A 213590-nucleotide genomic window follows, 5' to 3' on the forward strand; every position below is an offset into this window, starting at 1 on the left:
AACATCTTTTCATCATCATTTCCATCAGGTTGACTAAATCCTCCAACACGTGGATCACTTGGGATATTTGCAAAAGCTCTTTCTGCCGAGCTTGCAGGAGCAATTCCCAAACGTTCCATCATTCGTAAAATATGGGTTTCATTTTGGTACCCATTTTCTTTCAAAAATTCATCAATAAAGTTCAATGGAGAACCTCCATCCTTCAAGGTAGAGTAGAGTTTGAAGGTAAAAGCAAGCTTTAGAGTTCTTATAGGTTCAGCATCCTCAATAATTTCTTCCTACGCTTGTTGTTGCTGAACACTTTGTGGTCTAGCCTGAGGAGAATGGTGCGGTTGAGAATGTTGTGGACTCTGTTGTTGCCTTGGAGATTCTTCTTTCTCGGTCAAGTCAAAATGCATAGGACCCTCATGCATATGATGTGGTCCCCTGCTTGTGATTCTTGAGGACTTTCTTTGAGAAGACATTATCACAGTCTTTGAGAGAGTTCCCGAACTCGATTCGCGAGAAAGATGAAAACTTTAAGGATTAAACTAGAGAGAAAAAGTAAGATAGTGAAGTTCTTTGCCTCTAGGGTTCATGAAGAAGACAATTAGTATATAAGGCAATCGAAACAGGGTATACGGATCGTTGTAAAAGGAAAAATAGAAAATGCCTTTTCAAAAAAATAACTGCCTTTTTGAAAATAGATAACTGTCATTTCAAAAAGATAACTTCTTTTCGAAAAGGAAATATTGCTATAATTACAAAAACTTGGGAAGATAACATCAATCAATTGCAGATTAATAGACAATCGTACCTTTTCGAATTTTTATCCGAAAAATAAGTTTCTAAACTGAAATAACTTACTAATCGTGATTCTTGATCTTCGAGTCTCGAGCATCTTTAGACTTTTATCCCCGAGTCCGAACTTCTTCGGACTTTAAGATATTAAGTCTGGATTGAATAGACTCAAATTGACTTTTCTCCAGAGGTTTTGTAAATATATCCACCAGCTGATTCTTTGAGTCAATGAATTGAATCAATACTTTTCCATTTTAAACATGATCTCTAATAAAATGATGTTGAATCTCTATATGCTTTGCTCTTGAATGAAGAATTAGATTCTTAGTGAGATTAATCGCGCTGGTGTTGTCACATTTGATCTCAGTGCATGAATCTTCGATTCCAAAATCTCTTAGCTGTTGTTTTATCCATAAGATTTGAGAACAATAATTCCAAGAGCCACATACTCTGCTTCTGCTGTTGAAATAACTACAGTACTTTGCTTCCTTAAAAACCAAGATACTGTCCTATTACCAAGCAATTGACAAGTGCCCGAGGTGCTCTTTCTATCAACTCTGCATCCTGCTAGATCTGCGTCTGAGTATACAGGGAGAGTAAGTCTCCTTCTTTAGGATACCATAGACCCAAATTAGAGGTCGTTGCAATGTATTTGATGATGCGTTTCACAGCACTTAGATGAGATTCTTTGGGATTTGATTGAAATCTGCTGCAAATGCAAACACTAAACAAAATGTCAGGTCTAGAAGTAGTAAGATAAAGAAGTGAACCAATGATACTCTGTACAGCTTCGGTCAACTTTTTTCCTCCTTCATCTTTGTCCAGCTTCGAAGAACTTGAAATTGGTATATCAGTCTTTTTGTAATTCTCCAAACTAAACTTTTTAACAAGTTCTTTAGCATATTTTTCTTGGTAAATGAAAGTCCATTCCTTCAATTGTTTTACTTGTAGTTCGCGAAAGAAGGATAGTTCACCCATCATGCTCATCTCGAATTCATCCCGCATAGACTTAGAGAATTTCTTGCACAGATTTTCGATAGGTGATCCAAAAATAATATCATCAACATAGATTTGAACAAGCAAAAAAAAATTTACTCTCTTTTAATAAACAAAGTAGTGTCCACTTTACCTTTAACAAAGTCATTTTGGATTAAAACTTACTTAACCCTGTCGTACCAAGCTCAAGGTGCTTACTTTAGACCATATAGCGCCTTTTTCAGTCTGAATACAGAGTCTGGTTTTCTTGGGTCTTCAAAATCAGGAGGTTGTTCCATATAGACTTTCTCTTGAATAAATCCATTCAGGAATGCACTTTTGACGTCCATTTGGAATAACTTGAAATTCTTATAACAAGTAAAAGCAAGTAATAATCTAATTGTTTTTAACCTTGCTACTGGTGCGTAAATCTCATCATAGTCTATCCCTTCTTCTTGCGTATATCCTTTGGCCACGAGTCTTGCTTTATTCCTTATAACTTTTCCTTTTTCGTCCATCTTGTTTCTGAAAACCCATTTAGCTCTAATAACAGATTTACCTTTTGGTTTATGAGTCAATTCCCAGATATCGTTAATACTGAATTGCATGAGTTCTTCTTACATAACTTCAATATAGCTTTCATCAGTTAAAGCTTCGTCTATGCTTTTGGGTTCTATTTCAGAAATAAGAGCCACAACGCTAGACTCTTCATGCCTTTTGGATCTTGTACGAATCATTTCATCAATATCACCAATAATAAGTTCTTTGGGATGTCTGGACTTGTGCTTTAAGTTGCTGATTGGTCTGACAGACCGCTGATCTTTTTCTTCATTTGATTCCTCAACGTTCATTCACTGTTGACCTTCTGAAGTCTGAGCTGCTTCAAGGGATTTAGACTTTGCAGAGTCTGGAGCAAATTCAGATTCTTCAAGTTGAGTCTGGATCAATTGATTTTGTATAAGGTCTTGAAATTTGACATTCATCGATTCTTCCATAGATTGAGTCTTCTTGTTGTATACTTTGTAAGCTTTGCTAGTGGTTGAATATCCAAGGAAAATGCCTTCGTCTGATTTTTCTTCAAACTTACCAATTCAATCATTTGCATTTTTCAATAGAAAACATTTGCAACCAAACACATGAAAATAGGAAACAATTGGCTTCTTTCCTTTGAACAATTCATAGGGAGTTTTCTCCAGAATAGGCATTAAGAAGACTCTATTAATAATATAACATGCTGTAGAAACTACTTCAGCCCAAAAACGAGAAGAAATGTTACTTTCAATTAAAAATGTTCTAGCCATTTCTTGCAATGATCTATTCTTCCTTTCCACAACTCCATTTTGTTCAGGAGTGTATGGAGAGGAGAACTTATGCTGAAAACTAGATTCATTATAGAATTTAGTAAAGTCTTGATTTTCAAACTCACCTCCATAGTCTGTCCGTATGCTTGAAATAACATATCATTTTTCATTTTGTACTTTCTTAGCAAACTTTACAAAATAAGAAAATGTTTCAGACTTACTTGCTAGAAAGTATACCCAAGTAAATCGTGAATAATCATCCACTATTACTAGGCAGTACTTCTTTCCACTAATGCTCTGAGTCCTAATTGGTCCAAAGAAATCCATATGTAGGAGCTGCAGCACATGATTAGTGAAAACTTGATTTATTGGTTTGAAAGAACTTCTAACCTGTTTTCCCAACACGCATGGTATGCATAATTCAGATTTCTAGTATGTTAGGTTGGGTAAGGCACGAACAAGCTTCTTTGCAGAGATCTTGGCTATTTGCTTCATGTTGATATGGCCAAGTTTTCTATGCCAGAGATTTTCTTCATCTTGAATTGAAATTAAACAATGATATCTTTCTGGATTGATATCCAAAAGATAGATGTTTCCATGTCTTCGCCCAATGAAGGATTATGAAAGATCTTTACTAGTGCCTGGATATATTCCTTATTGAAAATTGATCTTGAACCCAGTGTCACACAATTGGCTTATGTTGAGCAACTTATAGTTGAGTCCTTCCATTAAGGAAACGTTGTTGATTGTGAGACTTCCTATATTTACAGTTCCACATCCAACAATTCTTCTTTTACTATTTCAGCTAAAAGAAACTTTTTCACCATTAACTTGCATAAGCTTTATGAAACAACTTGAGTCTCCTGTCATATGTCTTGAGCATCCACTATCCAAGTAACATTTGACCTTTTTCTTGATAATGACCTATATTTAAAAAAGAAACTCAAGTTTTCTTTGGTACCCATACTTTCTTGGGTCCAATGGTGTTAGTGCAATATACAGTCTTTGCCCAATCCTTCTTAATAGGTCTCCAAACCAAAGAACATTCTTTCTCAAAGTGTTTTGAGCTGTTGCATTTAGAATATTTAAGAGCACTACGGCCAACAGGTTTTACAAATACTTTTTGAAAATGATTTCTATAAAAGTCTTTTGTAGGTCTTTATTTGATTATTTTCTTTACTTTTGGAAAATCAATTAGAGGAATGGTTTCAGAAGTCATTCCCAAGCCTGATTTGTTAAAGTAAGGTCTTTGTGCTAAAAGAATCTTTTTCAATTTCTCAGATCATATAGAAAACCTTTTTGAAATACTTGAGATATCATTTTTCAAAAGTGCGTTTTCTTTTGAAAGAGAGTCTGCATTTTCTTTCAAAGTAATAAAGCTTTTATCTAAATTTTTGACCTTTTCTTTCCAAACAATCTCTTGTTGCTTTAATGCAGAATTTTCCCTTTCTAGCTCGAAAATCCTCTTGAGAGAGGTTTTGAGACTAAGACACAGTTCATCAATATATTTAGAGACTTTAGTAGGAATTTTTAAATTACTTACCTCAATTTCACTGTCCAAGTCTCGAGTCTCAGTATCTGTTTCGTAGTCTGAATCTGATTCTGATTGCACCATTTTACAAATATTAGCATAATCATCATCATTCTCTTCGCATTCGGTATCACTCCAAGTTTCTGCTTTGAGTGCCTTTCTATATTTCTCAGCTTTTCCTTTCTTTTTTTTCAACAGGGGACAGTTGGGTCTGATGTGTCCCTTTTTTTTCTTGCATTCAAAACAAATCACATCTTTATTGGATTCATCGTCCTTAGCTGATTTATTTTGAAACTTTTGAGAACTTTGTTTCTTCCAATTGAATCTTCTTCCATTTTTGTTCAGTTTTCTGAACCTTCTTATCATGAGAGCAAGCTCTTCATCGTCCATATCGTCTTCAGAATCTGTAACATCAAAATCATCATTAGATTTTTAAGCAATGGATTTTTTACCTTTGGGATCTTCATCTTCATTTATTTGCTCCACTTCATAAGACTAAAGAGTGCCAACCAATTCGTCAACAGAGAGTGGCATGATCCTTTGTGTTTCTCTTATTGAGGTCTTTACGTGATTCCAATCTTTGGAAAGTCCACGCAGCAGTTTGTTAACCTTCATGGGTCCTGAGATTGGTTGACCTTGATATTCAAGACCATTCACGATTTCTGTAAAACGACTAAACATGTCGGTAATAGATTCTCCTGGCTTCATCTTGAAGGCTTCATATTGATCGAGCAGAATATTGATTCTGGTTTTTTTCACTTGATCGGTTCCTTCATAGGTGATATGTAGCCTATCCCAGACTTCTTTAGCTGTTTCACAAGAAAATATTATGTTATATTCAACAAGAGATAATACATAATATAAGGAATAAATTGCTTTTACATCAAGAGCTTGTCTCTTGGTTATCTCTTCTTGAGTCATTTTACTAGCTTCAATAACTTATTTTCCCCTTTCTGAGACTGTTGTAGCTTTAGGAATGATTCCTTTGTCTACCACATCCCATTCTAGAGGATCTTTTGATCTTAGGAATGCCTTCATCTTGTTTTTCCATATACTGTATTCATTTACATCAAAATAAGGCGGTCTGGTGTTGCTTTAACCTTCAACCAAACTTGGAGCCAACATACTAACCATGGATCTTTAACTCAAGTAAAAACACTTCAATTAAATGAGTACACAGGCTCTGATACTAATTGAAAGAGTTAGTACGAGCACCTAGAGGGGGTGAATAGGTGCGAAAGCAAATTTTGCAAAATATAGTATAAAACTTTTCCTTTTAACCTAAGTCTGGTTGACAATAGACTTTGCAGAAAAAATCAGACTCTAACAATTAAATAGAGTTACAAACAAAGTAAAAGAGTTCAGGGAAGAGAATAAGAACATAAGGTTTATAGTGGTTCAGCTTAATCCAAGCCTACGTCTACTCTCCCGCACTAACAGCCCATCGGCTGGATTTCACTATAAATCAAAAGAGTCGTTACAGTCTCACGTCCTTGATTCCACAGTGTAGAGACTCTGCTACACTTTCTCAAGGCCTCACAAATATCTAAACTCTCTTTCGAGTACAAATTTATGCTCAACAATTGAATCAGCAAAGAACAAGGAACTTCAGACTTTGGAATTTATCTATCACACACACACTCAAATAACTAGAGCGTCTTCTTTATATACTCTTCCATGCCTTCAAAACCGTTGGCACCTTCCAAAGGAGTTCTTCCAATCTACCCGTTGGACAAAATCAATTAGGGAAATCTCGAGTTACTTAAGGAATGTGAAGATAGCCCATCAATCATGCTCGCCTATACAATCAGGATCTAAGTTTCCATAAGTAGAACATTCCAAGTTTACTTCGTCAATCAACAGATCTGAATTACTCGAATTATTTGCAATACGAATAATAGATCTTTAGATGTTATCTCCAGCCGTGAGATAATCTTTAACCAAATGGATCAAATCCTTAAAGATAACCTTGCATCAAAATAAGATTTCTTCATTGGTCTAGAACTGTCAATGATGGCAGACTCTAAATCTTGAGTCCGGCGGTCTAGCGGTCTTCAGACCTTGACGAAAGAGTCTGCAAGTCTTCAGACTAGACTGATGGAAACGTTTTCTCAGCTTCAAAACAAATATGAAAGTTTTCTCCAATAAATACCACCTCGAAATCGAAAGTAAATTACACCCGTGAATTTGTCTTAACAAAATCTTCAAGAAGACACCTTACTCACTCAAATCCGACGCATGAACATAATACTTCAAGATTGTTGGAGGTTATAGGTTTAAGAGAGAAGAAGCGGTTACTTGAAGTATTACATCAAGAGACGTCAAGTTTGGAATGCTAGATAGTGTTACCTCCTACGTAAGGGAATCCTAAAGTTTTTATATTTAAGTTATTAGGCATCGGTCCATATGGACCCAAATAACCGTACTTTCACCTATTGGACTTGTATGTGAATATATTATTTTGGACTATATTAACAATATATCCAACAAGGTCATGTCTCACAATCTGTATTGAAACTATCAAGTAACAACTTGTGTGGTCGAATGCTACCAAGAACTATTAACTTGACAAGGTTGAAATATTTGTATTTGGCTGACATCAATTTAGTGGGGGATATATCAACTAGCATATTATATAGCTTATAAATGATTTTCTTGTCCAAACCAAGGCTCTGACATCAATTTAGTGGAGGATATATCAACTGGCATATTAGATAGCTTATAAATGATTTTCTTGTCCAGACCAAGGCTCAACTCGGTTTATCATCTCTCTACGATGATAGTCTTGCAAGTGCTTTTTTGGATGAGCTAGAAGAAGTAACCTTCATGTCATTGAGTAGATTGTAATCTTATAAGGGAAACTTTTTGGAATATATGTTTGGAAAGGATCTCTCGCACTATAATTTGATGGGCTCTATCCTCAGTTATTTGAATGATATATATGTTTTAAATCTATCGCATAACCATCTGACGAGACCGATTCTAGAAACACTTTACAATTTAAGGAATATAGAGGTTGGACCTTTCTTACAACGAGTTAACCGGTCCGATTCCTTTGCAACCAACACAGCTATACACTTCCACTCTTTAGCTTTGCTCACAACAACTTGTTAGACAAGACATTTGACACAAAGAACCAATTCGACTTTCGATGAAGCAATTTACAAAGGTAAACTGCAAACAAAGGCAGAGATGATGAGTCCTGGAAAGATGCCTTCCTGTGGAGTTTTGTAGGATTGTACGTGGTGGCATTTGTTGGGGTTGTCGTTTTTCTCTACTTATGTTCCTATCCCATTAATCAATACTGATTGATGGAATGGAAATTCTTCTATTTCTTTGATGAGAAATGTGAAACAAAAAAAAAAAGAAAAAAGAAATCCAATACCTGTTGGGAATGAAATTCGACTATTTTATTTGTATCTCTTTTCACATCCAAATGGAGAGATGAATTAATGTATTTTTTGTTGGATTTGATTCCGTCGAGACTAACGGGGCTCGAACCCGCAGCTTCCGCCTTGATAGGGCGGTGCTCTAACCAATTGAACTACAATCCCCAAGAAATAAAGTGTAGAGTATACATACTCTTATGATTGCATTTAAACCATTTCTTTTTTTATTCGAATTGCCACAGTGCAAGGGTAACAGAGGCTTAAGTGCTATATTGATATCTCCATGGATGGGCACTTTAGTGAGATAAACTCCTACTATCTCAACTTAGCATTTGGTTTTCTTTGCAAAAATATCCCATTGTTTCCATACCAGACGGTGCTTGTAAGCATTCAAACATCTCAAGTCTCTGCTACGCATGTTGAACTATTAGATCGTGAGATTTTCTATATTTTCCTATAAATTTGGATAGATCCCAATGGTCATAGATACAACAACCATGGTTGTGACTTGTTATCACAGATTGGCAAGTGCTTCTCTGATTTTCCTTGAATATTTCCAAGGATTCTTTACACTCAATTACAACTGATCGTCGTAAAACAATTTTACAACATGTTACGACATTTTTGCTCTCAATTTCAATGACACATCGCAAAGTGACACCCGGGTACCATTGAAGTAGCTAATTTTCTGAAGCCAGATCGGCCCATCGACTGACTTTGGCCAATACGAATCTGATTCTTCTTTGAGAGTGAGCAGCATACCTGTCAGGATGAAGCGACCTTATTTCTTCTTCTGTCATCTAATTCAAGTTCACAAAAGAATTTTCACCCTTAAGACTATATTGCGTTAGATGTGTCTGTAGGCTGCAAAAGAGAGTGTCTTATTTTCGTAAGTCCGATGAAACATTGTTGCCACGAGACTCGATCAAGTTCCTGCACTAGTGCAGAATTTATCTGCTGAGGGGAGAGAGTAGGCCAAAAATGGTATTAATGAATGGGAGAGCATTGATTCATGGCTATATAGCTCGCTTGAGCTAATACATGCAGATTCAATTTTGACAACTAGTGAGATACTCTACACTACAAAAGCCATTTACACACTGGAATGAAATGTTCCATAGTTCTCTAACTGGACATTAGAGACATCTTCCCTAAAAAGATCACACTAGTTTCCAGATTTTTGCCGGCAAAAGATCGTTTCAAGTGCCATAACTTGGCACAAAATGACACTTAAGTGCCATAACTTACGAAAGTGACACTTAAGTGCCAAAATCAGAGAGAAATTGATCACTTAAGTGTCACTACGGCCAAAATCCGGCCAAAACGCTAACATGTTAATTTTCTTGTGAAGCGAGTGCAAAACTGCGTTGTTTTACACGCTGACGTAGCTAGACAATACAAAAACGACATTGTTTTGGTGCTGACGTGGTAAAAATATATAAAAATTAATCTAATTAAATTTAAAATTAAATTTATTTAAAACATTTAAAAATAAAAATTTTAATATCAAAAAATTTTGAAAAAATAAAAAAATTATAAATTTTAAAAATTTTAAAAATAAAAATAAATAAAGAAATTTAAAAAAAAAGGGGGAGGCAACTGAGGGCTCAGCCCTCAAAATTTTAAATTTTTTTAAATTTTTTTTTATTTATCAAAAAAAAAATTTATATTAAAAATTTATATTTTTAAATGTTTTAAATAAATTTATTTTTAAATTTAATTTAATTAATTTTTTAAAATAAAATTTTAAATATTTTAAATATTTTTATTTTGATTTTTAAATGTTTAAATAAATTTAGTTTTAAATTGAATTTAACTAATTTTTTATCACGTCAACATTAAAACGACGTCATTTCGCACCGCTTCGCCGGAAAATGACACGTCGCGTTTTGGTGATTTATTTAAGCGATTCATTTCTCTTCGATTTTGGCACTTAAGTGTCACTTTCATAAATTATGACACTTAAGTGTCCTTTTGTACTAAGTTGTGACACTCCATGGGTCCATGTGTCGATTTTTGCCTACTGGGCATGGACTGATGCAAGAGTGCACGCATGATTTCGAGTCACCTCCTCGACTTGTTTCAAATTTTATCGATCTAAGCCCTGACGCAACCCGGTTCCTTCCATGTTCCATCGCAAGTTACCGCGTAATTTTCGAAACCCGCTCTTTCCCATGGTCAGTGCTCTTTCTCTCTCTCTCTGAAGTCGCTTCAAGCGATCGTCAGCTCGATCAGGTTCAGTTTGGTACCATGCAGAGAACGAACAACCGATACCTACCGAACCCCGCACATCTCAAACGCGGGTTTTCGCATCTTTCAAAAGATCATTTTCCCAGAGGACGACGATGCACCCGATCACACGATCTCTCGTGCAGGCAGATGCACGTAAGCGCCATTTGATTTCGAGCCCAAGCGTCGCGATTCCGATGCAACGACAACGGCGCATGCCTAATCCACCACCCCCCTCCAAAGTTTCACCACACGCAGCTATCTTTACTACTTGCATGTTATCGAAGAGGAGAGAGGAGAGTGGCGTGCCTAATTCCCCAAGACGCGCCACGTGGGATCACGCGATTTGTCGCCCCGCGAACTTTCCAGGTTCCGACAGCGACTCCTCGTTCGCTCTCCCCATTTTTATTTATATCTATCTCCAATTGGCCCTTTTTCCGATGTCGTGCGGCCATTTCTTTCTTTTCTTCTTTCTTTAATTTATATTGACAAGGACCCAAACCTATAATGATAATGACATGGTTTTTGAATTTTGTCTTAATATATAATGCAGTCTATAAATTTTAATTTTAATTTTTATGATCTTTAAAGTTTTAATTCATTCAACATAAACCCTAAATTTTTATTATGTGCTCAATTTAGTTATTGAATTATATGAAAGTATGTAATATTGGCATTCAATTAATTCAAGTTTGGAACAATATCGAATGCTCGCATATAGTATATGGATTAAATTAAACATGTACCAAAATGGCTACTAGACAACAATGTAAATCTGAAATGGTTGGAACTCACAGGCAATGAATTGTCAGATGCTTTTCATTTGCCTTCTAATTTGAGTCTTGCGAACACGTGGTTGTTTGATGTGTCTGCTAATATTATTGAAGGAGCGCTTCCATCTTCGATTGGTTCTATCCTCCCAAATTTGCAATATTTGAATTTTTCAAACAACTTACTAAGAGGTGAAATCCCTCCCTCAATGGGCAACATGCAACTTCTAGAATCATTGGACTTGTCAAATAATGGCTTCAATGGAGAGATACCAAAGACGCTGGCTAAAGATTGTACATCACTTAATACTTTGAAATTGTCACACAACAATTTGGAAGGCCAAATACTACCGAGGTATTCTAACTTGAGAAACTTGATATCTTTGTATCTGGATAACAATTGTTTTAGAGGGGACATATAGCCTAGTATATTAAATAGTTCCATCTTGATGGTTTTGGATGTAAGTCATAATTTCCTATCTAGAACACTTCCTAATTGGATTGGAGATATTCAATATTTGCAAGGGCTTATGTTGGTGAGTAACTTACTAGGAGGTCCTTTACCAAATAGCTTCTGCAACTTGAAATATCTCATTTTAAAATCTTCATCTTTTTCTTCTTGAGATGTTCTGAGTTAGGTCAACGGCGAATTGCTAGTGTTGATGGGGAGCGGAAGCATGGGGTGCTTGGAAGAAGAGAGGAGTGCATTGCTCGACGTTAAGGCCGTGGTCAACTGCCCGAGCAGGTCTTCTCTACCATCGTGGCGTGGCGTGGCGTGGAGGCGGCGGTGGCGGTAGCGACTATCGTGGTCTTTTTTCGATGTATTAGAACAAAAATAGAATTACCTTAGTAAGCAATGACGTATGAAAGCGTCGGCGCATTTGCAATTTGCAGCCCAGCAAAGTTGACTGGAGGGCCACTTGTTTGAAAGTGGACCGAAATGTCTGTTTCTTTTATTTTTGTACTCTATCCTAAAATTAGAAAATAAGAAAAAGAACTGTATAATTTCATGCCAGTAAATTGAATTATCCAACTCAATAATGCGAATGATGATTATGTATCAAATTGGCCATCAATAGGTTTGTTTCTTTAATTGTTAGAGGATTAAATTGCACCATGTTTTATTTTATTAGGAGAGTAATGATATAACTTTTGGGTTCTACCCCTATATTTATCCCCCCCAAAAAAAAGAGAGAAAAAAATATCACGTTTCGTCAAAGGATTATATATAATTTTCCATATTGATTCTCTCATTTTCATTGTTTTCTCTAGGTTCCAAATAATATTATAATTTATTTTCTCCGTTTTCTGTTTTCTTCTTCTCCTATAATTATTTGAATTTCTTACGTTGGTTTCAATTTACCTCTACCAAACATCTTTATTTATTTAGACACATGGACTCATGGCCAATAGGAGAAAACAAATGAATCCAAAATGCTAGTCCACCATTATGCATCCAGACATGCAAGAAAACCGAATTACCCCTTAGTGATTGAAGGTCAAGAAAGTACACTGAGACAGGGAAATTCACATTTAGTGCAAAATAATTTTTTTAATAAAAAAAAAAAAGGCAAAAATGGAGGCCGGAGGCTGTCCCGCCTGTGGCCGCCAACCCATCATCGATGGGGCGATGGTGATGGCCAGCAGGGTCGTCGATGCTTGGGTGAGGGCCTATGACCTTCGCCGACCATAGTTGAGGGCTAGTAAAATGCTGCGATTGAGCCCTTGCTCAGTATTGGAACCTCTGTGGATGCTTACTTCTCTTTGGATCACTACGACTATCAACAAAATCCTGGCATCCAGCTAGTGGCAAAGAAGTTGTTCATTTACTCGAACTGATCTATACTGATAGATGAATGTTTAACTTAAAAGCAGGGGTTTGTTTGCTTCACATATTGTATAGATCAGACTTAACTGCTGAATTTGTTTCTATTATCTGACTAATTCTTTTATGATTGTCAGATTTTAGGAAAATGTTGCAATATCCGATTGAATTCACATGAAATGTTTGTATAGTTCTTTGACTGGACATTAGAGACATTTTCCCTTAAGATCAGTGGATTGAAATTAGAGGCAGCATCTTGGTGTAGAATGTAGATGCGCTTAACATCTTTCTATTTCATTTCTTTTAAGCTCTCTGACATGGTCCAGCTTTACGCAAGAGTGGTTAAAAGTTCGAAACGATCATCCACTTATCGGGTTGATTAATTTGGTGCTGCGCAAAGATCGAAGGGGGATCAAAGTGCAATATGCCTCCGAATTTATCGCCGGTCATGTGCATATATGAATATGATACACTCAAAACTCGCACTTTTCAATCCGGTTTGCATTTTCAAGAGCATTTTCGAGGTTGTACCAGCAGCTCACTTGATTTTAGACACATTAGAGTACATCCAATTTTGAGCCAAAGTGTTGTACTTCTAATGAATTAATAGAAGGGGTTGAACCCCGAGCATGGTTGAAGTCCGGTTTTGGGGAGAAAAGATTTAGTTCCCAGTAATGTGAACTCTAATTAGTTTAGTACTAGTTCAGTTTCCAATTCCAAGAGTAGAATTCCTTGATTGAATCAGTTTTGAAGATTGTTTTAGATTTTAAAAAAACAAAACAAAACAAAACAATAACATAATCACTTAATCAGTATATGCTTTTGTGGTGCTTTTTTTTTTTTTTTTTTTGCTTTTTAATATTAGATTTTGATTTTTTACTCAACAAAAATAGGTTGGTTCCCGAATTCAAATTTTTAAAACCATCCAAACTGATGCATCGGTAAACCGATGATTCTGATTAATAAAACGTGCAATCACTAGTTTAGCAAATACATCTATCTTGACGCTTAACTAAGTACGTTGAGCTAGTAGTACTCAATAGATACATCTATATCTATCTCTATATAACATATCTACATCTATCCTGTCGTAATATCTATATGTAATGATAGGATTCTCAAACTTTCTATTTTCCAACGCTGACTCGTTTGTTCAACTCCTCATTATATCATTTCCCATTTGCCCACTCGCCACGTTATTTTGCTAATTTCTTTATGATTGACAATGACCCAAACCAATAACGTTTCCCTTTTTAATATAATTAGTTCATTAAATAATAAAAGAAAAGGGGAAAAAAGAGAAAGAGAATCAGAAAGGGTGGTGGTAATTGGTTCCCTCAGCGAGAGATCTCAGCAGCGGGTGATGTGCCCGCTTCCTCATCTCTACTCGCTTTTTCCCTCTCTCGCTGTCCAACCCCGTCCTCCATGTCACCCCCTCCTCCTATCTTGCTCTCCATTCGGTTTCTAAAGTTCATTGAAAAAATGTTGGATTATTTGGCAACCATTTTGAAGTAGATTTCAAATAAAAATTAATAATGAAAAAGCCAACATGAAAAGATTGAAAGCCTAATGTTAGTTGAGCTTTTAGCATTTGGGAAAATATTGAACTCATTTTTTTCCAAAACTATCATCACCTATTTTTCAAATTTCCGATTTTTCCCTTGTTATTATTTTTTTAAATGCAAAAAAAAAAAGAGAGAAAATATTTATAAATGCTAAAAATCAAATATATATAACTTTAAAAAAAAAAAAAAAAGACCAACCCTACGCCGGTTCAACGAAGGGCTCTTTGTGGCATCCCAAAAATAACTCATGGCCATCTGTTTTATAAGTAGGAGTTTATTGATTTATGATTTCAAGATTTATAGCCAAGTGAATAAGAATGATCTAGTATTTATATAAATGGATAATTATTTTGTTGGAAACACGTCCTATGTCCATGTGAGACCAAGGAATTTATTTGATGAGGAAATTATGTTTTTGGCCATGAATTTTATAAGTTGGATTTTATTAAACTATATTACAAAGTATTACGCCCATTTAAATTTGTAATTTGGTACATTGTATAAGTGGGATTAAGATGGATTATCAAATATAAAATGGGCCATTTAAGCTTGGACTTAAGGCCCAAGTGTGTTGGGCCTAAAGTGGGCCAAGAGGCCCGGCCCATAGAGCCATGGGGTTGTCGACGCATGGGGGGGGGAGGAGCCGAATGGCCTCCTCCAAGTGTCTTCGGCAAGGGAGACACTTGTCTCCTTCTTGGGAACAAGTGTCTCCCATGCAAAATATGGATGCATGCAAGCTTTCTTTTTCAACCAAAAGGAAAAAGGGGGAAGGGGGTGGTCGGTCTAGGTGCCGAGAGAGAAAGAGAGAAAGAGAGGAAGAGAGAAAGGAAGGAGGTTCGTCACCGCCGTGCCCCGCCGTTGAGCTACCGGTTGTCTGCTGGAATTAGAGGCAAGTGGGATCCTTGATCTACTCTTGCATGTTGTGCCTAGTGTGTGTGATTGAATGGTGACAAATTTCGGATGTCTAGGATATGAAAAAAAAATGAAGTTTTAAGAGTGGTGTTCTAGGCTAGTATACTGTTCTTGAGAAAACAGCTCGACTTTGGATGTTCTAGTGACTTGCATGTGATGTTCGAGTTGGATTTTGGCTTTGACTTCTAAATGAAAGTTGTTAAGGACTTCTTTAAGTATAACATACTCAAATTTGGGACAAAAAAAAACAAGTATAAGTGGGTGAAATCATTATTCTTTGGAAAGACTGGATCTGGAAATTTCAGTACTAGGAACAGGGGTTTCAACCGCCTATATTTCATTACCTAGGATGAATCTGACTTCAATGTCTTCATGAAGTATTTACCTTATGGTCTTGGCTATCACATAGTAAAATTTCATAAGTTTTAAATGTCAGGTATTTCGATTCTAAAACTGTGTAATCTGATGTGTTCGGACTTGGTAATGTTGCATTGCGTGGTCTATACCGTTTTGTATGAGATTATTTTGGAAAAGTGTTCTGAATTAAATATATTTTTTTATTTCTTTCCTACAACATATTAAAATTTCGTGATTTTTGAAGTTCATTTGCCTATTTAACCAAAAAAATTTCAAAACCTGTGCAAGTGGAACGGACAGAATTAGTAGTGCTGTGATGCGTGGTCTGTATTGAACTATATGGGGATCTTTTCGTGTAGTGTTCTTCATTAAATATCTGCCTTTATGTATTGACTATCACATGTTCGAATTGCATAATTTTTTAAGGTCATTTGGGTATTTAATTAAAATGTTTTCTAAAACTGTGCAAGCTGGATTGTGCGAATTTCAAAAGCTGTAATGCATGGACCATTCTGTTTGTATGAAATTCTGGTGGTGTTGTGCTCTTCATGAGATAAATGCCTCTAGAGCTTGTCTATGATTTATTAAATTCTTAGAATTTTTTAGGGCCATTCACTTAAACTTTAAGAAGTGTAAATTAAAAGAACGCATTCCGTTTCTAAAATAATAACAATAATCCATGAGTTTGCCCCATGAATTATATTGTTTTTAAGTGATTGAATGTTGCTGCACATGTGATGATATTTGGCATTTCATATAAAATCAAAAGCTGAAATTGACCTTGTTGCCATCACATCATGTGCCATGTTGATACTGAGACATAAATGTGAATATGAATTATGACAAATGAGGATACCGTCGGAGGTGTGAGCCGACAATGTCCTGGGAGTGTCAGGATGCTAGGAATGTGGGGGTGCCGGATGTCCTCGAGAGTTTCGAGATGCCCGGTGGAATATGGTACGTAATTCCAAGGGGAATTCCTGGTGGTATGTCAATACGTAATCCCGGAAGCCCCGGAGGTGTGTGTGCCGGGGGGATTCCTCGTGATGCTAGTTGGGATACGAGATGCCCGGAGGTGTGTACCGGATGCCCGGAGGTGTGTGCCGGAGGCTCCTTGCGATGCTAGGTTGGATGCAAGCGATAAATTGTGGGATGCAAACATTGATCCCTGGAAGAAAAATGATGAGATCTTTGTGAAAGATAAATATTGAAATTGAATCATGTGCATGGGTGTGTGCATATGGCATGATGCATGATCTGCTTATGAAAGTAAATTGATGCTACTTTATATTGAGAATGCGATCATGAAGGCTTGAATGGATCTCATGGGAATGTATACATGATAGCATGAATGATATGAATCATGCGTATGTATGTGCATATGGCGTGAGATGAACCTCATGGAAATGTAAGCATAAAGTACATACCACGTTGTATGGTGACATGTATGCATGGCTGTATGATGTAACATGTACAAATGCATTGGTGGTATATGCACATGACATGGTGAGATATGTTTGATATGTATGAACTATATGTACTCTATGATGCTATGATTGTTCTGTTTGATGCATTGAGTAATTTAATGGATCTTTTACCTACTGAGTGGTTGTACTCACCCCTTTTGGGGAATAACATTTTAGACTATATAAGATACCTCTGCTGCCACTGCCACCAGTAGATGGATCAAGTGGTTGGATATGACCGCAAGGAGGAGAATAGCAAAGGAATGAACTTTTAGACACCGACACTGATCGATGGACTTTAAGTATCCGACTGTTGGAGGAGATGTCGGTCATCTTTTGAAATATAGCCGAGTATAGAAGACTATAGCATTTTGATGTACTGATGAATGATGTCAATCTGGTTTAAGTAAATAAAAGTGTTCGGCTTTTACCTCTAAATGCTTAGTGGGTGTGCATCGTTTTCTGAATATAGAGAAGGGAGTTGATAGATGTGCTTCCGCCATATAAATTGCATAGGGACCGATCTAAAAAATGTAAACCCCCAGGATTGATAGACCTTCAGGTCAAGCAAGAGAATTGAAATCGAACTGTAGCGACCCTAATGGATCGGGGGCCGTCAAGGGGTGCCACAACTTTAATTAGTATCAGAGCTATGGTCTATTTGGAGTGATAAGGAGCCTCATTTGGAAATTGAGGAACATGATGACAATGCACACTATAGGATATTAACTGGAGTAGTTGGGTAACTTTGAACAACGGGTGATGAGTATTCACTCATAGATCCCTGGTAACTAGTGTAATATTGCTTTTGTGTGTCAATAACATTTTATGTTACTTATGTGACTTTAGTAATAACCTTAATTAATGATCTGACTAGTGACACCGAGTTGCAAATTATTCTTGAGGCAAATGGTTGGTAAATTGCAGGGAAATCATGGTACGAGCTAGAAGTGCTCATCCATCGAGGGCTGAAGCCTCTGCTGCAAGGGCTGAACCCCGAATGGAAGACGTCCTGCAGGCATTGGCCAGTATTGAAAATCTGATGGATAGGCAAGCGCAGCAACAACCTGGAGTGGAACATCGCCCTCAAGGACTGGTGCAACAATTTTTGAAGTTGAAGCCACCTAAGTTTAGTGGAATAGGAAGTCATGAGGAGGCAGAACGTTGGATTGATGGAATGGAGCGAATTTTCTGGTTGTTGGATTGCAGTGATGCTGAGAAAATAGTTTTGGCAGAGTACCATCTTGAGGGAAATGCAAAGTTTTAGTGGAGAGCTTCGAGGGATACAATCTTTCCACCAAGTACTGAGATAAATTGGGATGAGTTTGTTAGGGCTTTCAATAGGAAGCATTTCTCTAATTGTGCCAAGGATAGGAAGATCACTGAATTTGTTTAGTTAGAACAAAGGGAGCTGACAGTGGATCAATATGAGGCGAAATTTTCTGAACTGTCTAGGTATGCTCCTAGGTTGGTTGAGGATCAAGAGGAAAAGGCTAAGAGATTCCTGAAAGGATTAAGGACTGATATTAGGAAACAACTAGTGCCTCTGAAGGGATTATAATGAGATTTATGAGAGGGCACAGTTGGAGGAGCAAGAGTTAGTGAGAGAGCAATCAAAATCTAAGAGGCAGAGGACCTTTAATGATGTTCGAAGGGGTAAGAGACCTTATCCTGGACAAGGTCAGCCCTGGGAATCTAAGAAAAATAGTAACTTTGGAAATTTTAGAAGAGCTTGGAGTGGCCCGACTTTTGGGAAAGCACCCTATCAGCCTGATGTTTGTCGAAGGTGTGATGGGCGACATGGCCTAGGACCTTGTAATAGCCAACTAAGGTGTAATGGATGTGGGCAAATAGGACACTTTAAGAGAAATTGTCCACGCGATGGGTTGCAGCTGAGTGTTGGCTCGATGCGACAGGTACAACAAAGTATTGGTAGACCAAACCTACCAAGGAATCCACAGAGGCCACAAGCACAAGGAAGGGTGTATGCGGTCACCCAAGAGGAAGCAAAAGCTTCCGAAAATGTTATTTCAGGTACGATTTCGATAGAGGGATAATAAGGTATATGCTTTATTTGATATAAGTGGCACGCATTCATTTGTGTTTGAGAAAATATAGATGACTGTGAGAAGTAGGAACAAATCTCTAGATATGCCTCTTCGTATTTCCACATCACTAAAAGATATGTTGTTATCTACGTTAGCATGTGAGATGTGTGAGATAACCCTAGGGGAACGAGATCTGGAGATGGACTTGATAGTGATAGTTATGTATGACTTTGACGACATCGTAGGAATGGACTAGCTCTGTAAGCAATGGACTAGGATGAATGATCTCCTGAGATATTACTTACCCATGCGCTAAGGATAAAACCATGAGGTTAAGAATGGGATAGGCCAAAGCGGATAATATCTCTGTAAGTTAGTCCCTATCGAAACGAGACCCTCTAATGGATGTGTAGTTTGGGTTCGAATTGGGTGAAAGCTGGTGTACCTGTAACGACCCGGTCCGATGAGAGCGGGGAGTGGACGCCAAGGTCGAGGACTGAACAAGGAACGACTCTGGCGAGCTTCTAGGATGGCAAAATGGGGCAGGAATGAACCGAACTATGAACTGAACTGGGAAGGCAGTGTTTCTGGGATAATTTTATTAGAGTGGCATAGCGGAAGCATAATTAAGCTTGTAGAACTTTTGTTTGTGAAAAAGAAGGACGGGTTGATGCGTTTTTGCATTGATAATAGGCAATTGAATCATGTAATTGTTAAGAGTAAGTACTCATTACCTAGAATTGATGACATATTTGACCAACTACAATGGAAGTTTGGTCTTTTCTAAAATTGATTTAAGGTCAGGATACCATCAATTAAGAATCAAGAAGGAAGACATTCTTAAGACCGCACTTAGGACTCACTATGGACACTACGAGTTCCTAGTTATGCTATTTGGATTGACGAATGCCTTAACTACAGTCATAGATTTAATGAATAGGATATTTAAGCCTTATTTGGATCAAATTGTGATTGTCTTCATTTGATGATATCCTGATATAGTCTAAAGGACCCGAAGAACATACGTAGCATCTAAGTGTAGTGCTACAATCAAGGCTTAAGAAGTGAATTATGGAGAGTAAGTTACGAATTTGAGGATTAAGTTATGATCATTTGAGCTAGGTAGTGACTTCCTATTAGAGGATCTCATTGGAAGTCTTGATGTATTACATGGAAGCATTTAGTATGTATAGAATGATCTTGGAAGTCATGAGTTTGAGTGGTCATATGAGACATGAAGTTACTTGTGGTTTATACATCAGAATAATAGGCTTAATTGATGATGGTCAACTTTTAATTTTGGTGATGATCTCAGTTTGAAAAGGTTTGGTGGAATTAGTGGATATGATCAATTGTGGTTATAGTCTTTCCAAAGTGAAAAAGTGAAAGTTCAAGTTGTGGATTTGATTAATGATTAGTCCAAGTGATGATCCTTTAGGGTGAGACATGAGATATACTCGATGGAAACTAGACAAGTTTCATTTTGGTGGATTGTTGATCTTTGAATTGAATAAGTCTTGGTGGACTATCGATATTTGAACTGAATGAATAGTATTATATTTTAGGCTTGAATCTATGTTATTGTGAAAGCGTAGTGAATGTCTTTGTTGGACTGAACCAAATGAGTTATTGGTGGTGTCGATTTTGATGGTTCTAGGCTTGAATTGATGGTAAAGGTATAGGAATAATTTGGCTAAATGGTGTGTTAGATTGAAACCGTTAGATATACTAGAATGGAAATGGGATCATGTGATGATGGTTTTCGTGCAAGGATTACCAAGGACATCAAGTGGCCACGACTCTATCTTAGTGATAGTAAATCGCTTGACTAAGTCTGTCCGTTTCCTAGTAGTTCGCATAGATTATCCGATGGATAAAATTGCCGATATACGTGTAAGCCAAGTGGTACGCTTACATGGTGTCCCTGTAACTATCACGTCTGATCGAGATTCGAGGTTTACTTCAAAACCTTTGGCGAAGTCTTCAAACCACCTTAGGGACGAAGCTCCCATTTAGTACTGCTTTTCATCTACAGATGGATGGACAAACGAAAAGAGTGATTCGAGCATTAAAGGACATGTTAAGAGCTTACATCCTTGACTTAAAAGGAAGTTGAGATGAAAAGTTATACCTGGTAGAATTTGTGTATAACAATAGCTTTCAGAAAAGTATAGGCATGGCTGAGGAAGTATCAACCAGACCCTGGTCACATACTCGATCATGAAGCCATCAAAGTGGATGAGAAAGTGAGGTACATTGAAGAGCCTGTGCAAGTGCTGGATCGAAAGGAACAAGTCCTACGGACGAAGAAAATACCATTGGTTAAGATATTATGGCGACAGCATGATGTGGAGGAAGCCACATGGGAAAGTGAAGATAAGATGAAGGAAAAGTACCCCCATTTATTCCAAGAGACATAGGAAATGTCTAATTTCGAGGATGAAATTCTCTAAGAAGGGGAGAACTATGGCATTCCAAAAATAACTCATGGCCATGTGTTTTATAAGTAGGAGTTTATTGATTTATGATTTCAAGATTTATGGCCAAGTGAATAAGAACGATCTGGTATTTATATAAATGGATAATTATTTTGTTAGAAACGCGTCCTATGTCCATGTGAGACCAAGGATTTTATTTGATGAGGAAATTATGTTTTTGGCCATGAATTTTATAAGTTGGATTTTAGTAAACTATGTTACAAAGTATTATGGCCATTTAAATTTGTAATTTGGTACCTTGTATAAAGTGGGATTAAGATGGATTATCAAAAATAAATATGTGCCATTTAAGCTTGGGCTTTAGGCCCAAGTGTGTTGGGCCTAAAGTGGGCCAAGAGGCCCGGCCCATAGAGCCATGGGGTTATCGACTCATGGAGAGGGGGGGGAGGAGCCGAATGGCCTCCTCCAAGTGTCTTCGGCAAGGGAGACACTTGTCTCCTTCTTGGGAACAAGTGTCCCCCATGCAAATGTGGATGCATACAAGCTTTCTTTTCAACCAAAAGGAAAAAGGGGAAGGGGTGGTCTGTGTAGGTGCCGAGAGAGAAAGAGAGGAAGAGAGAAAGGAAGGAGGAGGTTCGTCGCCACCGTGCCCCGTCGTCGAGCCGCCGTGTCCCACCGTTGAGCTGCCGATTGTCTGCTAGAATTAGAGGCAAGTGGGATCCTTGATCTACTCTTGCATGTTGTGCCTAGTGTGTGTGATTGAATGGTGACAAATTTCGGATATCTAGGATATGAAAAAAATGAAGTTTTAAGAGTGGTGTTCTAGGCTAGTATACTGTTCTTGAGAAAACTGCTCGACTTTGGATATTCTAGTGACTTGCATGTGATGTTCGAGTTGAATTTTGGCTTTGACTTCTGAATGAAAGTTGTTAAGGACTTCTTTAAGTATAACATACTCAAATTTGGGACAAAACAAACAATTATAAGTGGGTGAAATCGTTATTCTTTGGAAAGACTGGATCTGGAAATTTTGGTACTAGGAACAGGGGTTTCAACCGCCTATATTTCATTACCTAGGACGAATCTGACTTTGATGCCTTCATGAAGTATTTACCTTATGGTCTTGGCTATCACATAGTCGAATTTCAGAAGTTTTGAATGTCATTTTGGTATTTAATCGAAAATGTTTCTAAAACTGTGTAATCTGATGTGTTCGGACTTGGTAATGTTGCATTGCGTGGTCTATACCGTTTTTGTATGAGATTATTTTGGAAAAGTGTTCTGAATTAAATATATTTTTTTATTTCTTTCCTACAACATATTAAAATTTCGTGATTTTTGAAGTTCATTTGCCTATTTAACCAAAAAAATTTCAAAAACTGTGCAAGTGGAACGGACAGAATTAGTAGTGCTGTGATGCGTGGTCTGTATTGAACTATATGGGGATCTTTTCGTGTAGTGTTCTTCATTAAATATCTGCCTTTATGTCTTGACTATCACATGTTCGAATTGCATAATTTTTTAAGGTCATTTGGGTATTTAATTAAAATGTTTTCTAAAACTGTGCAAGCTGGATTGTGCGAATTTCAAAAGCAGTAATGCATGGACCATTCTGTTTGTATGAAATTCTGGTGGTGTTGTGCTCTTCATGAGATAAATGCCTCTAGAGCTTGTCTATGATTTATTAAATTCTTAGAATTTTTTAGGGCCATTCACTAAACTTTAAGAAGTGTAAATTAAAAGAACGCATTCCGTTTCTAAAATAATAACAATAATCCATGAGTTTGCCCCATGAATTATATTGTTTTTAAGTGATTGAATGTTGCTGCACATGTGATGATATTTGGCATTTCATATAAAATCAAAAGCTGAAATTGACCGTGTTGCCATCACATCATGTGCCATGTTGATACTGAGACATAAATGTGAATATGAATTATGACAAATGAGGATACCGTCGGAGGTGTGAGCCGACAATGTCCTGGGAGTGTCAGGATGCTAGGAATGTGGGGGTGCCGGATGTCCTCGGGAGTTTCGAGATGCCCGGTGCTATACGGTACGTAATTCCAGGGGGAATTCCTGGTGGTATGTCGGTACGTAATTCCAGGGGGAATTCCTGGTGGTATGTCAGTACGTAATCCCGGAAGCCCCGGAGGTGTGTGTGCCGGGGGGATTCCTCGTGATGCTAGTTGGGATATGAGATGCCCGGAGGTGTGTGCCGGATGCCCAGAAGTGTGTGCCGGAGGCTCCTCGCGATGCCAAGTTGGATGCGAGCGATAAATTGTGGGATGCAAACATTGGTCCCTAGAAGAAAAATGATGAGATCCTTGTGAAAGATAAATATTGAAATTGAATCATGTGCATGGGTGTGTGCATATGGCATGATGCATGATCTACTTATGAAAGTAAATTGATGCTACTTTATATTGAGAATGCGATCATGAAGGCTTGAATGGATCTCATGGGGATGTATACATGATAGCATGGATGATATGAATCATGCGTATGTATGTGCATATGGCATGGGATGAACCTCATGGAAATGCAAGCATGAAGTACATACCACGTTGTATGGTGACATGTATGCATGGCTGTATGATGTAACATGTACAAATGCATTGGTGGTATATGCACATGACATGGTGAGATATGTTTGATATGTATGAACTATATGTACTCTATGATCCCATGATTGTTCTGTTTGATGCATTGAGTAATTTAATGGATCTTTTCCCTGCTGAGTGGTTTTACTCACCCCTTTTGGGGAATAACATTTCAAACTAGATAAGATACCTCTGCTGCCACTGCCACCGGTAGATGGATCAAGTGGTTGGATATGACCGCGAGGAGGAGGATAGCAAAGGAAGGAACTTTTGGACGCCAACACTAATCTATGGACTTTAAGTATACGACTGTTGGAGAAGATGTCGGTCATCTTTTGAAGTATAGCCGAGTATAGAAGACTATGGCATTTTGATGTACTTATGAATGATGTTCATCTGGTTTAAGTAAATATAAGTGTTCGGCTTTTACCTCTAAATGTTTAATGGGTGTGCATCATTTTTGAATATAGGGAAGGGAGTTGATGGATGTGCTTCCGCCATATAAATTGCGTAGGGACCGATCTAAAAGATGTAAACCCCCAGGATTGATAGACCTTCAAGTCAAGCAAGAGAATAGAAATCGAACTGTGGCGACCCTAATGGATCGGGGGCCATCGAGGGGTGGCATAGCTACGGCCGCCGTGAGCCAGATCTTGCACCAGTGGCCGTTGGTCGGGTCGCCTGAGGTCATGCCGCCTTTGGGAGCCCTCGTGCGTTGGACCCAAGTAACACGCGAGCCAGATGACTGTTGCCTAAGTCTCACAGCCTCAAACGTCCCTTGCTTGGTTCCCACGAGGGTTGCGCAACGGCAGTTGTCAATCACCATCACTTGCTTGATAAAATTGGACTATATAAGGACACAAATAATGTTGAAACTTTTAAAGCGAGCATTTAAATATCATTTTTTTTAAATTAAATCACTTAAGTTACATAATTTTTTTTTTTTTTTTTACCTAGAATTCCAATGTGACATTGATTCAAGCAAATCACATTGGTGATTTAATATTAAATTAATGCCACAATTCGTAAGGAATATCGTCAATGTAATTTTAGGCGTTACGCGACCAATTTTGGAGCAAACATGGTAATCTCTAAATTTCGCAGTTTTATTGGAATTTAAACAAGCACACCAGCCGAAAGAAAAGGATTTAAACTATGTAAGGATTGATCTTGCGCACATCCATCAAGAGGCCAAGATTATTTGGGGTTTCATGTGTGTTGACTTTTGGATCAATACGTGATCAATGGTTCATTGGAAGTCATGGTCTTTATGACACTTTTACTTGGTGATGTTTGGCTCCAAAAATTTCTAACCCATTGCAAGGGAAAGGTCATGGACCAATTTTTCAGCCTTTTCTTCTTTTGACTAACAAGCCTTCAACTTTTTTTCTTGGAAATGACAAGCCTTCAACTTATAAAGAGAAAGATTCTTATAATTTCAATCACATGACGTGTAAAGCGGCTGTGCATCCCAAACGATAGTGACTCTAGTGGCATCAATTCTCAAAACATAAATTGCACTCTCCCTTCCATCATGTACTCATAAGCCAAGAACACCCAATGCTTGTGCAAGCAAAAATCATGAAGCTTAATTATTATTATTTTTTATATTGAACACATTGACTTGGTCTTTTTAAAAAATTATATATATTTGATTTTTTAGCATTTATATATATTTGATTTTTTTAACATTTTTGTAAAAATTTATATTTACAAAGTTGCATATATTTCTTTTTTCAATTTTAAACAAATAAAAATTAAAAAAACTAATATTACTCACTAAAGGGCTTTTCAAATGTATTTTCTATCAATCAGCATTTCTCTCAAAGTTATTTCTCAAAACATAATTTACCAAATAGCCTTTGCATTTACCCAAAGTTCTTTAGGCTAAACGCAGATTTTTACATTTTCCTAATGGACTTTTCAAATGCCGAACCAAACGTACCCTAAACATCACGACGTCATATGAAGAGAGAAAATATTGGGTAGGCTCAGTGCTCCAAGTTAGCAAACTCACCAGCCACTTGTTGATCGCCACATGTTTTGCACAGGCCCACTTGTCAAGAGAGGCCTCTCTCCTCAGCGTCTCTCTCTCTCTCTCTCTCTCTCTCTCTCTCTCTCTCTCTCTAAACATCACAAGGCTGTATGAAGCGAGAAAATATTGGGTAGGCCCAACGCTCTAAGTCAACAAACGCCCCAGCCACTCGCTGATTGCCCTGTATTTTGCGCGGGCCCACTTGTCAGGAGAGGCAAAGTCCTCTTGCCTCTCCTCTCTCCTTGGCCTCTCTCTCTCTCTCTCTCTCCCTCTCCCTCTCAAACACATATCATTGGGATATTTTTGCATTATTAATTTGTTCGTTATGTTCTCATTAGATTTGGTTGATAGGATTATCTTTTGGTGATAATTTTAAATAAGTATAATGATCACACCAACAGATAACAAATTGCACTCTACTAACAACATTGCCCAATGCCCAAGTCACGTCGACAGGCTCCCGAAACTACATGTAAAGCAGTAATCATTGGGAAGGTTGGTTTTTGCCAATGAATCACTGTGAAAGGGAGGAAATCACCGGAGAGAACACGATTGTGTTTTGCGGGCTTTGCCATTTGTCTATCTCCTTAAGCCAAAGAGATAACACTAGTTGAATCCAGAGAAATGCCCATACAAAATGTTGATATCTTTTCTAGCAAAAAAACCATATAAACCACAGGCCACGAGCAAATATTTCATGAACTTAGTATATATACTAAATCAAGTCTCCTTCAGATCCACGGGGTCCATTATCTTTAATGGTCCAGATTTAATTTATTGTATGGGTGTGCATGTATATGCTCATATCATAATTTCTCATTACCCACGTAAGACCGTAAGTTTATTTAATAGTGCCCATGAGCAAATATTTCATGAACTTAATATATATACTAAATCGAATTTGAACCTTCAGATCCATGGGGTCCATTATCTTTAAAGGTCCAGATTCAATTTAGCGTGTATATATCTTATGACCCACGGAAGACTGTAAGTTCATTTAATAGCCAATAGGGTTGTTAGAAGGATAGACTAGAGAAGAATGCCCAGTTCAATATCAAGTCTGCCTTAAAAAACCGGAATAAGTACTAGTAAGACATCCGCTTTGCGCGAGCTTAGAATTATATTTTTTACATCATTTTAAATACCGATAGTTAATTGATTTTGCATTCATTGATACTTCAAATTAATTATAATATTGATATTGTCTCAATTGCTCCATCAAATCGATTGAAATGGTCATATTCGTCCTTCAATGAACCCAAACAATTACTCATTTATTCAACATTTCTTGATAAAACAACCCACGTCCTAAAAATTAGTAGCATCAAATCTTGGTAATTTATCTCATCTATTATTATTTATTTTTTTGTGAAGGAGATTTTTCTTTCATAACTTGGGGTGAAATCATGTAACTTATTTTCTGCTGAATTGGTCAAAATCGTTCTTTTATCATTTTATAGTCTTCATCTTCCTCTTCTCTAGAAGTTCTGGGTCAAGTCAACGGCCGTCATCCACAAGTTAGGTGGGATTGGCCCCAGCAGACTTGACTTTGCCGATAGTCCGGCCGTGATAATCGCTCAAAATGGGGAGACTCTGCGTATATAAATCAAGTATATGGTGAAGCAGAAGAAGCAGATGGCACAAAACACACCATAGGATATACAAACATGAAGTGTCTCATATGGTGTACGTGGTGGACTTGGGCGTTGCTGGTGTTGATGGGGAGTGGAGGCATGGGGTGCCTGGAAGAAGAGAGGAATGCGCTGCTCGGCATCAAGGCCGCCTTCAACAGCCTAAGTGGATCTTCTCTTTCATCTTTGCATGACGACAACGGTAGCAACTGTTGTGACTGGGAAGGCGTGGTGTGCGACAACACCACTTCGCGAGTGGCTTGGCTATATCTGAATAATACACGGGATCCGGACCTGGGAGCTTGGGTTATTAACGCCTCTTTATTCCTTCCTCTGGAGGAACTTCAAGTGTTGGATTTAAGTGAAAATTATCTCTCAGGTGAATCTCTCTCTCTCTGTTTTTTTTTTTCAAATATATTTCTAAGTAATAGTGTATTTACTGTTTTTGAATAATAGGAGATGTCGTGCTAGAATGTTATAGACTATAAAGTGGATCAAGTGAATTAATGACATAATATGATTGCACAAATGATGCAATTCTTAGGTTCCATTTGTCTCGCATGAAATGAATGATGAAGAAAATATTTTTACTAAAAATGATCACTTATATTATCGAAAATAATTATCCTATGAATAATGTTTTCATTATTAGTGACGATTTGTGTCTTTGTTTATTCATTTCTTAATATACAAACGATTATTTTTTGAAAAATATTTTCCAAATTATTCATTATTTGTGCAAATATGGATGAGGGCTTCATAGCAGCGAGTGAGGCGAGGGCTTTGCGGCCCTCGCTGAGTGATTGGCGAGCCTCAACAACCCTCACTAGTCACTGCTCATCAACCACAATGGGTAAAGGAAGGAAAAGCCAAAAAAAGGAAAAGGAAAAAGAAAAGGAAAAGAAAAAAATAACAAAAAATAGTAAAAAATTATAAATTTTTGTCCAGGTCAACGCCAACTATGCCACATAGGGTAATCGGTGTCCATCATAGTGATTTTCAGCCAAAATTGATACAAATACAAAATGTTTATGACTCAATTGATAAAAAAAAAAGATTTAAAACTAAATATGCATAATTGTAATAGATTTAGGATTTTTTTTTTTTGTAATTTTCTTGAAAATTGTATCAAAGTAATGGGGCTCAAAGCTTGTAATAAAAGCTCCCATCTGTGGCCTTTATGTTTGTTAGTTAAATTAATGTATGAGCTAAATAGCATAACTCATTATCAATTATTTAAAATTTTACTTGAATTGAGAGATAAATTGAGAAAAAAAAAAGAAAAGAAACGAAGAAGTAGCACAACAACTAATGCTCATGATCTTTGTCTTTAAGTTTTAAACTTTAGTACATATTATTTTATATATATATATAGACGCACACACACTACAACTATTAATTGTCTTGTAACTTTGAAGTGATAGGATTACTGTATTTTGTTTAATGTCCTCATAGTCAACAAAAAACACTGTATTTAGAATAATTTATAATTTACTAGAATTTTGTTTGCTTTTTTGATTCAATAAACTGAACTACTTGAATAAAATAATTCGCTCTGGTTTATTTAGTAAACAAATGTGCAAAAGTATGTTCCATTTTTTTATTTAGAAATTAAGTCAAATCACAGTATTCTCTCTTCATCACTCAACTATTTGAAATCTACCTGAATTGTGAAATTGGAGGAAAAAGCTGTGGCAGAACAAATTAGAATTTATGAACTTTATTCTAATTAGTGTCTTTGCAAAAATTTTGGAGTCAAGCTAAGTAAATTTATAGATTAAATCGTTCAAACTATCATTACAAATTCTAAATAAAATGTAAGTATGTTATGTACTAAATGAAGTTGCGATTTTTAACTATTTACAATTTTAACAACATAATGCAAGTTCAGAAGTTTTATTGTAATATTGAAGTAAAAGGATTTTATATTCTACTTAATTTCCTTAGGATTGAAAATAAGAAATTGATTAACTAAATTGCAATACTTATATAAAATGGGGTTGATATCTTGAAAAATCCCAAATTAATACACATATAACAAATTTACCCTTGACTTTTTTTAATCACAAAAAGCTTTAAATCGGTACACCTATAATAAATTTTGTCCCAAACTAATTTTTTTACCATTAAAAATCTCAAAGTAGTACACATGTGATAAATTTATCCAAAATTAATTTTTTGCTATCAAAAACTCTAAACTGGTATATTTATGACAAATATACTACCCATTAAATTAAATTAATACCACGAGAAACCATAAAATTGATATACCTGTGACATGGGATAGAGTAATACACTCATTAACTGTTACGTATCATCAAATTTAATAATTTGATGGTAAAATTTAACAAAAACTAACAGATGGTAAATTTATCACATATGTACAAGTTTAGGATTTTTAGTAGTAAAAAAATTAGCCCAAAGTAAATTTATCACAAGTGTATCAATTTGATGATTTTTTATGATAAAAAATTAGTTTGTGATAAATTTATTATAAGTGCACTGGATTTTCTCGTTGTATTAATCCTTCAAATTAACAATAATCATTACGTATGAAACATATCACTAGTTTGTTGCATTTTGCTGAGTTCTAAATGTAGACAATTTCTTTGTTGGAAGAATATTCCCATATTTGAGGAACATGATAATTCCTCTTTATGCATTGTTAGAAACTAAAAGTAATAAGATTTTGAAGTTTGGGATTGGCAAACTTAACTATATCTTCAAGAGTACAGGTGAAAGCTTTTCTCTTTATTTATCTTTTAAAATTTAAACTCAAAAAGGTAGAAGTTTGGAGATGATAAATCATTAAACTAATGCTTATTGGTTGAATGGGGGTGACGTCAAAAGTCACATGGCAAGCACGTAACGGAACATTCTCCAAGCAAAAATAAACTATATCTTCAAGAATATATGAAAATTCTTTTCTCCTTATTCATGTTTTGAAATTTAAGCTCAATAGACAATAGAAGTTTAGAAATGGAAAATTAATATACAAATGCTTATTGGTGGAACGTGGGTCACATGACAAAATTATGTCATGTATCATGTCACGTGGTAATTATAGAGGTAAAGTCAACTCTTACATGGGAGCACATGGGAGAATATTCTCTCACCTTTGCTAGATAATGTCTAATAGATAGTGTTAGAGGTATAAGTTACTTGTTTATGAAATTGGTTTAAGAATATTCTCTCACCTTTGCTAGATAATGTCTAATAGATAGTGTTAGAGGTATAAGTTACTTGTTTATGAAATTGGTTTAAGAATATTCTCTCACCTTTGCTAGATAATGTCTAATAGATAGTGTTAGAGGTATAAGTTACTTGTTTATGAAATTGGTTTACAAAGTCATATAACACATGAATTTTTATTTTTATTTATTATGCTTGGATATGTTGGACCAACTAGTTTCTGCTTATAAAACAATTCTCCTCATAACAAGCATATGGTTATTCTCAATACTAGTTAGAGATATGAATATTTGCTAGATAATGTCTAATAGATAGTGTTAGAGGTATAAGTTACTTGTTTATGAAATTGGTTTACAAAGTCATATAACACATGAATTTTTATTTTTATTTATTATGCTTGGATATGTTGGACCAACTAGTTTCTGCTTATAAAACAATTCTCCTCATAACAAGCATATGGTTATTCTCAATACTAGTTAGAGATATGAATATTTGTAGACAATTAGTTAACTAAAATGCATTTATGGATCTTTCCATAATCAGATTTAAATGGAATGCTGCACCTAAAGAAATTGAAGAGGCTATATCTTTCTTACAATTATCTACAACAAATCCCAACGCTGTACAAGCAAACTTCAATGGAGGCCCAAAATTTATCTTCCAATCAGCTTGAAGGTATATGTAAAATAGACGACTATGCCTTGTTGATATGTAACCTTCAATTTTGAGAACCTTTTATTTGTCAATCACAGGTCCAAATTTGGAGGTGCTGGATCTTTTCGGTAACAATTTGGCCAATGATGCCCTCGCGGACATTGCAAGGATAACATCTCTTAAGGCCTTAGACATCGGATTTGGTGGATTCAGTGCTTCGAAGTTATTGGAAGGTACTCCTATGAAAATGCATTCATTTCTCACTATTGGTAACGAATGCCACAGTTTACAGGTAAATGAATATCATAAAAATAGAAAATCAACTATTACCATATTAATAGAAAACATTATCTATTATTTTAAAAAGTCTAGGGATAGGTGCATTATAAGCTTTAAAATTTTTCATGAAAATACCATTGAGTTCTAAAACTTTCAAAAAGTTGAATTAACTCTTAAAACTTATCACAAAAGTACAACCTAATCCGAGAACTAAATTCACTCATTATGAAAATGCAATCAAATCATAAAATTTTGAAATAGTACAATCAATGAAAGGATTTGATTGGACCAATTTGAGCATTTTCAAAACTTAATTATACTTTTGAAAGTTTTAAAATTTGATTGTACTTTCGTAACAAGATTTAAGATTTACTTGCACTTTTAAAAGTTTTATGGCTCAATTGTATATTCATAACAAAATTTAAGACTTCCAATACACTTATTTCAAAAGTCTATAGAACAAAATATATATATATATCTTTAAAATATATCATAAATTAGTAATGAAAAGTGCATAATTATGATGAGTCTTATAGTTAGAACATTCATCATTACATTTGAAAAAAAAAAAAGAAACTCTTATATTTGATATCATTCCTATCACTTCAAGTGGATAAGAACAAACTAAGTTGAATTAAGTATGGATAACAATTTGATAAAGCATTTTAGCTCTCATTAAGAGATAAATGGTATTAAAAGATGGGATAGCCCGCATATAAGAAACAAGTTATGTAAAAATGGTCTAAACAAGATGGTAACACATATTTCACATACAAATGAAATTAGCAAAGTAATAATAAACTATAAATCAATACAAACGGTGTATTGAAGAAGAAAAAAAATGATTTAAAATCACTCTTTTTAGCATGATAGTGCATGCAAATTTCATAAATGTGTATAATAGAGGATAATTAAAGAATTTATATAACATGATACTAGTGTCCACTTCAGCAGGCTTGTGCGAATTAAGGAACCTTGAGGAGTTGCACATTATTGGTAATGGAGTTTCGGGTCCTCTTCCTTCGTGCTCATGCAATATGACCTCACTCCGTGCACTTGATGTTCAATATAACAATTTTAGCGGGGCCATTCCTTCGTGTCTCCTCAATAATCTCAAGTCACTTGAATATATTGTCTTATCTGGAAATGCTTTTGAAGGCTCACTTTCACTTGCTTCCCTGGCTAATAATTCTAACCTTGAGGTATTCCACCTCATCGACAATTGTTACCGTCTGGAAGTAAATACAGAAGACCCCACTTGGTTTCCTTCATTTCAACTGAAGGTATTTAGTTTATCAAACTGTGTGCTCAACAAAGACGCAAATGGCATAATTCCCAGCTTTCTGAAGGGACAATATGACTTGAGAGGTGTTCAACTCAACCACAATGGAATGAGAGGAAATTTCCCGAACTGGCTACTAGACAACAATGTAAATCTGGAACGGTTGGAACTCACAGGCAATGAGTTGTCAGGTGCTTTTTATTTGCCTTCTAATTTGAGTCTTGCCAACATGTGGTCGTTTGATGTGTCTACTAATATTATTGAAGGAGAGCTTCCATCTTCGATTGGTTTTATCCTTCCGAATTTGAAATATTTTAATTTTTCAAACAACTTACTAAGAGGTGGAATCCCTCCCTCAATGGGCAATATGCAACTTCTACAATCGTTGGAATTGTCGAATAATGGCTTCACTAGAGAGATACTAGAGACATTGGCTAAAAATTGTACATTACTTGATACTTTGAAATTGTCACACAACAATTTGCAAGGCGAAATGTTACCGAGGTATTCTAACTTAATAAACTTGAGATCTTTGTATCTGGATAACAATTGTTTTAGAGGGGACATATCGCCTAGTATCTTAAATAGCTCCATCTTGATGGTTTTGGATGTAAGTCATAATTTCCTGTCTGGAACACTTCCTAATTGGATTGGAGATATTCAATCCTTGCAAGGACTTAGGTTGAGAAGTAACTTACTGGGAGGTCATTTACCATATAGCTTATGCAACTTGAGACATCTCGATCTTCTAGACCTCTCAAGTAACAACCTTGGGCCGAATATACCTCCTTGTGCCAACTTTACAAATATGGAGTTCTTGCATTTATCAAATGACACTCTTGTTGGGCATTTTCCAAAGTTTCTTTATGATTCATCAATTGTCATATTGGATCTTCGACAAAACGCATTATCAGGTAAGATCCCCAGGTGGATTGGTTCACTTAAGCAATTGAGGGTTCTTCTACTACAAGGAAATAATTTTGAAGGTTCAATTCCTCTAGGTCTATGCCTATTGAAAACTATGAGCATATTGGATCTCTCCAGTAATAATCTTTATGGGAAAATTCCTTCTTGTTTATACGGTTTGCCATTTGGATACTCTGAGTTATCTCCATTCTCAAGTGATATGCATTGGACCAGTATTGGGGAACCACGCGACAATGGGATCAGATTCGAATTGGATTATTATTATTTGTATACAGGAATGTTACTAATTTCTTACATAAATAGATTTGAAGAAGTAAACTTCATCACAAAGAAAAGGTTGGAATCTTATAAGGGCAACATCCTAAACCTCATGTCAGGAATAGATCTCTCGCAAAACAATTTGACAGGCTTTATTCCTCCAGAGTTGGGCTACTTGAGGGAACTTCGAGCATTGAACCTATCACACAATCATTTGATAGGATTGATCCCGGGAACGTTTTCCAATTTACAGAATGTAGAGAGTTTGGACCTGTCTTATAACAGCTTAACTGGTCTCATCCCTCCACAACTAACAAATCTCTATGCCTTGTCGATTTTTAGTGTGGCTTACAACAACTTGTCAGGCAAGTTACCAGATCGAAAAAATCAATTTGGAACTTTTGAGGAAGCAAGTTATAGAGGTAACCCTCTTCTTTGTGGACCACCATTAAAAGGCTGTGATGGCTCAAATCAAGGACCAAGGACACCGCCATCTTTTAATCATACTAGGGAGGATGACTCCTGGAGGGAAGCCTTTTTTTGGAGTTTTGCGGGATCATACGTGGTGGCATTCCTTGGTGTGGTTTTGTTTCTCTACCTAAACTTGTACTATCAGTACATGTTGTTCAACCTTGTTCGTAAGTTTATCCCATCATTTCCCCAGTAGAGATTGTCCTTTTGAGCATTTTATGATGGATAATACGATGAAATGGTGGAGAACCTTGGTTTAATAGGATTGTAAGCATTTGAATCTTGATTATGCATTTTGAACGCTCAATTCCTAGAGTGTTAGTATCGTATCCATTGTTTTGCTAATTTGAATATCAGGAGATTTGATTTGGTTGAGAATTGAGAGAAAATAGTTTATTCACGACCAAAAAGGAATCCAACATTTTGTAAATGTTACACAAGACAGTGAATTATCCGATGGTTGCGACTAGCAACATCAAACCAATTGGGTTATAGTGTCTCAGAAATCTCAATAACATAAAGCATTGGATGCTGGGAATTGCTACAATTTAATGAAAAAGGCATGGATCGCAAGACCATTGCTCTGCTATTTGAGGCTTGAGCTCCACTTTTGTGCTCACTGCTTGATGAAGAATTAACTCAGTGGGGATAATTATCAAATCATTTTTAAACCTATTGTACATATGATAATCAAATCATAAATTTTTCAATTTTGCCAATACAATGCTAAATCTTCACACAAAATTTCAAAGTAATCATTCTGCTCAATTGTCGTCAAAATTGCTTGCGTGGCGGCGTCTAGTCATTACTGGCCATCTTATGTAATATACCGATATAGACAAATTTACTTTAAATGACGTCTTATGTGGATCGTCGTGTCAGTAATTTCCAGCGATAACCAACCAAAAGGAGTACCTTGAAATTTCAACCTATCTAATAAATATGTTACTCATGTGTCATGTTTAATGAGGATATGTAAGACATGGTATACCAACACAATATCATGCAAAATCAAATTCCTCGATATATACAGAGGCATATGAATATCTTATATTGATGGAACTCCATAGAACAAAATTTATTCGACATTGACTGAGAGATGCTAGATGGTGGAACTCCAAAAAAATCGATAGTATGACATGAGAGACAATTTCTTTTGTTTGCCAAGAGATGTTGCCTTGGAGGTACAATGTTAATCAGATAAAAGATATTCACCATATACTTATTCTAGAAAAATAATAATTAGGAATGATATTGCCAAAAACTCCAAATTGGTATACTCGTGCCACATGTACCCACAACTAATTTTTGTTTCATAAAAAATACCAAACTAGTACTCCTGCCAGGATGAAGCGACCTTATTTCTTCTTCTGTCATCTGATTCAAGTTCACAAAAGAATTTGCACCCTGAAGACTATATTGCGCTAGATCCGTATGTAGGCTTCAAAAGAGAGTGTCTTATTTTCGTAAGTCCGATGAAACATCGTCGCCACAGGACTCGATCAAGTTCCTGCACTAGTAGTCAGAATTTATCTTCAGATCATAATTCATAGAAATTGGTTTAATCCTGTCTGCTGAGGGGAGAGAGTAGGCCAAAAATGGTATTAATGAATGGGGAGAGCACTGACTCATGGCTATATAGCTTGCTTGAGTTGATACATGCAGATTCAATTTTGACAACCAGTGAGCTACTCTTCACTACAAAAGCCATTTACACACTGGAATTTCATTCGGAAAATCTTAGCAAAAAATAACTTTCAGAGTATTGTGCAATAGTCTATTATAAGGTCCGCCATTTGCGAACTTTTTTCTTAACATCAACATTGCTGCTTGTGTGGAGAAACGATTATCCATCGATGGCGGACTGAACTTGTGATGTATTATTACCAGGAACAGAGAGAGGTTATCTTAATCACACAGATGTCCCTGGCTATCCGTCTTAGTTTTGTCCTTGCTGATTGAGCAAGACTGTCTACCAGCAATGAAAATGGCGAACACAACCCTCGCATATTTCTAAGAAACCAATCTTCTGAATTTAATTCGATATGCCTGCACTTAGTGTTACGAACTCTACTTATTCATCTGCTGCACCTGCTGCTCTGATACGGCACCAGAAGAAGACGAAGGTTTTAAATGGCAGTTTTGATTGCCAGTTGCAAGAAAGGTCAACTAATGAAAATGGCCCGTAGCTCGGCAGGGTAACCAGCCATAAACATCACGATACTACATTGACTTGTTCGTACTAAAAGCGCCATTCGGCAATCCCAGACACACTAGGAACGCAATCAAATGCCTGCTCGTGATCACACACAGAACTGAAAAAAATAAAAATAAAACAACTCAAAAATCATGAAAAAAAGATATTATGCTGAATGTTTAAATGCCCTGCTTCATCATGGAAGGGTTCATGTAGAATTTGAGCTAGTCGTTTCAGTCACTCGTGATAAAAGCTAGGAAAGACTTGTTTTTAGTCAGTGTGATGCCGCCGAGATCGAGCCCTTGTTCAATCCTGGAACCTTTGTAGATGCTTTGCTTCTCTTCGGATCCCTAAGGACTATTGACGGAGTGCTGGCATCCAGCTAGCGGCGAAGTAAGTTGTTCGTCTATTCGAACTAATCTATTCTGATGGACAAATGCTTTAACTTATGAGCAGGGGCTTGCCTGCTTCCCAAATTGTACAGATCAGTCAGACTAATCCTCTGCTGAATGTCAAGATGGTAGGATGATGTCGAAATACCCTAACGAATTCGAATGAAAAGTTTGCACTGTTCTTTAACTGAGACATTAGAGACATCATCCCTTAAGATCACACTGGTTTTCCAGATTCTGTCTAATGGGTACAGACAGATGCGAGAGTGAACGCATGATCTCGACCCGGCTTCTCGACTTATTTTGAACTTTATCGATCTGAGCCCCGACGCAACCCACTTCCTTCCATGTTCCATCGCAAGTTACTGTATACTTTTCGAAACCCGCTCTTTCCCATGGTCAGTGCTCTCTCTCTCTCTCTCTCTCTGTGAAGTCGCTCCAAACGATCATCAGCTCGATCAAGTTCAGTCTGGTACCACGCAGAGAACAAACTGCCGATACCTGCCGAACTCCGCACTTCTCAAACCCGGGTTTTCGCATCTTTCGAAAGATCATTTTCCCAGAGGACGACGATGCACCCGATCACACGATCTCTCGTGCAAGCAGATGCACGTAAGTGCCATCTGATTTCGGGCCGAAGCGTCGCGATTCCGATGCAACGACAACGGCGCATGCCTAATCCACCATTTCACCACACGCAGCTGTCTTTGCTACCTGCATGTCATCGAAGAGGAGAGAGGAGAGCGGCATGCCTAATTCCCCAGGAGGCTCCACGTGGGATCACGCGATTCGTCGCCTCCCGAACTTTCCAGGTTCCGACAGCGACTCCTCGTTCGCTCTCCCCATTTTTATTTATAGCTATCTCCAATTGGCCCTTTTTCCGACGTGTGTGGCCATTTCTTTCCTTTCTTCTTTCTTTAATTTATATTGACAAGGACCCAAACCAATAACGATAATGACATGATTATCTAATGCGGTTTGTAAGTTTTTATTTTATTCATTATGTTCTCTAAACTTTTAATTTATTTAACGTGATCCCTGAATTTTTATTATGTGTTCAGTTTAGTCCTTTAACTATTGAAAGTATGTAATATTGCCATTCAATTAATTCAAATTTGGGAACAATATCGAATGTTCACATATAATATATGGATTAAATTACATATGTACCAAAAGTCTAGCTATCATATTAAATAATATAAAATTTCAGATATCGTATCAAATAAAAAAAAATTGAGGTATCGCATTATATATTGTGCCAAAGTTCATAAACAATATGTATTAGTTTCTCCATCAATAAATATCTTCTCTCAAACTTCATATTTCGACAGTGACTCATTATTCGCTTTCCCCATTTCGATGTCTATCTCCAATTTGCCCCTTTTTTGAGCTATTTAAAAAAAAAAAAATCATATTGACAGAGACCCAAACCCAATAGAAATAATGACATAATAGTCCTTGAAGTTCGAGTTAACATATAACACATTTTCTAAAATTTTAATTTATTTAATATAATCCCTAAACTAATTAATTTAACCCCTAAATAATATGAAGATATTTAATATCGTCTTTTCATTAATTTAAGCTTACGTACAACATCTAACATTCTCATGAAAAAGTTCAATAACTAAATGAAAATGTATCAAAATTCTAAAAATCATATTGAACAATATGAAAAGTTTAGCAGGTCCTTAAAAGGTTAAAGGGAAACATTACATACCTTCGGATGGACTATATTTAGCAAATTAAATTTTCAAAAATACATTGCATATCAAGTCTAGGGTAGAAATCGTTTGTGTCATGTTCCAATCTAATGATATCTAAAATATCTCCCTCCCCTCTTTCTCTCTGCACTTTTTTTTTTAAATTTAAAAGTGGGAAAAAGGGAAGGTGGCAATTGGCTTCCTCAATCAATGAAAGATCTCAGCAGTGGGTGACGTGGCGGCTTCCTCATCGCTACCGAACTATCCAACCCTCGCTTTTGCTGGCCTCGCTTTTTTTTTCTCTGCACACCCCCTCGACCTCCCTCCACGTCACCCGCCCTCCTATCTGCTCCCCCGTGCGCACTGCGCACCCCCAGCTCGATCCCCGCTCGTCTCCGCGATCCGACGGCCCTCGTCGCCTCCCGATGTCGGCGCACGTTAGCCTCCGCCACCGGCCTGTTCTTTTTTTTTTTTGGTTAATTCAAGAAATGCACGCTTTTTCAGAGAGAGAAAGAGATATCAGCGGAGATAATTTCTCTCTCTCTCTCTCTCTTGTCTGCTCGTCGCCTGCCTCCTCTGCGAAAAGACCCAAAAGTCTCTCTCTCCCGGCTGCGCTAACTTGCGCCGCGGCCCCTCCGGCGATCGTCGATCAGCCTCCGATCTCCGATCTCCGGGCGGCTCCGGGATTGAGCCGCAGCCGCCGTCGGAGTTCCGCTTCGGAGTTTTTTCTCTCTCTGTAGATTCGAGCTCGTTTCCGGCGACGCCGCGCTCCCGAACAGCTGTCGAGCTGGTCGGAGCTTAGCTGCTCGTCGGCGTTGCTGTGGATTTTGCTTTTTGTCGCTACTTTTGGTTACTGATGTGTGTATGAACTGACAGTAGGTGTTGGATTTCGGCATGTTCGATGAGGGATTTTCCGTGAGTAGATTCGTGGGAGATGTTGTGCGAACCAGAGTGTCGAGGACTATAACCCTAAGTTTAGTTTCGGTCGGGGCTGTGCGGAGGAGAGTTTCCATGGAAGTCCTTTAGCATCGCCCGAGGTTTTTTCGGCCTTGTCCTCTGTTGTCCCCCTGAGTGAAACGAGGAAGCGTTTTTCGGGTTAGCCAGCGAGAGAGCCTCTTAGCTGGAGCTATGGATTGTTTGGAACTGAATCTGAACAAAGAGATTGGTGATGGCGCCTCCGGCAGTGGCGGCGGTGGCGTTGGGGGAAGTGTTGGGAAGAATGCTAATAAGAGTGGTGGTGGGGAAGGATTCATTGACAGGAGCAAAGTGAGGATCTTGTTGTGCGATAACGACACGAAGAGTTCGGAAGAGGTCCTTACGCTTCTTTTGAAATGCTCTTATCAGGGTATAACTGTTATTTTGTTATTTGTCATTTTTAACAGCACTTTTTCTTTTTCTTTTCGCATTAGCTTTGGTGCTTTCTTTAGGGCCATAATTGTCGGTCATTTGGTTGATTTGAAATGCTTAACATTTGCGATTGCTTGCTTTATGTTAAAGTTTTCCATTTCTTCACGGAGAAGTGGTTTGAGAGGCTGTGGTAACAAAGTATGTTGGAAATTCAGAGCTTATTCATTCTCATATTATGTGCTGCTCAGGTGTGAGCTAATTTGAGGAGAATATTTGTCAAATATGAGGTGGAAATATGTCTAAATTGTGCTAGAAAGCATAGAGTAAAGCATCAAGTGTACCAAATTTGCCAAGTATGGATGAACAAAGATAGAGACCACTCAGAAAGCTTAAATTTAGAGTGTGCTGCTTACGGAGAATGGAATGTTAGCGATGTCCATTCTTGTTGTCAGGGATATGAGAGGAACTTCCAACTTGAGAATCTACAAGTGCAATGTCATAAAATTGATTTGTGAGAGAATGAAAAGCAATAGCATATGGTCTTTAAAATGGCAAGAGTATTTTTCTCCTCTATTCGATGGACAAATGCTTGGTAACTGTTTAATTAGCTTGACTATTGTCCAGCTGATAAAGCTAGAGAACATTAATAGGAAGTGATCTTCTGTTTAATACTGTATTGCTTAACTTCAACTGATTTCTTCTTTGATTAAACTCCTTCTCATTTCCACTCCGTTGGACTTGGGATGGGGTGCTGATTGTACTTTTGAAGGGGAAGAGATAATTGTCACCTCTCCCTCCCTCCCTCCCTCCCTCCCTCTCTCTCTGTGTTTTAGTAACATACTAGTATTTCCATTGTCAAATTAAGTGAGTCTCTAAATATGTGCTATACTAGGCTTTTGGTAGATCCTTTATTTCAAATTGAGGCCCATATTTGTTTGCATTTGTTTTGCAGTGACTGCTGTAAGATCCGCTAGACAGGTCATTGATGCTTTAAATGCTGAAGGGCCTGATATAGACATTATTCTAGCTGAAGTTGACATGCCCATGAACAAAGGCATGAAGATGTTAAAATATATTACAAGAGATAAAGAATTGAGGCGGATTCCCATCATCAGTAAGTTCATCATCGCCCGTTAGCTGCCAACGTTACCTGGTTGCAACACTTCCCTCCTCATCTTTCTAAGTTTAAGCAAATAGAGACATCTAGTTTTAGTTAACCTTCATCAAATGCATTTTAATATCGGAATCATTTGGAAACTAGTTGCCTCCACCAGCACTGGTGGATGGTTTTTCATTCATTCAATGTTATCGATATGTAGTTTCTTTCTGAATAAACAGGCATGGCTAATACTCTTGATTGTCAGTCCTCCTGGATGATGTTATGAGTTTTTTTAGAGGGGATTAGGGTTTTTTGAGGAAGAGTCCCTGGACAAAATATATGCGTTAGTTGCTTCCAAACTTATGATAGATGTAGATCCAATACTATCAATACTAATTATTCTATTATTTCTTTTTGGCTTTAATAAGTGATGTCAGCACAGGATGAGGTCTCAATTGTTGTCAAATGCTTGAGATTGGGAGCAGCGGACTATCTTGTGAAGCCATTGCGCACCAATGAGTTGTTGAACTTGTGGACTCACATGTGGAGAAGGCGACGCATGGTCAGTTTTGTGTGACCATGCTAATTTCCTTTCCATACTTACGACGAAGAATTATTTGATATTTGCTGAGTGGAAGTGCCATAGTGAATTAATCAAACCAACTACAGTGTTCAGATATGAGTTTGAAGTTTGTATGAGCTAGTTTAGACCATGATCTAAGCTGCTGGAGGCAGCTTTTTGAATGAAGTTTTCTTGCTTCAGGACCTGATAATTTGAGTGACATATTACACTTTACATGGTCTTTACATATTTAAATGGTAGTGCCCCTGTCCTTCAGGACACTTTTTCATGTCTATCCAACTACCTAGTCTTTGCTAATTTAATGAGTGCATTTGTATTGGAATTTTCCAATTACAATAGTCTTGAGCTTGGAATCTGCAAAGCAGCAGTTTTTAATGTTTTACTTCACTCTGTTTTTTTTTTTTTTTGGCAGCTTGGACTGGTAGAGAAGAACATTTTGAGCTATGACTTTGATCTGATTGGTTCCGACCCTAGTGATAATAATACAAATAGTACTACTTTGCTTTCTGATGATACTGATGATAAGTCCCGGAAGAATGCCAATCCTGAGATTGGGCTGTCTGCAACTCATGAAGACGAGGTGAGTATTACATAGAGTGTTGAGGTTCTTTGTTCCACTTACTGGAATGGATCAATTGTGGTGAAATTTTCTACCACTCTTTTCTGTGGAGCTGTGGGCATTCTGTTTTCCTGATAATATCAGGTCGTGAGAAATTTGAAATAAGGTTGTTTCATCTAATTAATTCATAGAGGCAGTTAGCTAAGTGGTGCGACAGCTAGCTGAAATGAAGAAACTGTTTGTACATACATGGACTGGATTAAGGTTGCTCCCAGGGAAAAACTAATGAAGAAGTGGGATCTATGAAGGATCTATTCTATCCTCTAAAATTTGGTTAATCTTGATGAGATTGTTGGGATGGCAAAATCTATGAAGAAATTGATTTCTCTTTTCATTCTGCCAAATTATGGTAAACTCATAAATTCACTACTCATATCCCAAAACTTGTGATGTACTAGTTCAGAATTATGATATTTCTGATTTCATCTTGTCAGTCTGGTGCTGTTGCTGAGCCCCCACTTAAAGGTGCAGTAAATTGTCGCCCTGATGTGCCAGGAATCAGTGATCGTCGAACCGGTGAGCATGCTTTAATTTGTATTATATTGTCTCTTGTAGCATGCATAGAGTCAGCCTGAGTGCTGTCATGTGCATCACATCTTTTGCAGCATTTTTTATGCTTTCCTGATGATATATCCTCATCAGTAGAATGAAGAATCAATTGTCTCTTTGTTTATTACTATTCCTATCACTATCACTATGTCTGTAATCCTGGAATTTGTTGTTGTGCAGGACCATGTTCCTCTGGTCCTAAGAAGAGTGAACTAAAAGTTGGAGAGTCGTCTGCCTTCTTTACATACGTCAAATCGACAATTGTCAAGAATACTCCTTCAACAGCTGAACAAGTTGATGGTTGTGCTTCTGTAAATTATCGGATGGAAGAGAAGAATCAGGCGGAGGATGAGCAGGCAGTTTATGATCCTCAAGCACATGAAAATGGAGAGGTCTGGGAGAAATCTTCCCTAGGAGATGAATTTCCAAGTGGGAGTAGTGTTCCAGATTCTGTGTCTTTGGAACGGTCCTGTACGCCGCCAGGGTCAGCTGACTTTCCTCAACAAAGGAATTTCATGGAAGAACGGGCACCTCAGATGCCTATACATGCGACAAATGAGCCTTCGTGTTGACCTCCCTGGATTGCCTGCGCAAAGCACATATCCATACTATGTGCCCGGAGTTGTTAATCCAGTTATGGTGCATTCATCAGCACAAGCGTACCAGAATAATCTGCATGACTTGCAAAACCATCCTACTTCAGCCATGTTGCCCCAGTACAGTCATCTTCCTCATTTTCCCACCCATGTAAATGGGATGGCGTCATTTCCCTATTACCCAGTTGGCTTATGCTTACAACAAGGTCTCATGTCTTCACCTCATTCATGGCCATCCTTTGGAGGTTCATCTATATCTGAAGCAAAAACGAATAAAGTAGATAGGCGAGAGGCAGCCCTACTCAAGTTTAGGCAGAAAAGGAAAGAGCGGTGCTTTGACAAGAAGATTAGGTATGTTAACAGGAAACGACTTGCCGAAAGGAGGCCCCGAGTGCGCGGCCAATTTGTGAGGAAAGTAAATGGTGTAAATGTGGATTTAAATGGCCAGCCTGAGTCTGCTGATTATGACGAGGATGAAGCAGAGTATGAGGATGAGGATCTGGCTTCGAGGGGTTCCACTCCCGATGCTGAAATTTCTGGAACATGAAGGTCATTTTTATCTGCTGAACCCATGAGGATACGAAAGCTGAGTTGCTTGCATCTCAATTCGGCAAAGATCATATGCAGCATCAGCTCTGATTATGGATGCCAATATCAGATTTCGGCACGGGAAAGGTGACGCAGATTGCACGAAAGCAGCTCACCGCTGTGTTCGTCTTCCAATCCAGGCCTGAACTGTGCACCGTGGGAGCTTCGTCCTTGGCCTTAATTATTCATCAAACAAAATGATGCCACGTGATATCGGTTCCCCATTTGATCTTTTCGTAGTTTGTTGGAACAGATACGTTAAAGTTTTGGTTTCCGCTTGCACAATTCGGAAGCTGGAAGCAAATATTTTTCAGATGAAAAGAAACTCCTATCCAGTTGTGCCGATTTGGGAACCAAGTCCAGCCGGTTTCTTTCCTGTGGGATTTGTAATTTGCTGCAAATTGACATGATTTCGATGGTGTTTTTAACTTTGATCTATCAAATTGAATTAACATTGGATTTTCCGTGTTATCAGGGGAGTGAATTTTTCCTTGTTCGACACCACTAAACATCATGAACTCGAGCTGCAATTCTTATGCTATACAGTGTGGATCAACAGATTCAAAAGTAGGGTACGGAACAAAAGACATACTAAAGTAGAGTGCGATAGATAATGAGAAAAGACCTTAGGCCAGGAAAAATGGAGTCTGCAGTGTGCATAAACTGACAGAAGCTTGTGACTATTTGCACTTTTAAGTAAGGAAAAGGTCGGCAAAATGGTGATGATTACACAAATAAAGACTCAGCTCAGCAAAAACATACACCATCATGCTCTAAGAAGACAAAAAATTTGCAAGTATTAGCAACATTCACACCATGGAAAAGCCATCAACAATTGAGCAGATAGGGACGTGTCTCCACCACGCGATGACATCAACGCAGCTTAAAATAAAGGATCAGAATAATGGCAGCGACGAGGGCCGCAATGATGGAGCCAATGATCCACTTGTTCCTGCTCATCCTTCTTGACATGGCAGTCAAAATCTTTTTACTCTTGCCGATATTTTCATCCACCCCATGAAGCTGTAAACCAAAGAACTAACATCAATAAATGTCTTCCTACAACGAATTTTAACAAACTGACACGCCCTGAACAGAAACCTATTTGTCCGACAAAGTACACAAAGGGTTCACATGCAGCAACAATCCCAAAAGTCCACATCAATATTCCTTGGGATAAAAAAGGATGATACATGAACTAAGCAAATTGGGACAGACCATATGGAGAGAGGGTCTGATCAGACCATGCTAGGATACTACCAGTAGGGGAGAACCAAACTTTCACAAGTAATACTGGAATTTACGTGGGAAAAGAGAGTAATTACTTTCTATCTCAGAAATCCTTAGATCGAGACAAAGCTGGAAAACTGGATTGAGCCAAATAAGGAATGCGATCATGGAGAATGACGTACATTGTTATGAGCATGCAGAAGGGATTGGCGTTGTTGATGTAGATCTTGAAGAATTGAGACGCAAAGTTCCTCTGTTTCAAGCATTGTCCTTCTACTTTCTTTAATTCTGTCAGTTGAATGATTTAATCTTTCTGTTGACATCAACAGTCTCCCCCTTTGATCAGCAGAAACCTAGCAATATCAATAAATCATCCACAGCAAACCAAACAAGGTAAGCAGTGAATACAAAGAAATATGTCACAGAGAGAGAGAGAGAGAGAGAGAGAGAGAGAGAGAGAGAGACCATCATTGCATCTGCCATGCCCGACTCCAGCAAATCGTCTCTGGCAGCCAGATTAGCATTTGGAGATGTAAGTCGTTTTACTTCGGTCTTCAAATTGTTCAGATCAGTTTTATATTCCCTTAACTTGGCAAGAAGCGTTGCTTTGACACTTGGCTGCAGACTGCGCGCCTCAAGGTCCATTTTCCGAATCTACAAGAATCATAAAAGCTCAACATAGGTAACTATTCATGGGAAAAAGAAAGGACTATACTAATTGATAGTGTTATTCTTGTATACCAGGGCTTCGGCATCATCCAAGCCAGCTTTAATTTCAGAAAGCTTCTGCTTCTTCTGCTCTGCATATTTATAAGGAACAAACAGCTCACCACAATCAGGTAACAAACAAAAATAAGTTAATTTCATACTTTATCACCCAGTTCCTAGTTACATCTCCAGACCCCTCTACATAATCAACTTCCTTAACCATCAAAGAAATTCTTTAATCTTCTCAAGCTTTTAAATGCCGATCGCAGAGAATAAATCAACAGATAACATGAGGAATAACCATGATCTGGAGTTCAGCATTAACCATAACAAAATGGTAAAAAGACACTCTTCCTCCCAATGTTTTTACACTTGCATTTCCATATGCCCAACCCACAAACGAAAACCAAGACTTTCTTACAATGCATTCCTCAGAATCATTAAAAACCCACAAAGGGCTCCATAGATTCTAAACATTCCATCAAATACATTCACCAATCTATCGAATCAAGAAAACCTTCCCCAATGCATTTCCATATGCCCAACCTACGAACTATAACCAAGACTTTCTTACAATGCATTCCTCGGAACCATTAGAAACCCATAAAGGGCACCCAGAGATTCTAAACATCCCATCAAATACAATCACCAACCTATCGAATCAAGAACACCTCCCCCAACAGCATTGGCAACAACGAAAAAGAAAAAAATAACATTTCGAACATCAAATCACACATTACCTCCGTTAAGGGCGGCGGCCGCCGTGCATTTCCGCGACAGATTCGCGGACACCTCGCAGTACTGGCGCTCGTACCCCTCGAACACCTGGCTCATCGCGCCCTAAAAAATCCGACCTTCACCACAACAGACGAAACCAAAACGACCCCCAATAATCAGCGCAACGACGACCAAATGCTCAACTCTCTCAGAAATCTCCGATCAAACACGGCCTCGATGCGGACTCCCCGACCGGTCAGATCACACCCCCCCCGATCCTCAAGAATCGAAATTGAAAAAGAAAAAAAAGACAGAATTCGAGCACCGGATATCCCGACCGGATGATCGAATTCAAAAGTCGGGAGAGGAGATCGAAACGCACCGTCGGGTGAATCGGAGGGTCGCCGGAAGGTCGCCGGAGAATTTCGACGGGAGAGCCGATCGGAGAGGGAGGAGGAGGAGGAGGAGGAGGAGGGGAGTTTTCTCAGGGAGCGGAAAATGGGAATTTTGGGGTGGTTTTCCTCGTTATTTACGGTTGGTGCCACCGCGACTGGGAAAGTCCGGAACCGTCCTTAGCTGGGCCCCGGAATGTCGTTCTCCATAAATAAATGGTTTCGGTTTTTCTTTTTCTTCTTTATCTAAAAATATTGGTAAAAATAATGTAGGGAAGTTTCAACAAATGGCATGAAATGTCTTAACTTTCTCAAATAAAATTGAAACTGAACATTATTTCAAATAAAAATCTAAAAGTAACCAAATTATTTTAAATAAGAATTTAAAGTGGTTAAATTGTCTCAAATAAGGGCTTTTAGCCAATGGTGACTTTTCCAGCGATCGGAGAAAGAGGTATTTATATTTTTTTAAATTATTTTGATTTTTTCATCCTTTGATTTTTTTTCCTTTTTCTTTTCTTTTTTCCTCTTCTCTCCCTTGGACATCCCCCCCAACCCCCAAGCCTCAATGATCTCGCCAACCCTCGCCATCACCCCACCTGCGATGAGGTAGTGGCCACACCCTCCTACCTATATTTTTTTGTAGTTTTTTGAAATAATGTTCATTTCATGTACTTATTTGAAAAAATAATGACACTTCATATATTTATTTGAAATTTTCCTAATAACGTATTATTTTGATAGATAGTAGAGCATGGTCAGGGTTGGCCCGGCCACCCCTTAACCCTGACCAACTCCATACAGTGTTGTTGGCCCTCAATTTTTGGTGACCGGCGACCAACCCTATTGAGCTTTGGACCGAGGACCGGGACCGACTCAATGGGTTCGGGTCGGTTGGCCTGTGGTCAACCAGGACCGATCGATAATTATTTTTCGTCTTATTTTTTATACTTCCTAAAAAAGCAAACATACATATCCAAATTACATATCCATCGACAATGCGGCATTGTGCAACTAAACTATAAATAAAAATACATATTTAGCAAATTTAAGATGACACAATAATAGAAATTTCGTACCTGCTAACCACTTATCGAGATATGGGACAAGATAGAAAATTCTTGTAATCATCTATCTTTAATATTCATAACACCATATGCAATATTGTTTTTTTTTTTTTTTGGTGACCGGGGGAACCCCGCACGCGCTTCGCGTCGAGGTAAACCCCGGGAGGCACGTGAGGCACGTGAGGACCCACCACCCACGTGCCCCGGGTAAGACACGGCTTGCACTGAAGCACGACAACTCCGTGGATCGAACTCAGGACCTTTGCGTTAGAGGTCCCTTGCTCAACCACCTACGCCACCACCACAGGTGGTCATATGCAATATTGTTTTCCTGCATTTGATCATATAAAGTCCACTCAACCAAAAAATGAGCTTCACACCACTGGTAGAAATCACCGTACCTCAAGCAGTACTACTCTATTATTCAAAAACTTCTACCATTCGACACAAATTGAAAAGCAAAGTGCAGCTGAAATTCATTAGTAAAATACAATTAAACCATAAAAAGTTCAAAATACTTAATATAAACCATGAATATATAACTTCACATCTTGTTAATTCACTTGAACTTCTAAAAACCTAAAAACAAAACAAACGACACATAATTAATACTCAACAAAATTTTTAAATTGAAATTACTATTAGTACTATTGATAGAACATTTCAATATAATATAATATAACAAACATTTTACTTAGGTTTGAATATATAAAAGAATTATAAATAATAATATAATATACAGGGTTGATCTAGGGTTGGACCGACCCAAAAGTCTTAGGACCAGACGACCAATCCGCACAGGTGTTGGTTTTTGGAATTTCGGGTATCAGGATCGACCTAATCCCCGAACGGGGAACCGGATCATGGCCCAGGCGAGTTGGCCGATCCAGGGGTCGACCCTAAACCACTGCTCACCCCTAATAGATAGAGAAGAGGTGATTAATTTTGAAGTGAAAAGGCATCAAATTATAAATTTGGAAAAGTCGATTCTTGACTTTTGAAACCGATCAACTTTCAAATGGGCCAACAATTGAAGGTCGACTCAAGAAACAACTTACTTACTTTTTTTGTTTCAATTTTTTTGAACTCAATTGCTCTCTCATGATACATTATTTTTGCAAAAAGTCCTTGAACACCATAATTGGCACGTGTTTTGTTGGAATACTCAATCTCATTATTTTCCATAGAAGTATGAGGATTTTTAGTTATGAACCCATTCAAAATCGGTTCTACCTAAAAATCGATTTTAAAATTTCTACAAAACCATTTTCACTCGGAAACCAAATCGGTCAAAGTCGGTTCTTAAAGTTTGAGCCAAAAAAAAGTCTCAAATTTCAAGTTTAGTCTCGATTTTATTCTAAATTATATTTTTCAACTCTAATTCCAAATCTACCCACCCACAATCAAAAGAAATGGCAATTAGGTCTTTCAGCAAAACAACAATCGTGGAGGGAGTTGAAGAACAGCCCGACTCTACAATCTCTCTCTCTCTCTCTCTACCTTTTTCAGCATCTAGCTTTTTTGATCCGCATCGCTCGCGTCTGTTCGAGGAAAAGGTGTTCAGATTGTGTTGTCAGTAGGAGGGAGGCTCTGTCCGTGTACGTTTGAACTCGCAATGGAGATAATTATTGAAGATTGGACCTATTCGTGGGTGAAATTTTAGCACCTGCTGAACGCACACCACCTGTTCGATGATATTCTCCAGAGGAACCGCGTCGAGATGTAGAGGCATTCTCGGCCAATGCCGCGTTGCCCGACATTGCGAACCGCGCCACGGACGTTTATGCTCCACGCGGTCGGCCCCGCGGGCGCTGCTCGAGCGGCGGGATCTCTGCGACGCAGTTTCGACCCCGGTCGGTAGCTTGGATGACCTGGAATCGAGTCTTGATCGGTTCGGAGGCCGTTTGACGTCGTCCCTTGTCACCCAAGTGATCGACCGTTGCAAGGACGGAGCGCCCACCAGGAGGTTGCTGAGATTCTTCTCTTGGGCTAGGAAGAATTTGGGCTCCGGTATTGAGGATAAGGATTTTAACTATGCAATTGAGGTGTTTGCGGAGAAGAAGGATCACACGGCGATGGAGATACTGATCTCGGATCTTGGGAAAGAAGGCCGGGTGATGGATAAACAGACTTATAGTGTAGTAGCGGAGAAATTGGTGAGCTTGGGGAGAGAAGGTGAGGCATTGGGTCTCTTCAAGAACTTGGAGAAATTCAAATGTCCCCAGGACAGTGCAACGGTGATGGCTGTTGTCAATGCGCTCTGTTCCAAAGGACATGCCAAGATGGCCGAGGGGGTAGTTCAGCATCACAAGAGTAATTTAGAAGGCATCGAGCCGTGTATCTACAGGTGTCTTCTATACGGGTGGTCTGAGAAGGAGGATGTGAAGCAAGCGAGGAGAATTATCAAGGAGATGAAATCTGCTGGGTTTATGCCAGATTTGTTTTGCTTTAACACCTTTCTCAGATGCTTGTGTGAGCAAAACCTTAAGCGTAATCCTTCAGGTCTCGTTCCAGAATCTTTGAATGTGATGATGGAAATGAGAACCTTTATGATCGCTCCTAATTCAATTAGTTACAATATTGTGCTTTCATGTTTGGGTAGGGCTAGGAGAGTCAAGGAATCATGCCAAATTCTTGACCAAATGAAGAAGTCAGGGTGTTCTCCAGATTGGGTGAGTTATTATCTAGTTGCGAGAGTATTATATCTGAGCGGAAGATTCGGCAAGGGCAACAAGATAGTAGATGAAATGATTGAGCAGGGGTTGGTGCCAGAGCATAAGTTTTATTATGATCTCATTGGCATTCTTTGCGGGGTCGAGAGAGTGAATCATGCTCTCGAATTGTTCAAGCGAATGAAAAGCAGTTCGTTGGGCGGATATGGGCCGGTATATGATGTTCTCATACCAAAGTTTTGTCGAGGAGGCGATTTTTGTAAGGCCAGAGAGCTTTGGGATGAAGCAGCAAGTAAGGGCATCAATTTAAGATGGCCCGAGGACATGTTGAACCCTCAGATCACTGAAGTTTTTAAACCAGTGAGGAAGTTGGAGGATGTTGAGCCTTTGGTATGCATGATTGAAGAGCCCCCATTGCAAAATAGTAGGGTCAGAGGAAAGAAAAGGAAGAAGAAGCAGAAGAAGAAAGGCTACAAGAAAGGCATGAAATAGAGCTAGTTCAGCACAGTGTCAGTTCATCGCCTCTCAGTATTGTAGCTTGCATAGACCCATGGAAAAATGTTCACTTTAGTCCTACAGAGTATTGAGGTGCGATTCCAGTTTATGAATGTTGATTTTGTGCTTGAACTCCATTTAGCCAGACTTCCACTTCATTGTATGGCTGACTTTTTCATTTTTTCTTTCTCACATGAGTTCATCTGATGTTTGAACATCCACTTGCAGGTCTCTGGGCCTTGCTGAATCGATTTGCAAAGCACTTGTGGGAACAGCAAATATTCCTTATCCTCATGAATGACAATCGAGCGAGACTCGATTTTTGGGTTTCCCCTGGAAACCCTGAATAACCACTCAACTTGAGTCAGATTCACCTGATGATCTCATCAAGAAAGAGTTGAGTTTTCGGAATAGGAGTACATGCTAATGTGCCTAATTGATCATGCCCCGCCTGAACTGTAGGATCACCCTTGCATGTGCTGCCCCTTTTGGACGAAGCAAGCAAACATACAGCTGGGGCCTTTCATTGCTCGGTTCAGCCCTTTGATTGCAGATGCTATGACTATTCTCTACTGCAGGCCCGCAAAACGCCGTTGTCCAAGGACAAAAATATGGTGGCTCAGCTCAGATAAGATCTGAAGGGCCGGAAGGGCCCATGAAATGAGGCAAGTGCACCAGCAGTGCACATGTCAACAAGTCCCACTTGCCATTTATTATCATTTTCTGTCCCATGAACAGTGTTTTGGAGCGGCACCTGGCATATTCCCCTTATGTAGCGGCAAATTGAGGATGGAAAAATGAGAACTTTCAAAGAAATTCAAGAATGAGATGCGTTCCCATTTGACCGTGGATGAATTGTGTTTTCTTCCACCGGCAGGGAAAACGAGTAGGAGGGTCAAATCAGCCTTTTTATTCATTTGATTATTCGGTTTGATTAAGGTTTAAAAATACTACACAAGACAGCCATGCGCTCACTGTCAAGAGACTCAAGGGGCCCCATTTAGAGTTGGCAATACCCGCCATTCCATGGATTTCCCCGATTAGTTTGTTTCTTGAATGATGTGAGATTCTTGAAAACGACCGACTCTTTCCATATTTTGCAGATCACTCTAAAACCCAAAATCCATAAATCCAAAATCCATAAATCGATGGATCACACATTTCAGTATCGATCCGCCTGTGTCCTAATCGGAATGGTTAAAAATAAATTGACATGTCTAGGTACATATTTCGCGGGGGGAAAGTTCGTTCACAAATCTCATAAATTCGACAATTTGTTAACATGGTTCTCCGTGGAATCGAAGCTTACGCATCAGATCATTTTCTTGATACTATACATCCAAGATTATTTGAAAAATCAAATAATATCATGGGGGAGATCCGAGACGGGACAAAGAGAATCGTGCTTTGTATTAAAAAATTGCAATGTCAAGAAAATGAAAAGAAAATTTAAGACAGTCGGTGTCGGACCCATGTTGCTGTCCAGCTTCCACTCACCTGCCTCTCTCTCTCTCTCTCTCTCTCTCTCACATGGTGCTTCTTCTTCTTCTTCCTTCGGTCTACGTGAGCTCCACTACTCCTCCCCACGTCTAGGGTTTATACACCCACCTTCCCTCCCAAAACGTCGACTTTCGAGCAGGGCAGGTCGAGATCTCCCCGGAATCCTCCAAATGCCCGGCCGGCGAGCGCTTCCATGACCTTGCGCCGCCGGATTCTTTGATTTTCTTGCCAAATCAAGAAATGGGTCAGGACGGGTTCACCCCCCAGAAGCGGACCTCCTCCTCCCTGCCGACCACCGCCGCCAACGGCCGGCACGCGTCCCGCATCATCCCCCGGGGGCGGCAGATCCAGAAGACGTTCAACAACATCAAGATCACGCTCCTCTGCGGCTTCGTCACGATCCTCGTCCTCCGCGGCACGATCGGCGTGGGCAACCTCGGGAGCTCCGACGCCGACGCCGTCAACCAGAACCTGATCGAGGAGACCAACCGGATCCTCGCCGAGATCCGGTCCGACTCCGACCCCATCGACCCGGACGACCCGCCCGAGGCCGAGATCAATCTCAACGTCACCTACGCGCTGGGCCCAAAGATCTCGACTTGGGATACCGACCGCAAGAATTGGCTCGAGAGCAATCCCGAGTTCCCCAGCCACGTCAATGGTAAGCCTAGGATCTTGCTCCTAACTGGGTCGCAGCCGAACCCTTGCGATAACGCGATTGGGGACCACTATTTGTTGAAGGCTGTTAAGAACAAGATTGACTATTGTAGGATTCATGGGATTGAGATTGTGTATAATATGGCTCATTTGGATAAGGAGCTTGCTGGGTATTGGGCCAAATTGCCCATGATTAGGAGGTTGATGTTGTCACACCCTGAGGTGGAGTGGATTTGGTGGATGGACAGTGATGCTTTGTTCACTGATATGGTGTTTGAGATCCCGCTTTCGAAGTATGATAAGCACAATTTGGTTATTCACGGGTACCCTGATCTGTTGTTTGATCAGAAGTCGTGGATTGCTTTGAACACTGGAAGCTTTCTCTTTAGGAATTGCCAGTGGTCATTGGATTTGCTTGATGCTTGGGCACCGATGGGCCCGAAGGGGCCAATCCGTGATGAGGCTGGGAAGATTTTGACTGCTAATCTGAAAGGAAGGCCGGCTTTCGAGGCGGATGATCAGTCTGCTTTGATATACTTGCTGATCTCTCAGAAGGATAAGTGGATGGATAAGGTGTTTGTTGAGAATTCTTATTATTTGCACGGTTATTGGTTGGGATTGGTGGAACGGTATGAAGAGATGATTGAAAAGTATCATCCTGGTTTGGGAGACGAGAGGTGGCCATTTGTGACTCATTTCGTGGGTTGTAAGCCTTGTGGGAGTTATGGGGATTACCCAGTTGAGAAGTGCCTAGGAAGCATGGAGAGGGCATTCAATTTTGCAGACAATCAAGTGCTCAAACTGTATGGGTTCAGACATCGGGGCCTGTTGAGTCCCAAGATCAGGAGAATACGAAATGAAACTGTTACTCCTTTGGAGTTTGTAGACCAGTTTGATATTCGCCGACCGGTACATGGAAATAGCAGATCATAGAAGCCAGTGAGAAAAGGTTTGAATGTGTTTAGTTATGCAGAGTAATGCCAATCATCTGTGAAGTTCACTTGATTTGTTCTGTTGTTTCAGTAATGTTACCGACATTGCAAGGGTAGACATTTTTTTATTAAAAGAGTAACTCTTCTGTTGAACTTGTTTGGGCATCTCTGAAGAATAGTGATTATACCATATAATTTCCTGTTAATTTTATATGTTCTTTCAAAGACATCAAATTTGTCCATTTCTCCAGTCCAGGTGATAAAGATCCATTACTAATTACAGTCATATGGTTCTAGTGTTTTTTTTTTTTTAATTATAACTCGAACCTCCTGACTTTGCCTTCGATCCACGAAGTAGATTGTTGATTAAACCTCCATGCACTGAAATGTGAGCTGTGGTCATTGTTGGTATTGATGTTACTGGCTATTTTGTTCCTTGAGGTTTTATATCAGATTTTAGATGTAGATATCTTGTAACCGTTGGTTTGCTTTGTACTTGTCATCCCATGAGAGTCGTGATTTTTTTGTTTTCCCATGTGCTTAATTCAAATGAAGTTGACAACATAATGTCTGTGCATTTGGCTCTCTTTATGCAGCCAGATGATGATGATGCAAAAATCAATTTCTTCTCTTGGTATTCTGCTCAACATTTTTCTTTGTAAAATGAGCTGTGTGTCATTAAAAAATGCTTAATGGGTATTGACAATTTATCTCAATCAGTTCTTGTAAGCATACTGTCAATTGAGTGATTTGATTGTAGTTATCTGGTCATGCCCTTATCTGATCAATGAACTTGTAAATGTCAACCACCACCATATGCAATCCGCCATGATACACAGTAAATGACTTTGGACTCCCAGGGAAGCCTCTATCTTAACGTGAATTAGTTTAGAAGTGTGCATCTTTGAGCAACTTCGCTGCACCTTTTTTATGTTACTCTTTGTGAAAATCGTTAGTGGGGTTGGGGTATTAGTCTGGACGGTAGCACGTGAGAATCCCGTGATCTGGTTTTAGATGTGGCTCCACATGATATTACGGCAGTAATAAACTGCCAAAATGGGGAACCGGAAAATTGGAGTCTCGAGTTCAAGAGTTGTTCCTGCCCAACTTACAAGCATGCTCCTAAATGCTGACCTTTGGTTTGTGTAGCAGTGGCCCTTGTTATTGAGAGAATGGTAGAAACCCCACTCTGGCAGGAGATATATCTGTAGTGAAAGACATAGTGTGATAGTAACGAGAAACCACACATGAGGGCTAGAGATGTCCTGTCTTTGCAATGCAAACGGTGTTTGGGAGAATACCCTTGGAGCTCTATTTATTGATTTCTTCCCTGGGTATATATGGATGTCTACAAGATTGGTAATGGCAAGTATATATCGCTTGAGTGGTGCTAGGTACAGTGAGACTGATGGGCATGGGATGTGCAAATTGTGTACCCTGCAGGATGCCTGCCCGGATTGGGTAAATTTTTCCTGCAAAAATGCCTAGCCACCCCGCCCTGCCCTGTGAATCTGCCCATTTGCACCTTTAAGAAAAAGATATATATATCATTGATTTATGTATTTGATTTATGTGTTTGTTAGGAAAATATGATATAATATTTCCTAGAACTACTACCACTAAAAACCCTTTTAAAAATAGCTAGGTTGGAAAGTCCTTTAGGTAATCAAAATGATGCATTTCATCTTCAATTGAACATCGGTAGTCTTGGTTTTCACAAAAATCAAAGCTAGGATTCGATCCAAAATCTACCAATCCATTCTTTCTTATGGCCATGCCCTGCCGGTCCCCATTGCCCCTCAAAGGTAAAACTGCTGTGGGGGCGAAAGATTTAATCTCCTCTGGCCAGGACAAGAACGTGATCCCTGCACGCCCGTGTTGTCCCGTCCCGTGCCAATCCAGAGCAGTATGTGAGCTCACTAATTAGGCGAGCGGGCTGTGTTCACTACTTGATAAGAATCCATCACGCTGATGGATTCTTATCAATTGGTAGATTTTGATCGGTCTAGCCTAGAAGACTATGCCAGTTGAATTAGTGCATCTTTGCTTTTGATACTGCTTTGGGTGGTAGTAGTTTAGGAATATGATCTTGATTGGTGGACTGGAGCAGGGTCGATCCGAACGCCGAAAGGAATCTCGTTGCATCCGGCAAGCTCGTCAAATAAGTTTGAAAAGGCTAAGGATGGCCCCCCATTACATCTTTTAGTATAATCTCCAGTATCTGTCATTTTCCTTCTCCCTTACAAAATTAACGAAAAGCTTATTGTTCATGAGACGAATTAGCACCAATGAACAAGAAAAGATGGCGTGCTTGGAGGATTTTATGAACTATGTTCCAAATGAACCTGCACTTTAATGACGGCACCGTGAAATTCTCCGCACTAAAATGGGGTATGGAAATATCACGAGAATTTCCCAAATTCTACGAGGAATGCAGCGTCTCGGGCGACATTTACCGTCTCGAGGAGTGCGGCTTTGGATGGCCAGCTCATCGACTGTAGTGCTGCCAAGGGCCTGTTTTTTGTTTGGCTTTTGTTTCTGTTCCCTAATACGATTTTCGTTTTTGTTAAACAAAAAAAAGAATAAAAACGCGTTTTATTTACGCTTTTTGTTCGAAAACAAAAGTGGAGTATAAATAAGAAACAGAAAAAACTTGTTTCTTATTCCCGAAAACACTTTTTTAAGAAACAATTTTCTCTCTTATTTTTTCTTTTCTTTATTTTCTTCTTCTTTTCCTCTTCTTTTTCTTTTTGACTAATTTTTTCTTCTCTTTATTTTCTTCTTCTTATCCTCTTCTTTTTCTTTGGCCGGTCGGCCTCGCCATGGCGCAACCACGGAGTGTCGCAGGGACAAGACTTGTCCTGGCCAGAGGAGATGAGATCTTTCGCCCCCACAGCAGTTTTACCTTTGAGGGGCAATGGGGACGTGGCCATGGCAGGGCCAGCAACCGGCCAAAAGGGAGAAAATTAAAAATTAAAAATAAATTAAAAAATATTAAAAATTAAAAGAAAAAAAATTATACAAGTTTACCAAACGTGTTTCTATTCTTTTTCTATTCCGTAAAACAACAATTTTGTACAATTTACCAAACACGTTTTCTATTTCATTTTTAACAATTTTTAAACGGGAACGTTACTAAAACGCCCAAGATGCCCTTTAAATAAGACCTCTGGGCTTCGTGGAGGTCTCGACATTCATGTACAGGCTCGATCTAGGCTTCAAATTCATAACTTCATGTCAAACATCCGAACATTCTATTCATCATTGTCGTGGTTGTTATTGTTATAAGAAATGCGTGAGATGGGTCTGTGTTTGCACGGATCCGTCTCGCCTTAAGGAGTTTATTACAAGAGTTTTGCTGTGTTTTTTACCCTTAATTGCATGGAGGTTCTGTTGTTTCATGGACTGCAAATACTGAACAGGACTAGATTCTAACTAATGGTTCTTAATTAGTAGACTATAGTTTGGATACTAAAAATCGAAAGAGTCGACGCTTTCCATATTATAGTTAACAATTTATTATTATTTAGAAAAATTAATTTTATCTATGAATTAGCCGTATTCAAAAGGTATTGAACGACGAAGCTCCATTTGCATGCATCTGAACCCTAGGACAAAGGGACAATCATCCCTCTTGGGTTGATTAGGATTCGAAAAGGCCAAACGAAATTGGTCAAAACCCAACTTTTTTTCTTCTACCAGTTTTGAGTAGATTCTCTTTTCGGCAATTGTTCTAGAAAAAAAAAAAAAGAGAATCTTGCCATAGTCGGCACAAGTTGGATTAATTTAGGGTGCATAATAACCACCTATTTCCGTTAGAAATAATTTTTTTTTTTTATTTCAGATTTGTTTCTAGAATAAAAATTCATTTAATAAACCTATTGCATTTTCAGTGAAATAAATTGTTTCTAGAAATAGATTAATATTATATCATATTTTCCTAACAAATACATAAATCAATATATATCTTATCTTAAAGGTGCAAATGGGCAGATTCACAGGGCGGGCCGGGGTGGCTAGGCATTTTTGCAGGAAAATTTTACCCAATCCGGGCAGGCATCCTGCCGGAAAATATGTTCAGTCGCTGGCCGCCACCGCCGGTTGCCAATCCACCACCATCCACCGGTCCACCACCGTCGAAAGGAAAAAAAATTGTGTTGTTATCAAACGAATTTCTATTTTTAAAGTAAAATTTTTTTGTCATTATCAAACTGTTATTTTGCTTAGAAACTCTTCTAGAAATAGAAATAGAAAAATCTATTTCTCTTTTCTTACCCTTTACCCAAAAAAAAAAAAAAATCTATTTCTCTGTCAGAAATCAATTTCTGGCCTGAATGATTATCATTTACCCCCTTAATTTTTTCCACTTACAGGTCGGACTGCATTTGTATCGTATTGACTTGGCCAGAAGTTTCGGGCCTTTTGTAAAATTATGGTCAGTGGTTGAACTACTTGGCCTAAATTAGCGGCATTATGAAATTGAGCGAAAGTTGAAGGAATATACTCCAGACCGCCATATTTGCTTGCATTGAAAATGGTCGGTTGGACGATACCGACCTAGTAATGTCTCATTAATGGCATTGACAACCACAGGCCTAATCACATCAGAAACGTGCATATCGTTGGCCATGTCATTTTGTTGTTACTCCAACAATCCCTTCATGGTGGTTACCATAACTGCATTGGGCTCCATTTCTCTTCTCTGCTGGTCTTTGAGTTGCTGTTGAATATTGACATTCCTCTCCTTGTTTTTGCTTTGCCACTGCCTGAGTAGCTTCGGAAGGCACACGCCTATCGTTGTCATGTTACTGCAGCTGATTGTTGCCAGCGGCATTGTCAAGCACCGGTCGATTCCTAGTCCTAACCATTTATCTTTCCTCAAATCAAATTACAATGATCTATTAGGCGTACCAAAAAGATATTTCCTAGAAATCGGGATTTGTCCTAATTAGTAAAATTCCTTTCATCAAAGGTTGATATTTGGCTTTTTGTTAAATTTGGTGGCAATTAGATAGGAATCAAATTTGTATAAGGATGAAGAAGGATAAATTTTAAAAAAGATGTGTGGAATCTATTGATAAATTGAAAATAAATAAGGATTTTGTGTTGATGATTAGGGATCCTTTTACAACAGTAACACATCACCTTTTATAAATTACAAAACATAATCGCTCATAATTAGTTAATATTCTAATGATAGTTACAACTTCATGCCCATAACTTTAGACCATTGGTCACACATCGACCTTATATACATGCGGTTACAACCCCATAAGTGCCATTGAGATCAATTGTCAATCAATATCATTGTCTTCAATGAGCATTCTCACTTCATCTCCTATCTTCATTTCCCTGCATCCAATACTTGGCCAAATTCATTTTAACATCAACCATATATTGGTTTCACCATCCCATCGATATAGATGTCGATGATTCACCAGCATGTGTCAATAATTGTAGTTTGCAATCATCGATATCTTTGCTCATAGTTGTCGATGAATTCTACCATTGTCAATAACTGCATTACATAACTATTGGCAATTATCAAATCACTTGTCAATAATCATGTCAATCACCCGCCTCTAAATTCAACCAAAATGACTTCGCGTCAATTATAAAGAGTTGGATTTGTTGAAATTAATTGTATTTATGGCTCAACATAAGTTCACACATTTCTTCTTCAACCTTCGGCGTTAATGGATGATTTAATGGATGCATTTTTTCAGCTCTAGTGCATTAGTCTTGGAACAGTTTTATGGATGAATCAATTGATGCGTTAATTCAGCCTTGATCCAGCAGTTTTGCAGCAATTATGTGACACATTTATGGACGAATTAGTGGATGGATGTGTTAAGGAACGAATTCCTTCATCTCACTCGCATTAAAGGACGTGTTAATGAGGATCTTTGAAAGTCTCTCCACAACAATTCTCAAATAATCTTTAACTTACAAAAATGATTATCTTCTAAGTTTTCTTTAATTCATGGTAGATAAAGTCATTTCAAAAATCAAAATTCCTCTTTAGAAAAACACTCCTCCTAGTATGTCGGTTTCTCATTAGCAAGAAGTGCCCAAACAAAGGCAAGGGTTATGATGCAACCAAGCAATTGAATCTAACATAGCATGAAGATAATGAGAAATTAACTAATGTGGTGGTGTTTGAGGTATTATTAGTGTTGAACAATACCGATTGGTACCACCGCCGCGATGGCTCCATTGGCTAAGACTCTACCGATTCTCAACGAAGAGGTGAAGGGTTCAAACCCAAGGGAGGCGCTAGGTGTATTAAGTGTGACTCGAGGTGGTGGGTCCCCCCGCTTAAGTGTCACCTCGGAGGTTTACGGGGCGCGGGCTGTCGGCTGCAAGCCGGTTCCCTCCAGCACCAAAAAAAAAAAAAAAAAAAACAATACCGATTGGTGGTTGAACACAGTGCCATAAATCACATTTGTGTGAATAAACACATGTTCTCTTTTTTACGAGAATGTTGAAGAAGAAAAAAAAAACTCTATATGGCTAACTCTACCTTAGCAAAGATTGTCGGGAAAGGAAAAGTGATTATAAAGTTCACCTCTAGCAAATAAATTACTATGCTAAATGTGTTGCATGTACTAGAAATCTGGAATACTCTCATTTCTGACCACCATATTTGTCAAGAAGGGTCTCAAAATTATTTTTGAATTTGACAAGTTTGTATTTTCTAAATGGGAATGTATGTGGGGAAATGATACTTGTATAATGATCTATTCAAAGCCAATATAGCTATCATTGATGTAAACTCGAAATTCTTGTACCTAAAGACTACTAATAAAAAGAGGTCTTCAATTTATATTATTGTGTCTCATTTTCTATGGTATGGTAGATTATGGCACATAAACTATGGTTTAATGAAAATGATAGCAAACTTAGGGCTAATTCCAAGGTTTGACTTGGAATCCATTACAAGTGTGAGACTTGTATTGAGGCTAAGTTTGCTAAGAAAGCTTTCAAATCAATGAACCTCTACAACTAATTCATAGTTATTTATGGGAAGAAGTACAGCTCAAGTGTCAAAACTTAGCACGAATAGACACTTAAATGCCAAAAGTTAGAAAAGTGCCACTTAAGTGTAACTTTTTTTGAAAAGTGGAATACTTAAGTGTCACATTCAACAAATCCCATTGAAGTCCTACGTGACAATTTTTTATTATTTTTGCTCATTTACGTGACTCTTCGGAGAGCTAACTTAGCAAAAATGCAAAAACGATGTCATTTTGGCGTAGATTTGAGTTTTAATATAAAATTTAATTAAACTATAAAAAATAATTTAAAAAAAAAAAAAAAAGGGGGCAAGGAGGAAGCACACGCTGAGAGCGAGTCCTCATTGTCGCCGAGAAGGGCCAACACAGTTGAGGGAGGATCGGCCTTGGTCGTGGGCCCGACTGGGGGCTACCAACCCCGACTTACCAACAGCGAGGGCCCGCAAGCCCTCGCCCGACCAAGGGCCATCAGCGGTTGGGGCGACCCTCCAATGGATGGCGGCCCTTGTCTCGGCAGGCGAGGGCCGCCAACCTCGCTGAATCTAGGGAGGGCTGACCCTCCAAGCAGGTGGTAACCCTTGTCCCGGTTAGGGCCCCCAACCTCGCGGATTTGAGGGAAGGCTGCAACCCTCACCCTAGATCTAGGCGAGGGCTCATGGGCCCTTGTTGTTGGTCAGCTAGGCCAGGGGCCGGTAACCTCGACTAACCCTCCCGCATCGTCGTCAACCCTTCCTGGCGACGGCAAAGAGGCAATGGTGGCGAGGGCTCATTCTTAGCCGTGTGCTTTCTCATTCTTTCTTTTAAAAAAAAAAAATGTTTTAAAAATGTTAGTTTTAAATTTAATTTAATTAATTTGTATATTAATTATTTATAACATCAGCAGCAAAACGATGTCGTTTTGCACTTATCTTGCCGGAAAATCGCTACGTTAGTATTTTGGCCGGATTTTCTCGCTGTTGACACTTGATCCACTTTGCTCCTATTTTGGCACTTAAGTGTTTATTCATGCCAAATTTTGGTACTCTAGGTATTCGGTACTCATTATTTATGTGATTTAAAGTTTATAGAAAGTAGAGGATGAAAGAAATACTTATTTTCCCATTATGGATAATTGTACTCGATTTTGCTATGTTTATCTATTAAAATAGGGCAGAAGTACACCACAAGTGCCATAACTTGGCACGCCGGGACACTTAGGTGCCATAACTTCAAACGGTACACTTAAGTGCCACTTTTTTTTTTCGAGTGGGACACTTAAGTGCCACCTCCGCGACCCTTGCCGGAAATCCTACGTGGCAATATTTTATTACTATTTTTTGCCAACGTGGCTCGGAGAGCTGAGTCGGCCCTCACTCACCAGAAACGACATCGTCTCGCATAATAAAAGCCCCAAATCTTCCAAAACGACGTCGTCTCCCCAAATGCCCCAAATCTAAAACCCTAAATCGGCCAAAATCCCTATTGAAGTGCTCGAATTGAAGTCTCGAACCCTAATTTTCATTTGCCCAAAATTCCTTCGTTGAATCTTGGAAATGGAGAGCGGGACTCGTAGGCGCCTCAATTTCCTCTCACCGAAGCGAAGGAGAAGGTCAGCGTTTCTTTTTGTGGGTTACCGAGTCCAAGAAGAACATCGTGGACTCAAATCAATCCTGGGAGAAGATATTATGGATGCGCCCGATATAAAGAAGCGTCGAAGTGCAAATACTTCAAATGGATCGATGAGAAGTTCTCGACCGCGACGTGAGGTGATATTGGATCTACTTCATAAAAGACAGCAATCTCCATCCGTGTTCGTGGACGACTTGGACGATGTTGACTCAATGCAAGCTCAAGTGTCTTCAGTTAAACTTTTGAAGAATGAAGTCTCAATGCACGCTCAAGCATCTTCAACTAAACCTTTCAAGAATGAAGTTCCAATGATGAAAATTGAACGAAAGTGTTACCAAGCGTGTATTATGGTGTTGTTTTGCTGTTTATTGTACTTTTATGATGAAATGTAAAGTACTTGAAAATGAGAAAAAGTTTCTCCGACTGCCATAGTTAAAAATGGTGTTGTTGTGGAACAAGATCATTGTTGCTTTGTTGTTGTTTGTTCGTCGTATGGACTTGCCATAAGTTTACCATCGTCTTCTCACGTTTTGATGCGTAATCATCTTCTCTCGTTTTTGATGCGCAAACCAACATATACACAAGACAAACATGAATGATTACCCGAGTGCCATAGGTTGTATTTAGTAATCACGTAAGTGCTAGTCGCGATGAAAAAAGGATCACTTAAGTGTCAAGTTATTGTTAAAGTGATCGGTTAAGTGTCACTTGTAGTTAAAAGTGAATGTTAAGTGCCAAGTTTTTTTAGAATGGAATCAGTTAAGTGCCAATTTTTTGTGGGTTTTCTGTAAAATTGCGCCAGCCACCAGCACCGGCGACACCACCAACCATCACCACTAGCCACACTACGCACTAGGCGCTCCAGCCACCCACAATGCTGGTGGTGTTGCTGCACAAGATACTAGTGCAAGCTTAGCCTTGCACTAGTTTGCACCAGTACACATGGTGTAAGATGTGCAAACTGCACACTTGTACCTCTTGTAGGTGCAGCCGCTGCTTAAGCCTATAACCCCACCACAAACCAATAATCACAGGCATCACCACCAGCCACACCAAAGACCCCCCACCACATTAGCACCCCAAGAACAAACCGACTACCACCAAACATCACCATCCACCATCACTGATACACCAGCACTCCGGTATCACCACGTAACACCAACAAAGAAGCAACAAGTAAAAGCAGAATCCATGATAAACAACAACATAAATTGACAAGCAGCACAAGATCATTTCATTGATATTTCATCAAGTCCGAGTCCGACAACATCAATGAATGACAAACTAAAGAAAAGTTTCAAAACAAAAGATAACCATCCGTAGACTTTCTATATGCACGACAACATCATCATTTACATGACTGTTTTACTCCTAAGATCCACAAATATCACATCTCATCTCATCAATCAATATGCACGACACCCCCGTTCGTCCTCCTTTCGATGGGCCTTTCACTTGATTCATAATTCGGCACTCTTTCTAATTGGACGTGCAACTTCTTCTTCAACCTTCTCGCATCCACCGACTCAAATGGAGCTGCAAATGTCCTAGGCCGAATTGAATCAAAAGGAGCCGGAGTTGAGCCGGGTTCTTTCTCTTATTTTTTGTTGGCACAGCTTGATGTTGATGTTTTCTTTTTTTGTTGGTGCAGCCGTCGATTCTGAGTTGGGCCCGAGATAAGAACTTCGAACTTCTCCTGCTACAAAAAAACAATAAATTGTTAGCAAAAATCTACAGCATAAATTAAATTAAATGCAGCCAATAAAACTTACATTGAGAATGACTGCATTCCGGTATGCTCATCTCGTATAAAGGCCATAGCCATATTGTCTTAACCTCTTCCCAAGTGCCCCTCTTGTTTGAATAGGGCGTCATTTTCAGAACTTGTGATTTGTTGCCCTTTTTCCTCTTTCTTGGGCCCTTTAATTACGTTAGGGCTTCTTCGACCAATTGTGATGGGCGTCTTCTAGATGGCCTTTGTGTACCCGCCCTTCACCCGGCCTTGTTCTAGTTGTCCTTCCGTGTAGCCCTTCAACTTCAGTGACACCTCCTTATGTTGGGCCTTCGGTGGTACCGGTGGTGGTACTTGTGGTGCCCTTGCGGTGATTCTTCCGGTGGCTCGTGATGATCCTGAGGTGGCTCCTGTGATGGCCCTTCAGTTGGCAGTTGAGTTCCAACTTGCTTTCTTCGAACCTGAGAAAGAGGCCAAAATATACCATAAATATAATATCGAGACATATAATAATAAAAACTGAATACAAATTGGTTGAATTTAGCACTGGGTATTTCTTTCGCTGCTGAAGAACAGTCGACTGCATTGGCCGTGATGCTGCTTGGGCTAATCCTTCAGCTGGCCGTGATGCTGCTTGGGCCAATCCTTCACCTGGCTGTGTTCTACCTTGCCTTCTTCGAACAGGCTGTTCAGTTTCATGACTTACTGAGGTTCTTCTTGTGACCTAACAAACACATTACATACAAGGCCAAATAGGATATTATGTACATTTTTTATGATAAACGACAAGAAAGCAACATAAACATAAAATAAATTTCATGACTTACCGGGTTCTACTTGTTGATCAAGAACGGCCGACTCACTTGGCCCTACCGTATGCATTTCTCCAATCGTCTCTTCACTAGGCCCTTCACCTTGCCTCAACCGTTGTTGCTTCCTCAATTGACAACCTTTAATATTGTGGCCTGTTAGGCGACAATAAGAGCACGTGATCTTTGCACCCCGCTCGCTCATTCTTTGCCGACCCGAGACCTCTCCCGGCCATTCTTCGTCTTCGTTTTGGCCTTCCAATTGTCTTCTTCAAGGGCAAAGGTTGAGGTGCTTCATGATCCGTGGGCTCCCAAAACTTGCTACTTCTAATTGGTTGCATCATGAACTGATAGGAAGCAAGATACTTTGATTTATGGTACCAATCATCAATGTAATCATATGTATTGTCGCCCTTCAACTGGATGGCACATATGGCATGTGCACATGGAATTCCACTTACTTGCCATGCTCTACATGAACACTTCCTACTTCCTAGATTGACAACATACTTATCTCGCACCCTTCATTATCTCATATCCGTCATCTCCATTCCAAATGGGATGACAATGCGTACTTGCAGCCAAGTTCTCATCCAATTTCTTCACAATCCTAGAACCATATTGTCTTGTCCACTTTGCAGCCTCATCTCTTTGTTTCGCAGCCGAGTCATAACCGCAACTCGTATATCTTCAAGCATTGAGATGACCGGTTTGCATCCTGGGCATCTATTATCTTCGAATTAAATACTTCACAAATGTTGTTGTCGACGTTATCGCACTTGAACTCCTCACTCGAAGAATGCCCCGCACCAATGCTTCGGTTCTAGTTGAAATAGAGTAGCACAACCTTTTTTGTCAATCAAATCCTTCTTTGGCTATTCTAAAGTCAGCCATGTTTGCACTTTTGCTAATTGCCAAAATTGCAATTGCAGCTTATCCCCTTTATACTTCTTTTTGCCCATTTCCGTATATGTGCCGCGCACACATTCGATGTTCAGCATGGGGCACCAACTCGGCTACTGCTGGAACCAATCCCTGCAATAATTCAAAGTAAGAAATACTAGAGCAAATTACATGTTCATATTACAAAGCAAAGCAAACTATTGACTAAATTTTTCAAAAACAAGCATTACCTTCGTTGGTCGCTCGTGAATGCCCACCCTTCCCCGTTTGTTATCTCCAAGTCAGCCATCAGATTTTTCAAGAACCAGGACCAATTGTCCTTGTTCTCAATCTTTACAATAGCCCAAGCTAGTGGGAACATTTGGTTATTGGCATCTCTTCCAATCGCTGCAAATAATTCTCCCTTGCACAAGCCCTTCAAGAAACAGCCGTCCAATCCTATAATCCGTCTACAACCAGCTAAAAATCTCGTCTCGCATGCATCAAAGCACACATAGAACTTATCGAACTTGGTCCCATGATCAGGAAGCGGTCTCTCAATCACCTCTACATACACTCTACTTGTAGGGTTTTGCAGCCTACACTCCCAAGCATACTCCCACACCTGCCCATATTCCTTAGCATACTGACCAATAAGTACCTTTATTACATTTTGCTTTGCTCTTTTGCACTGATTCCTAGATACATTGATGCCTACAAGCTCCTTCACCAGCATCCTAAAGTTAGCAAGTTTCAAGTTGGGCATCACCTTGATCACATCGAAGAAGTGCTTGGACAACCATGCACTTGTTACCCTTTTGTTTTGAAAATTAATGGAACAAGTGTGTTCCTCTTGGTAAGCTCTAATCAAAAGACCCACTCTTCTTAATAAACGCACCGTAAATCTTCCATGGACAGTTTTGCTGCGAACACCTAGCTCTTACAAATTTCTTGGTATTTCTAATGAAATCAATATTTCTTTTGTGCAACAATGGAAGAACTCGTATAGCTTCCTAAATTGTATCGCATCATGGAATTTCATACCTACCGACAAAGTAGGAGATGCAACAGATGGATCATAGGAAGGAAACTTACTTTTCCTTCTATGCACAGCTCGTTGATCTTCTTCAACTTCGTTCCTGGTTACTGCGGTGTCGATGCTTTCTTCATAATCTGTCTCCAAGTGACCCGGCCAGCAACACCAACATCCGCAAGGCCTTCGTCTCTTTGGATGAACAGTTACATGCAAAGTTACAAATCTATCCGACAAAAAGTCCCTTTGTTTTTTCCTTGACTGTGTAAGCTCCTCATCGTCGGCGTCACTTAAGATTAACAAATTTTCAGCTTCAGCCGCCAACCCTTCATCGTCATCGTCATCATCACCGTCACCGGATTCAGCTACTTCCCAATCTATTCAGTGATGGTGACATCACCCATGTCACATCGCTCCGTGAACAGATCTCGCGCCCCTCTCCTCCCCATCCCGTCCATCATGACCTACTTCATCTCCTCCTTCTCCTACTTGGGTGGTATCTCTGGCTCATCATCTTCGTCCTCACTATTGTTTTCAACAAACACTTTCGCCTCTTCGCCATGAAGATAATGATATAAGACATCCCTAAAACCATTATCATCTTCCAAAACTCTCAAACCATCTCTCAAGCCTTTCCCAGAACACAAGACAAGAACTTTGTACTCTACAAGGCAAAAATGTCACTATATCCCTAACAAATCCAATATAAGATGCATTCTTTATATCTACAAAGATGGTACCCTCATTCCCCCTCATACTCCCACTCATCCTCCCCAATCACAAAATCTCCACCGTAGTAAACGATGACAGCAACATAGTCTTTATGCGCCATTTCGCAACAAAAGAGGACAAATATACAATTAACTATTTTGGGACCGCATTGACAAAGAATAGACAATTGCAAGTGGAGGTCCCTACACTCTTTATTAAAGAAAAGAAAAGAAAAGAAGAAGAGAGAGGGAAGATGCGGTCGACGACAGCTACGGCTTGAAAACAAGAGGCCTCGGGACAAGGACAAATAAAAATAAAGATGGGACCCGACAACAGCTTTGATTATGCCATCGCATTTCTTTAAAATATGGAGAGATTCCTCATCATGGGTCCTCAACAATGCAATTTATAAAAAAATATCCAGAACTCCCCATCCCCACAACCTTCGATTCGAACATGTGCAAAGTCCAATACTCGAACCCTAACAATCACCAATCATCACACATTTCACATCCGACCACTACAAATTACTTTCGCACATCACAATTCAACACCCCGAATGAATCACACATCACAGTGGATGAGGCGACGTCGAGCCCTACACCGAACCCTAATTTTCCCCGCCGAGCCCTACACCGAGCCTATATTTCAATGCCACTCCTAAACTGTCAATTCGAACCCCCAATAGGATTGTAGCACTACATCTCGTCATAAATCTCACATCAAGCCCGACCTTTCCTAGCCGACCCCAAATTTGAAGTCCGAGCCCTAATAAACGAGTCGGAGCCCTAATTTCACCAGGGGGAGAGGAAGAAGAGAAAAACCTGAGCAAATCAACGACGGCGTGGCGATGACGGCGCTCGACGACGACGAGCGACGACGGCGAGCGATCACCTGCGAACGGCGAGCTGTGAACGGCGATGGATGGAGAGGACGTCAGACCTAGTGTGAACTGACGAAATGTTAAAATCCAAATAAACCAAACGAGGTCGTTTAACACTAACGAAAAACGACGTCGTTTAGTTTGGCCAAATGCACAGGTGAATGGGGCGACGTCATTTTCCTCCACGTGTGCTTTTTTAAAAAAAAAATTGCCACATCAGTTAAGCAAGTCGCCGGAAAATGCCACGTCTGCATTTTGACCGGTTTTTTGGCCGGATTGGCACTTAAGTGTCCCATTTTACTCCGATGATGGCACTTAAGTGTACCATTTTAAAGTTATGGCACTTAAGTGTCCCGGCGTGCCAAGTTATGGCACTCCAGGTGTCCCTCCCTCATTAAAATAGCAAAGATGAGGCTATGAGCATATTTATCAAATATAAAAATGAGGTCGAGAATCAACTTGATAAATGAATTAAAATGTTTAGATTTGACAAAGGAGAGAAATACAATTTTACTAATTTTAAGGAGTTATATGCTAGTTTGGGAATAATTATTCAAACAACTGCACTTTATCTTCACAGCAAAATGGAATTGTTGAACGCAAAAATAGAACTTTAATGGAAATGGCTAATGTCATGTTCTTAAGTTCGAGTTTATCTCAAAACCTACGGGGGAAGGCAATTCTAATTATGAAATATATTCTTAATTAAATGCCCCATAAAATAACGGGTAAAACTCATATAATTTATGGAATTGAAGGTTGTCATTCTACAATTTTTTGAAAGTGTGAGGATGCCTAGCCAAAGTAGCAATTCCTCCTCCTAAACAAACTCGGTTAGGATTTAAAATGGTGGATTGCATATTTATTGGTTATGCTCAAAATGGTAGCGCATACATATTTTGGGTTCACAAATTTGATAATGCAGAAATCCTTGTCAATACTATCCTAGAATCAATGGACGCTGAATTCTTTAAGGATATATATCACGTGACAATAAATTAGGGTGAACCATCTCATAAAAGATTAAAAAAATCAGAATTTGAAAAATAATGAAATTGAGGCCAAAGAAGCCGAACTTCGTAGGAGGAAAATGTCACAGATTGAAAAATCTTTTGAACATGACCATCTGAAATACATGTTAAAACATAAACCTCAAACTTTTTTAGAGGTAATGTCAACTCTAGATGCTCATTACCGGAAAGAAGTTGTTGACAATGAAATTCATTCTATCCTATGTAACCACATTTGTGAATTGGTTGATCTTCTATCAGGAAACAAACCAATTGGATGTAAATGGATATTCAAAAAGAAGTGTGAAGCTAATGGTTTCATAAATAAGTATAAAGCACAACTGGTTGCCAAAAGATTTAGACAAAGAGAGGTTTTAGACTACTCTAATACTTATTCACCAGTAACAAGCATAACATCAGTTGGGATGTTGATTGCTATAACTTCACTATACAAATTGGATGTGAAAACTACATTCTTGAATGGTGATATCGACAATGAGATTTATATGTAACAACTTGAAGGATTCAAAGTCAAAGGACAAGAACACAAAGTGTGTAGACTTGTTAAATCATTATATAGACTTAAAGAAGCTCTCAAACGATGGCATGAGAAGTTTGACCATATGATGATCTAACATTGTTATAAAATCAATGAGTGTGACAAATGTGTGTACACTAAATCCATGTCAATTGGTTGTGCACTCATTTGTCTATATGTTGGTAATTTGCTAATTCTTTGAAATAACATTGAGGTTATCAAAAACAACAAAAATGTTCTTTAGAAGAACTTTGAGATGAAAGACTTAGGTATTGCGGATGTTATACTTGGAATCAAAATTATATGAAATTCTGATGGTCTAGATTTAACACAATCTCATTATATTGAAAAAGTACATGAGGGGTTTAAAAAATTTAGCATTAAAGATGCAAATAATCCCTATCTTCCACAACTAACTTTACGAAAGAATGCTAGAGATAATATTAGACAACTAGAGTACTCTCAAGTAATTGGTAGTATCATGTACATCATGAATTGCATTAAACTGGATATTACATACTCAGTAGGAAAACTAAATAGATATACCAGTACTCCTAGTCACGAACATTGGAATGTTCTATTGAAAATGTTAGGTTATCTGAAAAGAACCAAAGACCATGTTTTGCAATATGACAAATATCTTGCTATTTTGGAAGGTTATTATGATGCTAATTGGATTTCGAATTCTTATGAATCAAAATCGGCTAATAGATATGTGTTCAAGTTAGGAGGTGCCATGATATATTGGAAATCTTCAAAGCAAACTCTAACAGCACGCTTCACGATGGAATCGAAGTTTGTTATTTTAGATAAAGCTACTAAAGAAGTAGAGTGGTTTTGACAATTTTTTGAGGATGTTTCCATCGTGGCCAAAACTTGTGCTTGCGGTATGCATTTACTATGACAATCAAGTAGCGATTGCAAGGACACATAATGTAATATATAACGATAAGTCTAGACACATTTGTCGTTGACATAATACCGTAAGACAGTTGCTCTCAAATGGAATAAATTCTTTAGACTTTGTAAAGTCAAAAGAAAATATTGTGGATCCGCTAACAAGATGTTTATCAAGAGAGCAAGTAAATTGCATATCGAGGGGAATGGGATCAAAAGCCTTAATTAAATAAAAAGATTCCAATGTGGAAACATAGCCTAGCGATTGGAGATCCCATGGACTAGGTTCAATAAGACAACGCAAATTTTGGATACTCTAGTGTGAACATTGTCATCCACTCCTATGATGCAACAGTGGTTCCTATAGTGTTTTAAGGGTGTACTATGCATTTAATGATTCTTATAACTTGGATTTCAAAACCTTAGTAAGATAAGGTATGATACTTTTGATAGGAATGTACCTATATATTTGAAGCTGACAAACTCTATGAAAATCTTTCAAGGCTAGATTTTCTAAAGCATATATGAATCCCAAGAGGTTCGAGGCTAAAAGTATGAACACAACCAAGAATCAATCTTGATTGGGTGATACAATGTGTGAGGTCTTGTTTGGGCTTACATCAAATTGGTGATTCAAGGCTTAGTTCATCAACTAGTTAAGTAAATCTGATAAGCTTTCACTAAGGAAGGTTCAAAGTGAAAGCTACCTATCTTAATGCAATTTATCGCCACGGGCACACTTGGAATTCTTCAAGTAAAAAAAAAAAGTTTTAGTGAACCATTAATGTGGAGGATTGTTCAAATTAATGGTATTGATGGCTCAATATAAGTTCACGTGTACCTTTAGTGTTAATGGACAATTAAGGATGCATTTGGTTTAGTTTTACAAATGGGTTTTGGGTGTAATGCAAATGCTTAAAGTAAAAGCTATTTGGAGAAATATAAATTGTGTTTTGTTAAAACCTCTTTGCAAATGGACTTTGAGTTAAATGTGTGTTCGGCAAAAACTTTTGCAATGGATTTTGGAGGAATAAGAACACCACAAGTGCCATAACTTGGCACGCCGGGACACTTAAGTGCCATAACTTCCAAACGGTACACTTAAGTGCCACTTTTTTTTTTCAAGTGGGACACTTAAGTGCCACCTCCGGCGACCCTTGCCGGAAATCATACGTGGCACTATTTTATTACTATTTTTGCCAACGTGGCTCGGCCGAGAGCCGAGTCGGCGTCGTCACTGTAAACGACGTCGTCTCCATAATAAAAGCCCCAAATCTTCCAAAACGACGTCGTCTCCCCAAATGCCCCAAATCTAAAACCCTAAATCGCCAAAATCCCTATTGAAGTGCTCGAATTGAAGTCTCGAACCCTAATTTTCATTTGCCCAAAAATTCCTTCGTCGAATCTTGGAAATGGAGAGAGGTGACTCACGAAAGCGCCTCAATTTTCCTCTCATCGAAGCGAAGGAGAAGGCCAGCGTTTCTGTTTTTGTGGGTTACCGAGTCCAAGAAGAACATCGTGAACTCAAATCAATCCTGGGAGAAGATATTATGGATGCGCCCGATATAAAGAAGCGTCGAAGTGCAAATACTTCAAATGAATTGATGAGAAGTTCTCTGACCGAGCCACGAGGTGATATTGGATCTACTTCATAAAAAAGACAGCAATCTTCATCCGTGTTCGTGGACGACTTGGACGATGTTGACTCAATGCAAGCTCAAGTGTCTTGGGGAAACTTTCGAAGAATGAAGTGTCAATGCACGCTCAAGCATCTTCAACTAAACCTTTCAAGAATGAAGTCCCAATGATGAAGATTGAACGAAAGTGTTACCAAGCGTGTATTATGGTGTTGTTTTGTTGTCTATTGTACTTATGATGAAATGTAAAGTACTTGAGAATGAGAAAAGTTTCTGCGACTCGCCATAGTTAAAAATGGTGTTGTTCTAGATTAAACGTTGGGTTTTTTCTTTTGAAAGATGCGAAGAAGTTTGTGTTGTGGAACAAGATCATTGTTGCTTTGTTGTCGCTTAGGCCGTGGTATGGACTTGCCATAAGTTTACCATCATCTTCTCTCGTTTTTGATGCAGAATCATCTTCTTTCGCTTTGCAATGCAGAATCATGTTCTCTCGTTTTGATGCAGCACCGACATATACACAAGACAAACATGAGTCATTACCCGAGTGCCATAAGTTGTATTCGGTAATCACGTAAGTGCTAGTCGCGATGAAAAAGGATCACTTTAGTGTCAAGTTATTGTTAAAGTGATCGGTTAGTGTCACTTGTAGTTAAAAGTGAACAGCTATGCCAAGTTTTTAGAATAGGATCGTTAAGTGCCAATTTTTTTGTCGGGCTCGAAAAATTGCGCCAGCCACCAAGACCGGCGACACCACCAACCATCACCACTATCCACACTACACACTAGGCGCTCCACCCACCACCATGCCTGGTGGTGTTGCTGCACAAGATACTAGTGCAAGGCTCAGCTTTTGCACTAGTTTGCACCAGACACATGGTGTAAGATGTGCAACCGCACACTTGTACCAGGTGTAGGTGCAGCGCTTAAGCCTATAACCCCACCACAAACCAATAATCACCTGTGCATCACCATCAGCCACACCAGCACCTCAAACCACGACATTAGCACCCCACCAACAAACCGACTACCACCTACCACCAAACATCACCATCCACCATCACTAGATACACCAAAGACTCCAGCTATCACCACGTAACACCAACAAAAGCAGCAACAAGTAAAAGCCGAATCCATGATAAACAACAACATAAATTGACAAGCCGCAAGATCATTTCATTGATATTAATATCATCAAGTCTCGAGTCCGACAACATTCATTTCATTGATATTTCATCAAGTGTGAGTCTCGAGTCCGACAACATCAATGAATGACAAACTAAAGAAAAAAAACAAAAGATAACCATCGATGCATAGACTTTCTATATGCACGACAACATCATCGTTTACATAATCGTTTTTACTCCTAAGCTCCACAAATCCTATCACATCTCATCTCATCAATCAATATGCACGACACCCCGTTCGTCCTCCTTTCGATGGGCCTTTCACTTGATTCATAATTCTGGCACTCTTTCTAATCGGGACGTGCAACTTCTTCTTCAACCTTCGCATCCACCGACTCATGGAGCCGCAAATGTCATAGGCCGAATTGAATCAAAAGGAGCCGGAGCCGGAGCCGAGATGGAGCTGAGCCGGAGCTCGAGCTCGAGCCGGGTTCTTTCTCTTATTTTTTTGGCACAGCTTGATGTTGATGTTTTTTCTTTTTTGTTGGTGCAGCCTGCCGATTCTGAGTTGGGCCCGAGATAAGAACTTCGAACTTCTCCTGTGCTACAAAAAAACAATAAATTGTTAGCAAAAATCTACAAAGCATAAATTAAATTAAATGCAGCCAATAAAACTTACATTGAGAATGACTGCTCCAAGAGGCTCATCTCGTATAAGGTGCCATAGCCATATTGTCCGAACCTCTTCCCAAGTGCCCTCTTGTTTGAATAGGGGCGTCACTTTCTGTGAACTTGTGATTTGTTGCCCTTTTTGTCGCTTTCTGGGCCCTTTAACTACAGCCGAGGCTTGTTCGACCCATTGTGTTGGGCGTCTTCTAGATGGCCTTTGTGTACCGCCCTTCACCGGCCTTGTTCTAGTTGTCCTTCCGTAGCCCTTCAACTTCGTGACACCTCCTTCGTTTGGCCTTCCGGTGGTACCGGTGGTGGTACTTGTGGTGCCCCTTGCAGTGATTCTTCCGGTGGCCCGTGATGATCCTGAGGTGGCTCCCGTGATGGCCCTTCGCTTAGCGCTGAGTTCGAACTTGCTTTCTTCGAACCCGAGAAAGAGGCGAAAAGATACCATAAATATAATATCGAGACATATAATAATAAAAACCGAATACAAATTGATTGAATTTAGCACGGGTATTTCTTTCACGCTGAAGAACAACTGACGCACCGGCCGTGATGTCCGCTTGGGTCAATCCTTCAAACCTGGCCGTGATGCTGCTTGGGTCAATCCTTCAGCTGGCCGTGATGCCGCCACTTGGGCCAATCCTTTTACGGGTGTGTTCTACCTTGCCTTCTTCAAACAAGCCGTTTCGGTTCATGACTTACCGAGGTTCTTCTTGTGACCTAACAAACACATTACATACAAGGCCAAATAGGATATCATTATGTACATTTTTATGATAAACGACAAGAAAGCAACATAAACATAAAATAAATTTCATGACTTACCTGGGTTCTACTTGTTGACCGAAGAACGCCGACTCACTTGGCCCCGCTCGTGTGCATTTCTCCAACCTGTCTCTTCACTAGGCCATTCACCTTGCCTCAACCGTTGTTGCTTCCTCAATTGACAACCTTTAATATTGTGGCCCGTTAGGCGACAATAAGAGCACGTGATCTTTGCACCCTCCCCGCTCATTCTTTGCTGACCCGAGACCTCTCCCTCCGCCATTCTTCGTCTTCGTTTTGTCCTTCCAATTGTCTTCTTCGGGGCAAAGGTAGAGGTGCTTCATGATCCGTGGGCTCCCAAAACTTGCTACTTCTAATTGGCTGCATCATGAACTGATAGGAAGCAAGATACTTTGATTTATGGTACCAATCATCGATGTAATCATCTATATTGTCGCCCTTCAACCGGATGGCACATATGGCATGTGCACATGGAATTCCACTTACTTGCCATGATCTACATGAACACTTCCTACTTCCTAGATTGACAACATACTTATATGCACCCTTCATTATCTCATATCCGTCATCTCCATTCCAAATGGGATGACAATGCGTACTTGCAGCCAAGTTGTCATCCAATTTCTTCACAATCCTAGGACCATATTGTCTTGTCCACTTTGCAGCCTCATCTCTTTGTTTCGCAGCCGAGTCATAACCGCAACTCGTATATCTTCAAGCATTGAGATGACCGGGTTTGCATCTCGGCATCTATTATCTTCGAATTAAATACTTCACAAATGTTGTTGTCGACGTTATCGCACTTGAACTCCTCACCGAAGAATGCCCTGCACCAATGCTTCGGTTCTAGTTGAAATAGGGTAGCACAACCTTCCTTTGTCAATCAAGCGAAGGCCCTTCTTGGCTATTCTAAAGTCAGCCATGTTTGCACTCTTTTTGCTAATTGCCAAAATTGCAATTGCAGCTTATCCCCTTTATACTTCTTTGCCCAATTTCCGTATATGTGCCGCGCACACATTCGATGTTCAGCATGGGGCAACAACTCGTGGGCCATCACGGGAACCAATCCCCGCAATAATTCAAAGTAAGAAATATTATAGCAAATTACATGTTCATATTACAAAGCAAAGCAAAGCAAACTATTGATTAAACTTTTCAAAAGCAAGCATTACCTTCGTTGGTCACTCGTGAATGCCCACCCTTCCCGTTTGTTATCTCCAAGTCGCCCATCGATTTTTCAAGAACCAAGACCAATTGTCCTTGTTCTCAATCTTTACATAGCCTAAGCTAGTGGGAACATTTGGTTATTCGCATCTCTTCCAATCGCGCCAACAATTCTCCCTTGCACAAGCCCTTCAAGAAACAGCCGTCCAATCCTATAATCCGTCTACAACCAGCTAAAAACCTCGTCTCGCATGCATCAAAGCACACATAGAACTTATCGAACTTGGTCCCATGATCGTGAAGTGGTCTCTCAATCACCTCTACATACACTCTACTTGTAGGGTTATGCAGCCTCTACACTCCCAAGCATACTCCCACACCCGCCCATATTCCTTTAGCATACCGACCAATAAGTACCTTTATCACCTTTTGCTTTGCTCTTTTGCACCGATTCCTAGATACATTGATGCCTACACGCTCCTTCACCAAAGATCCTAAAGTTAGCAAGTTTCAAGTTGGGCATCACCTTGATCAGATCAAGAAGTGCTTCGACAACCATGAACTTGTTATCCTTTTGTTTTGAAAATTAATGGAACAAGTGTGTTCCTCTTGGTAGGCTCTAATCTGAAAAAGACCCACTCTTCTTAACAAACGCACCGTAAATCTTCCATGGACAGTTTTGCCTGCGAACACCTAGCTCTTACAAATTTCTTGGTATTTCTAATGAAATCAATATTTCTTTGTGCAGCAATGGAAGAACTCAAGATAGCTTCCCTAAATTGTATCGCATCATGGAATTTCATACCTACCGACAAAGTAGGAGATGCAACAGATGGATCATAGGAAGGAAACTTACTTTTCCTTCTACGCACAGCTCGTTGATCTTCTTCAACTTCGTCCCGGGAAGTTGCGTGTCGATGCTTTCTTCATAACTGTCTCCAGACCCGGCCAGCAACACCAACATCTCGGCAGGCCTTCGTCTCTGCTTTGGATGAACGACTACATGCAAAGTTGCAAATCTATTCGACAAAAGTCCCTTTGTTTTTTCCTTGATCGTGTAAGCTCCTCATCGTCGGGCGCTCACTTAAGATTAACAAATTTTCAGCTTCAACCGCCAACCCTTCATCGTCATCGTCATCATCACCGTCACCGGATTCAGCTACTTCCCAATCTAATTCAGTGATGGTGACATCACCCATGTCACAATCGCCCGGTGAACAAGATCTGCGCCCTCTCCTCCCCCATCCCGTCCATCATGACCTACTTCATCTCCTCCTTCTCCTACTTGGGTGGTATCTCTGTCATCATCTTCGTCCTCACTATTGTTTTCAACAAACACTTTCGCCTCTTCGCCATGAAGATAATGATATAAGACATCCCTAAAACCATTATCATCTTCCAAAACTCTCAAACCATCTCTCAAGCCTTTCCCAGAACACAAGACAAGAACTTTTGTACTCTACAAGGCAAAAATGTCACTATATCCCTAACAAATCCAATATAAGATGCCTTCTTTATATCTACAAAGATAGTACCCTCATTCCCCCTCATACTCCCACTCATCCTCCCCAATCACAAAATCTCCACCGTAGTAAACGATGACAGCAACATAGTCTTTATGCGCCATTTCGCAACAAAAGAGGACAAATATACAATTAACTATTTTGGGACCACATTCACAAAGAACAAACAATTGCAAGTGGAGGTCCCCACACTCTTTATTAAAGAAAAGAAAAGAAAAGAAGAAGAGAGAGGGAAGATGCGGTTGTCGATACCTGCAGCTTGAAAACAACAGCCTCGGGACAAGGACAAATAAAAATTAAGATGGGACCCGACAATCGCTTTGATTATGCTGTCGCATTTTTTTAAAATATGGAGAGATTCCTCAGCATGGGTCCTCAACAATGCAATTTATTAAACAAATATCCGTAAGTCCCCATCCCCACAACCTTCGATTCTCACATGTGCAAAGTCCAATACTCCGAACCCTAACAATCACCAATCATCGCACATTTCACATCCGACCACTACAAATTACTTTCGCACATCACAATTCAACACCCCGAATGAATCACACATCACGTGGATGAGGCGACGTCGAGCCCTACACGAGCCCTAATTTCCCCCTCGAGCCCTACACCGAGCCTATATTTCAATGCCGCTCCTAAACTGTCAATTTGAACCCCCAATAGGATTGTAGCACTACATCTCAGCCATTAAATCTCACATCAAGCCCGACCTTTCCCAAGCCGACCCCCAAATTTGAAGTCCGAGCCCTAATAAACGAGTCGGAGCCCTAATTTCACCACAGGGGAGAGGAAGAAGAGAAAAACCCGAGCAAATCGACGACGGCGAAGCGATGACGGCGCCGACGACGGCGACCGACGACGCCGACCGACGACGGCGACCGACAAAGGCGAGCGACGACGGCGAGCGATCACCGCGAACGGCGAGCTGTGAACGGCGATGGATGGATGGAGAGGACGTCGACCTACCGTGAACCGACAAAATGTTAAATTCCAAATAAACGAACGACGTCGTTTTGTTTGGCCAAGTGCACAAAGTGGATGGGGCGACGTCGTTTTCCTCCTCCACGCTCCGCTTTTTTTTAAAAAAAAAAATTGCCACATCGTTTGTTGTCGCCGGAAAATGCCACGTCCGCATTTTGGCCGGTTTTCACGGATTGGCACTTAAGTGTCCCATTTTACTCCGATGATGGCACTTAAGTGTACCATTTTAAAGTTATGGCACTTATGTCCCTGGGCGTGCCAAGTTATGGCACCTGTGTCCCGACCTCGATTTTGGATATATATATTATTTTTTATTTTTTGAAAATGACCAAACTCTTCGCTAGACCAACGAAGGGCTACAACTATTAGTGAGCTAGATCTCGGCGTCGATGGCGTTGGTCGAGGTTGCCCGATGTTGGGCGACCTCCGTGAGGGTCACGGCCGAAGGTTGTCCGACCGACGGCCGCTGTCGCACGACTCTTGCAACGCCCAGGCGAGGGCCACCTGAGGCCGCGAGACCCAGGCGGTGGTCGCCTAGGTCGCATGTAACTTGGGTCACGCAACCCTCGCCTAGGGTCACCCAAGGTCGTACGACCTCCGTTGGCCCTCGGCTAGGTCGCACAACCCTCGCCAGAGGTCGCCCGACGACCATCAGGGCCAAATCTAGCTTACCGGTGGCTGTAGGCCTTTGCCGATCCAGTGAAGGGTTTGGTCCTTTTTAAATTAAAAAAAAAAAAAAAAAACTAATGAAGGACAAAATTGGAATTTTAAGAAATTGATGAGGGTAGTTTTGGAAGAAAAAATGAGTTTCACAATTTAACTAAATGCTGAAAGCCCAAAGCTAGTCCCTACTAGCATTGGGCTTTTAGCCTTTTCAATGCTAACTTTGGAGTGAAAACTCCTTCAAAATAGGTGCCAGATGATCCAGCATTTCCCCAAGGGTGTTTAGAGGCTGAAAGCCCATTGGGAATGCTGAACCAAACGCACTTAATAGATGCATGCTTTATGCCCTCGTGCATCAGTCTTGGAACAGTTTTATGGACGAATTAATTGATGCGTTGATGGACGCATTTCTTCGGCCCCCATTTTTGCAGTAGTTTTATGATGCATTTATGGACGAATTAACGGATGGACACGTCAAGCGACGAATTCTTTCATCTTTGTGCAGTAGATTTTACTCGCATTAAGGGACGTGTTAATGACGGATCTTCTAGGGTCTCTTCGCAACAATTCTCAAATAATCTTCAATTTACGAAAATAATTATCTTATGAGTCTTTTTCAATTTGTAGCAGATAGAGTCATTCAAAAATTAGAATTCTCTTTGCAAAAACACTCTTCCAAGTGTGTTAGTTTCTAGAAGTGTTCAACAAAGTCTTGTTTGTATGGTATTCATACAAACGGTTTTCGAGGTGTTGTGTCTTAAGAGGCATGGTTCGTGAAGCTACTTAACAATATTGGTAGGAACTAATAGCCTATAGAAAATTCGGTTAGTCATACGTCATCTCCTGTTTAATTTCCTATAAATTTTATTACAATCAAAGAGTTTTATATTTGGGTTGTGATTCAGTATCTTTATATATAAGTATTATACAAATATTGGCTTGATCATTAATGTATTATTGTTATCATTTTCTCATATTTATTTTTTTTGTTCCAACAAACAAAGTTACGTATATATATATTCGATATGTGAATATTATTTTTTCTTCCAATACGTGAAAATTATTTTTCAATAGGGTTATATTTTGGCATAAACACATCCAATCTCAATCTAATCCACATCATCAAATAAGTCAAAGAAAAGCCTAGAATAGCCCCTAGTATAATCACTTGAATCTGTCATTTTCTTATCACTATATAAATTCATTAAAACTTTTATGACTTGGACAGATTATAATTACTAATTTGTTCTTAAATTATAAGAGGGGTATAGAATACCACTTGTACGAAAAGCTAAAAAAGATGAACCTATGAAGCACAAATACTTTGCTGTAGCCTTTGTGTCGTGTCCGACACGCTTAGACATGCTTAGACACTCTTGGACACGGGGTCAACTTGTGTTGGATTTTCTGAGATGTGATCAACTTTTCTTGACACGTTCCGACACGCATGTCCGTGAAAGAGGATTGTTGAAGAAGACGATGGAGGGTGGAGGCAAGGATGAGGGAGCAGAGGCGAGGCCACAAGCAATGGCAAGGCTACAATGGTAAGGGAGGTTCAAAGGAAGAGTAGAGACCGAGGCGATCCAGAGGACTGTGACTACGATTCTGTGGTGGAGGGCCAGCAACGAGGTTGCGGCTGCAAAGGAGGAAGGGTCATAGGTGAGGCAGCGAGTGATTGCGATGAGGCGATTGAGAGAGAGTAGAGAGGATCATGCGAGGAGGAGGGGAGCGTGGTTAGGTTTTAGCAACAAGAGAGGGAGGGGGTGGGGGATGACTTTAATTTTGAGAAAGGAAACGACCATTAATGGGGAAAAGAAACGAGGGAAAAACCGGGGGCGTAGAGGTGGGGGCCCCAGGGGTTGGGGTGGCGTGGGGTGGGGGAGAGAGAAATGAGGGAAATGACAGGTGATGGGAGGAGAAATAAGGAAAGAAACTGAAGGGAGGTTAGGGTGGGGTAGGGGAGAGAGAAACAGGGGGATAATTTTTTAGGGATGAGGGTTTGGGGGAAAATGAGGGAGGGAAATAATTTTTGAGCGACAGGGCTATTTTTGTCGGAAAAATAAATAAATTGGCTAAATAGTGGTTTCGAAAAATAAAAATAAAAATTGAATGTTAAATAATGATAAATTTTGATCATTATAGAATATCATAGATTTATTTAAATAAGTTGATTCTAATCTTCTGTTAGTTATTAGTTTCGTCGATAATTTTTTGTTAAAGTTAAAAACATGTTCCCAAATATGGGTACATATTAACTATGAATATGTCTTTTAAAATTTCTATACATGGATTTATTAATATTATTAGGGTAAATTCATTGTAAGTTATTTTATTATTATTTATTTATTTGCAAATTTGAATCAAATTAATTAAACATAAAAATATTCATTTAATATGTAATATGTCCCAACGTGTCGAAATTTTCTAATTTCGAGAAATGATGAATCATGTCGCGTGTCGATACTACTTAAGTTATGACTATAATCCAAACCAATTTAGTTTTAAATCTTTTGATGATTTGCCAATGTATTCCTTCTAGCTGGAAATCGCTAACGTGGATGTCGGTCGTTATGATCATGTTTGGTAAAAGTTGTTCTCGCTCCCGTAACAACAATTTATGTTCTTTTTTGTTCCGGGAAACGAAAAGAATAGAAACCTCGTTTGGTAAAATTTTTGTTTCAGGGAACAATTTCCAGAATCTATTTTTCTCTCTCCTCTCTTCTTCTCTTTTCTTCATATTTTTCTTTTATTCTTCTTCTTCATTTTGGCCCTTCGCTGGCCTTGGCCATGGCCGGTGCTGACGACTGGTTAGATAAAAGCCGACAATCTCGCCGGAGCATCGCAAGCCCCCGGAGATGCCAAGCCTCGGCCTCGCCTAGGCGGCGCAAGGTCGGGCTTCGCTGTGCCAAGGCAAGCCCGACCTTGCGCTCTTGGGCGAGGCCAAGACTCACCGTGGCCAAGTTGGCCTTTGGCGAGCTTGCTAGCCAAAGAGAAAAGATATAAGAAAAAGAAAAAGGAAAAAAATAAGAAAATATAATTAAAAAATTAAAAGAAATAAAAAAATCGAAGAATCCTACCAAACATATTTCTATCCTAAGAATAGAAATTTTGGGAAGTTACCAAACACGTTCTTTTGCTCGAAATTATTCCCGAAAACAGAATTAGAAAAAAATTATTCTATAGAGTAGAATCATTATCAAGCGGGCCCTATATATAACATGGATGGAGTTAATATGGACAATTTTTTCAACTTTAAAAAAAAAAAAAAAAAAAAAAAAAAAAATTGATTATTTTATATGATTTTATTTTATTCATTGTCGCTAGCGAGAGTTGTGACATTCTTGTTGCCTAGCAAGGGCTCGCTTGTCTCACCTAGGTCCTCACCGACCACAATGAAAAAAATAAAGTAAAATAATATACATAAATAATTATAATTAAAAAAACTGCAATAATTATCATCATTAATACTAGTAGTGTCATGTAGAATGACTAGCATCCATATTAGTAATTTTCAGCCAAGAACTAACTTGGAAAATTATCGACTAAATTGACTAAATTGGAAGGTATAAAACTGAACTGGCATCTATGAAATATGTTTAAGATATTTTTAGTAATTTTCTTGGGTGAAATGGGGGTGCTTAGCTTTTGCAACCCTTCAAGCATCATCACTAAATTCCATGAGTTTATGAGGATTTTTGTCTTAGTAATAGCTTGCATCTTGATGAGATGACCACTATTTGAATAAGACCTTCGGGCTTCATGGAGGTCTCGACATCACAAGCTCAGTTTAAGCTTCAAACTTATAACCTCTTGTCAAAACATCATGGTGATGGTAATCCATTCATCATTATCGTGCTTGTTATTGTTATAACAAATGCAAGAGACGGGACTATGTTTGGCACAAATTCTTTTAGGCCTCATTGAAGTTATTAGAGTTTTTAGATCGTGTCCGACATGCTCCAACACATGTCAACAAGTGTCGGAAAATTTGACACATGGTCAACTCTCTTAACAAGCTCTAGCACACTATTCTAGGGTTTTACGAGATCAATTAAAAAAAATCAATAAATAATGAGTCAAAATGTAAATAAGTATATAAAAATAATAATAATAAAGGAGGAAAAGAGAAAACCTAGTCTTTTATTCTCTTCTGATTTTCACTTCCCATGACTCACAATTTTTAGTATAAATTCATTATAAGCTCTTATTTTATTATTCATTTATTTGTGAAATTCAATCAAGTTAATTTGATTGAAATAATGTATGTATAAAATTACACATTCAATGTACATGTCTTATTTTGGGAAATGACATGTCGGCGTGTCATGTCGTGTTGCATGTTGGTGTTGGTTCTACTTAGGTTATTACAAGAGTCTGCTATCTCCCCTTTTTCTAACCTACATAGAGATTCCATCGTTTCACGAACTGTGGACACCAAATGGGACAGAGCGCAAACGGCCACTTCCAACATCGAAACGACAATGTGTATTTTCCATCCAATGCCGTCTCTTCCATTCCAAGTCCATGGAGATAAACCTCCACGACCGGACTCCAATCCCCCCATCAAATTCCCATTTGGCCAGTGTCTCCTCATTTAAACATGGAGCCAAGTCAACCCTTTCCCGTTGACTTTCCATCGACATCATGAAACCCTAAATCCCCAAAGGAGAACGTTAGCATAAATTCCATCGTGTGTGGATGAAAGAGTAAAGACACGCATGAGACGGTCTCGCAATCTCTTCTGAGATTCCTTTTGCGACTGTCTTAGTGCATGCTTGGCTCGAGCGTTCGGCACATAACGGACAGATTCTACTCAAGGGTTTTTAATCTTATGGCCGATGGAGATTAGTAGATTATAGTTCCGATAATTAAGTAAACGAATTACTTATGACTCTTTGTGGGAAAATGATATAAATGCTGTCCCGAACTTTTGAATATTTTCATATAATTTAGATATTCTGTTTGATAATTACCAATAGTTCATGGATCATATTGATTAAATTAAAGATTTGAAGATCATATTATACATTGGACTAAAGTTCATGGATCATTTATACTATTGTCTCATTTCTTTTCAAGTGAAAGAATGGCTCATGATTAACATGTTTCATATGGCATGGCAAGACATGATGTCAATTTCTCTGCCCCTATTCCATCGCATCACTTCTCAAAATAACCAAGACGTTCGAGACATTTTTGAGTTTCGATTATATAAACCTTCCTTAGAGGGAAATATAGTAATTTATCCATTGAAATGAAATCTTAGAAAAAGAAAAAAAGCTCAAAGTTTCAAATATTAAAACAGACAAACTTCCGAGCAAAGCCGAACATTATTGACATTTTCGTTGACAAGTGTTTTTGAGCATTTTTCGAACATAATGAAAGGGTAAATCCTAATAAGAGAAAATGAGTGCATCGAAAATTGGAAATCCTTTGTAAATAAATTTAGTCAACAAAGTTTTTTTTTTCTAAATTCAGTATACGAGGAATTAATTAGCCGTATTCAAAAGTGTACTTCCAACAAGCTCCATTTGGTTCTGAACTCTAGGACAAAGGGACAGACAAAAATCAAATGAAGTTTTGTGTCGCAGAGGATTCGAAAAGGCCACACGATGTGGGTTAAAACCCAAATTATGCGGTGGCTATATCTCTTCTAATTTATTTATTTCCTGAGCAAATTTACTTGAATTTTATTTTTGTGTTAAATTTTTTTACTTGAATTGAGGAGATTCTCTTTTCGGCAATTTTGACCTTACATTGTTATATGCTTGTGGCCAATGCCGTTAACAATGGAAATAGGAGGACCATTAGCAAAGGGCCATTAATTAAGGTCAATCCAAAAGTTTAGCTGTTCCAACGTCCTCAATTGCGATTTAAGATAGGAAAATGATATAAATGGTTTTTCACCTTTGACCTAATGTGCAATATTATTTCCAAAATTTTAATTTGTTCAATGTAATCCTTGAACTTTTGGTACATGTTCAAATTTTTATTTTTTTTGGTATCTAGGGAACCTCCGTGCGTTGCTTCGTGGCAGAGTAAACCTTAGAGGAAGCAGTAGAGTCACCACCACCCTTACTGCCCTGGATAAAAATAAAAGAGAACATAGGATATTTTTATATAATTTGGGGATAGTTTGAACAAGTTACCAAAGTTTAATGATTGTTCAAGGACAATATTGCATATCAAACTAAAGTTTATGGATCATATCGAACAAATTAAAAGTTTAGAGATCATGTTGCACATTAGGTTAAAGTTCAAAGATCATTTATATCATTATCCTTTTAAGTAAAGATTTAAGCTATGGATGACATCCAAAAGTCAAACTTACTAAATTTCCCATATGTCCCTAGTTAAGGGACTTCAGCCTCCTTTCAGTGTATGTGGGTTAAGTAACACAGGAATTTACTCTTAGAAAGGCCAGAGTCGTCTTCTGATTACCAACAAAGCTCGTGCCGATCTTGATTCCACCAAGATGGGTGGTTTTTGGATAATAATTTGATTAATCGCTCACTTTAGTTTGGCAAAGAATAATCTTCAGGTTGTCCATTTTCTTTTGTCATATAGCTACTGGGGCATCAAGCAATGGAATAGTCTCCACCACTTCTCACAGAGCCAGATACACCTCCCGGTCAAACTAAATTTCTATTAACTTAATAAAAGTCAACGCAACAAGGTAAACCCCTCAAAACACCAGTCTCTTGGCCCCAACCCATATACCCATTTTTCTTTTGTAAAAAAATTATTTCCTAACGCCCTTTTTTTTTCTAGTAAAGTCCAATCAATTTAGCTCATTCCCCTTGTCATCGTGCATATAAACCGACAAGAGAAGGGCACGAGAGCTGCGTGGTTCTCTCGGATTGGGCGAGAACCTGATGAGATCATGCCATGTAGGTTGTCCAAATGGCAGATGACGACATCATGGAAAATTACAATGGAACACTCCCTTATTTTTATTTTTTGGAAACAAAATTATGATGGTTGACTTTTCCAGCTGTGGTCAAACTTTTGATGATGGAAAAAGATTAGTGTCAGGCAGTGGATGCAACCCAATGAACGTGTACCTCTTGCTGGACACACACTGCTTCTTCCTACAATTGACACCCTATATGCCTTCTATCGCGGGGCCCACGAGCGTCGCTGCGGTGACTATCGATCCGCCTCGCCGCTAAGCTCGACTTTAGGGCCGGTGGTGGGCTTTAGGGAAAAATTGGGGTTGATGGTTGATTTTGCATTATCTCTTCCTTTGTAACCCTATTGGTTTAAAATATAGTTGAAAGTTCACATCATATGAAGTGCTCTATTCTAGACTGTACCATCGAGAAATCCAATGGAACGTCCACTTTGACATGCCCTTATCATGTGTCGGGATCTTTTACGTGAGTTCTCGCCAACTCTGATTCGTGCCTAGAAAGTATGCCTTTGACTTCTTAGGACATGTTTGTTTGTGTTCTTTTTTTTATTCCCCGAACACAATTTATGTTCTTTTCGTTCCAACCAAGGTATTAAAAAATTAAAAGAAACAAAAAGAATAAAACGTAAAACATTCTTTTTTATTTTACATTTTTGTTTTAAAACAAAATATATATTTCTATTCCGGGGAACAATTTTAACAAAAACATTACCAAACGCATCTTTACATAATATGCATGAATCTTGATGAAAAAAACATTTGATCATTTGAACTCGGAATTGCCCAATGGTTGAAACACTTCGGGCTTGAAAAAACAATTTTAAGGTCATCGTAATAATAATAATCCTATTTTTTTTCCCTTGGTGTTTGTCTTTCTCTCGGCCTCAACGGCTTCTTCTTTTCTTTGGCCAAATGTTGTTTCACTTCCCACACCCCATCTCATACTCCCCCCCAAGCTACTGCCTTAGCTTTTTATTTAATGGCTGAACAGTGTAATTGGATTTGCATGTCCAAATTTAGCATCAAATTGCCCCCAAAAAATTAGGGGTAGAGTTATTGTATTTCTCGGCTTTTTCAAAAATTAAAAAAAGTGCTAGCGAGAAAAAAGGTTTGATTGACGCATCGAGAATACAGGTTGTCTTCGTGATATCTCTCTTTTATGGAAGTGGCGATTGAGATGGAGATAAAAAATCATCAAGATAGCCACAGAATCTTTAACTTACCCATTAAAATACAAAGACATTAAAGTGAGGAGGATTACTCAATGGTGAATATGCAATGATTTTATTCATTAAAAATCGTTTTGGTAACGAGGAAATCAATGTGTTGGGGGAATATTGACTACTATGATCTCAATTTGCTTTCCCTAATTACCCAAGAAATTCATAAGTGCTTGAGTCGTTTAATCATGGGTTCTTTTATACAGTGCTTGATAGGTAGTTTTCTAGAAGGGTTTCACAAATACAGATTATCTATATTTTGAGAGCAGCTTTATTTAACTTGTCATGCTAATTCTCTTTATATCGAATAAATCAACGCATACTCAAATTGGTAAGCGACATTATCTATTTACCTGGACAACTGTGAAGTAAAAAAGATCATCAACTAGATCAAATCAAAACATACCATAGATAAAAAAAAAAACATTTGAATCAAATGAATGTTAGCGTTTGAGTTTGACCTAAAACTCTTAAGACAAGCCTGCACGTGCGGCATAGTCACATCCCAAAATCACACCAAAACAACCAATAAATAAATAGATAAACAAACAAATTGAAAGGAAAAACAGAGAAGGAAAGAAAAAGGTAGGCCCCCCCTTCAACTTTTCATATTAGAGGAGCTGCCATAATGACATGTCCGTATACATTTCACCCAACCCCACCAGAGAAAATCCACTGCAAAGCAGGGGGTGCAGGGGGTGAAAGCACAGCAAAATCTCTGCGCAAACGGCCAAGAAAGCCTCTTCAAGATTTCCTTCCCCATCCCCCATCCGAAGGGAGGAGACCACGCAGCCTGCGTCTCCTGTCTTTCCCTTGTCAGAGTCCCCACCAAACCCCACCTCCTCCTGCTTTTACATGGATTAAAATGAAAAGTTAGAGAGAGAGAGAGAGAGAGAGGGGATGGTGGTGGAATAATATCGAGCGGAAGCGTGTGCATATTGGGTATTGAGCGACGTCCAGCGAAACACGTATCCGATACTGGTCCGCGAACGCATGAAGGACCCGCGAGCGAACACGACGATGCGCCAGTGACGCCGCTGTTGCCCGCATTTATTTTCCCCCGCTTCAAGATAAGGCGCGCGCCCTCCCTCGCTTCGTCGTGTTATCGAGGCCCGGGGGGAGCCGACGATTCTTGGGTCCGAGCGAATTTTCTCTCCTTTTGTGGTTGGTGTTGGGAAGGAGGAGGAGGAGGCGGGTCGTTTCGAATGTCGGGCGAGGAATCGTCTTCTGGGTTCTCGGCTCTCGAAGGGGTCGAAGACGTGGAAGACTACATCTGGGTAAGATCGTGTCGCTTGCTTTCTTCCGTCCTTCCCTTTTCTTGAAAGCGGGTTTGGTTTGCGGGGGAGAATGTGGGTTTTCGACGACGAGGAATTTGATGTTCGTTTTCGGTCGAGTCAGAATTGATCTGTTGTACTTGGTTTTTTTTTTTTTCAAGAGGTGATCGAACGCCATTCCTAGTCTGTTTTGAGAATCCCTTTGGAGCGAAAGATGGTGCGCAGGTGTGATGTGACTCGGAGTTCGGTCGCGAGTTTTCCTTGTTTTTTTCTCTCTGGAGATGGAAAGGGCTGGTCCCCATTCCGTTCCTTTTTTTGTTAGATTGCCGTGGAAATGCAGGAAGAGGAGAGACAATTTGGTGTTTTGCATGTCTAGAATGCTCCATTTTTTAAGACTTCCTGCATTTTGTTTGCATTGAAGATTCGATGGAGAAATAGCTACAGAGAATTTGAAAATTGGGAATTCCTCTACTTTTGAACTCTCGTTGATCTGAGAAAACAAGAAGTCTCTCTCTGAGAGCCTCGTGCAATTGACAAAGACCAAGCTGATCTTTCTTCCACTTTTTTTTTTTTTTTGGGTAGAAAATAAAAGGTTTTTTCTCTTCATCATTTCCAAACTTGGCTCTTTTTGTTTGTATTCAGTTATGTGTTTGGTGTCGGACAATATTGTTGTCAAAAGACAAGAGAATCGGTTGGTTTTTCTTGCTTTGTTCTTCTGTTTGTTATATCTCTTTATCATTTCCCGGGTGTTGAGGATTTCAAGGAAGCACGACGAGATGAAACTGAGACAAAGGTGTTCTTTTTCCTTCTTTTGCTACACGTCAACTTGAGTTGTTGGTACTCCATTTGAAGAGGAACACTAAGCTGACCGATTTATTCTAATGACAAATGTCTATCAATATTGCACTGGCTTTTCAGGACTATGGCTGGCTTAGTTGGTGTGTAAAATAGTGGGAAAGGACTTGATAAATTATATGACAATTGTCTCTTCTTTAGTTCTTCACTGAAACCTGCATAGCAAAATATCATTTTGGTTGCTGAAGCAGTCCTCATTTCTTCAGGTCTTATCAACCATCACAGAAAGATAATTTACCTTTCATTTGTTGGCACTCTTAAGTATATGGCACCGAGCATTTGAAATTTTGTTTCAATCTACGAAGAAGTTTATTTTAATTAGATTTGCAGGCGAATGAGGGTGAAGGGTCGCTGCCCTGGGACAGTTTTAGTCATGTCTTTGATCTTGTGCAAAATGGAAACCAAGCATTTCGACAGAATCGTCTTGAATCATTTGAAAAGGTGCGATAGTTGCTTGCCTGCTTCTTTGTTTCTGTCTTTGTTTTGCATATTCCCTCCTGGTAACAGCAGTGCTCGGGTTTGATAGGTATCTGTTTTAGGGTCTTATATTTTCATGTGAAACTCGAGTTATTATTAGATTGTGCAGACTCTACGGTGTATAAAATTATCCCGATAATTGCTAACTGATCTTAGCGATTCATATCCAAGTAGGTTGTCTTAGTTATCTAGGATAACCTCATTATTGCTAGTTTCTTCCAAGGACAAATACATCCCTCGTTGCACGTCAATCATAACCTTTTCTCAGCTTGGATTGTAATGCACTTTTTGATGTGAGGTTTGCATTGCTCTGTACAATATTTCTTGTTTGTTTCAGTTGGAGTGCATGATCTTAAAGGCTTTTTTGACATTGTTTTCAACCAAAAAAAAAAAAAAAAAAACTGTCTTCACCTGAGCCTCAACTATAATACACTGCTTCGGTATATGCCTTCTGCACTATATTGGTTGGTAATGATAATTAATATCATGCTCCTGCTTCTTTCTCATAACTCAAATTGAGAATATAAGCTGGATCTTTATCAGACTAGTTTTGGGAGGTAGCAGCTGAAATGATGTTTCTGATGGTACCTAATCTAATTATATTTTTGGCCAGAGTACCTGAATCTAATTGGCTATACCCCTTAAAACATTGATTTGATCCTGTATTCAGATTGCACTGAAAAATTAGGCTGCTTGATGCCACAGATCATTATGGTGTGCATTTCTGTCCTTTTCTTTATTTTCACCAACTAATTTTTTCAATCTCTTTGGCAGTCGATCGATTACTACTCAAGGGCAAACAATATCAAGCCCAATGATCCTGTCATTCTTGGGAACCGATGTGCTGCTTATATAAGGTTTTTTATCCTACCTTTTCTGTAGTTTCTATTTGTTTTGGTATGTTACTTCTCGAACATGGTTGCTCAATGTCTTATATTTATTCTCATGGCTTTTTTTAATCTAATTTATTGATGACTTTTGACAACTTTTCAAATTTGTGAATCTAAAAAGGGTTTCTTTCTACTCAGGATAAGCCAATTCTTAAAACTCAGAAATCCGTCAGACTCTGAACATAGTGCATTGAATGGCCTGGATCCTACAATACATGCAGAAGTATATCCTGCCCTCTTGTTTCTTTCTTAACAATAGGATTGTTGTAGAGTTCTAAGCCAGTACTCTCTGTTATTGGTTCAGCTCGCTTTAAAGGATGCTGAGAAGCTACTGAGTCTTCAAAGTACTTCAGTCAGACCATATACTTTGAAGGCCAAAACTCTTTTATTGGTAACACTGTCCCTTTCCCTCAGTTTTAAAGCAGCCAAGGGATGGATTTATCCCCTATTTTCATTATCTTTGGGATGACGCATAGATTTTATGTTGCTTATGCGCATGCAATATTTACTTTGAGATGCATTTTGGAGGCGTTCTTTATTCTTGTTATGATTTTGTGTATTACTTGGTTAGAATACGCTTTGACAAGAACTTGCATGAGACATGTTCATCCTTCCTTCTTGATTTAGCTTATGAATTCATATCTATATTTGTGAATGTATGTACGTTCATGACAAACATAAGATATTTTGGATAATTTTATCATTAAACCCTGCCTTTCTTTAATACTCTAAACCTTTAGTTAATCAGTAGTGGTGTCAACTTCTATGTGGAGTACACAGACTTCAGAGTCCTCATGTAAGTGGAGTTGACTGACCTGACTAAGTTGTGAAATTACGTAGTGCTGACAAGATGCTGGCCCTTGGCTTGTCTTTGGTAAATTTACATGAGGACTCTGAAGTCTGATTTTCGTGGTGCTGACACTAAATGTTTCATTTTTTGGCAGTTGGAGAAGTATGAAATGGCTAGGGACATAGTAATATCTGGTCTTCAGGTGGATCCTTTTAGGTAACATGATAATTTTCTACTCACCCACATTGGTTCTTGGAAGCACATGATTGATATTATCGAGTTCTGTTTATTTTGCAGCAATCCTCTTCGAGCTATTCTCCAATATTTGGAGAGAAATTTGACTGGACTAGTGGAGAGGCGAGGCCATGGAAGACCCGAGCGTACGGATGACTTTGATTGCACACTATGCTTGAAACTACTATATGAGCCAATCACAACGCCGTGTGGTCATTCTTTTTGTCGTTCATGCTTGTTTCAATCTATGGATCGTGGTGCGTGATACATCATTTTTCCTGTACTCTCACTGATGGTTTATACTACATATCTTTCATATGTGTAAATTTTTAGCCTTTTTAAGTCTTACTTTTCAATGGCTAGGTAACAAATGTCCATTGTGCCGGACAGTTTTATTTATGAGTCCTAGAACATCTGCTGTCAGGTGAGCTACCTCGCCAATTTTTTCTTTTGGCACATGAAATACCATAGGAGCTGTCTTCCATAGTTTCTACTTCCCTTGGTTTCATGGTTATGAGGAAAAGTGTTCATGAATTAATTTATAATTTGACTCTAAATGTGCATTTTCTTTTTATCAGTGTGACACTTAACAACATCATTCAAAAGAACTTTCCAGAGGAATATGCCGAAAGGAAGGCAGAGCGTGAAAGTCTTACGTATTTAGGAGTTGATTTGGTGCCCCTTTTTGTGATGGATGTGGTTATCCCTTGCCAGAAGTATCATCTTCACATTTTTGAGCCCCGATACAGGCTCATGGTAAGTTAGTTATAGTAAACAGTGCTCAGCCAATCAAATGAATGTTTTATTTCTAGCCCATTCGATGTAATGTACAAAATGAAGCTTTAGTATAAGTAGGATAATTCTACGAGAACAACAGTAGCATGTGTCATTATAAAGTGGTGAAGGGATGTCAAAATTCACATTGAAAAGAACGATATGATTTTTTTGTCAAATAGCTTGAGCTTGTGGTGCATGAGATTTGCAAGGACTGACCTAAGTTAGTAGTAAGAGATAACCCCTTTGGAACTTAGACTGCCTAACATTAATGAGGACAAGCATCACATTATTTGTTAAGTGAGCTCATCCGACCTAGTTTTATACGTCATACTGTTGTTGCTATAATGGAGAAGCTCTGGCAAGCAGTTGCCTCTGCTCATCTTAACTTTACTTTTAATCATCTGCCTTGCAAAGGCCCATGTGTATATCGTTGACCAGTTGAGTCGAGATGTCTGGTGGGCATTGCCCGTAATTTGTGACTTACCTCTCTACAGTCTGGGAGCTTCTTTGCACGATTCAAAATCCTACCTACAAGTTGGAGAGAGAATCCACAGCACAAAAACTAGCTTCTGGGAGGATTGCTTTCTGTCTTAAAAGTTCTTGCATTTTTGTAAAGCATGATGAAAATGCAGCAATAAATTCGCATGCAATTAAAGCAGAATAAAACTCAAGTCATAGATTTCTAATCTGGACATGACTTTGGTGCTGTCTAGTATTTCTCTAGCCTATGTGGTGACCTGACCTGTTACTTTCTATACAACTTATTCTTGGAGATATTAGCTTTATCATATCTGCAAATTTAAGTAGATAATGTTTTTCTCTACTGTTTTTTAACAGGTGAGGAGGATAATGGAAGGGAACCATCGGATGGGAATGGTATTTTCCATAACTTATGTTGGTTGTATCTGACTACTCCATCTGATTAATTGGGAAATTAATTATTGTTCCATAATGTAGGTTGCAATTGATTCCAGTACCGGATCTATTGCTGATCTTGCTTGTGAAGTGGAAATTACTGAGTTAGTTTTTTAACATATTTATCATTTTAAATTGTTCTTCTCTCAATTTCTGAAGTTCTTTTAGTTTGTTTTAACAAAATACTTCACTAGCTACATCTCGTCTTCAAGATTGAAGCTTCACTTCGGGTTGTCATCTCTTGTTGCAGTCTTTATATTTCTATTCTTTATTCTATGTAGGTGTGAGCCACTTCCAGATGGGCGTTTCTTTATAGAGGTGAAAAATTGTCCATTACTTAAGTGACGTACTTTATTGGATCCATGCTGAGTTTTAATGATGAGACCGAGTGAAATGCTCAAAAGTTTGATGGTTGATGTAGGTCATTGGAGTATTTTTTATGTCACCTTTCTGTGCTACAAATTTTAAAGATGAGACTGACGGTTAAATTGAGACAATTACTTCAGAAAGTCTTTTTTGAGAAGTCTGTGTTGATATACATGTCTATTGCATGGTTCCAACACTGAACTTTTTTTAAACACCTTTGCAAATTGATCCTTTATTTCTTTTGTAAACTCAAAATGTGAGATGGAGAAAGAGAAATATGGGGCTTGCTGGCAGAGCAAGTTAATACTGTGAAGATGTTAACCGATTTCTATACAAAATGAGAAGGTGTGAAAAATAAGTATCATCTTTGAGCTGTCTTGGCTCCATTAGACCAATGGCTCATCATAACTCATCATGGGTCGGTGCCTGTTTGATGAAAAATACTATGCTAACTTTTATTGCTATCTGATTTGATCTTAAGTGCTAAGACAATTGTGCAGGTAGAGGGCAGGCGCAGATTTCATATAATACGATCCTGGGATCAGGATGGGTGAGTTTTCTGGAAATGTGGTCTTGTGAATAAATTTTAATCTGGTGGATGATCCATTAAGATACTTTCCTCTTTGATAATAAATGTAGATATCGTGTTGCGGAAGTTGAATGGGTACAAGATGTGCATCCTCCACAAGGGAGCAGAGAAGGAGTCGATGTAAGTTTGTCTTTACACTAGGTATCCAGTCTAGATTCCCATAGTTCTCCTTGCTCATTTGCCGATCCCATAGGAGTTATGTGAAATTCTAACAGATGATGCCTCTTTGGTGGCATCAATTGTAGAACATCTTCCATCTAACTCTTTAGGAAGTTCCTGAAGTTATAACTGGTGATAATCTGGACAAGGTGCTTCAGATTGGCAAGACCTTAAAAATTCTTTGGTTTTAGTAGCAAAATGAAATTTTGGATTGGGAAAATTCATCAATTTGGAATGTAATATGTAATATCATTGGACAACAACTAATATAGTTTGCCACTGTCATTTTCTTCATAGAAAGGTGTTAGAACTACGATTGTACTTTCAGTTGCATGAAACCTGTATTGTTTAAAAGCCACTTCATACTTTTGTTTATAGATTTCCTAAAGCTAAGTCCTTTTCTGGATGAGTTCTGGTATTGGCCAGGGCAGTGAATTCTGTCTAGTATAATAAATTTTAGTGATAGATAATAGATGCACCTAAAGTTCTAAAACTTGTCATGATGGCCCAATTAAGTTATAAAATTCTTAGTAGTGGAATCAAGTTTTAATTGGTAAAATTGGTGCAATGAAGTTCATCTCTTAACTACGTCTGATCTGTCTAATGAAAAAACTGATGTGGCCTCTTCTATCATTCACTCCCCTACATGTTTGTTGACGTTAATTCGAGTGTGAATAAATGACATCGTTTTCTGCCAAATCTTAATATTTCGCCTACATCAATTAAGTGTGAGTTCTGACCCAAAAAAAATAAAATAAATAAGTGTGATTGAAAGTAGAAAATTCTGAAATGTAAAATAATATGAAAGAGACAGAACCAGTGACGGCCGGCAACTGGCAAGGGCTTGCTGGCCCTCCCCATGTCGTGTGGTCATGACAATGGTGGCACCACCACCGTGTGATGCAACTAATTCTTCTTGATTTTCTTTTTGAACGATGAAATGAGGTTGCAGCCATACATGCAGCATCAGATGTTCAAGAAAATTTTGTGGGCTGTAATTGGCTTAACATTGAGGCTCCTCTTTTTTCTTCTATTTATTTCCTTGAGACTGCTCCATGTCAAGCATCCTGATTTGCTTCTTCTGTTTTGGCATGATGCTGAAAATAAACCTACGCTATTCATTCAGTTTGCTGCAAAAGGCTGTTCGCATCATTATTTTAATAAGTCTAGAGCAGAAATGCAAATAGTTTTTATGAAGAATCATTGCACCACAAGAATATGATTTAAAAATGCCCACATTCAAGGCCTACCAAGTTCTATGTTTCAGATGAATGAATTAATTGGCATCCTTCACTGGGTTTGCTTGGGAGAAAAGGAGGATTAATCTGAAAGAAAAAATTAACTTGGATTGTTACTGCTACCTTTGGGGGAATTGTTTCTGCTTGTAGCCATTGAACTGACATGTCGTCCTCCAAGGGGAAAGAAGAAAAAAAAAGGCGCCTTTCTGTGCTTAAGTTCACTGTTGAACGATGACATGGGGAACCTCGTGCATTGCTTCACAAATGGTCAACAATGGTTCCTTTTTTGACTTTTATCCTTTTTTAGTTATTTTTATCCTTCTTTTCCTTTTTCATTGCAAGTTTTCTAGATTTTGTGATGGTTGGCTCTCTGTGAGTGCCACATTGCACCACGTGTCTTGAGCAAGTAATAAAGAAAGTCATAACATTTTTTGCTAGCCATAATAGATGAAGTTAATAGATAGATTTGATTGCATCAATTTAATAAGTTTTAGGACTTGATTGCACTTCCTCTACAAGTTTTAGGACTTTCAATGCACTTATCCCCAAATTTTATGGAAATAATAATTTCCATTTTGCGGGGGTTCTTTATGGCTGAAAGATTCTTTGTTGGACTCATCTCTAGAGTGATGAATTTCAGACATAGAATGCATATTTTGCAGAAATGGCAACAATAAGAACAACACTTTTAGTTTATTTGCTGCAATCTTTGGCTCTGCTACAGTGCTAACAAGATAACCTTTGCGGCTTTGCAGTTACTAGAATTGACCACTAATGTAGCTGAAGATGCTTTGTCCTGGTTGACAAGAGCCAAACAAGCAGCACGACAAGGTATATGTCATGAAAATGGCCTTTGCAGCTCCACTTATTGTTGCTTCTGTGGCGTTGCTAATAGCAAATGCTGCTATTACATCTGAGTGTTGGATTGAAAAATCTCAGGACTACTTTTAGCTTTCTGTCTCATATCATTTTGGGATCTTTTACTTCATCTCCTTACATAGTTTCATATTGAGTGAAGCAGCTTGGAGAAGCACTATTATTTAAGTCACTTGGGCGGTGTTTGTAGCTAAGAAAGTTAAACCAACTCCTTTGCCACATAAATATTTTAGAGATGATATCTGAACCCACGAAGTCAAGGTAATGAGCCTTGCAAGAGACCTAGCTTCTCTACCTTATGATGAAGATTGGGAGCAGGGTTTACCAAACCAACCAGAACAAGCATGAGTACATGCACCCCCTCCATGTTTTTATAAATAGCTTACATGTAGTGATGAAAAGTTGCCACTGATTGTACAAATGCCTTACCGTCCCCATTGACAAACATGCATGCATTATTTCATGAAGTATTTGTGGAAAGTAGGGGATTTCTTGGTTCACTTTGGACTATATTTTAACCCAAACTAAAGTTGTAAATGGAGAACCTCGATCCTTACCCTAACCAATTGTTATCTTTTTGGTTCGGTTTCGGAACATATTAATTCGTAACGTAAGGTCAAGCATTTATACTGAAGCATAAAAGACAATATCCATAATTTGGATATCATCACATCAAACTTATCATACAAAATACAATACAACATAGGAATATATGATCTCTTAAGCAAAAACATTGAAACCTCAGTCCTTGAGTTCTCGTCACGTGTGGTTCAGTTTGCCTATGTGAGCCACGATAATTGTGACTACAGTTGTTTTCTCATCCTCTAACATGTAGCAAATGCACAGACATGGCAAGGTGGTTAAAATTGTGGGGCTCTTACAATTATTCCGTAGTTGTGATTTTCCATTGAGTGAAATTAAAGATGCTTTTATCCATCAGGGATTGTTCATGTTGCTGATACTTGATTTTATTTGCAGATAGATCCAAGTATGAAAAACTACTAAGCCTGGAGCGCATGATGCCCTCACCCCAAGATCCTGAGCGCTTTAGTTTCTGGGTACCTTTGTTTATCAGATTAATGAGAAGTGCAACAAATCCCCTGCGTTATATAGCTAATCTAGCTTTTTTGTTCAGCTTGCTACTCTAACAAATCGGAGGCCCCAGGAAAAGTTGGATCTCTTGCGAATAAAAGATACTAGAGAGGTATTTAATCTATCATTGGTATTTAGTGATACATCTGCCTAGTATTTATTATCTGGTGCAATGTTTTGCTTGTACAGTGAATGAATCTGCATTTGCACTTTTGCTAGTGTAGTAAATTAATCATATTGTTAAGTGGAATCTCCCCCTTTGAAGTGTAATATATCACCAGTTCATTTGTATTTTTCTGAGTTTAAGCTCTGAAATCTTCTGTGCCAGAGAGTGTGTGCCATTGGCATTTGGCAGTAATATAAGACCATCTAAGGCAGTATTCAGCTTGGAGAAATAGGATTAAAGATCATGTTTGTTTGTCCTAGAATAAGTTACCACCATCATGTCTGTGTTGAGATTTTTTTATTGCACGTGGCCTTTTGTGTTATTTATGTTATCAAGCCTGTCCAGATGCTAAATTGCTGAAAACTTGATGACATTGAATGTGCATAGGCATACCACTCCCCAGGGAGAAGGAATCTTTACTTTTATCTGTCGACCTATTGTGAATGTCACCCTCTCGTGGTCGATCTATAATCGAAGGCCATAGTTTTTCTTCCTTAGGATTTTGAACATTTGTGGTGTTTGATGTGGATGGCCTCTGCCGCCACTGTATCAAACCTGCTGGACAGTGATACAGTGTTCTTGGAATTGCTTGAACGCCAGCCTCATGTGATGATTTTGTTGTGCTGTTTCTCTGGCCTGCCATGTGATTTCGTTGTGTTATTTTGCTTAGGCAATCATGTAATTGCCATGAACAGTGCCGATGAGATGGTCGGTGATTCGATTTGGTCGTGTTGGATGTGTAGCTAGCATGATTTTGGGAACTCTCGTTTCTCTTGGTCGTGTCATTAACTTTTGCCCTCCTCCAAATTGTTTTGCAGAGAATCAACCGAGGGTTGATCTATCTCAGAACCGAAGAACAGGGCTGCCGGATGCAGTAATACCAATAGTAATCAGGGGTTTGTGCCCCCACAAGTTTTCCGCAAATAGATTTTTTTCTTCTTCTTCAAAAAGTATATTTATTTTTTGATCCGCAAATCGAAATTTGTGGATCCCTATTGATTTCTTGTAAAATGAATGCTGTAACGGCTATATGTGAAGGTACAATTTTGGTCCGACATAGCTGATAGAGTAAGAACGCGAATCTTGTCGGAACATAGGCAATACAGTCAGCGGCCTGCAGGTCCTCTGACCTTCGAAATCTGATCTTGAAATCGATTTTCTGAAGCTGGCGGTTCATCATACGTTGTACTTAATGCTGCTATGTTCCCTGCCAAAATAATAAAAAAGATAGAATCATGGTACCTGATTTTGATGTTGGACAGTCATTGTTATTGCAATCTGTCAATGTGTTGGTTCTCACTGTTTAGATCATAGAGCTCAAATGGACATTAATTTTCTTAAAGGTATTAGAAGAAGGCTATGCTCTCACTTTTATTTTTATTTTTTTAGGTAGTCTCACTTTGAATTAAAAGTGCAACATAACTTTTGAAAAAAAAAAAAAATTTGCTCCACTAATTGGCTTGCTATTGTTAGGATTGATAAGTACTTGGATAATAAATTCTTTTATTTACTTATTCTAGTCACTTTTTATTTTATTAGGTGATAAAATAAGAAATGTAGTTTTACGTCATTAAATTTTTGTATTCTGTTTTAGCTTATTTCATACCAAAAAAAAAGTGGACATAGAGTAATGATCATTTAAGATAAGCCTACATTTTGGGCCTCTGTGAGGGCCTGGCCCGTTTGTAACAGTGCTTTCTTTTAGGCCCCACGACTTGTCACCTAAGATAAATAAGAAGCCCATTGGACTTGACAAAGCATTCTGTCCCTCTGGAAAGCTGGCCTAGTTCGAACAAAATTTTAAGCACATTAAGCCTTAAAGCTGGGCCCAGAATTGGTCCATGGGCCCGAAAATGGATCTTCCTTCTACCATTGGGCCCCGAAATTGACCTGGTCTGCCTAATTTTGGCCCAATCTTGAGATGGGTCCCAATTGTGGCCCATTAGGCCTAAAAGGGGGCGTTTGTTAGGCCTGACGTCATTGCATTGGGCCCTACAATGACCGACTAGACCCTGAAATGAGTCTCATCAGCCCTACAATGTGGCACAACCCCATTGGGCCCCAAATGGGCTCATATTTGCCCTATGGAATGGGCCTGAGTTTGGCCCGTCAAGGCATAAAATGCACCCAAAACGTGGGCCTTTCTTCAACCATGTGTACTAAAGTGGGTGTAGTCTAGGAAACAAGGCTTCTGTAACTTGAAATTGGGCCTGATTGACCATCGGTCTACATAATTTACAGCCCATTGGACTGCCGGATATTTTATAAAAGACTAGCTACTTGTCTTTTTTTATTTAAGGGATATGTTTACTAAAAGTCTTAAAACTTGTTACGAAAGTACAATTAAGTTCTAAAATTTACAAAAAGTAGAATTAAGTCTTAAAACTTATTAAATTGATTTAATCGAGTCATTCTATTAACTCCGTCTAATTTGACTAACGGAAAATGCTAATATGGCTTTTTTTAATATTATCTCACTCATACATGGCGAGAAGGTGGCTAAGTCATAAATTATAAGACTAAAACAACTTCGTTTTGGTCTAAATCCAATTTTTAATGCTAATTTATTTAAATTAAATTTTAAAAAATAAGCTAAATTGAAAAAAAAATGATATGTTCATTAGAAGTCCTAAAACTTATCACGAAAGTGTAATTGAGTTATAAAATTTGTAAAAGATACAATGAAATCCTAAAAGTTGTCTAATTGGTTGAATTGAGTCATTCCATTTACTTCGTCTAATTTGGTTAACATAAAATATTGACATGATTATTTTTTAATATTATCTTACTCCTACATGGTGATGATGTGGATAAATCATAAAATATAAGACTAAAACAACATTGTTTTGATTTAACAAGAAAAAGACAAAAACAAAAAAACAAAAAGGTTAGGCGGGTAAGGTTGCAAGCCCCTACTACTCCAAATGTGCCATTAGCAAGAGGGGTTGGTGAGTGTGACATCCGATTTTCCAATTTTATTTTCAATAAATTAAGACGGGCATTTTGTTGGCACGCATATAGTTCTTTTCCTTGAGTCGGCCACTCATGTGAAAAATAGTCTATTAGGTGAAGCCATTAAGAGATTCTAATGCGTCAGACTCGAGAATTTGACCAGGAGGCGACCTTTCGATCGAGCTAATCTGCAAAGGTCATTACGGCACAATTAAAAATCGATTAGAGACCAGAGATAGGTCGACTCGATGAAGAAATGTGATCAAGTGTGGGTGATTCCACCAAATCGCACAATTATGGTCAATCAGCACTAGATCGACGTTTCTGTCGATTGGATATCCTGTGTCTGTATTTGAAACCTTGAGAGTATCCCGACAACCGAGAGTCGTCAATGTGTCAAAGATGTACATTGTGGTTTGATCAACCACAGGTCAAATGCATGAAAATTTCTAAAAAGCTACCCAGTAGATTAAAACACGCTAATATCGTGCTAGAGTGAAATCAACCATGAAATTGAGATCAAATTCAGAAATTGGAAGTCATGGTGTGTCACAAATCATTTTAGGATCATTGATTCATCTTCGGAAGATTTTTCATGCAAGCCGAGTTTTTCAACAAAATAATCAGAGAATGGCTAATTTGGCTCGAGAAATTAGTAAGCCCACTTTTGGTTATACTTTTGGGACTTAAGTTGATTCTATGGACAAGTGAAGATGCGAATTAAAGTGTGGTGATATTAGATTAATTTTATGGACTTCAATTAGACTCAATTGGAAGAGAATTGAATGAAATTAAAGAAATTAATGTACAAAATTTCATGCCCCGGCGGAAAAATAAAATGGACCCATTGAAGATAGTTGTGGAGGATTTGAGTTAGTGGAGTGTGATGTCACCCTATGTCATGGTGGTTGGGGCAAATTGAAGGAAATATTGACAAGTGGAAGGTGTGGATTAATCATCAAAAGTGAATGGGCCCCACCACTCTCCATCTTCATCTTCTTCCTCCATGTTTGAACCGTGCAAGGGGGGGAGGAGGGTGTTGAAACCGTGCGACGCAGGGAGGAGCTTGGCCAGCAGCTCGCACACCGTTTGTCGCCGTCCGCTCATCGCCGAAGCTCGCCGCCGCCGCCGTCGTCCGCGCGCCCGCGTGTCACTCCGCCGACCAGCCATCGCGCGCTGCTCTGCCTTGCTCGCCCGACCCCCGAGCTCCATCCCCTCCGTCCAGCTGATGCCGCCGTCGCTAGGGTCGCCGGGAGTCTTCGTTGGAGCCGCCGCCTGTTGCTATCGGTTCCATGCTCGTCCGATCGCATTGCAGCCCTCCGTCGGCCCCAAACAGCAGCTAGAAAAAGTGGGTTTCTTAGCCCGATTTTGTCCCGATTTGGCTGGCTTCCCGACCTTGGATGCTTGGCCCGCTTTGAGAAAAGTTCCCCCCGGCGTCCCCGTTGTTTTGGTCCGCTCGGTTCATTAATCGGGTGAGTTTAGTTCACTAAACCTTGATTAGAGTGTTAATGATGCCTTAAATGTGCTTTGTCTAAGTTAAGCAAGTTTAGGTGAATAGTTTAGTTTATTTAATTGTGATTTGGATTAAGAAGTTTGTTTAATTTAAAGTGTGTTTAATTAAGGCTAATAGAGTTATTTAATAATAAGTATTGATGGGACATAATAGGGTTTTATTTTTGAATTATTTAATTATTTAGAAATTCTGGAATCTATAATATTATATTATATTCCGAAATTATTAAAATATTATTATTTATAAAAAAAAAACTGAAAAATTATTTTGACCCTTGTTGCTCGGAATTTCGTGCCGATCATTCTTTGTGCATTTAGAATTTGAAATTGATGATTGGTTGTGGCAAATTAAGTGTGATTGCGATAAATAGGGATTCTTTTCATAAAATCTCAAGTGTCAAAATTTGATGAAAGAATGACCGTGATTGACCACCTATTAAAGGTTGTGCCTAGTGGGGCCGTGATTGACCACCTATTAAAGGTCGTGTCCAGTGGGGCTGTGATTGACCACCTATTAAAGGCCGTGCCCAATGAGGCCGTGATTGACCACCTATTAGAGGTCGTGCCCATCAGGCCGAGATCTACTACCTAATTAAAGGTCGTGCCGAGTGAGGCTGTGATTGCCACTGGTTGTTAAATCTTCCTATAAGGTCGTGATTGGAGGCAGTGATTGATTTGCTAAAATGACATGTAATCGGCCGAGTCGATTGATCGCTAAGACAATCCAAGTGGTTGAATTGTTCTGATAATGTGATTGTGCCATAGTTGTTTGGTTATCATAATTGCACGTGGTTGAAAACCTGCAGATGAAGACTAATGCGAGGTAAGTCTTTTTGATGTTGTGGTTAGGCCACTCTAGGTGTATTTTCTTTCTAATAGGGGTTTAGAGTGTTGAACTTGTTGAGACATTGTCTCATCCCAGTTGGGGGATTACAATTTCGAGTCCCTAGTGGACGGAGCAGCTAGATAGTTTTGGTTGACCTTGAGGAGTTGCAAAGGTGAAGTCATGAGGATTGAAGAACGCGTCCAACTTGTAGGTCGTAGAACAGTTCATTTTTAAAAGCCGGTCTTTTGTAGACTTTTGGCTGTAGGCCTTCGTTTGTAACTCCATTGGTTTATATAAGTGATTGGTTGTGAATTTGCTTCCTCCTTTCCTATCCCGTATTTCATTGTCATGGGTTTTATAACACGTTTCGCTTGCGCAATATTAAATGAATGGGGTCGGCGACACTACCTAGGAATGTTGCATTTGCATGACCATGGTGGGATGTTGGCGCGCTCGAGTTCGGGGCGTGACAGTGAGTGTGGGGGTGAGCTAAGGGCTGTCGACCCTCACTGATGGCAAGCGAGGGCCTTTTGGCCCTCACCCATCTCCCTTGTCCAAATTAGGCAAGGGCCAATAGGCCTTCACCTACTGTCGGCGAGGGTCATTGGCTCATCCATAACCCCCTCCCGGTGATGGTGGGGGTGGTAGTGGCAAATGAGGGCGTGCAACCCTACTCGCCTAACTTCTCCCCTTCTTTTAAATAATTTAGCTTTTTTTGAAAAAAAATAATTTAAATAAATTAGTATTAAAAATTGGATTTAAACCAAAACAACATCATTTTAGCTTTATATTTTATGATTTAGCCATCTTATCATCACCTAGACCACGTCAACATTTTCCAATAGCCAAATTAAATGAAGTTGAACTAATTTGACAATTAGGACTTAATTACACTTTTTGCAAATTTTAGGATTTAATTACACATTCGTGATAAATTTTAGGACTTTTAGAAAAAGGGAAAAGACAGGCAAGTAAGGCAACAAGCCCTCCTTGCCACCGCCCCACCATCACGAAGAGGAGGGTGGTGGTGAGCTGACGGGGGTTGTCAAGGCCTGACTAGGGGCTAGCAACCTTCACCGACATAGGCAAGGCTCGTGGCCCTCCCCTGACCCTCGCCTAATCTAGACAAGGGTCAAGGGAGGGCTGCCACTAGGGGTGAGCAGCGGTCTAGGGTCAACCTGGACCGGCCCAACCCCGCCGGTCTGGTCCGGTTCCCAAGGGACCGGGTTGGTCCTTGGTCCTGAAATTCCGGGACCAACACCGTGCGGGTTGGTCCTCGGTCCTAAGAGTTTTTGGTCGGTCCAACCCTGGACCAACCATGTATATTATATTATATTATTTATAATTCTTTTATATATTCAAACCTAAGTAAAATAATACTAAAGCCGTTGACTCCTCAGGCTCAAAGTCATGGATAGATGGCATATAATTCCAAAAGGCGTGAAGTTTACACCATAAAGGTCTTCACGGCCTCCTCCTCCACAGTCTAGAGTACGTTCTTCACCGTGAGGACCAAGGACTCCTCATAGTCACGGACTCGCGACGTCCAAAACGGCGCGAAGTTTACGCCATAAATCTCCTCACGGCTTCCTTACTCAAAGTACGTTCTCTTTCATTCTGTCTTCTTTGTTCTTCAATTTGCCAAAATCAAAAGTAGCAACATCCCGCTTGCCACATTGTGGACCCTATCTTGTCCCATATCTCGATGAGCGGTTAGTAAGTACAAAATTTCTATTATTGTGTCATCTTAAATTTGCTGAATATATATTGGTATTTATAGTTTAGTTGCACAATACCGCATTGTGAATGAATGTGTAATTTGAATTTGTAGGTTTGTTTTTTAGGGAGTATAAAAAATAAGACGAAAAAAATTATCGATCAGTCCCGGGTTGACCTCGGAGGACCGGACCATTGGGTCGGTCCGAGTGAGGGCTCAATAGGATCGGTCATCGGTCCTAAAAATTGAGGACCAACACCTCGCTAGGGTTAGGGGTGGCCGGACCAACCCGGACCATGCTCACCCCTAGCTGCCACCCTCTTCCAACTCTGAGTGAGGGCCAACAGGCCCTCGCCTATTATTGGCGAGGTTCTTGACCCTTAGCGACCTCCATTGCCAAGTCATCCCCCACATTCGTTGGCCTCCCTGGCGATGGTGGGGTTGCAGTAGCAAGGGCTTGCAGCCGTACTCGCCTAACTCTCTCTCTCTCTCTCAATTTAATTTAATTTAAATTATTACTAAAATTGGATTTAAACCTAAGCAACATCATTTTAGTCTTATAATTTATGATTTAGCTACCTCATTGCCAAATATGGGTGAGATAATATTTAAAAAAGCCACGCTAGCATTTTCATTAGCCAAATTGAATGGAGTTAACAAAAGAACTCGATTGAATCAATTTGACAAGTTTTAAGACTTTATTATATTTTTTATAAGTTTTAGGACTTACTTATACTTTCATAATAAATTTTAAGATTTTTAGTGAAAGTATCCCAAAAAAAGAAAAGGGAAAAGTCAGGTGGATAAGGTTGCAAGCCCTTGCTGCCGTCACCCCACTCATCAAGAGGGAGGTTGGGGTGAGCCGACGAGAGTCACCGAGGCCCAACCAGGGGTCGACGACCTTTGCTGAAGGCAAGTGAGGGTGGTAGCTCTCCCCCGACCCTTGCCTGATCTAAGCAAGGGTCACTGGCCCTCACACAGACCTAGGCAAGGGTCAGGGGAGGCCCAACCCTCACCTAATCTAGACAAGGGTGGGGGAGGGCCACAACCCTCACCCATCATTGATGAGGATCACTAGCCCCAACGGCCCCTCCCCCTAACTCACCCCCATTCTCACCGATGCCTCTCGTTGCGCACAACGGCGAGCGTTTGCAACCCTTCCCATTGACTTTTTTTTTAATTTAAATTATTATTAAAAATTGAAGCTAAACCAAAACGACATCATTTTAATATTATATTTTATGATTTAATCATCTCGTTGTTGTGTAGGACTGAGATAATATTAAAAAAAAAAAAGTCACGTTAGCATTTTTTATTAGTCAAATTGGACGAAGTTAACGGAAGTACTCGATTGAACTAATTTGACAAGTTTTATCACTTGATTTGTACTTTTTACAAGTTTTATGACTCAATTGTATTTTTGTGATAAGTTTTAGGATTTTAATAAATATATCATTTTTTAATACTTGCCTTCAGGTCCAGAAATTCCTTTCTTTTTTCCACGCCTGTTCTGTTCAATAATTATATCCATAGAAACGCGTAATCTAAAGATTAAGAACTATTATTTGAATCTTATCATCAACCACGCCAATAGTTTTGTGAGAGCTTGACCGAAAGAGAAACTTTCCCAATGCCAATTCTCTCTCTCTCTCTCTCTCTCTCTCTCTCTCTCTCTCTCTCTCTAATGGCAGTTGGTAGTTAAAGACTGACCAGAAAAAGCCAGCCGTCCCTAAAAGTTCTTTTGACACTCCATGCACAACTTCTTGTCTCCCTAGAGAAACGTCACCCACATTACTTCTCTGCACGTCCTTACATGCCCTCAACCATCCTACAGCCCGAAAACAGAACAAACTCTCTGTCCTCACACAAAGTCAATCCTATGACCATGATCCAGTCAGCAGCCCCCCTACAAAGAATGAATTCTGTCCTCCTCAATCCTCATGTCTGGAAGAAACAGTCAAAACCACCCTTCTTTCAGGTTTCTTTCAGCTGTATTCTGTGAGCATCAACCAGTGTTGCATCAAATGAGCAGAAAGCATCGATGAAGGCTCAGCATTCCCTTCCCCTTTCCATGTCTACCCTTTTCTTCCTCTGCCTGCTCCGGTTCACGTATCTTGTTTCCGCCCAAGGCAGCGACTTTCCGTCATCTGCTTCTCCAATTGGGCCTTATGTACCTCCCGACATCTATCTCATAGATTGCGGTTCTCCTCAACAGACCAAGCTCGATGATGGGAGAATCTTCCTATCTGAACGCGATACATCTCCTCTCTTGAGAACCAAGCAAGACGTACTAGCTCAGGTAGATTCCCTACCCAGCAGCGTCTCTTCTTCTAGCCATCCAGCTTCTTTGCTTCCATTGTACCGCACGGTGAGGGTATTTCCCGATGAAGCCATTTACACGTTCAAGGTTTCTCATGCGGGCCTCCATTGGGTCCGTCTCTACTTCCATCCGATTCCTTGTCCAACTTATAACCTTGTAAACGCTGTTTTCACGGTCACAGCCAATGAACTAGTTCTGTTGCATGACTTCAGCATGACGGATATTTCTAAATTGGTGTTCAAAGAGTACCTCATCAGTGTTAATTCAACAGATACAGTGCTCCTCAAATTTTCATCTGAAAAGTCATTTTCCTTCGTCAATGCTATTGAGTTTGTGTCGGCACCAGACTCGCTCATTTCTGATACTGCGACTGCAGTTCTTCCACTTGGTGAGTTCACTGGTTTGACTACCTACGATTATGAAGTAACATACCGGCTGAACGTTGGAGGGCCCACTGTAAGTCCTTCTAACGACACACTATTTAGGACATGGCAGCCAGACAATGCATATATGACTTTCGCAGAAGGAGCTCAAAACGTCTCTGTACCTTTTGACGTAATCAAGTATCCAAACCCAGGAGCCACAGCATATATTGCTCCATACTACGTCTACGCTACAGCAGACCAAATGGCAGATTCCGGGGTAAATCAGCAGAATTTCAACCTAACATGGAAGATGAGTGTTGATCCAAGTTTCTCATACATGATAAGGATGCATTTCTGTGATATTGTGAGCAAAAGCCTCAATCAACTGTACTTTGACGTGTACATCAATGGTTTGATGGGTGCATCCGGTCTTGACCTGTCATCCCTCACGGGAGGCCTAGCAATACCTTACTATAAAGACTTCGTGCTTGATGCCTCAGCAATAAGAAATGGCTCCATTATGATTCAACTCGGTCCAGCAGTCGACCCAAGCTCGCCAAATGCGATCCTTAATGGGATCGAAATCTTTAAGATAAGCAACCCTGCCAAAAGCCTGGACAGTGATCTGGCAGCTGGTTCCTCCTTGGGACCAGGACCTCGAACAAACAAGATGAAGATTTTCGCGGCCATTGCCCTTGCAACTGGAATAACAGCCATGTTCTTGTTTGCCAAGAGTTTTCTTTGGAAGAAGAAGAAGAAGCCTCAAACTTGGAAACATGGGAAGAGCTTCTCATCATGGTTCTCCCCTCTCAATAACAGCAAGGCTCATCTCTTGTCCAGTAGAACCAGCTACAGATCAAGCTTCCTCAGCTCCAGCAAGAGCAAGAGTGGTTTCTCGAGCTTTTTTGCAAGTGCCGGTTTTGGCCGAACATTCACCTTCAAAGAATTACAGGAAGCAACGCAAAATTTTGATGAGAAGGCAGTCATTGGAGTTGGCGGGTTTGGCAAAGTCTACCTTGGAGCTTTGGAAGATGGAAAAAAAGTTGCAATCAAGCGTGGAAACCCTTCATCACAGCAAGGCATCAACGAGTTCCAAACAGAGATACAGATGCTCTCCAGGGTCCGGCACCGTCACCTCGTTTCACTCATTGGATATTGTGATGAGAACTCGGAAATGATTCTTGTGTATGAATACATGGCAAACGGACCCCTCCGGGACCACCTTTATGGTTCGAGCCTTCCCCCACTTTCATGGAAACAGAGGCTCGAGATCTGCATTGGTGCAGCCCGGGGTTTGCACTATCTCCACACTGGTGCAGCCCAAGGCATCATACACCGTGATGTGAAGACAACAAATATTCTCCTGGACGAGAATTTTCTAGCCAAAGTTTCAGATTTCGGGTTGTCTAAAGCAGCACCTAATTTGGATCAAACCCATGTGAGCACGGCTGTGAAGGGTAGTTTTGGTTACCTTGATCCCGAGTACTTTAGGCGACAGCAACTCTCTGACAAATCTGATGTCTACTCTTTTGGAGTAGTGCTTTTCGAGGTGCTATGTGCAAGACCAGCCATAAATCCTGGATTACCAAGAGAGCAGGTCAGCTTGGCTGAGTGGGCAATGCAGTGGCACAGAAAGGGGATGCTTGAGAAAATAATCGATCCTCACATTGCAGGAAAAATATGCCCCCAAGCACTTAAGAAGTATGCAGAAGCTGCAGAGAAATGTCTCGCAGAATATGGTGTTGATAGGCCTGCAATGAGTGATGTTTTGTGGAACCTCGAGTCAGCATTGCAGCTTGAAGAGGCCTCCGGCTCCTCTGGTCATGATCCCCCAGGGGGAGGATTGCAAGTCTGAGAAGCCCAGAATACGAGAGATGCTGCTTCTATTCATCAGCTTTGAATTGTTTTAAGGTTCATTCTATCTGTATGTTTTGCCATGGAGAACTCGATCCACTCAGAAACTTTCTATTGGTAATCAGATTCTCGCTCCTCACTTTCCATGATTCTAAAATTCATAGATGCTATATTACTTCATTCTCCCTGTATTCCTTCGAGAAAATAGCCAGAAACTTGGAGATAATGTTCCCTATGATCATTGCCTCAATGTCTTTTTACCACTGATTCAATGATTACTGATCAAGCCATGGCACCTGTTATGTATCCTTCATTCTTAAGTAAGTGCTAAAGATTCCGTGACCTTGTCCTCACTGGATTTGTTTTTCAGAGATCGTTTGAGCAAAGCTTGACCTGTTTCTGTTTGTCGAAATTTTTGGATAGTTCTAAAGCAATTATTTTATGTCTAATGTTCTCCCTTTCATCAGCAATAAGTTCATCTTACGATAGACATAGTATCAGAATATTTTACACGGTACACAAAAGCTGGAAAAGGCAGAATCGTAAAGTTTGGCGTGGTCCGTCTCCCGCTCGGTACTCTCCAATTGTCAGCACATCTCTAGATTTCTGGCGCAACTCTCTTATTATGAGTAGACAAGATTCTGTTGCAAAAGAAATCATCAACGGAAGAAACAGTTTTAGGCTATTAACAGCAATTGTGATAAAGCAGAAAATGTAAAATCCAATTGATAATTCCTCATAACTCCTTTCTCTGTCAATCAATTAAATTATCAATGTGAATTTCCTCCCCAACAAGCTGATCAATCTTTCACAAAAGGGAAAAAAAATAGAACAGAAATGAGCAGATCAATTAATTAGGAAGGAAAGCCACAATGGGGTCCTCAATTATCAGAAGGAGAATGATGTATTGCCGCTAGCAAGAGTACTGTTTGTTCAGATTACCTCTCTTCTAGTAATTATTGCCACTCTAGAATAACGGCAGTCGGGCAAGGAAACTGGCACAGAGATCAAAAAAGAGTATTTGGGGACCTGTGAGTCTCAGGAGGTCCAGCAGATAATTCTCTTCACAAGTTTTATACAGCTGCGTGATAACAAGCAAGGAAATATTAATGTCAACCAGATAACAGAGTCAACACAGATAGCCAATTCATTGTCCAAAGATGGAAGTACGTTCATGGATAAAGAACAACATACGTAATTCTCTTCAATCCTGTTTGATTTATACCCCTAAACAAAATTATCTGTAGTTGAGATAAGCTATGACTGCATTATGCTCAACACCACATCCAGCCCACTGCAGGTGAAAATCATATTTGCTATCCACAGACGTTTAGATGAGAAGGTGGCACGCTTACAGAATTTAATGAGCTATGGGAGCAGAGATCCTATATTTGAATTCTATAGACCCTATTTCTCCTTCCTACTTAAGAACTATATTCACATTTTGAACTTAGAGAAAGCTACCCATCCAAACGCAAGAGGAAGAGTTAAGTGTGCCTAGATATGATGCCATGTTATTATCCCCGATCTTAAACTTTAGAAATATAACTGCAATTTAAAAGTCTACTTAATAAACTTTGGAAAATACCATGATGGCTTTAGAATGGCGATCCATGTGCAAAGTTGGGAAGGGAAAGGAGAAGATATAGAGAAACCATTGGGAGGGCTGAAGTACCTGCAGTTCAAACTTGACAGTGTTCTGAGACACTTGATTTGTCTGGATTGTTGCAGGTTCATTTCCTAAATGGAGGCCATTATGCTGACAATTTTTAGTAAGGTCTTGAACTTGACCTCCTCGAGACCACATGCACTTGATGTTGTAGTGTCCGGTCTTTTTCCAGCAGACATTTAGCTGACATAGTGCATTCAGAACTTCTACCATAATATGATGAGGCTGCAGTCCAAACTGAAAAATCAGACCAATAACCATGGTTAAGACTGAGAAATAATTGCATAAATATAATGACCACAAAAATTGAAAAGACTGCTGTTGATGTCATAGGATCTATTCCGTGAGTATAAAGCCTGTAACTTAATTGTATATGAGTTCTCTTGTTGATATCACACCTTGCTCATTGCATTGTACAAATTTCAAACCGATAACTCTAGTTAGCTAGTTTAATATATTTCCGTAAAACAAAAAATTAAACGGAAGCCTGGGGTTATCTGGGTTCAACTATGGGGCTCTGTATGCAACTGTATTATTGCTTGTGACCAGTAACCCCTACTTCTCATCAGATAAAACTTAATGTTGCAATTCAAAGGGTTAGGCTCAGTAAAAAGAATGAGCCTGTTGCCACTCATTCACGGTATATCTTGCATATATTGCAAACATTGCAAAATAATCAAGCGACATTCCAAGAAACAGCATGCTGAGGCTTAAACATCCAAAAGATTTCATGATTTAGCAGCTCGATTTATGCTATGAGGGTCTCAAACTATTTTCACATTAGTGAATAATCAGATTTCTTGTCAAATATGTATCCATTAGATAATTGGAAATTTTGTTGCTGCTTCCGTTAGCTTTTGCATTACATGTGGAGGAACCAAGAAAGTACACATACAAGTCAGACATCACAACAAGTTCACTACATTGTTTTACTTGCAGAATAAATATACAGTTCAACAATTCACACAAGGCAATCATATAAACCTGAAATCCAAGACCCCATCTTCCCACACTCCGTGACTGAGTAGTCTGATGTTCTATAAGCTGCTTGGCAACAGATACTGAAAACCCACCACTGGGAACAGCAGATGAACTAGGTCCCTGGAAAATAGCAGAGAAAATTCAAGGTGAAAACCCACCCCACATCGTTGGGATAATTATAAATTATTTCAAGACTTGATAAACTGAAATGCATACTCATTTTTAGAACTTATAATCCTTGAACAAACTGAAATGTTTTCAAGACTCGATATATCCCTGATCCTAATGCCTAAACAATTTACCTAACTAAAAAAGATTTTGTTGGCGAGCTCCCTTAGATACTTGTGTAGCCAAATGAGAAAAATCTTGCAGTTTTTAAGATATTTAATTCTCTAGCAATGCATGTGATCAGTGCTATGAAACTTAGGATTTCCTCATTAAGTATGCTTAAAGCACTTGTAACACAAGCTATATGTGTATCATCTGCTAAGTTCCGCTATTAACCAATGAAGTGTGGTCAAGAATTTGGTTTACATGGAAATGGTGATCTAATTCTTTAAACAGAATCGAAGAGTTGCAAGCTCTGTGCTCAACCAGATGCTTATTAAATAATCTGTTAGGGTTCAACCCATGTTTTTCCCTAGACAGAAATAATGCACCAATCTATTGGTAATTTAACCATGTTCCCGCCCATAAGGATTATTGCCTTACAAATTAAGAGGCTTTAGGAACTTCTGCTACCATTGATCTAAAATTATGAGAGATACACCAGATACCTCTTGTGAAGCAAAAACATATCAAGAAACAGGAGAACAAAGCTGAAGAGCTTCAGAGCTGTGAAAGCCATTGCTCTCTGAATGCACATATGATGTGTGAAGTACAACTAAACTAATAAAATGCACGAAGTTGGGGGGAAAATGCCATACTAACCGCACTATTATTGAGCTCTGCCCTGTAAATGCTAGTACCAGATACATTGTTGTCTAACAGCAAGTAATACGACACTGTAGCCTGAAATAATTCAAAGAAGAAAGTTATTATGGGAATCTGACGAACAGAGACCAAAATTTGATCAGATGGGAGAGCACATCATCATGTATCCTTTTTTGAAGAGACTGAACCAAATGTTCCCTGTTAAATCCCAATGCAACCATATGCTCAAGTATTTCTTCATCAACCTGCATTTTTATGGAAGAAATAATCAGCAGTACCAACCACAAACTGGATCAGGAACATCCATACATTCGAATGCAATTAACTCTGAATTTTTTCGTATTTATAAGCTCTCTGGAGACAATGATTGAGACTATCACTATTGAGATTCGCAATTACACTACAACTGGAAGATCAATTGAAATTGATGATCTGTCAATAAGATTTACTAGCATTTGGCAATAACCAGAAAAGTAAGTACTTTTTTCCTCAACAACCAACCTCCGCTCCCCGCCCTCTGCCCACCCCACCCCACCCCTTTCCTCTTACTAAGTTATGTAGAAGTCCAGATCCTTTAGGCTTTAGCCACATACTTCAAAAGTTTTCGTAAAAGAATTACAAAGTCCAATCCAAAAGCTTAAGCTATTAGATGAAGAAAGATGTTAGAAAAGTCCAATCAAAAGTTTAAGCTATTAGGCGGGAAAATATACTTGTCTTTAAGGGCTATTGAAATCCCTTATATGAGCAAAATATGTGATAACTTTAACATAGATCATATACAGTATAGGGATATCTAACTATTTTGAAGGGCCATTACCCCAAAAGTACATACAGGAGTCCGAGACACAAGCATGACAGCTCCTCTCTAGTCATCTCCAAGGAACTCATGTTTTTTATCTGGCTATCTTTTGACTACAGGCTAGAAGCAGATTGAAAAGGAGCATGCTTCTTCTGTTGTCAGTAGGATACAAAAACTATATACGATCCAATTATTCTTTTTCTACTACTCATCACTACCTTACTCCCATAGTATCTTTCATCTAAGTTTCCTAAAGGGGATTTTTTAGGGCATCATCTATCAGACCCGCTGATGTCTGTTGTTTATTCATCTGCATATCTCAGCTTCGAAAAAACATAAAGCTTGCTGAAGTTTCAGATTATATTTGAAAACACCCTCTGGGGAAATGACCCAAAAGGCGCAACCAGAGTTTACAGATGAAAGTGGTATAAATATTAATTTTCAGGAGGCTAATTACTGCCAAACAACCTTGCCATGAGTGGGCTTACAAGGTATAAACTATTTGGATCTGATAAATGACATGACAAGAAAAACAAAAATTAAAAAATTACCGATTGGACACTTCTTATAATACTCAAGGATTTAACATTTCAATAAATTTCAAGCACAAAAACAAGGTACAACTGTTTCATCCCAATATTTTGCACCGAAATATAGGATGTGAACCCAGTTAAAGATTCAAAATGGAGGAAAGACCACTTTGGAATGCCACCATTCAACTGAGACATACCTTCTCCGTTTGATGTTTAATATTTGGCAAAGCAGCAGCCAGATAATTAGGAAGATTTTCCAAGAACCAAGGATGTTGACGAATTTCAGGAATGGTTATCCGCTTTAAAGGGTCAACAACAATCATCCTTGCAATCAAATCCCTTGCTTCAGTTGTTAAATGACTTGGAAGAGTATAAACTCCACTCTGAAAGAATTGCCGTCAGCTAAATTATCATGAGTGTGATAACTTCAGTAAAAGATCATGTCAACTTATTGAACTAAGGCACTACGTAACCTGCTGAACATGAATCCACACGAAGCCCCTCTAAGTGGAATCGAATTAAAATACATGAAGTCCCAGTGTATGAGCTGATTAAAATATAATCACTGATACCTTTATTTTATCATGGAGGTTAGGTATGCTTTCATCATCAAAAGGCAGAGCGCCACAAAGAACTACATATAAGACGACACCGCAACTCCAGATGTCAACCTCTGGCCCTGCATAAAGTTTACCAGAAATAACCTGCACATGAGAATCCGTTCAGCTGAAATGTGGCCCTTTTAGCATGCTAAAACCCTTGGATGATAACAGAATCCACTCAGAATGGTTAGAACGCACCTCTGGGGCAGCATAATTTGTACTTCCACAACTTGTTTTTAGAAAATAGCCATCGTGCATAATATTACTCAAGCCAAAATCAATAATTTTCACATTGCCATTAGAATCCAACAACAGATTCTCAGGCTTAAGGTCTCGATGAACCACCCTATATTTGTGGCAGTGCTCTAAACCTGAAATGATCTGTTTCCAGAAAGATCCCAACAGATATATTAACAACTTATTGAGAGGCAAAAGCACATTCCTATATAAAAGATAGAAAGGCTGATGCATGCATAGATAGATGCAACTGACTGGTATTGCTACCTGCTGAAAAAATTTCCTTGCTTCATCCTCTCTGATCCTTCTATTCTGGACAATATAATCAAACAAGTCCCCATGTTCTGCGTACTCCATGACAACATACACATTAGTCATGCTCTCTATGGTCTCATATAGCCTGATAATATGCGGATGCTTCAGTAGTTTGCCAATCTTAATCTCCCGACTCACTGTAATAAATCCCTTTACATTAGTATCACTTCAACCCTCGAAAACAATTAAGCATCTCCACAAGTGAAGAAGAGAGCATGGCTGCCATTAAAACATACCTTTCTCCTCCATGCACTTTTCCCTCATTTTTTTACGGTTAAGAATCTTAATGGCCACTTTGATACCAGTTAGTCTATGCTTTGCAACTTTCACTTTGCCAAATGCACCGTGGCCAATATTTCTTATTAGCCTATAATTCTTCAGGGATGAGTCCTCACTAGACCTTGTTTGCCGAGAGGGTTCTTCCATTGTCTTGTCCTGAGAAGTGGGGAAAGAAAGAGATAATTCTTTATAGAAAATATTGGTAAAACTATAATTTAGTTAATAATATTTCTTAAACCAAAAGACAAGATACTCAACACAAAATTGCATCATTCAGCTGTAACTAAGCAGTTGCTAGATCATCTTCTTCCGCTTCATTTATTTGGCTAAGAGAAAAATAAAATAAAGAATTAGACAATCAAAAGTACAACAGGAATGGATACCTACATGTAATTCAGACATATTTGACAATCAATCAACAAATCTTCAACCAAAGGGAGTTTGGATGCAGAAACTTTTCCTGTTTAATAAAATGGAAAGGAGATGTATCAGAGTAAAAATTCCATATACGTGTACAAAGAGAGCAACGGTATTCAAAAGGCATGCCAACTATGCGTGCTACCTAAGAAATAGGACATGCATACACAAAAACAAGGGAGTTGGTATTTAAAAATGAAAGCTGATGTGAAACTGAAACTCTTCCAAGCACAGTTGGAATAATCACCTTATAATGATACAGAAAGACTTCATTACTTTAGATTACCCTTCTAGTTCATTATTCATCAGTGAATCAAACTATAATTGAAGATCTGCCCTGAAATCCTCAAAGGAAAGCCTTTGACCATCATTTGAATTTGTGACCATATCCAAGAACATCTTAGCCTAAAGATCATGACCAAACAGAAGATATACTGAGCACAAGATATCATTGAGCCAATAACTTCGACATAAATCAAGTAGAACTACATGGAACAAAGGCAATAAAAAGAACAGCATACTTTATTTCAATATATGAATTCACCAATCACCACCAATAAAGAAGTATGGAATTCTGTTGCTCTCTAAGAGTAAAGATTTCATGTCTTTATGGAAAATATGATTTGACCAAACAACAGAGCCTGCCTGGCTCACTGTTGGAAGAAGCCACAAGGAATCTAACAGTATGACAATTAAAATAACACAGTTCATTTCACTTATATCTTCAACTCTTCAATTAGTACACACCAAATAAATCTCTACATGTCTTAACACATAAACCGCTGCTTCTTCCACCTACTTCTCAAGCCATTTTGAATAGATTGTGCCCGTGCAAGTAGCAGCAAATTCTCGATTTCGCAAGGTATTGATTAGACTACATCACTTTCAAAATCTGGGCATCATCTGTTTCTAAAGCAGACAAGCGATTACGTATCACTAACTAAGCAACAAACCCTCCATTTCTCAAGCTTATTGGTCTCCATAAAAGAATTCAGAGACGCCCATCAACCACCTACCCAAGCCACACGGGAATTAAAAGAAATGGCAATCTAGGGAGAAAAATCATTACCCTACAACCTGAACAAACAAACAAACCCCAAACCATTAAGCAAGAAACACATATTAAGACCACATCATGAACCGCGACCGCATGCCGACGTGCAAAAATGAAATTTTGACGCATCATGCACACGTATATATGCAAGTCCGCATGCAAGAAGGCAACTTTGCATACTCACATCAACAGTATCCGATATTTCTCACTTCCCACACTAATCCCTTCTCTTTCTAGCAGAATTCCGAACGAAAAAGAAAAATAAAAACAAAAACAAGAAAGGCTGGTCATACAACGAGACCGAAGCTTTCAGCAAGTCCGCAGACGCGGTAGGAGAAGAGAATCGCGAACCCGCAGAGCCAGTAAGCGCAGCAAACCAAGGAGAACTAGACACGACGATGAACCTTCGAAAAGAGAGGAGGAAAAGGAGAACACGGAACCATGCATCGACGACGGTTCCGGACACGCCCCGGAACACTGACACGGGGGCGGGGGCGACAAGAAGCACGCACCGGAACGGAGACGCGGACCCGCCGCGACACGGAGGACCCCCGCCGCGGACGGTGGAGCGGGCGGCCGTCGCCGGCGGCTCGGGGCGGCGGTCGAGGATCCCGATGATAGAAGGTGGCGTTGATTGACTTCGACACGCGTGACGAACGAGGACGAGGGAGTCGGCCATTGGAGGAATTTAAAAGGAGGTTTTTTTTCCGGGCGGATATAATGAATAGTTTTATGTCAACATCGTATTTAGGGGTGAGCACGCACCGGAGGAGGGTCCAGTTCGGACCAAGGGTCCAAGGAACCGGGAACCAGAACCGGTCATAATTCAAAAAAAAAAACCCTAGCTTCTTCCCCGCCCCCTAGCTTTTTTTTTTTTCCGGGCGGATATAATGAATAGTTTTATGTCAACATCGTATTTAGGGGTGAACACGCACCGGAGGAGGGTCCGGTTCGGACCAAGGGTCCAAGGAACCGGGAACCGGAACCGGTCATAATTCAAAAAAAAAACCCTAGTTTCTTCCATCCCCCGGCCACATGATTTCCCCCTTTGCGGATACTTCCCTTCCCCTTTTCTTTTCTCTCTCTTTCTTTTCTCCCCTTTTCTCTCTTTTTCTCTTTTCTCCCCTTTTCCCTCGTCACATCACTTCTTGCCCCCCAACTTTTTCTTTTCTTCTCTCTCCCTCTCTTCTCTTTCCGGTTCCGGTTCCGAATCGCCTAGGGTTTCTTGGATTGCTCTCTCTCTCTAGAATAATCCGTTTCTTTCTCAACGAGCGCCTCCTCCCGGCGCCGTCTCCGATCTCCTGCTTTCGGGACCGATCCGCGCGACGCCCTCCGTTCCATGGCCACTCCGATTCGAAGCTTCGATCGAGCGCTCGTCGCCGTCAATCGATTCCCGCTCTTCTTCTTCCGATCTCTTTCTTGTTTTTTGTGGCTTGAGAGAGCGAGACAGAGAGAGGGAGGGGGGAAATGGTGAGGGGGAAGACGCAGATGAAGAGGATAGAGAACAACACGAGCAGGCAGGTGACGTTCTTGAAGCGCAGGAACGGGCTGCTGAAGAAGGCCTTCAAGCTCTCCGTCCTCTACAACGCCGAGGTTGCACTCATCATCGTCTTCCCGAGGGGCAAGCTCTACGAGTTCTCGAGCTCGACAAGACGGTAGGTTTTCCTCCGCATTTTTGCTCAAGTGACATATTGCTATGAGCAACACTGACAGTTGCTCAACCTTCATTTCAAAATTTGGAAAAAATGAAGATTGCAGAAAGATGCATTGTTACTCGATTCTGTTGGGGTTTACTGGTTCCATTGGGTTGAATAGTTGATTGGCACGCTGTTTCTTTTACAAGGCCTCCTGAATGTAGCGTGAGAATCTCACGAACTGCAGGTACTTGGCCTTGGCGAACCTGGCCAACGGCGAGCCCGGTTTCCGCGCGATGAAGCTCAGGGGCTGACGGACTTGAGCTTCTTGAACTAGTCGAAGAAGGCTTGGGGAGTGCGCTCCTCGATGGACGACGACTTGTTCGCGAGCGTGAAGTTGGGGAAGTTGAAGCCCTCGAAGATCGATCTGGCCACGAACGATTCGATGGCAAAGTGCTTGTGGCCGGGCTTCGCGAACCTCACTCGCGACTCGATGAGTCGGATGGCCTCGTCGAGGTTCCAGTTCGCCACCTCCATCTCGTGAGCCATGGCTTTCCCGAAGTGCCTCACGGATCGTAAGGTGTAGTGGAGGACTTGGATGAAGTGGGTCGGGCTCAACGACGCGAGCTTGAAGCCGTCAAACAGGGGCAAGACGCGCTCGGAGACGAACTGAAACTGAAAATTATGAATTTAGTTGTCTATTTGGATGTAAAAGATTCACATTGCTGTGTATTGGCAGGAACTGAAAATGAAGGGCCGACTATTGAATTATTTCGGCTTCCGAATAGTCGCCCATTACGAAAATGAAAAAAAAAACCTGTTGGAACCTGGAACCGACCCGGAACCTGTGACAGGGTAGGTTCCAGGTTCCAAAAATTGAGGAACCTGCCCAGGTTCCAGGTTCCGGACGGAACCGAATCGGAACCGGGAACCGTTCACCCTAATCGTATTGATGTGGCCAAGGACAAAAAAATAAAAAATAAAAAGGAAAATTGACATAAATAACCTTCGAAGTTTAGTTCATTGTGCAATTTGGTCACTGCATTTTTTATTTATTCCATGTGATCCTTAAATTTTAACCCAATATATAATGTGATATATAAATTTTTAATTTATTCAATGTTGTCTCTAAACTTTTGATACATATTCAATAAAGTATCTGAATATTATGTCGACATTGGACAAAAAAAAAAGGAAAATTGACACAAATAATCTTTGAAGTTTAGTTCATTGTGCAATTTGGTCTATAAATTTTTTATTTGTTCAACGTGGTCTTTAAACTTTAACCCAATATACAGTGTAGTTCTTAAACTTTTAATTTGTTTAGTGTAATCCCTGAACTTTTGGTACATGTTCAATACAGTCCCTGAACTGTATGAAAATGTCCAATATAGTACCATCACCAAGGGAAAATAATTATTAATCAAATGACAAGAAAGAAAAGCAAGAAATGGAACACAAATACACAATAGAGAGAGACGCTTGACCTAAAAACAAGAGGCATCCACAAGGGCGACAAGAGACATGGAGAGCCAAGCATTGAGGCCGGAAGGCGGCTTGTGGCCATAGGAGGCTGCGAAGGAAACAAGGAGCCTATATGGATGAGGTGGAGGGGGACACAAAGAAAGGGGTAGCCTTGGGAAGGGTTGCATAAGATGTCAAAAGGTCTCGGAAGTGTATGGACAAAGGTGATATTGCTAGTATGAGTACCTAGAGGGGGGTGAATAGGTATATAAAAGATTTTTCTTCAACAATTGCACAATACTAGACAGTTGATGGATATGAGACAAACGATAATCAAAGTAAGACTGAGAGAAGAGAAAATTGAACACGCGGTTTATAGTGGTTCGACTTATATCAAGCCTACGTCCACTCTTCTTCACCGATGCCTATTGGCTGGATTCCACTATAAACAAAGAGAAGTTACAGCACAGCTTTGTCTTGATTCCACAGTGTAGATGTTCTACCACACCTCCTCAGGATTTCTCACAAATATAGACTCTCTTTTGTATACAAATATTCGCTCAAAGGAATTGTCTAAATAAAAAGGAGCTTCAGACTTTGGAATTCATCTATCGCGCACACCTTGAACAACTAAGACCGTCTTCCTTATATACTCCTTTATGACATCATACCCGTTGGCACTTACCAAAGGAATTCCTCCAATCTACCCGTCGGACGGAATCAATTAGGAAGATTGTTCAAGCTATTAAAGGAACGTGTTGATAGCCCATCAATCATGTTCGCCCATACAATCGGGATCTCGATTTCCATAAGCGAGAACCTTCCAATAATATTTAGGCAATCACCGGATCTTCAATTTACGAGTCAATCTTCGATCAATCAAAGGACTCGTTATGTCTTCTCCAGCCACGAGATCTTCTCCAGTTGATAAGGTCAAATCCTTAACGAAACATCCGATTCGGATAACCTTTCTTCAACGGATTAGAGACTGTCAATGAGGATAGACTTTGAGTCTTGAGTCCGGGCTGTCCGGAGGTCTTCGACTTTAAATAACGAGTCCGCAAGCCTTCAGACTAGACTGATAGAAACGTTTTGTCAACTTCAAAACACTTCAAGAAGATTTCTCCAACAATCTCCCCCTTTTTTATGGTGACAAAACTTTCCTGCAGATTTGGATATTTTTTACCTGCAAAACATTTCTCAAACACATATGCATATCTTATAGAGATAAATGGCTAAAAGAATAACACTAGAATCTGCAACCACGGAAAATAGGTTAGTCTAGTATATGATAAAACCATCCATAAGATATCAATATTAGTTAATAGAAGCGAGTCAAGTCCAAGTCTAGTTCGGTTCTCATCCGGACACAAAACAAAGTCAAACGAGTTCAAACAACAAAACAATCCAACAAACAGTTAAAAGTTTAATGATTGAAAGTTTTTGTTCAAATCTTGCATCTCTCCCCCTTTTGTCATCATTAAAAAGGATGAGATGAAGTCAAGATTGCTTGGGAACGCGGACAAGCTGGAAATCTTCCATAGGCTGAACGATGCCTTCTAGCCTTTTAAAGTCTTCCTTTAGTTGTGCAATCTCCTCACTCTTGGCATTGGCCTGATTCCCGAGAGAGGGCTTGCATCTTATCATTCAATGAACAGGAAGAAGCTTGACCTTCATTCTTCAAGCTTTGAACTTCACATCCCAAGGCATAAATTTGACCTCGCATCTCCAAGAGAATATCCATGATTCGCGAAAATCTGCTCCATTATTAGTCTCGAGTACTTGCTTCGGCTCGATCTCGATGGAGTAAATGACGATGGTAGATCAGCATAATCTCGCAGGTTTGGCGATGAAACTTCATGACCTTCCTCTGGAAATTGAGAGGCATAAACATCCTCCGGGTCTCAGGTGAGCGGCGCTCCTTCACTTGCATCGGGATATGAAGACTTCACTCCTTTCTCCCGATCTCCCCCGTTTCCATGCCTTCATGTGGAGAAGAGTGTTCCTCGGGTTCTCCTTCTTCTCTTCTTTCTTCTTGAGTCTTTCCTCCTCTCGCTTCTTTTTCAGCTTCTCTTTCTTCTTCTTCCTTCTCCTCTCGCTTCTTTTGTCATTTGTTCCGATTCTTTCGTGGAACAGGACGACTTAAATTCTTCAAAGCCAATGCAGAGATGGTGATGTCTTCCTCATCATCTTCATCCTCAACAATGAGAGCTCTTCTTCTCTTGGATGGAGCAACCATGGGCTCCTTCCCTTTTCTTTTAGCTGCAGAAGAGATTTGATAAGATTTGGCGGGAGTCTTCTCCTTGAATTTCTCTAACTCCTTGCTCAATTCCTTCAGACGCATTTTGGTCACCATTTTCAATCCTACCACCATATGATCGCATGGTCGAACACAAAAGATTTGTGGAGGCTGAATATTCAGATGTCTGAATAACTTCGTAACAAGGCTTGGGTAAGGGAGTTGACCTCTGTCCTTCATCATTGCTCTATACATGTGAAACATAACGGTGTGAGGAGAGAAAACCTTTTTCCAAAGAGAATGGCATACATCGGCTTGGCCTCGAACTTGAAACATCAGTCTTGGAAGTTGATTTCGGTCGGAGGCAATTAATCACAATCTTGTGAAGCAAGATGTTGAATGCACCCATCCTTAAGTAGGTGATCTTTTCATCTGTTCTCCTGTCCTTCACCAGTTCAAGTGTGGCCCGAGCAATGGAAACTTTGATTGGTTGATATCTTCCTCTTTCAACTTCTAACACATCTGCTAGCATATTCATATCCACAACATAGTCTTGGTCTTTAACGCTAAAAGAGAATCTATTCGCATCCAAAAAGCTAAGATTTGAATAGAAATATGCAGTTAATTCAGCATAAGCTTCTGTAGTGTCAGAGCAGAACTTTTCAAGTTGAAGATAACTGAACTTTTCCCTCAAGTTCATATTCACAGCATCCAGAAAATCAAAATCCACACTCCTAGGGTTTATTACCCCACGTTTCAGCAATTTCAAGTACAGATCCTTTTGCTCCTTTGATCTGAACAAATCTCTCCTTTTTCCTTGATTTTCAACCGCAATACCCATTTTCGGTTGAAATTGACTGTATAATTTGTCATCGTCATTCCCATCTACAGGATTCGACCCCCAGTCACGAGGATCACTTGGGATATTTGCAAGGGTTTCCTCAGCCACCCTTTTTCGAGCAATTCCCAAACTTTCCATTTTTCGCAGAAAGATATATTCGTTCCCATGTATTTTGTCTTTAAGAAAATCATCAATGTAGTTCAAAGGAGTACGAATTCCTTTTAAGGCACGATATAAGCTGGTAAATATAAGCGGGCTTTTGAACTCTTACAGGTTTGCATCCTCGATGATTTCTTCGTTGTTGATGATCAACGCCTTGAGGACTAGATGGAGGAGAATGACGCTGCTGAGAATGTTGTGGGCTTGCTTGCTGTTCTGGAGTCACTTCTTCTTCAGTAAGATCGAAGTGCGTAGGCCCCTCATTCATTCGCCGTGGTCCCCTGCTTGCGATTCTCGAAGACTTTCTTGAAGATGACATCTTTCTCAGTTTTTGGAAAATTCCTTGCTTGACTTTCCCAGGAAAGATGACAACTTTTTGAAGATTAAACAAAGAAGACAAACGGGAATGGAGGATCGATGCTTTCTAGGGTTTTTGAGAGAAAAGTGAAGAGGAATCAACAGTGCACGATCGGTTAAAAAGAGGGATACACGAACCGTCACAAAGGAAATAAAAAAAAAAATGCCTTTCCAAAATAACTGTCTTTTTTCCGTAAAAATAGCTATTTCAAAAATAACTTTCTTTTTGAAAATGAAACAATGCAATAATTTTGCCAATTAAATATAGCAACAATTTAAACACAGTCTGACGATCGTACCTTTTCAAGATGAGATTCAAGAGAGAAAGACTTACAGTCTGACGATTGTACCAAGACTATCTTAAAGATAAAGTCTTGTAAGTCTCGAGTCCGAAAGTCTTTAGACTTTGATATCCTCATACCTCAAAATGTTGAGTCTGGAACGGATAGATTCAAATTGATTTTTCTCCAAAGGCTTTGTGAATATATCCGCTAATTGGTTCTTTGAGTCAACAAATTGAATTGAAACATCTCCATTTTGAACATGGTCTCTAATAAAGTGATGTCAAATCTCTATATGATTTGCTCTTGAGTGGAGAATTGGATTTTTGGTGAGGTTGATAGCGCTGGTGTTATCGCAATTAATCTCCGTGCATGAGTCTTCAATTTCAAAGTCTCTAGCTGTTGTTTTATCCATAGAATTTGCGAATGCAGCTTCCCAGGGCTACATACTCTACTTCGTTATTGAAAGGGACACGGTGCTTTGTTTCCTTGAAAACCAAGACAACGTCCCGCTTCCAAGCAGCGGCAAGTTCCCGAAGTGCTTTTTCTATCAACTCGCAACCGGCTAGATCGCGTCTAAATATCCCGGAAGATTAAAGTCTCCCTTCTTAGGATACCAAAGACCGATGCTTGATGATGAAGCAACGTATTTAATGATGCGTTTCGCGTAGCCGAGATGGGATTCTCTAGGATCCGATTGAAACCTAGCACGAGATGCAAACACTCAACAAGATGTCAGGTCTAGAAGCAGTAAGATAAAGGAGTGAACCAATGATGCTCCCTGTACAGCTTTTGATCAACTTTATTCCCTTCTTCATCTTTGTCTATCTTCAAAGAACTTGACATCGGTATGTCGGTCTTTTTGCACTTTTCCAGTCAAACATTTTGACAAGATCATTAACATATTTTTCTTGATAAATAAAAGTTACTTCCTTCAATTGTTTTACTTGAAGACCAAGAAAGAATGTTAACTCTCCCATCATACTCATTTCAAACTCATCCCGCATAGACTTAGAAAATTTCTTGCCTGATTTTCATTAGAGGATCCGAAAATAATGTCATCCACATATATTTGAACAAGTAAGAAACTTTTGTTTTCCTTTTGATAAATAAAGTCGTATCTACTTTACCTTTGACAAAACCATTTTTTATTAAGAACTTACTCAATCTGTCGTACCAAGCTCGAGGTGCTTGCTTTAAACCATACAAAGCATTTTTCACCAAGATTGAGTCCGGCTTCTTTGGGTCTTCAAACCCCGGTGGTTGTTCCACATAAACTTCCTCATGGTTAAATCCATTTAGGAAGGCGCTTTTGACGTCCATTTGGAATAACCTGAAATTCTTATAACAAGCAAACGCAAGTAATAATCGAATAGCTTCTAACCTTGCTTTGGAGCGTAAGTTTCATCATAGTCTATTCCTTCTTCTTGCGTATATCCCTTGGCTACGAGTCTTGCTTTGTTTCATACGACTTTTCCTTTCTCATTCATCTTGTTTCTGAACACCCATTTAGCTCAATAACAGTTTTACCTTTTGGTTTGGATGTCAATTCACGGACATCATTAATGTTGAACTATCGAGCTCTTCTTGCATAGCTTCAATCCAGCTTTCATCGATAAAGCTTCTTCTATGCTCTTTGGTTCAATTTCAGAAACGAGAGCTACAACACTAGACTCTTCTCCCCTTTTTGATCTGGGTGCGAATTCCTTCATTAATTTCGCCGATAATAAGATCTTTGGGATGACCGGACTTATGCTTCCGAGTTACTTGTTGATTTTGTCCGGTTGATGATCTCTTTCTTTGTTTGGATCTTCACGAACAACCTGATGCTGGTTTTCCAGAGTCTGAGATGCTTCTTGAGTTGTAAGCTTTAGAAGGTCTGGAGCAAGTTCAGACTCTTCTTGATGAGTCTGACTTGATTCATCTTGCGTTGAGTCTTGAAATTTGACAATCATTGACTCCTCTGAGATACCGGCTCTTCTTGTTATAGACTCGAAGGCTTTGCTTGATGTAGAATATCCAAGGAAGATACTTTCATCGATCTTTCTTCAAACTTACCAACTCGATCTTTTGCATTTTTCAATATAAAACATTTGCAATCGAATACATGAAAGTATGAAACAATAGGCTTCTTATCTTTGAATAACTCATAAGGGGTTTTCTCTATAATAGGTCTTAAGAAGACTCTATTGATTATAAAGCATGCTGTTGAAACAGCTTCAGCCCAAAATCGTGAAGAAATCTTACTTTCAATTAAAAGAGTTCTAGCCATTTCTTGAAGAGATCTGTTCTTTCTTTCCACAACTCCATTTTGCTGAGGAGTATATGGAGAAGAGAACACATGATTAAAGTGATTCATCACAAAATTTTGTAAAATCTTGATTTTCAAATTCACCTTCATGATCTGTTCTTATACTAGAGATAACACATCATTTTTCATTTTGAACCTTTTTAGCAAACTTTTCAAAATACGAGAAGGTTTCAGACTTACTTGCAAGAAAATATACCCAAGTAAAACGGGAGTAATCGTCCACAATTACTAGGCAATATTTCTTACCTCCAATACTCAGTGTTCTGGTTGGTCCGAAGAGATTCATATGCAGCAACCGTAGTACATGATTAGTAGAGACATGATTTATTGGTTTAAATGAATTTCTTACCGCTTTCCCAGAATACATAGAGTGCATGGATCAGTCTTTTGATAAGGTAATTTGGGTAGTCCTCGAACAAGCTGCTTTGATGAGATTTTGGCTAATTGCTTCATGTTGACATGACCAAGCTTTCTGTGCCATAAGCTTGCTTCGTCTTGAATTGAGATAAAACATTGCGATTCATTTGGTTTAACATCCAGAAGATAGATGTTTCCATGTCTTCGACCCACGAAAGACTGAGTAGAGTCTTTACTGATTCCGTAACATATTCCTTCTTGAAAGAAGATCTTGAAACCAAGTATCACACAATTGACTAATCTTTTGAGAAGATTGTAATTGAGTCCTTCCACTAAGGAAACATTACTTATCGTGAGATTTCCAATTTTCACAGTTCCAAATCCCACAATACTTCCTTTGTTGTTTCCTCCAAATGAAACTTTTCCACCATTTACTTGAGCAAGCTTTATAAACAATTTGAGTCTCCTGTCATGTGTTTTGAGCATCCACTGTCAAGATACCACTTTACCTTTTTCTTGACGGTGACCTGCATTTAAAATAAAGTCTCAAGCTTTCTTTGGTACCCAAACTTTCTTGGGTCCTTTGGTGTTAGTAACATAAACGTATTAGCCCATATTTTCTTAATGGGTTTCCAAACCATAGGACACTCTTTTTCAAAGTGATCCGACTGTTGCACTTGAACATCCGAGAGCATTTCTACCTACAGATTTTACAAAAACTTTCTTGAAATGATTTTTGTAAGCCTCTCTCGAGAGTCTTTTCTTAATTCTTTCTTTTACTTTAGGAAAATCAATCAAGGGAATTGTTTCTGCTGTCATACCTAGACCGGACTTATTGAAATAAGGTCTTTGAGCTGAAAGAATTTTTTCAAGTTTTTCAGACCCTATTGAAAATTTCTTTGAAATATTTGATAAGTCTATTTTTAAAAGAGCATTTTCTTTTAAAAGATTATCTTCATTTTCTTTAAGAGTGAAAACAGTCAAGTCTAGACTTTTAACTCTTTCTACTAAAACATTTTCCTTTTTTTTAGAGCTGAGTTTTCCTTTTCAGTTCGGAAATTCTTTTGAGAGAAGTCTTAAGACTAAAACACAGTTCATCAATGTATTTAGAAACTTTGACAGGAATTTTAAAATTACTTGTCTCAAATTCTTGTCGAAGAGTCTGATTGTGCCATCGAGACATAGATTGGCATATTCATTATCACTTTCTTCACACTCGTATCACTGGTTTCGGCTTTGAGAGCTTTTGAAATTTTTCAGCTTTTCCTCTCTTCTTCTTCGAAGAGGACAGTTGGTCTACGATGTGTCCATTTTCTTACATTCAAAGAGACTACGTCTTTGTTTGGTTCCTCATCATCAACGAGACTTGGTCTGCTGTCTTTGAAAGCTTTGTTTCTTTGAGTTAAACCTTCTTTCTTTTCTATTCAGTTTTCTAAATCTTCTTATCATGAGAGCAAGCTCCACATCGTCCATATCATCTTCAGAATCTGTATCATCAGAATCATCAATTGATTTTAATGCAATGGATTTCTTACCTTTTGGATCTTCATCTTCATTGATTCGTTCCACTTCATAAGACTGAAGAGTTCCAATCAGCTCGTCGACAGATAGTGGCATAATTCTTTACGTCTCTCTTATCGAAGTCTTTATGTGATTCCAATCCTTGGAGAGTCCACCTTGGTAGCTTGTTTACCTTCATGGGATCAGAAGTTGGTTGACCTTGATTTTCAAGACCATTCACAATATCTCGAAACGACTAAACATGTCGAGTTATAGATTCTCCTGGTTTCATTATGAAGGCTTCGTATTGACCGAGAAGAATGTTGATTCTTGTTTCCTTCACTCGTCTGTTCCTTCATAGGTGATATGCAATCTATCCCAAACTTCTTTTGATGTAACACAAGAAGATATTCTATTATATTCAGTTGGTGACAAAGCACAATATAAGGAGTAAATTGCTTTTGCATCGAGTGCTTGTCTCTTGATTATCTCTTCCCCGAGTCATTCCGCTGGTCTCATCGGTTTCTTTTCCTCTTTCGAGGCGATGCGGTGGTAGGAGTAATTCCTTTTTCTACAACATCCCATTCCGGAGGATCCTTTGATCGTAGGAAAGCTTTCATCTTGTTCTTCCGGATGTTGTAATCATTTCCATCAAAGTAGGGTGGTCTAGTATTGCTTTGCCCTTCCATCAGCCACGGTGCTAGCATACTAGCCATGGATCTTTTACTACGAAGTAAAACACTTCAAATAAAGTAAGTACACATGTGCTCGATACCAATTGATATTGCTAGTATGAGTACCTAGAGGGGGGTGAATAGGTATATAAAAGATTTTTCTTCAACAATTGCACAATACTAGACAATTGATGGATTTGAGACAAACGATAATCAAAGTAAGACTGAGAGAAGAGAAAATTGAACATGCGGTTTATAGTGGTTCGGCTTATATCAAGCCTACGTCCACTCTTCTTCACTGACAGCCTATTGGCTGGATTCCACTATGAACAAAAGAGAAGTTACTGGCACAGCTTTGCCTTGATTCCACAAAGTGTAGATGTTCTACCACACCTCCTCGGGATTTCTCACAAATATAGACTCTCTTTTGTATACAAATATTCGCTCAAAGGAATTGTCTAAATAAAACGGAGCTTCAGACTTTGGAATTCATCTATCGCGCACACCTTGAACAACTAAGACCGTCTTCCTTATATACTCCTTTATGCCATCATACCCGTTGGCACTTACCAAAGGAATTCCTCCAATCTACCCGTCGGACGGAATCAATTAGGAAGATTGTTCAAGCTATTAAAAGAACGTGTTGATAGCCCATCAATCATGTTCGCCCATACAATCAGGATCTCGGTTTCCATAAGTAGAACATTCCAATAATATTTAGGCAATCACCGGATCTTCAATTTACAAGTCAATTTTCGATCAATCAAAGGACTCCGTTATGTCTTCTCCAGCCACGAGATCTTCTCCAGTTGATAAGGTCAAATCCTTAACGAAACATCCAGTTCTGGATAACCTTTCTTCAACGGATTAGAGACTGTCAATGAGGATAGACTTTGAGTCTTGAGTCTAGCTGTCCGGAGGTCTTGACTTTAAATAGCAGAGCCCCGCAAGCCTTCGACTAGGCGATAGAAACGTTTTGTCAACTTCAAAACACTTCAAGAAGATTTCTCCAACAAAAGGGAAGGTAAAGATCGATCGATTCGATGGTAAGGACTTTGGTTTCTGAAAGATGTAAATCAAGAACCTCTATGTTTAGAGAGAAACCAAATTCTATGAAACAAGAAGAGTGAGAATTGTTAGATCAGCAAGCTTTGGGTTTGATTTGTCTCATATTAGTACGGAACATTGCTTTCAACATTGCCAATGAGGCGCAACGATGGTTTGATGGCAACGTTGTCCAACATGTATGAGAAGCCTTCTGCGTCAAACAAGGTATATTTGATGGATCATCTTTTCAATCTGAAGATGGACAAGGGTGCTTCCGCAACAAATGACATCAACGAATTCAACGTGATCACAACTCAATTGAGTTTAGCGGATATTAAATCCGATGACGCGGTAAAGGTTTTGATTTGATTATCTTCGCTACCTAAAAGTTAGAGTGCAACTGTGACTGCAATGAGCAGTTCATCTAGGAAAAAAAAAGTTGAAGCTCCAAGCAATGCAAGATTTAATTTTTAGCGAGGATATTCATAGAAGAGAATGTGGTGAATTTTCGGGTGCTACCTTAAATATTGAAGGCAGAGGGAAGCAATCAACAAAGGTGGAACCAATACTACGGTAGATCAAAATTCAGATGGAGAAGCAAATTAAGACCTTGTGGAGAAATAATTTGCTGGAATTGTGAAAAGAAAGGTCATCTACAACGATATTATAGAGCCTCAAAGAAGAAATTTTAGTATCAAGATTAAAATCGAGAGGCAGAAAAATCTATGAATGCAACTCTTGAAGAGACAAATGATAGTGATGCTTTAATTTTGGGCATTGACAGTTCAATTGAGTTTTAGATTCTTGATTTAGATGTGTTGTTTCGCTCTACTTCATGCAAAGAATTAATGCACAATTTTATTGCTGAAAAAATTAGAAAGGTTTATCTTGTCGATAATGGACCTTTAGATATTATAGGAAAGGGTAATGTTTACATAAAATCTACTAATGGATATCAATGGAAGTTGCATCCATAACTTAAGAAAAATATAATCTACAAGTCAATTAGACAACACGGGATACAAAACTATTTTTGAGGATGGCTTTTGGAAAATAGTTAAAGGTTCTTTAGTTGTAACCCAGAGAACATAGTCAAGATCACTCTACATAACTGAAAGCAATAGAGAAATCGCAATAGTTGTGGAGTTTGAAGCTAATTGCAAATTATGGCACTACAAGCTTAGGCAAATGAGCAAAAAGTGGATGAAGTTATTAGCATCTAAGGGAAAATTACCTAATTTGAAGTCCATAGATATTGGTCTATGTGAATATTAGTTCTAGGCAAGCACAAACGTGTCAATTTTTCGAAGATTGGAAAGAACCAAAGAAAGGAAAATTAGAGTTGATGCATACAGATGTGCAAGGATCAATTCTTGTGAATTCCCTTGGAGGCTCACGCTATTACGTCACATTTATTGATGACTCCACAAGAAATGTATGGATTTATTTTTTGAAAAATAAATATGACATGTTTGTTACTTTTAAGAGATGGAAAGCTGAAGTGGAAAATGAAACTAATCTGAAGATTAAATGTTTAAGGTCCAATAATGGTAGTGAGTATGATTACAAGGAGTTTGAGCAATTTTGTGCAAAGAACGGAATTAGAATGACAATAACTATTCTCAACGGATCACGGCAAAATGGAGTTTCTAAAAGGATGAATAGAAGTCTGAATGAGCATGCAAGAGGTATGAGGTTGTATACAGGATTACCCAAGACATTTAGGGCGAATGCAATTAACACTACAACATATATTATTAACAGAGAACCTTCAATTTCACTTAATTTTAAGCTACCAAAAGAATAATAGAGTTGAAAGAAGGTAAATCTCTCGCATCTGAAAGTTTTTTTTTATATGTCCACATAGATTCTGAAAATAAAGACAAGCTTGATGCAAAAGCTAAAAAAATGTATTTTCATTGGATATGGTTCTTATTATTTTGGTTATTGATTTTGAGATGAACAAAATAGGAAAATACTAAGAACCATTGATATTTCATTCAATGAAAACATATTGTATAAGGAAAAATTTGCGAGAAAATCTAGTGCAAAGAAGCAATCGGTGGAGAATAGATAGATTGAATTAGAGGAAGTTTCTAAAAGTGTTCTAGTTGGAATTCCCAAAACTGTTGCTTTCGACTCTGATCAAAAATCAGAACAAGAATTATGTACCCCTAAACCCACTTGAAGAAGATCTAATAGAACACCTATACTTATACAAAGCATCATCGCATTATTTGTTTTTGATTGACGCTGGCAAACCTGAAACTTTTTTGAAAGTAGCGCAGGTTGAAGATTTTGTCAAGTGGGAGTTAGCTGCAGGATGAGTTGGCTTCACTCGAGAAAAACAGAACTTGGGTGTTAACTCAATTATCATATGGGAAGAAAGCATTGCAAAATAAGTGGGTGTATCAAGTCAAAGGAGAACTTAATGGCAGCAAAAGGTACAAAGCAAGATTAATAGTAAAAGCGTTTTGGCAAAAGAAATGAATTGATTACACAGAGATCTTTCTCTCCAATTGTGAAATTGACTACTATCATATTAGTATTGAGTATTGTTGCCACTAAAAATTTACATACGAAGCAATTAGATGTTAAGACTACATTCCTCCATGGTAATTTAGAGAAGGATATTTATATGATACAACCAAAATTTTTTCACAAATTGAAGAAAAATATGTATGACTTGAAACAGGCTCCTAAATAGTGATATAAGAAATTTGACACATTTATGGAGACGCGAACCCTGGAGTGCCATAACTTGGCAGAAAGGGACATTAAATACCATAACTTACGAAAAATACACTTAAGTGCCAAAATCGAAATAAAATGAATCACTTGAGTGCCAATCCGGCCAAATTACATACGTGGCATTTTTTCAGCGAAGCGAGTTCAAAACAATGCCGTTTTGCACGCTGACGTGGCCAAATAATGCAAAAACAGCGTCATTTTGGGGTAACGTGGTAAAAAAAAAAAAAAGGAGAGGAGGTGGCTGAGGGTTGCGAGGGTCGGCCTTGGCCCGGCTAAGCGAGGGCCGCTGACCCTCGCTAGATCTGGGCAAGGGCCGCGAGCCCTCACCACTCGCCACCCCTAACGGGCGGCAGCCCTTGGCCCGGTCGGGCGAGGGCCACCGACCCTTGCCGAATCTAGGCAAAAGCTACAACCCTCACCCCGATCTGGGGCAAGGGCTCGCGAGCCCTCGTCGTCGGTTGGCCAAGGTCGCTGGCCCATAGCTAGGGCCCAACAACCTTGGCCGACCCTCCCCCCTTCGTCGCTAGCCATTCCCAGCTATAGGAGGGAAGCGGCGATAGCGGCGAGGCTCAGCCCTCGGCCACCTCCCCCTCCCCCTTTTAATTTTTTTTAATTTTTAATTTTAAAATTATTATTTTAAAATATTTTAACTAAATTTAATTTAATTAATTTTTATATTATTTTTTTACCACATCAACCCAAAACAGCGTTGTTTTGCACTTGCTTCATCGAAAATTGACACGTCGGCATTTTGGCTGAACTTTGGCCGGAGTGGCACTTAAATGATCCGTTTTTTCTTCAAATGTGGCACTTAAGTGTACATTTCATAAATTATGGCACTTAAGTGTCCCTTTATGCCAAGTTATGGCACTTGAAGTGTACTTCTGCCCACATTTATGTATGGTAACGAATTCACTAGAAGTGAAATTGATCACTACTGTTACATCAAGAAATTTGATAACTGCTATATTATTTTGTTGTTGTATTTGGTTGTTGTATGTAGATGATATGCTCATTGTAGGATCTAGCATGAGTCAGATGAAGGAGTTAGGAGCAGCAAATCAAATTCTTGAGATGAAGATCACACAGATGGATCCAAATGAACTCTAAAATTATCTCAAGAAAAGTACATTGAAAATGTGCTAAACAGATTTGAAGTTCAAAATGCAAAGCCTAGAAGTGCTCCCTTAGGAATGCACTTCAAGCTCTTGAAGAAACAATTACCAAAGACAAATAAAGAGCGGGAGTATATGGCTAAGGTGTCTTATGCATCAATTGTTGGCCGTTTAATGTACACTATGGTATGTACTTGACCAAATATAGTTCATGTAATGGGAGTTGTGAGTAGATACATGGCAAATCTAGGAGTAAAGTTTTGGAAAACCGTAAAGTGGTTATTAAGATACCTAAGATTATTAAGATACCTAAGAGGCATTTTAATATCTCATTATGTTTTATGAAAAATAGTGTAACTTTACAAGGCTTTATTGATATAGATCTCGATGGTGACTTGGATAATAGGAAGAGCACCTCGAGTTATGCTTTTATCTTAGGTGACTACAATCAGTTGGATATTTAGACTTCAAACACGTCTTGCTCATCCACTAATATAGAGTATGTTGTTATATCTGAAGCTGGTAAGGAGATGATTTGATTGAAAAAAATTATGAAGAGGATAAACAAGGAGTAAGATAATAGTGTTATTTTCAAGGACATCCAAAGTGCTATTTATCTTGCAAAAAATCTAATATGTCATTCAAGGACAAAACACGCTGAGTTAAAATATCATCAAATTTGTCAGTTGATAGATGATAGAACTTTGTCATTAAAGAAGATTCTTTGTGCAGAAAAATCCAACATATATGTTAATAAAGTTTGTCACCCCTGAGAAACTAAGGTTGTGCATTGGCTCAATTGGCCTCCATGGTAAGTGATGAAGGAGGCCACCGCACTAGGACAATTTGGGCTACAAAGATAAAGACTATCAAAGATTATTACTTTTTCTTCTTCTTCTTCTTCTTCTTTTTTAAGATCGGCCTCCAAAAAGGAGATTGATGGAGTTGTGGAGTCAGATAGAGAAAAATGATGTTCAAGCGCAGAAACAATTTATTTTAAGTAATCACATATCCTATAATGTTAAAGCGGACAATAAGGCTTTTATTGTGGCTAACATACATGTAATTTCCATATTAATTCTGTATACTCTAAGCTCCTACTATATATAAGGCAATACCTTTTATAATTGTAGTACTAAAACTTGTAACCCTAGAGCTTGTAACATTGATATTGATAGTGGGAGAATTGTCTAGTGTGGCACCGTGATTTTTCACTTTTCGTGATTTTGGGAAGAATTTTCCACGTAAAAAATTCTCTCTTGTTTTCTTCTCTTTTTTTTCTGTCTCTATATTTGTGTTCCTGACATGTTGAACTCACTGTATTCTCTATCTCAATTTAAATGCCTCCATGAGAAGAAAAGGGCAAGAAAGTTTCAACTTTATAGGTGAATTATTAAGTTGTTTGATGTTAATTGTGGCTATTGAGTGAACGGAAATTCTTGCATATTGCTTTGGAAATGTGCTCTTAAGGAAACGGCTCGTGTCAGAAGACTTCAGCGTGACGGACATTTCTAAATTGGTGTTCAAAGAGTGCCTCATCAGTGTTGATTCATCAGATACAGTGCTCCTCAAATTTACATCTGAAAAGTCATTTTCCTTCGTCAATGCCATTGAGTTTGTGTCGGCACCAGACTCGCTTATTTCTGATACTGCGGCTGCAGTTCTTCCACTCGATGAGTTCACCGGTTTTATTACTACGATGACAAAGTAATATACCGACTGAACGTTGGATTGCCTACTGTAAGTCCTTCTAACGATACACTATTCAGGACATGGCAGCCAGACAATGCATATATGACTTTCACAGAAGGAACTCAAAATGTCTCTGTACCTTTTGGCGTAATCAAGTATCCAAACCAAGGAGCCACAGCACATATTGCTCCATACTATGTCTATGCCACAGCAGACCAAATGGCAGATTCCAGGGTAAATCAGCAGAACTTCAATCTAACATGGAAGATGAGCGTTGATCCAAGTTTCTCATACATGATAAGGATGCATTTCTGTGATATTGCGAGCAAAAGCCTCGATCAACTGTACTTTGACGAGTACATCAATGGTTTGATGGTGCATCCGGTCTTGACCTGTCATCCCTTACGAGAGGCCTAGCGATACCTTACTACAAAGACTTTGCGCTTGATGCCTCGGCAATAAGAAATGGCTCCATCATGATTCAACTCGGTCCAGCAGCAACGGTCGACCCAAGCTCACCAAATGCGATCCTCAATGGGATTGAAATTCTTAAGATAAGCGACTCTGCCAGAAGCCTGGACAGTGATCTAGCAGCTGGTTCCTCCAAGGGGCCAGGACCTCAAACAAACAAGATGAAGATTTTCGCAGCCATTGCCCTTGCAACTGGAATAACAGCCATGTTCTTGCTTGCCAAGAGTTTTCTTCTTCTGAAGAAGAAGCATCAAACTTGGAATCATGGGAAGAGCTTCTCATTATGGTTCTCCCCTCTCAATAATAGCAAGGCTCATCTCTTGTCCAGTAGAACCAGCTACAGATCAAGCTTCCTCAGCTCCAGCAAGAGCAAGAGCAGTTTCCCAAGCTTTTTACCAAGTGCCGGTTTTGGCCAGTCATTCACCTTCAAAGAATTACAGGAAGCAATGCAAAATTTTGATGAGAAGGCAGTCAGTGAAGCTGGTGGGTTTGGCAAAGTCTACCTTGGAGGTTTGGAAGATGGAAAAAAAAAAGTTGCAATCAAGCGTGGAAACACTTCATCACAGCAAGGCATCAACAAGTTCCAAACCGAGATACAGAAGCCCCCCAGGGTCTGGCACCGTCACCTCGTTTGACTCATTGGATATTGTGACGAGAACTCGGAAATGATTCTTGTGTATGAATACATGGCAAACGGACCCTTCCGGAACCACCTTTATGGTTCGAGCCTTCCCCCACTTTCATGGAAACAGAGGCTCGAGATCTGAATTGGGGCAGGCCAGGGCATCGTACAACGTGTTGTGAAGACAACAAATATTCTTCTGGACGAGAATTTTGTAGCCAAAGTTTCAGATTTCGGGTTATCTAAAGCAGCACCTAATTTGGATCAAACCCATGTGAGCACAGCAGTGAAGGGTTGTTTTGGTTACCTTGATCCCGAGTACTTTATGCGACAGCAACTCTCTGACAATATGATGTCTGCTCTTTTGGAGTAGTGCTTTGCTATGTGCAAGACCAGCCATAAATCCTGCATTAACAAGAGAGCAGGTCAGCTTGGCTGCATGGGCAATGCAGTGGCACAGAAAGGGGATGCTTGAGAAAATAATCGATCCTCACATCGCGGGAAAATATTTCCCTCAAGCACTTAAGAAGTACACGGAAGTTGCAGAGAAAAGTCTCACAGAATATGGTGTTGATAGGCCTGCAATGAGTGATGTTTTGTGGAACCTCGAGTCAGCATTGCAGCTTGAAGAGGCCTCCGCCTCCTCTGGTTGTGATCCCCCAGAAGGACTGCAAGTCTGAGAAGCCCAGAATACAAGAGATGCTGCTTCTTCTACTAATCAGCTTTGAATAGTTTTAAGGTTCATTCTAAGTGTACGTTTTGCCATGGAGAACTTGATCCGCTCAGAAACTTTCTATTGGTAATCTGATTCTCGCTCCTCCCTTTCCATGATTCTAGAATTCATAGATGCTATAGTGCTTCATTTTCCCTGTATTCCTTCTAGTAAATAGCCAGAAACTTGGAGATAATGTTCTCTATGATCATTGCTTCAATGTCTTTTCACCACTGATTCAACGATTAATGATCAAGCCATGGCCCCTGTTGTGTATCCTTCGTTATTAAGTAAGGGCTAAAGATTCCGTGACCTTGTCCTGACTGAATTTGTTTTTCAAAGATCGTTTGAGCAAGCTCAACCTGTTTCTGTTTGTCGGAATTTTTGGATAGTTCTAGAGCAATTATTTTATGTCTAATGTTCTCCCTTTCATCAGCAATAAGTTCATCTTACAGTAGACATAGTATCGGAATATTTTATATGGTACACAAGCAGAAAAGGAAGAATCATAAAATTTGGCATGGTCCGTCTCCCTTTCAGTAATCACCAATTGCCAGCACATCTCTAGATTTCTGGCACAACTCTCTTACCATGAGTAGACAAGATTCTGTTGCAAAAGAAATCATCAATGAAAGAAACAGTTTTGGGCTATTAAAAGCAATTGGGATAAAGCAGAAAATGTAAAATGAAAGTGATAATTCATCACAATTCCTTTCTCTGTCAATCAATTAAATTATCAATAAGAATTTCCCCCAACAAGCTGATCAATCTTTTGCAAAAGGGAAAAAAAAAAAGAGAACAGAAACAAGCAGATCAATTAATTAGAAAGGAAAGTCACAATGGAATCCTTGATCATCAGAAGGAGAATATGTATTGCTGATAGCAAGAGTTCTGGTTGATAGTTTTACAGTGTTCAGATTACCTCTCTTCTAGTAATTATTGCCACTCTAGAATAACTGCAGCCGAGCAAGAAACTGGCACAAAGATCAATAATAAGTATTTGGAGACCTGTAAGTCTCAGGAGGTCCAGCAGGTAATTCTCTTCACAAGTTTTATACAGCTGCATGATACCAAGCAAGTAAATTTTAATGTCAACCAGATAACAGAGTCAACACAGATAGCCAATTCATCGTCCAAAGATAGAAGCATGATAGCAGATAAAGAATGACATACATAATTCTCTTCAATCCCGTTTGATTTATACCCCTAAACAAAATTATCTGTAGTTAAGATAAGCTATGACTGCATATGCTCAACACCAACATCCAGCCCACTGCAACTGAAAATCATATTTGCTAACCGCAGACGTTTAGATGAGAAGGTGGCACACTCACAGAATTTAATGAGCCATGGGAGCAGAGATCCTATATTTGAATTCTATAGATCCTGATTTTCCTTCTTACTTAAGACCTAGATTCACATTTTGAGCTTAGAGAAAACTGCCCATCCAAATGCTAGAGGAAGAGTTAAGTGCGCCTAGAAATAATGCCACATTATTATCCCCTATCTTGAACTTTTAGAAACATAACTGCAATTCAAAAGTCTACTTAATAAACTTTGGACAATACCAGGATGGCTTTAGAACGGCAATCCATGTGCAAAGTTGGGAAGGAAAAGGAGAAGATATAAAGAAACCATTGAGAGGGCTGAAGTACCTCCAATTCAAACTTGACAGTGTTCTGAGACACTTGATTGGTCTGGATTGTTGCAGGTTCATTGCCTAAACGGAGGCCATCATGCTGACAACTTTTAGTAAGGTCTTGAACTTGACCACCGCGAGACCACATGGACTTGACGTTGTAATGTCTGATCTTTTTCCAGCAGACATTTAGCTGACATAGTGCATTCAGAATTCCTACCATAATCTGATGAGGCTGCAGTCCAAACTGAAAATCAGACCAATAACCATGGTTAGACTGAGGAATAATTGCATAAATATAACGACCACAAGGTTGAAAAGACTCCTGTCGATATCATGGGATCTATTTTATGAGTATAAAGCCTGTAACTTAATTGCATATGAGCTCCCCTGTTGATATCACACCTTGCTCATTGCATTGCACAAATTTCAACCTGATAACTCTAGTTAGCTAGTTTAATATATATCCGTAAAACACAAAACTAAATGCAGGCCTGGGGTTATCTGGGTTCAACTAGTATGCAACTGAATTATCAAGATGGTCTACAACTTGTGACCAGTAATTCCTTCTACTTCTCATCAGATAAAACTTAATGTTGCAATTCAAAGGGTTAGGTTCAGTAAAAAGAATGAGCTTGTTGCCACTCGTTCACGGCATATCTTGCGTATATTGCAAACACTGCAAAATAATCAATCAAAATTCCAGGCAAACAGCATGCTGAGGCTCAGACATCCAAAAGGTTTCTTGATTTAGCAGCTCGATTTATGCTATGAAGGTCTCAAACTATTTTCACATTAGCAAATAATCAGATTTCTCATTGAATATTAATCCATTAGATAATTGGAAACTTTGTTGCTGCTTGCGTTAGCTTTTACATTACATGTGGAGGAACCAAGAATGTACACATACAAGTCAGACATCACAACAAATTCACTACATTGTTTTACTAGCAGAATAAAGATACTGTTCAACAATTCACAAAAGGCAATCATACAAACCTAAAATCCGAGACCCTATCTTCCCACACTTGGTGACTGAGTAGTCTGATGTTCTATAAGCTGCTTGTCAACAGATACTGAAAACCCACCACTGGGAACAGCAGATGAACTAGGTCCCTGGAAAATAGCAGACAAAATTCCAGATGAAAACCCAACCCGCATCGTTGGGATAATTATAAATTATTTCAAGAATTGATAGACTGGAACGTATACTCATTTTTAGAACTTATAATCCTTGAACAAACTGAAACATTTTAAAGACTTGATGTATCCATGATCCCAATGCCTATACAATTTACCTATTTAAAAAAGATTTTGTTGGTGAGCTCCCTTAGGTACTTGTTGTGTAGCCAAATGAGAAAAATCTTGCAGTTTTCAAGATATTTAATTCTCTAGCAATGCATGTAATCAGTTCTTTGAAACTTAAAATTTCCTCATTAAGTATGCCTAAAGCACTTGTAACACAAGCTATATGCGTATCATCAGCTAAGTTCCTGCTATCACCCGATAAATTGTGGTCAAGAATTTGGTTTACATAGAAATGGTGATCTAATTCTTTAAACAGAATGGAAGAGTTGCAAGCTCTGTGCTCAACAAGATGCTTATTAAATCATCTGTTAGGGTTCAACCCATGGTTTCCCCTAGACAGAAATAATGCGCCAATCTATTAGTATCTTAACCATGTTCCCACCCGTCAGGATTATTACCTTACAAATTAAGAGGCTTTAGAAACTTTCGCAACCATTAATCTAAAATTATGAGGGATATACCAGATACCTCTTTTAAAGCAAAAACATATCAAGAAACAGGAGAACAATGCTGAAGGGCTTCAGAGCTGTGAAAGCCATTGCTCTTCAGATGCATGTATGACATGTGACTTACAACAAAACTAATAAAATGTACATAGTTGGGGGGAAAAATGCTATACAAACCGCATTATTATCAAGCTCTGCACCGTAAACGCTAGTACCGGATACATTGTTGTCCAGCAGCAAGTAATATGACACTGTAGCCTGAAATAATTCAAAGAAGAAAGTTATTATGGGAATCTGATGAACAGAGACCAAAATTCGATCAGATGGGAGAGCACATCATCTTGTATCCCGTTTTGAAGAGACTGAACCAAGTGGTCCCTGTTAAATCCCAATGCAACCGTACGCTCAAGTATTTCTTCATCAACCTGCATTAGTATGGAAGAAGGGATCAGGAATACCAAGCCACGAACTGGATCAGGAACATCCATCCATTCTGAATGCAATTTTTTACACTTAAGTCTGAAACTGTCGTATTTATAAGCCTATCTGGAGACAGTGATTGAGGCTATCACTATTGAGATTTGCAATTACACTACAACTGGAAGATCAATTGAAACTGATGATCTGTCAATGAGATTTACTAGCATTTGGTGATAACCAGAAAACTGAGTACTTTTCTCCCTCAACACCCAATCTCTGCTCCCTGCCCTCTGCCCATCCCATTCCTTTCCTCTTACTAAGTTATGTAGAAGTCCAGATCCTCTAGGCTTTGGCCACATAATTCAAAAGTCTTTGTAAAAGAATTATTAGGAAGTCCAATCCAAAAGCTTAGGCTATTAGATGGAGAGAGATGTTAGAAAAGTCCAATCAAAAGTTTAAGCTATTAGGCAGGAAAATTTACTTGTATTTAAAGGCTATTGAAATCCCATAGATGAGCAATATGTGATAACTTTAACATAGATCATATATGGTAAAGGGATATCTAACTATTTTGAAGGGCCATTACCCCAAAGGTACAAACAGGAGTCCAAGACGCCAAGCATGACAGCTCCTCTCTAGTCATCTCTAATTAACTCATTTTTCTTATCTGGCTATCTTTTGACAACAGGCCAGTGCCTCATCTCCTACTGGAAGCAGATTGAAAAGTAGCATGCTTCTTCTGTTGTCAGTAGGAGACGAAAACTATATACAATCCAATTATTCTTTTTCTACTACTCGTCATTACCTTACATCCATATTATCAATCATCTAAGTTTCCTACAGCCTACTCGCATTACCTTACACCCATTATCATTCATCTAAGTTTCCTAAAGGGGATATTTTTAGGGCATCATCTATCAGACCCGCTGATCTCTTTTCGTTTTTCATCTGCATATCTCAGCTTCGAAAAAACATAAAGCTTGCTGAAGTTTCAGATTATATTTGAAAACACCCTCTGGGGAAATGACCCAAAGGGCACGACTAGAGTATACAGATGAAAATGATATAAATATTAATTTTCGGGAGGCTAATTACCACCAAACAACCTTGCCATGAGTGGGACTTACAAGGCATATACTATTTGGATCTGATAAATGACATGACAAGAAAAAATTTATTACCAGTTGGACACTTCTTATAAAACTCAGGGATTTAACATTTCAATAAATTTCAAGCACAAAAACAAGGTACAACTGTTTCATTCCAATATTTTGCACCGAAATATAGGAAGTGAACCAAGTTAAAGATTCAAAATGGAGGAAAGACCACTTTGGAAAGCCACTATTCAACTGAGACATACCTTCTCCGTTTGATGTTCAATAATTGGCAAAGCAGCAGCCAGATAATTAGGAAGATTTTCCAAGAACCAAGGATGTTGACGAATTTCAGGAATGGTCAGCCGCCTTAAAGGGTCAACAACAATCATCCTCGCAATCAAATCCCTTGATCCAGTTGTTAAATGACTTGGAAGAGTATAAACTCCACTCTGAAAGAATCACTGTCAGCTAAAATATCATGAGTGTGAAAACTTCAGTAAAAGATCATGTCAACTTATTGAACTAAAGCACTACGTAACCTGGTGAACATGAGTCCACAACAATCCCCTTTATGTGGAATCGAATTAAAATAAGTATAGTCCCAGTGTACGAGCGGATTAAAATATAATCACCGATACCTTTATTTTATTATAGAGGTTAGGTATGCTTTCATCATCAAAAGGCAGAGTGCCACAAAGAACTACATATAAGACGACACCGCAACTCCAGATGTCAACCTCTGGCCCTGAATAAAGTTTACCAGAAAGAACCTGCACATGAGAATCTGTTCAGCTGAAACGTGGCCCTTTTGGCATGCTAAAACCCTTGGAATGATAACAGAATCCACTCAGAAGAGTTAGAACGCACCTCTGGAGCAGCATAATTTGTACTACCACAACTTGTTTTTAGAAGACAGCCATCGCGCATAATATTACTCAAGCCAAAATCAATAATTTTCACATTGCCATTAGAATCCAACAACAGATTCTCAGGCTTAAGGTCTCGATGAACCACCCTACAATTGTGACAGTACTCTAAACCTGAAATGATCTGTTTCCAGAAAGATCAGAACAGATATATTAACGACTTATTGGGAGGCAAAAGCACATTCCTATATAAAAAGATTGAAAGGCTGATGCATGCATAGATAGATGCAACTGACTGGTATTGCTACCTGCTGAAAAAATTTCCGTGCTTCATCCTCTCTGATCCTTCTATTCTCGACAATATAATCAAACAACTCCCCACGTTCTGCGTACTCCATGACAACATACACATTAGCCATGCTCTCTATAGTCTCATATAGCCTGATAATATGAGGATGCTTCAGTAGTTTGCCAATCTTAATCTCCCGACTCACTGTAATAAATCCCTTTACATTAGTATCACTTCAACCCTCCAAAACAATTAAGCATCTCCACAAGTGAAGAAGAGAGCATGGCTGCCGATAGAAACATACCTTTCTCCTCCATGCACTTTTCCCTCATTTTTTTACGGTTAAGAATCTTAATGGCCACTTTGGTACCAGTTAGTCTATGCGTTGCAACTTTCACTTTGCCAAATGCACCGTGGCCAATATTTCTTATTAGCCTATAATTCATCAGGGATGGGTCCTCACTAGACCTTGTTCGCCGAGAGGGTTCTTCCATTGTCTTGTCCTGAGAAGTGGGGAAAGAAAGAGATAATTCTTCATAGGAAATATTGGTAAAACCATAATTTAGTTAATAATATTTCTTAAACCAAAAGACAAGATACTCAACACAAAATTGCATCATTCAGCTGTAACTAAGCAGTTGCTAGATCATCTTCTTCTGCTACATTTATTTGGCGAAGAGAAAAATAAAATAAAGAATTAGACAATCAAAAGTACAGCAGGACTGGATACCTACTTGTAATTCAGACGTATTTGACAATCAATCAACAAATCTTCAACCAAAGGGAGTTTGGATGCTGAAACTTTTCCTGTTTAATAAAGTGGAAAGGAGATGTATCAGAGTAAAAATTCCATATGTGTACAAAGAGAGATACGTTATTATAAAGGCATGCCAACTATGCGTGCTACCTACAAAATAGCACATGCATACACAAAAACAAGGGAGTTGGTATTTAGAAAATGAAAACTGATGTGAAACTGAAACTCTTCCAAGCACAGTTGGAATAATCACCTTATAATGATACAGAAAGACTTCATTACTTTAGATTACCCTTCTAGTTCATTATTCACCAGTGAATCAAACTATAATTGAAGATCTGCCCTGAAATACTCGAAGGAAAGCCTTTGACCATCTTGAATTTGTGACCGTATCCAAGAACATCTTAGCCTAAAGATCATGACCAAACAGAAGATACACTGAGCACAAGATATCATTGAGCCAACAACTTGACATAAATCAAGTAGAACTACATAGAACAGAGGCAATAAAAAGAACGGCATACTTTATTTCGAAATATGAATTCACCAGTCACCACCAACAAAGGAGTATGGAATTCTGTTGCTCTCTAAGAGTAAAGATTTCATGTCTTTATGGAAAATATGACGCAAGCAATTCGACCAAACAACAGAGCCTGCCTGGCTCACTGTTAGAAGAAGCCACAAGAAAGCTAACAGTATGACAATTAAAATAGCACGGTACATTTCTCTTATATCTTCAACTCTTCAATTAGTATACACCAAATAAATCTCTACATGTCTTAACATATAAACCGCTGCTTCTTCCACCTAATTCTCGAGCCATTTTGAATAGACTGTGCCCGTCCAAGCAGCAGCAGATTCTCAATTTTGCAAGGTATTCATTACGCTCCCTCATTTTCAACATCTGGGCATCATCTGTTTCTAAAGCTGACAAGCGATTATATATCACTAACTAAGCAAAATTCCAACTTCTTTCTTCGAAAGACAATAAGCAACAAACCGTCCATTTCTCAAGCTCATTGGTCTCCATAAAAGAACTCGGAGACGCCCATCAACCACTTACCAAGCGACACAAGAAAAAAAAATGGTAATCTTGGGTGAAAAAAAGAATCATCACCCTACAACCTGAACAAACAAACAAACTGCAAACCGCAAACCCCAAACCATTAAGCAAGAAAGACATATCAATACCACATCATGAGCCGCGACCGCATGCCGACGTGCAAAAATGAAATTTTGACGTATCATGCACATGTATATGCGCAAGGCCGCATGCAAGAAGGCAACTTCGCATTCTCACGTCAACAGTATCCGATATTTCTCACTTCCCACACTACCCCTTCTCTTTCTAGTAGAATTCCGAAAGCCAAAAAAGAAAAGAAGAAGAAGAAGAAGAAGACTGGTCATACAACGATACCGAAGCTTCCAGCAAGTCCGCAGACGCGGTAGGAAAAGAGAATCGCGAACTTGCAGAGCCAGTAAGCGCAGCAAACCAGGGAGAACTAGACGCGACGATGAACCTTTATAGAGAGGAGGAGAAGGAAAACACGGAACCATGCATCCACGACGGCTCCGGACACGCTCGGTACGCGGACACGGGGAGCCGGCGGGTGGCGACGAGAAGCATGCACCGGAACGGAGACGCGGACCCGCCGCGACACGGAGGTCCTCCGCCGCGGACGGTGGAGCGGGCGGCGGTGGCCGGCGGTCGAGAATCACGATGGGAGGCGGCGTCGATTGACTTCGACGTCGCGTGGCAAACAAGGAGGAGGGAATCCGGCATTGAAGGTATTTAAAAGAAAGGTTTTTTTCCGGGCGGATATAATGAATGGTTTTATGTCAACATCGTATCGATGTGGCCCGGGACCCCAAAAAAAAAAAAAAAGGAGGTTGACATTAATAATCTCGAAATTTTGCCCTAATTTGATCTATAAATTTTTAATTAATTTTTTACTTAACGTGCAATGTTGTATCTAAATTTTCAATTTGGTTAATGTAATCCGTGAAATTTTATTACATATTCTCAATCCATGAACTATATGAAATTATTCAACGTAATCCTTCTATAATTATTTAAGATCATATATTATATTGAACGTTTTTATATAATTTAAAGGCTGTATTGGATATTTACAAAAAGTTCATAAACTATATTAAATAAAATAAAAATTTATGAATCATATAATTTAGAGATTATATTGAATAAATTAAAAAATTTAGCGGTTAAATTGTAAATCGGGATTCCACTTTTTTTTTTAGGGTGCAATAATGGATCCTCATTATTGGTAACACGACATGGAAAAGTTCGCCGGCTTCGTTCATTTTCGTTGGGACAATTTAGAAAAGGTTTTCCGGGCGGAGATAATGAATGGTTTTATGTCTACATCGTATCGATGTGGCCCTGACCAGAAAAATTAAAATTAAAATTAAAATTGAAATTGAAATTAAAATTAAAAAAAATGGAAGCGGCCGGCTTGTGTCTGACGCACTGGTGGGGCCCGTAATCTCGTCTGCTTCGAATTGCTTCTGCTGTCGGAACGACAGGTCGTCTTTCCGGGCCCCCCGAAAATCGGGTCGGGCTGTCCGAACGTGTTTTCGGGCGATGGTTTTGGGCTCGGGCAATTAGGCCCATTAACGGTTTTTGTGAAATTTGATGACGATGGTAATTGCGGCCCGATCGCAGATGGGTTGGTTCGCTCTTTGAGTCCAGGCCCAACCAAAGCCCAATGCATTGCGGCAAGTGACAACCCTAAGAGATAATTTTCTTTCTTTCCTCCTCTCTTCACAATGTCAACTAAGGTAAACGACACAAATAATCTCTGAATTTTGACTTAATGAGTAATGCGGTCTCTGAATTTTAAATTTTCTTAGTGTGCTCCTTGAACTATAAGCTCAATGTATAATACTATCTTTAAATTTTTTATTTGTTTAACATGGTCACTAAACTTTGGTACATGTTTAGTCCTTAAACTATATGAAGATGTTCAATTTTATCCCTAAACTTAAATTTATGGAATTATTATATTGAACATTTGCATACAATTCAAGAACTAAATTGAATTTGTACAGAAAGTCTATGGGCAACAATGAGCAAATTAAAAGTTTAGTGACGATATTGTACATTATGCTAAAGTTCAAGAACCACATTGTACATTAAACCAAATTTTAGGGACCATTCATATCGTTGTCCCTAAAGGTTTATTACCAATAAGAATCTCGAACTGATATGTCATGACACATTTATCTCAAATTAATTTTTGTCATGTGACGAATTTCAAATTGGTATCCCATAATACATAACTTAAAATTAATTTTTCGTCTCGTGAAAAATCTCAAACCGACATGCCTAACCCAAATTTACCCTCGGTCAACATCCATCCAATAGCCCATTAAAGTGCATGAGCAATAATTTCTAGAGAAATCTAGCCAAAAGAAGGCCGAGCAAATATATACTGCTAGCACAAAATTATGCTATTTAGGCGTGACTTAGTTTTGGCTATCTAATTATCATTTCTCCCTCGAGTAATTTATTGGTTCTATACGGATACCCAACAAATCCCCTTGTTGACCCGTTACCTAAGCAAATAAAATACATTTCCCCATATTTTCCTTATATACTAAACCACCATATAATAAGAGGAATAAATCTCAAATGAGAGTTCTCATGCTCCTACCAAATCCTACTAGGTCAAAGGGGCATTTCATCATCTTTGAAAGCTTCCAATTAGTTAGCTGATAGTCCACTCAAACGACCCGAGCGATTAAGGCTTTTCTCTTATCATACGATACTTTATTTTATATAACGTCGGTTGGGTAGATTCCTGATGTATGTAATCGACGTACCTTGTCCTCTAATATGTCCCTGTTTATTTAGTTTTCTTTTTCACTTCATCTGAACTCAATCAATTCCGGGCTTTCAGATTAGTTGACGTGCTCTATTAGGGTCATCATTTATGGACATCACTTTACCAACACCCATCCAAAAAGCCAAAAAAGTGCTAGGAATCCGATCAAGTTCGATTGCAAACGGATTTCAGGGTCAATCAGTTCGATGCCCAGTTTGAGGAATCGGGAACTCACTCTGATCATCTCTTGTAATTATCGATCTCTTCGAAAATGTTTGAACAGACCTGACCAAGGACTATAGCTCTTTTTGCTGCAATTTATTTAATCCCCACGTGCTTTCTTGGCTCCTCGATCGATTAACTCTCTAAGTCCTCCTAGTTTTAGATGGTCAAAATGTGTTGACTGGGTTCCTAAGAAACTTGCGTGAGTTTCCCGCTTTACTCATAGCCCCACCCAGAACTAAAGAGAAGGTCCAATCTTTATATTCCTTCTAATATAATCTATTCTTTGGGTGAAATTGAAGTTGCTCAAGAAAGCAGGTAGTGAAAATCACACTTCATCAACTTCAGCAATCTTCCATCCATGCCTAATGCTTGGTCAACCCCACCAATGATTTTCTTTTGTGGGTGATATTCATTTCTTTCCTATATCAATCCCAAATTTAGGAGAAAGGATAAAGTTCAAGCCAATCAGTGCAGTCATCAAAAGAAGGCTAGCCAGTCACAGATGCTTTGCACAGATACTATTTAATCTCATGCAAGCACTGTAGGACCGATGGTTGGGGAACCCCACATGTTGCAATTATTTCATCTTCTCTCTTTTCTTTGTTCTTGAAAGCTAAGATTCAATGATATGCTCATTGCTTGTAAGTCATACCCCATCAGTAATTACTCATCAGTTGCACCATAAATGTAGCCTCCTGCACTGATCATCACCACCACCACTCGATTCAGTTTTGTCCTCTTTTTGGGGATGAAACGATCGAGTAGTTTTATGTTTTTTTTGTCATGCTACAATATGCTGAACTTTCACATTGTGGATTTGATCTATTTCCCATTCTATCCGTGACTAATATAATAATAGCTCCATGCCAATTGCACTCGTCTTCTACCAGGTTGCAATGATCATATACATTCTGCAAGCTATCTTTTCCTTTTTCTTTTCTTTTCCCTAACTCTACTAATAATGGCCCAGCTCTGATGACCTATTTAATTACAGTTTGAAGTTTTGAGGACTTGAGGTGGACAAGAAAAGGTGCTTTTTTTCTCCTTAAAAATTGTCTATGAATCGTGCTCAACTTGTCTGGGGCCTTGAGACAGTTAGAAGTGTGTCTGAAGCAAAATCAACGCCGAGCGCTCTTATCTGCAAGTAATTAAAGTCAAGTCCCTTAAAAGAGGGGTTTATTTTTTCTTCTAACTTTCCATCAACCCCATGGAAAAAGCTGCTCGTTTCATGCCTTTTTGTTTAATATTTTCAGACAGCTAAGACAAATTGCTCAGACCCCACGAGGAACGAACCTTAAAGGGTCCAAGATTACAATACACACAAAAACTGCTCTCAAAAACATTGCTCAAACAACTCCAATTCCATCAGTGGTTGTTAGTTAGGATTACTCAGTCCTTTGCCCGTATAATTAACCTAAGACCACCAACTCTCCTACCCTCCCTCTTTATCAACCCCCACACAGAGAGATAGATTCAAAAGAAACACCACCCATTTCATGCCCATCTCCCTTGATCTTCACTGATGCTCTTTTGATTTTCAGTGATCAGATCATGGAGGGAACAGGCAAGATTCTGAGAAGATCAGTCCACACATTCCTCCAAAACTATCAATACTTCACCACAATTTCTGCATCTCTTGCATTGCCATTCTCAGCCTTATTCCTCATCTCACAAGCCTTCTTCCTTCCTTCATCTTCCTCATCGAGTCCTCTTCTTCCGCAACTCATCCATAATCACTTCCAAGCTCTCTTCAGAGCTGCTGGGTTCCCAACATCATCAGGATTCTTCACCATTCTCAGCCTGAAGCTCTCAGAGACAGTCACGTCGTTCATCTTCACACTCCCTCTCACCACCACCTTCCTCCTCATCGCCAAATCATCCGTGATTCGGCGCCTCGCCCAAGTCAAAGCTGACCCGTCTCTTCCCTATTCACTCCCTCCTGATATTTTGTCAGCATACACGCCCCTCCTCCGTACCTATGTCTGTGGGTTCTTGGTCATTCTCTCCGCCAACGCAACCGCATTCTTCCTCCTGTTCTTCGGTTTCAACTGTCTGGAAGGATTTCAACTGTCCGCTACGGAGCATTCTCTTTCGTCATCGGTGGTAGCAGCCGTCGTTTACTCCATGATCATCGCAAACACTTTCATAATCTGCAACTTGGCGCTGGTGTTATCCGGGACTGAGAAGCACGGAGGGAGTCTCACCATCATAAAGGCCTATTTGATGATGAGGGGAAGAAGAGCGACTGCATTATCATTTGCAGTGATCGGAAACTTCGCCCTGGCTGCAACGGAAGCATTGTTTCGTTACCGGGTCGTAGCGCCGTATCATGCGTCGGGAAGCTTCAGCCTAGGAATTTTGCTGGAGGGATGCTACATTGCTTATCTGTATTCGGTCCTCATTGTTCTTGACACTGTTGTCACCTACACATTCTTAAGAAGCTGTCAGGTCGAGGACTTGATAAATTGCGAAGACAAATTCTATTGCCAGATCCAAATTTGGGATGCCACCGATGAACCATATGACAATTCCCTGAAGAATTCAGACCCACTTCTGAATGCAGAGTCGTGACAAGATCGGAAGTACGTTGACTATTCTCTGTAAAGCTTTACCAAGAAATGCTGTACATGTTAATGGAATATAATCAGATCAGTTTGAGGATGCGTTGCTGTAGATTGTCTGTACGACGAAGCTACAGAAAAATCATTTTGTTCCACTTTCTTCTTTGGTTGTTGAAATGATACAATTTGGTTCAGTCTGCATATGCTGTTTTCTTTTTTTTTTTCTTTTTTTGGCTGAAATGATACATTGTTTGACGAAAAGCAAGTAGGATGATGCTAGGTATATATATTAAAACTAACTTATAAAAGTTAAATGATGTGATAGATTTGTATATGGGTGTTGAATATAGCTCAATAGTTTAGATTCTCACTTGCAGATTTTATATGATACAATTTCTTTAATTGTTTTGTTTCTCTGTCTTCTTTTTCTTGCTTACCTCCGGTTTGGGGAACATTTCTCTCCCGATCTGTCTAGATCTGGAAGCCTCTCTCTCGTTTCGAGGAGGTTTCTATCACGATCTTGTCTAAATTTCAGGTTTTTTATGTGCATGATTTCGAAGCTTTGCTTTGGTTTCGTTAGTGTAAAAGTCTTCAAATGAGATCAGAGTAGTTTCATGAAAGTTTTGTGCTCATGGACATTATATCTGTAGTTGTTCAACTTTTTAACTCTGAACACCTTTTACTTAAGCGTGGACTACTTAAAAGCAAAGTCACTATAACATATAGAGATCTTGGCGTGTGCTCATAGCTGAAGACAAATTCAGTTATTAGCCACTGATTTTGATTTGAAGACGTCACAAATTTGCTTTTTGAGTGTATAACCCTAACCTTGTTCTATGATTCATCTTGTTATTTGGAGCTTGTTTTGTTATGAACATATCTGAAATTTGTCTTGAATTGCAGTTGGATTGCATTGTGTCTCTCTAGTATTTTTATGGAAATTAATGAAATGTTTGTTTGACCACAATAAAAGAACAAAAAAACTATTTGGTATCCTGATTTTGTTACACCACTGGCAGTATACGTAGCATGACTTGTTAATTCACATCATGCCACGACGGCCAGAACCATGGACAGGCCAGAGGAGCAATCGAAAGACCAATACTTCATCTTACAGCCGTACAAAAATAAGCATTCACTTTCAATTCCTAAAGCATATGGGGAAACGGAAAGGACTCTCTTCACGTGCTTTCCTTAAAAAATCCGACAACTTGAAAAGCAAACCCAGTTTGACATGCTTACCCAAAACCTACTGGGGTATGCTATCATCATGCAGTTTGAAAAAAGAAGTCAGATAAATTATATCGAAATTCCGGGAACAAAGTTCAGCTCTTATCTTTCCCTCTTGCTGCATCAAAGACACTGGAATAATAAGACAATGCATGCTCGCTAGGGGGGGAAAGAGAGAGAGCTGCCAAGGCGATATGTCTTAAGGTTATCCACGATACACCAACCATGAAAAAGAATGTAAGCCTTTCATTTTCATTAATGGCGATAGAATGAATTGAGTAACAGACAAAAGCAATTGCTAACCGATATAGCCTATCCTGTTATCTCACAATTACACAAGGAATCCCGCCTTCTACTTTCTCTAAATTAACCTGGCAAAGCTATACATCTAAAATCAACGGGATCCGTCCTAACAAATCTGAAAGGGGAAAAAAGATACTGGACTAGCTATGTTACTCGAGGAAAGAATCGTATCCTAATACAAGTAGGTCAGTAGCTTTGTACAGTGTCATGGTACAGACAGACTTTGTGCTCTACCATCCTGCCGGCATCCACCTTGGTGCCAAAAAAAACCAATGGCCCAGCCAATGTCGAAAGCAGAAGCCAAACTGGGCCTTTGCGACGGTGAACTGGCTCCAACTTATCCTTCCAGTGTTCGTTCCCAAGAAGACTGCACTTCAACCATCTAAGCCGCGAATTCACAGGAGAACGACTCTCCTGGCCAATCTGAAAATCTTCTGATGTTCATGTAAGCTTATCGCTGTTTATCAGATATCTAATTGCCAGTTCACACAGCAGCACTTGCTCGTCTGACTCAACAGCATCACGTCAGTCGTGTAAAAGCTAAGTCTTGATGTTCTTTGACCTGGCAAGTGTCAAGGGAACTCATCGCTTGATCTGACAGGAGATTGACCCTGTCAGGAACTCATCTTTGATGGCAAGGGTCAAATGAACTCATCATTTGCTCCAACACGAGACCAATCTGCTTCCAAATCAATTAGGAGCAGCATCAGTCATTGCAATTGAGTGCCAAACGGTCATCAGGGCCGCTGCATAGAGGGAACTCCTTTTCCAGTATAGACATGGGAACAGTCACCAATCAGCTATTTACACCCTTCTTTGTAAGGCTAATTCCCTTTGCCTTTTCCATTTCGGCCTCCTTATCAGCCTTTTTCTTCTCCAGTTCAGCCTGTTTACAATTTTCTTCATGTGCTCGCCGGAACATTTTCACAAAGTTAAGCAGAGTTGCTGTAACTGTTTGGTCAAGTAGCAATTTAACAGAGTTAATTAAACTACTACAGCAAATATCTCAAATTGGCAGAATTCAAAACAGCTCAATTTAAACACCAACTATAGATCAACTTGCAACAAAAAATTATGCAGTCCAATTGGTCATGTCTGACTAAAGACTAGTTAGACTTTCTCGTTTCTTGCCGAAAACACTAACACTAACGTCTGCAAAAGAGATCTTTGTCATTAAACAAAAGTTTCCTATCTAGGGTCTGCTCTACAGTGAATACTGTTTATCTGGAAAAACAGAAAGCAGCATGTGCTGAAGTTTGGTTCTCGTCATTGTTATTTTTTCGAATGACTGTTGGAGATTGCAGATCCGTCAACTGACTCAACTACACCGACCAACGCCTAATGAAAGCAACAGCTGCCACTTAATAGCTCAGCAGTGGCCATCCAATTGACAATCGTGGCTGTTGTGGTTGGATGATCAATAAAAGTGGTGATGCCCAATAGTCAGCTGTGAAATTGGTACTTATGCACCTTGGGCAAAGCTTGGATGTCAAAATGAACTGTTTTATAGGGGTATCTGGCCTATTTGTGTTACTAACCATTTAGGATCAGTCCAAAGTCATGATTACTTGACAATCAATACGAATATAAATGAAGTGATACGCTTTAAAGATAACTTGGTCATTTTGCAGAAACGCGTATCATTACCCAAGTGGCATTGTTCATTAGCCATTTTCCTCAGCCATAAGAACTATGCAGTAATTGGAAAAGAACAAAGTATGGGATTATATCTAGCTACATTGGATAAATATGGCCAAGAAATTTATTTGGTAAATCGAGTAGGCAAGCGGCATGTTTTCTTTTCAGACTTCTTCTCTACACTGCAACTAGATAAAGCAACAGATTTCACAAAATTTCAAGTAAGCCCAGATAATTCTTCATAGAGATCTTCTAAACTTTAATCTTTCTTACCTCCTGCAAATTTTCTAGCACTTGATGCAGACACCTAAAGAAAACCAATCATTAATCTAGTAATCCTCAACCCTTCCACATAACCTACTCAACTCTCAACAAAGTTCCACTATATGATCTTACAGTGAAGTATCATCAAAAGAATTTTCAACATTCTGTTTATTGACATAAACAAGTGACAGAAAGACTCTCCTGGCCTTTGTCATTTTCAATCTTAACAATGACAGATCAGAATCTAATGCTGATTGCCTTTAACAACAAAAACTCCTCATGAACTTCCCCCACCAAAAAACTGCATCGACAATATTCAGTCGACAGCCTGAACCATGACCTTCACAAAGGAACTAAAACAGCGGACACTAATGAGTTCCGAGCAGGGCCGTCAAACTGATGGATCGGGTCGAAAATGACTTAACCCAAATTGACCCATTTAAACCTTTCTAACCCATTTACATACAATACAAATTTAGTAACCGATACCCAACCTGACCCACATTACTAAAACATTGATATTTAAAAACAAGAACTTTTATGCTATGCATCTAGTGTGTAAAAGAAAAAAAGTTCAGTAATTTTAAAAAATTTCCAACTATGTTCGCAAATTTTTCAAGCTTCACAATGAAGTATCCAAAATCTCTTAAAATGAATAAGTCAAAATCATATATTAATTTTCACAATTTTCTAAAGCATGAAAGATAATATATTTATTACTATTTTTCAATTTTTGGGGGAAAAAGGGGAAAAAGAAGAAGAAGAAGAAGAAGAAGAAGAAGATCATAAGGAGAAGATAAAACTAGAAAATAAGTTGCCCTACCCGAAATCCCCCAACCTGAACCTAAAGACAAGTGAAGGGGGACTGCAGGTGGGTTGGGCTTTAGACCCATTAAAAACCCCCATTTCATTAGACTTTATTACTCAAACCCCTATCAACCCATTTAGCAAAATTTAGCTAACCCATATATGACCCAACTCATCTTACATGGGTTAACAAATAGGCTTTCAATCCATTTTGACACCTCTAGTTTCCAGTAAATACTGACACTACGACCAACTGGCAACTTGTCAAGCACCGTCCTGGGATGTAATTAGCCGTGATAACATATAATTTGCAGTAATAAATTCACAAGGAATTGCATAACTAGCTTACCTTGCTCAAACGGGCAACGAGCTGGATCTTCATTGAAGTACAATGCAAGTGCATCTGCATTTCTTCCCTGCCAATTAGTAAAGGATATCATGACCATGTATTATCAGAGCCATAATTTCATATATCAATAAATTAAAATTAACGGGCACGTTACCACAATTGAGTATAAATTCGTCAATGATGTGACCTCTGCCTCAGCAACACCAATAAATTCTTTCAAGGTCTAGACAAAGCTTAAAAGAAGAAAAAGTTTAGAAGAATGTGGGCATTACAAGCTAAAAAAGTTAACCATTCCTAAGAAGCTAACAAATCTAGAAGAAACATACAGACTAAAGCAAAATAGATGAACAAAAATGGAAATTAAACCAACAGCACGCTGGCATTGATGTAAAACTATGCAGCAAAAGTACATGGAAATAAAAAGGAATAAGTACTAACACAGGCTCCTGCTAACACAAAAATATTAAGGATGAAGTAATTAATGCATACAGAAAGGAAAGGAAAAAGAAGTGCCCCCCTTTGCTAAGAAGGATGAAAGAAGTGCATCTTTACTAAATATTGTAACTAGTAAATAAAGTGTGCCTGATCATAGTTTACATGAAGGGAGGATACCTTTCTAAAAATATCCGAGACAGGGCCATCATTTTCAGAAGCACCCAGTTCCTGCTTTACCTTCTCTAATCCTTTAATAATAGCTTGCATCTCTTCAGCTAAAGATTTCAGTTGTATCTGCAACAAATGAAGACCAAATTTGGCATGTGTCCAAACCAATACAACTTATAACAAAGGGAGACTAATACTACCTTTGACGCAATTTCCAAGCTAACAAGATTCTGATGAAAATCAAGAAGTTCTGGCGAGCGGTCAGCAAGTTTCTGAGGCACGTGAAAACCAATATCAAATTTTGGATACAAGCTTAAAGTTTTAATAACTATGCTAAGTTAACATGCATAACAGGAGAAACTAATAATTCATGAGGCAATGTTATGAAAAAATGATCTGGAACAACTCCAGGGTACAATTTCTCACAACTTGCAGATAGCTAAATACCTGATGCATACACTCTATACTTTCTACCTAAATTCGTTTTTCATTTTAATGTCTACTGCATTTATTGTGCAAGTGTGTATATATATATATATATATCTAGAATGTATGAACTAGCAAAGGGGCCTAAGAATAATGAAAATAGCCAAAGGGACTCTACAAAGACCTGTAATAATGAGAACTAAAAAGAAGTATATATCATCAAAGGAAAAGATATTTCATTTGGCTTAGTCTATGCTGAGTTCCGTGACAAATTGTACAGTTATGCTGAGCGAGTTGAGGCATTTTAATATGGGCTGACAAATTGAGCACATCTGTGGAACCATATTTGACCAATGGCGAATCCCCATAATTCAATGCTCAACTGATCATGCATAACATGGAGCAATTTCATTTCAAAATATTTCACCTTAGTACTCAACAATTATGGCAATACTTAATTTAGTACATATTTCAAGTGTTTTCCATGTGTTTCCATGCAGGTGTGCATGTGTAATTTAGAGAATTGACAGATATTCTAAAGTGTAGTAAATCTTTAAAAGGGGAAGGATCAACTGCACAATTAGCCACTCCAGGGGTACCACCGATCCTCCCCCTCCCCCGGCTAGAGCACATTGCATACTAGTTATGTTTATGAAAGCAAGCAAGATCACGGAACATTGTCTTTCTACGAGACTATTAAAGGTGAAAGCTTCTGTTTTAATTCGTTAGATCATTAAATTTGTTAATCACATCTTTAACTTTGAGTCGAAGTTTTTAGATTAATTTTTACAAACATCAAAGCAAGAGATTATGTGTTTGAATCTCTTCAACCACCTCATATATCTACCTAATAACAATCAATTTTCAGTGTTTCAAGTTTTAGACCAAAAAAGCTTGTGCGTGAGGGGGAGCATTAGAGCTTTTAATTGATAACCACAATTTCCACCTTCCTATTGAAGGGAGTACTAGACTTAAGATGAGAGCTTTTTTAAGATAATTTACTAAAGCTAAGCATATCAAATGCACATTATCATCCACTGTGGAGAGATGGCATAAAAGCTTAGTGAAAACTTAATGTTTCCAATCCAAACAATCAACCATAGAGCTGTGTAAATGGTCATCAAAACTTTAACCTGGAATTTTTTTAGACTGAATAGCAACAGGTTAGAAGCCTTTGGTCCTAAAGATAACTACACGATAGAGGTTTGCACCATTTACCCCCATGTTAACATTTACAAAGAACACCTGCAGATCATAGGATGATGACTATTCATAGGTTTGTGCGTCATTTTCAAGGAGAGATTCAATCACCTAATAACCCTTAAAAAACCATCATGTTGAGTTTTTCCCTGGATCAGAGGAAACAAAAGCAAATAAACTATCAAAAAAGAAAAAGCTTGCAAAACACATACCAGAATAACATACCTTACAGAGAAAATGCATGAGAGTCATCTTGTTATTAGTAGCACGTGTATCAGAAAGTTTTAACAAACTATCCAACTTAAATCCGATTGCAGATCCTGTGCATTTCAACAATTTATAGTTAGTATTGGTGGAGATGATGCCCATGCTTGGCATGAAAGCATAAAGCAGTAAGTTGCACAAATCCAAAGACACTGAAGATTATAAAGCACAGAACACAGACTAACATCATCATACTTCCACTTATATGACTATTGTCCAGCACTTGTGCAAGCTGTTTAAGTAGACACATGCATCAGTCAGATTGTAATCATCTTCTGTCATGCATCATGTTCGCCCATTAAAAAATGTGAATCAAACAGGCATTCACTCAGCGTGGCAAATATATGACCTTCAATTATCATCCTTTAGTAAATTTTAAATTTGCATCATCCTTTTGCATCCAGCATCATCTTTCACAAGTCATGGACAGATATGCTGAATGCCGCTGAGGAGCTTTGGTCTTGGAGGCCCTCAGCTTTAACTTTCGAGAATAACAGAAAGCTTTGGGAGGCTATCCCTGACAGAGTTATTTGGAAAACATAGCTAGAAAGAGATGGGAAAGGTTAGAGAGTGAGACCCAGTCTAATCAAAAGTGAAGGAATGATTAACGACAAGCCCTTTAACTGCTTTCCAGCTGTAGTCTATTCATTTTCCCTCTCAGACCTTATGTTTGCTTGGCTCCACTTATCCTTGTATACTTCCTCTACAATGGATTTAACTAAAAATCTAAAAGTGCACTCTATTCCCAAAGAAAAGGGCTAAGTTTTGCCCAAATATGAATGGCATAAATTAGAAAGGGAGACAACAAAAATAGATATGGATCCTTTTGGTGAGATGCCAATAAGAATTTATAGATAGACAGAACCAGATGAAATTTATTACTGATTATGCATCTCTATCCTTCTGGAACAAATTGCATGATAAATAATAAAATCTCAATCTATTTGGGCTATCACATGTTACAGTGAATTTCCATTCTACGAGTACATGTTAAAACCTCTTACGTTCTCCAAAAACTGTCTTAATTGAGCGCATACTGGTAACTAGAGGGCAAAAGGTCTCATGTCTCAACCAGTTAGACTAACTTTTGTATGTCACAAATGTCAGAAACTACGGAACTGCTTCAGAATTTTGTGAGTTTCGAAAAGAATTTGAATAGATCAAAGGTAGTGCATAGTAAAACTCAACCAAATGAAGATCAATGAAGAGCTTGACTCAAATAAAGGGTTCTTACCTCTTGCAGTCCCTTGGTTCAGCATGTTCCCCAAGAAGAGAATTCTCTTCATAATCTCCTTCAGCTTGGAGGAACTACGGACCTGATGTGACAGAAAAAAACCCCAAGTCATGACCAAGCAAAAAATAAAACCTCCATTAATTTGTAGTAAGTTACATACCTCGTCACATGCAGAGTTCACAGTGTTTAGGTTCTTTCTAAATTCGGAAATCTGCAGAAGATGTCACTAATTAGAAGATAGGATTACATAGATTACATAAAGCATTCCACTAAAATTAATAAACAAATCCCTAAAACTTGGCTACTAAATGCAGATACCACCAAACCTGAGAGCCGAACTGTATTTTGAAAGAAAATACTCGTAATTTTGACTCCACCCTAGGCACTTTCATTAGCTCCAAAAAATACTGCAAAGACAACCAGGCAAAAAGGACATTGAAACAAGATGAACGTGTAGAGAAAAAGGAGCAGCTAAAACTCATGAAAAATTAGCATACACAAAATAGCTTGGTCAACCCAGCCAGATAATATTTCCTCACGACACTCCGTTTCTTTTTTTTCCTGGGTGGGTTGAGGAGGAATAGATCTCATAAATGACAAGAAAACAATAAAATTGTAAAGAAAAAAAAGGAAGAGCTCATATTTGTCTACAAAGTAAAAAAAAAAAAAAAAAAAAAAATGAAGTGATCAAGAGAATTTCCAACCTGTTCACACTTTCCAAGGTTATCCTTATCACCGGTATAGCCCTGCGCAACATAAGGAGAAGAGTAATTAAAATTAGAGAAGCCAAAGGAAGAAAGGTTCATGGAAAAATTGCACCAATCTTTATATATAACTCTCTCAGATGCCCCCATTTCAGTCCTGAAATTGAGGGAAAGGCTAAAAACTCACCTTCAGAAGTTCCATCTCCTCTTTTGTAGGGCAGAATTTTATGAGGTTTTCCACCTGATCAACATCTAATACCGACTCATCCATTGCCAGCACAGCAGCCTGAGGGAAAAAGAAATTATTCATACTGTTAGGCACTTTTAGTCTGGGACTCATCAATTTCACAGGATGCTTGACAACAGATAAGGGGAAAAGTCTTGAACAACTCTAGACTCGCCTTAGAATGCATCATACGGACAAGAAGAGAAAATATGAAAAGCACATGTTCTCTGCCCCAATTAGCTTACCATCATGTCAGGAAGGGGCATCTTAACTTTTGTGAGCATAATCTCTGTATTATTCGCCCTTCTCAGGTCAATCTGCAAGTCGATCATAAGTGAAATTCTAGCATGATGAAAAAGAATCTCAGATAATAATTACAGAAAGCAGAAACATCAATCAAACACCAAATCATCGCTATTGTCATGAGGCAAATGAAGAAAACAATCACACATACACAAATGCAATTTCCATTTGTTGTTAAATAATTCTCAAACAACATTTCTAGATTGCGTTATTGCCAAAACAGAACCAAAGCGAAGCTAATTCTGCAAGACACATACATAGAGTATATTCACAGTAAATATTGCATATCCAACTAGAAGTTCCATTATACATCCTGCCATCCAAACTTTTGAGCTTTTCCCATCAGGAAAATAAAAAAGCATATGAGAATGTTCTACCAAGTCAAACATGAATATCATTATCATTGGTCATGTTACTAGATAACTAAAGTTGAAAGCCATAAGACCACCAGACAGGCCACCAGTTCAGACATCAAGTATTTATCATCATAACATTGCAAGCTAAATGACATAGAGAAGTATGTGACCACTGTGAAATTACATAATTTTTAACAACCCCAGGGTCATGTTTAACCTTTTCCGAGGAAATGTAACTCTTACTGACTGTAGTTCACTGCTGTAATAGTATCACTGTAGCGTCTTTTCTGAGCATCATTTGCAAGGAACTCAAGGAAAATAGAGAAAGAACGCTCCTTCTCTTGAATTCAGATAGATTTTGCAATACTAATGCGGTACAAAAATCTAAGCTAATTTCTTCCAGTCATGTCAAGAATAATATGCAATTATACCGTACCTTGATAATTAAACTCTAGCGACAAATTATCAAAACAACAGCCTGAAATGAACAACTATATCAGTGGGGAATTGGTACCCCATGTTAATGTCAGAATACTGCAGCAAAATGACAAATCACCTCTCGCAACTAAGAAATATATCTCACACAACGTAGTTTAGCACAAACGTATCCAATTACCAGGTGGACTTTGTCAGTTTTAGATCCCATCGATTTTCGCCGCCCTCCCGATTTACCTCCTGAGTCAGCTGGTTTTGGTACGGCTGTAGAAAAAAGGCTCTCCAGCTCTGAGACATCAAACTCGGACACCCTGTGTTAAGTAAAAGCTATGGATTAAAGATGAACAAGTCATTATTAACAGCAGAGTCCCTGGTCCTTTGAAGGTAGAGAGCACAAATATTGCTCGTGATAAAATATAACGCAAAAATATCACTGAAACAATGCATACATCTGAGATTCCCCGAATCTTTGCAGCTCGTCCCATAAGCTTCCTTGGAGTGCCCGTGTCACTTTGCTCCAATGCAATGGCTTCAAAGAAGATCGGCGAGGTGCTGTGGCAGCTGAACCAGGAGGGCGTGGTAGGCCACGCCCTCTTCCAGCAGGCAAATTTCTGCCATCAGTTGCAGCATTTTTTGCCCCAAAAGGTGGAGGTGGAGGGGGTGCACCGCCTGGAGGCCTTGGCGCAGCAGGAGGGCCTGGAGCACGAGCTCCTGGAACTGGTGGTGGTAGTGGGGCTCCACGCATTGGAGGAGGTGGAGGGACAGCTCCACCAGAAAGTGGTGGAGGTGGTGGTGGTGGTGCTCTGCCCAAAGGCGGTGGAGGTGGTGGTGGAGCTCCTCGCAGTGGTGGAGGAGGGGGCGGTGGAGCACCTCGAGAAGGTGGGGGAGGTGGAGGTGGGTTTCTAATTCCTGGAGGTGGTGGAGGAGGAGGAGGTGCTCCACGTGAAGGGGGAGGCGGTGGCAGAGGTGGTGCTCCACGTGAAGGGGAGGCGGTGGTGGAGGCGGTGCTCCACGTAAAGGGGAGGCGGTGGCGGAGGTGGTGCTCCATATGATGGGGGAGGCGGTGGCGGAGGCGGAGGTGGGGCTCACGTGGTGGAGGAGGTGGAGGGGCAGGTGGGGCTCCACGTGATGGGGAAGCGGAGGGGGAGGTGGAGCTCACGTGATGGAAGAGGGGGCGGAGGGGGTGGGGCTCCACGTGCCGGAGGTGGCGGTGGAGGAGGTGGAGGTGGGGGCATATGCATTACAGGAGTAGAAAGAAAAGGAGCACCACGTGTGGAGGGTGGTGGTGGTGGAGGGGGAGGAGGAGGAGGAGGAGGAGGAGGTGTAAGTGTCGCTTGCATAGGACGCGGAGGTGGTGGTGGTGGTGGTGGTGGTGGAGACAAGGAAGTAACTCCATAACTGGCAACTTCTTGTGTGGCTACTGTAGATTTTGCCGATGAAAAAGGTGGTGGAGGAGGTGGCGGAGGAGGTGAACTTGCTGATGTTTTGGAGTTTATTAGAGAAGACCCAGATGTCCAGGGGAGTGGAGAGGGTAACAGCACTTCACTACTTCGCCTAGGTGAGAAAAAGGGAGGAGGTGGCGGTGGAGGTGGAGGTGGAGGTGGAGGATGCATAGACGGTGCAGCGCCAGATGGAAGAGATCCAAAAGGCTGAGAATGGTCACTGGCTTGAAAATCACGAGGAGGTGGTTGGGGGAGGAGGTGGGGGAGGTGGTGTAGGGGGAGGAGGAGGAGGTGGAGACGGAGGTGGCGGAGGTGGAGCAGTCACCTTTTCCTGTGGGCTGGGCTGTGGAGTCGTATCTGGAGAATCCTCTTGCGTTGATTGTTCTGTACATGGAGGGGAAGATTTGTGAGTCTCTATCGCAGGGGCAGCTGGAGATAGATGGGACTTTTTGGCACCTGTACTAGACTCTTTTGAAGAAACTGCAAGAACAGGTGGTGCACTATTATATCTAGAAGGTGGATACGATACGTGCATTGAATTGGCGTGAGAACCTTTATTGGGAGGGATCCACCTAGTTATTGTGTTGGGCTTTGCTTGTCTCCCATTAGTGCCCTGGGATTCTTGCTGTTTTATCTTCTGTTTTGAAGCAATTGAATCTGAAGATGTCTTAGCATGATTCGACGGCAGCTTCTTTGAAGTAGGTAGCATGGACTTCTCAGCCTTTTGTGTACCCACATCAGTCGACTTTTGCTGTAAGGATCTGGACTCTGCCTTCTTACGTGTAGGGGGGTCTTCTATCCCAAATCCATTTTCGAACTCTTCATTTTTGTCATGCAAACCACCTATATTTCTTGGTCCTTCATCTTCCAATGCTGTGGAATCCAACTTAATATTCCCATTATCTATGCCTATGTCCTTCACCATGTGGAGACCAGGATCCATACCCTGATCATCCTTGTACTTCACATCATCTACGACTATGTCTTTTACAGCATCATATCCGGAATGAGCCTTCACATTATTTCTGAGGTTTCCATCATCCGATGCACAATCTTGAAATGAATGAGCATCCACGTCCTCCTTTCCTACTTCTTTTACATCACCATCATCAGGTTTGCCTTGCAAAGTACTTACATTGCTCTCCCCCTTCCCTTCTTGTGCATCTACCGCATTACTGAATATCTCTTCGACCTCAAAGAACTCCTCAGGTGAAGTACTTTCAGCCTCATTTCCATCTTCTGAGGTGGGATTAGGGACATCCGCATCAGCATCCACAAAGAGTACCTGGTACAGAGATGAGTAAATGCACTCAACTCCCGCAACACCATGAACCAAACATTCTTAGACAAAAAACAAGGAATTACCTCCGCCTTAAATTCTTTTGGGAACTGATCCTTGGCATCCCACATAGCATCAACTTCATCGCGATTCAGCACCAATATATTTGACCGTACAAAGGCTGTGTGAAAGACAACTCTAAGCATCATCTCTTCTCGAACTAGATCCTCGTCCAGGTGGATACACTCGAGAACAACGTCACCTTGGACACGGCATTGAATATCAATTTTGACCAGTACACTTTCTGCCTGCAAGAACAAATATAAGCGCTTTGAATTTGCAATTTTACTCTTTTTTTTCATTTGCTCTCCAATTTATTTCTATTACCTGTAAATAAAGTCGGGCATGCTTTTTCATATCAGAACTTGAAAAGAGAAGCTTAGAGCTTCTATTGGCTGGTGTTGAAGGGTCCTGACCATACAGACGAACAACTGGCCTACAACCTTTGCCTCCATCAAAAAGAGGAAGGTGTCTAAGAATTAGGCAATCCAAAAGTAAAGGCGTATCAGAAGGAGGCCAATCTGAACCCATGTTTCTCCTGGAGATGTACTGCAGATATCTCAACTGCGAAGGCTGTGGATTTAAAGGAGACAAAAGATGAAGAAGCTCCTTAGGAGCTTGCTTGTAGACCATTTCAAGAGTCTTCTGCTCCCCATTATACTGTTTACGGTATAAAAGGAGACCAGCAAGCATGAACGCGAGCACAGGCCAACCTCCCCTTTCACAGTGCATCAAAAGCACATTTTGTTGCCCTTCCAATGACAACCAGCTTTCACTAGATTTAAGGAAGTGGTGTATCATTTCAAGTGGCAGCAGGGGACAACCCTCGTACTGCCGAGGATAGTCCATCACTGTCATGTCATAATTAGACAAGAAGTCTGAGATTTGACTCCGCTTCTCCCCTTCTCTAAAGTTGAAGACCATGAAAGAAGCATCAGGAAAGTAATCCTGAAGCTGTGCTACAATGCCACCCATGTAGACCTTGTACTCATCTTCTTCCAAGACATCCGTTGAGAAGCAACAATCGAAAACTGCAAAACAACAACATTAAAAAAAATTAAAAAAAAGGAAAAAGATGAACCCACATTTTTGTGTTCAGATACATCGAACAATAATAAAGCCAAGTAACAACAAGAAAGGGATAAATCAGCTCGACGCTGCCCATCTCAGAACACCGGAGCTTGCTTGTAGACCATTTCAAGAGCTCTTCCTTGAAGTAGAACCGTTAGCAACGTTTGACTTGAGAAGTATTACACAAGATCAATCCAAACATTCCCAATAAAACAAAATGCCCTCACATACGTGTTTAGAGTTTTTAGAACGAACAATATAAACAACGGCAGAGGTATGACGACCAAATTTAGCGTACGACCTCGGAAATATCAAGAAAGGACTTCACCCTGCAAATTGCACCGTCCCTCTTGTGATACCAACTACCAAGAGCAAAAAGAACAGTGCCAACCAGCTTGGGTAAGCAAAGGATGAATGGATAATAAAATAAAATAAAATAAAAAGACAATACCCAATTAGCGGATAGGATATAACACGAAGCAGCATGTTAACAGTGGAAATGGCCACGCCATCGAAAAAAATCGTCACTTTCCCATGATCTTCAGAGCTACCCTTTGGCTGATCAGGTAGATTATCACTGTCCTAAAACAAACCCAGCTCGAGAAACACCTCAAGCTAAAAAATTTCGACGAAGCGGAACGAGCAAACCAAACCAGGATCACATAAACCCCAATGCGACGAATTCTAGTTGCACCCCCCCAAAAGCACAATTTTTTAAAAATGCACATCCAAAAAGGACCCAAATTGAGCAAGAAAGCGCGCCTAATCCGAGGAGGAAACGTCAATCATGCAGCTCCAAGAATCGAAAGAAACGGACGGATTGGGATTGGGCCGGCAAAAGGGGGTCTCGAAAACGTACCGTAGACCCTCTCGGAGATCTCCAGAAGCCTATCCGGCGGCTTCCGGTAGAAGAACCGTCTGAACAGCGCCATCTACGTGGCGCTGTTTCCCCGCCGATCGGATCCAAAGCTCTCGATTCCGCCGGCCGCCCTTCTTCCCGACCCGGATCGACGTCACGGAAAGCCCACCACCATGACGGATCTCGGGCGGCGCCACCAATCTCGAAAACCCGCCTCCCTTCACGACCCACCAACCGCCATACAGATCTAACCCAACAAAATCCCTCCGCGCGATCAATCGAAACCAACCCCGGACGCCGGGGACAGAAGGAACCCAGCTGGGCACGCGCAATGCCGATTGCAGAGGAGGGCGGAGCCGAGGGCCGATCGTCCGGGAAAATTCAAGAACGCGCGGAGGGGAATCGCGGGTTCTTGAGAGGAATTCCGCAGTGGGATAAAGTTAAGGAATTGGGGAAATGCGGGAGATGGGTAGGGGCGAATTAGGGCTCCGAGCAGGTGGTGGTGGGGAGGAGAGAGAAAGAAGAGAGAGAAGTGGACTGAGATGAAGAAGACGAAGAAGAGAGAGAAGAAGAGATAGAGAGAGAGAGAGAGAGAGAGGAAGAGGGAAAGAAGAAGAACACTAAGGTGAGACCAGGACCTGCCTCTGCAACACGAGAACCTGGAGGGAGATGGCCCCAAAGAAGCTGAGAAAAAAATAATAATAATAATTGGGAAAAAAAAATTTAAAAATGGAAGAAAATTGGGAAAAGGAATTGGAAATTATGGTTGGATCGAGTGGGATTAATTAATAAATGGATCTTGCAATTGGATCGGTGCGTGTGTCCACGTGGCAATTACGACCCTTCTTTCTCTCTCCTCGTTTTAGGACACGACATGATCCTAGAGAGAGAGAGAGAGGGGGAGGAGGAGTGAGTTGGGCGGAAGCTCGTTGCGTCATAAAGGCCTGCGGATCTTCGGTTCGGTCTATCCTTTCATCATTGGTTTTTTTTTTTTTATGGAGGAGGAGGGAGTGCCGTTGAGTAATTCAAGTTTGGAAAGTTTTCATCTTTTTTCTCTTTTTCTTATGGACTTAATATTTTGGAAAACTCCGAATTAATACCTTCATCATAAATTTACTTTTGACTAATTTATGGATCGTTAAGAATTCCAAACTAATATGCATGTACGAATTTACTCCGAATTAATTTTTGAATCATCCAAAATCCCAAACTTATGGATCTATGATAAATGTACTCGTTTTCCACACTTGTCATATCAATTATGTTATTACCGTGTGTGCCATGTAGCTAAAGCAATTTCAAGACAAAATTTGATGAAAGCTAATGAAGAGTAAATACGTCATATAAATATATCGGTTTAAGGTTTTTTATAACCAAAAAAATTAGTTTATAGTAAATTTATCATAAGTATACAAATTTGGATTTTTTGTAACCTAAAAATTAGTTTTGGGATAGATTTATTGTGAGTGTATCGATTATGATTTTTTTGTGGTATTGACCCTTCTTTATATAATCCCATTCCCATATCATGCATAATTGCAGCTTCGAAAAATGAATAATTTTGAATGAAGATTTCATTTATTTCGCTAGAAAATGAATGATTGCAAAAAAAAAAAAATCTTGTAAAAGTGATCTTTTGTATTACTTACAAATAAGACGTGTTTCTTTATAATCTAAGGGTATAGGCAAAAATTGGGATATTAGACATGTCTCTATGATGAGTGGGAGACATTGAAGTGGACAGCTGAGAAAGGTGAATTTCTAATTTTCCTTTTTTTGATAATATAGGGATATGAGCGCAAAGGCTAGATTCTTCAAAAGCCTATAGAACATCACAAAACATTTAATGTTTTACACACAATTGATGCAATTTGAAAAAGTGACCTTAGATTCTTAAACTACTTATTCCCTAATGCCTCAACCATTTGTACCAGTTCATGTTAAAAATTTCAATTTTATCGGTAGCGAATATCTTTTCTCTTTTTATTCTGAATAAGTTGAAAAAGTCGCAACAAGTTGACATGATAAAATTATTTGTATTATTGATAAATTTCTAACTACAAATGAGGCTAATAAGTTAGTAGCTGTGAAATATTATTAACAATATTAATAAATTGACAACAACTTCACCATATTACCATCTAAGAAAATCTATCAATTTTTTTGTGTAGATCGTTGTAATTTTCTCTCACTAAGATTCAACTTTGTTTCTTTAAAATGAGATGGATTGTTGTATTCACTCAATTTAATTGCCTCAAGGAAAACTTTTATGAAGTTCACTCAAATCGATAATACTTAGTAAGTTCTAGAACATTCAAATTAATCCATCATTAAAGTATATTATTTACTTATACAATTTATAGAGATTTCCTCTTAAATAAGTGCGACATTACAATCACAAAATTTTAAAATACAAGATAGACAAAACCCAATAATTCTATGAATTACAAAGTTCCATATATCACTGTCTGAGGTAATTTTTAATTAAAAAAACTCGTTACTAAATATTAGATAAATTTTCTCCATCCGGCCCAAGAAATACAAATTAAGTAATATCTGAAAACGGAGGATACTTCAAGTAATTATAGAAAAATCTGAGGAAAAAAGTATAATTTTGGTTTTGATGCTTTTTTGCAAATCCCCAAAATTCCAGGTCTTTTACAGCAAGATGGGAAGAATCATCGCGTCGCGTGCATTCACCTCCCCGCTTTTAGCGCGTCACGGATATCGAAAAGGCTCTTTTTTTCCGGGTAACTCGGAATTTCTTCCCGGCAGCCTGCCACGTCATCATTGATATTTGCTTGTTCTATTTTTTTTTTTTTTTTTTTTTGTCGTGAGCAGCTTCTTCTTAGTTATATATATTTTTTTCCTGGTGGCACACACCATCCCCAAATCATAAATTTTTATTTTTATTTTTTTTTGCAGTAATTTGACTTTCTGAAAGGAAGCTTTTTTTAAGGACAGACCAAAAAAAGAATTTTTTAGGACTTTTATTTCGAGTGTTATCTCAATTTTCTAAGCAATCTGATTTATTTTAAGTATGTCCGAATCGACTTTTATTTATTGTTTAATCAAAATTTTGCATGTTAATTTTCATCTTAAATTCAAAACGTTTGAGAATTTCATGAAAAGTAAATTTTTGCACACGAACTTTTATAATTTTTTGAAAAATTCGAGTAACATATGACAAAATTGTATGCTTTTTTTTTTTCTTTCTTTTACTCCATCTAAGAAAAGGGCCTTCTTCATCAACATTTAAAATATTACGAGTACAAAAAAAAGAAGTTATTGTAGATCTTTTTTTTATTTCCTACATATGTTTAATAGCGAGTTTAACAAGGACACTTGCTGAGCATTATCACATAAACTTTCATTTAGAGGGAGGAAAGCCCATTTTCCACGAGCAAATCAAAGGCTCGATAATAATCCTCAAGTAAGATTCAAGCAACTCAAATTTTCCTAATCCATAATGGCCCTAACATGACGTCACACGCGTTTCCCAATGCCGTGAACGAACTCATATCATGCGCCTAATCCATTCATACCGACCCGTAAACGGAAAAAAAAAAAAAACTCGCCATCTGCCGGTGGCGGTCCGTTCAGGCCACCGGTACCGTATGTTTGCATCAAGCTGGCCACCCCCACACGGGGGAAAAGCTTCTTTTTGGTGATGAGGGGGGGTGGGCCAGTTCTTGCTCTCTCCTTTTATGCACCAATCAATGCACGATCGCCTCATCCCCTTTTTAAAGCCAAAACCTATCACCCCAATTCCATCTACACCTCAAAAAAAAAAAAGCAAAAAAAAAAAAAAAAAAATCCATCTCCATCTCTTGCATCTAAAAGCTCCCACATATCAATGAGATCTTGCTCCCTCAAAATCACAGAAAAGAAGCAGTGACCATAACTCATCAAACAGCTGTATTTTTTCTTTTTTCCCCTTTTTTTTTTTGGAGGAGGGAGGGGCGAAAGGGCAAGGTATCGGGAAGAGTGTCAACGATTCAGTTTAGTTCACGTTTTCAGAATATGCGAACCACGCCAAATTGAACTGTTACGGTGGGCATTAGCTTCAAATGCAGTTCGGTTTTTTGGTTTCCTTTTTTGAAATATTAAATAGAGGTTTAGTAGAAAAGAAAATGGATAAGTTCACTTAATCGAATGGAACTAAAATTATTTGAACCTAAATAAAAGGACGTTATTTTTTCATTATCCAAACGAAACCCAAACTAAACTTAAATGCATGAAATTCAGATCGGACAGGATCGATTTCCAATTCGGTTCGGTTTTGCCATCCCTAATTATAGCTGCAATGAACCTTTCAAAGGGTTACTGTATAAGTTTCGTACCCGATGTGATTTAAGCAGCTACCGGTTCACAAAAGATCCAGAAGTCAAAGATTGATGAGCTTGGAACCGTAGTCCCATCGAGTATGGCGGAAGTAATGAATGCCCAGCTGTTTTCACACTCATCCTTGAAAAGAGTTCATTAATTTCACCACAGCGAATGAGGACAATTCGCTCCAATGAGGAAGGATTTCAAGGATTTCCGAACTCGCTACCTATACAAACATAACATAAGCATCGGCAAAGTAATTTGCGACATGGATGATATGTGTAAATTTGAATTGAGTCATGTGGTAAATCGAGTTTAACTAAGGCTCTGTTTGTTTTGTGGGAAATGACTTATTTGTAAAATATTTAAAAATAATAATTACTTAAATCGCTTATAGAAATGAATGGACAAAAGTTTAGATTAAATTGTTATCGACAATGAAAATATCTTCCATTGACTTATGTTAAACCATCACTTTTACGAACATATTTTCTAAATTATTCACTTACCGCAAAAAAAAAAAAAAAAAAAAAAAAAAAAATATGAAGCCTAACACTGCCTTTAGTACAATGACGTGGAATTTACATACCTCACATGGACTTCTTCGTCATTGCTTTTTTGTAATTCAATTTTGTAGTTACACTTTAAGACTGTTTATTTCATGAAAAATGAATGATTCAAAAAATATTTTCCTAAAAATAATCATTTATATTGCTTGAAATAATTTGTCAATGAAAAACATATTTATATCTAAACATTTTTTGAAAGATAATAATATTTTTCGTTAATTAATTTATGTAAGTGATATAACCGTTCATATTTAAGAAAATATCTGTCAAATCATTTATTTTTCGCAAGATAAACGTATAAGAAAATTTCACTTTTTTTTATCTTGAAGTACGCGTGTGGAAAGCTAGAAACGTTTCGTTTAGCTGAGCCTCATACGTCAAACAATTGAAGATGCCAACCATCCGTAATTGTCAAGTTCTTACAGCTTCCACCTTTGAGTAGAGTACAAAAGCGGTATACCAGATAGTATTGCTAGCTAAGCAACGTATCCAATTCTTACACTTGTAATTTCTTTCTTTTTTACTTCGTATTATTTATTTTAATCTTTTTTCTTCCTTATCGAGACAGAATATCATAAACAAAATCCAAGTTATAGTAAACAGTAATATCCTTTTAATATATTATATTATATTATATTATATTATATTTGTTTGTTTGGTCGTCTCTATCATTGGATTATATAAGCATGGAGATCAAGAGATGGATATAATTAAGTTAGATGTGTTTTAATTATTGCAAGTGATCTTACTCGCATGTTCTCGATACCACTAGTATCTGAACCACGTGCATTGTTATACTTACCCATTCGAGTGTGTGCATTTCCAAATGCTTCCATGCCCTAATCATTGACATCATTCCAATTCTTGAGTTGTGAGCGTGGCTGTATAGAAAAATAGTTTAAGTATTATTAATATCATTAACAAAAAAAGTCTTAAATCGGTATTCCTTGACAGAAGTTTAGAAACAAAAATTCCAAATTAGCACCCCACGCCACATTCAATTCAAATTAATTTTCATCTCATAAAAAATCTCAAATCGACACCCCTAATGTAAATATACATTTCCTTAAAATGTGTACCTAGCGGCATACATGAATTTTCCACCTTAGATGTTTCATTCTCCGCCCCGAATCTGTCCTATAGTCATTAAAAACGGGTGGAGTTTTCCCATAATGGATGTGTCATTCTCTGTATCAAATTCATCGTACAGCCGCCTGTTGCACGTGTCGACACATGTACATTTTAACAGGACATTGAGCAGAGCACTAAGGAGAGTAGATTCGGTTCAAGGGTACCGGTTTGAGCTTTTATGAGACGGAAACCAATTCGAGATAAAATGTGTCATGAGGTATTGATTCAAAACTTTTTACAAGACAAAAATTAATTTTTTCTGAATAGGATTTTGAACAGAATTCTAACAACTTTTGCATGATCGAATTTAATAAGCTTATTTGGATAGAGAAAAGCATTTGAATATTGACATATTTAGAGAATTGATCTCTATACTTAAGGCCTTATGGAGGAATTGGTCTTGGAATTTTTAATGAGACGATAATTAATTTAAAATAAATATATTTCGAGACATCAGTTTAAAATTTCTAAAGACATGAACCCAAATGCTAAGTATGCAGCAAAAGCTTGTGGACTTTTTAACATTAAAATAATTTATTCTTGTTATACATATATGATGTGTGCATTTATTATAATGATGATATGTCATTTGCATAAAAGTTACTTTACGAAATGAAAAGGGACTCTCAAGACATAATTAATTAGCTGGCGTGGAGACATTTACGGTTAAGAAATCAGTACGCCACTCTACCAAGACATTTTTCTAAACCCTAATTCCACGTGGCAAAATATCATGCACGTGGTTTTTTTTTTCCTCATTACGATAATTTCTCGGTAGGCGTGGGGTCCGCCCCCCACGAGGTTAAAGGGCTACTGCAGCCTGCAGGCACGACATGTGCGGCACCACTTTGGCCACCTTCCTCTCGGTCGGATTTACACGCTCATGTCAATGTCGGGTTCGAGCGATGCTGACCGGGCGAAGCATAGTGCCACAACTTATGTACTGCGTAGTCTCGAGAAACCGAGCTCTAATAAGTGTGAGAAACCAAGCTCGATAAGTATGAGAAAGCTTGATGTGAGAAATTGTGGGGCCATTGTCAAAAGCTCAGTGCGAGGAATTATAGAATCAATGTCAATTGTTCTAAAAGTTTAAATTGTTAGATGAATGCGTGATTTTATATTTAATTACTCTAACACTCATCTTCATGCTTAATCCGGAAAAATGGGTCTAGAAAGATTTGAACGTAGAACCTCAAGCTTTGATGCTATGCGAGAAGTTGTGAAATTACTGTCAATTGTTCTAAAAGCTTAATTGTTAGATGAAGGTGAACCACTGGGATTCGTCCCAGTGGCCACCCTTCTAACATAGAAGGAGGAGGTGAGGGGTTTAAATCTCCACCTTCTCAGGGGGATGGGGTGGGGACGCGTAAGTTTCAAGAGTGGTTTCAACTCCCACGCCCTGCAATAGGCAGGGCAAAAGTCTGAGAGTGAGTGTAAAGTAGGATTGACCAAAAAAAAAAAAAAAAATGTTAGATGAAGGTGTAGTTTTATATTTAATTACTCTAACAATAGGCTTGATCATGACCATGACCACGACCACTCTCTCTTTGCCTCATCTAGACTCGAATTTGAGCGCAGGAGCCATCACCAACCCAAGATTCCTTCCTCGCCCTAGTCTTCGAAAGGAAGAGATCTTGCTTTTGATGCCATATGACTGCTTGTTAGGAAATTTTGATTGCCGATTCCGATGAATACAAATAAATAGTTTATAGTTATTTAATGTTTTGATACGTGATAATTGTTATTTTCTTTAATGTATTATTTGCCCCCATAATTGTTGTCGTTGGGATTAAAACCAAAGACACAAAAGAAATGAATTCAATAATTACTCAATTTCCTTTTTGGATTATCATCTTGAATATGTTGTCAAACTTGGGTGGAAAAAAGAGAAGTAGAATGAATGTTGCAAAGAAGAGAACATTTTGAAGAAAAAAAATTGTTGTTTTGAATAATTGTGCTGAACAATGTATCATCCGGTCCTATTTATAGACAATCGATTAATACATTTATTCAGAATAGGTACATTATCCCACACCTTCACCTTTCTTCATGATCAACTATCAATTTTCTTTAGAACCGTGAGATTTTGTGAGACCACCACAACAATTCTAAGAACTTAGGCTCTTAGATGAAAGCATGATTAATTATTTAAATATGTCAACACTTCCTAAGATGAAGACTTAGTTAATTATTTAAATATTTTAATACTCTCTCTCATGCTTAATATGATCTTTTTACCTTATACTAAGTGTTGAAATATTCAATTGGGAAGGCAGATGAAGTCTGAAAAGATTTGAACTCAATATCTCTAGCACCATGTGAGATTTCACATGCCGATTGCTAGCATGACAAGAAACCAATGGCTTCATTGACTACTTTAGTGTATCGGGTTTCTCGCCACTAACTGAACCATGAACTTGTCAAATGCCAACCCAACATCGTCAATTTGATTTCTTTTTTGGCCAAAACTATTATTTTGTTCTTAACAAAAGGTTTGGAACATAAATACGTTTAATAATGCAATTTCATGTTTTATTTTTGATATAAATTTTTAATCTAAAAATAGGTTTGGCACATCAAAGAGAAGTAAACTTCTCTATTTCTATAATATAAATAATAAATAAAAAAATTTCCATCACTTACTCTTACTATCAATCGGCCACCACCTACTGCCACTCACTATCTCCGCTATCGGTCAAAGGTTGCCGTTCGCCATCTGCTGTCATCGCTTGGGAGTGAGAAATTTTGTATCGTTATCAAACAAATTTTTATTCGAGAACAAAAATTTTACGTCGTTATCAAACAGATATTTTTACCAGAAATTTGTTTGGAAAATTAAAAAAAGATTATTTATGAAATAGAAATTAATTTTTATAATAGAATGGTTATTATTTGGGCGCCTTTAATCTTATGGTTTTTATCTCCTGAGGGTCAAAGATTGGAATTTGCATGGGGAATGATATGGATGGGACACGCCCCGATGCTTACCGGTTTCAACGTGCTAAAGTCCAAAATTTCCCCAATGAACGACGGGCGGGAGCACGAGAGAGGAAGGGAAAAGAGGGAGAAAGAGATGGTCATGATGCGGTGGTTGGACCGTGATAATGATCCGACCGCTGCTTTTTGGACACGCCCCCTTGTTAATCCCGTGGGGTGGCCCCCACTTTCTATTCTCAATCAAACACTAGCCCCCCCTAGCTAGGGCTCCTTCTACATTCATTCATCATGCTTTCCAACTTAGGTTGTCGTTTTTTCTTATGTTGTTTTTTCCCTCAGCACCACCCAATTCGCACCACACTAAATTGAATTTCATAAGCTTACCACATGCCCACAAAGGAAAAGAAAAAAGTGGTATCATGAAGCAGTTTAGTAAAATTGATGTAGAGATGGCAAATGGACACAAGTTGAAAATCAGGTAATCTGTAGGTCTTTAGAAAAAAATGGTCTTTATATTCCTGTTAGAACTATCCATCCAAACTTAGAAATTAAAGTGAGCCTTGTAAAATGGTCTTAATATTTACAGGGCTCGTTCTAGATTCATTCATTATGCTTTCCAACTTCGGTTGTCGTTTTTTCTTATGTTTTTTTTTCCCTCAGCACCACCCAATTCGCACCACACTAAATTGAATTTCATAAGCTTACCGCACGCCCACAAAGGAAAAAAAAAGTGGCATCATGAAGTAGTTTAGTAAAATTGATGTAGAGATGGAAAAATAGATACGAGCTGAAAATCAATCAATCTATAGGTCTTTAGAAAAAAACGGTCTTTGTATTTACAGGACACGTACTCTCATGTTAAAATCATCCATTCAGACTTTGAAAGTGAAGTGAGGTAATATATAAGATTTTAAGAAAAAGATCATCATCGTAGTCACTTGATGCGTTTGCCATCAAGTCAAAATTATATCATGCAAAATGTATATCTTGTAAATCTTTTCATTTGCATATCATAAGATGAGGTACAAACATAGTAATTTAGATGCTTGGAAGTCACAATTCACCCTGGATAAGATTGGTGAAAAGTTCGACACCAAACAGATAATCCAAATCAATATGGTAATCGGTACTGTCACGATCTTTTTGGGGTAGGAACGAGTGAGTTTGGCGGATTGCGAGACTGGCGCAGAGGATTAGAGATTTTGATTAAAGAGCTCTGCAATCCGATCCCGGGACTTGTTCAGGCCTTGTCGTATGCAGAAACAAATGGTCCATCCTCGAGGACACGATCCAGAAGACAGGACACATGCACTTTTTCCAGGCACTCACACGAATCTTGTCCCATCCACATCGCTTTATCACCTTGTCCTTCCAATTTCTATCACAAAATGCAAATGCCCGAATGACAAGTTCGGTCACATTTTGTGATTTCCTGCCCAACGTTCAGTGGATCATCGCTAAAGGATGGCTATGTCAACTGCTTAATTCCTAAACCACCCGTTTGATGTCTTCTGGGCAACTGCTAGCTCTGATGTCGATTGGTCTGAAAAACTGGGTGTTATCAGATCACTATCCAATGTTGGCATGAACTCCTTGTTCACCATGCAGAATCCTTTTCAATTTTCCATGCCCTCTTTGCTTTCTGTCACTTTCCTGGGGAACAAGCAAGTGTTATCGTGATAGGATTGGAGGGCCAGGACATGAATTGCCATGGCAAGTCTCATGTGAAGGTCAGTGGCAGATTTAGTGTCAATAGCAGAAGACAAGACATGCAAATTGACTGCAAATATCTAGACATTATTAATGAGAGAGGGAGGGGTTTAGGGCTCTTTGATTAGTCATCGTACGATACGTCCAAAGATGAACGGGGCTTAGTAATCTGCCAAAGCTGTGGGACATAAAAATGCATTAACGATTTCGATTGACGTACCATAGACAATCTGGTGTGGACACTCTTCATGGTCCCCCAATTCTAGGCTTTAGCAGACACAGTACATGACAGGAGCTACCAATAAGTCGATGACAGTTTTTGTACCTCTAGTTTTTATATTTGAAGATTAACCTGTCGCCATATAATAGTTAGGAATTCTTGATGGCATCAAACTCGAACAAACCGGCCAAGTTACTTGGAAAGTTTAACGTTGGTTTGAACATTGAATTCACAGTGGGCCTTCCATGTAGAGAAGGCCTCAAAGTTACTGAAGGCCTCAGGTGATATGGCGTTGGACCAACTCAGTGATATGGGTCTGGAGCTGCAGCTAATTTGAGCTTTTTGAGCGAGCAAATTCTTTCATGGAAGAAGAAAGGTAGATGAGAAAGCCACATGAGAAGGGACCCTCCTGATGCAGAGCCTAAATTTAGAACCAGAAAGATGAGAAATCATGTCATGCTTCACGAGTCACAGCCACTGGCATAGAAGTTGATGTACTGATTTTTCTCGACTTAATAGGGACATTACAAGTTTGGTAAACTCCGACCGCCGCATTTCCACGGCGAAGTATGATATACATAAAGAGACCTAACATAGATTTTGCCTGTGAACAACTACCGGCTTGATTCCATACATATGACTCAGCTTTTCAGCTCAATTTCATTGAATCAGTTTGAAAAGTATAGGAGCAGATAGAAAGGCAACCTTGGTAGAATAAGCACAAGCCCTGTGAAACATTTGGAACACCAAAGGCTTATCGAAATCCATCTCCATTCATCTGTACATTGCCGCCGTGGATATGATAAAGCATCCAAAAGCAAATGTAATTGAGATGATCGAAAGATGGACAAGGACAAAAAGGTTACAAAGATGAGCCATTATCGCAAAAATGAAACATCTTGGATCCTTGCTTCCTCCTGATCACTTCCCGCCTAATCACTCGATAACTGTAAGTCCCTCGACATGGCAATTTTTCTTTTTTCTATGATCAATCCATGGCCAGCGTCTCATGGGGAAGCATAGCCAGTTAACGACTCATAAAGATCAGCATTTCAGCCGCATCCATCCAGATTCGTGTTTGAGAAGCTGAACGTCGTAGTACCGATTTTGTCCACCAAAATTTTCTAGCTCCATAAGTTACAGGAGTGGAATCTTGTCATTTACCCTGCTTCTTACCTGCAGTTAAGAAATCACACGATCAGTTCAATTACGGGACTAAAATGTTTCATTATATCCATGATATGCATTTAGCACCTAAATTTGAGGGAAAACAGACACTAACATTTTAGATTTTCATACCACAAATCATCATTGACCCATGATGGGGTTTGCCCCGCAACATGGTGAACGTAGTTTCTCCCCATAGCGTTTAATGTATTTTCCTATGAGTTAAAATGCAGATAGGGTTGACCAGCGCTAGTGACGCTCTCTAGGCATTACCATAAGATCTCTAAACTATTAATAAGCATACTTGTCCTTATGCTCTTTCTGTGGCCATAAAATCGCTCTGCCAAATGCGGGATCTGATGGAGCGCACTGACAGGCTAAAGGTGAGATAATAATGAAGCCCATCATTTGCGATTTTAGACAAAAAGGGACAAGTATGACCTGAACTGGATAAGCACAATTTATAAGAGCTAGTACTAGAGAGATTTGTTCTGGAATACCTCTTTGGAACCATGATCTACGGACTGCTTGACGGATGTGCCTCTCATGTTTTTCCAAGAGTTCATCAACTCTGTGAGCCTGAGTCAATAATGGCCCCGAAAATTCAACTTTGTCTGCATGATCATGGTAACCCTGTCCGCAAGCAAATATAAGTATGATAAAACCAGTAAAAAGAAGTGGGGTTGAACAATTCCGTAAGAAAAAAATCAATGCACATAAATCACAGAAAGTAACAGCAGGATTCCACAAATACTGTTCAAAGGCTCACCTAAAAGAGAAACAAACTACACTTGACCAAAATTGACACAACTTTGCCTGATGTGAGTTTTTCAATAGGTCAATCATGATAGAGATACTCCATTAGTTATGAATTGACACAATTACCACAAACATGAAAAAAATCACCGACTCAACAGTTCACCGAGCTTAAGCCTTCACTATATTCCTGATACTGTCAAAACTTCCGTATCTTGACAAATTCAGTTGAAGTACCATCATCCAGACACTACCAAGCCCAACTAGCTTCCACATCTTTCAATGATTCAAATGCTCAAAAGACTACAACAATCACATGCCTTGCTACATGAAAACAGCAAGAATACCAATTGTAGTTCGCAGTCAGTGTAGGTTAATGCACCAATTGTTGATGATTCATATTTGACAACAATGCATGTGTGTGAATCTGAGTAGTCCTCACCAAATTGCCTCTCTTAGCTGCCATTTCCTCTTTTTGATAGAGTGCCAAAGATAGTTCTTGTGAGTGGTATTCATCTGAAGCATCAAAGGAATCTGGACGCTCAAAGTGGCCCCATTGGTGCGGAATCATATTCTTCACAACGTCATTTGAATAATGCCCTCTAGAGTTTGTACGTGCCCCATATGGTAAGCTACCGTTTTCATGACGCTTTGACTCGATGTTATTCCTCGCTTGCAAGGTAATAGAAGGTTCTAACCCATTGAAAATGTGGCCTCTGGAAATGGATCTAGTGTGGGATCTAACAGGAGCCTCATCTTTTCGCCTTTTCGCCCAGGCAAAGCCACTTGATGAAGATACCTGTAATGGGCCAGAGAAAGGAATGTCTCCTTGAGATGCATTCTTTGCATGAGAAGCGTCTTCATGTAAATCTAGTGATGGCTTCGGTGCGTCCCAGCCTGACATGACTTTGCCCTCCTTAAGGATGTGCAGCTTACTGCCATTGACTTCGATTCTATTGGCAACTTTAGCTGGGGCTGCCAAATCCTGCAAGACTAGCATAGGTTAAATAATACCAGCAGCATTTGGCAACAGCATGTTTGTCCGCATGAGTGAGAGAGAGAGAGAGAGAGAGAGAGAGAGAGAGGGGACCTCTGCTGGTGCCAATTTACTGGTTCCATGGGGTTTCCTAGCTTGTTTTCTAGCAGTATCAGGTCCGCGGCCTCTCCCACCACCCTTTTTCCTGCAATTTAGATGGAGTTTTCAATTTGCCATAAGTACAAGGAGGACAAGCACAGAACATTAAAGCCCATTTTCTAGATTGTACATGACCCATAAAGTTTCCAGCATGGATGGAGCATTTAGAGATCACTTTGAAAGCAGTTATAGTCCATTTCTCTCATTTTAGAATTTGAAATATATTCTCCTACACCGGGTGAGTCAGCCACTCCTCACCTATTGGCACTCTCCTTTAGTTTCTCAAATCCAACACACGCTGACATGAACGCTAAAAAATGTCAGTAGAGGGCCTTCTATTCCTTAATTTCAGAGTTTTTGCAATAATCATCTCGCAGCCCTATGTGCATTCTTCACTAATAATATTGTAGATGTCAGTGGAAATCCAACCGCAACAAAAATTCCTTTTGCTGCTAGCTGGGTTGCCACAAAAGCTAATTTGCCCCATTTTAATATTGTATCCTCCTTAAGATCATTAATACACATCCACATGCAATAATGGCTAGACCAGAAATTTCAAAATTCGAAAAGACTAATAAAGATTATTTGATCAAATAAGCTACACAAGAATCCTTACCTCTTTGCTTCCTCACGGACTTTTGCGTCAATCTCTTTGCTAGGAGGGTATATCGGCAAGCTTGATGGCTCACATGCGTAAGGCTTCATTCTGAAATACTGGAGATTGCATAAAAAATTGGATCAGAAGAGCTGTTGCCACCTAGAAAAATCAATTGAGTTTTGGAGGTATCTGGTGTTTTTCTTCTTTTGCTGGTAGATATCTAGTAGCATTGTTCAGAATAGAAGTGAAAGAAACTCAATCTAGTTCATCCAATAACATCATGTCGATGCACGTTTTATAAAACAGATTCCCTCACCGCCTGCAACATGCAATTGTGTCTAGATGAAACTGAAAATGACATTCCTATAAACATAACTTCAAACCTGAAAAATGAAGAGTCTCACTAGCCAAAAAACATATGAAGCTAGTCTGATCCGAGAGGCGTAGAAAACCAAGGAAAAAAAAACACCACGAAACATCATTCAGCACTGATACCTCAGCTGCAAGAGCTGATGAAGCATTCCCACGCTTGTGAGGTTCAACTGAAAGAAGTGTTTCTATCAAATCCACGGCAGCAGCAGGCATATTTGCAAAGGTCTCCCTAAGACAGCTATCATATGGATTCTGAGGCTTGAAGAGTGTTGCATGAGGAAGTCTAGATTTCTTCCAGTAATCATCAGGTGGCGAGCCGCACAGCTTGAAAATTTTGTGCAATTGTTCAACCTGTAGATCAAAAATAAACTCCTTAGAAATTATAGGAAAACTAGTGGAGAAGTCACGAGTGTCAATATAACAAAGGATTATATAGATTTCTCTGTAGTCTTGCTAACAAGAATCACAATCAATAGTAACTTTATTGATGAGATGAGCTACATGAATCCATTTGTGTGCTTGTGCTCTATCTTGGGCCACATGCTTTTTAGTACTGAGCATGCTTTAAGATTTCTATTAACATCTTTTCAGACCCTCATATCACTGATCAATGTAAAGTTCGAGATAAAATTAATACCCAATAGTCTCTGGCCACCAACAAATGAAATTACTAGCTAACCTTCCCCATAACGTTTCATCCATTACCAGCCAACAGCACCTCTATAGAGGCAACGGAAGCTATTGTACTTTCTTCCTGAAGAAATTTCAAAAGGAAAGGACAAAGCTTGTGCCACATCTAGCTGCAAAGATAACTATAATCATTTAATGAAGCTAAAGATACTTTAGAAAAAACGTTGAATGCCTTCCTTACTCTTCCTTGAATTTTTTGACTTTTCTGTCATGTCCATATCAGTAAGACATCTAAGCATGTCCATGCTTTGAGTGATCAATGATCAAGTACATATGGTTTTTATAAAAGAGAGTTTCGCCAAAGTTATAAGTTTGTCGGTTCAGAACAATCACAACCTTTAAGTCATTACTACGTCTTTGACCAACAAAAAAGAAATGATTCTTACCTCAGTCCTTCCCTGAAGAACAGGTTTTCCAAGGAGAATTTCTGCAAACACACAGCCAACACTCCATAGATCGACTGACGCTCCATAGTCTGTTGACCCTAGCAGAAGTTCAGGAGGCCGGTACCATAGGGTCACAACACGGCTAGTCAAGGGCTGCCTGTTTCCAGAACTACAGAAGTTGGCCAATCCAAAGTCGGCCACCTTCAGAATTCCTTCATTGTTCACCAAAAGATTTGATCCCTTGATGTCCCGATGCATTATACCCCTCGAGTGACAATGATCAAGTCCAGACAGTAATTGCTTCATGTAGCACTTGATCTACACAGTAAAGCCATTTTTAAAAATAAGTATGCCTCAAGGAGAAAATTATGCTCTAAACGGCAGCTGGAAGATACCAGTGCCGCTAATACATGAAAGTAATTCTGCCTAATTAATGACTCGCCAGTTCTAAGCCTGCTCGACGTTTATCAGGGCATACTCTTTTTAGTTCCTTTGCTTTAAAAAAACTGCTTATGGTATTGTAGCGAGTCATCAAGTTTCATTCGATGAGTATCTTAATCTTCTTGAAAATGGAAAAATCGTGTAGCCCCCTAGATGCTAGGATGATTATATCAAAAGTGAAGCAAACAAACCTGCGCCTCGCTGAACTTGATGTCTGGGCAAGACAAAAGTCCAGTTATATCATGCTCCATGTACTCAAATACGAGATATATGCTGCAAGATAATCTAGAAGTAATTAACCCCTCCAGTTTCATAATATTTGGATGGTCAAGCCTGCGGAGAATCAAAATTTCTCGTGCCATAAATCTGACGCTTTCTGGCTCAAAGTTGTCGAACCGAACTTTCTTTAGAGCAACAATCCTTCCAGTTTCGAGATCTCGTGCTCGGAAGACACTGCTATACGTACCCTGTCCAATCTATTCTCACAATAGAAGTCAAGAACAACCAATATTAGTGATATATCCAGAGAGATGTAAGTTCGCAGCAAAACAGAAAATTCAATCCAGGACATCATATAGAAGCAGGTTGCATCAGTAATAGTTGCAGCATACCAACAGATAAAATTGCATCTCATTGGCTCTCTTGTAGTAACAAAGGCGTGATAGTGTTAACTTCAACCTTAATGAGAAGGGTCGGCAAGGGAATTGGATTAGCTTCCTATGTCAAAGCTACTTTTTACAATTGGCCACAATGCTCTGCTCAAACTTGGAAGAGAATCTCCACAAAATAGGTAAGACTTAAGATGCGCATTTCTAATAGACTCGACACTGAAGCTAGATAACTGAAAATGTATATACTCTCAGCATTCGATGTCTCCTAAATGGGTAGCTCAGCAAACTAACTTAAAGTTTGACTTAAATAGAGTCCTGCTTACTTTTCAGGCATGCCCTAGCGAGACTTCAGAGTCTGGTTCTCGGCAAGCATGGTCGAAATGTAATTTCTTCAACAGGAGATATCCACCAAAGAACATAAGTTACCTAATGGACAGGATAGAAGACATAATTTCTATGGCTTGAAAAGTTTCTTCTATATTATAACAAGCATCAGAAAAATCATGAAAAGCACCGCAAAATTCCACAGAGAAAATTGAAACTTTCGAATTCTGATCAACATGAAAAAAACCATCGCAACACCATCGGATAAAAAGAACTAAAACTCACCAATGCCAAATTCACAAGTGGCTCGTACTTATCATGAACAACGAAATCACAAGAATCAAGAATAAAGCACAACTCTGCAAGCTAACTGACTTATAATCACGACTATCAAACAAAAATGGAAAAGCACAAACCTCTTCCCTCCCCACTTTTTCAAAACAGACTATTCCAGGATACCGCAAAACTGAATTATGCTCAAACGACAATCGAATTAGGAACCACTGACCTTCTCCAACTTCTCGAACGCGTCGGCCCGCAGCGGCACCCACCCTTGAATCGCCTCGCCGGCCACGGCGCTTAGCCACGCCGGCCACCCGGCCGCCACCTGCTCGCCCTCCACGTACTTCTGCAAATTCCCCAGCCTAAAGCTCATGGAATCACCGTTCGAGCTCCCCCTCCCGGACTCCCCAGTTCGCTCCCGCTCAGCCCCATCCCCCAACCCCACCCCCACCCCCACCCCGGCCTCGCTGCCGCCCTTCTTCTTCTTCTTCTCCAGCTCGACCCACCCGACCCGGCTCCGACCCGAATTGCCGCAGCTCTTCCCCGCATTGTCCTTGAACTGCCCGGAGTGGTCGATCGCCGGCGTCACGGACACCGTCTGCTTCGAGCTAACGCACCCCATCAAGGCTCCGGCCGCCTCAACCCAGAAACGGCGGGCATTGCCCAACTCCCTCCTCCGGCGGGTTCGGGTCGGCCCGGATCGAGCAGGAGGGTGGACGTTACCGGCGAACCCGGAACTGGGTCAGCTCCAAACGAAGATAAACCGATGAAAACGACCGCGGGGAGGAGCAACAACGGAAAACAGGGTGGCGGGGGTCGAGAAACGATGGTGGGGAGCAAATGGGTTCTTATACGAGCGGTCCAAAGATAGCAAGAACAACTCCCAGATATCTGTCACACGCTGTGTCGCCCTCCCTCCCTCTCCCTCTCCCTGTCCCTCTCCGGCCTCCCCTCCTTCTCTCTCTCTCTCTCTCTCTCTATCTTTCAAGAAACGACCTTTTCTCTCACGTTCAGCTGAGCAAGCGGCAATCGCGGGGTGGGTAGATGGAGAGAGAAGGGAGGGGATTTAATGGGGTTGGCGCAAGAACAGAAACGAGCGAAATCAACGGGATAATTCAGACGAAAAGCGAAAGCAACAGGGGTCCGGTCCGGATGTGAAAATGCGAATGCCCGGGCAGCGAAAGGTTGGATTTTTTTCCGGGGTCCCCTTTTGCGCGACTTCTGGTAAAATTCTCTGTCCTTGGATTCTTGTGGGAAATGGGTCTTTCGGATTCGCCGTAGGAAGGAAGTTTTACAAGCTGTTTTGTCTGTCTCCGTGGATTTGCATGTCGTCGTCGTCGGTCTGTAGAGAGAGAGAGAGAGAGTGTGTCCGTCCGGGTGCTGCGGTGGCAATGCCATGGCGAGACCGGCAGGGGAGGCGCGTGGGGGCGCGTGGGGTTTGACTAAAGTGCGCCTTTGGGTTCTGGAATACCTTTGTTTTTTCCTTTGGGAGATTCAAGATTAGGGAACTTCTTCTGGTTCATTTGCTTTTTACATTTTTCTAATTCCCGTTCATATTAGTTCACTTTCTAAAGTCTAATAAACCCTTTCCTGTTCTTGAATTAGGTTCACACTAAATGTTCATGTTCAAACTGTTTGATTCTTTATTTAGGTATGTATTTGTTTCTGCAGAGGTTTTTTGTCGTGTAATCGATGTTACACGTTTTGTCAAATTAATGTATACTCTTCGTAAGAAATCTGTAATTAGACCAGAAGAAAGTACATATAATAGGAGAGTTGCAAGATATCTTCTTTTTTTTGGGCTAAGTACGCTTTGAAAATCTTTGAAGGCGGTTTTGCTTAGCCGAGTAAGGGACATGTTGAAAGCAACCCAACGAAGGTGTGAAAACTGATTAAAGAGAAAAGGAGGGGAAATAAAGGGAAAGTGGAAAAGGGCTGAAAAAAGAGAGAGCCAGAGAAAAAAACACAAACGCAATCAATTCATGCCCTCAACTTTTTCCAATTTCATTTCCAATCTCTCCAACTCTCCCTTTATTTCCCCTTTTTGCCCCCCTCCACTTACATGGCTCAGACAATTTCCCCCGTTTTCATTACTCCCAGTCCCCACTCATTGAGTTTGGTGGGTCCCCTTGGACAAGATTGGTCTGCAAGAATCTCTATGCTTTTGAGAACTTGACTTGTTTTCTTCCCAAATGTCCACAAACAATATAATTTTTATTAATTGCCCCGCTTTTTCTGCTACACTAGTCCACGTTCGACAATCCAAGTGGCTCAATGCCCTCCAAAGAATTGTTAATATCCATCTAGTTTGTTTATGTATATATATAAAAAAAGGGGGGGGGGGGGTCCCCCATTGACCAATTTTCTAATTTTTTTCTAGGGTTTCTCTATTTAAAGTGAGATTGTTTGACTATTGGGGATCCTAATTATGCTAAATTATGCGAAATTGAAGTTGGTAGGAACTCCAATTGAAGGTTGGGACCCTCCCTATGTCAATGGAGTAAATACTATATAGCTAGCACTAGCTGCATCCAAACCAATCACTTTTTCAAATTTAAAATCTGCCCCTCTTCTTTCCCTCTTCTTCCTCCCCCTATTTATTTCTAGATTTTGTTCCCTCTACGAAAGGCCACCTAAATCACTATCATGCTTAAATGAAAATTTTAAAAAGTCAATCTTTCTTCCAAAAATCACTTTCACGAAGGATGTTTATATGAAACAATCGATCGATTTTTTTTTTTTTTTTTTTTTGCAAAAGCTATATTGTTATAAATAATAGATCTATATTATTATCGCAACCTCAAAATTTGAGAAACAAATTTAAAGATTGAATTTTCAACTGGTTTTACTTTAGTAGATGAGAATAATAGACACCAGACTGAAAATTTTTACTCTTTTTTCACTTCATTTACTAACTATATACAACGAACCCATTGAATCCCCAACTTCCAAGGCATCCTTGGATCTAACAACGCTTTTAAACTGAAAACAATTTTGGGGTTCTTTATTTATTTATTTTGCTGGTACGGCCTCGAACTTCCTGCATTTCCAAATTCAGTTCGCCACAAACCCTGGGGAAAAATCTTGCCTTAACTTCGAGCCATCAACATCAAGTTTCGGAAAGCATAAACAAGCAATAATAAATAAAAAAAAAAAAATTCAAGAGGCATGTTATTTCTTTTCCTGCTTCTGAATGGTCCCAATCGAACCAATACATGGGAAAAAGGAAAAAATGAAATGAAATAAAATAAAAGCTGTAATTTCTCTGTACGAAAATGACTACTATGTAATTCTTTTGACCTCACATGCAGGGAGCAGCACCGTAAAGAAAAAGGCTTCGGACATCGACCATTATTATCATTGCTATAAAGTTTTCTTTTCGATAGTTTGTTTGTTGCCATTGGGGCTGATGGGGTTTTTTAAATAAATAAATATATTAGTATATATATATATAGTTTTATTCTTGGTTATTGATTCCTTAGTGCAATTTGCATGCGGTGTGAACAATCACTACTGTGGAACTCATCTCATTTCATGCCATGATTGCTGCCTCCCATGATCTACTCAAAGGACCCCTCCTCAACAGTACACAAAAGAGCACTCGATTGCACTCATGCACCAAAAGTATCCATTAAATAAAACCAATTCAATTAAAAGAAAAAAAAAATAGAGAGGAAGACAACATCATGTGACCCTCGATATTTCAGAGCACATGAACTGCAATTAGGGAAATCATGGACATAAATTATGAATTTGTAACTTTCATTAGGGCTAGAGGTCATTGTGGGATTTAGTAACTTAATGTTTTGCATATGTCATGTGAAGACAGTGGTGGAGGGGGTGTGTCAGTGAGTAATGGCTTTGTTGAGGCAGATTGCTTGCTCTAACTGGCACAAGTTCTGCCTATAGAGCATTAAAAAAGCTCTAAATGAGCAGCTATAGAAGCTATATTCTTTTTCATGTGAAGGCATCTTTTCTAGGCACTGAAGCCCTTCATCACTTTCTATTTAACAAGCCTGCACCAGCATGTTCTGAGAGACGCCTTAAGAATTTAGTATGTGGTTGTATTTCTTGATAGTTTTACCAAACACACAAGAAAGAGCAGAATCAATAGGAGTTGGACAATAGAATAGTGGGGATTAGAGAGGAGCAAAGGCGCTGGTGGCGGTGGGACAGGTCAAAGGTTGGTCTAGCTACGTCACATTCCAATCATTGTCCAACAACTACACATTCATGCTCTGATCAGACACTAACAATCAATCCCATTTCATCTCAGTAGGTGTAGAAATTAGTTTAGCATTCATTAGCATAAATGGGAGGAACTACCCACAATAGAAATCTACCATGCTCAATGATTTGCACTGATCTAACTGCAAATATGCTGGAGATGATACAAATCATGTTACATTGAGTTTCCCGTACAAAAGCGACAGAGCGCATGCTGTGATGAGTAAGAATCGTGCTCTCAAGTCACAGCGATGAATTTTTCATCTCAACAAAGCAGATAATATCAAAGATTTAGTTGACGGGTAAAAAATCAAGTTAGGACAACGTAAGAAATGCAATGCATAGAGATGCTTCCACAAACTTTTTGATGCCCATCTTTTCATGTACCCTGACCCGACAATGATTAACCGCACATCACACCTAAAAGGAAAAAGTTTAAAAGCGCATCATTCGATCTGAATTTTCTTTGCTTTGTCAAATTGTGCATCTATGGTCAATATGGTAGATTTGTGTTTTAGGTTTAACTTTACAAAGGAGTCAATCGTTTTGCCTGTTAGGTGAAGCTCTCTGTTGTCATTTGTCATCACTGCAAGTGCAAAACGAAGTCAAAGCAAAATGATCACTCTCGACAAGAAAATCCAACGTGCAAGCATCATGGCTTTTGAAATCACCAGTCAATAGTTAGGGAAAGTCCCAACACAGTTCCTATGTTGGATTTCTTGCTGTCTTTCGATCACTTCGTGCACATTAGAGAAAATGATAAGGGCAACATCGGAATCAATGTATACAAGTTGATCTTGATTAAACATCCCCCACGAAGTCGAATGTTCGAAGTAGAATTAAGGTTTCTTCACACGCAATGCTTGGTTGCGGTCTCCATCCTATGTAGTAGCAATAGCATTCTGCAGAATCTTCACCGACCCTTTTTTTCCAAGCGTATAAGCACGGGTGATGTCACTTCAGTTCTAGAAAGAAAACGAAGTGACATGGTCCTTCAACTCCCATAAGTCACTCCAGTGCTATACGCCGCCAACGAAGTTGATGGCTGACCTAATTAAGACAGACAGAGACATGCAGGCTATTGCAAATTAGGGGTAATACTGAATAAGACGTAGCGCCATGCCCACAGATCTTGACAAGGATGGTTTACTGAGTCCCCTTCCAATGTAATTAAGGAGCAAGTTTTCATTTATTTTGTTCTGCCAAAAGTCCATGCGGGTCCACAAATTCATTGACTTATAGGACTTGAGCACCGAATGGTCTACCATCATGTTTGACATATCAAACCACCCTCAACTAAACCTGTACCAAGTATGTGACGAGGTCTTGTCTGGTCGTGGTCACTCCTTGTTAGGCCCTTATAAAATATAGCATTCTCGAATTGGCAGCACAACTAGATTCAAATTCAGATGAGATAGAAATATCTAAACGCAGAGAAGGCAAAAGTTACATTGTACGGCCAATTTAATTGTATCGTTCCAATCAACAGCTCATCAAACCGTTATCTTTTTTCAATCTGTTAGGTGCAAGTGTCTGCAAACAATATGGGTTTTTCTTTGGACGCCCCACTCCAATTGAGAAGGGCTTCAATATTCTTCCGCTACAACGTTTCGTTTGAGTATGGAAGCTTGCAAGCAGCCTTGGGGTGTTTCGACTTGAACGTACCCAGCATTTCCGCAACAGTTTTACACCTGCATTCATTTCCCGGCCGGATCACATCCCCATAAACAGCCATCTCGATTATGTCAAGCTCTTTATCTGCATGTTTTGCATTATGTCAACACACGCTAATCATTCTGGGACAAGGGAACAAGATAGGGAGAGGAAAGGTATAGGAAATTGAAATATCATCATCCCTAGGAAAGAAGTGATCAATCCATCAAGCTATCTGCAGTCAAATAACAGATGAATTTTCTTTTTGTTTTTTTCTTGAAGAAGCTACTATAGCCGCAATTGTATTATCGCCATATATCACAATGCCATCATCTTAACGCACACCTCTACTCCCTTTTCACCATCCCCAGTTCTTCCCATAACAACAGCAAACACAATCAATGGAATGCCATTTTGACAAATTATTGTAAAATAAAGCGGAAATCAATAGGAACTTGCAATTAAGTCCATACGAGAAAACAAAACCACTAGAGAAATCAATGAGAAACAAGAGATTTACACAGTTCAGTCCAAGTGTCAAAACCTACTCTAAAGGGAGAGCCCACCGCAAATAATCCACTAATCAATTGGAGAATTAAAAAGTTACAACCGCTTGCACGCTTGAATATTTCTTTAACCTAAATTACACCCAAAAGTACAGTGCTCACAAAGAAAACAATTCAATTCTGATCTAGAACTCACATCACAAATCACCATGTTAACTCCTGTTGTGCAGCAAAAGAAAGTGCTCTTTGGCGAGAGTCCACTGTGCAGTCCACAAGAAAGTCTAACAAAACACAAGCACTTCTTTTTCCTGTAGTGACCAATCACAAACTATGGACTCTGAGATGCAGCCTTTTATTCCTTCAAAGCTTTACCTCTTCATTTGGCAAATCCAGGAGGCATCCTTTTTTGTGCAATTAGAAGACAGAACTTCCCTTTCTATATATATGGCCAAAGTCCCCTTTCACAATTAGAGCCCTTTTCCTCAGGTAAGTTAGAAATAACTTCTCGCTGTCAAACTTGGATAAAGAAAATAGACAAAGCCAAGCAAAAATCTTTATATTGGTCATACTCCAAACCAATGAGGTTCCATCTGATAAGGGACCAGTCAATAATTTTGATCTACATCATTCAATTTGGGTTAGAAATCATACATAAGCTCAAAATCGAGACATAATATGACAGTCAACTAAAACACGCTCAACAAGTCTCACCTTGTACCTTGGTGCCTCAACCCGGAAATGCCCTCTCTCTCTTTGTAGACCCATTTTCATTGACAATTTTCTAGCTCTCGAATACTTTGACCAACTCCCATAACCACTAGACCTTACGTCAACTCGGCACTAAGCCATCGCCTTAGAGTAAGATGAAGACTCATCTCTCTCAACTGTATCACCTATGTCAATGCCTAAGTAATATCTATAACTCTAAGTATCGGTGGTTCGGTTTATCTACTCTATATACGCGCCGCTATAGTGTGTTGTAGCTATGGTCGTTGTTTTGCATCCCTCTATTTGTAGACCTATTTGCACCCGACAATCTTTTAACTCTTGGGTGCTTTGATCAATTCTTGTGCTTGATTCCATCCTTTCGCTCATAGCCACCGGGTGCTGTGTCGACCTAACACTAGCCATCACCTAATGTACTCATAGTTTGATTTGTCTTCTTTGTCTGCCTGCATCTATAGTGTGTTGTAGCTCTGCTAATTGTTGTGTATTGACTTTAAGAAACTGCAACCTTATTTGTAGTCTCAAACTTTGTTACCTTTGAGGTCTCTGAAGTTTTCACCTGAAGCTCCACCTCACTATTGACAATGTGATTCGTTTGCTTTGTCAGTAGTGCTTATGACTCTTGTGTTGAAGAATAGCACATCTCTGCTAATTAAGAGTTGGGAGATTTGGGATTAATGCACCTTAGCCCTTCATCCCTTGTGCATAATCCAAAAATATGCACTTCTTAGCACTCAATTTAAGCTTACTATCACTTGAGTAAGCATATGTCGGACGTTCGCATACTCATAATCTAGATAGTCAATAGATTTCCCCAACTATACTTCCTAGGGAGTCTTCTACTCTATAACAAATGATGAAAATTGAGTAACTAGGTAACAAGCCAAGTTTACTTTCTCGAGCCAAAATTCCTTACTCAGTCATGCATGTAAAAGCATGCATGAGCTCATTTAAGTACAATTCCTTTCTTACATTCTACAACACCAATTGGCTATGATATCTTGATTGTGCTGTGTTTCACATTCCCTTCTTTCTAGATAAAATCTTTACCATAGAACCCCATACCGTTATCAGTTCTCGGGCACTTAATCTATTTATCCGAATGCTTCTCAATTAGTGCCTTAACTTCTTGAATTGATCAAGCACATCGGATTTGTGCTTTAAAAAGTATACCCATATCTCCCTAGTGTAATCGGCAATGAAAGTTAGCATATATCAGGAGCCTTATTTTGAAGGAACCAAAGATGGGGGCCCAGATATTTAAATTAATGTATTCAACTAGTTGCTAGGTTGAATGAATTGTTATACCAAATTTATTTTGGTATTGATTCCTAAAAATGCAATGCTTACACAAGTCTTGCTTTCTTGTCTATTGACCCTTCAACATCCCCGTTGTAAAGCTACTTCACTTATGTGCCCCAAATGCATGTGCTATGATTGAGTCAAGTCTAAATTCGACTCATCTGATGAAACTGTGGTACCTCCTGTCACGATCTTTCCCAGTAGATGATGCAAAGAATTTTTATTTTTCCCCTTTATCATTATCGTAGCACCTCAAGAGATCTTTAGCACTCCACCTTTAGAGTCCGTTGTGCGGTCCACAAGAATTCCAATAAACCATGACCAGGTTCGTTTTCTTTTACTACCAATCACAAACTGTGGACTCCAACATGCAGCTTTTTATTCCTTTAGAGCTTTACTTTCTTATTCGGCAAATCCAAGATGCATCCATTTTTTGTGCAACTAGAAGACAGAAATTCCCTTTTCTATATATATATATATATATATATATATATATATATATGTATGTATGTATGATGTATGCATGTTCGTATGTGAAGACCAAGAGTCCCTTTTCACTAGCAAAGCCCATTTGCCCAAGATAAGTCAGCAACAACTTCTCATGGATCGGTCAAACTTGGATAAAGAAAATAGATAAGGCTGAGCAATCCTCATCTTGGTTAAACTCCAAAAGCCACAAGGACTCCAACTGGTAAGGATTCGGTCAATAATTCCGATCTACATTATCCAATTTGGATTGGGTTTCGTACACAGGCCCAAACTCGAAACATGATTCAATACAAACATTATTAATTTATTAGTCTCCCTCTCTCTTCCTTGAGAAGGTGCTGTTGCCACATTGTTCTTGGCAACATGCAGGTGCTCTACAAAGCTCTCAAGAGCCTAGCTAAATAAACTAAAATCAGATTCTCTAATTAGCCATTATAGTATCAAAAGCAAACCTTTAGGATTGAAAGAGACCAGAGAATGTCTCTTCAATAATCCCCTAAAACCTGTGCACTATTGGGCTGGGCAACAGACCTTTAATGACAGCTCTCACATAAGACACCTGATAAAACGGATTAGTAATGGTGAATGTTGCAAAAAGAACTAGACTGTCACTTGCAAGATAATCCAAGAACTTAGGCGTGCTCTCTCAACTTCTAGCAAAGAATGGCATGATAAAAGTACACCAGAAAGTATCAGAAAAGAAATCGCAATGCCTTTATGCTAATATATATGAGATATTAAAGTTCTACATTGCGTTATCTCCATTCTTTCTCAGTTGACAGTCAGAAAACAAGGAACTCATGTTCTCTATCAACTTAAACCTCTGAGTCCAAAAAATTGTGTTTTCCAGGTCGCTTGTCAAAAGCATAAGCCTCAAAACATTAAGCAGACAGACTAACAGATTACTGACTATGCACAGATTTCATTCAAATAAAACAAATTATGGAGTCTTGAGCTGAGGAAGAAGGGATTGTTGGCTTTCGATTCCTTATGATATTGTCCGAACAGGAGCCAGCGGACGGAATGGATTCTAAGTGAAGTAAATGAAGTAAAAACACCACGGTCGCTAATCCCATGTATCACCTCTGGAAGTTCACCATAATCTGTCTTTTCCCCCTATGGCACCACGAATCGAACCGGACAATCCGCTCTAAAAGACCGTAACGACACATGCCTATTACTTCCCCTACGAAAGACGGGCACTCACGACGCAGCGATTGCATCCGCGGCGAGAAGGGGGAAAAGAGCCCGAATCACCTGTGAATTGGACGTCACAAGAGTAGCCCTTGAGCTGCGCCGCGTCCACCGCTTCCTTGTCCGACTTGAACCTGTTCACCCTCGTCTGAAGAATCTGGCAATTCTCGGCAGTCGACTCGCCGCCTGCAGACACAAAAACCCCGCAGAACCCCCCATCACCACTCCCGCGGCCAGCATTACGAATTCCTTCCGAAAGAAGAAAAGAGAGAAATGGGGAATGGAGGGGGGGCGGTGACCTTTGGAGAAGGGGACGATGTGGTCGTACTCGAAGCAGAGGCAGCCCTGGCAGTTGCAGAAGCGCTTGCAGACGACGTTGCCGGCGGCGTCCCTGCGCCACCGCTCCGGGTGGCGGCCGGGGACGACGGCCGCCGCCGCCCAGCACCGGCTCTTCGCCTTGGAGTCGAAGAACCGCGGCCTCTCGTCGCCGTTGGTGGCGGCGCCGGAGCGACGAGGCGAGGACGGAGGGGAGCTCATGATGCTGCTGCGCCTCTCGTGTTCGTCGAAACGCCGCTTAGAACTTGAACGCGACGGTCTTCCAATAAGACGAGGCCTTGAAAATCGAATTCCGACATAACAGTTACCTTAAAAAAAAGCCATCTTTTGTATTTAGGGTGCGTTTGATCCTGAACTTTAGTGTAAAATCTCAAATTAATAAGGCACGTGTTTTTGGAAAATTTAACTAAAAAAATATAAATATTTTGGGTGGAGAGGATTTTTCGAAATTAACCATTTATAATGAACTTTAGGGGAAGAATACAAATATTTTTGGGTGAAGGGAGAAAATTTGTAAAATTTGCATTGAAAAACAATTTTGACCAAAATACTGTTTGATAAAATTTACATTTATAAAAAACATTTATTAAATTAAAAGGACTTTGGTGATTAATAAAAAAAAAAAAGAAAAAAATTATCAAAAAAAAGAAGAAGAGTTCGCTGGTAGTCCTTGGAGACGACCGACGAGGGTTGCTGGGGTTGGGCGACCTCTCGTGAGGGTTGCTTGGGTCGAGTGACCTCTAGCGGGGTCGGGTGACACAATGGCCCTTCACGAAGGTTGAAGGATCTCATGGCGACCCAAATATGGATTGTAGGACCTCGCGGCAACCCAAATCTAGGTCGCCGGAGGTCGCGCCTGAGTCGCGTGACCTTGCGGCGACTAGATCTGGGTCGCGCCGGTCGTCGCGAGGTTGCATGACCTCTGGCGACCCAGATTTGGATCACACCTGAGGTCGTGTGACCCAGAACTGGGTCGCGATCGTTGGGACTCGTAGGCAATCGTCGCGACTCGCTGAGGTCGCGCTACTGGTCGGTGACAGTTGCCGAGACCTCGCCGACCTCAACCGTGACCTCACCGGCCTCTTGAGCTCGTTTCTAATCAACCATGCCATTGGAGAAGAAGATGAACAATAGACGTGAACAATGGACACAAGGCATTTCGAGAATGTTGAAAGCCCGAGGCAACCTAGAATCTGCTTTGGGCTTTCAGTCTTACAAATGCCAGCTTTGTCTTAATGGGATTTCCAAAGCAATTCCTAAATATCTTCATTTTGGCCAAAAAGCCCTTAACCCCCCAAAGATACTTGGAAAGCTGTTTCCAAACGCAGCCTTATATATATATATATATATATATATATATTCTATTTTCACCGGTAGTTCGAAAAGCAATAAAACACAATTATTGAGGCCGAAACCATTGCGTTTCAATTCAATGGTGAAATATTATATGGGCATCATACTTGATCATACTATCATCTTTAATTTTTAAATATGATGACCAAAAAGTAGTTATTTAAGAAATTAGGTCTCGTTTCACGCTTACAAGTTACAAGGTAAATCTACGAGGAAAGCATACATTTTAGTAATTTCTATGCCATGTCATGGTGAGCATCTATAGGAAGGATACGATGATTATCTCCTGAGAGTAAATCTTGGATGGACAAACATGGTGTTGAGTATGTCATTCAAGGACCTAGCACGGATTTTTTTTATAAGGGTTCGTATTTAAAAAGAATCCTATGCGTCGATCACGGCGTATTAGACACCTCCAAGGCGCTTGCTAAGAAAAGCAATAGAATTGCTTGGTGGCACAGCCTCCATTGCTTTTGTTTTGCTGCTTCGGTCCATTTAGTAATGCTTATGTTCAGGAAAGTAATTTCTTTTAAAAAATAATCTTTTTCTATTTTTATTTTTCAGAACAATTTCTCAATAAAAGAATGTATTTAGTAACTATACAAAATTTATATTCTCAGAATAAAAAAAGAAAAGGAATATGTTTGGTACAATTCATAAAAAATTTTGTAATGTAGAATTTTTTTTTTTAATAATTTTTTTTTCTTATTTTTCCTTGCCACCGTCGACTGTTGCCGCCACCTATTGTCGATGACTGCTGCTGATGTCGCCCACTACCATCGACCGCTGTGGTTGACTGCTTGTTGGTGTTGGCGGAGGTGATGGTCGACTAGCGGCGGTGGTCAACCGGTAGCGGTGGTCGACCACTTGGTGGGTGGCGATGATAGTGGTCATCAATGATGCACTGCAGCGACTATCAATAGTTGGCGGGTAGTAGCAAGCAGAGGTTGGGGCAATCGGCTAATGGTATCAGGTGGCAGCCGACAAAGAAGAGAAAAAGAAGAAAAGAAAAAAAAAGGAAAAGAGAAAATAAGTTAAAATTATTCCCAAAAATAAGAAATTACTTCTTTTTTTTACCAAATCACTTCCTGACCATTTTTCTGTTCTTAGAAGTAGAAAAATTAATTGACATTACCAAATTGATTTCTCTCTTTTTTGTTTCTCGAAACAAAAAAGAACAAAAATTGAGAAAAATGAAAACAAAACGAAGCCATCTTGGCCCAAGAAGAAGTCATATAGGAATTGATTGTCATCGCTGGCATTCTTTGGGCTTGGGACAGCGACGAAGATGTTGAAAAAGAGGGAGACCGAGAGGCGCGATGATCAGGTAGGAAAGTGGCGTCGAGACAAACTCGCCAACATTGATTCCTCACAGCTGCTATATCGCATGTTGTCCCTTTGGTAAAGACAACTCGACATAGCTAATACTCTGTTCCGGCCCCTAGCCGCATCTCAAATGCGAACTGCGACCGGTTACCCAATTCATCAAATCCAAAAATTGCCAGACTATATTACAAGCCCTGCAAACTGGGGCAAAAGAGTGACAAGAATGAAACGAACACTGTCAGGTCACCGACAGCAGCTGCGATAGGTGGGGGCTATGGACCGCTCCGCTAGCTAGGGCAAATCCTAGGCCCCTAGTTCTACAACATGCATCTTCCTCAGCTCGGTATCATTCATGAGAATAATGCAGAAAGCAAAGGGTAGCACCAGTCACAGATACACACATCAAAGTCAGTTCCATTTGGTCATCTGACCCAGAAACATTCTGACCCAAGCAAGCAGTATCATGGACGAAGATCATCAACCAGCACCATATTAGAGATATTGGAAACCATTTCCATGCGAGTATACCACCAAGAGCACGTGACCTTCTGAAGTCCAGAGAGTAACTCGGCCTCCAGTCAACTTACAAAAAAGGTGAAAAACGGTTACAGATAACAGCACGTCTGAAGACAGCAAGCTAGGAAGGGCTTACAAAAATCTCGAATACAACACTGAGCTGATCGTAAAGTTAGTTCTTCGGACCGATATCCTTGAGAGTAGAAATCTGCTCTTCTCCCATAGCGGACATAACAGTCACCACCAGATCCTTACCCTCAGCGAAGCCATCCTTGATCTGCAATGACAGGATGAAGTGAGCTCCAAAGTTCTTCTTGAGCAAAATGAGGCATGTAAACATCATTTACACTGGCTGGAGTACTCACAATAACTTGAGATGCATTCCTACTATCATTGGGAATAATAAGAAGAATCGGGGTACATAATTTAAAAAACTTACGAACCTGTGCCAACAAAGTCTCATCAGTTGGGAGTCTGAGATCATCCTTGGTGCCTCCAGTTTCAGTCAGCAGACTAACCTGAAAAATGTAATCTAGTTAGACCTGAGAAGGCTCACAGAGAAAGGGGTAAGGACTTTCATGATATACATACAAATCCATCCTCAGAAATATCAATCAGCTGATAGTCAGTACGATTGACGTGTGGAACCTGCCAAGGGAGAGTAAAAAAGGCAAATCACATTGACAGCTGCAGCAATAAAAGTATTATAAGGGTATGACATCGATCTCGAGATACAAGATACACACATCACAGTTGTGGGATGATGGAACAATATCTTCAAGCTTCTTGTTGTTGAAGATATCAATCCCAACGAAGTGGCACTTGGCATGACCGTGCTTTCCGGTCTTGGAAGTGGAAACTTCAACAACCTGTCAAAAGCAAGTTAAAATTTTAGTCTGCACTATGGGCCAGCATAAATGTATAACAAAAGTGAACATCCCAAATGAAAAAAAAAAAAAAAAAAAAAACCCACACTGAAATGGAAAAATGATCCATCAGAAATGACACCGAACAAGAAAAGCATCTCTTCCAGTCTTACAAACTAAGACTCACTAAAAATGACTCGGATCAAATATGGGTATTTCGGACACACAGAAAAAGGTCAACCAAACAATGAACTGTGTACTTTGGAATATGGTCTGGTAACAAGAAAAGCATCTCTTTCAGTCTTACAAACTAAGACTCACTAAAAATGACTCGGATCAAATATGGGTATTTCAGACACACAGAAAAAGGTCAACCAAACAATGAACCGTGCACTTTGGAATTTGGTCCGGTCGCGGACACCTACTTTGACAGATGGCCGTCTTCCAGGGTCAACGCGCACACGTACATAACTTAATGTATGAATTACCAGTTATAACTTCCCACCACGTACTCAAAGGCATAACCTTTGAGATCGGTCGGTCAACATACCCGGGCAAGGACCACAAGGTCAACCTTAAACCGGAACACATCACATTAGATTTCTATTTAACACCCAAAATTGCTATTCCCTCAGGAACAAATAGGGACACACGAGAACCAGGCGGCCCGATTTCAGGACAAGATTTCGCGGCGAACGACGAAAACCAAAGTCAGAGAGAACAAATTAGCGGAACTGATTAACAACCAGCTCTTGGAATCAGAACACAATCAAACCCGCACAAAGCCGCGGCAATCATCGCCAATCGATCAGAACCGGAAATCCACACGGGGGAATCCGAATCCGAATCCCAATCCATCAAACAGCTCCGGCGCAATCGAAACGGTAAAATCAGACAACGCGCGAAATCTCATCGAACGACGGGCGGTGGCGAAGGAGAGGGGAGCGGATCTGGTGGCCGGGGGGGGAGAGGGCGCACCTTGCAGGGGCGGTTCTTGATGACGATGTAGCCGTTCTTGCGGATGGCGCCGGCCTGCTGGGGGTAGGTCTTGGACGCGCCGGCGTCGGCCTTGGACTCGAAGTGGTGCTCCTCGTCCGACATGGCGGCGGCGGCGGCGGCGGCGGCGGCGGCGGCGATCGGAACTCGACGGCGACGGCGATCGGAGGAGGAAGATGCGGAGGAGCCTTTCTTTGGATTTGAGAGAATCGCCGGGGGTTGATTCTGCCTTTTGGGGTCTTTCTAGGGTTTCTCTGTTTCTCCTGGGCGTGGGCCCGGACCGAATCCTGTCCGTCGATTTCATCACCTTCTGCTTTCTCTTTTTCTTTTTTCGAGTGGAAAAAGTAGGACTCGCGTTTTCCGGACGCCACCATCGATCGTGACCATCGATTATTTATTTGAAAAATAAGATAACTTGGTCCTTCGATTATAATCTTTATCTGTAACGTAATTTCCGAACTTTCAATTCATAAAACGTGAATTCTGAACTTTTGTCAAATATGTAATTCGATGAAGTTCTTAAATTTCCAATGCATGTTCAAATTAGTTCTCGAAAAATATGGACATGTTTAATATTATTCTTGAACTTAAACTGATGGAAGAATGACGTAAGTTATTTTCATATAATTTAAACATTTACAAAATATTCAAGAATAATATCGAATAAATTAAAGTTTTGGAGACACCTTGGTCTAAAGTGTAAGAAGAGTACATTAAATAAATTAACAGTTTATGAATTATATTACACATTTAGTCAAAGTTCAAACACTATCTATATTATTATCTTATTATTTATAGGTTAAATCGGGTCGGCCCGGTTGGAAAATGGGCGGGCTTGGCCACTTCGTTTGGATCTGGTAGGCGGGCTTGGGTCATTTTCTCGGGCCCGGTAATTGAGCGGGCTGGGCCTGGCTTTCAGGTGCGATCATAGAATAAACTCCAAAAGCATTTCTCAATCATATTTCTTTCATTGATTTGCTATTTTGATGTATAAAGAAATGAGGCCCGCAGATGGGCCAAATAATAAAATAAGACACCACAAAACCCGAAAATATATTTTCTAGCCTCATTTTTTAACCAGGAAATAAGAAAAGGTATAGAATAAATCTCATAATGAAGTCCACATTTGGCCTTATAACACATCAATACCAAGAATCCTTTTTCATCTCATTAATACTTAAATTTGTACCGATGACGCAAAAGTACAACACTTAGGATTTTAAACGGCCACTATAGCGAGAACCACGATGGAAAGTATTTTTCAGTTCATTAAGAGGTACCGGAGAGACCAAAAAAGTTGAAGTATTAATACTTACAAGAAAAGGTGTAGAATTTTTGTGTGGGATTTCTTTGAAAAAAACACGCAAGCGGTCTAATGGAGTTTTGAATTATTTATGTTTGTGTCCGTCGTGTCAAATTCATTTTTCTCTAACCATCAACGGAAAAAAACTGAATTGAAGAAAACTACATGAATATGGAGAACATTAAAGCCGAACTTGTCTATTTAGTGAACAAGAATTGATTTATTAAACTATAAGGAGTGGAAATAGGCCCACCCTATATCGAATTATCATACTAACATTTGCCATCGGTCAAGGCTCCCTTTTGTTTCATGGAAAACATTTGTCTCATTTTTTAACGTTTGATTTATTTATAAAAAAATGAGTCAACAGAAAATATTTTCCTAATCAATGGAAACCCTATGCTTAAATTTAGGAAAATGATTTTCTTTTCAAAAGATAAAAAAATCATTTTCCAAAACATGACTAAATATCAACACTTGGACCCAAAACTCTATACTTTGGCGCGAAAATTCGGATTCCGAGCATCCAAGGCCAGGTCTTTGAAGCTTGGGCCTAGTTCATTGAGGTGTGACCTTGGTGTTGGTGCTTGGATCTTGGTACGCTCTCTTAAGTCCATCGAGGCAGAGCCTGGGACTTTAGTGCTCGAGTGCGGACCGCTAGTGCTTGTGCCCGAGCCCGAATCCATCAAGACTCGAGCCCAAAGCCCCACTGCCCATGCCTCATGCCCTGCACTTGGGCTTCGGTCCATGAAGGCCGAGCGCAAGATCCTGGTATTCGAGCTTGGATCCCCAACACTTAAGCCCAAGTTCACAAAGGGTGTGCTCTAGTCCATTGAGCCCCAGCTTGGCTGGGTACCCCTATCCTAATCCTTGGAGCATGTGTTGAGGTCCATCGAGACCAATCTGAGATTTTTGTGCCCATACTCGGTTCCCAAACTGTTCATACAAGTTTCTGGCATTTGAATAATGTATGATTATTTAGGAAAATCAAGTCAGATTTTTTATATCAAACGATTTAAAATATTTTCCAGCTCATATTCATATTTTAGCTAACAAATGAGTAGCCCTGGTGTATCATTAGGCCATCCATCCTCTTCCATTCAAAGTTTTGCAACTGGAAAACCCATAAGAAAAGTACTCAACTAATTTTCACTGCTCAAGAGACAAAGTATCTTTTGCATCGGTCATGTGATGGAAGTCACGTGACCCACGCGTTACACGACTTGCACGATATGCTTGTCACCCACGCCCCGGACAGGGGAAGTCTTCAAAGGCAGATTGTCCTCCTTTGGTGTACTTGCCAAGCAACTCACGAACCGGCACCACCTATTTTACCCTTTACTGCCTTTTCCATCTTTCTCATTTTGAACACAGCACAGACTTTTCTTGATTTCAGACAGCCTTAAAGGAACACAAACCCAATTTCTAGAATGAATCCAAGTACCCACCTGGACAGAAGAAGCAGAAACGAAAAAACACGTTGCTGTGTCAAAGCCATGATCAAGAATCTAGTCAACGTGCGCGGCTCAACAGCTCCTACCTTGCCAAAATCTTTTCTTCTCTCCCCCCCTGCATTCTTTCTTCGCTAAAAGCCGCGAGAGATTGACCACTGTTTTGTGTTGATTTGTTTATTAAGAAAAAAAAATTATTTTATGTTTGCCCAGATTAAAGAATACGAGAATTCGGAGAAGCTAACGTGCACTTGCTCCAAGGTCGGGTGCCTTTTGGTCTACATGCAGGCGCTGGGCTTCGACGGCAGCTCGAACATTTTCTACTTCGCACAAATATTGAATTGGAACTGAAACATCCTCTGGATTGATTTTTTATCGTTTGTTCTCGTGGCTAGATTCCTGCACCTGATCACCGCTGTATAGCTCAACCAAGAAGAAGAAGAAGAAGAAGAGAGAGAGCCGGTAATTATCATGTTAGAGGAGGAAACTGATCCTTGGCGGATCATCCTTCTTGCTTTCTTGGTGTTTCTTGGAGGTAATTTTTCGAACTCTTCCCGGTTCTTGAACTGTCAGTCTTCACGTTATGGTAAAATTCGGAATTTAGGCTCATATCCCAAGTGGGTTTTTAGAATTCTTGAAAATCCCAATCACGAATCTCTCTGAATTCCCCCGCTTTTTTTTCTTTTTTCTTTCCACGTTTTCACATTGCTTCCTTCGAAATTCGCAATTTGGAATAAAAAACTTCTCTCGTTTTCCAGAGGATGATGCTGTATTCAAGTATTTACTGCATTCTTGTTTTCTGTTAAAAAGCAGTTAGTCTGGTCCTTGGAAATTCTTTGGACACGGACAGGGCAGTCCTGTTGAATCTGAAATCATTCCTTGAAGAGTCCAATAAGGTGAACAGAGGTCACTACTCTGAATGGAATCTTAGTAGCTCAAACCCGTGTGATTGGAAGGGCATCACGTGCAATTACAACAGGGTCACTGGCGTGAACCTCTCGGGGAGCAGCATCTCGAAAACCTTGTTCTTGAATTTCTCTGCCTTGACAGAGCTCTCTCATCTTGATCTCTCGTTGAACACCCTCAGCGGGCAGATTCCAGCTGATTTGAGCCACTGCAACAACCTTGTGTACCTCAACTTATCGCACAACATTCTCGATGGCGAACTGAGCTTGACTGGTTTGAGCAACCTGCATACGCTTGACTTATCAAAGAATCGCATCAGAGGCGGGATTCAGACAAGTGTTCCCACAATTTGCAACAGCTTGGTGGTTCTGAACATTTCGGAGAATAATCTCACCGGTAGCATCGAGGATGTCTTCAATCCATGCAATAAGTTGTGGTATCTTGATTTGAGCATGAATGATTTCAGCGGGAACATATGGAAATGGTTTGGAAGGCTTCAGAAGTTCATTATTTCTGACAACCATTTGAATGGAAATATCCCCGCATCGAGTTTTACGGCTAATTGCAGTTTAGAAGTACTGGATTTATCCGGAAATAACTTCTCAGGGCAGTTTCCAGGAGAAATTTCGAACTGCCAGGACTTGATCATATTGCATCTTTGGGGAAACAAATTCAAGGGCCCAATTCCTCCAGAGATAGGGTCGATTGCCAGTCTCGAAGCATTGTTTCTAGGAAACAACAGCTTTTCGAGAGATATTCCTGAATCTCTGCTCGATTTGAAGAACTTGGATTTTTTGGACTTGAGCAGGAATAACTTTTGGGGTGAAATACAAGGGACTCTTGGGAAGTTCACACAGGTCAAGTATCTCGTACCGCACACAAATTCCTACACCGGTGGATTGTATTCGTCCGGTATTCTTAATCTGTCTAATGTCGTCGATTAGATCCGAGCTTCAACAATTTTTCTGGTCCGCTGCCTTCTGAAGTATCACGAATGCCGAGTTTGAAGTACTTGACTCTTGCTTACAACCAATTCAATGGAAGCATACCCTTGGAGTACGGTGACTTTCCGCACCTCCAAGCGCTCGATCTCTCCTTCAATGAACTAACTGGGACGATCCCCTCGAGCCTTGGAAAGTTGAGCTCTCTTTTGTGGTTGATGCTGGCGAATAATCAGCTTGTAGGCGAGATTCCGCCAGAAATAGGGAACTGCTCTAGCTTGTTATGGTTAAATCTAGCTAACAACAAGCTCTCTGGAAATTTACCAGCAGAGCTATCGAATATTGGCCAAAACCCGATAGCCACTTTCGAATCAAACCAGCAAAGTGGCAGGATCATACCTGGCTCAGGCGAGTGCTTAATGATGAAGAGATGGATTCCAGCCGATTATCCACCTTTCAGTTTTGTGTATGGCATTCTTTCCAGGAAAACATGTTGGAGCGTATGGGACCAATTGCTCAAAGGAGTCTGGCTATTCCCGATATGCGCTCACGGTACATTGGTCAGGACAAATCAAATATCAGGTTACGTTCAGCTGAGTGGGAATAAGCTCTCTGGTGAGATTCCTTCTGATATCGGCAAGATGCACAACTTTAGCATGTTACACCTCGGCGTCAATAACTTTTCTGGGAAGTTCCCTCAGGAAATAGGAGAATTGCCCCTGATGGTTTTGAACATTTCCGTCAACAGGTTCTCTGGGGAAATTCCACGGCAAATAGGCGAGATCAAGCGCCTCCAGAATCTCGACTTGTCCTCCAACAATTTCTCGGGCACTTTCCCTGCAAGCCTGAACGATTTGACTTGGCTGAGCAAGTTCAATGTTTCCTACAATCCATTGATACATGGCGTGATCTACGTGACTGGGCAGTTAGCTAAGTTTGAGAAAGAGTCTTTCCTCGGCGACCCTCTGTTGGTCATTGGGTCTATCCCTCATCGACCACTCCATCCATCGGCAAATCACACGAGATCAGGCACCAAGAAGGCTCCGAAGCTTATCATCTTTCCGGTGATCTTTGCTCTGGTTCTTACTTTCTTGGCATTTGGGATCTTATCATTCATACATTTCTCATCGGTCAAGAGCTCGCTTTGTTATAGATGAAGCCAAATATTTTTAGGGGCTTTTTTGTCTTTTCCATTATATTTGCTTTTAGGTTAAAAGTTACACATTTATATTAGCGATAGCAAGACGCTAGTCGTTAAGAGGCTGAAAAAGAAAATAGAGAGGCAAGAAAAAGATAGAAGAAAATAGTGAGTTTTTTTTCTTTATTTCAATCTCTTTGTGCCCTGATGTTGAGAGAAGATCATCGTGTTAAAAGTAAAAATCAAATGCGGAAAACATGATCAATTATAGACAAACCTCCAGCTGTTGTTTGTATTTATGTTCATTGGAAAATCTCAAAAATTCAGCGAAATATTGGGCACACTCTACTAACCCAATTCTCTCATGTACTAATGGTGTATTCCAAAATTGATAGGGTTTGTGTTAGACCTTGTGATCACCCGTTAGAAATGAACGACTATTTCTTTTATATTTATATACTGTCTTTCATCAAGGCGGTTACCAAATGAGCAATTGTCACGAAGATGTACGAAACATGGGAAAATTACATGTAGAATAACTGCTACTTTAAAGAGAAAAGTTGGGTTTGAAAATGTGGGATCACATAATATAAATAACATTATTCCACTTCATCATTTTCATCATATGGATTATCCAACCAAATTCATGAAAAGTTTTATGCTTAAAGAAAAGAAACAAAATACATGGATCATGGCGACATGTCCTCTAAGAGTGAGTAATATCTTTCGTGTATCACAATGTGTCTTATTTCTTTAATGTTAGCCTATATGCGACAACGCATCTTAATGAATAAACCCTATGTTTATTCCAGAACCAAGGATAAATGTTATTTTCATAAACAAACAACAAAATGTGTACACCAAAAATTGAGAATCAACATTACAACAGAATAAGGGTTTCATACAACAAAAATTGTTCATATGACGACAAATCACATAATGGACTTATTCCCATACTGGTTACATGATCCTTATACTTCATTAGTGGCATACTTTGAGTTAAAGAATCAGCCATCATCAATTCAGTGTTAACGTGTTCTATGACCACTTTATTCTCCTTAACATGTTCATTTATGGCTAAATATTTTATGTCGATATGCTTATTTTAACTACCACTTTTGGCATTCTTAGCCATACCGTAGCTGAATTGTTAAAATATATTCTTAATTGCCTAGAAATAGAATCAACAATTCTAAGCCTAGTAATAAAACTATTTAACCATACACCATGCGAGGTAGACTCAAAACAAGAAACGAACTCAATCTCCATAGTGGAAGTAGTAGTCAAAGTTTGCTTTGCACTTCCCCATGACACGGCTCCTCCAACTAACATAAAAATGTATTCAGATGTTGATTTTCGTGAATCAACACAACTTGCAAAATTCGCATTCGAATAATTGCTACTTTCAAGTTGTTGGTCTGTCTATACATAAGCATGTAGCCCTTGGTACCTTAAAGGTATCTTATTACTTTCTTTGGAGCTCTCCAGTGGTCCATATCTAAATTACTTTGATATATTCCCAACATTCTTATAGCAAAAGTAATGTCAGGTCGAGTGCAAATCTGAGTATATATTAATCTTTCAACAGCAGAAGCATATGGAATATTATTCATTTGTTCCCTTTCTAAATTGTTCTTCGTAAGGGTGTGTATGGTCCGGGCGGACAGTTCTCGACCTAGAATCGGGAACCGCCTATTAAGGATCGGTTCCGAAAAATTGGAACTAGGATCCACCCGTTTGTTGCATGGATCCACTCGAGAATTGGACTGCCGGTCCGGTTCGATTCCCAGGTGGATCCATGGAACCGGTCTCACCAATAGAGAAAGGGACGGACCTGCTGTTGTCAAGGGCGCCGGCGATTTTTCAAAGTGCCAAATAGAGAAAGGGACAGACGGACGGACGGATGGACGGACGGTTGCTATCAAGGGCAATGGCAATTTTTCGGAGGGCTGAATAAAGAAAGGGATGGATGGACTTGCTGCTATCCTCACGAACCCTAGACCTATTCTTCTTCTCCTCCTCTTGCAACCCTGCTTCTTCGCGTGCATGCAGATGGAAGAAAGATGGGTACTTGGGAGGGTTCTGGTACTTAGATTTGGAGGGGTGGAGGCGGTGTTTTAGGTTTTCTTTGCTATTGTTTTGCAGCTCCCTTTCGTGCCGTTTCACTGGGAAGCAACGGAGCTCGTAGCGTCGATGGAGGATGGCGAGCTGAGGAACCTCAAATTTGAGATCTTTCGAGTTTTTGGGGAAGGAAGGCAACGTGGAGAGCCGCAGCTCGGGACTTGGTAAGGTTTTCGGCGGTGGGTCGACTAACGAGCATGAAGAAGCTGAAAATGGTGGTGAAAATGGAGGTGAGAGAGAGAGAGAGAGAGAGAGAGAGAGAGAGAGAGCAAATTCGACAGGGTTTGTTAATTAATAATTTCAATTTTTTTAATATTAAAAATTAATTGGTCCGTGCAGGTGCGCAAGTGGATGGATCGCCCATGGAACGGGGAACCGGACCGGTACCCACCGGTTCCCATAAATTGGAAACGAGAATCGGACCTGTTCCCTCAAGAACCACCAGTTCCGAGCACTTTCGGTCCGGTTTCGGGTGGTCTGGGCCGATCCCGGTTCTTTTGCATACCCCTAGTTCTTCAGGCATTGGTACAAATTGAACATGTCGCCCTTCATAATGGGTGCTATACTTGGAGAACAATCTTTCATTCTAAATCTTTCTAGAACCTTATTGATATAACTTTCTTGAGATAGTTCTAAAATTTCTCGAAATCTATCTCTATGGATCTTAATGCTAATAAAATAAGACGCTTCACCTATATCCTTCATGTCAAAACTCTTATAGAGAAATTGTTTCACTTTATGTAGCAATCCCTTATCATTGGTTGCAAGTAGAATATCATCTACATAAGCAAATGAAACAAAATTTTCTCTTACTGACCTTTTGGTATATACATTTATCCATGACATTCTCTACAAAACCAAATGAAGATATGATATCATGGAACCTTAAGTACCATTGGCGGGATGCTTGTTTCAAGCTATATATAGATTTCTTAAGTTTGCACACTAAATGCTCACCTTTACTAGAGGAGAATCTTTCAGGTTGTTTCATGTAAACTTCCTCCTCTAGTTCTTTCACATTCATTTGATGTAATTCCATATCAAAATGGGTAACCAATGCCAAAACAATATGAAAAGAATCTTTCTTAGATATAGGATAAAAAGTCTCAATGTAATCGATTAATTCCTTTTGAGTGAATCATTTGGCAACGAATCTAGCTTTATATTTTTCAATGTTACCCAATGAATCCTTCTTAGTTTTGAAGATCCATTTACAACTAATAGCTTTCATACCATGAGGCAACTCAACCAAATCCCAGACTTCGTTAGATGCTATATAACTCATCTCTTCTTTCATGGCATTGTACCACAAATTAGATTTATTACTGTCCATGACTTGTGAAAATATTTTAGGATCATTCTCAACTCAAATATTGTGGTTAGATTCTTGTAAATACACAATATAATCATTAGGAATTGTTGATTTTCTTATTCTAGTAGATCTTCTCAATGTTGCATCAATATTCTCTTGAGGAGCGTGTTACTCAACCGGTTGTTCAACAGTTTCTGGTAATTGTTGAACAACTGGATCTATTAGATCAATATCAACAGATTGTGGAACTTCAATGATTGATTGCTCAATAGCCGGTTGAATGGAGGGGGCATTATCATCAACAACCAACCTTAAATCTAAGGTAGAAGGTTGAGTGTCTAAATGATCTTTCTTAGAAATAAGGTCCTTTGATTGATCATTCCTACCAATCAAGTCATTTTCAAGAAATTTAGTGTTTCTTGATTCCACGATCCTAGTGGTGTGAGATGGACAATAAAACGTGTATCCCGTAGACCTTTCGATATGTCCAATGAAATACCCACTTATGGTCCTTGGGTCCAACTTATTTTCTTGTGAATTGTAAACTCTCACTTCAGAGGGCATCCCTAAACGCGTACATGTTACAAACTCGGTTTCTAACCTTTAAATAACTCAAAAAGTGTCTTTGGGACAATCTTGGTCGGAACTCGGTTTAATATGTACACTATCGTCTTAAGTACTTCAGTTCACAAGGACTTAGAAAGTTTGGAGTCGCTAAGCATACTCCACATCATGTCTAATAATGTTCGGTTTCTTCTTTCCGCCATACCGTTTTGGTTTGGAGAATCAAGCATAGTATATTGGGCAACTATCTCATGCTCTTGTAAAAACTTTGCAAATTGACCAGGTGCTTGTCCATCTTCAGTGTATTTACCGTATAATTCTCCACGTCTATCTGATCTCACGATTTTAATTTGTTTGCTGCATTGTTTCTCCACTTCCGAGTTAAATACCTTAAATGCATCTAATGCTTCATACTTATTAGGAATCAAGTAGATATACATGTAACATGAGTAATCATTTATGGTAGAGATGAAGTATTTCTGATCACACGGGTCCATATTCGGACTACAAATATTCGCATGTATGATTTTTAATATTTCTGTATTCCTCTTGACACATTTTCTCGTCTTGTTGGTTTGCTTTCTCTTTATGCAGTCCACACAAGTATCACAATTAGTAAAATCTAAAATACTGAGTACTCCATCATTTACCAATCGCTTAATTCTTTCTATAGAGATATGTCCCAATTTCCGATGTCACAACATAGAGGAATTTTCTTTCATAACACATTGTTTTATACCAACGCTATCATGAATATGCATCACATTTTAATAGATATTGTCTTGTAAATTAATTTGAAAAAAACCATCAAACAAAGTACCACTCTTAACAATTTTAGATTTAAATGATAAACAAAAGTTTGAATCTGAAAAATTAAAAGAGTAACTTAAAGGTACAAGTTTTGAAATTGAAATTAAGTTTCTAGAGAAACTAAGAACATAAAAGGTCATTTTCAAATTCAAAACAAAACCACTATTGAGAACTAGTTTACATGTCCCAATAACTTCCACATGCGAGTGCATCTTGTTTCATGAATAGATACTTTGTTCACTTCCCACTGGCTTCCTGTGGTTTTGAAAACCCTATAAGGAATTCGAAATGTGGATTATAGATCCAGAATTAATCTACCAAGTGTTGTAACTCACATCAGCCATATTAGATTCATAACAAATACAAGAGAATGGATTACCTTTCTTCTCGAGTTAGGCCTTAAATCTGACGCAATCCTTTCTATATGCCAATTCCTTTTACAGAAGAAATATTTGGATTCTTTCTTAATGTCAGCTTGGGGAGGTATTTTACATTTTCCCTTATTCTTTCCTTGTGTTGCCAAATGAACACTTTTTCCCAATTCCATAATAAGTCTTTTTTCCTCTTGAACACACATGGTCATGAGTTCGTTAATTGACCATTTATTCTTATGTGTGTTGAAGGTGCATACTGTTGCTAGAGAGTGTTCAAAATATAATACACAAGAAAGGATTCAGATATCTCAACGTAAGGTTCTTAAGCTGAGGCGCAATGTCCTTCATTTGCATGATTTTCTCATGCACACCTCTAACACTAGTGAGCTTCAACAACGAAAACTTCATAATTAGGATCAAGACATACACTTTCTCTGAAATCTCAAATTGCAGATCAATGGCCTCCTATAAAGCCTTAGCATTGTTATGCTGAGCAATCGAATCACGAATACTAGAAGATATTTTAGCCCTTATAAATATCGCACTAACGCGGTTAGACCGCTCCCATTAATTATAAAAGGTTATCTCAGCTGCAGTGCTCGAATCAGTAGGAGCATGTGGTTGGTTCATCTTTCCTTATAGCATAATCAATGCCCATCCACCCCAATTGAAGAAGAATTATCTTCTTTCAAACTTTATAGTTTTCACCATTCTTTATAAGAACATCACACTTAAATTTAGAGAAATTCATAGGTTGCAAAACTACATATCAAACAATCATGCTTATGTCACAAAATTTGAGGCAAAATATACATAAATTATGTTTTACCAATGTAAACACGTCACGAATATGAATTACATAATATAAAAATTACATGTGGGTTAAGTTTATAATTTAAATAGATTCATAATTACATCATGAAGAAACTACCGTATTATATAAATTTTCTTAATTCCCGTGGGTAAATTAAGAAAAATAATATGATATTTTATCCTAATTAATCATATTAACCAAATGAAAATTTATTTGGGATAAAATTCATCATATTAATATAATTAATTACAATCAATGTCCATTCTCAATATGATCTGGAGGCTCTTAATATATAATTTAATCAATTAAAGATGCTGTGGCTACTCTCTAATTAATTAAATATATGGATCATTGAACATTTAATTTCATGAATAAAATATTCATAAAAATGCATGAAAGGACAAAATAGTAAATAAATGCACCAAGGGGCAGAACAGTAAATAGATCGGCCAAGGACAGGATTGTAAAACTATAGAAAGGGCAAAACGGGAATTTTCAAATGGCGTAGGGGCAAAAAAGTAATTTTTGCAATCAAGGGTAGAACCATAAAATCGCCGGAGAAGTAAGGGCAAAACCATAAATGAAAAAAGGGTCTGTGGATCCATGAGCGTGTGGCGCGCACGTGCGCCATCCACCGTCTAGGCGTGTGACTACTGCAGGTAGTTCCGTGTGCGTGGATCCCACGCGCCTGCGGTTGCTTGCGTGTGACCGCGTGTAGTGTGTGGGTTCCATGCGCCCGCAACCACAGTGCACGTGTGGAGCCCACGTGCCCTCTCCCTCGCATGGCAGAGACGACTTACAAGAAAAGGTGTAGAATTTTCTTGCGGGATTTCCTGGAAAAAAAAACAGAAATTTCTGTTCCTAGGAACAGAAAAGGGTGCAGCCAAACGCACCCTAAGTGGTCAAATGGAGTTTTGAATTCTTGTTTTTGTATCTGTCGTGTCAAATTCAATTTTCTCTAACCATCAACTGAAAAAAAAAAACTGAATTGAAGGAAACTACATGAATATGAATAACATTAAAGCCGAACTTGTCTATTTAGTGAAAAAGAATTGATTTATTAAACTATAAGGAGTGGATATAGCCCCACCTTATATCGTATTATCATACCAACCTTTGCCATCGACCAAAGCTCCATTT

General features: G+C 39.4%; 15 protein-coding genes, 1 non-coding gene and 1 pseudogene across 27 annotated transcripts; 9 read left to right on the plus strand and 8 right to left on the minus strand.

The window, feature by feature from the left end:
* Positions 1-8067: 8067 nt before the first annotated feature.
* Positions 8068-8141, minus strand: TRNAD-AUC. The gene has a single exon. It is a non-coding gene; the product is annotated as a tRNA-Asp (tRNA).
* A 19744-nt stretch (positions 8142-27885) lies between these two features.
* LOC104434344 (receptor-like protein 15) lies at positions 27886-35290 on the plus strand. Its single transcript, XM_018867564.2, has 4 exons — positions 27886-28234; positions 31591-31722; positions 31800-31934; positions 32935-35290. The coding sequence occupies exons 1-4, from the start codon at positions 27892-27894 to the stop codon at positions 35112-35114; spliced, it is 2790 nt and encodes a 929-aa protein (XP_018723109.2). The 5' UTR covers positions 27886-27891; the 3' UTR covers positions 35115-35290.
* Positions 35291-39742: 4452 nt separating this feature from the next.
* Positions 39743-45062, plus strand: LOC104420010 (two-component response regulator-like APRR1). Its single transcript, XM_010031892.3, is given in 7 exon segments — positions 39743-40555; positions 41510-41671; positions 42085-42218; positions 42652-42819; positions 43293-43374; positions 43588-43967; positions 43969-45062. Coding segments are annotated over 7 exon segments (1725 nt in total). The 5' UTR covers positions 39743-40338; the 3' UTR covers positions 44551-45062.
* A 138-nt stretch (positions 45063-45200) lies between these two features.
* On the minus strand, positions 45201-47787 carry LOC104420023 (vesicle transport v-SNARE 13). Its single transcript, XM_039307289.1, has 6 exons — positions 47629-47787; positions 47270-47383; positions 46563-46621; positions 46287-46475; positions 46004-46174; positions 45201-45614 (listed from the first exon to the last, which is right to left on the minus strand). The coding sequence occupies exons 2-6, from the start codon at positions 47361-47363 to the stop codon at positions 45465-45467; spliced, it is 663 nt and encodes a 220-aa protein (XP_039163223.1). The 5' UTR covers positions 47364-47383; positions 47629-47787; the 3' UTR covers positions 45201-45464.
* Positions 47788-50169: 2382 nt separating this feature from the next.
* On the plus strand, positions 50170-52806 carry LOC104420033 (pentatricopeptide repeat-containing protein At5g61370, mitochondrial). The gene is made up of 2 exons (XM_010031935.3): positions 50170-51965; positions 52101-52806. The coding sequence occupies exon 1, from the start codon at positions 50397-50399 to the stop codon at positions 51867-51869; it is 1473 nt and encodes a 490-aa protein (XP_010030237.2). The 5' UTR covers positions 50170-50396; the 3' UTR covers positions 51870-51965; positions 52101-52806.
* Positions 52807-53346: 540 nt separating this feature from the next.
* On the plus strand, positions 53347-55203 carry LOC104420043 (probable xyloglucan 6-xylosyltransferase 5). Its single transcript, XM_010031946.3, has one exon. The coding sequence runs from the start codon at positions 53613-53615 to the stop codon at positions 54960-54962; it is 1350 nt and encodes a 449-aa protein (XP_010030248.1). The 5' UTR covers positions 53347-53612; the 3' UTR covers positions 54963-55203.
* A 34257-nt stretch (positions 55204-89460) lies between these two features.
* LOC104434346 (LON peptidase N-terminal domain and RING finger protein 1) lies at positions 89461-100634 on the plus strand. Its single transcript, XM_010047287.3, has 18 exons — positions 89461-90049; positions 91232-91342; positions 92153-92235; positions 92407-92491; positions 92573-92659; positions 93213-93274; positions 93356-93549; positions 93656-93716; positions 93871-94048; positions 94907-94945; positions 95027-95088; positions 95266-95302; positions 95851-95900; positions 95990-96059; positions 98092-98167; positions 99191-99270; positions 99348-99416; positions 100289-100634. Exons 1-18 carry the CDS (start codon positions 89978-89980, stop codon positions 100346-100348), a joined length of 1476 nt encoding a protein of 491 aa, XP_010045589.2. The 5' UTR covers positions 89461-89977; the 3' UTR covers positions 100349-100634.
* A 7884-nt stretch (positions 100635-108518) lies between these two features.
* On the plus strand, positions 108519-111049 carry LOC120290450 (probable receptor-like protein kinase At5g61350). The gene has a single exon (XM_039306719.1). It carries the CDS (start codon positions 108519-108521, stop codon positions 111015-111017), a length of 2499 nt encoding a protein of 832 aa, XP_039162653.1. The 3' UTR covers positions 111018-111049.
* Positions 109313-119516, minus strand: LOC104420112 (SNF1-related protein kinase catalytic subunit alpha KIN10). Of its 5 annotated transcripts, none has more exons than XM_039307263.1 (14): positions 119348-119516; positions 118029-118186; positions 117752-117824; positions 117322-117520; positions 116732-117222; positions 116504-116635; positions 116129-116314; positions 114755-114844; positions 114597-114677; positions 113670-113786; positions 112692-112922; positions 111959-112097; positions 110829-111657; positions 109313-110739 (listed from the first exon to the last, which is right to left on the minus strand). In XM_039307263.1, exons 3-12 carry the CDS (start codon positions 117764-117766, stop codon positions 111984-111986), a joined length of 1656 nt encoding a protein of 551 aa, XP_039163197.1. In that variant the 5' UTR covers positions 117767-117824; positions 118029-118186; positions 119348-119516; the 3' UTR covers positions 109313-110739; positions 110829-111657; positions 111959-111983. The 5 variants fall into 5 exon arrangements, with proteins under 5 accessions (XP_039163197.1, XP_010030313.2, XP_039163196.1 ...); XM_010032011.3 differs by lacking the exon at positions 118029-118186 and having other exon boundaries at positions 116732-116914; positions 117038-117222; positions 119348-119504; XM_039307262.1 differs by lacking the exon at positions 118029-118186 and having other exon boundaries at positions 119348-119515.
* Positions 119517-120012: 496 nt separating this feature from the next.
* Positions 120013-121254, plus strand: LOC104420096 (agamous-like MADS-box protein AGL14). Its single transcript, XM_018867607.2, has 2 exons — positions 120013-120490; positions 120717-121254. Exons 1-2 carry the CDS (start codon positions 120303-120305, stop codon positions 120781-120783), a joined length of 255 nt encoding a protein of 84 aa, XP_018723152.2. The 5' UTR covers positions 120013-120302; the 3' UTR covers positions 120784-121254.
* A 10601-nt stretch (positions 121255-131855) lies between these two features.
* LOC104434349 lies at positions 131856-139030 on the plus strand (annotated as a pseudogene).
* Positions 137070-147505, minus strand: LOC104420053 (SNF1-related protein kinase catalytic subunit alpha KIN10). Of its 6 annotated transcripts, XM_039307267.1 has the most exons (16): positions 147294-147505; positions 146138-146293; positions 145862-145934; positions 145432-145630; positions 145147-145331; positions 144840-145022; positions 144611-144742; positions 144236-144421; positions 142791-142880; positions 142633-142713; positions 140718-140948; positions 139985-140122; positions 138910-139669; positions 138658-138755; positions 138355-138549; positions 137070-138152 (listed from the first exon to the last, which is right to left on the minus strand). In XM_039307267.1, the coding sequence occupies exons 4-13, from the start codon at positions 145619-145621 to the stop codon at positions 139649-139651; spliced, it is 1437 nt and encodes a 478-aa protein (XP_039163201.1). In that variant the 5' UTR covers positions 145622-145630; positions 145862-145934; positions 146138-146293; positions 147294-147505; the 3' UTR covers positions 137070-138152; positions 138355-138549; positions 138658-138755; positions 138910-139648. The 6 variants fall into 6 exon arrangements, with proteins under 6 accessions (XP_039163201.1, XP_039163203.1, XP_039163202.1 ...); XM_039307269.1 differs by lacking the exon at positions 138355-138549; XM_039307268.1 differs by having other exon boundaries at positions 137070-138546.
* A 6466-nt stretch (positions 147506-153971) lies between these two features.
* On the minus strand, positions 153972-168231 carry LOC104434351 (formin-like protein 20). The gene is made up of 18 exons (XM_039306720.1): positions 167569-168231; positions 165966-166669; positions 165665-165886; positions 164536-165584; positions 163307-164098; positions 163039-163168; positions 162009-162080; positions 161725-161823; positions 161538-161579; positions 161160-161240; positions 160994-161044; positions 160834-160915; positions 159561-159655; positions 157910-157981; positions 157719-157835; positions 157261-157329; positions 157107-157173; positions 153972-154999 (listed from the first exon to the last, which is right to left on the minus strand). Exons 1-18 carry the CDS (start codon positions 167639-167641, stop codon positions 154845-154847), a joined length of 3972 nt encoding a protein of 1323 aa, XP_039162654.1. The 5' UTR covers positions 167642-168231; the 3' UTR covers positions 153972-154844.
* A 10716-nt stretch (positions 168232-178947) lies between these two features.
* Positions 178948-186537, minus strand: LOC104420164 (protein IMPAIRED IN BABA-INDUCED STERILITY 1). 3 transcript variants are annotated; one of them, XM_039306531.1, is made up of 10 exons: positions 185672-186537; positions 185453-185641; positions 184201-184485; positions 183569-183886; positions 182616-182843; positions 182139-182236; positions 181478-181568; positions 180830-181372; positions 180132-180264; positions 178948-179640 (listed from the first exon to the last, which is right to left on the minus strand). In XM_039306531.1, exons 1-10 carry the CDS (start codon positions 185846-185848, stop codon positions 179621-179623), a joined length of 2082 nt encoding a protein of 693 aa, XP_039162465.1. In that variant the 5' UTR covers positions 185849-186537; the 3' UTR covers positions 178948-179620. The 3 variants fall into 3 exon arrangements, with proteins under 3 accessions (XP_039162465.1, XP_039162464.1, XP_010030365.2); XM_039306530.1 differs by lacking the exon at positions 185672-186537 and adding an exon at positions 184944-185046 and having other exon boundaries at positions 185453-185582; XM_010032063.3 differs by lacking the exon at positions 185672-186537 and having other exon boundaries at positions 185453-185660.
* A 4297-nt stretch (positions 186538-190834) lies between these two features.
* Positions 190835-195953, minus strand: LOC104420172. Its single transcript, XM_010032067.3, has 3 exons — positions 195623-195953; positions 195387-195509; positions 190835-191211 (listed from the first exon to the last, which is right to left on the minus strand). Exons 1-3 carry the CDS (start codon positions 195858-195860, stop codon positions 191054-191056), a joined length of 519 nt encoding a protein of 172 aa, XP_010030369.2. The 5' UTR covers positions 195861-195953; the 3' UTR covers positions 190835-191053.
* Positions 195954-198669: 2716 nt separating this feature from the next.
* LOC104420182 (eukaryotic translation initiation factor 5A) lies at positions 198670-200935 on the minus strand. Its single transcript, XM_010032077.3, has 5 exons — positions 200699-200935; positions 199601-199723; positions 199446-199502; positions 199298-199372; positions 198670-199131 (listed from the first exon to the last, which is right to left on the minus strand). The coding sequence occupies exons 1-5, from the start codon at positions 200819-200821 to the stop codon at positions 199027-199029; spliced, it is 483 nt and encodes a 160-aa protein (XP_010030379.1). The 5' UTR covers positions 200822-200935; the 3' UTR covers positions 198670-199026.
* A 2552-nt stretch (positions 200936-203487) lies between these two features.
* Positions 203488-206673, plus strand: LOC104434352 (probable LRR receptor-like serine/threonine-protein kinase At1g74360). The gene is given in 3 exon segments (XM_010047292.3): positions 203488-204005; positions 204284-205312; positions 205315-206673. Coding segments are annotated over 3 exon segments (2253 nt in total). The 5' UTR covers positions 203488-203941; the 3' UTR covers positions 206475-206673.
* Positions 206674-213590: the final 6917 nt, after the last annotated feature.

This window comes from Eucalyptus grandis, chromosome 2 (genome assembly GCF_016545825.1).
Source record: "Eucalyptus grandis isolate ANBG69807.140 chromosome 2, ASM1654582v1, whole genome shotgun sequence".
In the NCBI taxonomy this organism is placed as follows: domain Eukaryota; kingdom Viridiplantae; phylum Streptophyta; class Magnoliopsida; order Myrtales; family Myrtaceae; genus Eucalyptus; species Eucalyptus grandis.

Coding starts and splice junctions, on each gene's coding strand:
- LOC104420053 (XM_039307269.1), bottom strand. CDS start 145,621: ATGGAAGAACCCTCTCGGCGAACAAGGTCTAGTGAGGACCCATCCCTG. Junction 142,714..142,790: donor AAAACGGGATACAAGATGAT/GTGCTCTCCCAT, acceptor GAATTATTTCAG/GCTACAGTGTCATATTACTT. Junction 140,123..140,717: donor CTGTCAAGTTTGAATTGGAG/GTACTTCAGCCC, acceptor GGTATCATGCAG/CTGTATAAAACTTGTGAAGA.
- LOC104420096 (XM_018867607.2), top strand. CDS start 120,303: ATGGTGAGGGGGAAGACGCAGATGAAGAGGATAGAGAACAACACGAGC. Junction 120,491..120,716: donor TTCTCGAGCTCGACAAGACG/GTAGGTTTTCCT, acceptor CACGAACTGCAG/GTACTTGGCCTTGGCGAACC.
- LOC104420112 (XM_039307263.1), bottom strand. Junction 114,845..116,128: donor TTAAACATCAAACGGAGAAG/GTATGTCTCAGT, acceptor ATAAAAATGCAG/GTTGATGAAGAAATACTTGA. Junction 112,923..113,669: donor GATGGGGTCTTGGATTTCAG/GTTTATATGATT, acceptor CTGATTTTTCAG/TTTGGACTGCAGCCTCATCA.
- LOC104420043 (XM_010031946.3), top strand. CDS start 53,613: ATGGGTCAGGACGGGTTCACCCCCCAGAAGCGGACCTCCTCCTCCCTG.
- LOC104420172 (XM_010032067.3), bottom strand. CDS start 195,860: ATGAGCTCCCCTCCGTCCTCGCCTCGTCGCTCCGGCGCCGCCACCAAC. Junction 195,510..195,622: donor CATCGTCCCCTTCTCCAAAG/GTCACCGCCCCC, acceptor TTGTGTCTGCAG/GCGGCGAGTCGACTGCCGAG. Junction 191,212..195,386: donor TTGTGACGTCCAATTCACAG/GTGATTCGGGCT, acceptor CAAAACATGCAG/ATAAAGAGCTTGACATAATC.
- LOC120290450 (XM_039306719.1), top strand. CDS start 108,519: ATGAAGGCTCAGCATTCCCTTCCCCTTTCCATGTCTACCCTTTTCTTC.
- LOC104420164 (XM_039306531.1), bottom strand. CDS start 185,848: ATGGGGTGCGTTAGCTCGAAGCAGACGGTGTCCGTGACGCCGGCGATC. Junction 183,887..184,200: donor TCAAGTTCAGCGAGGCGCAG/GTTTGTTTGCTT, acceptor TTTACTGTGTAG/ATCAAGTGCTACATGAAGCA. Junction 182,844..183,568: donor TTCTTCAGGGAAGGACTGAG/GTAAGAATCATT, acceptor TTTGATCTACAG/GTTGAACAATTGCACAAAAT.
- LOC104420182 (XM_010032077.3), bottom strand. CDS start 200,821: ATGTCGGACGAGGAGCACCACTTCGAGTCCAAGGCCGACGCCGGCGCG. Junction 199,724..200,698: donor TCAAGAACCGCCCCTGCAAG/GTGCGCCCTCTC, acceptor TGCTTTTGACAG/GTTGTTGAAGTTTCCACTTC. Junction 199,132..199,297: donor ATGAGACTTTGTTGGCACAG/GTTCGTAAGTTT, acceptor CTGTCATTGCAG/ATCAAGGATGGCTTCGCTGA.
- LOC104434346 (XM_010047287.3), top strand. CDS start 89,978: ATGTCGGGCGAGGAATCGTCTTCTGGGTTCTCGGCTCTCGAAGGGGTC. Junction 94,049..94,906: donor AGCCCCGATACAGGCTCATG/GTAAGTTAGTTA, acceptor GTTTTTTAACAG/GTGAGGAGGATAATGGAAGG. Junction 96,060..98,091: donor GGAGCAGAGAAGGAGTCGAT/GTAAGTTTGTCT, acceptor GCGGCTTTGCAG/TTACTAGAATTGACCACTAA.
- LOC104434351 (XM_039306720.1), bottom strand. CDS start 167,641: ATGGCGCTGTTCAGACGGTTCTTCTACCGGAAGCCGCCGGATAGGCTT. Junction 165,887..165,965: donor ATGCCCGACTTTATTTACAG/GTAATAGAAATA, acceptor TTGTTCTTGCAG/GCAGAAAGTGTACTGGTCAA. Junction 161,580..161,724: donor AGGAGATGGAACTTCTGAAG/GTGAGTTTTTAG, acceptor TATGTTGCGCAG/GGCTATACCGGTGATAAGGA.
- LOC104434344 (XM_018867564.2), top strand. CDS start 27,892: ATGAAGTGTCTCATATGGTGTACGTGGTGGACTTGGGCGTTGCTGGTG. Junction 31,723..31,799: donor ATCTTCCAATCAGCTTGAAG/GTATATGTAAAA, acceptor TGTCAATCACAG/GTCCAAATTTGGAGGTGCTG. Junction 31,935..32,934: donor TGCTTCGAAGTTATTGGAAG/GTACTCCTATGA, acceptor CCACTTCAGCAG/GCTTGTGCGAATTAAGGAAC.
- LOC104420033 (XM_010031935.3), top strand. CDS start 50,397: ATGATATTCTCCAGAGGAACCGCGTCGAGATGTAGAGGCATTCTCGGC.
- LOC104420023 (XM_039307289.1), bottom strand. CDS start 47,363: ATGAGCCAGGTGTTCGAGGGGTACGAGCGCCAGTACTGCGAGGTGTCC. Junction 46,622..47,269: donor GGCCGCCGCCCTTAACGGAG/GTAATGTGTGAT, acceptor ATAAATATGCAG/AGCAGAAGAAGCAGAAGCTT. Junction 46,476..46,562: donor TGGATGATGCCGAAGCCCTG/GTATACAAGAAT, acceptor TGATTCTTGTAG/ATTCGGAAAATGGACCTTGA.